Source organism: Mya arenaria, chromosome 2 (assembly GCF_026914265.1).
Source record: "Mya arenaria isolate MELC-2E11 chromosome 2, ASM2691426v1".
In the NCBI taxonomy this organism is placed as follows: domain Eukaryota; kingdom Metazoa; phylum Mollusca; class Bivalvia; order Myida; family Myidae; genus Mya; species Mya arenaria.
The window spans coordinates 33,556,678-33,825,271 of NC_069123.1; the positions used below are offsets into that span (position 1 = coordinate 33,556,678).

Genomic DNA, 268,594 nt, shown 5'->3' on the forward strand with positions numbered 1-268,594 from the left:
CCCGAACCAATAAGGGAGGATCGGGTAGGTCTACTCAAAATGACTTTAAGTGTCAAGGACCACAGAGTTTTCCTTTATAAGCCAGGGTGTGGATTTTTGTTGGGGGTAAATACTACTAGATGGGGTGGTGTGACGCCTAAAGATTGGGTACCGGTACGTATGGGACATCTAGGGCTAATACTTGGTATAAGCGAATAACGGCACCCAAAGGCACCGTGTCCTGGCTTATTCGCTCAAAGTATTGGTTAAACATTTACCAGATGAAACAATCGCATTTGTGCAAATGTGAAGAACTAGAAATGCCTCTTAAAACTAGTTAGAAGATGGTTGTTATTAGTATGATAAAATATGGAGGAAACGCCATAAGAGTAGTATATTATAACCTCCAGTACGCCTGGTGTGATTTTGACGTCCGTATAGGAAGTAATTATTAAACAGCGACCCCTTATGAGTACGCTCTGCTATATTTGGTTACCCACATCGTTTTAGAAAATGTAAACATTGTTATGCGGACGATATAATTTTATTTTATTTAAACAGCTTTTTATAGCGCCTATAGTGGGTTCAATCTAAATAAGCTTGAAACATTTAAATGCAAATAAATAAACATATATTTGAAGCGTTCATACATTGAAATTCTTATTATTAGGTTAATGATTAAGTCAAATGTATTAGACAAAGAATAGGGAAACCATATCTTTTATTCACAAGAAAAAGCAAAACCAAATAAGTTCAAGTTATATTTCAAAATACATATACACATATAAAGATACATATAACAGCAAATTCACTTCAATTAGCAAAAGAAAAAAATGATTTCGAATGTCATAAAGCATAAAAAGTGAACTTGCATAATATAACTTTCATACTTATCTTCAGTGCATTTTTATGGGGTTTTATATTGATTTATCGGTTAAGACTTTATACCTCTCAGGGTGTTTACATAGATTTCTTTATAAGAAGATGCATACCGCATTAGCGGATACGGTTGTTGATTAGTCAGTCCTGTTATCTCGACTCCACCTACCGTCTGGTGATCGGCATTTTCACAATCAGCTGGGTTTAATCGTTTATAATTCACATATTTCACATTGTTTATAATTTGAAGCCTTGATGAAAGCATAACAGTTAGATGGCAGTTTTTTTTTATTGGTTAATTCATTATTGATTGAGATCGTTTCTGACCGAAAAGGTTTGGGAAGTCATATTTATATGATTTAAAGAAAAATGCACTGCCTCTTCCTAACAAGATGTCACAGAGAACACTGACTATTATTAAAAAGAACATAAATCATGAATGTACCAACAACCAGCCATAAAGCGTAAGTCTAAGACGGAAAATTACACAAACCTTCAAAGAATTGGCTGGCTCCAGTTGTTTTGCGCAGTCACATAAAATGTTCCTTAAAAAATGTCGGGCAGCAAAAACAAAACAATGGTGGGGAAGGTGTGTGTTTACATGAATATCTCATATTGAAATAAGAAATTGTCAGTAATATAATGAAATATAATGAAATAAATCAGACTTATGTGTGATACAGGGCAGTATTATTACGTTACAAAAAATGCAGATTTTGCCTTGATGTATTTTTAGGCAACATGCAGAAACCTTCCCAAAGCAGGGAATGTAGTTAGTGAGAAGTATGCCACAAAACATGTTTTGCATATTTCTTTATAAGACGTATTGCTATGTTTCTTAAATGTTGTATGAAAAATGATTTTAGCAAGAGATAAATCAGAAGTGATCGTAAAGCTTTAACGTCACTAAAAGCCAGAACACAAGAAGAGACGCCACAAAAACGGTGGAAATATATTGACACCTAAGACTACATATACATCGTAACCAAAATAAGATTGATGTTGTTTTAATCTTATACAGACTAAACGAATTATATCTGTATTTTGCATATACTTTGAATAGCATTTTTGTAATATTTTGTTCGAAATTATCTTTTTTTATACGCCATAGCGTTTTTTGTACGCATTTATACTGAACTTACTTGTACTGCTGTAATAAATAACTTGTTGGTTAAAGTGTAATTTATCATTTTTAAAAGAATCATATGACTATGGTGTTTACGCTATTCAAGATCTTTGCATAAATAAACTTATTTCAGCACTTATGTACGTGATAAATAATAAAGACCTTTTATCTAATCGAGCTAATATTTTCTTTTTGTCTTATAATTATGTTAATGTGTTGAGATATATATTTCTTGCTAAACCAAAATAATTATCAGTCTTCGCTATTTCTAGAAATGTTCATTATTATAAAGCTAAGACTATAATCTTGACACTCGTTATCCTCCTTGCATGTTCAACTTATAGTGTTAATAAGCCGAACGGACGCACTTATGCAAACACTGACGCATCCACGCACGTACGCATCTACACGGACCCACCTGTTTGGTTTACTCATATCTTAGGCCAGATTTTTTTTTTTCGTTTTACGGGAGCGGCGTACCTAAATATTGCAAAACCCAAATAAGAAAAATATTCAAATTCCTAACTTTATTTTTATTTTTTCCGCCGCCCGTTTTTTGATCTCCGATAGAAAATAAAATTTAGTGTTTTTTTAACTTATTGCTTATTTCACAACAACAACAAATTATCGCGCACAATTTCCAAGATGGCGGAAGCCGGCGCTTTTTGCTTATGATGTTAACTGAAATGTGTTTCATTGTTTTGTGATATCACATGCATATTATATGTGATGATGAAAATAAAACTTGAAACTTGCCTATTATCATCATCTAAGCGATTGCAAGGAAAGTGGCCGCCTTTACGAAATTTTAAAGTGGATTTAGTTTGAAGACTGTTGTTTATAAAATCAGTGCGTTTGTCATTTTGTGATATTTATACCAAAGCATAAGATCTCTAAAATATTTCTGTGTGTAGACCTGTTTACACGGGAATACACTGAGAATTGTAATTTGCTGTACATGTTCCGACTACAGAAAAAGACGAGAATGTGACATTGAATTTGGCTTGTTTGTCTAAAGACAATTAAGTTATACCAACATATCGCATACCATTTTAATGGGCATTGGCTCCTCTTTTCATGTCACTCATTTTAAAATGGATTGTTTGTATGTTGATTATGAAACTGAAATAAATGGACTCTACTGTGAAATCTTGTAAGTTTGAGTTACATACCTTGTTTCTTTTCTTGTATATCAAAGACATTAAATTTGTTCAGATGTGTTGTTTATCTTAATATATGTACCCACAATGATATTAATCAACATTTTAGACACAAACAATATGCCAGATGCCTTATGTTTTGCCGGTGCAGTTTCAGTGACTATAAAACGCACGACAAAAGTATATATGCTCATATTAAAATCATGCATATATAATAATTTATGTGTAATTTTACTAATTTTTATTTAAAAGTGCAGTGTTAAATACTGTGGAGTTACAGTTGAAGAATATATTTACATGTGGTGTGAATCAGTTGACTTGTGGCGTTTAGGGAGTAAAATGAACATCCAAAATTAATGTTGAAATAAGTTCCTTAAACGTGCATTATGCACCAGGTTATGCACCAGTCAATTGTAACCATGGCCCCTAGGTCCGGGGGTATAAAGGGGATAACGAGAGAAATGAGCGGTTATTTACCTTCCAGGTGGCCCCGCAGTGCTGAGAGAATGCAGTGGTTTTGATTTTGCGCCGAAAATAGTGGGGAATGGGCCTTACCTCAGGGTGCATGGGAATTGGCGTGGATTTGACCAGTAGACTGTCGTCTGTCTCTACGCAGGACAGGGTTTTACCAAGGATTAGCTGGACTGAAAGTCAAAGTCTCCGCTATTCTCAAGACCTAGGTTGGGGGAGGGGCTGGTTACAATTCAATGGTGCATGATTGAGGCTACTTGTGAAAACGACTTCTTGTTTTGACATTATTATACAAATCTATTATACAACAGGCAGTATGGAGTACGAAACAAGAGTGCACAACTTCGAAACATACATTCTTTAAATGTTTCCGAAAAAAAGAAAAAAATACGAAAAATCCATCTTTTTTTATTTATTTTTTCTCGACGCTCATTTTTCGACATCTTTTTCTTAATTTTATTCCCTCCTCATGGCGCTTAACTTTGAAAACTTTCCCGTAAAACGAAAAATAAAAAACTCTGGCCTTATTGCATATAAAAAGTTTACATAGCACATTTAAATACAAATATTTCAGCGCATATTTCATAAAGTACGCATATTACACTTTGTGCACAGTCTTTCTGCTCAATCGATGCCTCTGTATATACCTTCTTGAATCATAAGTTTATGTTTAGAACACCTGAATCGTGGTAATGCTATTCTATACTTCATAATATTAATATAGTTAAGATTGAGTTCATATATATAACTTTTCCTCATAACTGCATAAGATTTTAACTTTCTGCTATTATTAGTATCTTCAAACCAACATAATACGCATTGATCATGAGCACATTGGATTAACATCTCCAATTCAACTTTCGTAACATTTGCATTATGCTTCATATATGTATGTCAAACTCATCTAATAAGCGTTTTACTTGTATGGACAGGTATAAATCTGAAGGTATTTTGATAAGGCGTATTGATGATCACATAAAAATATTGCGCTGAATGTTTCTCCAAATAAAAGAATTAATACAAATGTCAAATGGTGAGCAATCTCGAGAGTACTCGGTACAACCTAAGATATTCGTTCTAAATTAGTATCAAGATTGCTTGTTTATTGTTTTCATCTGGATGGGTTTATATTTTTATTACGTGAATATTTTGCATGTATGAGAAAAGAAATATCACCCACAAGACACTTTCAATAACAGATGTAGAGCCACGGTAAGACAATACTAAAAATGCTTGTAAATAGTGTCCAAAGTATTTGGTCAAATCCGACCTTTGGGTAACATCTTTGCGACCTTTGGGAGACATTGAAAATTTTCACCAGAAGGTCATATCTTCTTTCGACCAATAGTCATTGTGTGTTATGTGTATGCTTATTCAAGATTACTTGACGTCGTAAGTTAATTATTGATTTGCAAAACATTTATTATCTGCACAGTTTCAAAGGTCAAGTGATAATTTCAAAAGTTATTTTTTTATATAATTACGACTTAATGATTATCCGTAATTGTTAATATAACAAAACATAGCTCCCAATTTAGTAGTACTTGTAATTTGCAGTCGATCGTGAAATATGAATGGACTTCGTAGAAAACTTGACGATACTAAATTTGTGAACATTATATGTGAATATGATATAGTAATTTTAACAGAGACATGCCTATCAGAAAAAACATACTATAAATTTTAGACATAGGAAATTTTCATTATGAGCCTTTCTTTGGTACTAAATATAAAAATACAAGAAAATATCGTTATAATGGGAGGTATCTCCAGTTATTTTAAGGATAGTTTTAGAGAAAATATTACAATTATTGAAATACATAAAAATGTTATTTTGTAGATTAAAATATGTTTAGGTGTCCTTTCAGCATTCGAAGATTTATATATATGCAGTCTATATTTACCACCAAGTAATTCCACTATTTTAAAATAATTTTAAATATATTTATTTGATCTTATTGAACAGGGAATCGAAATATATAGCACTGCTGGCATAGTTGCATTAAATGGCTATTTTAACGGCCGCATGGCGGATGAAATTGACTTCTTAAATTTTGTTAATTATATAAACAACGAGCAATTTGAACAAATGTTGACAAATATTATTTTTACACCAATCGTGTATAACATGGAATAAACAAAATATTACATGCAATAAAATGAATACAGTTTCGTGAAGTCAAACGGCATTAATCTTAAAAATATATACGAATACTTATGCCTATTGTTTCTTACTAAATGAAGCCAAATGTATAATTACAGGCAATCGCACATTAAGATCAACATAGTATAGAGATACTGGTTTTATTTAACTTAATTTCGTATCATGATAGTAAGCACATAATTATATTACATTCAGTAGTCAGTACATCATTTCAAAGTTTTGTAGAAACCATTGGTTACCTGTAAGAAATCTAGGATGAAACTAAATTACTTAATATATGTTTTATCGACAATGGTACCAAACATACTTTTGTGTTAAAGAGATGAGCAGCATTGAACGTTAACGCCTGATCGGATTTCACAATCACTAGTTGATTGATAGTCAACTATTATTATTATTATTATTATTATTATTATTATTATTATTATTATTATTATTATTATTATTATTATACCTGATTTATATAGCACTCTTGTCATATGGCAATATAAGTTCAAATGTGTTTTACAATACAATAAGTAATATTGTAAGTATAATATGCTAAGTCTAGCTAATGCAGAACTAGCTTTAAGCGCCTGGTAGTGTTCTTGATTTGTATATAAGTTGGCTGAAATTTTATCATCAAAGGAATCAAAATAATGGTAAACAACACAAAATGTTGCGTTTTTTAAAACATTGGTTTGAAATCCGTATATTTCAGTTCCAACGTGACACGCCTTCACTGTTTAATATATGAGTCTTACTTATTTTACAATGATTGCGAAAACTGTTAATTTACTTATCAGTAAACTTTACTTTCTTCACAATGGACCATTCAACACTGGTTCAGCAAAACGTCGAGGACTATAAGTTTTGGTATTTCAATCTCCTTGAATATATCCTAAATATTGCACCAATTAAAGATAGTTTGACAAAATATACTTTAGTTTTCCATTGCAAAAAGACTGCAAACAGTTGCACACTTGGTGTTTTATTATTCGTTTTTCATTATCTCAATCAATATACATTTTTAAAGATTGATTTTTTGAAGTTTTACTATGATTTTAGGCTATTATTTCTGCTCAATATACAACATCCGTTCCTGAATGACAATACGTTTTGTATGAGGAACATTTTAATTAACTTATATTTAATTTTAAGCATCATCTGATACGAGTAGTATATATAAAATTGGTTCTGCCATAGTGAGCTCAACTTGTGCAGTTCTAAAAAATAGATATAACGTCACACTGATTCTTGATTTTGTTGCATATGCAGTCCATTGTGACCGCAAAATCAGAATTATCAATACTATCGGTTAATAACGCAGCTTTCCCGGCTGCTTCTAGCATCACATAACAAACAAACAAAACGCAAGTCAATTAGTCCAATAAAACATTTTCAATTAAACAAATCAATCATTTATAAGAAATATACACCATTTTGTATCGATCCATCGATACCATCATGTTATCACATAAAATGTTTATAAACTATTTACAGTAAATTAAGGAACACATACAATGTATTTAAGACAGTATATCGATCAATTAAAACAACTATAATATTGTAAATACAATTAAAGGTTATCTGTTAATATGTATCTAACAAAATTTACACAAAAAATCCAATTTTTTATTTGCATCTGATGTTGTAAAGCAATTCTTACATGTTTTTAGATTTATGTTTATCTATTCGTAAAAGTTCTAAACGTTTATTCTACAAGCATGTGTTTCTTCTATTGTTTTGTATGCCTAAAATGAGCGATATCTTCTTCGTTTAGAGACGATGTCCTATGCTGCAGTATAAGATATAGTAATGATTTCTCAAAAATAGCTAGTGTGACGATTTAGTAAGGATTAATATTCAAATGCAGCTGTTTGATACTACCAATGGTTTATATATTGAATCTGTTTTATTTTTTCAAACAATTCTTATTCGCGTTTTAAAGCTGTTATTTCACAGATTGAACGTTGTGACAACTGTTTTAGAACGAGCCAAATTATGTGAAAATGCATGTAAACAAGGCATATAAGAATTCAGACAAAAATTAGTCCCAGATAAAAAAATTTATTTAAGTTCGAAATATGATGTTTTATGCATTTGTTGTAAACAGTTAGTAACACTTTTAGCTTTAAATATAAATTTAAGAACGGAACTATGAAAATCTGCGGTCTTTTATCAGCAGTCTTTTATCGCTGGTTTGCAGATATTTAGTACTACGAAAAATTCTGCTCATTTCTGTACTAAAAATAAAAAAGGTTGTAAAAAACGTTAAATCTGTGCTGCTAAGCAATATACTTGTTTGGACCTGTAAGTTAAAGTCTAGTTATTTTCTTCACACGTGATAGCTTTTATTTCCGATACACACCACTCTGATATGCTGTGCAAGAATAGTTTCTACGTACATTTATTTTTTGTGCATTTACGTTAATTATTATGATAAGGTAAGACACCATCCATATACAAGACAATCAGATTTTGTATTTCAAAGGGAATGCCTATGATGTATATATATTTATATATATAAAACATGAGGTGTCCCAGAATGGACCCTTGGTCAACTAAAGAGTTTATAAATTTTCCTGAATATGAAATATCAACTTGATGAATGCCGTTCAAAAACAAAATCAATGTTTAATGGGATTATAGCAAAAATTATATAATTTTAATTGATGTTTAAGAGTTTCGTGATTAAGAGTTTCAAGAGTTTATTGGCGAATCGGCATGTTTGCCTTTGACCATTTACAAACTATCTAATTATGGCCAAGACACAAAAGTATATTGATTTATAAAGCAATTATGTGATAACATTACATATATATTCAGTGATCAACAAAATCAATTTCTTGGTGTATGATATTTTTCCTGCGATAATTTGAATGGATTATCGGATTTGTTTTGGTCATGTAATAAGAAATTTGGGTTGCATTTATTCTCATCCATCAAAGGTTTAACAATTAAAATCTAACGCATAAAACCATCACTCTGTTCTAATAGATAAGGTTGTTTTAAGCTTATTAAGAATGTTTCGTTCTCAAGGGGATACAGATGTTCTGCAAAGTAGATAAACAAATATCTGCTATTTATATATGCAGTGTAAACAGTAACTTCGCCATATCTCCTCAATCCTTAGATGCTGGTACAAATAGGTTTACATATAACATGTCGTTTCCTGCTTCAAGTTTCCTGCCTATTTATAACTGACCAACATTTAGAATTTAAGAGAAGTCATCTATCATTAGTTGATAGTGAATATCAGATAATGATATAGAATTGTTTTAATGTTTTATTTGTATTGATTAACATTTATATTGATGCATTGATTACATTTTAGAATAACATCAAAATGACGAATCTACTATGAGTTCATATATTAAAGTAAGGTACATGTTTTCCATAACAACAAGACATTTTCTTCATGTCTAGATAAAAATGCTCTGGGTTACTACTAGATAAAAATTTCAGACGAAACACTTTAAATAAAACATAACCCGAACAAACGTCTTGTAATCAATTATTCCGACATAAAAGCGGAAATCTGTTAAGCAAATATAATCTATTGTTCAAATGGACGGCAAAAATCATAAAATACGTCGAAATGTGTTATCATGTACTGATAAACCAAAATCAGTTCAGCGTTAAACCTCCTCACCAAAAACAAACATTTTAATCTGATGGTGTATGGTTTACAAGCGGCATATCTAACTAGTTTTCCCCAAATCCTCAAGATCAAATATTGTATCCCAAAATAATATTTTAACATGTAAATGTTCATTCGAAGACAATAAACGTAGTTACTCATACTTAATACGTAATACACTTACATCTGCAATAACCTGAGTCGACTATACTTAAAATACAGTTGTAATTAATATCTTCTTTCCATCAACTTGAGTGCTTAGTTGCTAAATTCAAATTCATTCTTCGATATCAGTAATGACTAATGTGTATCGCATGACAGTGAGCATCTACAGAAACTTTTAAAAATGCAGTCAACTTATAAATCACTGTAACTGAGGTTCACTCCATGTGTGAGCGACATGAACCTTATATAGGCCCTATTTTAACCAACGAAGGATAACGGATAAAAATAAAAACAATAAATAACGCAGCTTAAAACAAATAACTATGCGGGTTACGTCGAAATATAACATATATCCAAGGTATTAATAAATAATATTACCGTAACAGCAAATTAGGAAATATTTCATGAAGGCTGATGAATGGTGAATTACTTAACATTCGTTATTAATATAATATAATAGTATATGTTATGAATAATATGGTTCATAATACTAGAACGATGTGGTTTGACTTTTTAAGACCGGATACTGGTACGAAGGGGACAACTTGAACTACCATCTTATATCAGCAAACAAGGGCCAGCTTAGAGAACCACGTATTTTTCTATTATAAGCCAGTTTGTTGACTCTGGATGGGTTTCATGCTATTATAAAGACGCGATGTGGCACCCGAAGACCGGACAAAGGCACGTAGCGGAAATCTAGTGCTCAGACCTGATCCCAACCAATGAAGGCGCTTTGGGTAGATTTACTATTTAAATAAAAATACATAAATGGTCTTGTACCGCAGATGTTTCTATACCAGTGTGGGGAGAGATTTTAGGGTTTGTGCATATGCTAACATGTATAAAAGCCTCTAACACTTAATATTGATGGCCACTATTATGATGAAATATAAAGAAAAGTACGCTATATTATATTATAACTTAAGTACACCGCGTAATTTTGACGTGTTATAAATACGCTCTGCTAATCTTGGTTCCCGTCTTTATTTTAGAAAACGTAAACATTGTATTATAGACCACATTTTGTCAATTTGAGAATCATTTCAGTGCGCAAACTTTGTCATTTTTAAAGTGCTTAAGGACTAGTTTAAAAATGTTTATCATTATTAACCCATCCTGTGGTTCATGCGTTAATCGCACTGGTGTCAAAGTAGGGGCCATTTTCTGTGTACTCGTGTATCGTGTTCAGAGCCATTTAGAGTAGACGCTTTGCTATTAGAAATTGGCATTGTCTTATTAACACATTTAAACAATGTGCTTAGCCAATGTATTTATTAATTAAGAATTATTTTTAAATAGTTATATGACATGTATTTAAATCCATTTTGATTGAATGGTCACCATTGTTCTATCCAAATTGTGACGCATTCCGATTAAATTGTATAAACGGACTATCTACATACTAGTAACTCTTTTCCTTATTTAAAGGCATTATGATACAATCACCATTTGAAAGCAACATAAACTAAAAGACAAGATGTATTGGTGCATTTCTATAGCTTCACAGCTCGCCACCTAGATCGGAGATCAAATAAGCTAAACAAGCGCCTTGGCAATAGTGCATAGTCAAGAGAAGTCATAATTAAGATTTATATCACGGAATATCAATAGTCTTTCAATAACAAAAGTTATATAACAGCCTTTTAGACAGTATTTATAAGTTTGATATCATATTTTCAACAGACACATTGACTTCTAAACATACTTATATTTTTTTATTTAAGCATTTAAATTGAAATAAGCGGTGGCATACCAATGTCTTTGTTATACTTCTTTTTTACCCTAAAAACAACAACACAAATGTGCAATACCAGACGAGTTGTTTATTAGATGATGACGTGAAGCCAGGTTAAGTAAGTATAAAACGAGCACATGTATTTATGTAGAGCACAACACAATGAAATTCACTGGCAAAGTCCTATGCAGTGCAACCGACCGGCCAGGCAAAACCAGAGACGGTTAACTCTGGAAACCTGTGTTCGTTTGTCAAGTGTCGATCCACAACGTATGAATGTCGAACCTCATTCATTTGTCTGGTTTCAAATATGGATATAAAACAGTGAAACAAAATCACTAAAAATATTGAAGTGAAAATTTAGGTTACGAAGTGAACTGAATGAAGTCGACTGGTAGAATGACTCTTCACGCTAATATACCAATATAGCACGAAATCCTCGTGCAAGACTGACCACTACTGTATTCAAATACTATCATTTCGCCAAGACAAATATTTCACGCTATACTAACGAAACGCGTGAAATGAATATTATCATCACAAATCATTTAGCAAATATTTTGAAATTGCTGAGAAAAACCGATAAAGTAACTGTTAACTATTACGATATGATCAATTTGATTGTTTTCGGTTTTGAAAAGGATTACCAACTTAATAAATGTTTGGTTACAGCGGATGGCAGTAGCTCTAAATCATAGATTACCTAACATTCGACGGGTAATCAGCTGTCAGATTGTGCTTACATTCCACCACGTGATTCAAAAGATTAGGTGTTAGTTACACAAGGTAAACGCTTCATCGAGTTATGTCAATCCAAATTTGATATTTTTGTTATATGTCGACTGCACACCGATCAGGTATGGGCGAATATACATTTTATTAAAAAAGAATCAATCAGGCGTATTGGATTATTAAATACTTCAGCTTCAAAATATATTTTCTGTTTCAGACTTTCAAATACAAGATCCAACCGAATTTTCGAATCAATCATGGATCGTTTTCGCTTGTAATAAGCAGTTGGGGAAAAATAATGCCAAAAATAATAGTAAGAGTAATAATATCAATAATGATAATCCAATTTAATGGAATCCATCCAAAATTGAAGAACTTAAAAGTAGTTTGTCATTCAAATGTAACCAATTGTCTTGATTTGTAGAACAATTAGATTCTAATTAAACATTGACGGTTCAACAAATTCGTTCATACAGATAATTCAAATTCGTCTTTGTGTCGGTCTGCCAAAAAACAAAATGATACAACTTCTAGAAAATCGCTTCCAAAAAAGCCGTGAGAGCATGAGCAAAATAAACCTTAACGATTTTTAGAAACAAAATAAAAACGAATATAAAAAAGTCAACCAAAATCTGAGAATCAAAATGCGTCGGATTTATATGATAATTTCAAAACACTATATAGTACTTAAGATTATACTAACAACTCAAAATTAAGAGCAAACATTTGCGATGACAATCTTGATAAAAAGGGTCATTTTGGCAGATAAATGAAACTGTAATGCTGAAATCTATAAAACCATATTTACAGATATATTACCGTTTCTACTGAAACTATTAAATCGCATCTTTACCACAGGAGAATATCCCAGATCCATTTAGGGAAGAATATTAGTACCTGCATTTAAAGGGAGCAATGAAGACGACCCAAAGAACTATAGAGGTCTGAGTGTAGGATGATATCCCCCCCGGATGATTGCCCCCCAGACATTAGCCTCTAGGACCATATCCCCCCGGATGATAGCCCTCCCAGACAATAGCCCCCCCCCCCCAGACAATAGCCCCCCTGCATATATATAAATGACTTTACATATATACACTCTTTTAAATTTGCATATACATAAAACTCATAAAACATAAAAAAATGCCATTTAGTTGTCCTTTGACTTATATAGGGCGTACAAGCAAAATCTTCATTTAGCATTGGATTGTGAAATGTAAATGACTCAAAGTATAATTATAAACTGGACAAAAGATAAATACCCTTTATTTAAGTATTATTTAACGTTCAATTAGGCAAACAACTTTGATGTTTCCACCCCACCATGTGAATAGTATACTATTATGCAATTAATGTGTTAGGTCAATCAGTAATTATCAACTGGATTGCACTAAAACATCTTCAAAAGAAATAAAACATATAATGTCATTATCGCATTAAGGATTATCACCCTATTAAATAATTAAAGGTCAATGCTAATGCTAATTAAAGGTGGGAACTTACTGATCAAAGATTATTAAATAAGTGCTTAGTCAACAAATAACAGAGAAAACAATTAACTTTTAAAATAATAAATGTTTCATTGTAAAATCACATGCTTTTTCCGTTTATTTTTCACTAATCATGATTTTTTTTCATTGATTAATGCCTTTGGGTTGTTTCATTGATATTTTTTTTATATCAACCCTCATTGATATTTTTAGAACTTTAATTCTCCAATATTTCTTAAACGATTGACGTGGACCAGTCTTAATTAAACTATTAAAAATCAATTTCAAAAAGGCAAGTCTACGATTTATTGATATTTTACTAGGGATGGCAACGAGTACCCGAGGACTTGAGTACTCGATCGAACGTCCGAGTACTTGAGTACCAAATCACTACTCGAGTACTCGGGAACAAATCTATAAAAAACACCAAATTCACGATTAACAGACAAAATATCAGATCTGGTTATTTGCCAAGAGGACAATTTACGGTCCCTCTAATCCCCGCTGTGTACACAATTGACCTCAGTAAATTAGTTGACAATTGTTGTGATAGTTGCAAACTGTCAACAAAGGACCTCTATTTCAAATTAGCACTGATGTCAATTAGCGAAATTTTGATAGAGGTACTTTCACCTACACAATTCTATTGTATACCAATTAGAGACCTTTCACCAAACAATGGACGCTAACGAGCGAAAGAGTATCGAATGTTACGAGAATTGATTTCTTAATGGGCGTATTTTAACTATTTTAATCAATGATTATCACAATTGATTGGTTGATATTTTAAATCAAGAATTATGAATATTAATGAGGTAAACAACAATTACACAGTACAAAAAACTATCATTTAAAAAAAAATGTAGAGTAAACAACTAAACAACTGAACTTCGTATTGAATTTCGTTCACTATTTTTATGTATGCTATTAATTTTCGTTCATTGTAATTGTGATTGTTGTTCATTTCTGCGGTGCATACTTGTATAAAATGAAACGAATAAGACAAATTAAAAGCCTGAAACAACATTTGTTTTGTTTTTATATCATTTTTTGTTAAAATACGTAATGAAAGTTTACTTTAAAGGTGAAATTGACCAATAATACGACCAACGCACAATATACGTCATTAACGATACATGTATACACAATCTTGTCTTTGCGAACATATATTCAATTCTTCCGAGTAATCGAGTACCCGGGTACTCGATCGAACGATCGTCCGAGTACTAGAGTATTAACTTTACTACTCGTTGCCATCCCTATATTTTACATTCAATTATGATTTTGATCGAAATAATACGACAAAGAATAATTGACATATATGGAATGCAGATATTAATGAATCGAACAGACTAGAAACATATCGCTGGTATAAAAATGAACTCAAGCATGAAAATATCTAAATAGTATGCACATGAATAAATATAAAACGGTGGTTACAACATTTCCTCACATGACCTTTTAATCGAAACAGGAAGACAGCATCACTTTCCAAAAAATATAGAATATGTAGCTTTTGTAATATGAATGTCATCGAGATGAATATCATTGTGTATGTCAAAAACATCATAATCTACGAAATCATTGCTGTAAACCATATTTTTGCTTTTGGCCAACAAAACAAAATGTATTACCCTTTTTCCTCAGACAGCGGAAAAAAATATGCCAAGTTAGTAAATATTTATTGTATGCATCTTTGTTACGATCGAGAACATTATTATGTTAAGAATTTGATACTATGATGTATAGTATACTTCTCTATTGATAGAAAAGGTCAGAACAGAAAGTTTATTTTTTGACTTAAACATAAAAAGCTCATCGTTATATTATATGAATACAAAACAGAAATATAGAGTGCACACACATAAACAATCAAACTATATATAGTTTAATGTATAACACGTTTTAAATGATTTTTTATCATTGACAGAAATTTTAGAAATTACTCAAAAATCGAAAGAATAAAAGAGTAAAAGGAAAATATCAACCAAGTTAATCACACAATTCAGCGTGCATGATGGTTATAATGATATCACGATGATATGTTTCATATGTTTTTTGCATTTTGTCTTTGAACGTTATATATCATTGACCAGAACAGAACATTTATTGTTAACTTTAACATTTACAGTTCATCGTTGTTACAATAACATAACACATTGCATGGCAATAGTTGATAGATGCGAGATTGCATTATACATATATTATAACTATCAATGATTTCAACATGTTAAAAATTAAGCATTATTATTCAAAGCAGTATATCGTAGCTTAAATGTATGTTTGGAATACAAAGCTAGTTTTCGTAGACATGCAGCGTTTTCCGAGTTTAATAATTGAATGAATTTAAACATGCTTGGTCTTGCATAGTAATAATTTAGTTATATTTTATTTCCTTATGCCATTATATTTCGGACAAATCAAAACAAAGTGATATTCATCTTCGATATCATTATGAACACATAAAATACATTTACGTTGATTTCTTTCAATATTAACATATCTGCCTTTTTCAATATTTAACATATGAGAAGACAATCTAAATCTAGCAATAATATTCCTAAGTCTATAGCTATACAATTTATCTATACACGATGACATATGAATAGTGAATTGTAGTTCTCTGTATAACACTAATGAACTTATGAGTTTATATAAGTTTTCCAATGTCCAATAAATGAGTCGATTAATCTTCTTCTAAAAAAGGAATAAAATAATCAATATAAATCGACTCCGGATATGTGTGCGTACATTAGAACACCACTTGTTTGAATTTTGCGTTATTTTCCGCACTGTATCGAAGGCTTTGCAATGTTTTGTATAAAAAGGAACTGTCTGTTTTAAATTAATCCGTTTAAGAAAATATTTTACAATTCTTAGAATGCTAGTAAAATACAGAGGGTACCGTCCTAGTTCACCATATATTGCAGAGTTACTAGTGCTTATTTTTACACCATTTAATGCTGAATAAATGTTATGTAAAAATATGGAACACAAGACAATTGAAATAAAGATCAATACCCAGAAGTTATTCACACTAATTTCGGGTCGGGTATCAATTGTCACTTAAAGAAGGCTTGAAATATGCCTTGGGACATTACAATGATATTAAATAAAACATAATTGTTTTGTAGCGAAATCTAAATGAATGCCTCATTGTAATATTTTATGTTTAAGTCAAATGTATTAGACCTACATTAACGGAAACCATATCAATTTTTAGAATCAAAAAACAAAAACGTGTGCAGAAATGACATTAACATCGTTTAAGGATTTTATTTTGAATTATGTCTATATTTATAAATATACCAAATGTCCTAAATATCTAAAATATAACATCAAATTCACTTTAGCAATTGAAAAAAAAATCATACTAATAACTTGCTTATAATTCCTCTCCAAACGTAAACGCAAATGCATTTGTAGCATGTGGTTGAGTATTGATTTATCGGATAAGACCATTAAACCCCGTTGGTGTTTACAGAAGCCACGCGTCCAGTACATTTTTCAATAGAGGGTGCTTATCTCTGTAGCGGATTCGGATCGTTGATTGGTCGGTCTTGTTATTTCGAATCCGCCTACCGTCTTGTGATGGGTAATTTGCACAAGCGGTCTATTTTAAGTCAGCTTGGTTTAAGCGTTTATTACTCAAATCTCTCGCATTGTTTATAATTAAAGAAGTTTTAATGACACAAAATAATGGCCGGCTTCGTTAAAAAAACTAATGGAAAGTTTGCAATTTTTCAAGATTGTTTTGATGTCTTTGTTAATCAATAATTGACTCTGATTGTTTTCTGACCGAACAAGCTTAGAAGTCTTATTCAAATAATTAATTGAAAAACGCACTGCAAGTTATATGATTAAAACAAACAAAATACAATCAGTCTTATATTCCATTTTTACATGTTTATCTGTTGCTATTTTATCACAAATGGTGTACCTCCAATAAAAAATACAAACAAAAATCGTTATAGTGGATGTTTCTCCATTTATTTTAAGGATAGTGTTAAAGATAATATTACGATTATTGAAAGGCATACAAATTGTAAAACTAAACAGGAAATCGAAATATATAGCACTGATTATATACTTGCATTAAATTGCAATTTAAACGGCCGCATGGCGGATGAAATTGGCTTCATAAGTTTTGATAATAATATAGACAACGAGCAATTCGAACAAATGTTGACAAATGTTCCTACATAATAAGTAAAGATAAATGTTCAGACAACCACGGAAAAACGTTACTAGTAAGGATAGTAAAATAAGCGACTTTACTTTCAATAAAACTAAAGCAAATAACCCGGTAGATTATTTTTTCATTAACTATCGATATTTCTCTCTTTTGAGCAACTTTGAAATACTTCCTTCCACACAATTCTATGACCACTCGGCAATAACAATATGTTTATAAGGTATTTGTTTACAAACAGGAATTCAAGTACTTGATCAATTGGATATCCCCAGTATACACATTGCGTGTGATAACAATAAACGTAATTCATCCTTAAATTTACTACAGTCGCACAGTAACGATTAACCGCGTTTAATAATAATGATAATACTAATACTAATACTAATATAGAATTGCTAACATGGCAATAACAAAAACAAAACAGTTTTGAAAAAAAATGAAAACTCAGTACAAGAAAAGTATACTCAGCTCAGAAGGCTTATCTATAGATGAGTTGTATAAGCATTTTAGAAACCTTTTGGTGCTGCGAAAAATTAAAACAAAAAGTGCCTTTTAAGGCGTATGAGTCGCTAGATGGGATAATCTCGGAAACAGAACTTAAGAATTTTATATCTTCTATAGCGAAAGAGCCCCGGCATCAATATGTTAATGGCGTTTTATTTTAAGAATTCATTTGAAATTAGTTCCGCCAAATTTGCTCAAATTGTAAAACATAATGTTAAATAACGCAGAATACCCGGAGTCATTAGGAGAGGGTAATAATAACACCAATATATAACATAACAGAACGCGTGGTAACGCGAGTGAATATAAAAATTATAGAGGCATAGCGTTAAGCAATATATTAAGTAAGGTGTAAAAATTGCGACCCAAACTTAAGTGCAATCGGAAGTGACAAAATGATAAATATGATAGGTTTTCATCTCGGCAGATCGGCCACTGATGCCAATGAATTCATATTCGATTACAGTCGAAACTCGATGTCTCGGTATCGCAAGGCTCGATATCCTCGTTGGCTCGAACACGATTTAAAGTGTTTGTTTTTTCAATATGTTCATATAAAATTCGATCGGTTAGCTTGATATTTTGAGGTTAAATATTTCTCAACGCTCGATGTCATTTTGCGGTCTCTAGTAAACATTTAACATTTTGTTTTGTTTGTATTACTCGATGTCAGTTTTCACACCTTAATTTGTTTGCTTGGCTAAGCCGAGGCGCTGATCGATTAATTTTGCTTGATTGGTATTATAATCATTATCAGATTTAAATGGTTTAACAGTTTGAGCAAACATGCTTTCACTTTAATTTCTGTCTTTAGCTGGTACGAATACAGACGTTTAAAGTATGTCAGAGTCAAGTTTAAGTTTTATTAGCATAAACATAAAAATGTCATTGACGTACAGTCATGTGTTAAACTATGCTCTGCTGGCGAGTTGGAATTTTCCCAATTTTTCGACGTAACAGTCGGTCTGAAACAAGGAGAACCTCTTTCTCCTCTTTTATTTATATTGTTTATAAATGATATATTTGAGAATTTAAATTTTCAAGCATTTACTACTAAGGATTAAGAACTTTTATCAATGTATATGATTTTATTCGCTGATGAATATAGTATTATTTACCACAGATCCAGCAAGTTTACAAGCCCAGATGGATGCTATTTACCACTTATTCTGTTAAATGGGGTTTAAAAATCAATGTAAATAAAACTAAAATTTGTGTTTTTGAAAATCGGAAGCAAGCTAGAAATGTACAATTCTATATTAACAATGAATTGGTAAATATAGAAGATAACTTTACTTATTTAGGTGTTAACTTTCATTATACAGGCAATATGTCACATGCAGTAAAAATGCTAAATGATCAAGCTCTAAAGGCCTACCATAGTCTCTTGTCATTGTTTGACAAAGTTCATCTCGATGTTAAAACCAAATTGTCTTTGTTTGACGCTATGGTTGTTCCAATTTTACTGTACGGTTCAGAGGTATGGGGGTATATAACTTTAAGGAAGTTGACAAGCTACACATTAGATTTCTTAAGTATATTGTAGGTGTAAAGCAACAAACCCCTAACGCTGCTGTATATGGTGAGCTTGACAGATTTCCATTATCCATTTTATGCAAGGAACGATCTGTTAAATTTTGGTTAAAAGTAAAAAAAATGTAAATTCACCAATACATATGGTATATAATAATTGAATGCTAATATAAATAATTCTTCTTGGGCAAAGAGAATAAATTCCATTATTGATCATCTTGGTTTTATGGATATAAGACTAAACTTCGATGTAAACATAAATTATCTTCCTTTACTTAAATGTAGAATTCGTGATCAGTTTATTCAAAAATGGAATGCTTCTATAAATAGTACGCCAAAACTTTCATTATATTGTAAACTTAAAGAAAAAAATTCTTTTGAAAATTATCTTGTACAAATTAAAAATGATAGGCAAAGAAAATATATGACTTGTTTTAGATTATCAGCACATAATCTTGAAATTGAAACTGGTAGATATATTGGTACTGCCAGAGTTGACAGAAAATGTAAATGTTGTTCTTCAAATATGATAGAAGACGAGTATCATTTTATGTTATGTTCTATACTATACAATAGATTGAGACAAACTCACTTAGGCAACACCTCCTGGCCTTCTATAAATATGTTAAAATCTGTTTTACTAAACAAATCAACTAGTAAGTTACTAATACTGTAAGATTTATCAAATTTGCAATGGAATTAAGAAAATCTACCCTGGAAACTTAACTGTTTCTAAAATTTAATGAAATAATTAAGTATAAACCAATTGGCTTATTATTATGGATTTTTTTGCTTTATGTTCTTGTGTCTTTTTTGTATTATGATATGTACTGTATTAATGAATCGTTGTGTGTTTCTATTTGTGTATATTATCACCATGACTATGTGTTTAATGGCAATAGGCATTTGTATGCCGATATTTGCCAATAAACTTTGAATATTTGAATATTGCTATTATATATAATACAAGTTATCATTAACTTTTCCATTTACACAATAATAATTTAAGTTTGTAAATAACATGCCTGATGAAAATATAGGGGTTGAATATTGTTGAATACATGTATAAGAACAAATTTGACATAAATATCTCATTGATAAGAACGTGCACGAGGATTTCGTGTTTAACAAATCGTCCACTGTGTAAGTTTAATAGAATGATACATGCTATTATATGTTTGATTATATTAATTAAGTTAAGATTGGGCTCACATACAACACTTATTTTCATAAGTACATACGTTTCTAGCTTTTTACTATTATTAACATCTTGAAACCAACAAAGTATGCATTGATCATAAACACGTTGGATTAACATCTCCAATTCAACTTTCGTAACATTTGCATTATGTCACATTTATGTATGTCCAAACTCATCTATTGTGCGTTTTAATGGTAATGCCAGTACAGGTATAAATCTGATTGTGTTTTGATCAGGCGTCTTCAGATAAAATTATTGCCCTGAAGGTTTCTCCAAATGGAAGAATTAATACAACTGTCAAATGTTGAGCAATCTTGAGAGGACTCGGTACAACCTAAGCTATTTACACGTATTCCTACTAACTTAGTATCAAGATTAGTTGTTTATGTTTTCTATGGATGGGTTTATATAATTTTAGTGCGTAAAAAAAATAAAAAAAAAATCAAATTATTTCATATTATCAAACTTGTCATATTGTGAACTGTACGAGATGCACACGGTAATACTTAGTCTTTAGGAGATAACGTAGCAAACAACAAACGAGGTTAACAAGTCTTTCTTTAACGTATAAATATACACATACAATACGCAATACCGCTTGGCTCAATATTCGCGAGGCTCGAAGTATTATAGCCAGTCCCTGATATATCGAGACAACGGGTTTCGTTTGTATATATATAAACGTCTTATTTGGTACGCGTCAAAGAAATTTAATTTGAAGTACCATGTTATTCATATTTGTTTGTTACAATAAACGATGCCTTATTTAAAAGTCCTAAGTAAGGAATTAATAAGGTGTGATATCTTGCAAATTAAAAAAGAAAAAATCAATTCTCCGTCCGAATCAAAACGCGTGTAGCCTCTTCATCAGAACGTTGGTTCAAAAACATAACAAAACTCAGATATATTTATCGAATAACAACTGGGATAATAAAACATGTTACATAAAAATACGTTAGCAATAATATACTATTATTAAACGCGCATTGACTATTAGCGAGAAGAAAAAATGAACTACTGGTGAAAATTTTCAAGTGTCTCCCAAAGGTCGCAACGATGTTACCCAAAGGTTGTATTTGTCAAAATACGTTTGACATTATTAACAAGCATTTTTTTGAGTATTTCCTTAATGTTGCTCTACATCTGTTAATGAAAATGTCATGCCAACGGGGTTCGACTGTATATATAATTAAAAACGTCTTATTTGTTACGCGGCTAAAAAAATAATTCGAAGTTACATGTTATCCATTCAATTGGTATATAATTTCGAAACAAAATGTAAAGAACACATAACTTAGTTCACATGAGGTCTCGTCCCTAGTCTTTATCTAAAACATCGATAATTAGTTTGTTGAGGTAACTATGTGTTAAACTCATGACTAGTATGGTCCCAGTTATGTGCCTAGTAGTATTAGGTCGACAACAAGCAGGCGGTGATCTTCAAAGGTTCACCTCAAGCTTCATACGTTCATAACATGTGGCTATTGGGTGGACTACCAGCTGGCGGAGGTTACTATATTTCCAGCCTTCTGCCCAGGTTATTTGTGTCCCTAATATGTGCCAACAAGGGCCCCGGGTTATGGCCTAAGTACATGCAGTTCATGTCTAATATTTCCCTTATATGTGTAAACTAGGACAACAGCCAGTAGGCGGCGGTCACCATTTGTTCAGATTAGGCTTAGTATAAGCTCATTCGGAACTCCTCGGCCATTTTTATCGAAAACAACCTCGGATGTTTGTCGGTACATCAGTTAAAGTAGTTCGATTTTTTTTAATTAAATCATTTTAGAAATGTAGTGTTTTAGAATTGTGTTTACTGATCTAAGTTTAAACTGATTGTCATTGAAGTATATTATTGCAAACATAATTAAGATTTCCAAGAGTAAAGTCATAAAGTTTAACTACTAAATCAAATCACTACGCGATCTACTTGCAGCAGACGTAAACGTACCTCTTTTTAGTATGTAAACCGTCCAAATACATCCGAGGTTGTTTTGAAAAAAATGGCCGAGGAGCTCCGAATGAGTATAAGCTATGGTCCAAGGTCATGCCGGAAGTCACTATACATTTAGTTTAGGACTAGTAAGTCTCTTTTATGCATATGCAAGGGCGTCAGGCATAACCAGGATTACACTGTATGATCAGTTCAACCTAGTATGTTCCAACTATATTTCTTCTCAACAATTTGTTTAGTTCAAGCCAAGTATATCCATATACTGTGTCTTCTAGAACGGTAAAATTAGGCGGATATCATTCTTTGTTCAGTTCAGGACTCATAATATGTCCTTATTGAATCCCTACCTGGGCGACAACCAGTAGGCGGCGGTCAATATTTATGCGATCAAATCAGGCCTGGTATGTCTTTATTTGTGCCGAACAGAGAAACTACCAGAAGGCTGATTCACTAAATGTGCACATGAGGGCGACAATCGGTACGTGCAGGCCATTATACGTTTACTCAGGCCCAGTATGTTCCAATAATAAAGATGGCCTGCGACATTTGAGCCTGGTTGATGACCTTATTAATGCCCGCTAGGGCACTAGGTCATGCGGAGGTCACTGCATAATCACTTTAGGTCAAGGACGTCTCAATTATGTTTCTACTAGTGCGAAAACAAGTAGTCTGAGGTCACTTTATGCCCAGTTCACGTCTAGTTACTCCCTATAATGAGTAAACTATGGCAAGTACTCAGAAGTATGAGGTCATTATATACTCTGCTCAGACTCAGGGTGTTTTAATACGGCGCCATGACATGGTGAAGACCACGGTTTATTAAGGTTTTTTAAGGTAAAGACTGGTACAAGTTTTGTTCAAGACTGAAAATGTCTTTTTATGATTCCAAAATTTTGACAACCAGTTGGCTGAGGTCTCCCTATCTTTTTTCAGGCATAGAATGTCGCTATTATGTTCCTACTCTGGCGACAACCAATATGCTATGGTTTAAGATACTTGCCTTCTTGGCGCGTGGTAACGCGAGTGAATATAAAAATTCTAGACGCATAGCGTTAAACAATATATTAAGTAAGGTGTAAAAATTGCGACCCAAACTTAAGTGCAATCGGAAGTGACAAAATGATAAATATGATAGGTTTTCATCTCGGCAGATCGGCCACTGATGCCAATGAATTCATATTCGATTACAGTCGAAACTCGGTGTCTCGGTATCGCAAGGTTCGATATCCTCGTTGGCTCGAACAAGGTTTAAAGTGTTTGTTTTTTTTCAATATGTTCATATAAAATTCGATCGGTTAGCTTGGTATTTTGAGGTTAAATATTTCTCAACGCTCGATGTCATTTTGCGGTCTCTAGTAAACAGTAAGCATTTTGTTTTGTTTGTAATACTCAATGTCAGTTTTCACACCTTGATTTGTTTGCTTGGCTAAGCCGAGGCGCTGATCGATTAATTTTGCTTGATTGGTATTATAATCATTATCATATTTAAATGTTTTAACAGTTTGAGCAAACATGCTTTCACTTTAATTTCTGTCTTTACCTGGTACGAATACAGACGTTAAAAGTATGTCAGAGTCAAGTTTAAGTTTTATTAGCATAAACATAAAAATGTCATTGCTATTATACATAATACAATTTAAAGACGGTGAACAAGTAATGTATATACAAACACAAATGTAAATATTAATCATCAGAAAATTATGTTGTTAAATATCTAAAAAATGAACTAGATAAATTTAAGTTATCATTAACTTTTCCATTTACACAATTATCTAAGATTGTAAATAACATGCCTGATGAAAATATAGGGTTTGAATATTGTTGAATACATGTATAAGACCAAATTTGACATAAATTTCTCATTGATAAGAATGTGCACGAGGATTTCGTGTTTAACAAATTACCCACTGTGTAAGTTTAATAGATTGATACATGCTATTCTATGTTTGATTATATTAATATAGTTAAGATTGGGCTCACATACAACACTTATTTTCATAAGTACATACGTTTCTAGCTTTTTACTATTATTAACATTTTGAAACCAACAAAGTACGCATTGATCATAAACACGTTGGATTAACATCTCCAATTCAACTTTCGTAACATTTGCATTATGTCACATTTATGTATGTCCAAACTCATCTAATGTGCGTTTTAATAGTAATGTCAGTACAGGTATAAATCTGATTGTGTTTCGATCAGGCGTCTTCAGATAAAATTATTGCGCTGAAGGTTTCTCCAAATGGAAGAATTAATACAACTGTCAAATGTTGAGCAATCTTGAGAGGACTCGGTACAACCTATACTATTTGCACGTATTCCTACTAACTTAATATCAAGATTAGTTGTTTATGTTTTCTATGGATGGGTTTATATAATTTTATTGCGTAAATAAATTTAAAAAAAAAATCAAATTATTTCATATGATCAAATTTGTCATATTGTGAACTGTACGATATGCACACGGTAATAATAGGTCTTTAGGAGATAACGTAGCAAACAACAAACGAGGTTAACAAGTATTTCTTTAACGTATAAATATACACATACAATACGCAATATCGCTTGGCTCAATATTCGCGAGGCTCGAAGTATTATGGCCAGTCCCTGATATATCGAGACAACGGATTTCGATTGTATGTGTATTTCAAAACGTCTTATTTGGTACGCGTCAAAGAAATTTAATTTGAAGTACCATGCTATTCATATTTGTTTGTAACAATAAACGATGCCTTATTTAAAAGTCCTAAGTAAAGAATTAATAAGGTGTGATATCTTGCAAATTAAAAAAGCAAAAATCAATTCTCCGTCCGAATCAAAACGCGTGTAGCCACTTCATCAGAACGTTGGTTCAAAAACAAAACAAAACTCAAATATATTTATCAAATAACAACTGGGATAAAAAAACATGTTACATAAAAATACGTTAGCAATAATATATTATTATTAAACGCGCATTGACTATTAGCGAGAAGAAGAAATAACCTTCTGGTGAAAATTTTCAATGTCTCCCAAAGGTCGCAAAGATGTTACCCAAAGGTTGTATTTGTCAAAATACGTTTGACATTATTACCAAGCATTTTTTTAGTATTTCCTTAATGTTGCTCTACATCTGTTAATGAAAATGTCATGCCAACGGGGTTCGACTGTATATATGATTAAAAACGTCTTATTTGGTACGCGGCTAAAAAAATAATTCGAAGTTACATGTAATCCATTCAATTGGTATATAATTTCGAAACAAAATGTAAAGAACACATAACTTAGTTCACATGAGGTCTCGTCCCTAGTCTGTATCTAAAAGGTCGACAATTAGTTTGTTGAGGTAACTATGTGTTAAACTCATGACTAGTATGGAACCTGTGATGTGCCTAGTAGTATTAGGTCGACAACAAGCAGGCGGTGATCTTCAAAGGTTCACCTCAAGCTTCATACGTTCATAACATGTGGCTATTGGGTGGACTACCAGCTGGCGGAGGTTACTATATGTGTAAACTAGGACGACAACCAGTAGGCGGCGGTCAAATTTATGCGATCAAATCAGGTCTGGTATGTCTTTATTTGTGCCGAACAGAGAGACTACCAGTAGGCTGATTCACTAAATGTGCACATGAGGGTGACAATCGGTACGTGCAAGCTATTATACATTTACTCAGGCCCAGTATGTTCCAATGATAAAGATACTTGCGCATTAAGCAGTATGGCCTGCTAATGTCTGAGCTTGAATGATGACCTTATTTATGCCCCCTAGGGCACTAGGACATGCGGAGGTCACTGCATATTCACTTTAGGTCAAGTACGTCACAATTATGTCTCTATTAGTGCGAAAACCAGTAGTTTGATGTCACTTTATGCCCAGTTCACGTCTAGTAACTCCCTATAATGAGTAAACTATGGCAACAATCAGAAGTATGAGGTCATTATATACTCTCCTCAGGCTCAGGGAATGTTTTTTCAGGTAAAGACTCGGACATGTTTTGTCCCAAGATTGAAATGTCCCTTTTATGATCCCAAAATTTCGACAACTAGTTGGCTGAGGTCTTCTGGTCTTCTATTCAGGGATAGAATGCCGCTATTATGTTCCTACTCGGGCGACAATGTAGTATGCTGCGGTTTAAGATATATGCCATCTCGGGTATCAACCAGTAGGGAGATAATTTTGTGTTCAGCATAGGCTGGTTATTTATATGATTTTTGTATAATGTCTAAAATATATTATAAACAAATCCGATCTTTTGGTAATATTGTTGCAACCTTTGAAAGACATGAAATGATGTTACCAGATGGTCAAATCTTCTGTTTTCCGAAAGTAAGTTTTGTGTTCAAAAAGAATATAGTTTTGCATACGAGTTTTTACATGTAATGTTATCGCATTTCTTATTTTTATTGTGTTTTATATTTTTGTCGTTGTAAATCCATGGTTCTAATGCTGTGTAAATGCATTTTTATATAACTGGACATAAAGGAATATCTGATATTTAACTTCCTAGATATGACATGAATATTTAACCTCTGCCTAAAAGTATTGTTTAGGTCTCAGAAAATCTGTGGTCAGTAACAGTAGTACGTGTCATGCTATACTAAACCAAAGAAGTTATGTTGAAATGTTTTATGCAGAAGTATGTGTGCAGCTCGTATATCGTTTTAAGTGCTTACTAGTGCAACGAAATGTAGGCAAAAGTAACTATGTCCATTTCGGTTCAGGGCGTGTATGTCGCTCTTTCGTGCCTTCAAGTGTGGCAGCCAATAGACAGAGATCGCTTTATGTTAAGTTCAGCTCCGATATGTCCCTGTTTTGTTCGTCCTAGGGAAATAACAAGTTGGCAAATGTCACTGTGTGGTAGCAGGAGGTCATTCTTGTTCCGCTTAGCCCTTTTGGGTGCTTATTAGTGCAAGAACCACAAGCAGGTCATAATGAACATTTCACGTCTATGATGTTTCTATAATTTGCCTTATAGTCTCGAAAAAGTCCGTCCCTATTATTTGCGTTCTATTGAAAAAACAGTAGGGGCGATCACTATCATGTCTATTCGGTCGCTATTTTGCGTCTACGAAGATGAAAACCGGTTGGCGAAAGTCTCAGCTTTTTGTTTTCTTTAATCGAAGTATTTTCCTATTTTGTGCAAGTTAGTGCAACAACCAGTAGGCGGAGGTCACTTATTTTAGACAGGACTAGTATGTCGTTTTCTTTCGCCTACTATGGCGACAAGCAATAGGCGCAGTTCACTATATGATTACAGTATGTCTAGTTTGTCCCTACAATGCTGCTGGTAGGATTACAACCAGTTGGCGGAGGTCACCATGTGTTCCGATATGTCCCAGTAGGTCCCTATTATGTGCCGACAAGGCAGATAAATAGTAGGCGATGTCAGTAGGCTGATATCACTCTGTTTTGGGCTCATACTTAGTATGTCGCTATCATGAGCCTACCAGGGCCAAAACCAATAGCAAATGGATATCATTTGTTTAATAGGACAAAAACCAGTACGTGGAGGTCATAACTTGTTCACTTCATGACTGTTATATCCTTATATGTGTTATATGTGTTAACTTGGACAACAGCCGGAGGTGAATAAAATTAAGTTCATGTACGGTAGGTTCTTATTATGTGCTTACTTTGATGCCAACCAGTTGACAGATGTCAATATAAGTTACCGTTTGACTCAATTATGTGCATAATAGTGCGACGAGGAATGGCGGACGTCACAATAAACCCATTTTGAAACAAATTTGTCTCTATCAGGTGTCTGTCCATCAACCAGTACCTGGATGTCAATGTATGTCCGGCCTTAGACCAGTTGGTTCATATGAATTCTTATTGCATTTAACGCTAGCATGTGCTTAACAGGGTGATGCCGAGTAGGCGGAGGTCAATAAACAATCAGTTCACGAATATTATGTTCATATTTTGTGCGTACTAGGGTGACAATTTGTATGCGGATGGCACTATATGGACAGCTGAATTTGCTCTGTTTGTTCCTTTTATGAACCCACTAGGGCATGAAGTCATCGTGGATGTCACATTATGTTCAATTCAGGACAGGTACGTCTCATGCGTCTACTAGGGCATCGGCCAGTGGGTGCTAGTACTATTTTGTGGATACGCGGACCACAATTAGTAGGTGGAGGTCACTATTTTGTAAGTTCAGGCAACTGTAAAAGGAAACTAGAGCAGTAGAGCAACCGTTACCTTTCTAGAAAAAGATTGTAAATCGTCTACGGAATATTTAAACAAATCCGACCTTTGGGTTACATGGGTGCAACCTTTGGGAAACTTGTACTTGTTATCAGATGGTTAAATAGCATGTTTCCCAAAAGGTATTGTGTTTGATAAAACATAATTTGGCATATGCTTCATTACATTTTGTGTAATCCCATATATATAAATTATAATATAATATATTTTATGTAGATGCAATGTTCTGATGAAATGTGGACACACTAATGGTATTAAAGGATGGAGATGATAATCATTTTTTTTACTGCTTAAAAATTAAATGAATATTAACCTCAGCCTAATAGGTTAGTAAAAGTAGTATTTGCCATGCTAGAATATATATCAAATAAGTAATGGTAATTATAATTTTAAGTTATGGTGCTACAAGAAATACATATTTATTTGGATAATTTGGAACAATTCCAAACGTATCACTTTTTGGAGGCGTATTGTAATAATTATTAAGATTTCTTTTTTGCTCATATAGACATACTTTACAAGTCGGTGGCAAGATATCACTGTTTTTGCAGAATTTGGTATCAACTTGCTGAGATCTTCAGACATATATTGCTAGTTTCCAACTGACGCGTTTCTTTTGACCCAAATCGCATAGCAGTTAGATTTCTACACTTTTTCATAATCATTGACTTGTTTCCTCCTCGCCAGTATACTCGATAGTTTTTAATAATTTTATGACAATATATTTCCAATATTTTTATTTTCCACATGTACTATACATCCCCATTATCCTCATATTCTTGTATTTTTTCCAAACATAGTTCTTAAAACTCGAATGATATAGATCGCCTACAACACTTAATGTTTAATGGATGTTTACTATGTCCGTTTTATGAGAATTCTTTGCTACCAGTCATGGCGTATATCCATTTATGTTCAGTTCAGTTCAGATTTGTACTAGCATGTCTCGGGTTTGTTTCTACTAGGGCGATAATCCGTAAGCCGATGTCAATATACACATTAAACACCGTTAATCCTAAGTCGGGATAAGGATTAACGGTATGTCGAACAAACAATTTAAAGACAAAACAGCATGCGCGATTTATTGGTGACATAAAACATAAAGTCGTGAAAATGTGCAACACCTTAACACCGTTATGAATGTTAGTTGAGTGATAGTTCAGTATATAATTATGTCAAAACAGTGTTTAATTAATAACAAATAACTTGTGATTATACTTGTTTTATTTAAAATTTATGTAAATAAAAATTAAAGCACATGCATGCATTCATAATGTAAATCAAGTCCCTGTAAAAATATAACAAAGACATATAAATCCTGAAATGAACATAAAGCGATCTTTGCTTTCTTGTTACCGTCCTAGAATGCACTTAAACGCGACACTGAAGTCCTGAACAGGAAATAGTGGCCTTCGCCTACTGGTTGTCGCACAAGTAGGCATTATTGTTTAATGAACATTCTAACGAAAGAGGAATATTTTGCATACATAAAAAATAAATATTTACCGCTCCCCAACTTTGAACATCACATAAATAGCCTAAGGTCATATCTCGTATGTTCCTAGTATGTGCCTATTGGGCAATGACACTTTGTGCAGCTGAGTACCAGTTTGTCCCCATATTTTGACTACTTTGCCGCGTTTTCATGGCAAAGTACATTAAATGTACTGTTCGGGACATTATTTTCCCTATTAGGTATATATTATGGCATCAACCAGAAACCGTTATCATGTATTGTTATACACGGGTATTTTTATCACTATATAATAAACATTCTAACAAAAAAAATGAATAAATTGCATGATTGAAATTGAAGTAGTTGCCCTTTACCCGCGTTGAACCTGACACTTGCGACATTTATTCCTCATAACATATGAAGAGCAACAGTGACTTTTCAAGAAAATGACTTTATATAGTGTCCGAAATGTTTAACACAATCCGACCTTTGGGTAACATCGCTGCGACCTTTGGGAGACATGTAATTATTTTACCAAATAACAAAATTTTCTTTTGCCCGAAATTTACTGTGTTTGAAAAGAATACAGTTCTGCATACGGGTTTTTATATTTACTGTTATCGCATTTTGTTATTATTAAAGGACATAGAAGTAAATTGCCTTTTTAATTGCCTACCCATGATATGAATATTTTACCTCTGCCTAAAAGTAAAGTATTGTTTAGGATCAGAAAATGCATTGTCAGTAACAGTAGAATGTACCATGCTATAATATGCCAGTGAAGTTATGTTCATTTAACCTCTACCATCCGTTATAATGCTATTATATTTACATAATTAAGTGTATAACTAGAAGCGAATTCAAATATCTCACTCGTCATTGAAGCGCAGTATTGATTACTAAATTTTATCGCTGAAATAAGCAAAACATACTAGTCGGTTGCATAATATCACGTTCATCGCAGAATCCCATCTCCGAGGGGATCTATCACAGGATAGAAAATAGAAACATCAGGACAATACGAACATAGTATAACCTTATAACAACATTTAGAGTTTGAGGTTACCGGGCTTCTGCATTTAATGTAAATTAATACCGTGAGATTACAGCTGTAACACAATTACCCTGACAATATTGTTACTTTTTGTCCAAGGATTAAAAAGTTATTTGATAATGATGATCGGTGAAAAGCGGATTTCATGAAACAATGTGTTTCTTTATGGCATAATAAGTTTATAAACATAGATTTTGTGACGTCACGACATCTTAGTGATATGCGATTTCTGTTCATTAATGCAGTTTGAACGATCGGAGGCGCGAATACATACATACATACAGCATAAATGAACAACAATTTAAATCATTCTTTAAACAACATTTAAACCGAAATAACGTTAATATATGTTGTTTCAAGAAACAATCTGAAATATAAATGCGATTAAAGGCATCTCATGCCTGGTTAAAAGGGTATCTTCTGGAGTGACAACAAGAAGGAGGAGGTCACTATGTGAGGCTTAGGTCCGATTTGACCCTTATATGAGCTTATTTTGACGACAACCAGTCGGCAAATGCCACCTGATGCTCCTTACATGACTTATTTATCGCTTAAGTATGTATATCAGAGCGACCAAATGTAGGATGAGGTCAATATAGTTTCAGTTCATGCCTGGTATGTTCATATTGTGTGCCTACTAAGGCGATGACACGTAATGTACAATTGCGTATCAGTGTAGCCCCCTTATGCCTACTAGCCCGCCATGGCATGCCAATAGACACTATATGTTTAATTCAGAACAAGCATGTCTATATCATGATTTTTAATACCATAATGCGGATGTCACTTGAAGTTCAGGACTAGTGTGTCCCTATTATGGGTATTTGTACCACAAACAGTTGGATGAGGTCACTCTGTTGTCACTTTAGATAAAATCGAGTTACCGAGTAAGGCTATTATGTATTAGTATACAATGTGAATTCTATAACTGAATAATGAACATTCTAACAAGAAAGGAATATATCACATGTACAAAGTCGCCCTTCCCTTCTACTCCCACCCCAACAAGCACTTTGAGCATGACATACGCGACATTTTTGGTCAGTAATATGTGAAGAACAACAATAATCTTTTTAGAAAATGCTTTAAAAAAGTGTCCGAAATGGTTTGGCAATCTGACCTTTGGGTTACATCGTTGCAACATTTTGAAGACAAAAAAGTATGTTACCAGACGGTTTAATCGATTGTAATCCAAACGGTATTATATTTAATAATAATTTGTTTTTTCAAATGTTTGATTTTGAATTTCATGTTATCCAATTTATTATTTTTGTAGATCCAATGTTCTGATGAGTGTAAACACAATTTTTATATAAAAGGACATAGATGCATATTTACTTTTTTGCTGCATAGAAATGACATAAACATTTTACCTAGGCCTCAAGGACAAGTATTATTTAGGGTTTAGAAAAGTTATGGTCAGTAAGAGTAGTATGTGTCATGCTAGAATATGGCATACATGAACTATATTCAGTAAAATGTTATTATCAATAATGGTGCCACAACACATACTTATGCTTATAGTTTTAAACGTTTCTAAATGTCTCTCTCGTCTTTTAAGCGCGCTGTAGACTTAAGATTAATGTTCCGCTTAAGAGGCAAAACATACTAGTCAGTTGCATAATATCACGGTCATCGCCGAATCTCATATTTGGCGGGTTCGTCTGAGAGTTCAATAGTGATTTGATAATAACGATGATCGTAGAATAGCGGATTTGAAGAACTGTTGCTTTTAAATGGTCTAATTAATACAGATAGGTTTTATTACGCAACAATTTCTTAGTGATAATGTATGTTCCCTTTTTCTGTCGGTTTATGCAGTTTGAAAAATAGGGCGCGCGCCTACATACGAACCTACATACCGTATGAACGCACAGCAATAGTTCTTTTTCCTAAAATTGACACTCTCATTCAAATTCAATTCATACACATGTATAACAAAGATGAATATTGAGAGAATTATATTTAACAACCCACTAATTAATGCATTTACGGAAAATATTAATGACTGATAACAGGATTGTAACCGTATATCCAAAGGCTTGAAACGCATACATATTGAATGACTGGTACCTCAGCGTTTGTGTTATGTTAAATAATGATATTGAAAAAGATCACTGAGTGGGTAAAAGTTTGTAAGTGCTTCCACCCAAACTGTATCTTAACCAAGTATAAAGGATCACCATAAAGCCCTTAGCGCAAACAGATGTGTTCGTCAATTAGGACACACTTGCAGGTTAAATATCAAAACTAACACTGTTGATAGAACTTATTTAGACTGAAGCTAGTCCGGGATGAACAATGCATTCTATGAGTTTCAACAAAACGTGAGTACATCCATCCATCCTGACCGACCATTGTCCTGGCAGTATTTTGATATTTCATAATAGGATTTTCAAAACGGTTTTGCCATGAAGGTTCATCATTATGAGGGGACGTGGTGCACACATCAGCCAGTTCCTAAGGTAACACTCAGAGGTCAACAGTTAAATAGTACTGTTGATACATTAAATAACTAAGTACATAATAAATTAAGAGGTTCGATTTTTTTGCTTTTCAAAGTTGTTCGTAACCAAATGATATATTATTATAAACATAAAGGTTTTCGTCTAGGACTGGAAATTTCCACTGATGTGCCTATTAGGGCGACAACCAGTGGCCGGAAGCAGTAAATGTTCAGCTCGGACTGGAATTTCCCTCTCATGTGCCTATTAGGACAATAACCAGTAGGCGGAGATAGCTATAAATTCAGCTAAGGACTAGCAATTCTAGCTTATACGTTTACTAGGGCGACAAATTGTGCAACATCCTTATCTGTTCACTTCGTGCATATTATGTCCCTAATATGTATTTATAAGGGCATCAAGCAGAAACCGGGGTCACTTTGTGCACAATTCAGGACTTGTTTTGACCTGTTATAAGCCTACTTGGACCACAAACTGTAGGGTGAGGTCATATTCTTGTAACTTCATATAACATTACAAAAATGCAAATTGCATGTTTGAACCTGACACATGCGACATTGGTTACCCGTAGCATATGTCGAGCAAGAAAATGATTTAATATAGTGTCCGAAACGTTTAACACAATCCGACCTTTGGGTAACATCGCAACAACCTTTGGGAGACATGAAATTATTTTACCAGATGACGAAATTTACTGTGTTTGAAAAGAATACAGTTCTGCATACGGGTTTTTATATTTACTGTTATCGCATTTGTTATTATTAAAGGACATAGAAGTAAATTGCCTTTTTAATTGCCTACACATGACATGAATATTTTACCTCTGCCTAAAAGTAAAGTTTTGTTTAGGATCAGAAAATTTTACCGAAAAGCCACTGTGTTAAAAAAAGAATATAGTTTTGCATACAGGTTTTTACATTTAATGTTATCGCATTTGTTTTTTTGTGTTGTTTTTTTTTTGCTTTTTATTTACTTTTGGTTGTTTTTGTTTTTGCGGGTTCATTATTCCTCTGAGGTGTAAACACATTTTAATGTAAAAGGACATAGAAGTAAATTGCCTTTTTAATTGCCTACGCATGACATTTATATTTTATCTCTGCCTAACAGTAAAGTTTAGGGATCGAAAAATATATTGTCAGTAAGAGTAGTATGTGCCATGTTAGAATATGGCATAGATGAATTATTTTCAGTAAAATGTTATCATCAGTAATGGTGCTATAACATATATATATATATATGTTTATAATTTTAAACGTTTCTAAATGTCTCTTTTATCTTTTAAGCACGCTGTAGATATTAGATTACTGTTTTCGGTTAATAGGCAAAACATACCAGTCAATTGCATACTATTACGGTCATCGCAGTATCTAATATTTGGCGGGATTTGTCCGTGGGTTCAATAGTGATTTGATAATTCTGTTAATAAAGATTGATTTTATTAAGCCACGATTTCGTAGTGATAATGTATGTACCTTTTTTCTGTCTGTTTATGAAGTTTGCCAAATGAGTAACCGCGGACTCTACGATGAATGAAATATGTGGTCCCACAGCCCTGAATTTTGGATATGTTTTTTTTCATTGGTCTTGACTTGTTGTAATTTAGAAATTGGATAGCATGCGTGTCTTAAAAATGTAAAAGCTAGAGTACGGTAACTTTGATATTTTTAAAGGATGAATAAGACTCGCGGACAGTTCATTGGCAAGAGAGTGTTCTGAGATCAGAACGTTTCGTCCAGTATTCAAGTAGGAGGTAATTATTACCCATACTTGACTATCTAGACATAAACATGTCGCCCCTAGTTCAGTATTTGCTCTTTTTCACTGGATATAATTTATTTTCTGTATTTGAATAGTTTTTATTGAATGAATTAGGCTTGGGTCAAAAACCTACAATGTACTTGGACCCGAAGCTAACCATCAACTTGCATAGCATATACCATGTATCATTCTGGACTTCTATTAGTACAATGGTTGTGTACAAGCTTTAAATGAGAAGAATTGAAAAATTGTTTATAATATATACATTTTTTCCGATATTTTTTTTTCTTGATGCGTTTATTCATTTGACGTTATGTTTTTTTGTGGTGACATGTATTTAATTGTTTATGGTTAGACCGATTTGTAAAATCATACTCTGAAATACCTCATCCTATCATGTAAAAACGAAAACAGAAAATAATTTATTTTTTTTTGTCACCACAGCGTGGATAATAGATCATCAAAATAATTGTAATAATAAGTGTTTGTTTACCGGGCTCAGTAGTGTTAAAAGCTGATTAATATATCGTTCTTTATGCCATGCATAAGTCCATAAAGTCCTTTTCGTTTTATTCCATAATTTCAAACAGTAAAATATATGTGAAACACTGAATATTCTATAAGTTGTTCGATTTAGAAAAAATGGCATCTAGTACACTATATGAAATTATTATAGACTGAAGGACAATATACCTGCCAATGAATGAAACGGTTGTGTCTTAAATACAGAATCCTTCACGTTCTTACGTCAAGTTATGCGAAATCAAAGACTGACGTAAATACATAAAAGTTGATGATATGCTTGTCACAAGATTTTCAGGACATTCGTACTTAAGGACCTATGCAAATTTATATGTCCCAAAAGTGCAAATTGTTTTAAATTTTCAACCGATAATCTCTGCTCAGTGTAAGTCGTCTGGTTAAGAACTTAAAAAGATTATGAATACAATTCAAACAAATGTAAATATTCCGTAAAATTATGTTAGTGTTATTGTTCTGTTCTTCCCTCTATTTTTTTGCAGGAAAAATGGCCTTGTAAGCTTCATGTAAATAACGATATGATCTTATGCGATCCTTCCTGAAGAAGTAATAAAAATCCATGTATATTGTATGTCGCTTGAACGTATTTCACATGAAAGCTCTTTTCCATGTAAATTAAATAAGGATTTCGTTTAAACCTTGATAATTATAAAACAAACGTTTTTATTTCCGACTCAGTTATATATTCAACGTATTGATTTAGATATATCATTGGTGTATAATTGAGGTAAAAGTCATGTTAAGAAACACGAATAAACCTTACATAAACACAACTGTGCATTTACTGCTAGGACGTGTTTGCAAAGTGTTTGTTATGTGTTAATTAGTCTTTAAAATATGCAGTAAATGCATTTCAATAATATAACAGTGATACACCTCTTCGTCAGTCAAAATAAAACCAAATCTTATGTCAAATAGTCAATAGGTTTGTCAAGCATTATGTTCTGTGTGTACCGAGGACTTTTCAAAACTTGTGATAAATCTTTTTCCGTTACAGGGATTTCAATAAAAAAAGTCGAATCAATTTCAATTTAGGCCTCATTATCTTGTATAAAATTCCGCTCCTGTGACCTCATTCTTTTCGGGGGTTTTTATACTTCAACGGTTGTCTCGACTTCTATGGTGTAACCATAACCTGGGTTTAAGTGAAAACGTCAACCCCCAGTTATTTGGTGTCCAAAAGTCGCCAGCGGATTTATGTGGTCCCTTGTTATTCGAATACAAAACAAAATAACCAATTTTAAAGGTTTTACTGACTAAGAATTGTTTCAGGAACAATATAATCCCACAAATTAGTAAAAAGAGTTTAAACTAAACTAGGTGTCGTGCAACCAATGAACACATTCTTAATATCTGAACAATTAATATTTGCAGTCGGACTCCTCTGGGAGAGACATCGTGAAACGAATAAGTATGTCTGGAAAACTGAAGTTTGATTTGTAATTGGAATAATTTCTATAAATTGATGGGAAAACTATATAAGAACCATTTTTGAATAAATTAAATTGTTCCTAGATTCATTTTGATACATATTTAAATGAATCTTTGAATCTCAAACGTTCAAAATATCTTATATTTGTTATACATCGTCTACCCCCCATTTACATGTGTTATGCCAATGTTTAAAATACATTTCTACTTAATTAATGTCTGGAGCCGTATAATAATAAAGTATGTAAACCCCTTCCATACCCCATTTAAACAAAGCGACACACGAACATTCCCTAGATTGAATATCAAATTGATATTGCCACTAACCGTTTTTTACTTGAATCCATCGTCTTAGCCTCGAGTCAGGACCTACCGCCTGGGGCGAGTGTTGTACCTTCTTATCTTATATTGTGCATTTTCTCGCCTGCTGTAACCGCTTTTATACCGTATCAAATATTCAAGAATAATTGTCAAGTGCACCTTTAAATCTTTTTGGAGAGATTAACTGCACTACATTCATTAAAACAAATCATTTCTCTTAGTGTAATTTTACTATATGGTTTCTGGTGGTTGTTTCTCAAGTGAAATAATACGTTACTGATTTGTTTTGCACTCATTATTTTCTTGGAAAAAAGCCTCACATAATTATTTCGATTGGTTTAACAATCAAACAGATACGAGTGAAACTTACATATATTCATAGCATTTCAGTTTTTTTTTTCAAATTGAAAACATAATTAATTAACAATGTATATAGATTTCACTCTTTTCTCAGTTCTGAAATGATTTTGAAAAACGCACGTGCACTAGGTGTTTTAAGGAATGCCATAACGGTACATATTAGCAAAGAGTGGTTTATATTTGTTATTTAAAGTATAGGAACAGTGGGTTTGCAACGACACGTCTGTTTAAGTCTGAGAAGAAAACGTATGCAATCGCAGACAACATTACACCAGAGACATATTTAAAATCCAATCGCCAATTCTTCCTCCAAGTATAGGGCCGTCGATGTCTGACCCTCCATCAGACAATCGTTTTGGCATTGGCATAACAGGATGTGGACATCATACACAACAATTGCAACTTTTCGTATTAAACTATTACTTAAATGAGTCATTCATGCTGCATTTTGCATATAGTCATAATAACTTGTAATTTTTATACCCGTTTCATAATTATTGATGTTCTACCAGCTCACGAAAATGAAATAGGCTAGCTGCTAACTACGTGTTTGGATACCAGGGCACGTTTTTGGCATACATTATCCCGCCGGAGGATTTATTCCGACAACCATCGCATTGCTCATCGGTATCGCCATATATAGGGAGAAAATACCAAAATACATGGTTAATAGCTTGTCAACGTTTTCCGGGTGGTTCCGTGGTCTTGTGTCACACTAGTCAATCCAGTTTCTATTCCCAACCGCAACACTAATATACTAATCATCTTCCGGGATGGACGTTAATCGGGGTTCCGTGTGACAGTTCTATATTTTGCGGCACGTCAAAGAATTTAATTGTCTCAAACCAGGGTTTTATTGTGTCTGTGCACCATTCTCGAATTATTTTAAATAACTAACACTCTTACCAGAGCACTCGTCGAACGGGCAAGGCCCGAGTGCGAGTTTAAAGAAGCTTACAAACAAACTGGTGGTTAAAGCAATTCAGCAACCCAGTCATAATTGCAAACAGTGCTGCTTTTTTACAAGTGTAATGATATGATGAAAACGGCAATAGAGCATGCCATTGGACAAACAACATGTATGTGGTTTATTAATAATGGCATAGATTTTGTTGTTATTGTTTATTAAGGTTCATAAATCTTCGTCTTAGTGTGAGAGTAAGATCACAACCTAGCCCGACTTTAAATTAAAATTAGCTTCAAATATTGTTATGAACACAGCAAATAAAATGCAAGAAATAATAATTTTACAATATATTGAAAGGATTGAGGAGATGGCTACATAAATCATGGTTACAGAACTGGCATCTTAACGTTGTCAGTAGGACTAAAACTTTCGAACAGGGTCTGCCGCGAGACATTCAGACCACTCTACCGGCTGAGTTAAGTAGTCAAATTACATTATATATAATATTGAACCTTTCGGCGATATATACAGTACAACATTTGGGGTACTTCTCCCAAAGGTTGTACTTTTTCATGAACATCCGGCGCTTTACCTTTAGGCGACAGTCAAAAATTGTATATTCTCGATGGCTAGTATTTTGGGAAAAAAACATCATTAATTATGCTTTACTACATTTATTTATGCATATTTTATGAAGGAATATGCAAAGGATATATTATCATAGGATATATAGCATGTAATGATAATGTCTTCCAAAGGTTGTTCAAATAGGCAAAATGTCCCAAAGGTTGAATTTGTATATATATATATATATATATATATATATATATATATATATATATATATCCCCCTTACTTGTGCCTTGATGATAAAATATTCATGTCATTCTATACTCAAGCTACCATATCGAACAGAAATAAGCAAACAATTTTAGAGGATAAAAACTGTAATTTAAAACCTTAAGTGATGCATTTCTGCAAATTAACACACATTGTGCCAAACTTTGTCAAACTGGTCACGATTAAAGTAAAGTGTTTGTTTATTATAGTGTCACCCCTGTTAGTTAAGGGCCAGCCCGTTGGGCTTATGAGACACCTACATTCGTGAACATCTTTACCCCGATTCCTTATCCCAAATGCCAGGCGCCTGGCAGGAAGGCAATCGGTACCCCTCGATTTAACTAGCTGCTGGGTCGGCAACCGGCCATGTCAGAACAAGCCCCTTGTGAGACTCGAACCTTCGACCACCCGCTCCGTAGGCGGACGCCTCAACCACAAGGCCACGGAGACGGTTATGTTAAACGTTATGTATCGGACGTACATACCATGTGTTACAATACATTGATCGAGTAAAGTAAATGAGAACTGGAAGAAATTATTATTTTAACGATTAAAACATCATTATGCCGCACAAAATATTATCAGTCAGATATATGTTTGTCATATGGTAATGGCACAATATTTCATACAAGGAATCCTCAGATCGTGTTTGTCATAAGCCAATTTTATGAACTAGGCACTCGAAATTGCACTCAACCAAATCAAGTATATTAATCATTTCACAGCACAGAAATGGACAGGGGTCTCCACAACGTCTCTTTAGGCCAGAGAAAATGTTATTACACTCCGGCTTGTTTTGTGGATCATTCGATTTATCATCCTTCGTGAGCTCGTCATCATAAATTTCTGGCAGAAAGAATTATCATCTTGTTAATTACATAATCATGTATGTTTCATGTTTCGCGGCCTAACATATATAAAGAAAAGCTTCAACATCATGCAGATTATCAAATTTCGAATCAATTATTGAAAGAAATGCATTGTGCGCCGCGATAAATGTGATCTGGATGGTCCCATAGCGCCAATATTAAGTAAAAAGGGCAATAAGTGAACTGATGAGATACCCCGCTGATCTTCGTCGAGCCGACTATTAAGTCAAATTGTCTTTTCAGTCTTCGCAACGTTAACATGTCAGCATATTAAAGAACGGAAGATATTCTGCAGATAAGACACCAATTATATAAATGTTCTCATGTTAATAACATTTCTTGCTGCTTGCAAGGATTTCCGATTCAATGATTAGACATACTGCAATTGGCTTTTCTTACGATATTCAATATTTCTTCACATTAGTCCAATTACTACAAGAGGTTTACAGCATTTGTAATATAATAGCCGTCATATGCCCGCTCCTGCACCTGACCCCGTTTGGAATATATATTATTGATAGTTGGTAAACATTTTTTCCAGTGTTTAACCGTTATCCTTTCTCTTGTATTTTCGCATTAACCTCAGATTCTAGCATGTTTAAAACGACAACTGTACATTAAAATGCAAATTGTAAATTGTACATGTTTTTTTTATGTTTTGCAAACAAAACACGTGCTGAGTACTATTTCTTTTTTATTAAAATTATTTAATTACATGAAAATAGTCTCGTATCGAAATAAGTGCAAAAACAAAACAAAATTGAACATACTTAATTTGCGGACAACCACAGAAAAACGATAGTTATGTACAATATAGTTTAATAACCAAATAGTACAATTATATTGGCTGAAACATCAAATCTTACCAAAAAATAACAACGAACAAATAAGGATGCAATATTTAAGGTAACTCTTTTCCTTCTATGAATGACGTGATATCTTAATCACACAGGATATTATACTAAGTTTAATCATTATAACATCAGTACAACATTGCCACAACCACATCGAAATAACATATTGTGATTTTGACATATATACAACTATACTGGGTGATGGTATCATGCGCTAGAAATTTTTTAAACTATCATAAAAATCCGGTCAAAATCGGTCGGATTTCACGTAAAAACTAGGCTAACATACGGAGTTTTCAATTTTCAAATTAATCCATGAGGCCCCACTTTGGGATATTCGTCAAACAATAGCGTCTCAAACGGAGAAAAAAATAAAGAGAACGCGTGAAGTTCATAAAATGAGCATTAAATTGTTGATTTCAGAGTAAGATCATATTTTACATCAGTCGTCGTAAAATAAAAAATATTTCTCAAAATTACAAAAAAATAATATTTACTGATCGCTTTATTTTGGAATTTGCCAAAGATTTGAATAAACGAAGACAATATTTAAGTACAAAAGTTGATTTTTAATGATCAATCATGTTTTGAATTTTGCATTGTTCTTTATTCCAAATTCTGTGTATTCGGTTTACATATAAAAACAACGAACTAAACAATTAGCTGAACATATCTCACGTTAAACTTAAAAAATACAAACTTTTGGAATCTTTTGCATGCATTTTTTCAAATAGATAAATGTGCTAGCTTACATCGATGGTAAAAAAACAAGACTAGTCATTTTGCGGGCAACCATAGACAGCGAAACGATAAATATGCTCAATGTATAAACAAAATTATTATAATCAAAAAGTATATGCATATTGGCTAAAACATATGTTATCAAATAAAGTACAACACAATATATTTGACATTCAAACAAGAACACAATTCTTCAACTTAAGATACTACCCAGACCAGCTATTGCACGAAACTTTTTACACAATATGAATATATAGACACAATATTATATCGCAGTTTTGGGAACATATAAACATACCGGTTAAAAACGAGTTGAAATCAATTTATGGATGAACATTAACAAACTCGATATATTTTAAGTATAAAAAATACAATTTATAAATTAATTCAACCGCTTTCCGGCTATTTAAAAAAAATGATATTTTGAAGCACGTTTTTTAGCACCAACGGTACTTAGAACTATACATATAGAACTTATCAGTTCACATTATGAGACATCTGGAATCCCGGGTAGGGCCGTTTAATGAGTTCAGATTTGTTCGAGTTTTAGCAACCAATAAATCAGTTCTGATACTGGGTCTTCGAACGTTCGGAGCAATGGCTCCACATGCGTCGCTCATTTTCCGCCTGATTGAGACTCCGCGGCCCTTCTGGCTTGTGACGCTGGAACTCACATACGATGGTGTCACCTTACGATGCAGCGCCGGACTCATTTCCGTTGGCAGCTTTGCCAAGCGGAAGAGGCGCAGGAATATTTCATCGATATTTATGTCCTTTTTCGCAGAAACCTCTATGTAATCGGAGAGTGGTTGGCCGTCGATCAATGACTCTGGTTCAGAGGGATCAACGACTCGCTCTTTCTCTTTAAGGTCACGCTTGTTTCCAACTATGACCATTGGTGTGTGAATGGTTTTGCGGTTTGCAGAACCCAGCTTGCACTGACTTTTACACTCAATAATCTGGTTCCTTAATCGAGTAACCTCTTCAAATGATTCTCGACTGTTTATGCTGAACACCAAAATAAACAGGTCGCCTGAAAATAGAGAAGGATATGATTAGAAAAATCAGTTCGAATATACTCACATTAAATAAACACATGTGATTATTACAAAAACCATTCATGGTTGCTAATACTTGTTGTATTAGCCCGTTTTCAAAGCTCAATAAAGTGAGCGTCCGTTTTTTTTCGTCGTTTGTCAACGGCTACAGCTCTTAACGACTTAACGCATGAATCATGAACAATATAAAATAAACACGTAAATAACCCAATGTGTGGTATTCTTTTAAATTGTCAAATTATTAAATCAAATGAATTATAATAACTGCTTAGAAGGAAATTACTAAGATAAAGATAAATCAGCCGGAAAGATAAACTCTTTGTTTGCTTTAAGTTATTGTGCCTGATATTATTATGAATATTGTGGACCTTTGAAATGTACATGTGTATTATAATACAACCATTGACTTAAGCGCTTTATAAACTTGTTCATAAATGACACAATAAAAACGTCAAGGACAAGCCAAATAACCAAACTTTTTAACAATGACCCTGTTAAAAGGTACAAAACAAAACGCAAATGTATCAAAATTTATAATAAGCAACCGTAGGGTTACCACAATAAAATGGTCAGTGAAGCAGGAGCTCACTGGGACAATTCTATGAGTACTCAAACACAAACTTGCCAACATTCATTAAAACTCAAATCACAAATTTATTACGCTAGCAAATAATTAAACTACAATACATTGATATATACGAATATGATGAACGTTGCAGATGTCAAACATAACTTCTGAAGATTAAGACGTAATTATATTCCACGGGCCACTAAATTGATTTACAAAAACAAATTCGCTAATTGTATAAAGAAGTTTACTTTTATTGCATCCGAAGGACAAAGTGTACATTTGGGGCGATGTGGAGTTCATAAGGCACGCCTGGAATCAAATTGTTTAAGCCTTAGATATTTGCTATCTTACATGACAATTCTTCATTTATAAACGCGCATTAGATCAGGTTTGATCCAATTGGTACCTCTATCGTACGTACGTACTTTGTTTACGAGAAATTGTACGAGTAACGTTAATAACCACACAAATTAATTGTTACTGCTAGGAACATAACACGAAAAGGCCGCATGAAATAAATATTTTACCGCCAACCTGACTCATGGTCGTCGTTAGTGATGCCACCACATTGCATAAAAGATAGTGTTCGCTCAACACCCAGTATATATGCAAGGCACTCTACATTACACTCATCTATTCGAGTTAATTAATCATTCAAGGCAAAGGTCAAAATATTGTCTCTTCAGGCAGTTTATTTTTTATTTCAATCCAGTTTTATTCTTTCTGAACTATTCCATTTATTTTAGCTCTCAAACCAGTCATTACTAAACGCCGATAGAATTGAGTAGAATATGTAGGGATTTATCAAATATCTCACGCGACCTAATGTATCAGGGAAAGCCTCAGCGTAATTCAGTTCTTCAATTTGAAGTCAATAATTGGGAGAGAATGCTATGAGAGCTGCGATACACAGCGCCAATATTTTGAAAGAAAAATCTGTCCTCTTGAGAGCATCCCCGCTGCTCTTTGTCGAGACTCCATTTTATGCCGACTATATAATTGAGTGGTCTTCCCAGTCTTCGTGACGTGAACGCGGCAGCAGATCGAAGAATGGAAGTTATTCTCCAGATAAGACAGCACTTAAATAAAGGTCCGATAACGTTCCTTGCTGCCTGCAATCAACTCGCATCCCCACTATTAATTACTCGCCGAAATAATCGTCATCTTGTAAATATATAGGCATGAACCAATTATCATACGCTACCAAATGTACAAGGACAAGCTTAAATATAATACAATTCATCAAAAGATATTCCCCTCTTCTCATTATATTGGTGCTTATAACGGTATACCGATACCTATATAGATGCATTATGGCCTGACCCCGCCATGCCCCTAGAGTGTATAAATCTAACCAGTCTTTGCGACGTGAATGAGCCAGCAGATTGAATAATGGATATTCCCGAGGAAAGACAGCAACGATATACATATCCTTATGCCAATTACATTTCGTACTGCCTGCCAGGATTTCCGATTCAGTGATTAAACACAATCTGATTGGCTTTTTTTACGATATTCAATTCATCAGGGCGAGGAGAAATTTAGATCAATGAAAACATACAATGACATTGATCATGTAATCATTACCCACTAAGATACTTCCTTTCTTATTTCCTCACAATGCAGATTTTACAAAAACTACAATAAACTGTTAGCAGTTAAACAAATAACTGTTTTAAATTAATACATATGTTACTAAATATAGTAACACGTTTATGTAGGGTTTCGCGATTATATGCATGAATCGGCGAAAAACCGTTTTTTCGGCCCGGGCCGATTATCGATTATCATTTTGCGGCCCGTATAATGTTCTCACGTAAATTCAATTTTCGTCTTGAAATGAAATCGGCAACTGGAAAATATTTTTTTAACTAAATAATCACAATTGACTGATCTGCTGGAACAGATTAATTATAAAATCGTTCAGGCAGGCAAACGCGATTTACAAGTTGACCTATCGTCGTAAAGCCTGAAGAAGATAAGAATTGATTACTAGATTAAAATTTAAGAAGAATATTGAACATTTATTTACAAAAGAAGAACAAAATATATATTACAAAGTAACGTCTCGAGCCGTTATAAGACACCCGCCAAGGAGATTTTGACAAAATGAATGTGCCTTCTCCACGGATGGGATTTGGACAACGAACTATTCAGTAAGTCTTAACCCACTAGGTTTGGCAAATTATTGATAGGTTCATTAATGGAAGATATTTCAACAGTTATTCATAGGCCAGGTTTTACATAGTGTACCTACTTTAGAATGTATGAAGACAAAAATAATTGAGTTCATTCCAATGATATAGAATAATGGTGTCCTAAACGAACGTCTCGTTAAAAGCAAAAACATGTTTTAATTCGTGTGTTCAATACAGTGTCAAAACACATTTGGATTTCTCCTCGTACTTGGGCATAGAGGAGAGACAAAACTATGAAACCTAATAAACACTAGACTAATGGAACTTAAAAAGACGTGGTTTGCTTAATTGAAAACGAGAAACTCCATTCATCTAAAATATAGCTGATATTTCATGTCTTTGTCGTAATCAAAATGGAAATAATCTGCAACATTTAGAAATGGGCAATTCGCTTCTAATATTGATTTAAACTTTTTGGACTATCATAACCAATTTTGAACCGATAATTAAATATGTGAATTGCGAGTAATAAGAATAATTAGTAATTACATGTATAAATAAAGTTTAATTGCGCACACTCGGTCCCTCTTGTCGTCAATTATTGCAACAATAGAAAATAAAAATCTGGTAAGGCTGTATTTGGTCTGTGGGTCGTCATCATTAAAGTAACAGATGTGCATGTTTCTCTTCGTTGAAGCGAAATTGCGTTCGATGCAAAGCTTTTTTCATCATTAACACTTCTATCAAGTCTGCTGTTCTACGGTGGAATGTAACAAGAAACACCTGCAGCTCCGTGTGCACTAGTTACGTTCAAGGTTAAATAAATTGAAACAGCTGCGATGAACTGTATGGAACAGATCAATTAACGACCATTTTCTAATAAAGTTATTTAAACAATGTTGTTGAAATGATTTATTTTCACTGTTTTAAAGTTTAAATAGTGTCAAAAATATTTTTTTTCTGAGGATTAAACTTGAAATCCATGAAAATGTCTTTTGCCGATTTAATCCACAACCGTGAGCATCAGTGTTAGAGTCAAGCTTCATGCATTTCATTAACTGTCACTATCAGAGCTCCAAAAACTTGACACTAGATCGATTGCTTATTTTAATCGCGATTCTGGGCCGGTATTCATTTAGCATCGTAAGTTATTTCCAAACTTTATTCACTTTTCTAATTTAATTATCTCATTGGTCATGTGATATAAAAACTAAAGAATTTCTGAACTATTGTATTTTACCTGACTCAATCGACAACAAATCATACGTTTTATGAAACAAACACTTGCACCTTTTTTAATTTGACAATGACAATTTCAAGAAATTTACTTGTCAGTGTGTTTCAAAGATTTTATATTAACATATGATTAGTTAGATGGAATGCTATGTTTATCTGTTTATGTTTTCTAGAATTAATATGGTTTTCATCAATTCCGACCACAGTGTTTTTTCAACCGCCTAGAAATCAGAAACGAAACTTATGTAAAATGAATAAAAACAGTATACCTTGTCTTCCTTAAGCACCCTGTCTTTCTCATGTAGCAGCCGGTCTTTGGTTTTAAAACCTAGCTAAAACCTAATTGTACAATTCATACATTGATGCCTTTTAGGTGACCCTAAACAAAATGTTTGTACCATTTTACAAAGTAAAGCTTGCTAAAAATTAGTTTACAGAAAAACTATGACAGATAAAAATATTGCACTGTGTATGTTTGCTTGTTGTCTAGACAGAAATGTTTTGTTATAACTTTTATTTATTCTTCGTCTGCAAAAAAGCGTTTAAGAATAGTACCAAAATAACATGGGCTCACCGGGCATTCGCAAATCGCATTACTGTCCTACTATCGAAAACCTTAAGATAAAATAGCATAATGTATAATTATGTTTTATATGTTTTAAGAAACATTGACCAATGTTCATGGTATCATTTTTACCCTTTTTATTAACTTTGCTTGCATGTGAACTTACATCTAACAAACATCTAACAAACATCATTATATGTTATCAGACACCTATGTATTTAACTTTGTCCGGATCCTTCCATCTAGTGTTTTAAGTGTCTGATGCAGTTAAAAGCTGCACGTACTCCGGTAAGCTATCCAAAAAATGCAAAAGTATATCCTGATTCTTTTGTAGAACATTGCAGGGTTTCTTCGTTGGTCCGAAAGTTCCCCTTGGATTTTTATTTTTCAAGTGATATTTATGTGACTTATGAGCTGTGAATCTTAAAAAGAAACACTTACATGTAAAGATTACCTAACGCATTGTTACTCTAATATGGAGCACCCAACTTGTAGATATAATAATATAGTTAATGTCGGAAAGTATACGATGTTTCATTAGCGAATTATATTGTATGCTTCTGACTTGTAAATCACCCATTAAGTGACAGCACTCTACCAAATCAAGTTCATTAATCAATTGTCAGCCATGACAAGGTTCATAAAGCCGCATGCAAGAAACCTATCATTATATTCCAGCTCGTTTTGGTTAGAACCATTCGACCTTTTGCAGACCTCGAGTCTATCACGAATCATCACGGAACGCCTGATAATAATGTTCGACTATGTAATCCAGTTTCAAGTTCCGACGCCAAACAACTTCCTCATAAATGTCTGTTGGTCAACTGCATTTCTTCATGTAGCCTGCTAGGTTTTTTCTATCTAAAGCTTAGACAAAATCTGATTGGCTTTAATTTATTTCCATTATTCAATATATCAGGGCAAAGAGACACTGGAGTTCGGATCAATAGAAACAAATAATAGCATCGAACATAAAGGACGTGATTTAATTAGTCTTGATTATGTATTCAATTCGTCCAGAATCTTCATGAAAAAGCTAGCCTATTTGAAACATTAAGATCTTTATTAAAAGTATGTGAAGCTATTGTAATGTTATTTAATTACCTAAAGAAAAAAGTAATAATTGTTCTCTGCCAAACGAAATACGATCGGTGGATCGGGGATTTTCTTTCATTATTAAACGTCTGAATAAGATTGTCGCTGTCAAAACAGTTTTCATTATATTTAGGTCAACGTTAACTAGAAAACTATGAATGTATGTTTGTGAGCCAAACTTTCCTTTATTATATCTTGTACTGCGTAGAGGAAAGTCAAGGCTATCATAAACGATATTTGGATATATGTGACATTTGTGCAATGTTTGACTTTGAGATGGTGTGTATCTCGTTAAGTGTTTCTTTAGCTTTGGTCCTTTCATATTTCGCACACCCCATGTAATGCATGTGCCTTCAGTTTGTTTAATATTAAGAAACTAAGCAAGTATTTCAAACATCAACTTTGGATCGGAGGGAGATTCCCTAAACTTTTGAAAGAAAACGCAATGAAAGGTTCATTAATGTACAAAAGAAGTTATTACAGGTTCTAATAAATCAATACATAACGTTAAAAGTGGCAAATGTCCGACTTAAGTACACGTGTATTACATTTTACTTTAACTTAATAGTATTTGTAAAATCAACAGGTTTTATAACGAATCCAAACGCACATGGTTACATCGGTCAAAATTTGACTTTCACAAAATTTCAAGTGCTCCAATATTACCCTACTAATACCGTATGATGTAGATCACACACTTTAAAAAATGCAAGAAAACTAATTTGATCAACGTTCATCTTGCAAGCCCTACTAATACAGTAAGAGGTAGACTACACAGATTACATCTACACAAACAACAACCGCATCTTGTCGGGTTAAGTGCTACGTCATCTATATATTTAATGGTATTTTATTATTATTATTATTATTATTATTATTATTATTATTATTATTATTTTTATTGTTATTATTATTATTATTATTATTATTATTATTATTATTATTATTATTATTATTATTATTATAAGGCTACACGCTTTCAACCACTCTATGATGTAGCACTCAAAACGTATTTAGCACGTTCACGCCACTAGATGACGTATAACTAAAAACCTATTTAGCACGTACACGCCATTAGATGACATAGTACTCAATACGTATTTAACATGTAAAAATATCGTTTCGCAATCTCTGTTAAAACGTTCTGATTCCACTTTTTTACGTCTGTGTTTGATGGCATTTTATAATGTATATTGGATTGAAGTAAAATCCATGTTATGTTATTATTAAAGAGAGAATTCCTTGAGTTGGACAGTTGTTTAGAATACCATAAAACATTGGTGATATAATACGGCCCTCTATTAACGGATTAGAAATAATGGGATTTCTTGTTTCTTGGCACATTACGCCTGTAAAAACGCTTGAATAAGCATTGAATATGAAATCTGCAAAAATTCTTCCCAGTTTCACATACGATTAACAGCTCTCTTTGATATCTTACGCATACTGAATATGTTCGGGTTCATAAAATATAAACCACGTTATCCTGAAATATTAAGAAACATCAATTTCAAATGTATGTGAGCAAATCATTAAAGACGTTGATTATCATTTTAAAGCGATATTAAAATATGTTCAACTTACTAATTCAAACTACTGATACACACTATAATCAGTAAATTATCGGTGAATTTCTCCTTTTATACATGTTTATTTGTTTCTTAGTCCTTAGCAATCTTTACGATATATTATTTTAAAAGAGTTCGAAAAACAATATTTTTACGTTTTAACACAGATCAGCAATATAAGTAGGAAATGTTAGACCTCATCGGAACAGCAATGTCTTGATGCTTCGCGTGGTGGTATCCTTTTGTTTTTGCAGAAAATATTTGAATATTTTGGTAGCCAAAATGAATTAATGTCACTACGTTTGCAGCATCTTTCAAATTTGAAAATATATCACACTTAAACGGTAAGACGTTGTTGATTTTAACACAAAAAAATATTCATATTGTTCAAGATGTGTTTTCGGAATAAGAAGAATACAATGAAAACTACAACCCAGTAGTCATAGATTCAAGAACAATCCTTCTGTGAAAAACTACAGAAACAAGTTCAGTGGCCTAAAATGTAAACACAAACCCCGTTTAATATCATAGGGTAAACGCCAAAGATATATAACATTAAAACAAAAAATCACATACAAGAACCATGGAACAACAGCACACAACTCCACAAACAACACAGTGCACATATGCTGTATAAAAATGTAGGTATGTTTATCAAGGATTGTTAGGTACCACCATGAAACGGTCAGTAAAAAAGTACATTTACTGGAAATCAGAACTCCATAAAAGATACCTCCGTAAAATTTGCAAAATCTGCCCAGTAATGTTATAAAATACATGTTTAACCTAGTAGTATGCAAAACTGTAACCTGAAAAACGATTTAATGCATTTGGTATTTTGGTTTTCCTCTCCCACTTTAAAATAATGAAGACACTCTAGGTCGTTCTTCCTTGCTTGCTTTACTGCTGTTAACGACAAGAATCTATAAAGAATCACATATCAAATCTTGTGGAGTATATTTATAGTAAGGATTTTGGCAAAAAAACCCGTATTAAAACGAACGTAATAAGCCATCGTAGAATCACTTTCATTGGAATTGTCTAGCTTTTCCGTTTTATTAAACCTCAGGAGCATAACTTAAGGACGGATTTTGATTTGATACGAGCAAATGGATCTCCTGTTTATAACACTAAATACGCCATAATTGTGTTTATTTCGAGAATATGATTTCTAAAATCTTTATCGTTTTCCATTGCCAATGTTTATTTTAATGTTCCTTCTGCATTTGTTTCACGTTGTTACGTTCGCTCTCGAATTCAACCCTTTTTTTAAGAATAGTTCCCGAAGTTGGAATGGTATGAAACGTCTTCCATATTGTAGTTTAGTGTTTACTGAACCTTCGAAGTCATTGCCAAGGTCTTAATATTTCTTGGAAGTAGATTACCACTAAAGCCTTTTGCAATGAGTCTGTGACAGTGTTGCACGTAAAATTGCGGTCAATAAACACGAACAATTAAGGCCATACCAAATAAATTCCATGTTTAGCTTCAGAATTCAAACCTATCTACAATAAACAAAAAAACGACAAGGTAAAGAAAAAAAAAAAAACGAATATACATATTATACTTCATTTTGCCTTTTTTCAAAAACATACATCATCATCTTGGAAAAGCTATCCGGCAATGTAAAACTCAAAACATCATTTAACCCATGCAAGCTCACATATTACTTGGGTAACTCTTCTGTTATAGCATACAATATACTTCTAAACCTGTTTCATTATTAAATAGGCATCAAAATGTATTTTCTTTGCAACATTAGAGTTTTAAAGAGGTGTTGTTTTCGTGATTTTCTTTCGAAGTCCCTTAACCTACCAGAAGAATGACACTTATCATCAAATCCATTTGGTATGGCCTGAACATAGGCTGCTGTTGTCGTTCTTTGGATTACATTTTGTGCTCGATACCGGGGGGGGGGGGCTTACTCCCTTACTTGTATTATTTCAAAATGGTCAATGATATTTACATAAACTGCGTTTAATGTCTAATTATCTGCTGCTGATGTCTGGTTTGCTTTGGCGTTTGGTCTTCATAATAATTTAATTCAATAATGTTGTCTGTTCATGGTCAAAACAATCTCTGTGGTGTAATTAATACCAAGGTAGATACTTTGCTTCAGAATGTTCCATTAGTTTCAACTGATTCATTTTCATCTGCAATTAATGTTGCTAATTACGGGAATGTTTTATGGCGCTGGTCCTTTGATCCGTTTACTACCGTTGATCGAATCTTTATAATTCGCATGAGAAAACTATGCAAGGATTTATGTTCATGCTATTGCACTGTAAAACAAAAGTGATTGCTGTAAAACAAGACAAGATACTCCTGTTATTCATTTCAAAGTAAGAATACCATGTTTAAATAAAGATTGATTTCTCTTTGACAGCACCTATATGTTTGTAGGTTAGAAAACAGCAACCATAGATAAACACCTGCTTTCAATTACTCTGTTCTGAAGTCACTGGCAATAGGTACCGCACCATTTTCACCAAATCTCGGAGACTAGCCATGGTGACGTAATATAAAAGCAGCTCTACCCAATCTATTGGTGTTTAATTACTCACCAGCATCACTAACTATTGTGCATTATTAAACATGGACATGAAAGAGAACTGTACATATAAACGAAATATAGTAATATCTCTACTCAATCCCTGCCTTCACAGTGTATTACTACTTAATATTTGATTGAAACCCAGATTTTCTCAAATCATATTCAAATCGACGACTGAAAAAATAAAATCAAGCCTTTAAGTTTTAAAGTTTTTTAACATTTTAATTCTTTCTTACGTCGTATATGTTTGTAAAAACCGACAAGCACCAGAACTTAATGTTTGTGCTTTACTTATTAAAGATTGTAAGTAGATGAAGAAGAAGAAAGTTAAAAGTAGATAACTGTGCACCTGTTTGTGGTTTTAGTTTTATTCAATACTTATGTGAAAAAAAGAAACAAGCTCAGTAGGAAAACAATAAACATAAACCAGGTTTAATGGCACTGGGTAAACGCGAAAGACATAGAACACAAAAAAATCACAAACAGGAAACATGGAAGAAAGCACAAAACACCACAAACAATACAGTGCATACATACTATATATATATATATATATATATATATATATATATATATATATATATATATATATATATATATATATATAACAAAACTAGGTATGTTTATCAAGGATTGTTAGGTACAGCCTTGAAACGGTCAGTAAAATGTAAATTTAGTGGGGGTTTAAACCTGTTTACGTGCACAAACTTCACTCTTATCCAAACAATCATAAATTAATACAACAACGGAAAAGTTAATCATCAAAGAACGCATTAATAAACTTGAGGAAACTTAATAATAAAACAAATAATAATAAACTTATAAGTTAACCCCAAGTACTATAATGATAAGAGATCCCATTTCTATCTGCAGACGGAAGAATACAATTACCTAATGCAAGAACTTTTCAAGATGCAGTCATTGTTAGAAACCATGAGCATCACACATAGTCTGCCTTATAAAATAAAAGGTTTAATAACGTCTGATCATAGAGCTTCATAATAAAAAGCCTCATTGTACTAAAACTGGGTACAAATAAATAAAATAATTAAAAATAAAAGCGACCTATATTAGCTAATAATCAAACCGACTTCTCACAAAAGGAAAAACTATCAACAAATAAGCGTTTAGATGCCTTTCTTAAAATCAGCGGGAAAACATGATTTCCCGAAAGAGCCGTATGTTTGCAGCGATTAAAGTGAAAATATGTGGTGGATCTTTCCATGACAGTATAAATGTAACGTGCTGGACTAGGGAAAAGCAGTTGTGATGCAATAAATACTGTTTTCTGTGAGGTAGATTTATGGGAATGAATTAAAAAAATATATTGGAAATATAAAAAGGCTGCGCTCAGCAGTCGTTAATATTATACGTCGTCCCATCTATATTGAAAATACAAATAAATTGTTCGCTTCAATGATTTTGGATTTAAATTGTTTAAACAATATGAGTATCATTGTCATAAACCTTTTTATAAAACCGACATGTTTAGAAAACAAAGACTTGTCCCTTTCAAATCGAGGCTACTTTCAAGACTACCGTAAATCCATAACAAAGAGAACGAGTTACGCTCGTCTTGCGCTAAGCTTTTGATTTCATGAATAATATGATTTTAATGAACATCTACTTGTATCAACATAACAATAACGCTATATAGTTTATGCGTATTCAGAAATGTGTTAAATCATTCATGAGAAACGTTATTGTCCATGCGCTATTTATTAAGAGCACATCGATACAAATATGATTCATAATGAATCACCGTCCAAAAACACTCACACAACTTGACAAAATAAGATTGTATATAGTTTCTGGTGGAATACAGTATCAATGTGCACAACTATTCATCATGCTGATCGGCTATTCAAAGTCATTCCCATGCCTCCTCTGGTGTGATTTGTTACTATGGTACTAAGTAACAATTCCAAGGGCAATACAAATGATACACAACAGTAAATATCAACACAGTTGTTTCTTGTCATTGCTACGCATCATGCACCACATGTATACCCTTTAAAAGTCTTCTTATATTCATATTGGTCAATGAAAAATATATCTAGTACTGCCACTCGTACTGCTACAAATATACTTCTTCAAGAAAGGTTGTTGGAATCAGAAAGTGTTTTCGTGAAAGACATTTTTATTTACCATTGTTTTAACTGAGAATTTTAAAACTTTATATGCCGTTTTCGATCGACAAAATAATAAAAAAACAGCCGATTAACCATACTCCCGAACCATGCATGTTTCTTTGCAAGCTGTTAGGATACGTCCGAAATTTTGCTTAAGATGTTACTTAAGTGGTCGATTTATCTGTGCTATATTTGCCTGTGTTGAAAGTCAAAGAAGTTTAAGCTGTATTTAAATGATAATATGTTTACAGCGGTTTGTTTTGTCAATCTTTAAGCATATGACTAAGAATAAACAAAAGTGCTAAGTGCTTAAACAATAATTTATATTAGGCATAGTTAAAACGGCATAGAAATATAACCAGAATGTTAAAACACTTTTGATCATTTCAAAATTCCATCAAAACAAGGCCATGTTTAAATATTGCAAAAGCCCTTCTACTTTTGTTCTACCCTGGTTATCGTAACGTTTCCCAGTTCGCGAAATATTAAGCATACACTCATAATGAGTCTAAGCAAAGCCCTCCTTTTCGTGTTACAATTTCAGGAAGTCAACGTAAATTTGCCTCGAACTACCTTATTTTAAAAATATTAACAAATCTATTACATTGGATTGTGGGTCATGATCATTAAGGCCACACCAAATTAATAACTTGTTCATCGGATTTCCCGCATCTATTTCTTCAGAAAAGAAAAATAATATGTTTTATTTTTTTAACGCTTGCGCCCGCACCATCTAAAAAAATAGTTATTTTTGTATGTGCGCTAATTTGTTTAGTAGTATGTAGCCTTATAACCGCGTTTTTCGATCGTAACAATTATCAAAGCAACGGCTCAATCATGCAGCCGCTCTAATTAGAATCAATGGACGATATAGACCCGGATACAAGCGTCTAGATGATCGAGACTAAATTGACAAAACGAAAACATTTCACTTTCTGATTCTTGAAAATTACGTCAACAAATGACAATTCTACCACGATTTAAAGTTTGATTAGATTTTGGACAATGTGTTTGTTTTAATTTGGCTAACGCTAAAAGTAAACGTTTATATACTGGGCAAGAAGTGCTGAATTTTATCGCGAATGACAGTGATTGTCCAACGTTTGAATTTGGTTCGGACATGTTTGACGGGAATTCGGATGACCGTTACAGTGAAAAGACAGTTTCCAATCGTTCATCTTTACCTACTACACATGTCCAGTTAAAAACTTCAGGTGTGTATTTTAACTACTTTATTGTTTTGCTGTTAATATAGCAAATATGATGTATTTTTTGTATTATTTGTTTCCTACAAAAATAATTATACATTTAATGATTTATGCATGTTTGATTTTATTTTGCTACAGATCAGAGTATAGTGTTTATTTAATTCATATGCAATGCATGTACAGTAATAGAAAAATAAAGTTTGGCCAAGAAACGAGCACCACCTTTCTTGTGTTATCATGAAACTGTTTCAGTAATGCATACTACATTATACTACAATGAACATTTATGTATAATATTGCTATTTATAATTTCAGATTTCTCCGATGCAGCGGATCATTAAATTCCTGTCCCGATGAGGCAACAAGGGCGTGCTTGTGGTGGAGGCCTTGGTCGCCGATGAGTCAACGTTCGTGGACAGTAGGATGACGCTAAACATTAACCTGACTGACATTCATATGTGTTTCATGGAATCCCATGAGTTTTACCATTCACACAAAAACATCAAACAAGCCTGATTGTGTATATTTTGTAAATATTAGTGAAAAAAGGATAAAAAAAATGGTGTCAGACTTTGCGATTTGAAAAAGGTAATAATCACACTTTGTGTTCGAATAAATGTTTGTAGAATTTTTAGATGTTCATGTGTATATTTAAACTATATATGGAAAACATTCAAGTATTAAATATGTATGCTGATTGGTTTTTGTCTATGACAAAATATTGCATATTCTTGTATTTTTTGAAATATTGTTTTGCTATATATATGAAAATTGACACAATCAGTATTTGCAGTACAAAAGAAGTAAAAGTGTCTTTTGTATTTATGTTTATGTTTTCTGTTACTTGTCTAAATTTGAACAAGATATCTAAAAAAAAATAATAAAGACAATCTGCAAATTTAAAAAAGATAGGCATTAAATTCTGAGAAAGCCTAAAATCAATCTGGCGCTGGCTAGAATTTTTTGTGACATATTTTCAGCTGAAATGGTTTACAATACGGTGTAGGTCTTTTTGACAATTCTATTCCAGAACTTAAATGGCTACCATGGCCAATTGTGTAGTCAAAGCAAGAGTGATAGCTGTAGTTATATTTGACTGCAAATGCCTATATTCATTTTCTGAGTTATTTTTCAAGTCACCTTGTCTAGTCATTTCCATGGCATGAGATATAATGTATTTTTATAGAGAATTATTTTTAACCAAGTTTTCCAATGCCAAATGCCATTGGCGTGACCATTGGCGCTTGTTTCCAGGCTTTAACTTAGCCATGCATAGCGTATTTTGAAGAAAACTTTTCAAAAAGGTTTAGAAAACTGGAAAACTGTGGTTTTGAGTTCTCTCATTTATGAAATAGTTTAAAGAAATACATTTGCTTGATCTCAAATAGCATTTGTTTGATCTCAAAACTAATATTTGTATAGAATTATCTTTTAGTGTTATCATTCTTTCACTGGATGTTATCCTTGTACTGTTTACAATATCATTGTTTAGTGAATAAGTGAATATAATATGAGCAAAAGTGAGTTAACTCACTATATATATTTGTTCGCTCTTCGCTCGCTCCTATTTTTTGCTAAATGCAAAACAAATATTTTTATTATTAATTCGCTCGCTCGCCCCAATTTCTTTTTTGGAAAAAATCCGATGAACAAGTTATCAATTTAGTGTGGCCTAAAGTAACAGATGTGCATGTGTCTCTCGGTTGAAGCAAATTTGCGTTCGATGCAAATATTTTTCAGAATTAACACTTCTATCTAGTGTGCTGTTCTATGGAATAATGTAAACAAGAAACACCTGCAGCTCAGTGTGCACTAGGTACGTTCGAAGTTAAATGAATTGAAACAGTTGCGATTTACTGTATGGAACAGATTAATTACCTACCACTCTCTAATAAAATAGTTTTAACATTGTTTTTGAAATTATTTATTTTAACTGTTGTGACGTTTAAATGATGTAAAAAATATATGCGATGAACTGTATGGAACAGATCAATTACCGACCATTCTCTAATAAAATTGTTTATACAATGTTGTTGAAGTGATTTATTTTCACTGTTGTTTAAAAGATGTCAAAAACGTCTGGTAGGGTTTCTGAGGAATTAGCTTAAAATCTATGAAAATGTCTCTTGCCGATCCCATCCACAATCGTGAGCACCAGTTTTAGAGTCACACTTCACGCCTGTCATTTACTATCACTATCAGAGCTGCAAAAACTTGACACTTGATCGATGGCTTATTTTGATTGCGATTCTAGGCCGGTATCCAATGAGCATCGTAAGTTATTTATAAACTTCAGTTTTCTAATTTAAGTATCTTATTCGTCACGTGATATAACAACTGAATATTTTTTGAACTATAGTATTTTAACTGACTCAATTGAAAACAAATCATACGTTTTATGAAACAAACATTTGTAACTTTTTAATTTAACTACGACAATTTCAAGAAATCTACTTGTCAGTGTGTTTCAAATATTAACAAAAATAAAGTTGGATGGAATGCTATGTTTATGTTTTCTAGAATTGGTAGTCATGAGTTCCGACCACAGTCTTTTTTTTTCAACCGCCGAGAAATCAGAAACGAAACTCAATTAACTTGAAACAGTATGCCCTGTTCTCCTTAAGCACCCTGTCTTTCTCCTGTAGCAGCCGGTCTTTGTTTTTAAAACCTCGCTAAAACCTTATTGACCAAATCATATATTGATGCCTTTCAGGTGACCCTAAGCAAAGTTTCAACTTTTACAGACTAAAGCTTGCTTAAATTTAGTTTTCAGAAAGAATATGACAGATAAAAATATTGCACTGTGTATGTTTGCTTATTGTCTAGCAAGAAATGTTATTATGTTATAACTTTTATTTATTCATCGTCTGCACAAAAGCGTTTAAGAATGATACTAAAATAGCATGGGCTCACATGGCATTCGTAGACCGCATAATTGTATATCGAAAACCTTAAGATAAAATAACATAATGTATAATTATGTTGGATATATTTCAAGAAACATTGACCCATGTTAATGGTATCAGTTGTGCCCTACTTCTTGATTACTTTGTTTGCATTTGAAGTTACATCTAACATACATTATTATATGTAATCAGACACCTATGTATTTAACTTTGTCTGGAGCCTTTCAACTAGTGCTTAAGTGTCTGACGCGGTTAAGAGCTGCACGTACTCCTGGCCCCAATTTCTCGAAACTTCTTAAGCTTAATAGGGTTAAGTCGCTTCTTTCAATTAGCCAAAATACATACCGAAAATGGATTTTGATAAATGAAAAATGATTTATTCTGATAATCATACTAATTATTCCTGCATAATTTCTAAAAACTCTTGAAGAAGTAAATATAACACATTTTATAGAACAATAAAAATAGTGAGATTAGCTTAATCCTGTTATAAAGGACTTAAGAAGTTTCGAGATATTGGGGCCAGTTAGCTATCCAAAAAATGTAAAATTTTATCCTGATTTAACCTGATTCATTTGTAGAACATTGAAGCGTTTCTTCGTAGGTCCTAAAGTTTTCCTGGGATTTTTATCTTTCATGTGATATTAATGTGACTTACGAGCGCGGTGAATCTGAAAAGGGAACACTTACATGAAAAGATTACCTAACGCATTGTTTATCTAATATAATGGAGAACACAACTTGCATATAGAATAATATAGTTAATGTCGGAAAGTATACGATGTTTCATTAGAGAATTATATTGTATGCTTCTGACTTGTAAATCACCCATTAAGTGACAGAACTCTAAAAAATCAAGTTCATTAATCAATTGACAGCCATGACAAGGTTCGTAAAGCCGCATTCAAGAAACGTATTATCATATTCCAGCTCGTTTGGTTTGAACCATTCGACTTTTTGCAGACATTGAGTGAATCACGAATCACGCATCAAGGAACGCTCGGCATGTATAACTATGTCATCAAACGTCGTTTCGACGCCAAACGACAACCTCGTAAATGTCTTTATGTCATTTTTAACTGCATTTCGTCATGGCGCCAGCAATAATTTTCGATCTATTGCTTCGACAGAATCTGATTTGCTTTATTTTCATATTATCTAATATATGTGGGCAAAGAGACACTGGAGTTTGGATCAATAGAAACAAATAACAGCATCGAACATAAAGGACGTTACTTAATTAGAAGATAGATTATGTGTACAATTCGTCCAGAATCTTCTGGATTAGCTATGCTATTTGAAACATTATGATCTTTATTGACAGAATGTGAAGCTATTGTAATGTTATCCAAATACCTTTAGACAAATGTTATTATTGTTCACTGCCAAACAAAATACGATCGGTGGATCGGGGATCTTTTTCATTATTGAGTGTCTGAATATCAATTTCGCTGTCAAAATTGTCGCCATCTTGTTTGGGTCAACGTTAACTAGAACACTTTATGAAAACATTTAATTAACGCGTCTTGTCGTTACAAGAAACGAATGGAAAACAAAATATACAACAGGAGAAAAAATAAAGATCATTTTTTTTTGATCGGCGACAATAAAACAATCAGGATCGGTCGCAAAAGGGTCTGCTAAAGAACCGGAAACCATAGCACGTGTTAACGACGCTCACTATTAAGTACAAATGAATGTATGTCCTGGTGCCAAACTTTCGATAATATTATCTAGATGCATGTGTTATACTGCCAAGAGCAAAAGTGAAGGCTATTTTTAACGATATTTGTAGCATTTGTGCAATGTTTGTTACCTTCTGACGTGGTGTGTATCTCGTATAGAGTTTGTTTAGCTTTGGTCCTTTTGAAATATTCTGGCAAAGAATGATATTTCTCAAAGCCCATTTATTACATGTACCTACGTAGTCAATGTTTTGTGAAATATTAAGAAACACAGAATGTATTTCAATCATCAATTTTGGATTTTAATGGGAGATTCCTAAAATGTGTTAAAGGAAGGACAACGCAATAAAAAAGGTTTATAAAAGTTCAAAAGAAGGCATTACAGGTTCTGTTAAATCAATACAAGACATAATACAGGTTTCAAAACGCCGCTTAAGTACACGTAGACTACTTTTGAGTTCAGCTTAACCACAGTATGTGTGGAATTAACAAGTATTTTTTATTACGAGCGCACATGTACAATGTGTGAGTACGTCATACAGGGCTCAGTAGGCCGGTAGAAAAGTAACTTCAATGTATCATAAAATTATACGCATATGGTTACATCGTTAATGAAACGTAGACAAACTCAAGAAGATAGGTTTTATGAGTGTCCCAATAGTAAACAAGTAGAAGAGCATGTATCAGAGAGGTTTTAGAACACCACGTGCATGTGTAGCTATCCGTATATTTAACAGCTGCAATTGGCCGTTAAAGTCGTAAACGAAATGCTAAGTGGTCTAATATGACCCAACTAATACAGTTTGATGTAAATAACACACTTTACAAAATTCGTAAATGTACTCATAGAATAATAGTTCATCTTGCAAGCCCTACTTATACAGTTATATGTAGACCACATAGTTTACAACAACAACAACAACAACAACAACAACAACAACAACAACAACAAGATGTTTTGAGAGCTACGTCATCTATAAATATTATAATTATAATTATTATTATTATTATTTTTATTATTATTATTATTATTATTATTATTTTTATTATTATTATTATTATTATTATTATTATTATTATTATTATTATTATTATTATTATTATACTACAAGCTTTCAACATCTAGATGACGTAGAACTCAAAACGTATTTAACACGTACACGCCACTAGATGACGTATTTCGCAACCTCTGTGAAAACTTTCCGAAACCACCTTTTTACGCCCGTTTTTGATGGTTTCATAATGTGTATTGGATCGAAGTAACATTATAATGTTATTATTAACGAGATAACTCCTCGCGTTGGACAGTTGTTTAGAATACCATAAAACATTGATGATATATCACGGCCCTCTATTAACGGATTAGAAATAATGGAATTTCTTGCCACATTACGCCTGTAGAAACGCAAGAATAAGCGTTGAATATGAAAACTGCAAAAAAAATTCCCAGTTTCGCATACGATTAACAGCTCTCTTTGATATTTCACGCACACTGAAATTTCACGAAAATATAAACCACGGTCTCTGGAAATATTTAGAAACATACATATAAAATGTAATTTGAGCAAATAAATAATTGCGTTGATTACATTTAAAGCGATTAATATGTTCAACTAACTAGGTCGAAGTGGTGTAACACACTAAAATCAGTAAATGTTTGGCATACATCTCCTTTTATACATCGTCATGTGTTTCTTAGGCCTAAGCAAACATAACTTAATTCAAAAAGCATTATTTTCGGCATTTAAACGCATATCTGCAGAAGTAATAGGAAAAGTTTTGTACTAAAATGTATGACCTCATCTGAACAACAATGTCTTGCAGCCTTTTGTGGTTATATGGTTATATTAAAAGAAAGAACTTGTAAAATAAAATGTATGTCATTATGTTTGCAACATCTTTCAAACTTGATAATATATCAAAAATAAACTATAAGACATTGTTCATTTCCAACAATTCAAAATATGTTGACACAAACACATATTCATATTGTTGAATGTTTGTAATTCGGAATTCCAAGAATATAATGAAAACAACAGGTAATCAAATATTCAAGAATAAATATGATCTCTAATAAAAGATACCTTTTGTCAAATTTGCAAAACTTCTTTGCACAGTAATGTTACTAAGAATACAATTTTTACCTAGAGGTGTGCAAATAAGTGTGCTTAAAAACTAATTAAAAATGACTTTGACGCATTTAATATTTTGACTATCCTATACCACTTAAATAATTAAGACACTTAAGGTCGTTCTTCTTTGAATATCTGCTGTTTACGACAAAAAACTATTATGCATCACAAAACAAATCTTATGGAGTATATTTATAGTTAGGGTTGTGGCCAAGACAACCTATTTATATATACGAACGTAATAAACGAACGTACAATCACTTATATTGGAATTGTCTAGCTTTTGCCGTTTTATTAAACCTCAGGAGCATAAGTTAAGACGAATTTTGATTTGATATGAGCAGATTTCCAGTTTATAACATTAAATACGCCATAATTGAGTTTGCTTCGTGAATATGATTTCTTAAATCTTTATCGTTTTCCGTTGCCAATGTTTTTTTTTTAATGTCCCTTCTATTTTTGTTTCATGTTGTAACGTTCACTCTAGAATTAAACGATTTCTATTTTCAAGAACACTTACCAAAGGATGTAATGGTAGGTAACGTCTTCCATATTGTAGTTTAGTGTTTACTGAACCTTCGAGATCATTGCCAATGTCTTAATGTTCCTTGGAAGTAGATTACTGCTTAAGCCTTTTGCTATGAGTCTTTGACAGTGTTGCACATATATTTGTGGTCAATAAACACGTACAATTAAGGCCATACCAAATAAATTCCATGTTTAGCTTCAGGTTTCAATTCTAAAACCTATCTACAATAAAGAAAGAAAACGACAAAGGTAGAGAAAAAAACAACAACGTATACACATATTATACTTCATTTAGGCTCTTTTTCAACTACGTACATCATCATCTTGGAAAAGCTATCCGGCAATGTAAAACTCAAAACATCATTAAACCCATGCAAGCTCACATATAACTTGGGTAATTCTTCTGTTATAGCATACAATATACATCTAAACATGTTTCATTATTAAAAAGGCATCAAAATGTATTTTTCTTTGCAACATTTGAGTTTTAAAGAGCTGTTTTTTTATTTTTTTTCTTTCGAAGATCCTTAACCTACCAGCAGGGTGACACTATTCATAAAATCCATTTGGTATGACCTGAACATAGGCTGCTGTTGTCATTTTTTGGATTTCATTTTGTGCTCGATCCGGGGGGGGAAGTAGGGGCTTTCTCCCTTTCTTGTATAAATTCAAAATGGTCAATGATATTTACTGCGTTTAATGTCTTATTTTCTGCGTTTGATGTCTGTTGTGCTTTGGCGTTTGGTCTTCATAATGATTTATTTCAATTATGTTGTCTGTTCATGGTCAAACAATATCTGTGATGTAATTAATACCAAGGTAATTATTTTGCTTCAGAATGTTCCATTAGTTTCAACTGATTCATGTTTACCTGCAATTGTTGTTGCTAATAACTGGAATGTTTTATGGCGCTGGTCCTTTGATCAGTTTACTGCCGTTGATCGAATCTTTATAATTTGTATGAGAAAACTATGCCAGGAATTGTGTTCATGATATTGCGCTGTAAAGCAGGGGTGATTGCTGTAAAACAAGACAAGATACTCATGTTATTCATTGCGAAGTAAGGAAGCCTTATTTAAATTTCTGCGATGTTTTTTTTCAAAATCAATATTGATTTCTCCAAGACAGCAACCTTTAGTTTTGTAGGTTAGTAAAACAGCAACCATAGATAAACTCCTGCTTTCGATTACTCTTTTCAGAAGTTACTGCCAATAGGTACCGCACCATTATCACCAACTCTCGGAGACTAGACATGGTGACGTTATATAATATCAGCTCTACCCAACCTACCGGTGTTTAATTCCTCACCAGCATCACTAACTATTGTGCATAATTAGCCATAGACAAAAGTGGACTGTACATGGAAACGAAATATAGCAATAGTTCTACTCAATCCCGGCCTTCACAGTGTAATACTTCTTTCTTTAACAAATTACTACTGGTTTAAAATAAACTAAGTCGATTAGGTAAACAGAGCACGATCGTAATGCCGTACACTAAAGAAAATGCTAATTGAGGGCCCTATAAGCAGCTTTAAACAGTCGGTTTTAATATCAGAACTTAAATACCACACCGTTTGTACCAGCGTATTTAAATCGACCAGTTAATTGCCCGTTTTAGCGATATCAGCACTTTTTGTCCATACCGCCTCTTCAGTTTCTATATGACAAAGATGCAGTCGATTCTTTTTAAGAAACAAAATCTTTGCAAGACAAGCATCAGAACTTAATGTTCGCACTTTTGTTATTTAATAAGTTTAGTGGAAGAAAGTAATCATGTCCCTGTTTGTGTTTTTTTATTTTTTGTTGAAACCATGTGCTAACACACCGCAAAACTTTAAATCAATGTGAGTGTAAAGCTGACATTCTGACCATCGGCGGGGACAAACATGATTTCTATAGAAGGTCTTAAGTTTGAAGAGATTAAAGAAACAATATTTCGTATTTTTCTGCTTGAAATTAAAAGTAATTTTCCTAACGAGGAGATTGCTGTTGTTATGCAATTTATAGTGTTTCCCAGGAAAAGAGAGTTATGGAAATGAACTAATAAGAATGCTAAGGAGCTGCGCTCAGCAGTCGTAAATATAATTCGTCCCTTCAATATTGGAAGGATAAATATGATTTAACGTTTATATAATCTACAATCTGTATTCGATATGCATCCCTTTACAAATAAATTGGTCGTAAATTACGATGATTAAGTTTTTATTAACACTGTTTATATTGTGTGGGTTGTATAGTTTTGCAGCCAATTGTATAAATCTTGGATAAGTTGCCCTCAGGTTATCTTTAGGCAGGTTTGCACATTTAAATGATTTCATTGGTTAATATTATTTTCAGATAGATATTGACCAATCAATAACTATTTTGACCAACTTTAACCAGCCTAAGGACTTAACAAGTTTATCCAATTGGCTGCTGAACTTCTTATAACGCCGGCTTTGTAAGAAAATAACTTGCCCCCACTCAAATCGATGCTACTATACAAAACTGACGTAACTGCATATATAAATGGTAGGTGTAACCCCCGTCTTGCGCTGCCGTACTACAATAAAGCTTAATATATATTTTTAGTATATGCGTTTTCAGAAACCATTAACGATGAACGTTATTGTCCTCGCACATTGATACAAATATGATTGTATATGATGATATTGAAATATGATGATCATTGCCTACGCCGCCTACCACACGCACACACACACACACACACACACACACACACACACACACACACACACACGCGCGCGCGCACACACACACACACACACACTTAGATAATGAACTAATAATGTAATGCATAGTTCCTGGCGGAATGCTGCATGTTTAGTGCATTAATAGTTATCATGCTGTTGTTTTTTTCGTGAATATTGACAAAGATACTGACCCAAACCGAGAATAAGGATTTAAAACAAAGTAATCAATTACATTTAAATCCTTACTTTCGAATAATTCGAAACCCAGATTGTCCTAATCATATAAAAATCGGCCACAGAAATAGTTAAATAAATCGAGTATTTCCGTTTAATAGTACACATTTTAGTTCTTTCTTACATCGTATTTGTTCATAGAAAGCGAATGTTTGCTTGACAAGCACCAGAACTTAATGTTTATACCTTTATTATTTAATAATGTTAGTGGAAGAAGAAGAAAGTTAAGCCTGAATAACTATGCACCTGTTTGCGCTTTTATTTTTGTTTTAGCCGTCTCATCACAACAGCCAAATCTATCAACAAATGTGAGCGTTTAGATGCCTTTCTTAAAATCGGCGGGAAAACATGATTTCCCGAAAGAACCGTATGTTTGCAGCGACTAAAATGACAATATGTGGTTTATCTTTCCATGACAGTATAAATGTAATGTGCTGGACTATGGAAAAGCAGTTGTGATGCAATTAATACTGTTTTCTAGGAAGTAGATTTATGGAAATGAATTAAACAAAATAATTGGAAATCTAAGGAGGCTGCGCTAGGCAGTCGTAAATATTATACGTCGTCCCATCAATATTGGAAATACAAATACATTGTTCGCTTTGATTATTTTTTATTGAAATTGTTTAAACAATATGAGTAGTATTGTTCTAAACTTTTTTTATAAAACCGACATGTTTAGAAAACAAGACTTGCCCCTTTCAAATCGAGGCTACTTTCAAGACTAGCGTAAATCCATACACAAAGAGAAGGAGTTACGCTCGTCTTGCGCTAAGATTTTGATTTCATGAACATTATGCTTTTAATGAACATCTACTTGTCTTAACATAACAGTATTCACAAATGTGTTAAATCATTAATGAGGAACGTTATTGTCCTTGCGCTATTTATTAAGAGCATATCCCTACAAATCTGATGCATAATGAATCTCCCTCCACATACACTCACACAACTTGACAGAATAAGATTATATATAGTTCCTGGTGGAATACAGTATAAATGTGCACAAATATTCATCATTATGATCGGTTATTAAAAGATATTCCCATGCTTCCTCTGATGTGATTTGTTTATACTGGTACTAAATAACAATTCCACGGGCAAAAAAGTTATATGCAACAGTAAATATCAATTCAATTGTTGCTTGTCATTGCTTCGCATCATGCTCCACATGTATACCCTTTAAAATACCTCTTATATTCATATAGGTCAAGGTCAATGAAAACAATATTTAGTACTGCCACTCGTACTGCTACAAATATTCTACTTCATAAAAGGTTGTTGAAATCAGAAAGTGTTTTCGTGAAAGACATTTTAATTAACCATTGTTTTAAAAGAGAATTTCACAACTTTATATGTCCTTTACGATCGACAACAAAATAAAAAATAGCCGATTAATCATATTCTCTAGCCATGCATGGTTCTTTGCAAGGTGTAAGGATACGTCCGAAATTTTGCTGAAGATGGTACTTAAGTGGTCGATTTACCAGTACTATATTTGCCTGTGTTAAAAGTCAAAGAAGTTTAAGCTGTATTAAAATGATAATATGTTTACAGCGGTTTGTTTTTCAATCTATAAGCGTATGACTATAAGACTAAACAAAGATGTTGAATGCTGAAATAATAATTTATATTAGGCATAGATTAAACGAAAAACTTTATATTCAGAATGTTATAAAATGTTTCAATCAAAAATCCATTACAACAAAGCTATGTTTAAATAATGCAAAAGCCCTTCTACTCTGGTTCTACCCTGGTTATTGTAACGTTTACCAGTTCGCGAAATATTAAGCATATACTCAATTGAGTGTAAGCAAAGCCTTTCTTTCTGTGTATTGCAGTGCACAATTTTAGGAAGCAAACGAAAATTTGCCTCGAACTACCTTATTTTACAAATTTGAACAAATCTAAAACCATTCTTAAATGAGAATCGAATGTTTAATCCCTTAATTGTAACATGCAAACCTAATTCGCTGACAAAACAATTTTTTAGCACAAATGCAAATTGTGGAAATGTAAATTGAATATTGTTATACATACATGAAACAGGTGTTATTAAAGGGTGTGTGTTTAGCCGCCCTCGAATGAAATAATGAAATGTTATTTTCATGTTTAAAACTTAATTGTAATATTTAAAATTACCTGCGATAAAAGACAACCGTCTCATTGCAGGAAATGGATGATTTCCGGACGTATCCAAAATGTCCAAACGATAGGCTTCTCCTCTTATCTTATAAATCTTCCTATGAAAGTCCTCAATTGTCGGAGTGTAATTTTCATCGAACTTGTTATTCAGAAACCTAGACACAATGGACGTTTTTCCAACTTTGCTAGAACCAAGAATCACTAGCCGCTTACAATTTTCATCCGGTGCGTTTTCGCCTTGCTCTAAAAGCGCCATGCCGACTGGGGATGAAGGTGCAGTAGTTTAGCACGAGCTCTTCAACGTTTCCCAATTGTCGCCTGCGTAAGAATGACTCCAAGGACGGCTGCAAAATGACAGTGTGTTTATTATCGTTACGTAGATGTTTACTCTGCAGAGACCGGGTGTTATTGGTTATTCCTCTTCATTGCTGTAAATATGTCATTTCCTTTGCTAGTAAATATTTTGCGATCTCCACACTCGCAATGCAGAAAATAAAATAAAGTTTGTTACATTCTCTTGACCCTTTTATGTTACAGACAGTGATGTGTTGGCGGAAGTACTTTCCTTATAGGACGAACTGGAAATGGATTAAGGCAGCAGATTGCTCAGGCCAATGTTATAAAAGTAATGTCAAATCAGGGAATTGCACGATTTATTGACCGCTTTGCCAAAGCCTTTAGTGATACTTTGTTCAATAACTTTTGCATGTTATCTTGTGGACATCGGATAGAAAAAAAATCTTAAAATGCCAAACAAGATGGAGTCTAATTAGATGCAATATTTTAGATGATATCCATGACAATGGATGTACATGTTAGGGATTTGATAAACGGAAGATTATGGACTGTATTGCTATAAAGGACACTATACAGTTTTGTCTCGGAGTTTGCTGCACGAAATTATTGCTGGGTCTGACTTTATGGGTCTTCATCAAATGGTTCACCGATAATTAGAAAGACAAGTTTGTCTCAGCACCGGTAATTAATGAGTCTTTTTCCAATAACCTTTTCAAGATAATTTCCATCTGTAAAAGGTCACTGATAATTAATGTCATGTATTAGAAAGTATTTGGATCGTATAAACTAGATGTACATAACCAGATATTTTATTCAAAGTCTGTTGTTTTCGTTATTCGTATGTATAATATGGTTTCGAAGGAAACTTTTGCTAAAGAGTTTAATGGCGCTTGTATGCATTTTTTATTTTCGTATAGAACTTGTAGGTTATTATTCCCATCCATGGTGTTTTGATTAATATAAATATTTTACCAAGCAATGAATGCTTTGCCTAACCTTGACGAAACCAAACAGTAAACCAGTTTAATAATATTTGCTACTGATGTAAAATGACATGTATTGGACTTATTTTGTGTCTGTCTTAGGTTCAATTTGACTGTTTGAGTGATTGTGAAAATATTCAATGCCCGTATATTTTATGTTTGTTTTACTGCTGTTCACTTGATTGCATTGATAATTGATAACTGATGTCTGTGTGACGTCTTTTAAGAATGCTGTGATATCTTATTTTGTTAATCTGTTGTTCAGGGGGGAAACTATTGATGTTAGATGTGTGCTGTTCCAATTTGCTTGTCTTATGTACAATTGATTGTATTGACCGTATGGATGTTAAATTACATTAAGTGGCCTCTGTTATCTTTGTGTATGCATATTATGGTATTGTGTCGTACACTCGTTAATAGGCGGTCTTCATTATCATGAAACTAAACACGGAAGAACAATTGAATTCTTCCCTGATGACGTATGTTGACTCAATCGATCCATAGTGATTGGTTTTAAGACTTATTATACAAATGAAACGTTTGTCTTGATATTAAAACATTACCTTCAAATTCATGTGTATGCTGTCATTATTTAGCGTTGATTCATTTTCAACTACAACATTTCAAAAGTTTAAAATGATAATCGTTTTATATGTTAATGAATTGCTATATTTGAGCTTAATCAGCAAAATCATGATATTGATAAACAATATTTAAAAAGATGTATATTGCTAACATGCCTGTCGTTTTTGAGAATAAATTTTTCAATATTTAACGAGTAACGAAAGTGATCAAACAATAAAATGATAAACTGGCTCCGCTCTGCAGATATTTCAAACGGGGAAAGAGTTCCTTGGCAGTAATCTTAATTTTAAAATATATAAAAAAAATCGCGTTAAAGACTTGAAACATGAACCCCTTGTGACTACTTAGCGTCTACGATTTCAGCTTTTCTATTTTTTACTATTTTAAAAATGACAGTATATGAATACGCAAATATACAGTTTGGAATAATTTCCTCCCAATCCAATGGTTCTCAATGTCTTATAAAACCTTCATTTTAAAACGGATGACATTTACAAAACAAACTTTTACATTTATTTAATCAATTTAACTGCATAAAATATAGAAAAAATAAAATTGCAAAACATTACTTTCTTAGTAGAACTGATATCACACAATTAATCAATACCTTATTCAAAGTTACAGGCATGATTGCTGGACAGTTTCTATTAACAGCTGACAATTTATTCATGATATATGATTTTCTGTTTATAATTATACCTAGCTGGATGTGTTATATCTCCCATGACACCTCTTGCGTGAGACTTAGGATTGTTGTCTCGGATTCTGTTATTTGAACAGAGATTTAGTTTCTGACAATTATTATTTACTAAAAGAAGCAAGCATATATCGATCTTAAATACTGCCATTGCAAGAATGGTTTACGTAAACACAGCTTTATTATTTCAATATACCAATGCACAAATCGACAGCCACAGTCACGCACGGTGTTCATATACAGCTGAATTATTTTCATCTGCCACTGCACAAATAGTCAACTTTAACCGCTTTACCATTTTTATCTATCACTGCGTGATCTCTCCGAGTAAACAACTGCATTATGTAAATCTGCCCTTGAAGCTGCACTCTCACAAATTGAATGTTTTGACATCTTTTTTTTATTTTTTGTCTTGGAACGAGCGAATTTTTGCGAAAACCCATGGACACCAGTTATATAAGACTTTTGACAAAAAATAGATCGCAGATGTTTATATTTAAGTTCAAAAATAAATGTTTTATGAATTTTTCTTAAACCGTTAATAACGGTTTAAGCCATAAAACATTAATTTTCGAACTGAAATATGCAAATCTGCGATCTAATCTTTTGTCAGCGAACTTTTATCATTGGTTTGCAGATATTTACGCAAACATTTGCTCTTTCCAAGACAAAAAAAATAATGTAAAAACGGTAAATCTGTGAGAATGAAGAAGCTTAAAAGGAATGCTATACGTATACAACCTTACTATTTTCATCTACCACTGCAGGAATGGTCTACATAAATAGCTTTACTATTTTCGTATACCTCTGCACGAAAAGTTTTCGTTTACAGTTTAAAGGGACTGGACACAAGATGAGACAATTGCAAGAAAAAATAACCTTGTCAAACACTTCCATAAAATAATACAATCGGTGATAAAATGAAAAGATGGAATTTTTAAAAAGAGGTTAACTCTGATGCCAATTTTGCTAAAACGCTTATTTACAGTGTTCAGATCAAACATTCCCCGCCATTTTTAACTGGGAAACCATAATTGGCATTTTTAAACGGGGAAGCTCACCTAAGACAGCTAGGAGATTGTTGCGTCATTTCATTTATTCATGTAAAATTATGTATCATCGGCCTCAGACAAGCTCGCATTGACAAGTGTAGGCTTGTTTTGAGAAAATGCTATATTTGCAGATACTTATTCCACTTCAATGGTTACATATACAGGGTTCCAATTTGTATGTGTAAGCTGCACGAATGGACGTAGATTACAGCTTTATTTTTTACATCTTCCACTGCACACTTTTTCTAGGTAGTGTGCTTTACCTTTAACATCTGCCACTGCACGATCGGTCTAAGTATGGAGCTTTACTATTTACATCTGCCACTGCACGATTGGTCTAGGTGGTGTGGTATACTTTTGACATATGTCACTGCACAATAAGTCTAAGTATGGAGCTTCACTATTTTCATCTGCCACTGCATGATCGGTCTAGGTAATGTGCTTTACTTGTTACATCTGTCACTGCACAATTAGTCTTAGTGTAGAGCTTTACTATTTCTATGAGCCTTGCCATTTCCTTATCTGCAAATGATTCTCAACTTATCATAATGCCTTCATTACAATGGTTGACTTTTACAAAATAACTGGAGGATATTTTTATCGATGGAACTGCACAAAACATTCTTGTCTGAATCACAGTGAAATTGCAAAAACACTGGTAAGATAAATGTCTCACAATCCATTATGGTGGGGTTTCTATTAAAAGCTAACAATTTCTTAATTATGTATGTCGTTAATAGCTTAACATTAAAATTATCAACCATCAAGCGAAATAGTTCTAATACTTATGTAAGAAATGCAGATTTTTCAAACATGAGAAAGTGAACACGGCCAGAAACTGAACTCTTCTTCTTAGGTTCGAAAATGTCAAAAGTCAAATCGGTACATTAACATCAACAGCATGTATATAGTTCTTCAACGTGTTGCTTTGTTTTTGTCTGCTGTCTTTGCAAGAATGCCAGTAAATGACACGCATATATACGCTTGGGAGTCCTTTCCTATCTCTCAACTTATTTAAATGCCTCCAGTACAAAACGGATGCAAATTACAAACAAAACAACAAAGTCAGAATGACAGAAAAGTTCAAAAAGTGATTGTTTGGTAGGATTGATGTCACATGATAAACTAGGAACATTTACTTAGTGTCCTTTGCTTGTCATCTTTTATTAAACGCGTACAAATTATCGATGATTGAAGATGTTTACCTGCCAGATCTCCCCTGTGCTATTTGAGTTTGGACTAGAGTTTTTGGCACATATTTATCTTCTTATACATATTTCAGTGTCTGAAAACAAAAAATAACACCAAAAAGGAATGTACCATGCTTATTGGTGTAGGCATACATAATCAGAAATGACAAGTTCCTCGAAATTAATTATCTTAATAACCACAGCCCAGCATGCATAATTTCGTGTCAGCGTGCACTGGAATCATAAGATGATACTTTTAACTGAGGAGACAACCAAAGTAGCAAAAAGTAAACTATGACCTAGTTGTGTGGCAAAAGGTTGAATGCCAAACAGGCACAAGAGACACACAACGTTACAAATTAACAGCAATTAAAAATTAGCACATCTGCAGTTGTATTCCTTTATAGTTTCGTATTAGTATCGAGCGTATGTTACGAATCGTTATATTGCACTCATGTAAATACTTATGTGAAAAACTACAGAAACAAGCTCAGTAGCAAACAGTTTAAATATAAACCCGGTTTAATGGCACTGGGTAAACGCCAGAGGCATAGGACACAAAAACAAAAAATCACAAACAAGAAACTTGGAAGAACAGCACAAAACTCCACAAACAGCACAGTGCATACATACTTTATATATATAACTAAGTATGTTTATCAAGATTTAAGGATTGTTGGGATAAGAGTGAGGTTTGTGCACATAAACTGGTTTAAACCGGGTTTATTTTTATTCATTTTGCTACTGAGCTTGTTTCGGTAGCTTTTGCATAAATATTGAAATGGAAATATCAAGCAAAATACCAAACGTAAGGAACCATATAATAATTCTTAAGGATAGATTAACCTGGTTACAGGTCATAGTTGTATTGTATCATAAAATTAATAGTCCTGTTCCTATCCTTATTCAATACTGATGGTAGAAAAAAGTTTTGGATTATTTTTGTATTTTCGACTACTGAGCTTGTCCCTGTTTGTTCATTGTATTATTGTTTAACAAACCCTTCATCTATCAAGCGGATATGTTTCTGTTTCCCCCTCAAGATCATTTACTTACGAATAACGAAAAAATAATTATCTCCGCCGTAAACATAATTTTTGTATCCTCGGTAATTAAGCCTTAAGTGCGTTTTCAAAACTACAATTCACACAGAATAAAATGGTTTATGCAGATAAAAATCTGAACAAAAATAATCGAATACAATTGTTATTGAAAATGAAGGAATGATCTTGTTCTGTGGTACAATGTTGGTGGCCAAAATAAACGTCAACAACAGACACATCTTACAGAGAGGTATTTACTTCCTCGACGTATTAAGTGTGTCGAACCTAAACAGCAGTGCAGTTTTAAACTTAGTCTTCCTTTTGATATATAAGGCGATATGTCATATGCAAGGGAACTGAATGATTCTTCTTAAGGATGAATGGGTCTTTTCATGGGTCTTATTGTATCATGTCCCTTTCCTTTCCTAATTTAATTCAATACGACATGTCTTGTTTAACAAACTCTACATATATCAAGTGCAGACATTTCCTCCTCAAAGTCCTTAACTTACAAATTACAAACTGAATGCCCTAGACCACAAACTCATTAACTAAGAAGTCGAGAAACATCAACATGTCACATAACAGTATCGTCTATAATCAAGCTAGAAGTGCAGGCTTCAAGTATCGGTTAGTGAATACGAAATATACTGCACAATCAAATCGTTGTTATCATCACTACAATTTATACGAACTGTTATAGTAAATGCAGATAAATATTTACAAAAAATATGTTCGAAAAGGACTGTTGAGAAAGATATTTTTTTATTTTTTACATATATTTTTTAAGAACATTCGTTTTACAGTAGAATACTGTACATGTCCTTACGTTTACGCATGCGGATTAATTGAAAATGTTCATATGCACTTGGATTCGCCCAATAACATCTTTTAATTAGTCTTCGCCAAATAGGCTTTACCTGTCATATTAAAACTGGGAGAGCTGTCCTTGAACATAAATCTGATTAAAATTATATATCGGATGGACACTCCCACAGAAAATGAAGATCGTGCGTTTAATCAGATTGTAGAGCTACCATCATATCACAAAGTTGCATCTGTCTCTCAGTCGAAGCGTCTGAAATGCGGGGAATTTGCACTTGACATTTCGCATACCATTTGGGTTCGAAGGTAACAATATTGCGCAAAGTTTCTTCTACTTTTGCCGATATTTATATCCCTGAAACTCGAATTTACTGTGCTGTTCTTAGGTGGGATGTAAACCATGAACGCATGTTCACATTTTCTGGCAGATTTTTGTCTTGACTTAAATACACATACATGGTGGTGAAATAACGATTGAATATATACAACAGTCTAACAATTAGCATTATTCAAAGCCGAAAAAGCATACAAATTTGATGGTTGATAGTTGATAAATTGTATTATATTAACAACAATGTTAAATATATATTTGTTAGACCATTATCTTATAACAACGTGAGACTATTCTCAGATGGAATATGTTCTTTGTCCCTGATGATGTTTTAGGGTTGTTTCTATTGATTAATGTTGAAATGTTTTGACGTCTGCAGTGCATATTTCTTCAAAACTAACGATAAGTTTGTTATTCATGTGTTATCTGTCTTAATGAAGTTTGCAAGATTCATCAAGTGTAACTGTTTTGCATCAATACAAACTTAAGCGTAAACATAACGTTTATAATAAGAATTAAATGATGGCAAAATTCATATTGTATATACTAACATGCACAGTCATTTCAGAGAGGATTATTTTCGTTGAGATAACCGCATATTGTAATGGGTTAAATACCCACCTATATTGGTCTTCTTTATATCGTATCATGTAAGTAGTTTTCATTTCCCTCTTCCAATTCAATCCATTACAACATGTATTGGTAAACCAACTCTGCATCTATCAACTGCAGACATATCCCCTTCTAGTTCATTAACTTACAAATTACGAACAACTAATTACCTTGGCAGCAAACTCATTGACTTAGAAGTCCCGAACATCAACATGTCACTTAACTGTATCCTCGATAATCAAATCGGCAGTGCAGTCTACAAATATCGGTTAGTGAGTACGAAATATACTTCAAAATTGAAACATTGTGTTCATCGCTACACTTTATACGAAATATTCAGGAAAATGCAGATCAAAACTACGAAATATATGTTCGAGATGAGATGTTGAATAAAATTTCAATTGAGATTTTTTTATCGTTTGTAAGTTAGTTTTTAAAAACCTGCGTCAACTTTAGATGACTGTGCAGTTCGATGCGTTTGCGTTTATGGATTGATTGATAGGTTCATATGTACTTGGATTTTCCCAATAACGTTTTGTTAATTAGTCTACCTCAAAAAGGCTTTACTTGTCATATTCAAACTGGGAGAGCTGTACTTGAATATCAATCTAATTAAAATTATATATTGGATGGACGCTCACGCAGGAAATGAAAATCTTGCGCTTAATCAGATTGTAGAGCGACCATCAAATCACAAAGGTGCATCTTTCTCTCGTTCGAAGCGTCTGAAATGCAGGAAACTTGCACTTCACATTTCGCATACCAGTGTTGGGTCGACGGTAACATTCTACCGCAAGGTTTTGTCTATTTTAGCCGATATATTCACCCCTGAAACTCAAATATACTGTGCTGTTTTAAGATTAGATGTGAACTATATACATATATTTAAATTTTGAGTAGATTTTTGTCCATCGTTATCATGTGCAATACTTACGTTTGATGGTGAAAGGGTTATGCATAAACCAATTGTGACTGGCATAATACAGAATAAAACAGGAAGAACAAATACCAGTTTTCAAAACAATTGATCTGAGCATAAAATAATTTCAACTCGTGACCGTACTTATTTTTTTAATTTTTCCGTATAAGGGCGCAGTACGCGCGTACAACTTCATTATTGTACGATTCATAGAGTCCATGTATAAACATTATTATTCATGACTACGAGATATTCCTAGCCAAATCGCCCACGACGGCACGACGAAGCACAGCGAAGCAGTGTATCGGGGATATCTGACAATGGAAGGTCAAGTGTTCTGTGTTGATATTATCTACAATGGTATTTATAGCTTGACATGAGAAAGATATAGTAGGTTCTATTGGTGTTTGATGAAGGTTAATAGGAGTTCTGTGAGGTTCCTCTGTGTTGATAGTATCAACAATGGATTGTATTTGTTGCCTTATGTGGGTAGAATTGAATTGGTATTTGATGAAGGTTGAGTGCTCTGTGGTATTCAGTTTGTTTCTATTGTGTACAATTCTTGAAGCGGAAATTGTTCATGAAGATTAAGTGTCGTGTGTTATTCATGTTTGTTGAAATTACGTGTATTGGATTGAAGTTGTTGCTTGATATGTGATGTTCCAGCTGGTGTGCAATGGAATGATTTGACTTTATTGAAGTTTAATATACATAATTTAAACTGTCCTGCGTTATTTTTGTACATTTATATTATAACATTATGTCTTTCACCCGTTAATTTGTATTCTAGTCAAGTCAACATTTGAATATGAAGTTTAATTAAAAACATTTCCTTCAACATCGTACAAACTTAAATACACAAACAGGGTGGTGAAATAACGAACGAATATATACAACAGTTTAACATTTAACATGATTCCATGGTGAAACACATGCAATAGTAACTAGTTGGTGATTTGTATTATATTAACATCAATGCAAATTATAAATTTGTTAGACCATTATCTTATTACTACGTAAAATAGTCTCAGATGAATTATTTTATTTCTACCTAATGGTTGATAGTTGATGAATTGTATTATATCAACAACAATAATACATATATATTTGTTAGACCATTATCTTATAACAACGTGAGACTAGTCCCAGATGGAATATTTTGTGTGTATCTGATGATGTTTGAAGTGGTTGTTTCTATTGATTTATGTTGAAATGTTTTGACTACTGCAATGAATATTTCTTGATAAGTTATTACACAGCTTAAAACAAAGTTATTTTTCTGATGAACTTTGTAATATTCAAATGCTCATCTGTTTGCTAAATCCAAACTTAAACGTAAATATAACGCTTATGATTAGCCTACAAAGATGGCAAAATTCATATTGTATAAACTAACATTTACACTGATTTCAGAGACGCATATCTTCGTTGAGATACACACAGATTGTAAGATTTAAAATATCTAACAACCGGCGAAATAGATCTTATTTGTATTGCATCATGAAACCAGTTGTCCCTATCTTCTCTTAATTCAATTCAATACAACATGTGATATGTATTGTTCAGCAAACACTGCATCTGTCAACTGCAGACATATCCTCTTTAAGTTCATTAACTTACAGATTACGAGCAACTAACTGCCCTAAACCGCAAACCAAACTCATTAATTTGAAAATCGCGAACATCAACATGTCACTTAATTGTATCCTAACAATAAGGCATGTGAATGTAGGATAAAGTACGAAATGGAATAGTTGTTTTTATTTCTACATAGTTTAAAGTGATACTCTTATTCAATATCAATACATACACATGTATAACAAACATCAATTTTGATTGAAAAACCTTTAACTACTTACTAAATTATGCATTTATGGAAAATATAAATTACTTACAACAAGATTGTAATCGTGTATTTTATAGCAGAAAGCGCAAGAATATTAAATGATTGGTGAATACTTTGGTGATTTACTGTGTTTTACTATCGCCTCATTAAGGTAGATATACTGTGTTTTATGCTCATTTCTTTCAAATTAAACTCGATATCCTTCATAAAAACCATTGTTTTCGATCGACATTTATTCGTCCGTACTGGAATATTAAAACAATATTATTAATTATGGTAAATCTTATTCGAGAGTAAGAGTGCATCTTCAAGAAATAATCTGTTTTGTGCACATAAAAAACTATGAACGGAAAGATATGTTAAATGAAAGGAAAAATTGAAGAATGGAATATTTTATGTTACACAACTATTTAAATTCCTAGCGTATAGCGTGCAAGATAATACAGACCATTAGATGTGTGCATGTGGAGTAATTGTTAAAGCTCATTAATACTTGGATTTACCAGATAATTAGTCTTTTCCCAAAGGTTAACCTGACATATAAAGTTAAAATAATTAAAACTGTACTTGAACATCAATCTGATTAAAATCATATATCTACGTCCCCGCAGAAAGGAAAACTCTGGCAATTAAGTCAGATTGTTGAGCCGTTATCATAAAGCAGAGGTACATTTTTTACTCGGTCGACGCGTCTGTGATGTGCGGAACGTGAACATCACATTTCTTATACCAGTTACCTTCGAAGGTTACATTCTACCGCAAAGCGTCTTTTAAATTGATTTACATTTTCCTACCTGAATTAACACCTGTTTACAATCTGCAATATTTTTGTTTATCGTTATGTGTGAATTAGTTCCGTTTTATATTGAACAAGTTGAACAAATACCACCGTAGGCTGTCGTCAAATTGAATGGGTCAGGGAGGACAAATACCGACCAATTTCCAAAAATATGATATAAGTCAAAACATAAAAAATAAATACGACTAAAAAATGTTCTTCAACAATGACGAATAAAGCTATGTTTTATTAATCCTCATTGTATTTTTTATTGTTGTGATATTGCAATCAATGGTCTGATATGAGAGAGAGAGAGAGAGAGAGCTGTCTAATAAAAGTATATTTATATAATGATGATCTTGTTTTAAAAATATGCGTTTTTCGTAGGCCATTACCTTATCATGTTTTTCCTGGAAATATGCATTTTATCTAAACTTTATGGGGACTTACGAGGCGTTTTGTAAATTTCAATACGTAATAAGTGTAAATATGAACGAATTGTCGGATTAAGCAACACAATAAATGCAAAATATATATCAAACAAATGGTATGAGAAAGAAATAGGCGATTCGCTTCCGGATTTAATACGTCAAAACAAACTCGAAACAACCGATATTTGAGCAGTACACTGCCAACTCAAGTTCACTAATCATTTGACAGCCAAATAATGGCATGGACCGTACAGCCGCATTCAAAAGGCAAGTAAAAAGTATTCTATTCCAGTTTGTGTTACGAGGACATTGACTATTTTCAGACCTTTAAGTCTATTATTAATTTCAGGCTAAAAGATGTATACGAAAATTACCAATCATTTAATGCAAAATCATTCATCAATTATTTTATACTTATGTGAAGCTCAGTAGCCAAAAGTTAAGCCATCTCTTGCGTCATGAAAGTATTTCTGATCCAAATGATGACACGTAGTGTGACTAGCTTATTTACGTAATGTTTATATCAGGGCAAAGAGACAATTCAAAAGAAACACATTATAAAAAATATCATGGAAGCCATTTCTAATTAAGTGGCTAACCAATATAGTGTATAACATTTGTACACATTCTTGATGAATAGTGACTACTATACGATCTGTATTGGAACAATGTAAAGCTGAAGCAATGATTCACCAAAAACCTGATGTCTCAGTTTAATGTGTATGTGGTTGTATACCTGTTTGCCGAAACGTCGATGATGTCATTCATGGCATTTCGAAGCAATACATTTCGAAGATAAGATAGATTTAACCTTTCGATATAATTTAAAAACTAAAATTTCGCGGGTTGGATAATGGTTTATTTCTCCATAATAAATTGATGATATGTCACGGCCTTCCCATTAACGGATTAGACAAAATGGATTTTTTAGTAACAGTACGGCTTAAACATTATCAAATCCAAAGAGCTAAAAACCGTTTGCCATTAAATATGACAATTTGCAAATAAACTCACATATTCGCAAAAGCACGAGCTAGTGTCGTTATGACCAAAGACCTGGAAATATTGGAGAGAAAGGAAAACATCCAAGATGCTCACTATGAAGTGTTGGTAATATTCCCAGGAATATTTCAATTTCTACCGAAACAATTTATGAAGTTTATAAAGGGTTTCCCGTGGATTAAAATATTTCTAGCCTGAAAATAGCAGGTAATTTGCGGTTGTTCCACACATATTTCACATGTATGTGACCAAATCAATATTTTAACAATAATTTCATGGACACTATAGGGACAAGTCAAGAAGTAATCAGAAAGAAAACAATCCTGTAAAGAGGATCAAAATAAAGGCAAAAACTCTAAACAAGTTGCACAAAACGCTACAAAACAATCAAAGATATTTACGCATGCATGGAAACGAATTAGCTCAAAGTTATTGGGTTATCACTTTAGAACTGTCACTTACACAACCCTAAAGAACTCATCGCCCAGACTAGCTCATGTTAAATCAATGAAATCAGTTAATGATGGATATCGATTCTTTTAAAAAAATAATAAAATAACAATTTTCAATTTAATATAAACATAAATATTATTTAACATTTTTTTACCAACTAGAAGTCTACACATTATTATACCACGTTGTAATTTACATAAACATAATGCTACTTACAACTTTGCTGTTTAATATGTTAACTATTATAAACGTTAATTTATACTCTTGAAAGAACAAACCATTTTACAGTGGTATGCCAACTACCGGAAGCGTGCGCGTGTGGACTGACCGTACAGTCGGAAAAACAAATTGATGTTATCATTATATACAGTGGTCTTATCAATCTTTCCTTTTGTAATTGTCTGCATGAATATAATTAGAACTGGCTTGTGTAGAAAAGAAATATATGTTTCCTATTTCCCTATTTCCATTTAAAACTGCTTTAATTTCCAAGTCACCACTTCATTGTTATGTTTTGTTTTTTATGTTTGTTTTTCATGTCGGAGAATAGCTTATTGCGCTATGTTTCTTGTTTTAATATTCACGACTTAAAACAGATTGTTGTATAGTATCTTACAACGACATGCTTAACTGATTTATGTGTCGACAGTAAATCGTCGCCAGTACATCGTCCGCAATAAAAATATTTATTTTGTGGTCTTTAGGGATTATAACTTCGGGATTGTTTGACCTAAAACACAGTTTGAGTTCTCGCCACAGTGTGTTAACGTGTTAAAGGATAAATATTTAAAACAAAATGTCATCTGCTTTAAATTGATAAATCGTTAGCATCAACAAATCATGCATCCATTCATACAGGAGTTTTCTAAAAGCTATCAATTTTACAATTTATAATTTAAGTAATAGAAAAAAGGAAAAAACTGTATTTAAATATTGAAGGCCTACACTAATAGAAATAGTTTTAAGCGCCAACATGTTTGACTACATCCACCTAACAATACTTTGTGGCTTTTACCGTTCAAAGGTGGTATCATTTGATTCGTGTGTTCTTTGTAGTTGGTGTTTGTACGGTTTTTGTTAGTACCATTTTTGGTCTTTACGTTATTTTTAAGTGATTCTTTCGACTTTGAGAAACGTGTTTGCATTTGTTGTAACAGTGAAGAGAATTTCAGCCACTGCTTATAGACTATTATAATACTTGAAACGATATCATCAAAGACCAGCTATTGTTGATTGAATACTTTGAAAAAAATAAAGCGTTTCCCAGTTTTAGTTAAAGTAATACTGTTACAATGAAAACTACAGGGACAAGCGAAGTGACCAAACAATCAAGTGCACACCATATGCTAACAAAACGCAAAACGAACGTTAAGATGACCTGTACAACCACTGGAAATACATAATTTCCCGAGAGATTTACAGAGATTAAAGGAGCACTATATGGTGAATCTTTCCATGATAGTATATGTAAATTTACTGGACCAGGAGTTTCCTAGGGAATAGAGTGTATATGGAAATGAATTCCAAAATAATTGGATATCTAAGGAGCTGAGTTTAGCGGTTCAAAACGTTCTTCCTCCAAACGATATTAAAAAGATTAATATGATTGAAAATTGAAATGTTTTTATCCTGTTTTATTTACATCTGTTCAAAGTGATTTGAGAAATATCTCAGTTTAGAATGGAAATTAAAACAAGAACGATAAAAATCATTTAAATAATGTTAATGCAGGACAATAAAATAAAGTGAAATTACCGTTAGTTTTGATATGCGTATTTATAATCACTGACAGCATTTTTTTGTTTTAAGAGGGCCCAATCATGACAAAGGTATACAAATAGATGTTGTTATGTCCGTTTTCCGCCGAGCCCTAGATTTGATGCACACCAAGATTATAATACACTCAATTTAATCAACATAACGAAAAGGCTGTTCAGTTTATGCTCATTCACAAATGCGTTTAATAATTAAAGAGGAGCGGTATTGTTATCGCTATCATTATGATCAAATCAATGAAACCCTGATGATTATTGCGTTTTATTTACTTTACGAACTTGTGGAACGGAAATCAGAGCGTTTGAAAGAACGAAGACATGCACCCTACACACCCTGAAAAAAAAAAAATTGGAAAGTTCCTGTCAGAATTTTGAATATTAATCAAATTTTACAATATTATTGTTTCGGTTAATTATAATGATTAGCCATGCTCCAGGTCTCAGAAAATGGTATATATGGCGTATATTATTACAAATTCCCAAGAATACGATAAAGATAGAGACCACTTTTTCATTTTATTCTATAAAGCTCTAGAACAGTTTTGTACGACACATCTATGTCTGTTTCAGTTTCAACAGAGCTTTTTCACTAGGCGACTGATGTCCTTATATGTCTTAATAATACATCTATAAACACCGCCGATCCATAACTGCATCCATTACTATCAATGGTTCTTTATAACATATAATGATATGTCAGAACTCTTGCTTAAAACCTTAAAACCTATACAATCCTTTAGTACAATATTGAATGTTTTAAATTATCACGAATATATTATTTAATAAGATCAAATGTCAGGATGTACATTGTGATGACGGAAACAAATTTTATCAATAATCTTCAGAACTTTTATTTCTGATTTTGTAACGCCAGCTAGGAATCAATACATAATCGTATAGCTATACATCTGTTAGTCAGAAACTGGTTTCGTTTGATATGTTGAAGCAAGAAATACATAGTGGTTTGTATGTAAATGTTTGTTTTATATCATAAATGTTATGCGTTGTTGACCATGTGCAATGCACAAGCCAATCGTAACAACTCGGCCATCTCCGGCAAGCTTCGAGATAGACCTCGTAAATAGTAGTAAGGATATACGAAAGTGCGATGCGGCTGCCGGCGATTAACACCGTTTTCAATCCGCGTAAAGTAGGCCCATTGTAACAACAAGGAAATGGATTGTGTTTAATTAAATGTGCTTGTTTAAGAGAAAATATTTATTGTAACCTCAAAAAATGTTCGTTTTATGAATATTTAGATGTTTTCTTATAGTTGAAGCACTCTATTTCCCCTAGAAAAATCGTGAGCACACATTAAATGTACTTGACAGTCATTGAAATGATCATACGGTTCATGGCATGCATGAATAATTACATCGGATTAAATGCATGCATGGACTATATGTCAACATTTTCTCAACAGTTATAGGAATACCCTATGAAATGTAAGTTTTAAGTCATACTTTGCCGTGTTATTTTTCACACCATGCCTTGCCATTAAAACAACATTACTACTCTGTAAAATCATTGATTGCATTGTGCAGACTTTTGTGGATTGTGGTAGGATGGGTGTGAGCTTGGCACCAAGTCAGCTTTACCAGCTGAAATCTATGCATGGCTTTACTTCAGCATTATTGGGTTTGGGCTGCAGATTTTTTGTGTGTAAACAGTTCTGTGGGGTTGAGGTGGGGCGGTGACTATCCACGCAGTAAGCTCAATTGTTAGAGTACCAATACAACGTTCATATGGATATGCACCAGACAATTGTAACCACGGCCTCCCCAGGAATAGTGGGGACTTTGACTTTCAGTACAGCCAACCCCGGCTAAAATCCCCACCCTGCGCGGACGATCCAATGGCAAAATCCCTGCCAAATGCCCCCACACCCCAGGGACTCTAGGTAAGGTCCATTCCCCTCTATATTTTAAGCGAAGATAAAACCACCGCATTCAACCAGCACTGCAGGGCCACCTGATAGGTAAAAACACGGCCCATTTCCCCTGGTTAACCCCAGTATTCCCCCGGACCTGGGGGGGGGGGGGGGTACAATTGACTGGTGCACTAAGTTGACAGATCTTGTCTTAAAATTGTATTTGTTCAAGGCAGATCATGCTTCACTTTACCTTTAGTCTCAATATCTTTTTTATTAAAAACAACAACACCAAAAGAGTAACTGATAAGATACTCAACTGATTTATTTTTTTGTAAATAAATGCCTTAAACAAATATTTAGCCAGGTTACTAAGCTTTTCAGCAATGTATACCAGACTTTTCAATAATACTTAATCTATTTTGAATAATTAGCCTTTAGACCACTCTTCACCAAATGACTCTTTTATGTCCAACTCCATAAAATGCAAACAAGAATAATAACAGTTTGGATCAACATGTCTCTTAATTTTATTTTTAATATTAGTCAAGTAATAACAGAGCCATGTGTATGCAATCCAATGTAAAACTAATGATAAATTAGGTTTTGCTCCCATTTTTACTTTCATTTCTGTGCCAAGCCCTTTTAAGTGCATTGAGTCTTTTGGGAGACTTCACAATATTTCTGGCGCTTAATCCCCATATATGGCTTTAAGTTGCCATACAAATTTAAGTCTTCATTACAAATTATACTGTATGTTTCCACTTTACCCATAAACACACAATGAGAGGACTATTTAAAGCATTACCATGTGTCAGAATTATAGATCTTTCTTTACATTTTATTGTATTGTATTACCGGTCTCTTTAGCAATATCCTTGTGCCTCTTTGAGTACTTGGCTTGACAGTTTGGTTTTTAATACATTGTTTTGAATGTTTTATTTGTACACAACAATGATGATGACGCTATGCTATGCCAAAACCTCAACACATTTTCTTCAAACAAAAAAGGACAGTCATTCAGAATAACTTTTATTTCATCATTTGAGAAAATAAACTCATACAATCAACGAAATAAACATGCATCTGTAAAATCACAAGTCACGTTATGTGTTCGTTAAATTCAACTTAATAAAGAAAATAAATATTGGTTTCAGTAAGCAATGCGCATCACTTCTAATAAACATTCCAACAGACTGAAAAATAAATCAACACAAATGGAAAAACTGTTTGCAAGTCAGCTAGTATCTTATTTTATGCCTTATCAGATTGCTATGCAAGCTGGAAGCTTACAAAATCACTCTTAAGTCTGTTGCCTAAGAAGAAACAAGTATGGACATCCTTTTCCTGAGGTCAAGAGAAAGTATCTTGGAGGTCTTGAACTCACAACCTTGAATTTGGGGCTTATCCTCTAGACCACTTTCACCTTTTCACATTTTAAAGAGCCCAGTTTACAATATGGCATTTGCAAGGATGTGCCCTATTAACAGATTTTCTGAAGTCTTAAAAATTGAACTGAACAAAATAGTTCTCCTTTATTTGGTCTGCCGATGCCATCTGTTTCTGTTTTTGTAGTTATCTTCCCTCCATAATATAGGAAAAACACTTAAAGCGTATATAAATCCTTTACCATTTTACCCTTTTAAAATATATGTTCGGATTTATTTAATTATCACGGACCAACAGATGACTTTTATCTTCAACTTCACATCAGTATGTAAGTCATCAAATATTTGAGATGACAAGATGTTCCACTGAACGCTTTGTTTCCATCTTGCACTCATTTTTCCAAGGAAGGCGTTGCAGTTGTGTTAAGATGATTGCCATGCATTGCAGGTCAATCCTCATACAATGGCATTTTTGATTACATTCGGATTCCAGTGCCTGAAATAGAAAACAGAAAATACAACAATAATAGGAATTATATTTTCAGATCAATTATTTTAAAAGCCTGTACAACAAGAGAAAAGTATTCACAAAACATTAAGTGCAACACCAATTTAAAGCTGCATCCTCACAGTTTTACTGTTCTGACACCTTTTTTATTTTTGTCTTTAAACGAGCCAATTGGCAATTATTGTGCAAATGTATGGAAACCAGTGATATTAGACAGCTGACATAATATCAGATCACAGTCTTTCATATACAAGTTTGAAAATTTGGTAAAAATTCCTCCAACTAGTCATATAAGGTCACACATAATAGAACAGATTTCAATTGTTTGAAAATATTTTTTTTGCTATTGCTTTAAGCCATGTGATTAATTATCTGTGTAATTTTAATTTAATTACTCCTTTGGGCTTTTGAAGAATGACCAAGAAGAACTGTCAATCTGTGAGAGCAGCTTTTAGCTCTGGACTACTGGTTAATTAAAAAATATGAAATGAAATTGTTATCATGTTTAAATTCATCTACAATGTTGATATTTTAATACTGTCAATTCTTGTTGGTTAATTGTACAAACATGCAGGTACTTTTGGGCTTAAACCAATAGGATACTTGACTGTTAAATTATTGTCTGAATTTCGAAAATAGCACAACCATTACCTCATCTGCCTTTTTTCATTAGAACAAGCCGGGAATCAGAGCCAGCTGCACCCCAGGTACCATACTCTTCTCTGAAAATGACAATAAGATTAAAATTTAAATGTCTGCATTTCATTGGCACAGTAAAAATTTCAGCATTTTTCAATGTTTCTGCATCACCACCACTGGTGGATATCGAAGAATTTAGTCTTGAAAGAAATGTGTGCTGGTTTATGCGTTCAAACTCATTTTGTTAAACCAATAGAATGAAGATCTAATTTATTTAGAGAACTATATTAGTGAACAGGGCCGAGGTATTCAATTGTGCCATTACATTAAGTTGTTCGCTACCAACACTCACGGACATATAAACCATACATCCTTGGTTAAAAGAATGTAAATTTTAATTATAAAAAAAAAAAGTTAATGATAAGAAATGTATAAGATAAATACACTGAGAAAGAAAGTCTAAACTATTATCGATCTAAGTAAAGTCAGATTCAGACTTATTTGTTATTAAAAAAAATCAAATAGAGTATTTGTTTTCTTAATTTTTGCCACTGATCACTGGAGCTTCAAAATTGTTATTTACTATATTAGAATCTGTCAAATGAAAGAAGGCTTTACCCCACCCACTAAGAATTAATGAAATTTCCAATTAGTTTCTCATTAGGGCTCTTTTAAAACTATTTTTATATTTTATTTAAATACAATAAGTATAAAAATAACACTTACACACAAATAAGTGGTAAAAGTTCGATCCTCATTCTATCTTTGGACTAACATATCTCTTGGGTATTTGAACATCTTCTTGGTCGGCCATGATGGACTATTTTCTTACGGCCCGTATTATATCCGAGGCCATATCTTGATACTAGCCGAGGAGTTCCGATTGTGCACAAGCCTGTATTAATTTGTCGAAAGGTAAAAGTTGCAAAAGGTCTTTCATTGTTTTCATATTCAACAATAAAGCAATACAAACAACTTTAAAATGTGTGCGATAAAGTCAAATCCGAACTTGATATGTTTACGTAGTTGCTACTTGGATAAATTGAAGACTACCTCAGCACAAACGTTTATCAAATTCAGAAACACGACTGTCAAAGAAAAACGTAAACAAACCCAACGAAGTTAGCCAGAGGCTGATCACTCCGGTCTAAGTTATACCTGTTAGTTTCTTGTTGTTCAAATATATGTCCTGGAATTGTTCATTAACGTTACAGATTTTGACATACACAAAATTTATGCGAAAAGCTGCAGAAACAAACTCAGTAGCACAAAGTTTAAACATAAACCCTGTTTAAAGCCAAAGACATAGAACATAAAATCACAAACAAAAAACATGGAAGAACAGCACACAACTCCACAAACAGCACAGTGCATACATACTATATATATAAAACTTAGGTATGTTTATCAAGGATTGTTAGGTACCGCCTTGGAACGGTCAGTAAAATGTAAATTTACAGGGGGTTTAAACCAACAGAAAGTATATACAGAATATATTTCCATGACACGTTGAACCGGGAAGGAACTTTCGCAGCAGATTTTTCAAGCTTACTTTACTGAAGCAACCTCCGATCAGATAAATATTCGATTTATTGACACCGTTGCCTCAGCCTTCCAGCAGGAATACATGTGATTCAATAACTATTGCATGTTATCAGGTGAGATGCCTCATTAAATTAGAAATAAATAAATCCTCCAGTGCCAATGCATGCTAGGGTCGAATTACATAGGCTATTAAAAATAATTTCATTCTAAAAGCTAGGCATTTAAGTTAAAAAGGAAAATCCACATTGTTATTTTCTCAGGTTTCACGAGTTTATTGTGAGGGCTGAACTGATGTGTCTTCATTAAATGTTGTAACGATAATAACAAAGGCAAAATTGTCTCAGCTGCGGCATTTAGTGGTTTATCGATGATTTAAGATAAATTACCGCGCTGTAAATCTCAAATATTGTTTATTTTTTCATGTACAAGCAAGTATCGTTTAAGTCTGAAGTAAGCATTTTTGCATATTTTCATAATTTGCATACATATAACTGTTTCGAAGGACCTATTTTCTAGAATGTAAAGTGTTTTCATTGATATATGCTTATCATACTTTTTTGATAGACGTTTTATTTGCATTATATCTTATTAGTTAGTTGTGTGTTCGGCTTATATAGTTGAGTTTTAAGCAAATGTTTGGTAAGTAGTACATTTGTTATCGTTTTAGTGTACCAAATTAAATCTTTTGATTGGGCAACAGTAACTATAGGATGATTCCTGACCAATAAAAAACCCAGTTTGGTTATCATTGACCAAACAAAATAAAATAAAAACGTGTTTTGTATAACTGGCTGCTGATATTAAATGGCATCTTTTGGTTTAATTTTGTGTTCGTTTAATGTACAATTTTACTGTTTGGGTGCTTCCTACGGGGTTAAATGTCCGGTTATTTCACTGCTCATTGAATGTCTGTTTAGGATCTGGCATGAAGCCGGTTAAGAATGCCATGCTTACCCTCTTTGCAATCTCATGTACAATTAGTTGTATTGATAAGTGTAGGTTTTATTATACTGATGTTTTATATTGATATGTGTTGCTCTTATTTTTATATCATATTTTACAATGGATTGTATTTGTGGTATGATATGGGTAGGATACAATTGGTTATATTGGTTTTCATGAAAGTTAGGTGTCCTGTGATGTTCATGTTTGTTGAAACTATGTTCAGTGGATTGTATGTGTTGCTTGATGTAGGTATGGTAGATTTGGCTGTATTGCTGGTTAATAAAGGTTAAGTGTCCTGCGTTGTTCATGTTTGGTAATCTCATTTACGATGGATTGCTTTACATGTTCTATTCCAGTTTGTTTGTTGTGCAATTGAATATTTTCTCTCTATTTATATTTAATAAACATAAACTGTCCGGTGATATCTCTGTACACTCATTAGATGACATTGGGTCATTTAAAATAAAACACGCATGTTTAGATTTTGCCACCCTTTTGTTTATCATTATGTGAACAGTATTTCTGAGAATGAATTAGTTAGAGACCCTTTGCGTACAATGTACAGCCGCGTGGGGCAGGTAGAACAATTGTCGACATATATGAATTCAGGATGCCTTTAAAATGTTCTTGAAATTATAGTTTCGTTAGAAGTATGTTCATTCTCATGACATTCAAACATTGAAAAAACAAAAAAACAAACGAGGTTTATGTTTTTTAGGGATTAATCTGTATGTCATAAATAATGTAGTTTCTTCGACCCTATACACATTGTATCAGTTGTGACCGCCTAGTCATATTTCTATTCTATATTATATTCTATATAATTCTATTTAATATTCATCCTCTGATATATATATATATATATATATATATATATATATTTATATATATATATATATATATATATATATATATATATATATATATATATATATATATATATATATATATTAGTTTATTTAATTTTATTACTTAGAAGTATTGAATACTTTTGTACATATATATTTGTATATATATATATACTAATTTGTTTGCATTATCTGTTACTTTACATACACGTTGACATTATATGTTATATCATTATGTGTTGTTGACGATGTACAATGTACAAGTCAAAATAAATTGTCTGTCTGTCGTATTCATGCCATATTGTGTACTTACCGTGGAACTAGGACAAAATGATATCAATTAATTTCGCTTATAAAAGGTAACAAGCAATTTGTCATGCTACAATTAACCAGACATGTATTTATGAATGTATTATTTACATGTTATTTTACATTGACATTATTAAACACCTGTATTATAAAATTCAATAAAAGAAATATTCAGGATCAAAGATGAATATCAGCATCAAATAGTAAGACAAACATAACAGTACATGTACTAAGATATAATGTGAAACATTACAATAAGCTTTCCCATACCAAAGTAGGTTGTGTCCTTTTTGTAGCACGTTAATGCTGTCTGGTTGTATGAGCATTTACATAACGATAACTTTCAAATGTTGTGTATGCAGTCAGTTTTGGTAGTTTTAAATTTGTCTATTGGTCTGCCTCAAGGTTTGTTCAATAGGGCGTGTCAGTGATGGCAGTATCAATTAAAGATAGTTTAATAGTAACATAATAGTATAATTAAAAACAACAAAATTCACCATCAACTATGTTTCTAACACATATAGAATGAGGTGAGTAAGAGATGGAAAATTCAGGTGAGCTATTTAATATATATTCATATAATGATATTCTCGTATATCAAAGAATAGTTGCGTTTTCATAGGTCCCTCCCCTCATTACGTTTTCAAGGAAATGTGTATTTCATTTAATGAACATATGATTTATGAGCGGTTTTGTCAGCTTGAATACGAAATTATTGTACAGATGAACTAGTTGGTAACTGAAGGAACACAACACAAACAAAAAATGAATGCAAACAATTATTGTCAAAAGATCAAGGGGAAATGCCCAGTATTTTTTCAAAGCAAACTCGAACCAACCTTTATAAAAGCAGCAATAAAAAGGGATCAAATTCATTTAACATCTGACAGGCAATTAATTGCACATAACGTACTGCCGGAAACAAAACGCAAACACAATATTCTATTGCTGCTTGTTTTATTAGAACGTTTATTATTTTCGGTATATCATTAAATTTCTGGCACATACATGCATAGGAAAATTGCCAATCATCTATGTTTAGGGCAAAAGTCGTTCATTAATGAACGGTTCGACATAATTCCCGAAAATGTCATCAACTTTCAAGTATTGAAAAAAGAAATCTTTGACAAACGACAATCAAACTGTCCTTATGTCAATAACATTTCTTGTTACATTCATGGATATCTGATCCAATGAAAAGACGAAATCCGATTGGCCTTTCTAGCGTTTTGCAATATATCAGGGCATGGAGACGATTTGGTCAATAAAACCCATAATAATAAGAGCCATGAAAGACATTAGGCTAATATGTCTTGGAAGTAAATACTCTTGTTTGAGAAAGACAATCTAACTGTCCTTGTTTCGATTTCATTTCTTGTTTCTTCCGAGTATTTGTGATCTAATAATGAGACGTAATCTGAATGGTTTTCTTCGTAATGCAATATATCAGGGAGAAGAGACACTTCAATAGAAACACATAATAATATTAATAATAATAGTACTCATAGAATAAATTGCTTATTAAGTGGTTTACCTATATAATGTGTAACATTTGTCTAGATTATTTATGAAATAGTCCGATCTGTATTGGTAAAATGTATAGCTATGCAATGCTTCCACAAAACCTCATGTATCAGTTTTATGTGCATAAATGTATTTCTGTGTGCCGAACATTAAGTTCATGATAGTTCATGGCAGTTAATCCAAAAGCAGTACATGATGCATGTTGAATAGGCTTATAACGGTGATATTGCTTTCAAAAAAATATTCCGCGGAGTAAACAATTATTTATTCCTCCATAACGCATGTATGATATGTAACGGCATTTTCGTGAACGTTTCAGAAATGATTGAAGTTCTATAAGCAGTTAAACCAAAACCCAAAAAGCTGCATATCGTTGGGCATTGAATATGACAATCTGCAAAATAACGTTTACGATTTCCTAAAACACGATCTATTGACTTAATGTTATATATGCTGGCAACTATATTCATTATCTTACGAGCACTCGAACATTGAAGGAAACAGAAACACATCTGAGTCATTTACAAAAAAATCCACATGTATTCTAATACATTAATTAGTTAAACAATAAAACATTCGAATCAATAGGGACAAGTCCGTCAACAATAGTTAAAGAAAAACATAAACCATATGGAATATGATTTACTATTTATATCATAAATACTAAATTGTTTTACAACGCTAAAAACGCTCTAAAGTGCGCACATTCTCAACGTAATACATTTAATGCTTCACATAAAAGTTAATACATGTGTTATAAGTGTGTGTCTTTCGCTTTGTGACAAAGAAAAAAACTGTAATGATATCCATGTGTATAATATGGCTATGTCGTGCATTTTTGTAGAAAGTAAATCTTTGAGAAAACACATTAGGTCAAGTACTTGTGTTTTCGCTTATCTTATTGAAAACGTTCAGGTTAAGAAAGCAGTCTAACCAAATAATAACACTTATTACCTATATGTCAATTGACTATAAAGAGACTCAGAAAAAAATGGTTTGTTTATTTATTGATTTAGTGGAATCTATGTTATTGCTGGCATGGCTCTTTTTGTATTTCAATAAGGTTATATTATAATTGACGTTATTTATCAGGTTCAATGCCCAAGATTTATGTATTATTGTCTTAGCTGGTTATTATCTGATCAAACCAGGTGACAATAGAAAATATTGAGATTCCCAGTCCCTGCATATAAAGGTATACATTTATAATAGCATGTGGTTAAGTGCTCGTAGACGGAAACTCTTCACCTGATAAACACAAGAACTTATGTTTACGCTTTAAATAACTATGTCCGAACAATGGCCAGAAATACTTTTTGAGAAATCCGCATATTTGCAGATAGTAACAATTGTTGATGAATCTGTCCATGTCAGTTTATGTAAATGTGCTGGAGTTGAAGGACGAACATGTGAAGAAATTGATGCTATTGCTTAGGGAATAGAAATTACATGGAAATGCATTCAAAAATAATTGGATATTGTAGGAAATGTATTTAGCGGCTCAAAAAAGGTCTTCCTCCCAACGACATTGGAAGGGCAAATATGATTTAACATTGAAAGAAAGTATATTCTGTTCTAGGTATAGATCCATTTAAATAACTTACTCGCCGCTAAAGTGACATTTTCATTGGTGGTGTTTTTTTGTATTTGTTGTATGGAGCTGTAACTACACCTACATGCTTAGTAAAGACCGGTTTCAATAAAAATCGATGCTTCTACTTTATACGATGGATGTATTGCACTGACGCTTGCTGTATTCTTAAAACTGTTCTCTTTGTCAGAGCTTTGAAAGAAATGAATACGAGCTCGTGCTCACCAAGTCACATGAATTTCAAAACAACCTCCTGGCAAAAATATGTATACTCATCATATTTAATAGTAAAAGCATTTTGGGTTAGTATTAGAATAATCCATGGTGGTCAATGCTGTATATGTCTCGCACGACTTTTTTTTAGACATTCGCATCATTAAGATAAAAATGAAAAACAAAGTTCAATGAAAAATATATATCTAATACTGCTAGTCATCCCACCACTAATATTTCATTCAATTCAATAATACATGTATAAGGGTTCGAACAAAAATGTGCTACTTTTGTACAACAAACCTTTGTCTGCCTCAGATTTTTCACTACGCGACCAAAACATCTTTATATGTTGTTTAAGGTCGCCAATTATAAAGGTATAATACAGCAGCTCCATCACAATCATGATAATTAAATAGATAGAGTATGTCCGAAAGTTAGCTAAAGCTAGATTATACAAGCCTTTAGTACAATAAAAGATGCTTTTGAAATATTACAAATGTATAATACTACAAGAGTTAAGGTTTGAGTAAGTAATACCTCAAGTTTGGCTCAACTGTCTGTTGAATAATTGTTTACTGTTATTTCACGAAGTGATATGTTAGGATGGTCGATATTATTACTAAAAGATGTTTTCAATACTCTCCAGAACTTTTGGAGATTTGTTAATGGTTTGCTATGTTATGCCAGTGTTTGCCAGATTTTTTTTCCACAAACTATTGTATTATCCAATGTTATGTCAGAAACTAGGCTCCAATGATACGTTAAAAAAGACTAATATGCATTAATAAAAATTGTAAAGACGATAATTATCATAAATATACTAAGTAAAGAAAATTATGTTCAATGATATAATAAGTGCAGAAGATAATATCATTAGCATAATTAATGTAGATGTTATATGTATCAACATACCTGCAATCATGACTAAAGGTAAAAGTCTCAAGTGTAAAAAAAAGTTGAAACAAAATATAGTTTGGACAGGGCAAAAATAGAAAACTTCTTTCAAAAAAGAATGTCGAGTTTAAAGCTTAGTGCTATCTGTTAATGTAGTTTCATTTGCTACTTAAATGAATTAAAGACTACGTACGTAACAAGTCCAACATAGATTAGTCAGCGGATAATCACTCCAAACTACATTATACATTTCTAGTTGACACCGTTACTGTCTTAGATTTGCTCATATACGATAGGAGTTCACGAAATTTACGCATACTATGAACAGGTGTGAATTATTAAAAGGTGCTAGTCTTACCTACAAACGAATTAATGTTTTTTATTGGTTTAAACTGAATGTTAATATTTAAAATTATTAAAATTACCTGCGATAAAAGACAATCGTCTCATTGCAGGAAAAGGGTGATTTCCAGACGTATCCAAAATGTCCAAACGATAGGCTTCTCCTCTGATTTTATATATCTTCCTATGGAAGTCTTCAATTGTCGGTATGTAATTTTCTTCGTACTTGTTATTCAGAAACCGCGACACGATAGCAGTTTTTCCAACTTTGCTTGAACCAAGAATCACTAGCCGCTTACAATTATCATCCGGTGCGTTTTCGCTTTGCTCTATTAGCGCCATGCCGAGTGGTGCCGGAGATGCAGAGGTCCAGCACGAACACCTAGACGTCTCTGAGTTGTCGTCTGCGTAAGAGTGACTCCATCGATGACTGCAAAATGACAGTCTGTTCATTATGGATACGAAGAGGTTTATTTCTGCAGAGAGCGAGTGTTATTGGTTATTCCTCTTCAGTTCTGTAAATATGTCATTTCCCTTAATGGCAAGCATTCTACGATCTCGCAACCCAGTTATCCATTGTAACATTTAGCTGACCCTTTCATGTTGCAGACATAAAAGTGTTCGCAGAATAGCTCTCCAGAAACGACGAAGCGGATATAAACTTTTGCAGCAGATAACTTGAGCTCACGTTATAAAAGCAAATGTCCAATCACAAAACTATACGAGTTATTGGCTGTGTTTTCTAGGCGTTTTAAAACAAATCTTTTCTACCAGGAGTAAAATATATTATTGGTCGTTCATTGTTATTGGTTTCAAACATGGAATTCATTGAAAACAAAATTATTTACTTGATATGACAATAAATCCTTGAAGAAAAGCCTTATGTTTTCTTTTAAATTTACTAGTACGGAAAATTTTAGAAAATGTCTATGATAAAAGAACGGATAATTTATAAATTTTGGAAACAGAAAAATGGAGTCTGCAACGCCATGAAAAACATTCATGCAGTTTTTTACTCGAATTTTGCTGCACGAGATATTGTGGGACTGTACTGATTTTTTAATTAAATGATAAACCGATACTTAGGACTACATGCTCGACAATGCTCCGGTAATGGATTGTTTTTTCATAAAACGTTCTTTTTAATTTTCTCAGCTGTGAAACCAAGGAAAGGTCACTATTCATTTATCTGTACTTTATTGACAGCCCTTTCATTTGGAGTATGTTATTGTTTTTATTAGTACGGCAGCGGAATGTATGTTATCGAAAGAGTTCTCTTTGTTTGAAGTAATAATCATGCTATATCTATGTTTGAGGTAATACTCCTCCTCTATCCTTGTTTAAGAAAATAATCCTGCCCAGTTCTTGGTAGTTGAAGTTATACACCTGCCCTGCCCTTGTTAAAGGTTTTAATCATGTTTAATCTGTGTTTCATGTAATAATCATGCTCTATGTGTGTCTGATGTAATAATCCTGCCTTATCGTTGTTTGAAAAACTAACCCTGCCCTATCATTGTTTGAGAAATTAACCCTACTCTACCATTACTAACCTTCCCAACCCATGTTTGAAGTTATAATCCTGACCTATCATTGTTGAGATACTTATCCTGCCCTATAATTTTTTGAGATACTACCCCTGCCCTACCATTGTTTGAGATACCAAACATGTCCTATCCTTGTTAGTAATAATAACCCTAACCTATTCTTATTTGATATACTAACCCTGCCCAAGCATTGTTTGAGATACTAACCCTGCCCTAGCATTGTTTGAGATACCAAACATGCCCTATCCTTGTTAGTAATAATAACCCTACCCTATTCTTATTTGATATACTAACCCTGCCCTAGCATTGTTTGAGATACTAACCCTGCCCTAGCATTGTTTGAGATACTAACCCTGCACTACCATTGTTTGAGATACTATCCTTACCCTACCATTGTTTGAGATACTAACCCTGCCCTACCATGGTTTGAGATACTAACCCTGCCAAAGCATTGTTTGAGATACTAACCTTGCACTACCATTGTTTGAGATACTAACCCTACCCTACCATTGTTTGAGATACTAACTCTGCCCTACCATTGTTTGAGATACTAACCCTGCCCAAGCATTGTTTGAGATACTAACCCTGCCCTAGCATTGTTTGAGATACTAACCCTGCCCTACCATTGTTTGAGATACTAACCCTGCCCTACCATTGTTTGAGATACTAACCCTGTCCTACCATTGTTTGAGATACTAACCCTGCCCTAGCATTGTTTGAGATACTAACCCTGCCCTAGCATTGTTTGAGATACTAACCCTGCCATACCATTGTTTGAGATACTAACCCTGCCCTACCATTGTTTGAGATACTAACCCTACCATACCATTGTTTGAGATACTAACCCTGCACTACCATTGTTTGAGATACTAACCCTACCCTACCATTGTTTGAGATACTAACCCTGCCCTACCATTGTTTGAGATACTAACCCTACCCAAGCATTGTTTGAGATACTAACCCTGCCCTAGCATTGTTTGAGATACTAACCCTGCCCTACCATTGTTTGAGATACTAACCCTGCCCTACCATTGTTTGAGATACTAACCCTGCCCTACCATTGTTTGAGATACTAACCCTGCCCTACCATTGTTTGAGATACTAACCCTGCCATACCATTGTTTGAGATACTAACCCTGCCATACCATTGTTTGAGATACTAACCCTGCCCTGGCATTGTTTGAGATACTAACCCTGCCCTAGCATTGTTTGAGATACTAACCCTTCCATACCATTGTTTGAGATACTAACCCTGCCATACCATTGTTTGAGATACTAACCCTACCATACCCATGTTTGAAGTAATAATACTGCCATGTCATTGTTTAAGGAAATACTCATGCCCTTATCTTGTCTGTTAATATGACACTCAATTGATTGCCTTGCTAAATATTTTGATTATTACTGTTACTTGATTATTATTTGAAATTTGTTCCTTAAGTTTCTGTAGCATTATTGTTTGTGTATCTAATCAACAATTGATTGTATTGATACTTGATGTCGTTTGTGTTTTGTTTGTGTTCTCTGTTGTTAACTCGATTATTTAGATGCTTATTGTTGGCTGTCATTCTGGGTTATCGTGTGTACACCTGTGTACACTCGATTGTTAAGACAAGTAGTGTCAATGGCCCTTGTGTTTTATATTGAAAACAACCCACTTTACCGATGAGTGTCCTGTACTGTTCTGTCTATTGATACACTGGTCTGTACTGATGTCTGATAGGGGCAGTGTACAAGTTATTGTATTGCTGTTTGATATGGGTAGATTTGAATTGGTTCTATTCATGTGAGATGTGGGAAGTGTTTGCACAAGTATTTCAAATTAAACTCGGTTTCCTTCATAAGAACCATTGTTTCCACATGTATTCTTCCGTATTGGTATATTAAAACATTTGTAGTAATTGTGGAAAAACCTATTTGGGAGTTAAAGTGCATCTTAAATCTAAAGAAATCATCCCTTCATAGTCTAAAATATGAAAATTCCGACCATCGAATGTACAATTTATTCCCAGCATGTAATAGAACTTGTCCATTAAATCAAATGTAAAACACAGGAATATGACTCATTGTCTGGCCTGAGATCATATACTAAAGTCATGTTAATACCAAATATTGACAAAAGAAAAACACGGGCTTCTACTGTTCGTACTTGTTCCGATATTAGAAAATAAGTATAAGATGGCTGATTGGGTGATGGTTTGCTTCTCAACTACAGAGACAGTATTGACAGTTTTTACTCAAGTTGACAATTTTTTACCCCATCAGACATCTAATATTGATATTTAACACTCGTTAATATGATGGTCTTTGAGCACCGTAAAACTAGACACAATTCAATAATGGAATTTCGCTGTCCCAGACATGACAAACAGGAGGAATACGTTGTATTTCAGAAAACAAATCTCTTTTTGCCTTTTAGCGAGAACATTCACTTTCCATTGTAGTACAATGGAAACAACCAAAGCGATCCCAGTAGTATAAATACTTACACATAATCTTGTTTGAATGCACAAAAATCAAAGCCAAACAGACACTCTACGAGACATGAAATTCTTCACGGCGTATCACTATAAATATTTACAACTTTTACATGGCATTGTAACAATGGCAATCAAGATGTGATTACGCATTTAGACACAACACACTTAATTATCATTCGCTTCCATACAGTTCTCATTGATGATTCACAACTCAACGTGCATGTTATGCTTTCAAAATAAAGCTAAAGTGACACAAAAATGTATTTCGAATCTTTAGGTGTTTTCGTCGCACATTTGCATTTTTTTGCTATGAATGTCTTATGTAATGTAAATAAATTGTCTTACACAGTCTGTTGACTTTTAATTAGCCTTGCAGCTCCTCGAAACCTAATTACGAAGGTGAAAGAAACCTTTATGTCACAGAATAGAGTAGATTGGCAGCAATACATTGGGTTTAAAACTGTTGCATGTCTCAATTATGTTAAAACTATTGATTGTCGCAAGCTTAGTCCGTGTTTCATTGTTGATGGTTGGACTGGTTATTTATGCAACCTCGTTCTCATAAAGCATTAATTTGATAAATGCGGACAAAACATATCCACTTCCAACCTTCACGCACCTTGCGCGGTCATTGGTTTCCTACATGTTAGTTCTGATTGGTTCCGTCCAACTTTACGTATCACATTTAAATACCTTTTGCCATTTATTTAGTATGCTTGTAATGGAAATAAATTATTTTGCGTGTTTTGTTTGGCATTGTCAGACCTTTTCATCTTAGTGTTGTTGGTTCTTGAAAAGTAGCATCGAAGGTAGAGCGTCTGTAAAAAATACAGACAGGTGCTATTAACCTAACACAATGGGACATTGTGTGCAATCGATCAAACTGTATGAAACAGCTTAATAATAAACACGCATGAAAAAAGCATGCCTAAATTGGTTGGATCAAGGTCAAATAGTTCTCAATGAGCTTTTTCATACTAAAGCCTGCTGGTCGTTTTATATAAAAAGAATTAGCTTAAACATTCTTTATTGATATATGATATTCTGAATCATACTTTAACTAATACTTTATTTCTCAACGGACACTTGGTTGTTTTTGTCTCGGATTCTGGCTAAGATGTATAATGGTCATTTTTTTACCTATTTTTTAGCCTGCCTGTGGCTGCGCAATTATTCGCCGAAAGCATATAGAGCACATATCTGACACATATTATCAGAGTACATAAGTGGAAATGAAAGAACAACAGTCTCGTTGTTTATTAACAAAATTACTAAAGACCAGCGTGTCCAATTTTGCGTAAATGTAACAAACACGCATCGGAATCATAAATGATCATATGGAGCCTTCGTCTTCAGATATATTTCAAATGCAGCTACTCTTTTTTCTCAAATATTTTCAATTGGCCCTAACCTGAAAGCAAATGTATAATATTTTAATCAAATCGAGGTAACAACGTGATACAAATTTGTTTGTTCTTTTCAGACTCCAGACCAAAACAATGCACTTACGTTACTTACGCTTGATATTGATCTTTCGATGTGACGAATGGTGAAAAAAATCACTGTGGTGACCATTCAGCCTGTTATACATTATAATCAAACATCAGCGTTCACAGAGCTTGGGTATACAGTATCAACGACGTCATTTCCGAAATCAGATACGTGGGCATACCGTTTGCGGCTTTTGTGTAATAAAATGCAATTGCATATTTTTTATCACTTAAAGGGAAATAAAAAGAAAAAAGAAACAATTTAGTAAAAGATCGCAATACGTTTCGCCTCGTGAATACGGAAAATGCATCTCGTATTGCTACGCCACTCATGAAACACATCTTTTAGTGCATACGCGGAGAATTAATATGTTCTTACACTTAAACAAACAATTATCTTCTACGATATGAACGTCATTCATAGACACGTATTAAAGATGTGAATTATTTTATGATATATATTAAATGATGAGATGAAGTTTTTTATCTAGTTTAATATATAAATGCATGCGAAAATTAACAGGGTTAGCATAGTACGGACGTGGCTATGTAAACAAAAAAGAAGAATTTACGTACGTTTTCCGCTGAACCCTCGATTCGATGTACACCAAGATTTTAATTAACACTCAATTTAACCAACATAACAAAAAAGCTGTTCAGTTTATGCTCATTCACAAATATGATAAATAATTAAAGAGGAACGCTATTGTCATCGATATGCATTATGTTCAAATCAATACAACCCTAAGGAATATTGCGTTTGAAGTAGTTAACGAAGGAGTGGAAAGGAAATCAGAGCGTTTAAGCGAAGACGACAAGCACACTTAAACATCAAGACGAAAGACAATTATGTGAAGTTCTTGTCATAAGTGGAATATTAATAGTATTTTATAATAATTATGTACAGTTTGGTTAATAATAATAATTAGCCATGCTCGTTGCCAAGATGAATGGTGTTTATGTCCTGCACTAGTACCATTTTCTAAGACAGATTAGGAAAACCTGTCAAAGGTCCTAGAATGATATTTAGATTGTTATGCTTTTTACCCACTACTAAGCTATACCATTATTAAAACTTCCTGAAATTTGTTCGAGCCACAAACTGTTTTTTGATGACATACACATGCCTCTTTGGGATTTTACAGAGCGAAATTCCACTACGCGACTGACATCCTACTCATTCATGAAGGTATACGTAAACGGAGATCTGAAACACCAGCCTTGAAGAAGAGAACTCTCTTAATTACCGAAGATTCTTGCTCAAACGGTCGTGTTACTGAAAGAAGAATATGTAAAAGCATGGAATAGCAACGTAGCGAACATGGCCACGGTGATCTTGTTCTTTTGTACAAGTTTGAAAGCAAAACAGACACAAAACGACAAATGACACAGCTTACATAGACACTAACTTCGTCAACGTATTTATTGTGTGAAAACTAAAGAGCAATTTTAAACTTATCCTTCCACTAGTTGTACTCTAGTTGTATTCCCAAAAGGTTTATTTCGTATTTATTTGTAACAGGAAAATGTTCCATAACACATGTAAAAATGCATTTCTAATGGAGATATAAAGCGATATGTCAAACGCAAAGGAACTGAAAAATATTTCTTTAGGATAGATGGGCCCGGTCATGAGTCTTATTTGTATCGTAACATTAAATAAGTTGTCCTTTCCCTCTCCTCATTCAATGCAATACAACATGTCTTGTTGAACAAACTCTGCATATATCAACTGCAGACATTTCCTCGTCAATGTAATTAACTAACAAATTACGAACAACTTGGTGTCCTTGACCGCAAACTCATTTACTAAGAAGTCGCAAACATCCATATGACGCATAACAGTAATAACTCGATAATCAAGCTAGACGTGCAGACTGCAAATACTGCATATACTACAAAGTTGAACCGTGGTTTTCATTACTACACTTATGCAGATCAAACCTGAACAAAATGAACATTCGAATAAAAGTGTTGTTTAAATAACATATTGAAGAATGGAATATTTTTGTAATATAACCTTTAAAACAACCATCGTATATCGTGCAAGATTAAACAATTTATTAGATTTGTTAAAGTGGAGTATTAAATCTCCAATAATGTTCTTAATTATCTTTCTCCGTAAATAGCTTTAGATGTCAAATAAAAACTGGAAGAGATGTACTCAAGGATCAACCTGATTATATTCACATCTTCAATGAACGCTCTCGCAAGATATAAGATCGTGCACTAAATCATTTTTAGAGCCTTTTCATACTACAGATATGCATGTTTCTCTCGTCGACGCGACTGCATGCACATTATCGTTCTGCAAGTTCTGTTGAATTAGCTAAGAAAAGACCCTTGGCGTACAATATTCAACGCGGTTGGGCAGGAAGAACAATTACCCACCTGTATCAACTATGTTATTTTTTATTTTACTAAGGTTTTTATCTGATTGTCATCAAATTTGTTATTTGTTCAACCACATACACATTGTTTTAGTTGTGACCACCGAGCCAGAGCAATGCGATCCGACTGCCATTTTTGTACTACCGGAGCTGTTAAGCTAAACATGTGTATATCGTTGACTTTTATTGACAGAATTGCAGCAATTCAGGTTTATTACATAACTGAAAATTAATGGTAAAAGTAATGTTTTTATGTAAGTAAGCATAATTTTTTATGATTAAAAGGAATTAAATACATCAAATGAAAAACAAAACAGTACACATCGCTAGTGATTTGGAATGTGTTTGAATATTTACTTTAATGATTTGTGTGTTTCACATCTTGTCAAGTTCAATCATAGTTGTCATGAATTTCAAGCCCTTTTTAATCGGTGAGGTATAAGAAACGAAACTCCTGTTAAGAAATAAATTTCACCTATAGTTTGGACACGTTAATGAACATATATTTATTATGTCATGTTACCATTATCCAAAATGTATTTTACGAACTTTTCATTTATTAATTACTCTACATCGACATTATAAATCATCTCTATCACAAAAAGCAATATCTATGTTGAACGTGAAACATTATTTATTAAAGAACGGTTCATAATTTCCGAAAATGTCATCAAATTGCTTTGTAAGAAAATTCAATTCTTTGACAAACGATAATTCTTATAGTATCAAACTGTCCTTATGTCAATTAGATTTAATGTTGTAGCAAAGGAGTTCTGATCTAATGATCAGACGTAATCCGATTGTCCTTTCTGGCGTTTATGCAATATATCAGGGCAAAGAGACGCTTCGGGAGACTAATATAAGGCTAATATGTCTTGGAAGAAAGTACTTTTGTTTGAGGAAAGACATTCTAACTGTTCTTTTTTCAATTACATCTCTTGTTTCTATGAAGATTTTCTGATCAAATAATGTGACGTAATCTGATTGGCTTTTTCTTACGTTATGCAATATATCACGGCAAAGAGACAAATCAATAGAAACACATAATAAAAATTATCATAGAATACGTTTCTTATTGAGTGGCTATCTTATATAGTGTGATTTTTTTGTCCCGATTCTTCATGAAACAGTCCGATCCGTATTGGCATAAAAGCTTATACAATGGTTTTGCAAATCCTTATGTTTCAGTTGTATGCCATGAATGCATTTCAGTTTGCAGAAAATCAGTTCATGTTAATTATGGCTGTTACTCCAAAGGCAATGTATTGCGCATATTGAATGGACTTATACTTCTGATATCATTTCAAGAAGAATAGTCCGCAGGTTAGACAATGAGTTATTCCTCCACTACACATCGATGCTTTATAATGGTCTTTTCTTGATCGATTTAGGAATAATGGAAATTTTAATAACAAAAAAAATCTAAAGAAGTATTATGACAATCTACAAAGTTACTTTTTTAGATTCTCCAAAAAAAACCCGATAAATTGACGTTATGTCTTAATGTTAGTTATGTTGGCAACTGTATTCATTATCGTACAAACACACTGGAAATATAGGAGAAAATGGAACACATTTGACTAATAAACAAAAACATCCCGACATACCACACAATCATGCATTTATAAAATATTTATTAAAATTGGGTCACCATCTTTGAGCAGGCAGCGAAAAAGGGGTTCACTCGGTGGTCTGACTATTGTTTGTGTCGTCTGCGTTTGAGTGATTCCAGGAACGACTGCAAAATGACAGTCTGTTCATTATGGCTACCAAGATGTTCAGTCCTGCAGAGACCGAGTGCTATTGGTTATTCCTATTAACTGATGTAAATAGATATCGCAACCAAGTTATCATTTGTAACATTTGGTTGGCAGCATAGCTTTCCTGACGCGACGAAACGGAAATATTCTTTGCAGCAGATTACATATGTTCACGTTATATAAGCAATTTTCAATCAGATAAAATTTATTCACCGTGTATTCTCAGCGTTCACTGAACATTTGTGCCAGCAGTAAAATATATATTGGTCGTTCAATAATATTGTTTTCAACTGGCAAATCGTTGAAAATAAAAACAACTATTCCTTTAAATGCCAATCAATCCTAGAATTAAAGCCTTATGTCTTCTTTGTGATATAATAATACGGAACACGAGTACTATACATGATGTTCATGATTTAATACGGACACGTTATAATTTTGATAAACAGAAAATTGGAGTCTGCGATGCCATGAGTTAAATTCATGTCGCTATTTACTCGACTTTTGCAGCACGAGATACTGTAGGGACTGTACTTATTTATTTCTTTATTAAATGGTTAACCGGTAATAAGAAAGAAAATCTCGACAATGCGCCGGTAATTGATACCTTTTTCAATAAAATGTAATTTTTCATTTCCTCAGCTGTGAATCAAGGGAAAGGTCACTACTCATTTATCTGAACTAGCACTTGATTAACAGACCTTTTCTGGATTGTGCTATTGTCATTATTTGTACTGTAACATAATTTATGTTTTCGATGGATTTCTCTTCATGAATAAACTTAATGACATTTGGTTATCATACTATATATTGAATCAGGTATATATATATATATATATATATATATATATATATATAATGAGGTTTGCTATTCATGTTTGTTCGGTGGGTGTATATTTTCGAATTTAGTGCCCTCTTCTAACTATGGTATGCCAATGTCTGGTGTCTACATTAATATAGACCGCTTTCAAAGCGGCTTTTATAGTATGTTGTATATGTCATACTTGTTTTTCTATCGTAACACTCCTGCCCTATCCTTGTTTGAAATGATAATTCTGCCCAATCCTTCTATGAGTTAATAATCCTGTCCTAACCATGTTTGAGGTAATAATCCTGCTCTAGCCATGTTTTAGGTAACACTCCTGACCTATTCTTGTTTGAGGTTACACACATGCCCTATCCTTGCTTGAGATAATAACCTTGCCCTTGTCAGTTTATATGTCGCTCTACTAATACATTGTTGATTTAGTTTGTGAACTATTTATTGTTTATGTTGCTGTAGTATTTTTGTTTCTATCTAAGAAACAATTGATTGCATTGCTTTTTGATTTACCCTATTTTGTGTTTAACTGATTATGTTCCCTTAGTGTTCTTGTTGATATACATCTAATATAGAATTGATTGTATTGATGTGTGTTATATATGTCGTCTGTGTAACGTTGGTAGTATGTAGTGTTAACTCGATTGTTTATACGAGTATTGTTGGTTGTCCTTCTATGTTATCTGAAGACCAATCTACAGTTTTGTTGAGTATTATTGGTTTCTGGAGATTCTTTTGATGTTATGTACTGTTCGTGTCTGATGATCTTATGTACTAGGCTTGTATGGATGCTTTATTTGAGTGGTGTACAATTTATTGTATTGATGTTTGATATGGGTAATTTACAATTGATTCTGTTAATGCTAGATGTGAGTAGTCTTCAGTCGATTGCATCGATGTTAGATGTGGGTAATGTACTGTTGATAGTATTGATGATTGATGTGAGAGTACACACTATATTGTATTCATATATAATTTGGGTATTGTACCACTTAAAGAATTGATCTCATATCAAATTGCACAATAGATTGTGTTGATGTTTGATGTGTATTGTTTCTGTATATGCATTGCCGAATTCCACTGTCTGATTGAACAAATTTTACTTTGATTCCATAAGCAAACAAACACACATTATTTTATCTCGTAAAACAATAAGACCAGTGCATCCAACTATTTTTATAGATTACGTTCAAATAGCAGAAGTTACTATTAATAGACATTTTGAAGTCATACGTTCTAGTAACTGCGTATGTCATTAACATATACAATCTGTCAAACAGAAGGCCTGGCAGCGTATCTACTTCACACGATCATTCAAATACGTTCTTGATCAGAAATCTCTTGATGTGCTTTACACATAAACTATTACAAAAAAATTAGACCTTTTTAAGAATATGTAGACGTTGTCTGGGATAATCTTACTGAAGCTGACGAAGGCAACCAAGAGAAATTACAATCCCCGACGCAACACGACAACTTCTACTGCCAATGTGGAGAAATCGGTAATACATAAAATTTCCTCTTCACCTTTCCAAATTATCGTGCTCAAAGAAATCATCTTTTTGACCAGTTATCTACCATCAAGCCATTGTCTCTCAAAATATTACTGCTGAGATCAAAGGAACCCATTCTTCAGACAAACATAATGATATTCAACCCCAGAAAACCCCATGTACTATTGGAAAATCTTAACTGGCAGGCTGATGGGATGGCCGGCATGCATGTTCAAAGCTCTCTGAGCCCTCGGCAAACATTGTCAAATATAAGAACCGCCGTTATTCATGTATATTAGATTGACAGTATTGCGTATGAGACGACATGCTCGCGTAGTAAGTAGTACAAGACATAGCAAACTAGAGTAATCTTTGATAACGATTAATTTTTCATGTTTTCAGTTGGGATAATGGCAGATGTTCGCTTTAAACTGTGCAATGAAGTATACCGTTGTTGTTTGTAAATGTTGTCATTATTAATAATTTTTGGAAACTATAGTTAATTACTTACAGAACCTTAATCCGGAACAATACAATAAGTATAAGATGGCTGATGGGGTTATAGTTATCTTGTCAAGTTGCGGAAACAGTGTTGACCGATAATAGCAATTCCTCAAGTTGACAACTTCACTACCATTCCATCAGCCATCTAATATTTACATTAAACACTGTTAAATAGGAGGGTCTTTGAACAGCGTAAAGCTAGACACAATTAATTGATGAAAATTGTCTTGTCCCAGACATGACAAACAGGAGGAATGCGTATTCTTTCAGAAACCAAACTATTTTTGCCTTTTAGCGAGAACATTCACAAACACATTTTAATCTTTATAATACAATGAAAACAACCGAAACGATCCCAATAGTATAAATACTTACACATAAGCTTGTTTAACAGCACAATAATCAAAGACCAACAGACACTCTCCGAGACATGATTTTCATCGATGTATCTGTATAAATATTTACATATTTAACATGGCCTTGTAACAATGGACAACAAGATGAGATTACGCATTTGAACCCAACGCACTTAATTATCCTTCGCTTGCATACAGTTCTTACTTATGATTAACAACTCAACGTGCATTTAATGCCTTCAAAATAAGACTCAGGTGACACAAAAATGTATTTCGAATCTTGTGGTGTTTTTGTTTCACATTTGCATTTTATTCGCTATAAATGTCTCATGTTATGTAAATAAATTGTCTTACAGAGTCTTTTGATATTGAATTAGCGTTGTTGTTTGCCGAAACTTAATTTCGAAGGTCAAAGAAACAGTTATTCCACAGTACAAAGTAGATTATATGGCAGTAAGACATTGGGTTTAAAACTGTTGCATGTCTCAATTATGTTAAAACTGTTGATTGTCGCAAGCTTAGTCCGTGTTTCCTTGTTGATGGTTGGACTGGTTATTAATTCGGCCTCGTTCTCAGAAAACATTAATTTAAAAAATCCGGACAAAACATATCCACTTCCACCCGTTCAAGCGCCTTGCGCAGTCATTGGTTTGCTGATTTGTTCCGTCTAATTTTTCGTTTCTAATTTACATAGCATGTGCCGTTTATTTATTATTTGTGTAATGTAAACTTGTCAGATAGTGTCTTTCGACAGTGTCAGACTATTTAACCTAAGTGTTGTTGTTTTTCGAAAATAAGGTTCAGAGGTTCATCGTCCTCAAAATATACAAACGGGATGCCATTTACCAAACACAATGGGGCATTATGAATCGATCAAACAACATTAGACAGCAAAAGCAGAAACACACACGGAGAAATATATGTCTTAATTGGTTAGATCAGGTAGAAGCTTTTCCATAGTAACCCCTGCTAGTTGTTTTATATTAAAAACTTTAGCTAAACAGTTATTTATTGATTGATAATCGTCTTAACCATACTATATCAAATGCTTTAGTTCTCAAGGCAGACCTTGTAGTTTGACTCGGATTCTGGCTAAGATGTGTTATTGTTAATGTTTTATCTCTCAATTAGCCGTTAAGTGTCTGAACAACAATTCACAGAAACATCTGACACATAAAATCAGAGTACATAAGTGGGAATGAAAGAACACCCGTCTCGTTACCTGTTATAAATAACCGGAATCATAAAATGATAATCTGGAGCCTTCGTATTTCTGAAAATGTGACTTTTCTTTCTCAAACATTTTTATTGGGCCATAACTTAAAAGGAAATAGTTAGGTTTAAAATATCCGATATATGATATCGTAGGAGCGGTGTTCAGAAGTTCTAAATAGTTTTTCTCAGAACAATATTAGAAATTTAACATTGAAATGTATTATGTTATGTAATGGATATACATCCGTTGAACCATTTAGTCGCCAACATGGCGAAATTTAATACTGCCATGGTTTATATTGTGTTACTTGTAATAAGATGTAATACAAATTCACATTTAAAAAATAAATTGTTTCAATTCAAATTGAGGCTTCTACTTTGTATGATGGATGCTTTGCTCTTTCCAGATTTCAGACCCAAACAATGCTTTAACGCTTGCTGTATTTTTTAAACTTTCTCTTTGTGACTAAACGAAAAACAAATCATAGATGCGTATCCATATTAAATTATGAAATACAGCGAACTATCTGGCAATATATATATGCATGTTTAACTTGGCCAACCCAGGACGGACGTAGCCCTATAAACAAATAGAAGAAGTAACGCCCGTACTACGCTGAACCCTCCATTTCATGAACACCATCATCCTAATCATCACTCAATTTAAAAAAAAAACATAACAAAAAAGCTGTACAGTTTATGCTCATTCACAAATCTGTTAAATAATTAAATAGGTATGCTATCGCAAAGCTATTCATTATGATCAAATCAATACAGCCCTGATGAAAATTGCATTTTAAGTTAGTTTACGAGGAGTGAAATGGAAATCAGAGCGTTAAAACGACGAAGACAAAGCACCCCAATACATCCTGAAAAAAGACAATCTTGTTAATTTCCAGTCAGAGCCTTTAATATTAATAACATTTTATGATATGTATATTTTGGTTAATTATAATAATTAGCCATTTAACTATAGAAAAAAACACATGTGTGCGTGTGTGTGTTTGTGCGTGCGTGTGTGTGTGTGCAAGTTGAATTTGATCTGTTAACGTATTTGTAAATGCTAATTAGATTAATGAAATACTAACCCAGCTTAAAACTTGCCTGTGAAACCAAATATTATGCAACAAATCCAACATCAACTAAGATCAGTCAAACTGCGTAATAAAGATCTACATTACAACTGTTGCTTTTTTTTACCTAAAAAAGCAGCAAATGTCCCGGAGGTGTTCATTTACAGAAGGATTTTTTTTCTAAAACCGCTTGACCTTTTTGATCGCATAAGTTAACAGGATTACTATCTTGACAAGATGAACCGGATATGTCCTTTCGCTGTAGATTGATCAAGCTAACGTTGCAAATGCAAATAAAATATCTGGAAGACCATTATCTCTTACCAACGTGAAACTAGATGAAGATGAAATATTTTGTTTGTCCCTGGTGATGTTTCAGGTGTTGCTTCAATAAATTTATTGTGCAAAGTCTGCATTTCTGCATTGATTATTTCTTGAAAATGTTTTTATACAAAACTAATACCAATTTTGCCGATGCTTGATTTCAAAATATTTAAATCGAATGTGTAATCTTTCTTAATGAAATACTCATCTGTTTATCAGTTTTGCTTCATCCAAATTAAGCGTTAGTTTAACGTTCAAATGTTTCATACGGGAAGAAGCGTAGGCTGTCAGAAACCCAACTCTTCTTTCCGTGGTGGAAACATGGCAACACAAACTCTCAACATATATGACAGTTAAAAATGCGCATATATACACTACGGAAAACTTTCACGTACCTTCCCAAGTCATAATAAATCACTCATTTTAAACGGGTGAAATTTACAAAAAAACTCTGGTACGATCGTCAGTCAAAAATCACTGAACCTCATTTTTTTCATTATTCAATACAGGGTAACAAACAATTGACACGATTAATGACCAATATCTTGTGCATTTTTTGCGTGAATAAACTTACGTAACGTGACGTCATATATATATGACATCATTGTTCGTAACGCCATGGCGGAGTTACCGTTCACGCTAACGCGTAAATAACATATTGCATACATTAAAGGTGAGGCTAGACGAGGATAAAGTGCATTTGCAATTCAAAAAGCGCTTGAGGTAGTTGTTTCAGAGTCTCTACTCGGATGTAATCCTATTAAGCTATGGGTACGATAATTAAAAAAATTGCGGAGTACCATTAGCAACAAGAACCTCAGCGGAAGTACTTCTCTGACAAATAATGTAAATCTCTCATTTTAAAATGGTTGAAATTTACAAAAAAACTCGATCTTCAGTCAAAAATAACTGAACCTCATTTTTGCACTATTAAATACAGGGTAAAAAACATTTGACACGATTAATGATCAATATCTTGTGTATTTTTTGCGTGGATAAACCTACGAAACACGACGTTATATATATGTGACATCATTGTTCTTAACGCCTTGGCGGAGTTACCGTTCACGCCATAGGGCGAAGAACATACTACATACATTTAAGGTGAGGCTAGACGAGGATAAAGTGCACCTGAAATTGTAATGCTTGAGGAAGTTTTTTCAGAGTCTCTTTTAGGATGTAGTCCTATTTGGCTATGGGTGCTAGAATTTAAGAATTTCCGGAGTACTGTTAGCAACAAGCAACTGTGCGGAAGGACTTCGTCTACGACAAATAATGTAAATGTTGGAAATGCAGCAACACTGACAGACGTTACACATGCATTGAGATAGCTAATGAGTTGGGCATAAGTCACGGGTTGGCATATCACATTCTGAATTAACATTAGCAAATGGGGGAAACCTACCTCAGACGCTCACATAAACGAAAAAACACCAACGTGTCAATATCGCTCGCTCACTCCTTCAAAAGTACGGTAACGAAGGCGATCAAATGCTGCAAAGAATCGTTGCTATTAAAACAATTTGAGCAATCTTTTGAACCTGAACTGAAGCGACTGAGTAATAAAATGGCAAACCGAGACCAGTAAAATTCCGCCGAAGTCGGAACTGTCCCAAGAGGATGATGGTGATATTTGCATATGATTTTCGCACCGTATTGACATTGCATAGGATACAGGTGGGTGAAACAAGTAAAAAAAGAGTACTACAAGATGTTTCTAAGAACAATACTCCATCCCTCCGTCTAAGCGCCACAAACGCTGATACCTGAATGCCAGCAAATATCTCATATTCCGGACAACGCGTCGCCCCACAAAAGCAAGATTGTTATGGAGAAAAGGGAGGGCTATGGGAGCAATAACAACGTAACGTCGTATTTTCGGATCGCCTATTCTGCACAATGATAATACCACCGCTCACTCCAATGGATATTACTTCTGCAAAAATTTATGCTTACTGTCGAAAATGGTACCAAAATAATCATGAATAATTTATCTACCAACTGTAGTACGGATTTTATTTAATTATGTGAAACAAAATAAAACGAGCAATAAGTTTCACAAGCATTTTTTGTAAAATGTCGTTTTTCTGCCGGTCTTGGGACGTTTTGACTGACATTTTATACTTCCGATTTTCGGATATTTGAAGAACTGTTTTGATTGTCACTTTACAAGGATACATTGACGTCTCCTGCATCTGTGAGTATAACTTTTAGGAATTATTATGAAGTTTTTCTGCATTTATTTTTACAAAAACTTAAAAAGGGGAAAAAACATGCTGATTTACATATCCTATGGCTGGGACTTGCTTAATCATCCCCCGTACTCGCCAGATACTTTTTCCATATGGATTCGATCTGTTTACGAAAATGTAGAACCACTTCGAGGAATCCGTTACGATAGTTTAGATGAACTAAAGTGCCTAGCAACCGGTATCTAGGCGTTGCCAAAGAGATGGAATTCAGTCATTCGCTCCAACAGAGAATACTTTGTGATTATACACAAGTAGGTTTTCTTGTTATCTAATATAAACAAGGTTTTGAGGTATGGCTCAGTTTTTTTTGGCGGACCCTTGTATGAATAAATAGTCGATTGAATCGCGTGAAACATCAAAGAAAGAATCACAGTACAATTGCAAAAACATTACTTTATGTGTACGATTAATTTCCCGCACATATCTCAATGTAAGTGGTTACGATGAATTTGTTGTGTGGTACAATGTTGAAGACCAAAATGAACATAACGTCGACAACAGACACATCTTTCAGAGGTCTTAACTTCCCAAGCGTATTTAGTGTGTCTAAACTAAACATCAATTTTAAACTTAGTCGTCCTCCTGAAATAAAAAGGCGATATGTCATATGCAAGGGAACTGAATGATAATTCTTCAGGATAAATTGGTCTGGTCATGGGTCTTATTATATCATGAAATCAGTTGTCATTTTTCTCTCCTAATTCAATACAATACAACAGGTCGTGTTAAACACACTGAAAACATCAAGTACAGACATTTCCTTCTCAAAGTCATTAACTTACAGATTACGAACAACTGGTTGTCCTAGACCGCAAACTCATTAACTCAGAAGTCGCGAACATCAACATGTCACACAACAGTGCAGACTGCAAATACTAAATATACTTAAATGTTGAATCGTTGTTTTCAATACTACAATTAACACGAAATATTTTGGTTTGTGACGATAAAAAAAATGAACAAAACATTCGAATAAAATTGTTGTTTAAAACGACAAATTAAAGAAGGAAATATCTTTTTGTAATTTTACTTATTAAATAACCATCGTATAAAGTACACGATTATACAGTTCATTAGATTTGTACAAGTGAAGTAAGTGTCAAAATTTAACCAATAATGTTTTTAATTAGTCTTCTCTGTACCTGTCAAATGAAAACCGGTAGAGCGGTAATAATAAATCAATCTGATTATAATCATATATTCAATGAACGCTCCCGCAAGAAATAAGATCGTGCAGTAAATCAGATTGTCGAGCCTTTTCATACTACAGAGATGCATCTTTCTCTATGTCAATGCGTCTACATGCACATCCCATTATGCATACCTGTTGCCTTAGATGGTATAGATTTACCGCAAAGTATTTTGTTAACTCTTAAACTCAAACATTCTGTTCTTTTTTTCCGATGAGTTGTATACAATATACGCCTATTTAGATTTTGCAAGCGTTTTATCTATCGTTATGGGTGCAGAAGTTCTGAGATTGAAATTGGGAAAACAATTACCGACCTTTATTAACTATGGGTATTCAGGATGCCTTTTAAATGTTCTTGAATTCAAAGGAATGTTAGATAGAAGTTCATCCTATTAAACTTCAAAGAAAACCCTAAGAAGAAATGTTATTTTTCTAAGGATTTACCTGATTGCCATGAAAAATGTAATTTTTCACCCGAATAAACAATGTTTAAATTGTGACCGCCGAGCCATAGTCATGCAACCCGCCTGCCTTATTGTTTGACTACCGTTGCCGTAGACCTAGAAACGTGCAAATCACTGGATTATATTGTAAAATATACAGTTATGGAGGTATAGCATATGACTGAAAAATAATATTACGATTAATGTATATTATTATGTAGGTGAGCATAATTTTACATGAGTTTACTGAATTTAATTCATCAAATGAAACAAAAACCAATTCAACTCGCTAGTGACTTGCAATGTGTTTAAATATTAAGTTGTTACCCCTTGCGTGTGTGATATTTTGTCCAATAATATTTGTTATGAATTTCAACCCAATACCTTTTTAATCGCGGAGGTATAAGAAACGAAACGCCTGTTTAGTAGTTCAATTAAAATGATATATTTATATTATATATTTGGGACATGTTAAGGAACATCTATATACTATGTCATGTTACCATTATCCAAAAAGTATTTTACGAACTTACATATTCAAATGTGATTTTACATTGACATTATATAACATTTCTATCACTAAATTCAATTAAAGGAATATAAAGGAATAAAGAAGAATATCAGCATCAAATAGTTGGCCATTCATTACATATTATAATTTAAATGTTTGATGAAACATTTAAATGACTTCCCCCTGCCAACGTAACAAGTTTCCGTTGGGTAGCACGCTTATGCTGTCTGTTTGGGTGAACTTTTACATAACGAACATTTTGGAATATTGTGTATGAAATTAGATTTTTGAGTTTTACTATGTTTATTGTTGTTTTTTTCTAGTTTCATCAGTAAGTGTCAGTGATGGCAGTATTCATTAAAGATGGCTGAGACATTGAAATATAATAAACTAAATAAACACTTGTCACCAACTCTGTTACTGACTCTAATATTTCACAAGTGATTTTGAGATGTAGAATCCAGGTGATATATCTTAAAGTTCAGTGATATAATGATACTCGAGTATATCATAGACTTGTTTCAGTTTTTTAAATAGGTCTTTAATCTGACAAAAATCTGAATAATGAGCGGTTTTGTCATTCTGAGAACGTAATAATTGTACAGATGAACTAATTGGTAACTGATGGAACACAACACATGCACAATAGAATATAAATAATTATTGTGAAAAGAAATAGGTGATTCGACCAGTATTTTTACAAAGCAAACTCGAACCAAACATGAAATAAGAAGCAATAAACCAAATCAAGTTCATTAATCATTTGACAGGCAATTAATTACACATTCTGTACTGCCGCAAACAAAACGTAAACAATAGAATTCTACTGCAACTTGTTTTATAAAAAAAATATTTCAGTCTATTATTACATATCTGGCTCACGTATGCATAAGAAAATTACTAATCGGCTATGTTAAACGTAAAAAGATTTATTAGAAAACGGTTCGACATGATTCCGAAAATGTCATCTAATTGCAAGTTTGGAAGAAAATACAATTCTTTGACAAACTATAATCCCATAAGTATCAAACTGTCCTTATGTTAATTACATTTCTTGTTTCAGCCAAAGATTTCTGATCCAATGATCAGACATAATCTGATTTGCCTTTTTTGGCGTCTATGCCATGTATCCGTGCGAGGAGACGCTTTGGCTACAAGAAGAAATCTATTGTTTGTGAAAAGACAATCTTACTGTCCATTTTCAATTACATATCTTGTTTCATGCAAATATTTCTTATCCAACGATGAGAAGTAATCTGATTGGCTTTTTGTGTTATGCAATATATCAGGGCGAAGAAACACTTCAATAGGAGCACATTATACAATAATCATAAAAGTAATATCTAATTGCATAGCTTACCAATATAGTGTGTAACAATTGTCCACATTTTTCATGAAATAGACTGATCCGTATTGGTATAATGTAAAGCTAATACAATGCTTTTACAAAACCTCATGTATCTGTTTTATGTCATGAATTCATTTCTGAGTGCCGAACATTAGTTCATGTTATTTTTGGCACTAAAAGAAATACATTACGAGTATTGAATATACTAATATTTCTGATATTGTTTCAAGAAGAATAGACCGCAGGTCAGACAATAATTTATACCTACATTACACATGTATGCTAGGTCACGGCCTTTTTATGAATGGATTAGAAATAATGGAAATATTAATAACAAAAAAATCTGAAGTCTTTGATCTGAATACCGTTTGGCATTGAAGTTAGCTAGGTTAGCAACTATATGCATTATCTTACGAATACTCTGGAATTATAGGAGGAAAAGGAACAAACTCGAGTAATAAACAAAAAAAATATGTTTATATCATGAATACTTATTTGATTTACAACGCTATAAACATAAAACGCCGCTATGAAGCGCGCAAATTTTTAACGCAATCCATTTATGACGTCACGTCAAACTTCATTACAGTAGTTATAGGTGTGTGTCTTTCGTTTGTGACTGAATATAAAGAATCATGGTATACATGTGTATTATATGGTTATGTCGTACATTTTCGTATAAATAAAGCAAATCTTCGAATAAAAACACAAAGTGCCAAGTACTAATGTTTTCGCTTTTTCTAATTGAAAACGTTCCTTAGAAAAAAGGAAACAATCAAAAACAAATAATAACACAGTATTGATCCGTATGTCAATTGACTATAAATTGACTATAAAGAGACTCAGAAAAACAGTTTGTTTATATCTCGACTGGCATTGCTGTTTATCATAAATTACTTTATATTTATGTTTAAGTTTTTCATCAGTTTCGATGCCCAAGGTTGATGTATTACTATCTGAGCTGGATACTATATTAGGTAGTCAAATCGGGTGACTATAGTAAATAATGAGTTTCCAAATCTCTTCAAATAAAGGTATACATTTATAATGTTATGTTGTTAGGCGGTCGTAGACGGCAAATAGTCAAGACAAACACAGGTACCTATGTCTGCGTGTTTAATTACTTATTTAATATTTTAAGTAAAATGTTAATGGTCAAAATGACTTGAAGTTACGTCGTTACAGGGATGTTTATATTTCTCCTTCTTCTTAAGATATGCAACAAAAACTACACAAAGAAGCGTAGACGTCAAAACAATCAAGTTTGCACCGTATGTTAACAAAACGCAAAAGGAATTCCCGATCAACGGCCGGAAATACATTATTTCCAGAGGCATTTGTATGTTTGCAGATATTAGTAACACTTTTTGATGAATCTGTTTATGGAAGTGTTTGTAAATATGCAAGACTAGAATGACACATATATGAAGAGATTCATGTTGTCTGGAGAATAGAAACTACAAGGAAATGCATTCAAAAATAATTGGATATCGTAGGAACTATCTTTAGCGGTCCAAAATCATCTTTATCCCAATAATGTAATGACATTATTATTGTTAATGGTAGTGTTTATTTTGTATTTGTTGTATTGAGCAGTTATAACACCTACATATTTAGAAAAAGACTTGTTTTAAACAAAACGAGGCTGCTTATTTATACGATGGATGCATTGCTGAATATAGTGAACTAAAACGATGAACTAACGTTTGCTGTATTCTTAAAATATCTCCTTTTGAATGATCTTTATTAAAATGCCCTTTTTTAATCTGCTTCGAATTTACACAAAAGTACGTTTTTAATATTATGCTTTCTGATTATTTATAGAGTTTTATTAGTAATGATATTGCAATGTTTCAAACGGTGAAAATATATATTTGATTTTTTTGAATGTGTTGAACATTTAGCCATCAAAAATCAGTGGGCACAGGACTAGACAAAATATCAACGACGTCATTTCCGAAGTGCAGTTACGTTTACATACAGTTTGTGGTTATGTTCTTATAAAATGCAATTAAATGTTGCTTATATCACTTTAACGTAAATGAAACAAGTGTCCTGTGAAATATACGTATTTCACAGGCGCATATGGAATTTTTCTTCTAATGCATATGCAGGAACATAAGACAGCTTGATACACACCAAGAGAAGGAGTTGCGGCCGTATCCCGCTGAGCTTTGATTTAATGTTCACCATGATAATAATGACCACTGAATTTAATGAACACAACAATAAAGCTATATAGTTAATGTCATGCGTATTCACAAATATGTTTAATAATTAACGCAGAAAGTTTATTGCTTCGATATTCAATAGTATAACATTGGTACAAATATGATGAACGAGTTAATGGAAATCAGAGCTTTGAAATGAACCAGGACAAGCCCCAACACACCAAGTCACAAGAAAATTATATAAGGTTCCTGGCAGAAACTTGTAAATAATCATATTAAGTTATATGTACAGTTTGGTAATTAAAAATAGTCATGGTCATGGTTAAGGTTAACGCAGTAAATGTCACGAACTGCCACTTTTCTAGAAATTCCAAACATAAAGATAAAAAATGCAAACATAATAGTTCAATAAAAAGCATTTATCTAGTAATACTATCCATTCCACTTCTACTTCTTTATTCCATTCCATAAAACTCTATGATGGTTGAATCACAATGTGTTATTTGTCACAACAAACCTATGTCTGTCTCAGCTTTAATAGAGCATTTCTACTACCGACTGATATTTTCATATGTCATTTGAGGTCAGCAATTATAAATGTATTAACACAGCTGATCCACCACAATTCTTATCACGACATAGTTCTTTGTTACATGCTAGGATATATCCGAAAGCTAGATTATATATATTATAGCTTAGAACATTCAAAGATGCGTTTGAGATATCACAAATACATGATACTATAAGAGGTAAGGTTCGAGTAAGTATTGTCTCAAGCTTCTCTCTCTCATCTGTCTGTTAGATACATAATTGTTTATTGTTAGAAGTGATATGTTAGTATGAACGATGTGATGTCATTTACATAATTAGTAAAGAAGATGATATTCTTAGTAAAGAAGATGATATTCATTATTACAATTAGTATAAACGTTATATTCATTACAACTGCAGACTACAAACTACGTAATACATATCTATTTTACACCATTGCTTTTTTCAACACAAAGGAAGCAGCAAATGTCTTAGATTCGGTAATTTACGATACGAGTTCTCAAGATTAATGCTTACTGTTAACATGTTTCAATTCTTTAAGGTGATTGTCTAACCCACAAACGAAATCAGGAAAACATTTTTTCTTAAATAAAACTAAATGCTTATATGCAAAATTACCTGCGATAAAAGACAATCGCCTCATTGCAGGAAATGGATGATTTCCAGACGTATCCAAAATGTCCAAACGGTACGCTTCCCCTCTAATTTTGTATATCTTCCTATGAAAGTCCTCAATTGTCGGCGTATAATTTTCTTCGTACTTGTTATTTAGAAATCGGCACACGATAGCAGTTTTTCCAACTTTGCTTGAACCAAGAATCACTAGCCGCTTACAATTATTATCCGGTGCGTTTTCGCTTTGCTCTAAAAGCGCCATGCCGGCGGGCGCCGGAGGTGCAGAATTCCAGCACGAGCACCTTGAAGTATCCGTATTGTCGTCTGCGTAAGAGTGATTCAAAGGACGACTGCAAAATGACAGTCTGTTCATTATGGCTACGAAGATGTTTAGTCCTGCAGAGACCGAGTGCTATTGGTTATTCCTATTAACTGATGTAAATAGATCTCGCAACCAAGTTATCATTTGTAACATTTGGTTGGCCCGTGAAAGTGTTGGCAGCATAGCTTTCCTGAGGCGACAAAACGGAAATAAACTTATGCAGCAGATAACTTAAGTTCACGTTATAAAAGCAATGTCCAATCAGATAACGTCTTGAGTTATTCACAGTATATTCTCAGCGTCCATCTGAACATGTGTACCAGCAGTAAAATATATAACTGGTCGTTCAATGAAATTGGTTTCAATTGGCAAATCATTGAAAATAAAACAATTATTTCTTTAAATGCCAATCAATCCTAGAATTAAAGCCTAATGTCTTTTCTGGGATTTAAATAATACGGAACACTATAAATGATGTCCATTATTAAATACGGACACGTTATAATTTACAGAAAAAAGGAGTCTGCGACGCCATAAGTTTAATCTATACATTAAGTTTCTCGGCTTTTGCAGCACGAGATATTGTAGGGACTCAGCTGATTTTTTTCTTTATTAAATGGTAAACCGGTAATTAGACAGAAAATCTCGACAATGCACCGGTAATTTATACCTTTTTCAATAAAATGTTATTTTCATTTCCTCAGCTGTGAATCAAGGGAAAGGTCACTGTGCGTTTATCTGAACGAGCACTTGATAAACAGACATTTTATGGATTGTGCTATTGTCATTATTTGTACAGCAACGGAATGTATGTTTTCGAAAGATTTCTCTCCAAGAATAAACTCATTTGGTTATGATACTATTAATTGAATCACGTATATATATATATATATATATATATATATATATATATATATATATACAGTTCTTACTTATAATTAACAACACAACGTGCTTTTAATGCCTTCAAAATAAAGCTCAATCGACACAAAAATGTATTTCGCTATGTGGTGTTTTCGTCTCACATTTGCATTTTATTCGCTATTAATGCCTCATGCAATGAAAATAAATTGTCTTACAGAGTCTGTTAAATCTGAATTAGCGTTGTTGTTTGTCGAAATTTAATTTTGAAGGAAAAATAAATCTTTATTCCACAGAACAAAGTAGATTATATGGCAGCAAGACATTGGGTTTAAAACTGTTGCATGTCTCAATTATGTTAAAACTTTCGATTGTCGCAATCTTAGTCCGTGTTTCATTGTTAATGGTTCGACTGGTTATTTATGCGGCCTCGATCCCATAAAGCATTAATTTTAGAAATCCGGACAAAACACATCCACTTCCACCCCTTAAAGCGCCTTGCGCAGTCATTGGTTTGCTGATTTGTTCCGTCTAATTTTTCGTTTCTAATTTAAATAGCATTTGCCGTTTATTTATTATTTGTGTAATGTAAACTTGTCTGATAGTGTCTTTCGACAGTGTCAGACTTTTTAACCTAAGTGTTGTTGTTTCTCGAAAATTAGGTTCAGAGATTCAGCGTCCTTAAAAAATACAAACGGGGTGCCATTTACCAAACACTATGGGCATTATGAATCGATCAAACAGCATTAGACGGCAAAAGCAGAAACACACGCGGAGAAATATATGTCTTAATTGGTTAGATCAGGTAGAAGCTTTTCCATAGTACCCCCTGCTAGTTGTTTTATATTAAACACTTTAGCTAAACAGTTATTTATTGATACATAATCGTCTTAACCATACTATATTAAATGCTTTAGTTCTCAAGGGAGACCTTGTTTTTTGTCTCGGATTCTGGCTAAGATGTGTTATGGTCAATGTTTTATCTCTCAATTAGCCGTTAAGTGTCTGAACAACAATTCACAGAAACATCTGACACAAAAAATCAGAGTTCATAAGTGGGAATAAAAGAACACCCGTCTCGTTACCTAAAGTACTAAAGCCTAGCGTGTGCAATTGTGCAACTGTAAACCGGAATCATAAAATGATCATCTGGAGCCTTCGTATTTCGGAAAATATGTAAAATCTAGTGACTTTTCTTTCTCAAACATCTTTATTGTGCCATAACTTAAAAAGGAAATAGTTAGGTTTAAAAGAATATCGTAGGAGCGGTGTTCAGAAGTTCTAAATAGTCTTTCTCAGAACAATATTAGAAAGATTCATATAATTTAACATTGAAATGTATTATGTTATGCAATGGATATACATCCGTTGAACCATTTATTCGCCAACATGGCGAAATTTAATACTGCCATGGTTTATATTGTGTTACTTGTAATAATAAAAATTCACATTTAAAAAATCAATTGTTTAAATTCAAATTGAGGCTTCTACTTTATATGATGGATGCTTTGCTCTTTCCAGATTTCAGACCCAAACAGTGCTTTAACGCTTGCTGTATTTTTTAAACTTTCTCTTTGTGAATAAATGAAAAACAAATCATAGATGCGTATCCATATTAAATGATGAAATACAGCGAACTATCTGGCAATATATATATGCATGCTTAACTTGGCCAACCCAGGACGGACGTAGCCCTATTAACAAATAGAGGAAGTAACGCCCGTATTACGCTGAACCCTCAATTTGATGAACACCATCAATCTAATCATCACTCAATTTAAAAAAAAACATAACAAAAAAGCTGTACAGTTTATGCTCTTTCACAAATCTGTTAAATAATTAAATAGGAATGCTATCGCAAAGCTATTCATTATGATCAAATCAATACAGCCCTGATGAAAATTGCGTTTAAGTTAGTTTACGAGGAGTAAAACGGAAATCAGAGCGTTAAAACGACGAAGACAAAGCACCCCAACACATCCTGAAAAAAGACAATCACGTTAATTTCCAGTCAGAGCCTTAAATATTAATAACATTTTATGATTTGTATATTTTGGTTGATTATAATAATTAGCCATTTAAATATATATAAAAAAACATGTGTGCGTGTGCGTGTGTGTGTGTGTGTGTGTGTGTGTGTGTGCAAGTTGAATTTGATCTGTTAACGTATTTGTATATGCTAATTAGATTAATGAAATACTAACCCAGCTTAAAACTTGCCTGTGAAACAAAATATTATGCAACAAATCCAACATCAACTAAGATCAGTCAAACTGCGTAATAAAGATCTACATTACAACTGTTGCTTTTTTTGACGTAAAGAAAGCAGCAAATGTCCCGGAGGTGTTCATTTACAGAAGGATTTTTTTTTCTAAAACCGCTTGACCTTTTTGATCGTATAGTTAACAGGATTACTATCTTGACAAGATGAACCGGATATGTCCTTTCGCTGTAGATTGATCAAGCTAACGTTGCAAATACAAATCAAATATCCGGACCATTATCTCTTACCAACGTGAAACTAGATGTAGATGAAATATTTTGTTTGTCCCTGATGATGTTTCAGGTGTTGCTTCAATAAATGTATTGTGCAAAGTCTGCACTACTGCATTGATTATTTCTTGAAAATGTTTTTATACAAAGCTTATACATATTTTGCCGATGCTTCATTTTAAAATATTTAAACAGAATTGGTAATCTTTCTTAATGAAATACTCATCTGTTTATCTGTTTTGCTTCATCCAAACGTAAGCGTTAGTTTAATATTCAAATGTTTCATACGGGAAGAAGCGTAGGCTGTCAGACACCCAATTCTTCCTTCCGTGGTGGAAACATGGCAACACAAACTCTCAACATATATGACAGTTTAAAAATGCGCATATATACACTACGGAAAACTTTCACTTACCCTGCCGATGATTCCCAAGTTATAATAAATCCCTCATTTTAAAACGGGTGAAATTTACAAAAAAACTCTAGTACGGTCGTCAGTCAAAAATAACATAACCTCATTTTTTTCATTCAATGCAGCGTAAAAACAATTGACACGATTAATGACCAATATCTTGTGCATTTTTTGCGTGGATAAACTTACGTAACGTGACGTCATATATATGTGACATCATTGTTCGTAACGCCATGGCGGAGTTACCGTTCACGCTAACGCGCTAAGAACATACTACATACATTAAAGGTGAGGCTAGACGAGGATAAAGTGCATCTGCAATTCAAAAAGCGCTTGAGGAAGCTGTTTCAGAGTCTCTTCTAGGACGTAGTCCTATTCAACTATGGTAGCGAGAATTTAAGAATTTCCGGAGTACTGTTAGCAACAATCACCTGTGCGGAAGGACTCTGAAAAAAATGTAAATGTTCGCAATGTAGCAAAACTGCTAAACACTGATAGACGATACACATGCAGTAAGATAGCTCATGAGTTGGGCATAAGTCACGGGTCAGTATATCACATTCTGACTGAACGTTAGCAAATGAGAAAAATCGCAGCTCGCTGGGTACCCCAGAAACTAACAGAAACGAAAAAATACCAACGTGTTAACATCGTTTGCTCACTCCTCCAGAGCTACGGTTTCGAAGGCGATCAAATGCTACAAAGAATCGATGCTTCTAAAACAATTTGAGCAATCTCTTGTAACTGAACTGAAACGACTGAGTAGGGAATTGCACACCCGAGACCAGTTAAATACCACCGAACTCAGAACTGTCCCAAGAGGATGATGGTGATATTTGCATATGATTTTCGCGGCGTATTGACATTGCATATGATACAGATGGGTGAAACAGTAAATAAAGAGTACTACAAGATGTTTCTAAGAACAATACTCCGTCCCTCAGGCTAAGCGCCGCAAGCGCTGAGAAATCATTGTCAGCACACCTATCATTTTACACGAAAACGCATGACCCCACAAAAGTAAGTATGGTATGGAGAAACTGAAGGGTTATGGGTTGGACTTACTTAATCATCCCCCGTACTCGCCAGATATTTCTCCATCTGATTACGATCTGTTTACGAAATTAAAAGAACCACTTCCAGGAATCCGTTACGATAGTTTAGATGAACTATAGTGCCTAGCAACCGGTATCTAGGCGTTGCGAAAGAGATGGAATTCAGTCATTCACTCCAACAGAGATAACTTTGAGTGATTATACACAAGTAGGTTATCTGTTTATCTTTAATAAAACAGTTTGAGGTATGGCTCAGCTATTTATAACTCACCCTTGTTTGAATAAACAGTCGATTGAAATACATGAAACATTATAGAAATAATCACAGTTAAATGGCAAAAACATTACTTTATCGGTACAATTAATGTCCCGCAGTAATCTCAATGATAGCGTGAGTGGTTAAGATGATCTTGTTGTGTAGTACAATGTTGAAGGCCAAAATGAACATAACGTCGACAACAAACACATCCTACAGGGGAATTAACTTCCTCAGCGTATAAAGTGTGTCTAAACCAAACAACAATTTTAAACTTAGTCGCCCTCTTGAAACATATATGTCATAAGCAAGAGAACTGAATGATAATTGTTCAGGAAGTACACGATAATAGAGTTCATTAGATTTGTACAAGTGAAGTAAGTGTCAAAATTTAACCAATAATGTTTTTAATAAGTCTTCTCTGTACCTGTCAAATGAAAACCGGTAGAGCGGTAATTGAAAATTCAATCTGATTACAATCACATCTTTAACGAAGGCTCCCTTAAGAAATAAGAGCGTGCACTAAACCAGATTGTTGAGCCTTTTCATACTACTGATATACATCTTTCTCTCGGTCGACGTGACTACATGCACATCCCATTATGCATACCCGTTGCCTTTGATGGAACTGATTACCGCAAAGTTTTTTTTAACTCTGAAACTCAAACATTGAGTTCTGTTCTCCGATCCGATCTATCGTTATGGGTACAGGCGTTCAGATGCAGATTGAATTAGGGAGAACAATTACCGAACTTTATCAACTAAACTCTATGTTAGATAGAAGTTCATTCTCGTAAACTTCAAAGAAAAACCAAACATGAAATGTTTTTTTCTAAGGATTTAAGGAGAAAAATAATAGTAGTATATATGTTTATATGTAGGTGAGCATAGTTTTAACATGATTTCACTGAATTTAATTCATCAAATGAAACAAACCCCATTTAAACTCACTAGTGACTTGCAATATGTTTAAATATTTAGTTGGTACCCCTTGCGTGTGTGATATTTTGTCCAATAATATTTGTTATGAATTTCGACCCAAGTCCTTTTTGAATCGCGGAGATATTAGAAACGAAACGCCTGTTTAGACGTTCAATTAAAAATACATATATTTGGGACATGTTAAGGAACATCTATATATTATGTCATGTTACCATTATTTAAAACGTATTTTACGAACTTACATATTTGATTGTGATTTTACATTGACATTATAAAAAAAAATTATCATTAAATTCAATCAAAGGAATATAAAGGAATAAAGATGAATATCAGCATCAAGTACTTGGCCAACCATAAAACCATGAAACATTTAAATGAACTTCCCCTGCCAACGAAGCAAGTGTCCGTTGGGTAGCACGCCAATGATGTCTGTTTGGGTAAGATTTTATATAACGATAATTTGGGGATACTTTGAGTTTTTACTATATGTTTATTGGTCTTTCTCTAGGTTTCATCAGTAAGTGTCAGTGATGGCAGTATTCATTAAAGATGGCTGAGACATTGAAATATATTAAATTAAATAAACACTTTTCACCAACTCTGTTACTGACTCTTATGTTCTCAAGTGATTGTGAGATGTAGAATCCAGGTGAGCTATCTCATAATTTCATTGATGTAATGATACTCGAGTATATCATAGACTTGTTGAGTTTTTAAAAGAGGCCCTCAATCTGACAAAAATCTGAATAATGTGCAGTTTTGTCATTCTGAGTACGTAATAATTGTAAAGATGAAATAATTGGTAACTTAAGGAACACAACACCTGCAAAATAGAATAAAAATATTTATTGTGAAAAGAAATAGGTGATTCGCCAAGTATTTTGAAGAGCAAACTCGAACCAACTGATATAAGCAGCACTAAACCAAATCAAGTTCATTAATCATTTGAAAGGCAATTAATGACACATTCCGTACTGCCGCATACAAAACGTAAATTAAATAGAATTCTACTTCAAAATGTTTTTAACAACATTGACTTATTTCAGTCTATCATTACATTTCTGGCCCATATATGCATAAACAATTACATATCATCTATGTTAAACGTAGTCAAATCATTAATGAACGGTTCGACATGATTTCCGAAAATGTTCTCAAATTGCAAGTTTGGAAGATAATACAATTCTTTAACAAACTGTAATCCCATAAGTATCAAACTGTCCTTATGTCAATTTCATTTCTTGTTGCAGGCAAGCATTTCTGATCCATTGAGCAGAAGTAATCCGATTGTTCTTTCTAGCAATATGCAATATATAAGGGCAAGGAGACGCTTTGGAAGACAAAATGCTAATATGTCATGGAAGAAAATACTATTGTTTGTAAAAAGACAATCTTACTGTATTTTTTCAATAGCATCTCTTGTTTCATGAAAGTATTTTTGATCCAATGATGAAACCTAAACTTATTGGATGTTTATGTTATGCATTATATCAGGGCGAAGAGACACTTCAATAGAAACACATTATAACAATAATCATAAAAGTTATTTCTTATTGAGTGGCTAACCTATATAGTGTGTAACATTTGCGCAGATTCTTCCTGAGTCTTCCGTATTGGCATAATGTATAGCTATTGCAATGCTTTTTCAAAACCTCATGTCTAGGTTTTATATCATAAATGCATTTATGTGTGCTGAACATTAGTTTATGTTATGTATGACTGTTACTCCAAAGGTAACACTTTACGCATATTCAATAGACTTATACTTGTGATATTGTTTCAAGAAGAAAAGTCTGCAGGTGAGACAGTGGTTTATTCCTCCATTACACAAGGATGCTATGTTTCGGCCTTTTCATGAAGAGATAAGAAATAATGGAAATTTGGATAACAAAACAAAATTATAAAGAGTTGAATATGTTGGAATTGAATATGACAATCTGCAAAACTACTTTTCCGATTCCCCAATACACGACCTGTTGGCGTTATGACAAAATGTTAGCTATGCGAGCAACTATATTCATTATCTAACGAACACTCTGGAATTATAGGAGGAAAACAAATACATTCGAGTAATAAAAAAAACATAAACACGACCAACCACTAAATTATGCATTAAACAATTCCATTCATAAATATTGGGTCACCATCTTTGAGCAGTCTGGGAAAGAGGAGTTCACTCGGTGGTCTTACTATTGTTTGGACCAAACATTATGCTTGTTTAAACATTAATCAACAATAGAACAAGCAAAACAAAACAAATGAAATATGATATTCTGTTTATAGCATAAATACTTATTTGATTTACAATATTATAAGCATACAAACGTCGTTATAAAGCGCGCACATTTTCAAAGCAAAATAGTGTCAAGTACTTACGTTTACGCTTTTTCTTATTGAAAACGTTCCTAAGAAAAAAGGAAACGCCCAAAACAAATAATAACACTATTGATCCGTATGTAGATTGACTATATTGTGACTAAAAATACCTTATATTATTGTTTACGTTTTTTATCAGTTTCAATGTACAAGATTTATGTATGATTATCTAAACTAGTTACTAGCTTGAAATCAGGTGACTATAGAAAATAATCAGTTTCCAAATATCTTCATCTAAAGGTATACATTTAAAATTCTATGTCGTTAAGCGGGCGAAGACAGCAAATAGTTAAGACACACACAGGTACTTATGTCTGCGCGTTAAACTACTTATTTAATACTTTTAGAAAAATGTAAACTGTTAAAATGACTTGAAGTAAACTCGTCATAGGTCTGTTTGTGATTATTTCTCTTAAGATATATAATGAAAACTACAAGAACAAGCACAGTACCGTGTAGTCAAAATAATCAAGTTTACACCGTTTGCTAACCAAACGCAAAAAGAGTTCCCGAACAACGGCTTGAAATACATTATTTATTTCCAGAGACATTCGTATGTTTGCAGATTTTAGTAACAATATTTACTGATTCTGTTTATGACAGTATATGTAAATATGCTGGACTAGAAGGACGAATATATAAATCGATTCATGTTGGTGCATGGAGAATAGAAACTACGAGGAAATGCATTAAACAATAATGAGATATCGTTGGAACTATGTAAAGCGGTCCAAAACATCTTAATCCAAAAAAGAATAAATATGATTTAACATTGAAAAACGTATATTCCGTTTTGTGTATTAATTTATTTAAACAGTTGAGTCGTCACTATGGTGACAGATATTATTAATTTTATTTCTATTAGGTCTGTTGTAATGAGCTGTAATAACACCTACATATTAAGAAAATGACTTGTTGTAATCAAATCGATGCTGCTACTTTATATGATGTATGCATTGCTTAAAAGAGTCAACCAAAACAATGCACTAACGTTTCATGTATTCTTAAAATGTCCAGTTTTGTTGTTCATTAAAATGCATTTAAAAAAATCTGCTTCGAATTAAGACATAAGTACCTTTTTAATATCATACTTTTTGATGATTTATATGTTTTAGCCATCAAAAATCAGCCGGCACAGGACTAGACAAAAATCAACGACGTCATTTCCAAAGTGCAGATACATGTGCATTACGTGTATGCAGTTTGTGGTTATGTTCTCATAAAATGCAATTAAACGTTGCTTAAACATCAATTAAACGTAAACGAGACAAGTGTCCTATGAAATAAACGACTTTCATGGGCGCATATAAACGATGGAATTTATTTTCTAATGTATATGCAGGACCATAGTGCAGACGTAACTCCATTTATACAAATAGAAGTAGTTGCGGCCGTAATCCGCTTAGCCCTCGATTTTGATGTTCACCATGATATTATTGAACACTGAATTTAATGAGCACATTAATAAAGCTGTCAAGTTAATGTCTTAATGCGTATTCACAAATGTGTTAAATAAGTAACGCAGAAAGTGTATTGCTTCGATATTCAATAGTAAAACATTGGTACAAATATGATGAACGAGTTAACGGAAATCAGAGCTTTGAAATGAACCAGTACGAGCCCCTACACACCAAGTCACAAGAACATTATATAAAGTTACTGGCAGAAACTTTTATATTGATCATATCAAGTTATATGTACAATCTGGTTAGTAATTAAAAATAGCCATGGTCATGGTTAAGGTCAACGCAGTAAATGTAACGAACTACCACTTGTCAAAAAATTCCAAACATTAAGATAAAAAATGAAAACATAATAGTTAAACCATTCATCTAGTTTTATTATCCATTCCACTTCTACTACTGTATTCCATTCCATAAAACTCTATTATGGTTGAATCACAATGTGTTATTTTGAACAAACCTATGTCTGTCTCAGCTTTAACAGAGCATTTCCACTACCGACTGATATCTTCACATATTATGTCATTTGAGATCAGCAATTATAAGGGTATTTACACAGCTGAGCCACCACAATTCCTATCACGACTTATTTCTTTGTTACATGTAAAGATATGTCCGAAAGTCTGGTTAAGGTAGATTAAACATAGTATCCCTTAGAACATTCAAAGATGCTTTTGAAATATCACAAATATATGATACTACAAGAGGTAAGGTTCGAGTAAGTGTTGTCTCAAGTTTTCCTCTCTCATCTGTCTGTTAGATACATATTGTTCATTGTTATAGGTGATATGTTAGTATGAACAATGTGATGACCTAAAATGTCATTTACATAATTAGTAAAGAAGATAATATTTATTATCAATATTAGTATAAACGTTATATTCATTAAATCTGCAGTCTCCAAACTACGTAATACATATCTATTGTACACCATTGCTTTTTCCAACACAAAGGAAGCAGCAAATGTCTTAGATTCGGTAATTTACAATAAGAATTCTTAAGATTACTGTAAACATGATTCAATTCTTAAAAGGTGATTGTGTAACCCACAAACGAAATCAGGAAAACATTTTTTATTAAATAAAAATAATTGCTTATATGCAAAATTACCTGCGATAAAAGACAATCGCCTCATTGCAGGAAATGGATGATTTCCAGACGTATCCAAAATGTCCAAACGGTACGCTTCTCCTCTAATTTTATATATCTTCCTATGAAAGTCCTCAATTGTCGGCGTATACTTTTCTTCGTACTTGTTATTTAGAAATCGGCACACGATAGCAGTTTTTCCAACTTTGCTTGAACCAAGAATCACTAGCCGCTTACAATTATCATCCGGTGCGTTTTCGCTTTGCTCTAGAAGCGCCATGCCGGCGGGCGCCGGAGGTGCAGAATTCCAGCACGAGCACCTCGATGTTTCCGAACTGTCGTCTGCGTTTGAGTGATTCCAGGAACGACTGCAAAATGACAGTCTGTTCATTATGGCTACGAAGATGTTTAGTCCTGCAGAGACCGAGTGCTATTGGTTATTCCTATTAACTGATGTAAATAGATCTTGCAGCTCAATTATCATTTGTAACATTTGGTTGGCCCGTGAAAGTGTTGGCAGCATAACTTTCCCGACGCGATGAAACGGAAATAAACTTTTGCAGCAGATTACTTAAGTTCACGTTATAAAAGCAATGTCCAATCAGATAACGTTCGAGGTATTCGCCGTGTGCTCTGAGCGTTCAACTGAACATTTGTACCAGCAGTAAAATATATAATTGGTCGTTCAATAATATTGTTTTCAATTGGCAAATCGTTGAAAATAAAAACAATTATTTCTTTAAATGCCAATCAATCCTAGAATTAAAACCTAATATCTTTTCTGGGATTTAAATAATACGGAACACTATACATGATGTTCATGATTAAATACGGACACGTTATAATTTTGAGAAACAAAAAAAGGAGTCTGCGACGCCATGAGTTAAATCCATACAGTTATTTTCTCGGCTTTTGCAGCACGAGATATTGTGGCGAGTGTACTGATTTATTTCTTTATTAAATGGTAAACCGGTAATTAGAAGGGAAATCTCGACAATGCTGCGGCAATTGATACCGTTTTCAATAAAATGTTATTTTTCATTTCCTCAGCTGTGAATCAAGGGAAAGGTCACTGCTCGTTTATCTGAACTAGAACTTGATTAATAGACCTTTAATTTGGATTGTACTATTGTCATTATTTGTATTATTTTCAAAGGATTTCTCTTCAAGAATAAACTTAATAACACTTAGTTATCATACTATATATTGAATCACGTATATTTATCTATAATGAGGTTTGCTATTCATGTTCGTTAGGTGAGTGTTAATTGTCAAGTGAGATTTTAGTGCCCTCTTCTAATTATGGGATGCCAATGTCTCGTGTTTACATTAATACAGGCCGTTTTCAAAGCGGTTTCAATTGTGTGCTGTATATTTCATGCTTGTTTCTCAAACATACAATCTTATGTTTTCATACATTGATGTCCGTCTTGTGTGACTTGTGGTTATTCGCCTGCACTGTCCTTGGTAGCGGTAATAACCCAGCTCTATCCTTCTTTGAGTTTATAATCATGTCCTGTCCTTGTTTGAGGTTATAACCCAACTCTATCCTTGTGTGAGGTTAAAATCCTGCCCAACCTTTTTTTTAGTTAATAATCATGTCCTATCCTTGTTTGAGGTAGCACTCCTTGTTTGAGATAATAATCTTGCCCTTGTCACTTAATTTATCGCTGAATTAATACATTGGTGATTTATTTTGATTCATGTTACTATTATGTGGCCTTTTTCTGTGAACTATTTATCGTTTATGTTCCTATAGTATTTTGGCTGGTACATCTACTATACAATTGATTGCAATGCTTATTTATTAAGATTTACGCAATTGTTGTGTTTTACGGGTTTTCTGTTAATTGTTTATGTTCCCTTAATTTTCTTGTTTATTTATATCTAATGTACAATTTAATGTTTTTAAAGCTGCCCTCTCACAGATATACCATTTTTACAACTGTTTTATTTTTGTCCTGGAAAGAGTAAATTTTTGCGTAAATATCTGCAAACCAATGATAAAATATTGCTGACAAAATATCAGACCGCAGATTTTCGTATTTCCGTTCGAAAATGAATGTTTTATGGCTTAAACTGTTATAAACGGTTTAAGCAAAATGCATAAAACATCAATTTTTGAATTTAAATATAAAAATCTGCGATCTATTTTTTGTCAGCAGTCTTATATAACTTATTTCCATGGATGTTTTATTTTAAATTTGCTCGTTCTAAGACAAAAATAATACAAATGTCCAATCTATGAGAGTGCAACTTTAATGAATGTCCTTTTGGTTACGTTTGTGGTACATGTATCTGGTGTTAACACGATTGTTTATATCCGTATTGTTGTTTGTCCTTCTATGTAATCTGGATAACAATCTACAGTTTAGATGAATATAGTTGGTTTCTGGAGATTCTGTTGACAGTATGTACTGTTTGTGTCTGATGATCTGATTTACACTGGCTTGTATGGATGTTTAATTTGAGTGGTGTACAATTGATTGTATTGATGTTTGATATGGGTTTTTTTTTAAATTGATTGTATTAATGTTAGATGTGAGTATTCTAAAATCGATTGTAATGTTGTTAGATGTGGGTATTCTAAATCGATTATAATGAAGTTAGATGTAGGTATTCTAAAATCGATTGTAATGTTGTTAGATGTGGGTATTCTAAAATCGATTGTAATGTTGTTAGATGTGAGTATTCTAAAATCGATTGTAATGTTGTTAGATGTGAGTATTCTAAAATCGATTGTAATGTTGTTAGATGTGGGTATTCTAAAATCGATTGTAATGTTGTTAGATGTGGGTATTCTAAAATCGATTGTAATGTTGTTAGATGTGGGTATTCTAAAATCGATTGTAGTGTTGTTAGATGTGGGTATTCTAAAATCGATTGTAATGTTGTTAGATGTGGGTAAAATACTGTTCATTGTATTGATGTTTGTTGTGGGAGTTCATAATATATTGTATTGATGAATAATGGGGGTATTAAACAATTTAAAGAATTGATCTTTGAAATCGGAGTGCACAATAGATTGTATTGATGTTTGATGTGTAATTTTCCTGTATATACATGGCCGGATTCCACTGATTTTCCACTGGCATTTGATTTTGATTCCATAAGCAAACAATCAAACATTTTTGTCCTCGTAAAATAATTATAACAGTTTTCATGAATAACGTTCAAATAGCAGAACTCTCAGACATTTAGATGTCACACTATCTAGTAACTGCTGATGCCATTATCATATACAATCCGTCAAACAGAAGGCCTTGCAGCGTATTTTCTTTATATGATCAATCAAAAACGTCCTTGATCAGAAATCTTTTGATGTGCTTTGCACACCATTTATTAGACCTTTGTAAGAATATGCAGACGTTGTTTGGGATAATCTTACTGAAGCTGACGAAGATGACCGAGAGGAAGTACAACACGTGGCGCCACGAATCATCTCTAGTGCAGCACGACAACTCCTACTGCCAATGTAGAGAAATCGAGAACACATATAATTTCTTCTTTATCCGTCCACTTTATCATGTTCACAAAAATCATCTTTTTGACAAATTATCCAACATAAGACCCTTGTCTCTCAAATTATTACTTTTTAGATTCAAGGAACTCATTCTTAAGACACACATAAGGCTATTTAGACAAGTTAAGCACTATATGCGATAGACTAAACGTTTCTGATATCCTACATATATTTTAACAAACTTAAGTTCACCATTTACCTGACCTGTCTACAATCCCCATTCTTATCGTTTCCCCGATGTTCCCCTCTTATTTCCATAATATTACGTATTCTACTTCACCATTACTCTGCCTCATTTTATTTATCATAACTCATTTGTCAATATGCAATGAAACATAACAAAATTAACATCATTATTAGCAGCTTGGCGGAATGACAGAAGCGAGACATAGTATAAGCGTTTAAGCTTTCTTCTCTTTTATGTTTATTTATTTTTTGTGATCATATAACGTGTCTATTTTTCATGTAACGCTACTCATACAAATAAGTGGTGTTTTTGCTCAAATTGTGAACACATTGTAAACGACATCGCCGAATGAATGTTGTTTAATCAAATCAAACATTAATTACAGAAATAAATCGCGAAATTGGCAATATTGTCGAAGAAAATGTTCATAATTATTCTCGTGAGCGAAACCCCGAAATCCCGTTTTACTATTGGCAAACCTTTACTGGCTGGCTGATGGAAAGGGTGGCATGTATGTTCAAAGCTCTCTAAGCCTTCGACATCCAACGTTAAATATATGAACCGCCGTTTTTCACGAATATAAGATTGACAGTGAAAAGTGATACTCTTTCGATAGCGAATATAACTTAAAAAAACGTTGAACAATGTCCATTGTACATATTGACAACACATCTCATAAAATAGAATATACGTTGAAATTCTACGTGTCCCATAATAAACTGATGTTGCTTTTATTTCCTTACATCTTAGTGTATAGGTATATTTTATGTAGCCTTGTTGGTTATGTAAGTCAGAACAATTCTAAGAAACGACTGGATTGAGTCTGTGTTGCATAAACTATCAAAATGGAAGAAAATATCTGTAAGGGTGAGTCATGCGAAAACTTTTAGTCGCTCGATCCGCTCTCTCGTAATAAGCGATATTCCGAATTCCGTGTGAGAAGACATGACTGCATCATACATGCAAATTATTTACATTCTCTCGATCAAGAAAACTACTGAAATAATAAAACAAGTGTGTTGCGACACGAGGTATCAAACCTTTTACCGAAATGTGATACGACAATCAATTGGTGTTGAGTAAATATGTGAAATGTTCACATAAGTCAATTTAGGATTTTCGGTATTTTTCATATTGTTTTCGTCTAAAGCCTTTTAAATTGAAGAAAATCATCCCTGTTATATGCAATTTCTAAACATCGAATGGACAATTTATTCTCAACAAGAAATAGAAATTGTCCAGTAAATCAAATGGGAAGCGCATGAATATGACGCATTGTCTGGTCTGAAATGATACACTTAAGTAGTTTTATTATCAAATATTTACAAGACATTTACAGTTGGGATAATGGTAAAGTTTTGTTATAAACCAAACAGTGAAGTATACTGTTGAAGTTTTTTTAAATGCAAATGCTGTCATTGTTTATATTTTTTAAAACTACATTTTAGTGATAACCTTGTTCCAGTATAATACCATAAATATAAGATAGCTGATGGGATCATGTCAGCTTTATGAGACAGTTTTGACCGTTGATAGTATTTTCTCAAGTTGACAATTTCACTATCATCCCATCAGCCATCTTATATCTATACTAAACACTCTTTAATAAGAGGGTCTTTCAGTGACTAAAACTAGACACAATCTATTGATGTCCCTGACACCTAAAACGGGAGGATGCGAATCATTTCAGAAACCCAACTCTTGTTGCGTCTTTATGAGAGCATTCACAGACACATTTTAAACATTATATTACAATGGAAACTACCGGAAGGAGACCAGTTTTATAAATGTCTACACATGATCTTGTTTATGTTTAAACGCACTATAATCACAGCACAAACATACACCTTATCAGACATGAACTTTAATACAGTGTGTCATAAATATATTAACCAATTTTATCTGCCATTGCAACAATGGACAGCAAGAAATGATAACGCATTTGGAGTAGAAAAAAAACGTCAATTCTTTTCCCTTCCTTACACTTCCTACAAATGATTCACAACTTGACGTGCATTAAATGCCTTCGAAAAAAGCTACAGGGATACAAACTTTGGACTTTTTTGAGTGTTCGTCTCACATTTACATTTTATTTACCATGTCTGATGTAATGTAAAAATATTGCCGAACAGTGTCTTTTGACGTTGAAAACGTTGTCGGCCGACTTAAGTTAACTTCAAAGACACCTTTATTCCAAAGAATAAAGCATAATGGTTAATGCTACGTCGTTCTCATAAAGAATCAAGTTTGGAAATCCTGACATCATTTTTCCACTTCCACCCCTCCACCCACCTAGCACAGTCATTGGTGTCCTACGTGTTATTTCTGGTCTGTTCCGTCATTTCGTCTCACATTTAACATTTTGCCATTAATAACAATGCTTGTGAAGCAAATAAGTTTGTGATGTTGTTCACCGGAAATAAACAACGTTGGATCAGCGCCCTTATTAATACAAATGGGATGACATTAACTTAACTTATATTCTTATAAATCAATCAAACTATATAAAAGAACAGAAGCACACAGAATCACAAAAGATGTTTTAGTTGGTATATCGAGGTCAAACAATTAACTCAAACGTTTGTTATGGTAACCCATGCTGGTCGTTCCAAATAAACACTATTGCGTTATCATTTCTTAAAGATATTTGATCTTCCAAACCGTACTATATCAAAGGCTTAATTTCTCAAAGGACATCAAGGGGGTTTTGTCTCGGACTCTGACAAAGATTTATGATGATTTATGGCTTATCTCTCTATAAGCCTTTCATTGTCTGAAACTATTATTCACCAAAACATATATCTGACACATAAATTCGGACTATGTAAGTGGAAATGAAAGAAAGCCAGCATCGCTGTTTATTGACTAAATAACGAAAGACCGGCTTGTTGTTTTTTGCGTGATTGTAATAGATGAGCACCGAAATCAAAACAAAATGATAATGTTGAAGCTTTTTAGGAAATATTTCAAATCTAAAACAACTTTTCTTTCTTAAACATCTCTGTAAAAAAGCAAATAGATACAAAAGCCATAAAGGAACTTATCTGCCTCGAATTATTTTCCATACAAGATGTAATTGCATATGTTTTTCATGAAGGAAAGTTAAAACAGTAAATGTATATCTTATATATCAAAAGAAGAAGGTATGCCGGTTCAAGAAAACTAAAAATAAAATCTAAATGATATTACATGTGTGTGAACTATGATTACAATGTTTTTGTACTGGCATTTGAGTTTCGCAATTGGTAAACAATTAATATTTCCTGATGGAAGGTCGATGTCTGAGTAAGACGTCTCATTTGTAATGCCCTCTCGGAACAAATTTTGTCCTTCTCTCTCCTTTAATAATTCAGTTATAGACAAACATGCCTGGATAACCGTACCCTGTAGCTATCAATTGCAAACATTTTCTCTTCATTAACTCATTAACTTACGAATTACAAACAACTGGCTGTCCCCTCAAAGTCATTAACTCAGATGTCATGTATCACACCATACGTCATTTAACATTATCCTAGATAATCAAGTTAATGTCGTTCTCAAAGGTCGACACTTCTATCCGTTTGTATTTTAATTGAGATCATCGTACAAATCTTTCTTTTTTTAATTTGACTGATACTTCCGTGAGGTTTCTAAACTTGTCAATGAATCGTAAGTTTTGTTTTAATAAGACAAAGAAAATTCTACCTCATCGCAGTACCACAGTTTAAAAAGCAATGTACATCTACATCTTCAGCATACGCCAGCTCAGTCACACTTGACATTTATGCGACTGGTGGTCACAAGTCAAGAATAAAGAAATCATAGGAACAAAAATAAAGGATTGTGAAAGATGGAAATATGGAAGTGTACGTCAGCTATTTGTTAGACTTATTACTAGTCATGGTGCGCACAGCTTAAACAGCCTTTAGAATCATTAGGAAGTTACTTTTTGCTAACCCATACCTCTAAATTTGTCAATACCAAGTCAGGGGCTTCAACGACCTCAGAGTGTAGCATATTAGATGGCCCTTTGCATGATGGAATATCTGTAGTATGACGGAGGTAAAGATATTTGTCTGTTTTTATTTTTTAGACGATGAAGATTTGGTACAGCGTTTGGCGGTGGTGAAGAAGTTAGTTGTCAAATGTTATATCGCCCAGGTTGATGATTATCTTACACATCATGGTCATTTCAGCGTACGTGTCTCCCGCAGCAATCATCCTAGCATTGACGTCTTATTGCTTATGTTGTGAAACCCGTTAGTAAATAACATTGATGCTCTTCTCTGAACTAAGTAAAGTCTCCTGATGGTAGTTTTTGTGTATGGTTTCCATATTATTGAGCAGTACTTGTTGTGCAGCAGCTGGGTAGCCATAAGCTTTTGTTTCTTTGTTAATACCGCGCTCTTCCGGATGAAATCAGACCTGTCGGACATAAATTACCTGATCCAGGATATAAAGCACCCTCAAAACCATACTGGTCCAGTTTGGGGAGATCATGGGGGATTCTTTCGAAAGTCTTTGACATGGCCACGACGGTAAGTTCATATGCCTAGTCTGTGTTCATTTCGTGACGAATCTCGTCAACAAGAGTAAGGAGCCTGGTTTCACAGCTGCGTCTTATTCAATGATTTTGCAACACATGTAGGCAAACGCCACTGGTCAGTTATTGCTTGATATGAAACGTTGCCGTTTTGAAAATTGCAAATACATAAAAAAAATCCAGATATTAGGCATCCACCAAGAAAACCGATATGTATTGTCAAATATGTTACGGAGATGCGGTGCATACTGGCTTGCAAGTTTCTTTAAGGAAATCAACTAGTAGCATATCTGGGCCAGTGGCTTTTTGGAGGGTAAACTCCGGCAGTTAAGTCCATTTCTCAATGTTTTTCTTCTATGTCTACTTTGATGATATCACAACTGGAATTGCTTATTCAACGGATTCGTTAGGAAGTGTTCTTTGGTTGTTTATGACTGCAATGCAACATCTGCCTTTCTGAAGAGCCCTCCTGTACGATTTGTATCTGTCGTCATCGTCCACTTCAATCAAAATCTGAACATGTTTTCAGTATGCATGGAGTTCCAGTTGATGCGTTTTGATTCTGGTTCTTTCGTATTTGTTCCAGTCTGCTGCCTTCTCCGCTTTTTTGTGTAGTGATTTTTAATTTCCTGTGGTTGGCGTCCATGTTCCTGTCTATGTATTATATCTGATGTTCATTTCGATGGAAAGAGTTATTGTAATAGCTATTAAAATAGCGGTTCAATATGATATACCTTGCCATAATAGGGGCAAATAGCTTGGAAATAATATGCATATTCTTTTGAATAGCTTAACAATGTGAAAAAGTACCTATTATTGATATTATTAAAATAAGTATCCTGCTTTTAAATGTAAATATGATATTCAGTGGTTTCCATAGACATAAATCCCTGCCTTTACCTTATCAAAACCATTGATTTAAGTCAAAGCTAATGCAAGCCAACACAATTTACTAACACAAACATTCAGCGTTTATTTCATAAAACATTTTAACGCATCTTAGCTGTTAAGAAATCATAAAGTAAAAAGTGAAAACAAGCAAAATGGCGACCTGTTTAAATACTAGAGAAAATGTCATCGACATAAACGAGGAAAAGCTTCATACATTGGTCCAGATCAATGTCGCTGATAAATAGTTCGCTCAATTACGTAATTGAAATCCATTTATAGTGATAACACTTGTTGTAAAGAAAGCCTATGTGACGTAGGAAATGTTTTTGGGTCAGCCGGGTTAATTTAATGTGACTGTTACTATAAATCAGTAAATTGTTTTCTCTCCATAACTTTCATCAAAATCGTATAGTGAAGAGACTTGGTATATCGCAAACGAATGTGAATGCGTACATTTGGATATAGTTTATGGTCAGTGGTTTCGAGATAGGGTTAAGGTTAATGTGACTGTTACTATAAATCAATAAATTGTTTTCGCTCCATAACTTTCATCAAAATCGTATAGTGAAGAGACTTGGTATATCGCAAACGAATGTGAATGCGTACATTAGGTAGCTGTAAAAGATGCTTTTGCCAATAGCTATGGATATAATTTATGTATCGTAATGAAGCTTGTTGATGACTTTTTTGTTAAGACGTTCCTTTAGACAGCTTTTGGAGTCAGTAGTGCCAGGGTCAAGTTCGCTTAGCTTGCAATAATTTTAGTTTGCAATTATGATTTAGTGCTATAACTTATATTTAGATATATATGTAAAGCAAATTAATGTGGTGACATACTTTGGGATTGAATTTGGGGTACGCGGAGCCGACGTAAAGGGGACTGTTGCTATTAAACGTACTCAATATTACTTAAAAATACTGCAAAATGTATACGCAATTCAAATAACTTGATAATTTTAAATAGCTTTGTCAAAACCAACTCCATATTCTCAATAAGAAATATCAATTCATCTCCATAACAATATGAATATTACGAAATAAATTCTTAATAAACAATAACACTCATTGTACGCTAATACAATAAATTATAAATAAAAGAAATATATGGTTAAAGCTGCTACTTATCCACACGTGCGTAGTATTAAGCGATAAAGATTTTATTCATGGAAATAATTGATAGTCATTGTCGATCAAAAAGACAAACATAGTTTGAAAATTAAATTATCTAAATGTATATTACGTTTTAATAGAAAATTTATATTCATTATAGAAAAATACATGTGAAGTCGTTCATCTTATATAAAAAAGAGATATTATCAATTTTCATTTTATATAAAATATTATCATGTTCTTCTATCTTTCCTTGTTGATGTTGTTTTAAATATATGTTCAATTGAAAATCATTGTAAATTATTGATTCGTTGGAAATGTTGTTGCAAACAATAGAAAACATCTATTTACATTTAGTAGCTTGAGCTAGGAATTATAAATTGTGACTGGGGTTACATTTTGGGTTAGTTGAATCAAGGCCAGGGTCAACGTTACAGCTAAAACTGTATTGTCCCAATAATGTAGTTAAGACTAAGAAACATGATTAAACTCAATATATTATAGCAATACCATATATATATGATTTAGGGTTGGTGCGACTTTGGTAAAGGTCTCTGTTTGTATTTAGATAACCACACTATTTAAGATATAAGGTTGAAGACTTCCTTTCTTATTCAAACCATGACAAATGTTTAAACCGTAGTCTTGACGGTGTCAATCGTCTACGCCTGTAATCAACGTATAACGCTTGCATAAAAGCTCACCTCCAGAGTTCTAGCTAATCAAACGTGTGGCCCGATTTGTTCGATTAAGATCTAAACAGTAGAATAAATAAAAGGAATAAATACTTTTAAACTGTTGAAGGATTTAACTTATACCAATCAGACGTTTGGTATAGTGTTATTCTTGTTAATAGAAGCTCTTTTGACAACTAATTTGAATGTAACCGTTAATGCTAGATATAAAGAGATGCCAACATAAAATGATATGAAATGACAGCAAGTCTAATACGTTAACTAAACTTAAATAAGATTATGTCAATGCAAAACTGTTATGACACTCAAATATCTTTTCCATTGAACCAATGTAAGAATATAAATCTTCCAAGCTGTTTCCACGTTTACAAAACATGAATTTTGACCCCAGAACCTTATACAAAGGAATAAACTTAAAATATAGTATAAAAAGCTTTCGAAAATAATATTTAGAAAAAACCTTATATTTAAAATATAAAAAATTATTCTACTTTTAGCATATACTCTAAGATACCATACCAGTTTTTAAAAAAAAATCGGCATGCAACTGTGGGTTAGAAGAAATGTGTTACTCAAGACTTTACGCTATATTAGGAGTGTTATTTACCTAAATGTTTTCGGTCTAATGAAATAATACTACGCGTTAACTAAGGAGTAGTTGTTTTTACATTATGTAGACCATGAAAGTTATATGAAATTACCTGTGATAAAAGACAGTCGTCTCATTGCAGGAAACGGGTGATTTCCGGACGTATCCATAATATCCAAACGATATGCTTCTCCTCTTATTTTGTAAATCTTCCTATGAAAGTCCTCAATTGTCGGCGTGTAATTTTCATCGTACTTGTTATTCAGAAACCGTGACACAATCGCAGTTTTTCCAACTTTACTGGAACCTAGAATCACTAGCCGCCTACAATTCTCAACCGGTGCATTTTCGCCCTGCTCTAGAAGCGCCATGCCGACGGGCGCCGCAGGAGCAGACGCCCAACACGAGCACGATGATGTTTCCAAGTTGTCGTCTGCGTAAGAGGGTTCGAAGGGACGATTGCAAATCGACAGTGTATTCATGTTTGTTACAAAGATGTTTAATCCTACAGAGAACGGATGCTATTGATTATTCCTTTTAATTGCGGTGAATATATCATTTCCTTTGCTGGTTAGTCTTTGGCGATTTCCACACTCCTCACACAATAGTTATTAACATTCAGTTGACGGCATAAATGTGTTGACAGAATGGCTTTCCAGGCGCGATGAACCGTTAATGGTTTTTGCAACCGATTGTTCAAGCTCACGTTATATAAGAGCAATGCGCTATCAGAGAACTATAGGATTGCAGGAAAGCGTGTTTTAAATGGGTTTAGTGCCCTGTATATTTCTTCCTCGTATTCTAATGTTCAATTGATTGTTTTTCTTAAAACTGCTTTGCTTTAGCCCGATTGTCATGAAAGCTGATAGAATCCTGCTAGAGTCCGTATCCAGGTTTAAAACAGTTTATAGGCAAAGAGAAAGTTTCCGTGGCGGGGATCAAACCCTCGATTTCATAAGAGTCGGACAAATAAACCACTAGAACACTAATGTCCTATTAAACGAATCTATAATTGATGTCGGAAAAGTCTCTGTAATATCACTGTTGGCTTATCTGATGATCCATCGTGGTACTGTGTTGATGTCAGTTGGGTTTACTCTCTTGCTCCTATCCTTTTATGTTTTGAGAAATTGAATGTATTGATGTTTTATGTTGGTGAATTATTATGTTGATACAGTGAATATCTTTATTCATTGTACGCCAATGTTTTCACTTTTAAGAAAAAATTGATGGTTGGTACTGTCAGTCAATATGATATTGCGATATATTGATTCATGAACATTGTTTCTAGAAATAGAAGAAGTCTTAAACTAATATATTTAATTAAAATTAAACTAAAATAATAATTATCGAATGAAGGTATATTTCGAGATGGGAAGCTAGAGATAGCTCAAACTTGTTGATGCTCATTCATCGACTTTGGGCGGAGAAATAGTTCTTGCATAAACATAAACGTTAATGACACTCATTAATTTAGCTCACTTATAATTCCAACCTATGATTACGAGCTTCAAGTGCATTTATGTTTTCGAGAAATACCTTCAGTTTTAAAAAATCAGATGACATTGTTGTACATTCGTATTAATCTATGAGCTGTACGAAGCAACAGAGACGTTATAATAATACTATCACCTTCAGTTTAAAAAAAAATAGATGACATTGTGGAACATTCGTATTAATCTATGAGCTGTATAAAGCAACAGAGACGTTATAACAATACTATTGCAAAACACGTCTTTACACGTCTAAGCTGAATATTACACAATTAACTAGAACGTTTCGGTCAAATTAGCCATGCTGATAGTTTCCTAATCATCATACCTAAACATTTTCTTGATTATTTATGATCTTCTTAATCATACTATATCAAATGATTAGTTCTCAAAGGACACTTTTAACACCAGACTTGAGGTGTTTTCGTCTGGTTTTTTGGCAAATATATGACGGTCAACTTCTTATTTCTCTATATCACGTTGTTCGTGTCTACAATAACTCCTCACCAAAACACATTTGAATAATGCACCCAACACATTATCAGACTCCGTTAGTGGATATAAAAAAATCGCCCCTTTAGACGTTTATCAACTAATTTACAAAAGCCAAGCATGCAAATGTTCGCGAAATTGTTTTAATTGTGCACCGGATTAATAACATATTTATTTAATTTCTCCGATGTTCAAACAAGCTCAAGACTCTTTCTTTGGGCGAAGCAGTACAGCAAATATATAAAAAGAAAGTCATAAAGCAATCTTATTTGCCTCAAGTTACTTTTCACATTAGTCGTAATTGCATTTGTTTGGAACGAAAGAATGATTATAATTCTCCATAATGTATAATTAAAACATTGTTTGGAAAGGAAATACACTGTGACACTTTATGTAGATTTCTGTGTGATTAAAAGGTTTTTGTACTTTTGTTTTGTTTGCAATGCTTTTAATTGTTTATAAACGTAGCAATGCAACTTATTGGGACAAACTCTGTAGTAAAACAAAAACAATTATTAACCCCGTAAAGAGGCTACAGTAATCTGGGATCGGAGAACGACTACAAAGCGTCTCAGTAATTTTTCTGTATACTTTTCAATTGGTAGTCAAAGTTTTTTGTTAAACAAACCCTGCATTTATCGCTTGCAAATATTTTTCTACTCATAATACACAACTTGGAAAATACGAATTACTGAGAGCCGTAAACCAGTGGTCTCTAAACTGTGTTCTCAATAATCATCCCACGATCTTGTTTAATTCTAGACTATTTTATTTGTTAATGTTCAATATATATGCAAAAAGCTACAGAAACATGCTCAGTCGCAAAAAGTTTTAACATAAACCCTGTTTAGTGGCAATGGGCAACGCCAAAGAATACTTAGATCGAATTACAACAGAATTAAATTTGTTTTGAATGAAATACATGTATATCGAGGCGTCGTATACATACAAAAATTGTTTACGCGATTTGAAATAATATACCTGACCTGATGAGACAACATCAGTTGATGTTTAAATGTTGTTACTTTTGTTGCTTGAGCATATTATAAGTACAGTGATCTAGTTATAACATAATATCACACGGTATTAATTGCATATGCGCTCACCACGGTTATACTTTTATAGTAGCTTTCGATTTATAATGGCATTTAATAATCAAAAACACAAATACCTTAATACAATAATACAATAAAAACTGAAAGGTACAAACACAGTTATCAATAAAAAAAACACCTTGAAATTGAGTTTTTTAAATCCATTCGGCTGCCTCCTTTCCTTACCAAAACCCCAATGAATACTTCCTGTTCCTTTTGAATTTGGCTCAAGTTACTCGATTGAAGGCCCTGTGTTATATTGTTATTTTTTAATCAACTATAACGTATTTAGCTTGGGGACAATCGCGGTACCAATACCAGACAATTGAAGACAATATATGCCAACACTCGGCCAATATCGACCAAACTCGGCCAATATCAACCAAACTCGGCCAATGTGAGTTTCCTCCGTTTTGATTGGCTACAAAACTCGCCAAATATAGGATTGGAGAAATGGACCATCGTCATTTGATGTTAAAACTCGCCTAATATGAGAAATATGCTGGAATTTATTGTAAAGGGTAGCCATTTTGTTTCCGTTTTACCGTTTTGTGCTTCGTTAAAACCTTTTTGGAATTGCTAGCCTATTGAATTATTCAACTACTTTTGTGTCCCGTTTGATATTACAGTTGTATTTAACCCGTTGGTAGATTTGACGACAGTTATGTTTTTGTATACCGACAAAAAGGACGAAAAAGGTGAACAATTTAACGTTTTGGCAAACGATTTACGAAATTAAGACGAAAAGACATGCTGCCTTAGACTGCACAGTGCTTTATTCATAAGTATGTGCTATGTCTATAAAGGATGCATATCAAAATCAGCATAATCATGTCTAGGAAAGCAGACACCATGAATGAATAAGTGCTAACTACGACTTTAATGTGAACTTATTAATTAGGTGATTTCATATTGGCCGAGATATTTATCCTCAGTCAGATGTATCTGTCTTCGCCCTTTTTGGCTCAGGCAATAACAGTAAACCTCGGACAAATAACTAAGCCATTATGAAATCACCTAAACAATAATATTATAATAAAAGCGCGTTAATGTTATGATTGGTCATTCGTGATGGTTTTGCTTTGGATAACATCGAACTAATAGCTCTCTTAAGGGAAACGTGTGGGTCTCAAACAGTTACTTTGAAGCGTTGATTAATAATGCTGGCTTTAGCTGTGTTTTAGTGAAATTCCGGCGGTGCTGCTAGTGTTGAATTTGTATTTGAACTTGAGGTCTGTGATATTTTTTAAATATTTCAGCTCCAAAGACATAGCATGGTCAGAAAGAAGACTAAACGTGTTTATTGTTTGAATCAGTTGGACTGCGATAATAAGATTTATTCATATATGTCGTTTGGACTTTAAAGTTTGCATTCTATGCTGTATACTGCTTCGCGCTCGCATAAGCAGATGTTCATTTTATCCATTTATAAATGACAATTCAATTATCGACCATTCTTGTCGTCAATTTGAAAGGCAGAAACCTAACTTCCTCTTTTTTATTTTTTCCTAAAATACTTCATCTTTAAGGCATTCATGCAATATTAAATGTCAAGGTAGAGTATATTGTTTTCATGAAGGCATATGAAACATAAGTGTCTGACGTTGGTCATATAATACACAGTTTGATTCAACTCGTTAATAAAATAAGAAAGTGAGATCACCCAAAACTCGACTCTGTATTTTTTAGACACTCATTTAAATTATATTATTTATAAAAGGTAGGTTATTTGAACAGAGCCCTCTTGTTTCAAAACTATCAAGCCAAGAGCTTATCCCATTCGACATGCCATTCATGACATGATCCCTAGAGCGCGTCTACAAACATAAACAGGAGACCAGATTTTTTATTTCACTCTGAAAAGCTCTTTTTCCTTGACTTGATAGATTTTTATTTTTCATTAATTACTGGACCAAAGGATTATCTAAATCACAGAGCCGTTTATCTTACACAAAATCAGCTGTGAACCACTAATCATTGTAGGCTATTAAACTTGAATAACATTAAAAAAAATATTTCCTTCGTAATCGACAATCGCATGCATGTCATTTTTGTATTTCTAAGCCCTTGCAAAGATTTTGTAATCTTGTGATTCGACATAAACTGGCCATTAATTAACAACATAACATTTATGAGAATATAAATAATAGGTTTTCCTAATATATATTTTTCCAAAACGACATCTGTTTTGTAAATGATAAGATCTGTATTTTCACTTCCTGAGAATGACTGATGTACATGATTTATTTTGGGAATCTTATGTATGCTCAGATTAAAATAGAGTTAGTTTTAGATATCGGGACAGTTTATGAATGTAAAAGTCCAGGAGAATGTATTGTGATTTTTTGCTGCTAGGGAATACGTACTATATGTAAATTCCAAAATGATTTGAGATCTTAGGAGTTGAGCAAAGGTTTCAATGCAATAGCTTTACTATCATATATTAATCTCAGGTTAAATTAAACATGACTCAATAAATTATTTCAGATTAAATTCGAATTTCGGCAAATTTGCCTAACATTTGACTAATAGTGGTGAGATACTAATAAACTGTAATGATGTTTGATGTTTAATGACAATAAAACCGAAACATCTTTATCTTTTTGAACTTGTATGTTTGCTCTTTTTTTAAATATATCGGTTAACCAAAAAATTAAATTTTGTTCGTCTTTGTGTCATTTCTTGTAAATTGTTCATCAACATAAATGAGATTCAAATTGCACATCTAACACAATAAAAAATCTTATACGAGGTGTGTTTCATATTTACTTAATTTTAACCTCCACATTGTAGGAACGAATACTAACTTTATATCTCATTGAAAACATACCTATTTATTTGTAATTATTTAAAATTGGAAAGAAGAAGATTTGGAACTATTTAATGTTTAAAATGTTTAAAATAACATAGGAATGCAGAAAAATAATAAAACACTTCATGCTCCAAAATGGTAATGTGTTGCTACAAAGGATATAATGAAGCTCCAATTATAACAATAATAACGTTAAAATAAATCTAAATATGCTTCTCGCACAGTAAAATAAAAGTATTTTTAAGATGGCCAGCACAGTGCGGAAGCAACAAGTTTCGTCAAAAAAGATGACTATATGATATTCATTGAAACATGACCTGTTTCTGTAGCCTTTCACATAAATATTGTTCTACATGAAAAACTACAGAAACAAGCACTTTAGCCGAAAGTTTAAACATAAACCCTGTTAAATGACACGGGGAAAAGCCAAAGACACAGGACACAAAAACAAATAATCACAAGCAGAAACATGAAACAACAACACAAAACTCAACAAACAACACAGTACATATACACTTTATATACAACTCGGTGTGTTTATCAAAGATTGTGAGGTTACCGCCTTCAAACGGTCAGAAAAAAATGTAAATTTACTGGGGGTTTAAACAAGTCTGTGTGTACAACCTCACTTATGTCCCAACACTTCGGATAACGAATAAAGTAAAAACGTAAAAGGTAAATCTTATCAAAGTATGATAAGCCTCGTTAAAGTGATGTGTTGAGGAGTTATTGTTCAAGACGCCCATGCTTGTCTCCGCTATTTTAAAAAGTTGACTGTAAAATGACAGTGAGTTCATTATTGTCATGAACATATTTACTCTTGCTGCGACAGGATGCTCATGACTATTTATCCTCAGTGCAGTAAATATATCATTTCCTTTGCTGATAAACCGATGGCGACTTCCCAACTCGCATCACAGTTATCATTTGTAACATTCGGTTGACCCTTTTATTATGCAGACATAAAGGTGTTGGCAGGATAGCTTTCTTAGTGCGAGGGACCGCATATGGACTTTCGAAGCAGATTGAAGAACAGCACAATTTATTGACCCCGTTGCCTCATCCTTCCAGTAGCAACACATATGTAAACGTATCAAATAACCATTTCATATAATCATTTGAACAGTTTTTCAACAATCAATAAAAGTCAAACAATCATTTGATCATTCATAGAATAAAGCCCAAAAGTCTTATCGCTGGAGTGTAATCAGATGGAACTCCAGATTATTTTCATGATAAAAGTACGAACATGCTTTGCATTTAAGAGAGAGAAGATTGGAGTCTGCAGTGCCATTAAAGGAAAATCCCTAGTTATTGCCTTAGATTGTGCTTAACAAAAATTTGTTGCGACTTAACTGTTTTTATTGTCTAAATGGTGAACCGATAATAAGACAGGCAAATCAGTCGTGTTAAAGGCAAATGGTGTTCTTTTTGACAAAATGGTTAAGCTGTGATTCCTGGTTTAGGTCACTGTGTCTCATTTCCAAATCCTAGTTGATACTGTATTGTTCTCAACAAGCACATTATCGAAAGATCTTATTTATTCGATTGTTATTGACAAACTTTTGTAACTTGTATGCTTTTGAATGATCTTTTGAAACGTATAAAATATCAAATGGTTATTATATCATGTTTATATAGATGTATATCTTTAACATTCTGGAGCCCGAGATGACTTTATTGTTTACTTGTGTGACTGTGTTTTTTGTGTATGTTAATTGATTCATATTAGATTGAAATAACGCCTACATTGAGTGTTTCTCTTGGAGTGATCACTAACCTGTGTGATTATTATCATAAACATTTTTGAAGTTTTTATATCGGAAGTTTGCTTTCAACAGCAGTATAATAAAAAGTATATATTTTCTGTCGTTGAATTTATTTACCTTTTCCCACTAGAACCTAAACCACAAGTTTGTATTATTTACCGGTGTTATAAACAGGAATTGTGCAATGTTTACATTTTAACGACATACAACAAAGTAGATACCTGAAATTCAGAGCGGGCGGAAGAGTTCAAAACTATTGCTTGCATCTAACAAGTATGTAAGCTTCCCACTTGTAAACGCTTCGAACAGAACACATACAATGTCTGAAACCTATTCCATGATATTTTGTTTTATTTAATCTTAATACACACTCGAATTCAAATAAATAGTTGACTACTTTTCATTGACCAAGGCATATACGTATGAACACAAAGTAGACTTAAGTGTAGTTTGCTTCTATTACTTTAAGTGCGTTGCATCCATTCGAAACTTCCCAACTGTTAAAATCAATTCTTAGCGGATGACATAAATAAAACAAATCGTACGATTGTTTTTATCGTTTGAACTCTGAAATATCAGAGGCATAATTACCAAAAATACAATGAAAAAACAAGGATTTAATGATAAGATCAATATCACGCTTTTAACGAGAACTTGTTTCATAATATATCATGCTGTTCGTTTCCTATTAAACGTCATTGCTAAAACATTCCTCGATTGATTTATGGATTTCTACTTTATCTAATATCTATTTAATTCCCGGACACATTTAAGCTCGTATTCTCGGAAAACAATGTACTGTTGTCAAATAAAACAGATTTTAGCGTTAAAAAAGAAAACCCATTACGCTTATGCTATTCTCCTTTACGTTACCATTCCGTCCAATGATAAAATGTTTGCAAGTGACTTTGATTTTAAAAGAGCGAAGACAAGGCACGGTTCGGTTTTCGGGGACTGAAATTGAAATGAATATTTTAACTGCGTTAATTCTTCAGGATCGGAGCTAGACAACTCGGTCAAATGTCGCATTTTAATTATCTCCTGTGGAATCTAGGTTCTAAATTATTCAGGTCTGGTTTATCAAACCCAACAACTATAAATTGCAAAACAAATGTTTTCCTAAAGCTCATTACACTTGGAAATTAGGAACAAGTTGGCGTATAAGACAACTTGCATATTAACTCGGAAATCGCAAACAACGACTCAGTGCGCCACTAGTCACACAATCTACACATTCCCTTCGATAATCAAGATTCTGTCACCGTTCACAGCTTGTACTTACGAAATGATAGATGTGTTACCGTGTTTTGTTGTCTACTTAAGCAAGTTGAATTGGAGCTCTACTGCACAGGTATTATACCAGAATGGCATGTTTGCAAGTTTGGGAACGACACACCATGATTAATGAGATAACTAAAACCCGGAAACGCATCTATCATTTAAATGTGCACATACAATATAGTTCGGCCCTAAAAATATCAAAATAAAGTAAAGTAAAAGTATTTGTTAAACAGTACATGGAGGGTTTGTTGCTATTTCATGCTTTTGGATATTTATCAAAACAACAAGAATACACAATTAAGTAAAAACTTGTGAATTTGGATTAATTTAATAAAAAAAAACCATAACGCTAAAATGGCATTGTTATTTGGCCAGATTTCTTTCGTATCCAATCTAATTGCTGGAATAGTGTCTACATAGGTAAACGTGTCAATATTCACAAAGACAATGATCATGTGAATTGCTTTCACCATCGGAATGAACATACAAAGAAAGCAATTCATATATAAACTATATAAACCAATATAGGATTGGTCTGGAAGTAGAAAAAAAAACGTATGAAAGCATTTTCGAATACTTACTAAGTAGAACTTTTTTGAATAAATTGAAATATTTTAAAATGTTCACCAATTGGGTTCTAAAAACATGTTTCAGAATATATAAAGAAAAACAATGGCTCGAAAATATGTTATAGACCCGTTTCTTGTTTCTTACAATATTATATATATATCACGTACCCTATACTTTCTACAATTTCTTCCTATGATAACCAGCTTCAAATGCATTTAATGCTTTCGAAATATACCTTTACGAAGCAACAGAGGCGTTATTACAATAATATTACAAAACACATTTAAGATCAATATCACATAATTAACTAGAACGTTTTAGATAAATTAACTATGCTGATAGACTCCTTAACATCATAGCTAAACATTTTCTTGATAATTTATGATCTTCTTAATCATACTATATCAAATGATTAGTTCTCAAAGGACACTGTTAAGGTCAGAATTGAGGCTTTTTCGTCTTGGTTTCTGGCAAATAAATGACGGTCAAATTCTTATTTCTCTATATCACGTTGTTCGTGTCTACAATAACTCTTCACCAAAACACATTTGAATAAAGTATCCAACACATTATCAGACTACGTAAGTGGATATAGAAAAATCGCCCCTTTGGACGTTTACCCACTAATTTACAAAAGCCAAGCATGCAAATGTTCGCGAAACTGTTATAAATGTGCACCGAAATATTAATTTATTTAATACCTCCGTTGTTCAAACAGGCTCAAGACTTTTTTAATGCGAAGCAAAACAGCATATATATAAAAAGGAAGTAGTAAAAAACAAACAAATTATTTAGCCTCTAGTTAGTTTACACATTAGTCGAAATTGTATTTCTTTGCAACGAAAAAATGATTAAAATGTTCCATAATGCATAAGTAAAATATTGTTATAGGAAATATACAACATTTATATAGATGTATCTGTTATCTTGATTAAAAGGTACTTTGGTTTAGTTCGCAAGACTTTTAATTGGTTTTAAACATTGCAATGAAACAAACCATGGAGTAAAACAAAACAATAATAAACCCTGTAAAGAAGCTAAAATATTCTGGGATCGGAGAAAGACTACAAAACGTCTCAGTAATTTCTCTGTATACTTGACAAATGGTAAAAAAGGTGTGTGTTTTTTTATATTTATCGCCTGCAAACATTTCTCTACTTGTAATACACAAATTGGAAAATACGAATAACTGAGAGCCGTTAACATCAAACCTATTTTCTGGAAAGTCGCAGACATCTCCAGTCGTCTCTAAACTGTGTTTTCAATAATCACTCAACGATCTTGATTAATTTCAGACTATTTTATTCGTTTATGTTCAACACTTTGATCGCATTAAAAAAGAAATGAAATATATCGGGACGTCGTATACATTCTCTCTTAGAAATTCTATTTTGAAAAACTTGTTTTTGTTGTTTGAGCTTTATAAAAGTACAGTGATCTAGTTATTACATAAGATCACACGGTATTTAGTGCCCATGCACTAACCAAAATTATTCATGTATAGTGAGTTCCAATTTATAATGATATTCAGTTATCAAAAAAACAAATACAATGAAAACTGCAGGGACACGTCCAGTGGTCAATGAAAAAATAAATAAAGCCTGCTTAGAGGACAGAAATGATCCAAACGACAACGAACAAGATATATATACATAGAAACATTCACAATTACGAACATCAAAGGCAGACTTCATCCTATCAATTTGACACTTGGCGTATAGTACCTTTTTAGTTTTGCATGCCACAAACAGGAGCAAAAGTAAAATCTGATGTTTTGCATTCGCCGTTAAATGTCGCTTATTATTCATATTACCTAACGAAATAGATATGCATTACTTTTAGTCAATATTAGCTAATGTCGCAAATAAAATAAGTCGTCTTTCCTTAGTTAGGAATGACAACATGTAACAACATGTTCCAATAGTACAGTTTATAATGAACACATTGACATGTTCAATTATCAAAATATTGTTGGCATTAATCTCAATGTACATTGTTCTTCTGCATAAACGGTTTTCATTAGTTCGGAAATCCCTTTTAATTCGGCTGTCCCCTTTCCTTACCAAAACCCCAATCAAAACTATCTCTTAGTTTTGATTTGTCTCAAGTTACTGGATTGAAGGCCCTGTGTTATATTGGTATATATAGGCGTGTTAATAGTTGTCATAAGAGAATCGTGTGGGTTTCAAACAGTTACTTTGAAGCGTTGAGTAATCATGCTGGCTTTAGCGGTGTTTTAGTTGAATTCTGGCGGTGCGGCAAAAGTTGCATTTGTAATTGAACCTGAGGTCTGTGATTATTTTTAATGATTTCAGCTCCAAAGACAATAGCATGGTCAGATAGAAGCTGATTCAGTAGCTAGACGAAGACTTAACGTGTTTTCTGTTTGAATCAGTTTGACTGCGATGATAAGATTTGTAGACGTGGCTTTTGTATCCCCATTTACTGTCCTGAGCGCCGCCTGACACAACTACTAAGATATGGTTCGCGAATAAAGCCTTTGAGCTAAGAAAGCAGCAGTGTAATACAACATACATTACTATATTGCTTTGACCATAGGTAATCATATATGTCGTTTGGACTTTTAATTTTGCATTCTATGCTGTATACTGCTTCGCGCTCGCATGATGTTCATTTTATCCATTTATAAACGACAATTCAAATATCGACCATTTTTGTCGCAATTTTAAAACGCAGAAACCTAACTTCCTTTTTTTATTTTTTCCTAAAATACTTCATCTTTAAGGCATTCATGCAATATTAAATTTTAACCTGGCAATTTATACTAGAATCGTTACTACACTCCATTGGAATGATAACATGAATGCCCCCATGGACTTTTAAACCTTAAATCGGTTTAGTCATTCATGGCTTCATGAAGCAATAAGGTATCATGAAATCATTTAAACTAATTATATGACGTCACGATTTAAAAGACTTATGGTTTATTATGTTATTCTCACTGGACTTTTCAGGGTTGATTCAGTTTCCAAGTTGGATTTTGATTATCAGAAAATTGGTCTGAACTTTACGGTTGCTACGTTTTCGCCAAACGCACGTAGAGTGATAATTGTAATAACTCAGCTGTGTTTACACGTGAAGCAGGTAGAGTATGTTTTATTCTTGAAGGCACATGTAATATAAGAGTCTGACGTTGGTACATGGTTAGATTCAACTCGGACATAAAATGAAAAAGTGAATTTTGTAATTTTTAAACACTTATTTAAATTATATTGTTTGACAAACGCAGTTAATATGAACAAAGCCCTCTTGTCTCCAGACTATCAAGCCAAGAGTTTATCCCATTTGACATGCCATTCATGGCATCATCTCTAGAGCGTGTCTACATATATAAACAGGAGACCAGATTGTGTATTCTACTCTGGAAAGCTCGTTTTCCTAGACTTGATAGAGTTTTACCTTTCATTAATTACTGGACCAAAGGGTCATGTAAATCACAGAGCCGTTAACATTTATCTTACACAAAATCAGCTGTGAACCGTTAGTCATTGTAGGCTATTAAACTTGAAGTACATTAAAAGAAAATATTTCCTTCGTAATCGACAATCGCATGCATGTCATTTTTTTGTATTTCTAAGTCCTTGCAGAGATTTTGTATCATATGAGTGGACATAAACTGGCCATTAATTAACAACATAACATATATGAGAACATAAATTATTGGTTTTCCTAATATATATTTTTCCAAAACGACATCTTTTTGTGAATGATAAGATCTGTATTTTCACTTCCTGAGAATAACATATGTACATGATTTATTTTGGGAATCTTATGTATGCTCAGATTAAAGTATGTTTTTAGATCTCGGGACATTTTATGAATATAAAAGTCCGGGAGAAATGCGCTGTGATTGCTAGGGAATACGTACTATATGTAAATTCAAAAATGATTTGGGATCTTAGGAGTTGAAGTAAGTTGATGTAAAAATATTGATCGCAGTAATTTTGAAAAGAGAACTATAATAAACTCTGGTACAAACTATATTCTGTGTTTTGTTTTATACATTTGGATTAAAACGAATTGGGCACATTCATTTGGAGCAGTTAGTGTTGTTGTTTTTTTAACAGAAAACCCTAAAAGTTACTGTTTAAAAAGAATACAGATATTTGACTTGACCATTTACCAAGAGAACCGATCACATTTTGACAAAGGTTTCCATGCAATAGCTTTGCTATCATATATTAATCTCAGGTTAAATTAAAACATGGCTCAATAGATTATTTCATATAAAATTGGAATATCGGCAAATTTGCCTTTGGCCAAAAATATAGCCAAGACAGGCTCAATAACAAACGCTGAGCATCATTAATAACTAATAGTCGTGAAATAGTGAGATACTATCGAATTAAAACATATTGCACAGTGTAACGTTGTAATAAACCATACTGAGTTTAGTGACAATAAAACCGAAACATCTTTAACTTTTTAAACTTTGTATGTTTGCTCTTTTTTAAATATATATGGGATGGAACCGAAAGTTTTACTTTTGTTCGCCTTTGTGTCATAACATGTAAATTGTTCTTCAACATAAATGAGATTCAAATTGCACAACGAACACAATATCAAACGTTCCACGAGGTGTGTTTATTAATCTTTTAACCTCTACATTGTACGACCAAATACTAATATTAAACTATATTTCATTGCAATCATACCTATTCATTGGTAATTATTTTAAATTGGCCTGAAGAAGATATGCAACTATTTACTGTTTGAAAGAACATAGGAATGAAAAAACACACTGTAAAATAAAATTATTTTTAAGCCGGCCAGCACAATGTGGAACCAACAAGTTTCGTCAAAAAAGACGAATATGTGATATTGATTGGAACATGGCTTGTTCTACATGAAAACCTACAGAAACAAGCTCTTTGGCCGCAACTTTAAACATAAACCCCGTTTAATGGCAAATGGTTAACCCCAAAGACACAGAACATCAAAACAAACAAACACAAGCAGAAACATGAAACATCAGCACAAAACTCAACAAACAACACAGTACATATAAACTTTATATGAAACTAGGTGTGTTTATCAAGGATTGTAAGGTACCGCCTTGACACGGTTAGTAAAATGAAAATTTAATAGGTGTTTAAACCAATTTTTGTGCACAACCTCAAACGTATCTCAACAACCCCGACGTAAAAACGTAAAGCTAAATCTTATCATAGTCGTAAGAATAAGTGATATGTTGAGGCGTTATTTTTCAAGACGTCCATGCTTGTCTCCGCTATTTTAAACAAATAACTACAAAATAACAGTGAGTTCATTATTGTAACGAACATATTTATCCCTGCTGCGACCGTATGGTAATGACCATTTCTCTTCATTGCGGTAAATATATCATTTCATTTGCTGGTAAACCTATGGTGATCACCAGAATTGCATCACAGTTATCATTTGTAACATTCGGTTGACCCTTTTATTATGCAGACATAAAGGTGTTGGCAGGATAACTTCTGACGTGACGAACCGGAAATAGACATTCAAAGCAGACTAAAGAACAGCACGATTTATTGACCCCGTTGCCTCATCCTTCCAGCAGCAAAATATATGTAATAGTATAAAATAACTACTTCATACTTTTGAACAGATCTTCAACAATCAGTTACAGTTAAACAATCATTTGATCATTCCTAGACTAAACCCCTGATGTCTTCTTGCTGAAGTCTAATCAGATGGAACTCAGAAAACAGATTATTTTCATGATAAAAGTACGAACATGCTTTACATTTAAGAGAGAAAAGATTTGAGTCTCCAGTGCCATAAAAGGGAAATCCCTTGTTATTGCCTTATGTTGTGCATAACGAAAAAAAATTGCGACTTAAATGGTTTTTATTTTCTAAATCGTGAACCGAAAATAAGACAGGAAAATTAGTAGAAGCAAAGGCAAATAGTGTTCGTTTCGATAGAATGGTTAAGCTGTGATTCCAGGTTAAGGTCACTGTTTCACAGTTTTACATCCTAGTTGATATTGTATTGATATAAACAAGCACTATATCGAAAGATCTTTTTTATTCGATTGATACTGACATACTCTGTACATTGTTTGCTTTTGAAAAATCTTTTGAAACGTCTAAAATATTAAATTCTATTATATCATGTTCATAAAGATGTATATCTTTAACATTCTAGAGCCCGAGGTGACTTTATTGTGTACTTGTGTGATTGTTTTAACGTGTAAATTGATTCATATTAGATTGAAATAACGTCTACATTGAGTGTTTCTCTTCGAGTGATCACTTACCAGTGTGATTATTATCAAAAACTGTTTTGAAGTTTTTATATCGGAAGTTTGTTTTCAACAGCATTTTAATAAAAAGTATATATTTTCTGTCGTTTAATTTATTTATCTTTTCCAACTAGAACCAAAACCACAAGTTTGTATTATTTATCGGAGTTATAAACAGGAATCGTGCAATGTTTACACTTTACCGACATACAACAAAGTAGATACCTGAGTTTCAGAGCGAGCGGAAGAGTTCAAAACTATTGCTTACATCTAACAAGTATGTAAGCTTCCCACTTGTAAACGCTTCGAACAGTACAAATACAATGTCTGAAACCTAATCCATGATAGTTTGCTTTATTTAATCTTAATACACACACGAATTCAAATAAAAAGTTTACTTCTATTCATCGACCAAAGCATATACGTATGAACACAAAGTAGACTTAAAGTAGTGTAGTTTGCTTCTATTGCTTTAAGTGCATTCGAAACTTCCCAACTGTTAAATCAATTCTTAGCGGATGACATTAATAAAACAAATCGTACGATTGTTTTAATCGTTTGAACTCTGAAATATCAGAGGCATAATTACCAAAATAATAATGGAAAAACAAGGTTTTATTGATAATATCAATATCACGCTTTTAACGAGAACTTGTTTTATAATATACTATGCTGTTCGTTTTTTATTAAACGTCATTGCTAAAACATTCCTCGATTGATTTATGGATTTCTACTTTAGCTAATGTCTGTTTAATCTATGGACACCTTTAAGCTCGTATTCTCGGAAAACAATTTACTGTTGTGAAATATACAGCTTTTAGCGTCTAAAAAAGAAAACCCATTACGCTTATGCTATTCTCCTTTACGTTACCATTTCGACCAATGATAAAATGTTTCCAGGTGACTTCGAGTTTAACAGAGCAAGGACAAGGCACGGTCCGGTTTTCGGGGACTGAAATTGAAATGTATATTTTAACTACGTGAATTCTAAGATACAATTATGCTAGACCATGCCAAATTAACATACAAACAGCGTTCGACACTAACGGGAGTCCCGTAGTCCGAGACTCCTAAAATTCGGCTCGGACTACCGGATTTTCCGTCTAGGCAGTCCGTCGGACTCCTTCATTTCAAAATCCAATTGTACACAAATCGTATCCGAAGGTTAAAAGTATCCGAAAGCTCATATTTTTTTATTTTGCGACTCGTCAAATCGTTATCATTTAGACGCTCTTTAAAGTAGTATGTGACGTCATAGACCGGTATTCATGTATCTTTTAATGTTTGTAATATGGTAACTAAATCGATAAAACCCGTCAAAAGGTGTTTACAAAAAATATTCCTCGTTCATTTTAGATGTAAACAATGTTTATGTCAACAGTAAAATGGATTTCGCCACCGGCAGCGAAAAATAAAAGAACTGAAAAAGAAAAAAAGATCAAGAGTTTGTAATTTATAGAGAAAGGAAATTCAGCAAGCATGGTTAAAACAATTGTCTTGGCTGATGGTTGAACTGACATCTGTATATGAGTACCTGACCGTAGGGAGCTTTGTCACTGTGCGCTCTAAAGTGCGATTGAAAGCCATCAAAAAACTTTTAAGGGCCATGATAATATTATAAGCTAAGAAAATGCAAAAAAAACGGAAAAATAATTAAGTTAATCACCAGCTGACTGCTTGTTAATTCAGCTGAACAAAGCTATCTTTGACAGGTAGTGCATTCTGTTTATGGATGCTGAACATTATTCAGAAATAAGGACAGTCCTACACAGACTATGTCACCATGTACCAAGCTTATATTGCAAAGTCTGTTAGCATTGGCACAACATATAAGGCACGTCAGTGTCTCATTGCACTGATTGCAGATGAATGTTCCAATTAAACAAAATTCAGTATTTGATAATGCCCAGTTCAATTCCCTTATATCTGATGGCTCCACAGCCGCTTCACAAGAGGCCAAGGTTCTATATGCTAGATCGTTAGTTCATGGCAATTTTTTCAAGTCATATTAGAATCTATTAGATAAATAGTTTCAGTCATGTTCATGTTATTTGAATAAAACAATTAAAATATAACTTGATTGTGCTCTCAGAATACAAATCTCTAGTTTGCCCTTCAGAAATGAAATACCATAGGCTCTGTGAAATCATTGAATAAACAGTGCTCCAGCCAGGGGGTAGATCAGAAATGACACTTTTGATGTGAATTAAATTAGCCTTTATGGGACACTTGCAAGGGCCAGTACTCAAGTTTTTATGTAATGTGATGTTACTTCTTTCAATACTTACAGTTTGTTACCTCAGCTGTTAACTTTAAGTTTGTGTCAAAAGTATGTACATTTATAACTCATTTCTGGACATTGACTGGCAAACAAAAGGGCACAGCAGGGTGTAGTAAAATGGCAGCCGGGTACTTGAAAAGGGCAGCGGGTTGCAACCTGTTATTTAGGGCTAGCTGGAGCATTGAGTCAATAAATTTGAATAAATGTTGTAATTATCCTGGACTCCTTAATTTTATGCCGGACTCCTTGATTTTGGAATTAAGGAGTCCGGTGGACTCCTTCTCTAAAAGTCTTAGTGTCAAACACTGACAAACCGTTAATTCTTCAGGATCGGGGGTAGACAACTTGGTCAAATGTCGCATTTTGATTCTCTCCAGTGGATTTAGCTTCAAAATTATTCAGGTCTGGTTTATCAAACCCAACAGCTATCAACAGCAAAACAAATATTTTCCTAAAGCTCATTACACTTGGAAATTAGGAACAATTTGGCGTCTATGACAACTTGCATATTTACTCGGAAATCGCAAACAACGACTCAGTGCGCCACTAGTCTAACAATCTACACATTCCCATCGATAATCAAGATTCTGTCATTGTTCACAGCTTGTACTTACGAAATGATAGATGTGTTACCGTGTTTTGCTGTCTACAAGTTTAATTGGAGCTATATTGCACAGGTATTATACCAGAATGGCATGTTTGCAAGTTTGGGAACGACACACCATGTTTAATGAGAAAAACCCGGAAACGCATCTATCATTAAATGTTTACATACAATATAATTCGGCCCTAAAAGTATCAAAATTAAGTAAAGTAAGTGTTTGTTAAACAGTATATGGAGGGTTTGTTGCTATTTCATGCTTTCGGGTATTAATCAAAACAACAACAATACACAATAAAGTAAACACTTGTGAATTGGGATAAATTTAAGAAAAAAGAACATAACGCTAAAATGGCATTGTTATTTGAAAAGATTTCTTTTGTATCCAATCTAATTGCTGGAATATTGTCTACATATGTAAACGTGTCAATATTCACAAAGACAATGATCATGTGAATTGCTTTAACCATCGGAATGAACATACAAAGCAGTTCATATAAAAACTATATAAACCAACATAGGATTGGTCTGGAAGTAGAAAAAAACAACGTATGAAAGCATTTTCGAATACTTACTAAGTAGAACTTTTTTTGAATAAATTGAAATAATTTAGAAATGTTCAACAATTGGGTTCTAAAACATGTTTCAGAATACATGGAGAAAAAAAATTGCTCGAAATTTTTGTTATAGATCCGTTCCTTTAACGTTCTTGTTTCTTACAATATTATATATCACAAGTACCCTAAACTTGTTCTACAATTCCTACCAGCTTCCAATGCATTTAATGCTTTCGAAATATATCTTTACTAAGCAACAGAGGCGTTATTACAATAATACTGCAAAACGGAACAGCACAGCAAAAATATAAAAATGGAAGTCATAAAACAATTTAATTTGCCTCCAGTTAGTATACACATTTGTCGTGATTGTATTTGATTGGAACGAGAGAATGATTGAAATGTTTGGAAATGAAAATATACTAACTTTAAGAAGATTTATGTGAAGTATGGATTAAAAGGAGTTTGTACTTTGGTGGCAAGGACGTTAATTGTTTCTAAACAATGCAATGAAACTTACAGGGACAAACCCTGTAGTAAAAAAACAACAATTCTAAACCCTGTTAAGAGGCATAAATACTTCGGATCGGAGGTGGACGACAAAACGTCTTAGTCATCTTTATTGGTTTCTGTTTTTTATTGCCCAAACGATCATTCATACAAACATTTATAAATGATACATATATGTATACCATTTAATACAAACCGTTATACTAAATAATATCAATGTGAACAAATAAATATTGATCTTACTCTTTGTTTGAAAACTCCTATTAGCGTTTGGGACTTGTATTCTAAAAAAAAGGTAGACAAAAAAATAAAAAAATGGGAGAGGTGGTGTGTATTTCATGTTTCGGAATAGTGTTCCTAACATAAATGTTAAATTTAAAAATGAAAAAAAAAAAAAAATAAAAAAAAAAAAAAAAACACCTTCTCACTTTAAAAAACCTACTTGATTTAAAAAAAATGGATCTTATAAAGTACAGTTCTTTGGTGGATATTTCATTCAAATGCGCTTTACAATACTACTATATACTGGAGCTGTTTTACTAAGATACTAAGTGTTCTAATTGTTGCCATCGTCTATTATAGGTGTTGATTTTATTTTTCACTGTTGCTATTGTTTTCTCTATTTTTAGTCGTTTATTGAGATATTGGACAAACATGGCACATATTGGTATCTTTCCTTCACATTTTGATTTAAAAATGAAATATTTTCCTAGAAGTATCATAAAATTGATTTGATAACCAAATTTTTATTTGTTTGGCATTAAATCACAAAAGCTTATGGTTTTATATGATAGTTCTCTAAAACTCACTTCATTGAAAGAATTTGTTATGAATGTTCTAAATTCACCCCAAAACGTCTGCGATATATGACATTCCCAAAACATATGGATGTTTGAGTCGATGTTCATTACACAAAAAATCACATAACCTTGATGCAACAATATTGTACGTGTAAAGTATATCATTGTTTGGAAGGATATTCATTATGTATTTATATTGGAATTCCCGAATTTCGTATCTATTGTTAGTTTGAGCGCCTGTGTGTACACATATTTCCATTGTATAGAGTTAAGATCAAATTGAGATTCCCAGTTTTCTTCTCGAGTTCTAGTTTCAGGTTTAAGTTATATAAGAAGTTTCTTGTAGACTATTTTACTAAATTTTGTATTTTCCTCCATTTTATTTACAAAGTAAGTTGGTGTGTTATACGATATGCCTTCATTTTTCAACCGGGTTTTCCAGTCATCAGGAATACTGCTGATTAAGGCATGGTATTTCAAAAAATATGTGTACCAAGATCATATAATCTAGATAAGTCGTTAAAGTCATAAAGTTTTTTTTCTGTAGTCATACAAATGTTCGACATATTTTAGACCCCTATTATGCCATTCTTTGTAAAAAAAAAATGTTTAATTATTAGGGAGTTTTATTTTGCTGTTGTTCCATATAATTTCTTTTGCTACGATCGCAGTATCCGTCTTATATGTAAACGATGCCCATGATTGTATGACTTCTGTAAGAAAAACAGATTTTAATTTAAGATTTTGAGTGCTTTTTGGATCCAAACAACTTTTAAAAATAAGATCTTTTCCAAACTGTTTGGTCATTTGCATGTATAATTTAACCCATATAGATTGTTTGTTTAAAACAATTCTTTTTACCCAGCTTGCTTTAATTGCTTTGACAAAAATAGATATATTGAGCATTTTTAAACCACCATTTTCATATTCTTGAATTATTTGATTTCTTGATATTTTATCGGGTTTTCCATTCCATAAGAATTTGTACACTTTGTTTTGTATCATTTTTAAACATGTTTCAGATAGTGTTTCTAATACAGTTAGTGGGAACAGAAGTTTTGGGAACGCAAACGTTTTGATAACAGTGATTTTGCCAAGTAACGAAAGATTCCATTTTTTCCATTTTTCAAGACATGCCTCAAATTCTAAAATCTTATCAGTGAAGTTTACTTTTTCCATCTCAACTGTGCCGTTGGTAAATGTAATGCCTAGCGCAGATGTTTGGGTGATTTGCCAATTATATTTCCTACAAAACGGTATGTCAGCGTATTTAAGTGGACCTAATCGTAAAACTGCACATTTAGCTTTATTTAATGTTAACCCTGAAACTTTTCCAAAATCGTTTAGACTAATCATAAGTTCTTCGAAAGATTTTTGTGTTCCATCCATAAGGAAACTGGCATCATCAGCAAATAAGGTTTGTTTCAGTTCTGTATTATGTACATTTATACCTTTAATATTTTTGTTTGTATTGATTTCAACAGCAAGCGCTTCTATACAGATAAGGAATAAGTACGGAGATAATGGGCATCCTTGGCGTACACCTTTTTTAATGTTGAAAAAGTCAGAAAGATAACCGTTGTTGGTAACACAAGCCATTGCATTTTTATAAAATAATCGAACCCATTTAATTATATTTTCACTGAAATTAAATTTTCTAAAACATTAAAACATAAATTTGGTGATCTAAGCTGTCGAATGCTTTGTTAAAATCTGAATAAATATGAGGCCACTTATATCATTTTCATTTAGAAAATTAATAGCTTCTTGTAAAATACGAACATTTTCCCCAATAGATCTTCCTTTTATAAATCCTGTTTGTTCAGTACCGATTATGTTATTTAGCAGGGGTTTTATCCTATTAGCAATTGCTTTTGAAGCTATTTTATAGTCAATGTTTAATAAGGAAATAGGTCTCCAGTTATTGATGTTACTTGTGTCCTTGTCTTTTTTTGGAAGAAGTGTTATGCCGCTTTGTTTTTGTAGCTGAGTAAGATTGTCGTTGTCTAATGAAAAATTGAGTCAGTCTTTTAGATAAGTTTTTATTTCATTCCAAACCATTTTGTAAAATTCTGCAGTCAAACCGTCAGACCCTGGGCTTTTATCAAGTTTCATATCTTTAAGAGCATTATAGCATTCAGTTTCTGATAAATGTTCGGGATGCATGTTTTCTTCAGTAATAGTGTTTGTAATGTTTGTCAGAAATCGTGAATTAATATATTCTTCTATATTTTCGTCCTGTCTGTATAAAGATTCATAATACGACTTTACATACTCTAATATTTTATGTTTATCAGTTTCAATATTTTCATCAATATTTAATTGTGTGATTGTTTTATGCTGTGCACGTTTCTTTTCTAAATTAGCGAAATATTTTGTGCTCTTTTCAAAACCTTCTATCCATTCTGCTTTAGACCGTAGTAATATACCTTTTATTTCTTCTTCATTAATTTTATCGAGGTTTTCTTTTTCTTGATTAAGTTTATTCAGTATCTCAGCGTTGTTCGATTCCAGAAGTTCTTGTTCAATTTGAGTAATGTTTTTCAATTTCTTTTTCATGTTTTATTGTTGTTTTCTTTTTATTGCTTGAATACTTTATAGATTCATCACGGATGCGGCCTTTAATTATTTCCCATAGGGTACATCGCTTGATTTGATTTTGAAAATTGTTATCTGCAAATATCCTGGACCTCGGTTATTTTCATTTAAATTAATTTGTATGCTTACTAGTGAGTGGTCAGATTTAAAACCGGGTTTTATTTTGCATGCGATAACTTTATTGAAGAGTTCATTTGATGCCAAAAAGTAATCAAGTCTACAAAAAAAATGTTGGTTTGCTATTAGACTGCCATGTGTACCTCCGTTTGTCTTTATATACCGCCATATATCACACATATCATAACTTTCTAGTATCATGTTAAGCTGTCTCCTGCAATTTTTATGCGTTGTTATGTTACCGTTAAGTTTATCTACTTTAGGGTCTAAAACAGTATTAAAATCACCACCTATTAAAAGAGTTTTATCCTTGTAGAGGTCAATATGATCTTCTAAAGTATGTATAAATTATAAATCATCTGAATTCGGACCATAAACATTAATAACTATTATACTCATATCATTTATTTTGATATTTAGAAGCTGTAATCGGCCTGGTATTATTTCTTTATATTCTTCAACTGTGTAATTGATGTTCGTATTGATTGTTTTGCCTTTGATAACATCGAACTTATAGCAGTCTTAAGAGAAACATGTGGGTCTCAAACAGTTACTTTATAGCATTGAGTAATACTGCTGGCTTTAGCTGTGTTTTAGTGGAATTCTGACGGTGCCGCTCGTGTTGCATTTGTATTTGAACTTGAGGTTTGTGGATTTTTTTTTAATGATTTCAGCTCCTAAGGCGATAGAATGGTCAGAGAAGCCTCACGAAAACTAAAAGTTTTTTTCGGTTTGAATCAGTTTGATATTGGAAGTGAAATTTGTAGAGACACACATAGCGTGAACTTCAAATACGTGATCATTGTATCCCCATTTAGTGTCCTAGCACCGCTGAGCGCCGCCCGACACAACTACTAAGATATGGTTCGCGACTAAAGCCTTTGAGCTCAAAAAGCTGCAGTGTACAACATACATAATTATGTTGCTTTGATCTGGTATATATATAAATATGTGTGTCGTACGGACTTATAATTTTTCTTTCCGATGTTCATTGTTTCATTGATAAAAGACGTTTCAAATATCAACCATTCTTGTCGGAAATTTGGAACGCAGAAACAAAAGTTCGTTTTTGTTTTTTTTTCCTAGAATACTTCAACTTGAATGCATTCATGCAATAACAAATGGCAATCTAGAAATTTATACTAGAATCGCTGGCACTCTTCATTTGAATGAATGCATGAATGCCCCCATGGTAATTTACAACCTTAAATCAGATAAGCCATTGATGGCTACAGGAACATCATAAAATATCATGAAATCATTAAAACATCTAATTATATGACGTGATTTAAAAGACTTAGGGTTTATGTTGTTATTCTCACTGGACCCTTCAGGGTTGATTCAGTTTCCAAGATGGATTTAAATGATCAGATAATTGGTATGAAGATTGCTACCTTTTCGCCAAACGCACAAAGAGCGATAAATGTAATTGATTAGCTGTGTTTATATGTGAAACAGGAAGAGAATATTGTAAAAAAAATCATACATGAAGCAACATGTGATATAAGGGTCTGACGTGGGTCATATAATACACAATTTGATTCAACTCTTCCATAAAATTAGATAGCAAGCTTACTAAAGGTCTGCTTCTCTAACTTTAAAACGCTCATATATTGTTTGTCAAACGCAGGTTATATGAACAAAGCCCTCTTGTATCTCTCCAGACTATCAAGCAAAGAGCTTATCCCATTTAACATCAAGGTTATGACAATATCTCTACAGAGTGTCTTTAGACATAAACAAGAGACAAGATTTTACTCTGAAAAGCTCGTTTTCCTAGACTAGAAAGATTTTTATCTTTCATTAATTACTCGACCAAAGGATCATGTAAATCACAGAGCCGTTAAGATTTATCTTACAATAAATAAGCTGTGAACCGTTAATCATTGTAGGCTATTCACATTTGAAGTACATAAAAAGAATATATTTCCTTCGTAATCGACAATCGCATGCATGTCATTTTTTGTATTTCTAAGCCCTTGCAAATATTGTTTATCTTGTGATGCGACATAAACTGGCCATTAATTAACAACATTACATTTATGAGAATATAAATTATTGGTTTTCCTAATATATATTTTTCCAAAACGACATATGTTTTGTGAATGATAAGATTTGTGTTTTAACTTTCTGAGAAAGACAGATGTACATGAATTTTGGGGAATCTTATGTATGCTCAAATTAAAGTACGTTTTAAAATCTCGGGACAGTTTATGAATGTAAAAGTCCGGGAGAATGCGCTGTGTTTACTGCTAGAGAATACGTACTAGATGTAAATACCAAAATATTTGAGATCTTAGAAGTTGAGCTAAGTGGATGTAAAATCTTGATCGCAGCAATTTTGGAAAGAAAACTATAATAAACTCTGGTAAAAACTATACTCGTTTCGTTTTATATATTTGAATAAAAATGAATTGGGCACATTTATTTGGAACAGTTAGTAGGTTTTTTATACAAAAAATACGTAGAGTTACTGTTTTAAAAGAACACAGATATTCGACTTGACCATTAACCAAGAGAACCGATCACATTTTGACAAAGGTTTCAATGCAATAGCTTTACTATCATATATTAATCTCAGGTTAAATTAGAACATGGCTCAATAGATTATTTCAGATAAAATTGGAATTTCGGCAAACTTGCCTAAAATTTGACTTATAGTCACGAGATACTATCAAACAAAAAACATATTGGACAGTGTAACCGTAATGATGTTTGATGTTTAATGACAATAAAACCGATACATCTTTTACTTTTTGAACTTTGTATGTTTGCTCTTTTTTAAATATATGGGTTAACCGAAAATGTGTCATAACATGTAAACTGTTCTTCAACATAAATGAGATTCAAATTGCACAACGAACACAACAAAAAACGTCATACGAGGTGTGTTTCATATGTTGCCTTATTTATCTTTTAACCTCCACATTGTAGGAACGAATACTAACATCAAACTAAATCTCATTGAAAATATACCTATTCATTTGAAATTATTTAGAATTGGCATGACGAAGATGTGGAACTATTTAATGTTTAAAAGAACATATGAATGCAGAAAAATAATAAAATATTTGACGCTCCAAAATGGTAATTTTGTGCTACAAAGGATATAATGAAGCTCCAATTATAACAATAATAACGTTAAAATAAATCTAAATATGCCTCTCGCATAGTAAAATAAAAGTATTTTTATGATGGCCAACACAGTGCGGAAACAACAAGTTTCGTCAAATAAGATGAGTATGTGATATTCATTGAAACATGATTTTTTCTGTAGCTTTTCACATAAATATTGTTCTACATGAAAAACTACAGAAAAAAGCTCTTTAGCCGAAAGTTTAAACATAAACCCTGTGTAATGGCCCAGGGTAAACGCAAAAGACACAGAACACTAAAACAAATAATCACAACCAGAAACATGAAACAACAACAGAAAACTCCACAAACAACATAGTACATATAAACTTGATATACAACTCGGTGTGTTTATCAAGGAGTGTAAGGTTACCGCCTTCAAACGGTCAGTAAAATGTAAATGTAATTGGGGTTTAAACCAGAGTGTGTGTACAATCTCACTTATATCCCAACACTCCCGAATAAAGTAAAAACGTAAAAGGTAAATCTTATCAAAATATGATAAGCCTCGTTAAAGTGATGTGATGAGGAGTTATTGTTCAAGACGTTCATTCTTGTCTCCGCTATTTTAAACAGATGACTGCAAAATGGCAGTGAGTTCATTATTGTAACGAACATATTTACCCATGCTTCGACAGGATGCTTATGACTATTTCTCCTCATTGCCATAAATATATCAATTCCTTTCCCGGTAAACCGATGGCGACTTCCACACTTGCATCACAGTTATCATTTGTAACATTCGGTTGACCCTTTTATTTTTCATACATAAAGGTGTTGGCAGGATAGCGTTCATAGTGCGACAAACCGGAAATGGACTTTCGAAGCAGATTGAAGAACAGCACAATTCATTGACCCCGTTGCCTCATCCTAAATATATGTAAAAGTATCAAATAACTACTTCGTATTATCTTTTGAACAGTTTTTCATCAATCAATAACAGATAAACAATCATTTGATCATTCCTAGAATAAAGCCCTAATGTCTTCTCGCTGGTGTCTAATCAGATGGAACTCCAGAATATTTTCCTGATAAAAGTACGAACATGCTTTACATTTAAGAGAAAGAAGATTTGAGTTTACAGTGCCATAAAAGGAGAATCCCTAGTTATTGCCTGAGATTGTACTTATAGAAAATTTGTTGCGACCTTAATGGGTTTTTTTCTAAATGGTGAACCGATAATAAGACAGGAAAATTAGTCGTAGCAAAGGCAAATAGTGTTCTTTTCGATAAAATAGTTAAGCTGTGGGTTAAGGTAACTGTGTTTCATTTTTCCATCCTAGTTAATATCGTATTGATGTAAACAAGCACTTTATCGAAAGATCCTCAATTGTTATTGACATACTTTGGAAATTGTATGCTTCTGAAAGATCTTTTCAAACGTATACAATATCAAATGGTTAATATATCATGTTTATATAGATATATCTTTAACATTCTAGAGCCCGAGGTGATTTTATTGTATGCTTGTGTAATTGTTTTTTGTGTGTAAATTGATTCATATAAGATTGAAATAACGCCTACATTGAGTGTTTCTCTTAGAGTGATCACAAACCGGTGTGATTATTATTAAAAACTGTTTTCAAGTTTTTATATCGGAAGTTTGTTTTCAACAGCAATATAATAATAAGTTTTCTGTCGTTTAATTTATTTATCTTTTCCAACTAGAAGCAAAACCACACCAGTTTGTATTATTTATCAATCTTTCTAAAAATGATCTCAAACGTAGCTATTGCACATGGAGTTATAAACAGAAATCGTGCAATATTTACATTTTACCGACGTACAACAAAGTATATATCTGAGTTTCAGAGCGATAATAGACGGGGCGGAAGAGTTCAAAATTATTGCATGCATCTAACAAGTATGTAAGCTCCCCGCATTGTAAACGCTTCGAACTGAACACATACATTGTCTGAAACCTTATCAATGATATTTTGTTTTATCTAATCTTAAAGCTGCACTCTCACAGATATACAATTTTTACAAGTCTTTTATTTTTTTGTCTTGGAAATAGCAAAGTTTTGCCCAAATATCTGCAAACCAATGATAGAAGTTTGCTGACAAAAATTAAGGTCGTAGATTTTCATATTTACGTTCGAAAATTAATGTTTTATGGCATGAACCTTTACTAACGGTTTAAGAAAAATGAATAAAACATCATTTTATAACTGAAATCTAAAAATCTGCGATCTAATTTTTTGTCAGCAGTCTTATAAAACTGGCTTCCATGCATTTTCGCAAAAAATTGGCTCGTTCCAAGACAAAATATAAAAAGTTGTCAAAACGTTCAATCTGTGAGAGTGCAGCTTTAAAAACACACTCGACTTCCAATAAATAGTTTACTACCATTCATCGACAAAGGCATATACGTATATACAAAAATTAAACGTAAGTAATAGTTTTCTTCTATTACTTTAAGTGCGTTACATGCATTCGAAACTTCGCAACTGTTTAATCAATTTTTAGCGGATGACATAAATTAAACAAATCGTACGATTGTTTTAATCGTTTGAACTCTATGAAATATCAGAGGCATAATTACCAAAAAAACAATGGAAAAACAAGGATTTATTGGTAAGATCAATATCACGCTTTTAACGAAATTGCAATAGAAATGTTTTCCAAAAGCTCATTACACTTGGAAACTACGAAAAACTTGGCGTCTTAGACCACTTTCATATAAACTCGGAAGTCGCAAACAACGATTCAGTGCGCCACTAGTCTAACAATCTACACATTCCCTTCGATAATCAAGCTACTGTTACCGTTCACTGCTTGTTATAACGAAATGATAGATGTGTTACCGTGTTTTGTTGTCTACTTAAACAACGTGAATTGGAACTCTAGTGCATAGGTATTATTCCAGAAAGGCGTGTTTGCAAGTTTGGGAACGACACACCATGTTGAATGAGAAAACAAAAACCCGGAAACGCATCTATCATTTAATTGTGTTCAGTGTATATTTCAGTACACAGTGCATACAATAAAATTCGGCCCTATGTATCAAAATTAAGTGTTTTGTAATTGTTATTTTGCAAGAACTCTTTTGTACTCTTCCAGTCTTCCAGTTGCTAGAATACTGTCTACAGGTATGGACATAGGTAAACGTGTCAATATTCACAATGACAATGAAGCATGTGAGTGGCTTTAAACAATCGGAATGAACATACAAAGAATGCAGTTCATATAAAAACCTTAAAAATATGGAATTGGTCTGGAAATAGAAATAACAAAAAAATGTAGTACTGATTAAGGCTAAATATTTCATTTCTGATTGGAAACATCTTTTTTTCGTCTGGTTTCAAATACTTGAGGTTTACTACTTTATTCGAACATTATATCAACTTGATTTCATTCCTTTTAAGGCACCTTACCAAATGAACCCACCTTGAATATCTGAAGAGGTGTGTGAACACCTGAATGAGATGCTGGTGGCCACATATATTCTTGAATCGAAGTGCCTATTTTCATCTAGTCTTGGTTCGTAAGAAAAAAACTTCATATAGGAGGAAGGATCGGGTCATTTGCCACTGTTTTAATTTCTAGACTGATTGAGATGTGACCTGTGGAAGGAGTTTTGAGATCTGAAGACAGTTGTTTTCATTGATGTTTTTTTCAATGAATATCAAAATTTCGTTAATTGGTATGCTATGAGATGAGTTTTTGAAAATAAAGAACATTTTAAAATGAGTTTGTATTGATTGTGTAAAGCATAGCGATAAATTGCTGAACTTCCAGATGATAAAAATGCAGACTTACAATAATTTAGATGTGTCATTTATTTGCTATTGCTTTAGATAATATCAGATAATATAAGATAATTAGTCAATTTCTAAACTATTACATATACAAATCACTACGATTACTGTGTCCATTTCATTTTTATAGTCACAGTAACCAGGCACAATTAGTTTTGACAATTATAGTGGACTTACTAAAATTGTAACACCTGTGTTAAACATAGCTAATATCGAACCAAGCAATTATTACACCGTGTATTGTATTGATTTGGTTTAATCAGTATTTTTTAGATTAATTTAATTTCACAAAGCACACAAACATCCAAGTGGATTTAAAGTACAGTATAACGTCTAAAATGTTTAGAAATATACTTGCAATTTTGGGATTATAGATTTACAGAATTAAGAATTTATCAAATTGCTTTTTGCTAAGTCTCCTTTCTGTATATCATTAATGATTTTTCGGTGCGTACCAGTAATAAATACTTTATAAAATAAGTACACAAAAAAGGATACCTGAATCGAACAAAATGTGTTGATACATTTTGATAAATTAGCGTTTGGTAAAGACAAAGTGTAGGTTGATGAAAAAATATGAATTTAGAAAGTTTTTAGATTTTAAGAAAATAGAACAGAAGAGCTAATAATTGGGTTGGTTGTATGGTGTAAATTAACTTCACAATCAAATGAAAACATCTATAACTTGTACAAAATTTGTACTTTCGATGTATTGCTATTTTTTACATCAGATCGAACCGAAAAGTATTTGTTCGTTCGTCTTTGTGTCATACTATGTACATTGTACCAAATATGATTCAAAATGTACAACAAATACTATAAATTCATTATACGATGTGTGTTTCATGTTACTTATCTTACAATGTCGATGTTATGTGGATGACGTATTGAATGCTAACATCAAAACGAAATCTTACTGCAAACACACCTATTCATTGGTAATAATTCATAATTGAAATGAATGAGAAAAGCAAATATTTGCTTTTTAAAAAATACATAGGAATGCAAAAAAAAACAATAAAAAAAACAGTTAGACGCTTCTATACGCCAATTTGTTGCTACTTAGGATGTAATAATGTTTCAATTATAACAATAATAACAATAAAGGACGATCAAAGGAATCTAAATATGCCTTTCCCACAGTTAATGAAAAGGTCTTTTTAAGAAGGTAATCAAAGTGCATAGGCATCAAATATCGTTAAAAAAACAGATTTTAACAATTGAAACACGACTGTTCTACATTACCTGCAGAAATAATGAAGCAAGCATAATTAGTATTTGTGATATGTTGTTGAAAGTGTTATAGGTCAAGACGTCCATGTCTGTCTTCGTTATGTTAAACAGAATTTTCCAGTACACACTCCTGACATCTTCATTTGAAAATTATGATCGAAACAAGAAAGCTACAAACCTGCAAAAATTCAATTTAAGTATTTGAAATTTGGCTAAAACTAAATATACGAGACATTTAGAAGTTTACCATAAAACAAATCCAGGGTAACAAAATGAAACAACAAAAAGTCGAATACGTAGAAAACACTATAATACATTGCAACCGTCTCTAAAGATATTTGTTTGTTGCAAATATTCAAAGTTGGTCAATGTTCGACTGCAAATGACAGTAAGTTCATTATTGTTACGAAAATGTTAATCCCTGCTGCGACAGGATTCTACTGATTAGTTCTCCTCGTTGCAGTAAACACATCATTTCTCTATCTCTGGTAAACCGATTGCGACTGCCACACTTGCATCACAGTTATCATTTGAAACATTCGGATGACCCTTTTATATTGCAGACATAAAGGTGTTGGCTGGAATGCTTTCCTGGCGCGACGAACTAGAAACGGACTTTCGCAAAAGGTTTCTCAAGCTCCGTTATTAAAGCAACGTTGATATAGAGAATTGTACGATTTATTGACCCCGTTGCCTCATCCTTTCAGCAGCAAAATATATTTTCTAGTGTCAAAAAAACTATTTTATATCTTTTTGTGAACAGATTTATAAATAAATAATCATTTCATTATTTCTATAATGAAGCCCTCATGTCTTCCCGATGGAGTTTAATCAGAGTGATCCCTGCAGATAAGTTTTAAGCTGTAAAGCCAGGTTAATGTCACTGTCTTTCATATTGTCTAGGAATTTAGCTAAACGAAAGTTAGTTGAAACTTAATTTTCTTCTTTAAAATAGTTAACCGTCTCAGCAACGGCAATAAATGTTCTTTTTGATAAAAGGGTTCAAGCTGTGAATCCAGGTTAAGGTCCCTGTTTATCATTGTTTCCATTCTAGTTAATATCGTATTGATCTTAACAAGCCCAATATTGACAGACCTTAAATGTTTTGACTGTTACGGACGTACTTGGGAAGTTTTCTGCTTCTGAAGGAATTTTTTAATTTATAAATAAGAAAATTATTAATATATTTTGAAAATAAGAATGTATATTTTAATGTTCAAGAGCCCGACTTATTCTATATTTGTAAGTTTGCTTTTGATGTATACATTGATTCACTAAGAGGTGTGATTAATATAAAAAAATGTTTTTAAAAAGATGTACGATAAAATTCATGTACTAATTAAGTAATATTTTTCCAACAAGAAGCAATGCCACACACGTTTGTATTTTTTATCCATCTAAATGTTTCCTTAATTTTTTTCAAACGTAGCTATTGCACATGGAGCGATAAACAGAAATCTTGCAATGTTTACATTTAACCTACGTACACCAAAGTAGATATCTGAGTTTCAGAGGAAGAGTTCAAATTTCTGCCACGTATCGTAACAAGTATGTGAGCTCCTGCATTGTATAACGCATCGAACAGGAGGGTACATACACACTTAACCCTTGTTATTTTGTTTGTTTTGATCTGAACACACAGGACTACCAATCAATGTTTGACAACGTTTCATCGAACAAGGCATACACGTATATACACAAAGTTAACCTGAAGTGTGTTCTTTTCTTCTATTACTTTGTTTGTGATTAATGCATTTGTGATATGATTAATCAATACCAAGCGGAGGACAAAGATGAAACAAATCGGAAGATCATTTTAATCAATTGAACTGTAAGAAATATCAGAGGCATAATTACAAAAAAAAGATCAATATCCCAAATATTAACGAGAACTTGTTTCTTAATATTCCATTCTGTTCGTTTTCTATCAATCATCATTACTAAATATTCCTCGATTGGTGTAGGATTTTCTTTTTTATCCAATGCCTATTCCATCCCTGGACATCTTTAAGCTAGTTTTCCCGAAACAATTTATGTTGGTCAATTTCTTACCTTTGCTTTTAGTGTCTTTAAAAAAAGCTATAACGCTGCTGATGCTCTTCTTTCTGTAACCATTTCTCCAGTGCTAAACTGTAATTGCAGCCTAGATAGAAGATGAAAAAGCGATGACAACGAAGGCTAACAAATGTTGTTCGGAATGCTGTCATTTTCATGTGAATCTTTAGAAATATGCCTTTTGAATTCGAGTACAGTTATCATTGGTAACAAAAAGATGACATTTACACGGACTTACATCCATTGGCATACTATAAACCAAGCCTATAAAGAACTTACGAAATTATCATTCACACCATTAAATCTTAAGGATCAGAGGACGACAACTTAGTCAAACGTCGCATTCAAATTATTTCCAGTGTAATAAGTAGGCCTTTCAATCCCCACAGCTATAAATTGCAAAACAAATGTTCTCCTCAAGCTCATTAAACTTGATAATTACAAACAACTGGGTGTCTTAGTCCCATTCGTTTTATCTTGGAAATCGTGAAAAACCACTCAGTGCGCCCCTAATCTAACAAACTGCACATTCTCTTCGATAATCAGGCTTCTGTCATCATTAACAGGTTGTTTTTATGAGATTATAAATGTGTAACCGAGTTTTGTTGTCTAATAAAACAACGTAAACTGTAATTCTGTGGCTCAGAAATTATACCGTAAGGGTTCCTTTTGCATGTATGTAAACAACACTAACATGTAGTATCAAAACAAAAACCCGGAAACGCATCTTACATTTGCATTCTATTATAAAAAGGTGTTAAGTGCATATATAAAAATGACATTCGGCACTGCGAGTATTTAAATTTGACTAAATTAGGGTTAACAGGACGGTAAAGTATTGTTGTATGCCTCCTCGAATATAACGCAACACAACAAAAATACATTTCGTGAACGCTTGTCATTTAAGAAAAACGTAATACTGAACTGGCATGGTCTGCCATTGGTTTGCTTTTCTTGTGCTGTAAAATGTTGTAAAAGAGAGATAGAAAATGACAGTTTTATTTTTGGAAACGTCAATTATCGAACTATGTACTGTTTAGAAGTATACGTCCTTTCTGTTATCTGAAATTGGTATATCAGGTATTTAAACAACAACAATGAAGGAAGTAAATTGTCTTTACAATATTTTATAACAGAACAAACATACAGTTTGAATGCAGAATGCAGAAGAATGCAGGTCAAATATAAAACTGTAAAAAGATATCACATCTTATAAAAACACTTACTGATACTTATTATAAATGTACAGCATTTATCTAAGGCTTTTTGAATCACATGAAATATTCTACAACTGTTCAAGAATTGTATTCTAGAACTGTGCAAAAATGATCAATATCTTGTTTTAGAACATCAAGATCTATATAAATTTATGAGAAAACAATTCCTCGAACTGTATGTTTTAATGTCCTTGCACAAATAGTATCTACAATGGCCGCAATCTTTAGCTTTAACTAGATATTTTGACTTCTAAATTTTTATTCAAATTACGACCGGTGATAAATACAAAAGCAATTGTGACATGACATTACATTATTCTGCAAATATGAAAAATGCCTTAGCGTTTACTGTTTAATATGAATACGGATTAGATCTCATCATTTAGCAAGAGAACCAACATTGTTTTCACATAGATGCAAATGCAACAGGTTCGCTATTATATATTATTCTCTGGTGGAATGAATGCCTCAATAGATCACTTCAGATTATATTGGCATATCGCTATATTTGCCTGAGGCCGTTTAGAAATATACCGCGAAAACGTACAGGTACATTACAAACAATGATATGTGGTGTATAATATTAACCACACTGCATCTATTTTTCATGAAAGGATAAGGTTTTTACCTTCTTTGTGTCATAATATGTCCATTTCTTTCTTGACCGCAAGTGAGATTCAAAAAGCTGATTGTTGCGTGTTGTGTGTATTTTAAGTCATACTTTATATGTCATTTATAAAGTGGTTAATGTTATATTATTATATTTTTCCTCATTGATTTTTTTTCTTGGAAGTTTGAGATCTCGCTACGTTCGAAAATTTAGTGAAACTACACATTGTATAGTGCAGCATAACATTGTGCAGCCTCATTTATGATATGCAGCAACTTAACCTTTTCGAGAAGTTTTTCAAATTTATTTAACAAAGAGCATGCCAACTACGTGAGAGAATACACATAGAAGACAGAAAGAATGCATATAAATGATAATTAAAGGGAATGGTCAATCTATTTAATATATTGATGATTATTTTACTTTGTCACGGAACATTAATATATTGCCCTTGACTATAGAGGCCGAAAATCAATCCCATGAAAAGTTTTTACAAACTCTTCCTCAATATACGAAATTTGGTCACAATATGTTAACTCTAACTGAAGATATTTATTTTCATCCGGTTTTTTTTTCTATTTTAGTATCAGTGATATTGACCTTGAACCTAGAGGGCATCACATGCAATACATGAAAGGTATCTATAAGCTCTTACTTAATATTAACTTTGGTCACAATATGTCAACCCTTCCTAAAGTAATTCATTAACATAGTTAATTTAACGCCGCCCTCCCGCCAGAACAGTAACTTCCGTTATCTAATAATAAAGATTTCACTATGTGAACACCTGGTTTACAGACACTACAATGTAATGTTATTTACCTTGCAATGTCTATGTATTTTGAATGACGTATCAAATACAAACATAAAACCTAAATCTGACTGCAAACATGCCTATTCATTTTTGATTATTCAAACTTAGTGTGAAAGAAAGTTCACGTAAATCCAAAGACAAGATTTTATCTCTACCTCCCAACAAATATCATAAAAGATTGTGATAATGTGGAATCCGTTGCAACGCGATTTAGTTGACATAAAGTGTGGAAATTATGTAGGAAGCTATAGTACTTTGTCATATTTTATAGTGTTATTGTTCAAGACTTCCACGCCGTCTGTATCCGTTATGTTAAACAGAACATTTCAACACACACGTTTGACATATTGATATGTCACTTGAGATTGGAAAAATAAATATATTAGCATACTCAACCTCCATAATCTACAGATTGTTTCTTGTAGCGGTTTGTACCTTGTGTTTACAGATAAGTTTAAGTTTGGGCGTCCGAATACAAGTAGTTTAAACAAAAATATGAAAGCGGGAACTCAATCTACGAATATATTAGTGTTTCGTCAGATCTTGACTCTGTATAAATGTCCTTTGGACATACAAGTATGACAACTTAATAGTGACTAAAAGACAAAAAGATTATCATCAAGAATAGAATAATACAACTCCAACGTAAAATAACAAAATGTGAAAACAAGGAATTGAATATGTAGAACAAAAGTCACGTATCTATTGCCTCCAGTAATAATAATTTCATGCATTCAAGTTATTTCCACGTTGACAGATCGGTGATTGACAATTAAAATCATATATACATGTAGTCTCCAAATATAGTTTTAAAACCTCCAAGATGATATTGTGAAACGACTTGTAATTATTTCTATTTGAAAATGTATTGTTTTACATAAAACAATAACCTCATCGAATAATAAGCTAATAAGCATCGAATGACGAGCGTTAGTTACCTAAATTTTCTCTGTCCTTTGCAAGTATACAAATGTTTTTATGATGGTGATGCTCTTTTGACATAATGCAGTATCTGAAAGTTTTATAAAATTACCTGTGATAAAAGACAATCGCCTCATTGCAGGAAAAGGGTGATTTCCAGAAGAATCAAAAATGTCCAAACGATACGCTTTCCCTTTAATTTTGTAAATCTTCCTATGAAAGTCCTCAATTGTCGACGTATAATTTTCATCGAACTTGTTATTCAGAAACCGAGAAACAATAGCAGTTTTTCCAACTTTGCTTGAACCAAGAATCACTAGCCGCTTACAATTATTATCCGGTGCGTTTTCGCCTAGCTCTAAAAGCGCCATGGCGATGGGTGCCAAAGGTACAGACGTCCAACACGAGCACTTCGGCGTTTCCGATTGACAAATATGCGTAAGAATGGCTCCAGGTACGACTGCAATATGACAGTGTGTTCGTTATTATAACGAATATGATTATACCTGCTGCTACTGGGTGCTATTGGTTGTTCCTCTATATTGCAGTAAATTTCATATCGTGTTTTTGCTGTGAATATTTGGCAATCATTGGACTCGCATCACAATTATGATTTGAAACATTCGGTTGACCCTTTTATATTGCAGACGTAAAGGTGGTTGCAGGATAGCTTTCTTGACGCCACGAACCTGAAAAGTCCATTTATTGACCCCGTTGCCTCATACTCCCAGCAGCAGCAGTATATATTTATAGTGTCAAATTGCTATTGCATTTAATCTTCTGAAAAGTGTTATAATTAAACAATCATTTCCTAGAATAAAGCCGTTATGTCTTCTCGCTGGAGTTTAGTCGGATGGAATTATTGCAGATAAGTATCATGATAAAAGGTACAAACACGCTATAAATTAAAGTGACACTCTTATTCAAAATAAAAACATACGTGTATACATCAAACATACATTTTGACTAAGAGACCTTTAACTACTTACTAAAAAATGCATTTATGGAAAATATTAATTACTGATAACAAGATTGTGACCATGTATTTAATAGCTTAAAACGCAAAATGTAAAATGATTGGTGAATGCTAAAATATTTACTATGATCTATTATAGTCTGATAAGGTAGAAATACCGTGTTTTATGCACATTTCTATTAAATTAGGCTTGGTGTAACGTGCCGGCTGTATGTTCAATCGGTGTCGTAGAGCTTATATGGATGGCTCTTATATAAATTTTCCTCAGGCTACTTTGCCTTATGACTGAAACAAATGATTAGAAAAATGATTGGTGAGTTAAAACATAATCAACCAAATAATCAGGGTTCAAACATTATGCATTGGTTTATATAAAGTTCAATCACTTTAATGATGAATTGCTTTCTCTTACGGGAGCTTGTTTACTGGCGATGCAAAACTAAACCTTTGTTAGCGCACAGATCGCAATGCTCTGTGGCCAACGCATATGCCAGATTTGAGGCTTACTAGAGTTTCTAGCCACCAGCTCCGTTCACCAGACTAGATCACAATGTTCTTTGTATCAGGCTACTTGAATTGGAACGCTAGATAACTCTATAGATGTCAAGTTTCTGGTGCCTTTTTATACCACAGAAAGTAATGCTCTGTGTTCAATACTAAGCAGCCAGATGGTCAAGAATATCTAATTATTTGCCTTCAAAAGACGATTTCCGGTTTACTGCTTGATGTTACCTCGACGGCGGTCAAACACAGAATAAATCTTTCAGCTGAGCGACGCGCGTATATACTCCCCGGGCGGACGAGTTCATTATTGACATGTGTAAAATGGGTATTTTCCACTTTGCGAAAAACGTGGAGGGAGACAGCTCCATTTTTACTAATAGCCTTTATGAAAACAACTCCCGGTTAATAAATAATGTTTAACATGATTCCTTTAATTATAATTGTCGCTAATGGAGTATTTGTATGGAATAAATAAGTCTGAAATGTAAAACTTACCTTTGAAATACACCACCAGACATTTATCTTTGTAATGCAAATGACCAATTTATAACAAAGGGTGGTAATCGTGCAAATATGCGGTTACGCTACATTGGTATCCTTCATAAGAAGCATTGTTTAGACATGTATTCATACTTTTTGGAATATTAAAACAATATTATTAATTGTGGTAAACCTTATGTGGGAATAAGCGTGCATCCTCCGAAAATCCTCCGTATTGCCTCAGATTTTGCTAAATTAAATTTCGTTGCTACTCAATTGATTTTCTTCCTTAAATAGCAAACCGATAATAAGACAGGATTATTTATACCAGATTAATTAGTGTTCGTTTTTATAAAACAGTTGAAGCTGTGAAGTCAGGTTTCATATTTTCATCCTTGTAAATAATGTATTTAATCTATGTATGTATGTTCAGTGTATGCCCAACCAGGTATCCCATTTTCACTCAAAGAAGTTAGATAAGTACACTCTTAATTATTATGTATACTGGTAATTATTATTATCATTATAATTTTTACTCAATTGTTTTGATGTGTTAACATATTATTACGAAATGACTACTGCATTCAGTGTTTTTCTAAAAGTGATTACTCAGAGGTATGATTGATATGAAAAGTTTGTTACTAAACCACGTGTGTTTTTTCTGTAGTTTAATGTACTTACAATTTCCCCACAAGAAGCAATACCAAACAATTTTGTAAAAAAATAAAATAACCGTCTATGTTTTTTCTGCAATCTGTCTCAAACAGAGCTGTTACACTCGGATTGATAAACAAAATCGTGCAAAAAATCTAAACAGCTTAATATTGTTTATCAACGTACTACAAAGTAGATATCTGAGTTTCAGAGAGATAAGCGGCGCGGCGGAAGTATTTTATATTCTTCAACAAGTATATCAGAACTTTATGAAAGGACACTGCATTGTTAACGCCTCGAACAGGAGAGAACATACGATGTCAAAAAAACAAATCCTTTCCAATGTTAAATCATTATTAAGCGGGTGAAATAATTAAAACAAATCGCACGATTGTTTTAATCGAGTGAACTATAAGAAACATCATAGGCAGAATAACAATTAATTTGCAACACGTAACATGATTGGTAAGATCAGGTCAATTTCAGACTATTACAAGAACTTGTTTCAAAATAAAACACATGACATTATTGGTAAGATCAAATCAATGTCAGACTATTAACGAGAACTTGTTTCATAATATTGCATGATGTTCGTTTGCTATCAAACATCATTGCTGTAGCATTCCTCAATGGATGTATAGTTTTCTAAATAAGAATATACTCAAGCCTATTTTTACCATGACACCTTTTATCCTCGTCTTCTTGAAACAATTCAATGAACACCTCATAATACAGATTGCAGTGTCTAAAATGATTTTTGACTAGGCTTATGCATAATCATTTATATTTCGATCCAATAGAATGTTTAATTTATTGGATTTTAATGATCAAAGCATTAAACGAATCATATGTTTCTTGTCGTTTTTTTCAATAAAGTCAATTGAGTTCAAAATTAATGCATTAAAAACAGGCATCTATCAAGTGTAAATTAAATTGCGAATCTTTAAGCTAATGATACTCTACTTAAAGTAACCATGTCCTCCAATGCTAAAATAAAAAAAAAAAAAATGCAGGCTAGTTCGCCGTTTAAAGACGATATACGTACATAACCATTTAAAGCCTGAACACTAGCATTAAAAACTTCCAAAATGATGTTTTTGAAAGACGAAGTTCCACCAAAATTGCAAGGTTGTAGTAATGCGCATGCAAACCGACTGACGGTGTCCCTAATTCCAAAAGTAGCTTTGAACAAACGTCCAAGTACTATTTCAAAGTTTTCTCAAAACCGTTCCTTTAATTGGTACATATCCTACACATTAGAACGTATATACGAAAGAAACAATGAAAAAACACCAACTCAGCCATTTTCAAAGAAACGAAATAAATGTGTACCAGAATCATATAGATCACACCTTTTATTATTTTTTAGACACAAGGGTGCCTTTTGCCTGCGTGGACGGTAATCATATTTTTCTAACGAAACAATAGAATCTACACGGACATACCTGCATTCGTCTAACATAAAACCAAACGTATAAAGACCTTAACAAATAAACATCCAAACCATAAAGTCGTCAAAATCGGAGGACAAAAACTTGGTAAAAGGTCGCATTCTAATTCTCTTCATTGGAATAGGCAGGCCTTTCTAGCATCTTGTTATTTAGGTCTGATTTATCAAACCCTAAATCTATCAAATGCAAAACAAATGTCCTCCATAAGCTCACTAAACTTGGAATTAGGTCTTAGACCACATGCGTATTAACTTGGAAGTCGCGATAAACGAGTCAGTGCGTCATTAATCTAACGGACTGTACATTATCATCGATAATCAGGCTACTGTCATTGTTTACAGCTTGTATTTATGAGATAATGGATGTGTTACAGTGAATTTTGTCTAATGAAACAACGTGAATTTGAGGCACAGAAATTATACCATGAGGGCGTTGTTGTTAGTATGGGAATGACAACAACGTGTAATGAGAAATAAAAACACGGATACGCATCCATCTTTTAAGTGTTCAGTGCATATAAAATATAATTCGGCTCTACTAGTAATTATATTGAGTAATATTATGTAAACAGTTAGTGCTGGGTTATTGCTTTGATGCTTTCGGATATTACTGAAAACAACAATAATACACTGTTAAGTGGTAGACAGTGTTTCTTTTAACATAACACTGAAATAATATCGTCTACAATTGGTTTGCATTCCTTAACTGCTATTATGGTGAGATACAAAATGGCACTGATTACTTTAAATTTACGTTTGATATTACGTTTCCTAACGCCAATTTGCGTCATATTTAAAAACTGTTTGAAATAATCTTTCATTACTTTTATTTCGATATTAAAAATGATTTTAGTTTTTGTCAGTGTACAGTTGTATCCATTCTTTATAATTGTTATCCGACAAAAGTTATATAGTATCAAATCTAGTAGCTAAATCAGTATGGACATAGGTAAACTTGTTAATATTCAAAATGACAATGAAGCATGTGAAATGCTTTTGATGGTCGGAATGAACAAACAAAGAATGCAGGTCTCAAACTATAGAATTGGGCATGAAGAAGATATATCAACTCAATAATGTTTAAATACTTACTATATACATTGTGTTAAGGCTTTTTAAATCAATTAAAATCAGAACTTTTTTTAAGAATTGGGTTCTAAAACAGTACAAGAACGATATAAGTATTTTTCTTAGAACATCAAGTTCCAGAATATTTTGAGGAAAACAGTTTTTCAAACTTGTTGTTCTCGAACCGGTTATTTAGGCCAATCTGGGGTCACTTGTGTTAGCTAAAAGATTAGCCATCAACTAGAACTTTTGGATTTGAAAGTTGTGTTAAACTTACATCTGGCTGAAATCTATCGAGGAAGAATAAAAACCATTGTGTCTTGACTTAACATTCTTTTGAAATTTGTTCAGTCCATAAAATGTCTAATGAGTATAAGTTTAAGATTAATCCTTGTCCGACGAAATTAAAGTTTAATATAATCAATCACAATTTAACGATAAGGTTAAAATATAACATAACTTTTTTTAATAATTATGTAAAAAAAAATATGATGTTATTGTATTTGAAAAATCTCAAACGTACACCGACGAATGGATAAGATGTATGATACAACAAAAGAGAGCTGTACTGCACAAAAACATATGGATCAACTCGTTGACATCAGACAGAGAATAAAACACGAATCTGTCTTTATAATGATTGTGACCAGCTTTCCATCAGAATTGTATTTATAAAACCAAAAGGAACTTTCGTGTTCTCCGTTCATGCATACATACATGGGTTTCAAGCTTAAGAGCATTGATAATTTTGTGAGTTTGGCTTCTTTCCTTAGGTCAACCTTGAGGCATTATAAATATTGTAAGTGTGAGTGAATTTATATGTCAGATGTATAAATATTTTACTAGGACATTACGAACCCCATAAAATGCAATTTACGGACAATTAGTTTCGGCAGAAATATATATTTTTGCTTCGTTATAGCGGAATAAAGTTAGAACTGGACTTCTGAAGAATATTTCGTAATACCAGAATGACAATTTCGTTCAAACAGAACATTATTCCGTTATGAAAATATAAAAATAGGAATAGTTATATATTTACTTTTTTTATAAGAAAATATAAAAGTATTTCCTTATAACAATAAAACGCTACATGCAGACATCAGAATTTATGTAGATTTACCTCAAACCTTTCTTTAAATTGTTTGTTTTTAAACGGGCTTTCTCGAAAATAATTGCATAATTGCGGGGTTGCATAAGGAAAGCTTCTCATTACCAATTATCTTAAAGCACTAAGTGCCAAAACAATCATAACTGTGTTTAAAGTATCTTCCAATATTCCACAGCAGAACAATAACAATAAACATATTTAAAAATGGCGTTTATAGCATACATAAAATCCACTCAGAGTAGCTGTGTTCCGTGATAAAAATGGATATAGTCTCTAAATGACCACCCTAGATGGTTCGAATCCTTCTGCGTACAAAGTCTATTTGTTTCTGTTGTGTGTAAGTTGTTGTTTTTGTGTGTGATCTTTTGTATCTTTCTAATTTCCTTTTTTTATCATAATATTTATAAAACTAATTCCATGTCTTAACTCATTACCTCGATATTTCTTTTCGATTTGTTATAAAAATCCATTTCATTACATAAAAAACAAAGCTTATGCGCCTTTAAAAATCATTTTGACACCGTCATTAAAAAATATTTTTTCGCTGCGAGCAGGGTTCGAACCTGCGCGGGGAGACCCCATTGGATTTCAAGTCCAACGCCTTAACCACTCGGCCATCACAGCTGCATAGTAAGGACTGAAGGAGACATTTTATTTTTAATAGTTTAATACGTATTTTGACATGTATGATAATAAATAGTGTACAGCAGCCAATTACATCACACGTTGATAATTTGTCCACTGGTCATCTTAAGATTTCTTTAATAAATGAAATTATTTGATTGGTTAGTAGTAAATATTGGACAGATATTGACTAATTAATTAATTCACACAATGGCTGACTTTGATCAAACAATAACATAATAAGAAGTAATGCATGTCATTCGTTATAAAATATCAATATACGTAATTATAGAAGGTAAGGGGTCAACATGAATTGCTGTTATATTGTACCAACGTTATAAGTAATATGAAGTCAGCTGCTGAAATTAGTCAGAAGTCGTCTTCGTGGCAAAAGTTCTTGTCGACATTTGCAGAGGTGCATGTTATATCAGTTAGGTAGGAGACCTAATGTGGTGAAACTATTTGAGACCCGAACTCTTCCTAGATCTGTGTGAGATGTTGGCAGTATATCAGTAGGTGTTACAGTGACGGATGAACACTCCACCTACGCTAGTGCAAGTTAAGTCAGGAAGCTCATTTTGCAAGATCCAGGTCCGTATTTCCAATCTCGCGTGGCCGATTACACTTTCGCTAAAATATGTGCTGTGTTCGTTGCAAAAGTTGATTTGATAGGGCAGGTTGATCCTTTTGAGGGAAAGTTAGACAATATCTGAATTCTGACGAGTCTTGAGGAGCTGGGTATAAGTGTTCCAACTTATATACTTTTTAAGGTACATCAGATTAAGGCAAAACGTTTCCTTTTTTGATTGGAGACTTCTGTTTGTGTCTTGTTTCACGGATTTGGGGATTACTTCTATGGTCGAATATGAGATCAACTTTGCAGATCTCACTCCTTTTAAGGCAGAAGAGGATCCTTCCTGGAATATTTGAAGAGGTTCGTGACCACCTGAATGAGATGCTGCTTGTCGGCACTATTCATGAATCGAAGTCCCCATTTTCATCTAATGTAATCTTGATTCGTAAGAAAGACATCTCGTTTCAGTGTTTTAAAGACGTTCGTCGTTTAAATTATAACAATGTGAAGTAAGCTTTCTCTCTAACACGTATCGATGACACGATTTATTCTTTGTCTGGTTCTTGTTTTTTCATCAAACTTGACCTCCGCAGATGGTATTGACAATGTGCCATGAAGGAGCCTGATCAGCCTAGGAGTGCCAACGTGTCTGATCTACCTAGTCGACATTATCATTTTCATCCATACCTTACAAACCCATTTACAGAGGCTCTGTTCTGTTTTCAGTCGACTAGAATTAGAAGAGTTGAAGATGAAGCTCAGCATGTTGTTAGTGAGTCGTGTGTAGACACTGACCCATACACTATTGTTGCACTTAGATATTGGAAGGTTCCGACGAACATCAGTGATCTTCAAAGCTTTCTTTGGTTCGCCAGCTAGTACCGGCGTTTCCTTCACAATTTTGCACACCACAAAACATTCGTATTGTATATTACGACTAAAACAAAATCTGACTGCAAACATACATATTCATTGGTAATTATTTATAATTGAAATGAAGGAGAACTGCAACTATGTGCTGTTTAAAAGAACATAGGAATGCCAAAAAATAAGATTATAGTTTGACACTCCAAAATACCATTTTGCTGCTACTTAGAATAAAATGATGATTCAATTATAACAATAAAGGACGATCAAGAGAATCTTAATATGCATTTCTCACTGTAAAGAAAGGTCTGCATAAGAAGCCAATCACAGTGCATGAGCAGAAAATATCGTCAAAAAGAATGATTATGTGAACACCTTTAAAACACGACTGTTCTACATTACATGAAGAAATAATGTAGGAAGCTTATTAGTATTTGTGATATGTTGTTCAACATGTTATTATTCAAGACCTCCATGTCTGTCTTCGTTATGCTAAACAGAGTGTGTGTTTTCAGTACACACTTCTGACATCTTCATATGATATTTAGGATAGGAACAAAAAAGCTATAAACCTGCGGGAATTCAGTCTAAGTATTTGGATTTTGGCTAACTAAAAATTTACCTATGGAACAAACAGTTATATAGGAAACATTTAAAATGTTACCATAAACAACAGCGTAACAAATTAACAACAAGAAGTCGAATATGTAGAGAGAAAAAACTTTCATACACTGCAACCGTTTCAAAAGATATATGTTTGCTACAAATATTTAGAAGTTAACATTTTGGGTATATATTAGCAAACACATATAATAAATACAACCTACATTTTCAGCCAATGGAATTGCAGATAGGCAATCATTAAGTACTGGACTCATTCATTAAGAATTTCAATTTTCGCGGATGTTCAGTGGTCCGCCTACCGCCACTCGTCCGATACAAACTCTCTGCGCCATATTTTGCGTTGTCAATGTATCAGCCATTGAAATTGTATTCTAAGTAAGTAAGATGATCTGAAGTATTTCCTTACTGAATAAGAAGAGCTCGTTCGCTACGCACATTTCGCCAATTCTTATTCATTACGAATTCACTTCATGCCACCTAACTATTACTTTATAGTTTGAATGTAGAAATAATAGAATGCAAAATACCGTTACAAGCCAGGTATTCGAAAATTCAAAATCAACCAAGTTAAGAGGTTCAATGCAAGGGCCCAAATGACAATAAACTAGATACACAAAATAACTTATTTTTACCTTTAATGTTCTGTTGATGCAATATGATTTTTATTATTCCATTGATTCAAGAATAAGATTTTTGCACGACAGATCAATAAATGAAAAGCCAAACAAAATATAATATGCTCCGCATGTTTGCTTTAAAACATTCAAAATGACATTTTCAGAAACGATTTTTATGTTTCATATTTAAAAAAGGTAGTTTTACATGAAACCTACACCCGATCATACCTTACCTGTTTTTAATTTGAAAAGACACGGCGTCTGCGTAGACACATCCTGTTAAGAGTAGCAAGTATGATTCAAGAATTTACACGGAATGACGTGTGTTAGTAACCTAAATGCTCTCTGTCTTATGCAATCATTCAATGTGTTTACCATGGTGATGCACTTTTGAGATTATGGTGATACTGAAAGTAATAAGAAATTACCTGTGATAAAAGACAATCGCCTTATTGCAGGAAAAGGGTGATTTCCAGAGGAATCCAAGATGTCCAAACGATACGCTTTCCCTTTTATTTTGTAAATCTTCCTATGAAAGTCCTCAATTGTCGGAGTATACTTTTCATCGAACTTATAATTCAGAAACCGAGACACAATAGCAGTTTTTCCAACTTTTCTAGAACCAAGAATCACTAGCCGCCTGCAATTCTCGTGCGGTGCGTTTTCGCCTTGCTCTAAAAGCTCCATGCCGAATTGTCGTCTGCGTAAGAGTGGCTCCAGGTTCGACTGCAAAACGACAGTGTGTTCATCAATGTTATGAAAATGTTTATCCCTGCTGCGAGCGGATGCTACGGAATAATCCTCCTCATTGCAGAAAATGTATCATTTCTCTCTCTAGTAACCCGACTGCGACTTCTACACTCGCATCAAAGTAATCATTTGTAGGTTTTGGCAGGATAGCTTTCCTGACGAGAAGAACCGGAAATGGACTTTCGCAGCAGATTGCTCAAGCTCCGTTTTTAAAGAAAAGTTGAATCCGAAAACTGTACGGTTTGTCGACCCCGTTGCCTCATTCTTCTAGCAGCAAAATATAGTTCAATGTTATTGAGGTCGATGTGATTTTATTGTATACTTGTGTGTTTGTTTGTTTGTAAAATGTGGAAATTTTATTTTTAACAAAAATACAATGAAATTAATGTATTTTGCCACTTTATTTAGTAATATTTTTTCCAACCAGAAGCAATACCATACCATTTGGTATTTTTATCCGTCCAAATATTCCTTAGATTAATATTAAACGTAGGTATTACAAACGGATTGATCAACAGAAATCTTGCAATGTTTACATTTTAGCAACGCAAAAACAAAGTAGACATAAAAGTTTCAGAGCGATAAGAGGCGGGACGGAAGAATTTCACGTATCTAACAAGTATGCTTCCCGCTGGCAAACGCTTCAAATAGGAGGGAACATACAATGTCAGAAACCTACAAGCGTTATTGTGTTTTATTTTGATCTTAAACCATATATACACAAAGTTAACCTTAGGTGTGTAGTTTTCTTTAATTACTTGAATTGCTTTACATGCATTAGAAAATTCGTATGTTTGATCAATACTAAGCGAATAACAATAATAAAACAAATTGTTTAAATCGTTAAGTCGATTTAACTGAATGAAATATCAGAGGCATAATTTCAAAATAAACAATGATTAGACACAGTTTTATTGGTTAGATCATTGTCATAACCAATAACTAGAACGTGTTTTATAATATCCCATGCTGTTTGTTTCTTTTAATCATCGTTGCTAACACATTCCTCGATTGATGTATGGTATTTTATGCAATATTTATTTCAACCCTGGACACCTTAAAGTATTGAAAAATATTAACGGAGGTCAATTTCTTATATCTGTATACAACTTTCAGTGTCTCCCTTTCGTAACCATTTCTTGAATGCTAAAATATGTGCAAGCTAGTTCGTTGTTGAAAGAGCGATAACAAGGCAAAATACTGTTCGAAATACAGTGATTGATTAATTATTTGAGTTTAAAGACACAAACATACCTTTTGTTTTCGAGGACGGTAATAATTTCTAACAAAACAATGAAATCGACACGACTACATTGGAATAATATAAATCCAATTGTAAAAACCCCTTACCAAATTAACATCCAAACCATTAATTCTTCAGGATCGGAGGACGACAACTTGGTTAAACGTCGCATTGTAATTATTTCTAGTGGAATACGTTGGCCTTTTTAGCTTCTTAAATAATTAAGGTCTGGTTTAACAAACCTCACAGCTATTAATTGGAAAACAAATGTTCTCCTCAAGCTCATTACACTTGGAAATTACGAACCATTGGCGTCTTAGACCACATGCGTATTAACTTGGAAGTCGCGACAACAACTAGTCTAACAACCTGCATATTCTCTTCGATAATTCGGCTTCTGTCAGCGTTCACAGCTTGTTTTTAGGAAATAATAATAATGTGTAACCGTGTTTTGTTATCTACTATAACAACGTCAATTGGAGCTCTAGGTCACAGGTATCATACTACGAGTGCGCTTTTGCAAGTATGGCAACTACATACCATGCTTAATGAGAAAACAAAAACTCGGAAATGCATCTACCATTTAAAGGTGTTTATTGCATATACAATATAATTCGGTCAAACGAGTATTTATCAAAACACCAATAATACACAGTAAACTAAAGCTTGTAGCTTGTAATACACTAGTATATATTATGATACTACAGAATAATTTGAAAATGTACAAATAATTTGTCATATTTCAGCGACTTCTAAGAATAATCCTTGTCCGACGAAACTAAAGTCTAACATTATGAAACACCATTTAAAGATAAGATAACAATATTACATAACGCGTTTGAGTAATTTTGTAAACAAAAATATGATATTATTGTACTAGATAGATCTAAAATGAACACCGACGAAAGGACAATATATATGAAACGACAAGATAGAAATGCCAAATACACATGGATCAAGTCAATCACACCAGACAGAGAAATAACATCTATCTATCATTATAGTGTGACCAGGTTTTCATCAGAATTTGTTAGCATCTTTTCATCTTAATAGTCAATGGGTGAATGACTGAACCAGTCAAAATCCTATGACAATGATATCCTGTGATTTCAAACCAGAAAAATGTCACATTACTGCAGAGCACTGATAAAATAAGACATCTTAATAATTACAATGTATTTTATATTGTCATTTTATATAAATTAAATTTACATATGGCGCTTGAATCGATATTGTGCGTCCATCTGTATTGACTTTAGTAGCTAATGGCAAATTTACCCCCAAGGGAGGTAACTCATATATAATTTTTCAAGTTTTAAAAGAGTTCGTGAACTTATGGTTATTCCTTGAACTTTTCTCGCAGTGGTTTGAACATAGACTATAACCATGGAAATGACATGTGGAATTTAAAGTTGAAGTTGATGACGTTATGCCCGTACATTATCCCGTATCATATTTATATAATATCTGTGTTGTAACAATGGTTATAAACGTAACTATACCTCCAATTAAACCAATGGCCTTAGACCTAAGTTAATTTTCGTGTTCTTCGTACATGCATACATGGATATCATGTTTAAGACAATTGTTTTTTTCTGTAGATTTAGCTGATTTCCATTAGTCAAACTTCAGGCTCAAATTTACCTCAAATCTTTATAATAATAGTTTTCCTACTGCGGGCAAAATTTTACTTGTTTTGTCGTGTGTTTGTTCTTGTTTTTAGTGTGTTTTGTACCTTTCTAATTTAATTCTGTATCATTTCTAAAACTAATTTCATGTCTTAACTCATCAATTCGATATTTATTTTCGATTTGTTCAGAAAATCTTTTATTTTCAATGCATAACAATTCAAAGCTTATCCGCCTTTCAAAAGACATTTTGACAGTTTCATAAATAAAAGACTTTCGCTGCGAGCAAGGTTCGAACCTGAGCGGAGAGACGCCATTGGTTTTCGAACTACAACGCCGTAACCACTCAGCCATCACAGCTGTAAATATAAAATAATGGAAACACAACAGTTTTAATAATTTTATTCTTGATCATTTTGCCTTTTCATTTTCCAGATAATAAATAGTGTACAGCAGCCAATTTATACCACACGTTGATCATTTGTCCACTGGTCATCTTAAGACTTGTTTACTTATTGAAATTACTTGACTGCTAAGTAAAAATCATCATACAGATATTGACCAATCAATTCACTAATTGGCTTACTTTTGTTAAACAAAAGACCTAATAAGTATGATTCCATGTCATTCGTTATAATTATCAAAATAAAATTATTTAAGAAGGTTAGGTGTAAAATGGTTGCTAATTGTACCAACATTATTAGTCATGTGAAGTCAGCTGCTGATATTAGTCAGATGTCACCTAAGTGGCAAAACATCTTGTCGACATTTTCAAAGGCATGTAATATCAGTTGGGTAGGAGTCCAAATGTGATGAAACTATTTAAGACCCTTACTGTTGATGTTTGCTATGTTGGCAGTATGACAATTGGTGTTACAGAGACGGACGAACACTCCACTTATTTGAATGGTTGCCCTAGGCTAGTACAAGTTAAGTCAAGATGCTCATTTTGCAGGATTCCGGTTCGTATTTCGAACATGACCGCGCGACCGATTACACTTTTGCCAAAATATGCTGTATTCATTGCAAAAAGTGGACGTGCCGCTCTAAAAACGCCATGCCGACGGGCGCCGGATGTAAAACCATCTCGGCGTTTTCAAGTTGTCGTCTGTGTGAGAGTGGTTCCATGTACGGCTGCAAAATGGCAGTGTGTTAACTATTGTAACGGAAATATTTATCCCTGCTGTAACCGGATGCTATTGAGTATTCCTCCTCATTGTAAAATATGAATCATTTCCTTTGTTGGTAAAGCTATGGCGATCTTCACCCTCGCATCATAGTTATCATTTGTAAAATATGGTTGACCCTCTTATATTGCAGACATAAACGTGTTGACAGGATAGCTTTCCTGGCGCGACGAACCGGAAATGGACGTTCGCAGTAGAATGCTCATGTTCACGTAGTTAAAGCAACGTTCAATAAGAGAACTGATCGTTTTATTGACCCGGTTGCTTCAGACCTCCAGCAGCAAAATATATTTGTAAGTGTCAAATAACTATTGCATATTATCTTGTAAGCAGTTTTTATAATTTAACAATCACTTTATCATTCCTTGTATTAAGCTCTTATTTCTTCTCGCTGGAGTCTAATTAGATGAAACTCTGCTGATAATTTGCATGATAAAAGTACGAACACGCTACCACTTTAAGAAACAGAAGATTGGAGCGTGAGTGCCATAAAAGGAAAATCCATAGTTATTTTCTCAGAATCGCTTAAGGAAATTTTGTTGCGACTGAAACGACTTTCTTCTTTGGAATAATGATCCGATAATTAGACAGGCAAATAAGTCCCAGCACCGGCAAAAACTATTATTTTCGATAAAAAGGTTCGAATTGTGATTTCAAGTTAAGGTTTCTTTTTAATTTTCACTTCCTAACTAATGTTGTATATATCTAAACAAGCACTATATTGACAGACCTTTAATTGTTCGACCGCTGTTGATATACTAGGTAAATTTTATCTTTCTGAAGAAACTTCCAAAACATGTGAAGTATGAAATGGTTATTATCTCATGTATGTAATAATGTAAATTTGTAATGTTCTAGAGCCCGATGCGATGTTTTTGTATACTTGTGAGTTTGGGTATGGAGCATTATTTGATTAGCATTATATTGAACTGACGACTTCATTTCACTAAAAGTGATCACTTAGCGGTATGAACAACATCAAACCATTTTTTAAAAAAAAACATTAATATCGAAATATTGTTTTAATAGCAATACAATAACATCAATGTATTCCATATCGTTTAATTTAGTAATATTTTCCAACCGGAAGCATTACCACAGAATATTGTATTTTGTATCCGTCTTTATATTACGTAAATCAATTTCAAACGAAACTGCGGAATGATAAACAGAAATCGTGCAAAGATCTAAACAACTGGATATTGTTTGCATTTCACCAACGTACAACAAAGAAGATATCTAAGCTTCAAAGCGATAAGAGGCGGGGCGGAAGAGTTCATTTTTTATGTATCTTAACAAGCATGTAAGCTCATTGCATTTTTAAAGCTTCGAACAGGAGAAAACATACAATATCAGAAACCTAACCCTTGATATTTTGTTTTATGTTGATCTTAAAACACACATGACTACCAATAAACAGTTTCGCCTCTTTCCACATACTACTTTCATCGACTTGGGCTTAAACGTATTTACACAAAGTAAACCTTCTGTGGGAAGTTCTCTTCTATTACTTTAAGTACGTTACATGCATTTGAAAATTCGCCAATGTTAAATCAATAGTAAGCGGATGACATAAATAAAACAAGTCGTACGACTGTTTTAACCGGTTGAACTGTGTGAAACATTAGATGCATACTTAAAAAAATACAGCAATGGAAAAAGTAACACATGCAGTTTATTTCCTATTTAACATCTTTCCAAATCATTCCTTGATAGTTCAGAATCTTGTAAAATGTCGGCTTTTTTAGGATGCAATACAATTAGTGGCAATACATCAAAGATTCAATGTCTATTATTTACAAGTCAAGACAATATTTAATTGGTGTATACAGACACATATACAAACGATGTTTGGCTTCCTACTTTATCCAATGTCTATTTCATCCCTGGACACCTTCAAGCTCGTACTTTGGAAATAAATTACGGTGGTAAAATTGCTATCCCTGTATACAGCTTTCAGTGTCTAAAACAACATGACGCAGATGATACTCTCAATTACGTCACCATTTCCTACAATGCTAAAACTGTTTGCATGCTAGTTAGATGTTAAAAGGGCGATGGCATGGCGAAATACTGCTGTTTAGAATGCAGTCATATTAAAATTGAAATGTGTATTTAAGTTTATGTAAGTATAAGTAAGTATAACACAAATATGTCTTTTGATTACGGGGACGGTAATCATGTCTTGCAAACATTAGAATATACCCGGACATACCTCCATTGGCCTAATATAAACAAAGCATATCGAGACCTTGCAACTATGTCAAACGTCGCATTCTATTTTTTTCAGTGAAATAGTTTGGCCTTTCTAGCTAAAATCAGGTCTCTTTTAACAAACCCTTCAACTATCAAACGCAAGCAAAGTTCTCCTCAAGCTCATTAAACTTGGAATTTACGAACGGCTGGGCGTCTAAGTCCCATGTGAATTAACTTGGAAGTCGCGAAGAACGACTCAGTACGCCACTTATCTAACAAACTGCATAATCCCTTCGATAATCAGACTTTTGGTCTTTGTTCACAGCATGTATTTATGAGATAATAGATGTGTTACCTTGTTTTTTGTCAAATAAAAGATCGAGAATTGAAACTCTAATGCACAGGAATTATACCACGACGGCGTTTTAGCAAGAATTAGAACGGCAAACCATGTTTAAGGAGAAAATTAAAAATAAAACACGGAAACGCATCTATCATTTCCATATCATCATTCGAAGGTTTAATGCATGTTAAATATAATGCGTCCCTACGAGTACTTGAATTTAAGTAATAATAGGTAATCAGGACGTGATAGATTGTTTATATAATTTGGGATAAGTCGAAAGTACAACATTTAGTAAACAATTGTATATAGGGGGTAAATTTGAAAAACACTACATTGAGATGGCATGACATTGATTTCTTTTAATTTGCAACGTTTTCTTTTCGACTGAAGTTTGGAATCGCGGATTTTCGGCATCTGTTAAAGTGTTTAAAATGTTAGTATGTATTTGCCATATTTCATCACTAAAAATTAATTTAGTTTTTGTCGGTGTACAATTGTATCAATTTGTTGTTGTGCTCTTTGATATTGTTAATTGGTAGGAATTCTGTTGCATTCAATCTAGTTGCCAGAAAAGTGAGAAAATGTATGAGCATAGATTAACATATCAATGTTTACAAAGAATGGTTTTAAAAAACATATTATTTCGGAAAGAACATACAAACTATGCAAGTCATATACAAAATATCAAAATATAGGATAGGGTTAGATGAAACAACAACGTTAAAAAGCATTTTCCACTAGTAAATATGCACAACATTTAATTTCGAATAAACATTGAAATAATCTGGAACTGTACAAGAATTGTGTTCTAGAATAGTGCTAGAACAAAAAAGTTTGTTTAGGAACATCAGGTTTGAGAAACCTTTGAGAAAAAAACAATTTTTCGAACTTGATCTTCTAGAACAGGTCATGAAAGGGTTAACCAGTCCCATTCCAGTGTTGACAGGTTTTAAATTATGTTCATAGCATACATCAGAGTAACCCAGAGTAACCGTTTTCCGTGATAAAATGGTCTCTGACTGCATATCCTAGCTAGTTCAAATCTGCAGGAATAATTCCACTTTTTTGTAGTGTCCATTTTATTCTGATCTTCACTATTGTTTCACTTTAATGTCCACTTTATACTTAGATTACTTTTAATTCTAACCCTTTATTCATGCGCGAGTAAACCGCGCACTCATATATTAAATTTTGGACAACATATAATTTTGTAAAAAAATTTACTGGCTTTTCTTCAGCACGCTTGGGTTATGAACCCTCCGTACTTCGAGTAACGCGACAATGATGTATAGCCACGACGAACGGGTTTATGACAATCAGCATATATTAATTAATAACGAAAATCCTGAATAATTGATGAATAACAATAATTACTCGAAAGAACTCACCCCATTTACCCGAGAGAATGAGAACAGTTTAAGAATACCAGAAAATAGAATAAAAGGTGTTATAGAAGGGTCGGTAACTTGATTTCGACAAAGATGGAAGGAATGTCCGATAGAGATGTAAAATTACAAATTAGCGGGAGCGTTTTGTTGTATTATGTAAATTAACCATTCTGATTTACAAATGAGAATCAAACTGAAACATTTATAACTTTTCGGATGGAACCGAAATTTGTAGTTTTGTTCGTCTTTGTGTCAAACGATGTAGATTATTCTTCAACACAAATATACGATGGCTTTTATTCATATGCTACGTAATTTATCCTGCAACGTCCACCTGTATGTATAAAATCTAACAACAAAACTAAATTTGACTGCAAACACACCTATGCATGGTAATTATTCAACATTGGCATGAAGAAGAACCGCAACTATTTTGCTGTTTACAAGTACATATAAATGCAAAAAAATAGATAACAGTTTGACGCTATAAAATGGCAATTTGTTGTTACTTAGGATATAATGAAGCTTTTATTATAACAATAAAGGACGATCAAAAGAATCTAACTATGCGTTTCGCACAGTATGAGGATTTTTTTAAGAAAGCCATTACAGTGCAGAAGCAGAAAGTGCTGTCAAAAAAGATGAGTATTTGAAATTGGTTGTTACGCAACTGTACTACGTTACATGTAGACATAATGTAGGAAGCCTTATTAGTATTTGTAATATGTTGAAGTATTATTGTTGAAGATGATTATTTGGAATCCGTTGCAACTGAACTGTTCTATGTTACATGTACACATAATGTAGGAAGCCTTATTAGTATTTGTGAAATGTTGAAGTATTATTGTTCAAGACGTCCATGGCTGTCTTCGTTATTTTAAAAATAGCTTTTCAGAACACACTTCTGACATATGGATATGCTATTTGAGATCGAAACGAGAAAGCTATGTTTGAAAATAAATGAAACCTTAACCTTAAAACCACCCAAGCGTAACAAAATGAAACATCTAGAAGTCGAATACATAGAACAAACTATAATACACTGCAGCCGTCTCAAAGATATTTGTTTGAAAAAACAAAAAGCTACATATGTCAAAAAAAACTGCTTGGGTTAATTTAGCGGAAGCAACGTTAATTAATAGCCTTGATGTATAAAAAATGGAATAAAAACTACAGGGACAAGCCCAGTAGTCGAAAATCGAAAATAAACCAAGTTTAAAGGCCCAAGAGAAGGGCCAACGCGAGAGACAATGAACTAGAGACACAAAATAACTAAGTGGAACCTTTCATGTTCTGTTAGTGCACTACGGTTATGTTAATTCTTTGCCTTAAGAATAAAACGTTTGCACTACAGCTCAATAATTAACCACCCAAACCGAATTTCACATTAAAAGCAAACAACCAAATATATGATAAAATCGGGCTCTGGAACATCAAAACTATACATAATTATAACATAATATAATAACCATTTGATTTTTCATATGTTTTGGAACATCCGTCAGAAATAAGAATAAAACTTACCAATAATGTCAAAAAGAATATGCGTAAAGCTACAGAAACAAGCTCAGTAGCAAAAAGTTTAAACATAAACCCGGTTTAATGGCACTGGGTAAACGCCAAAGACATAGAACTTGAAATCACACACAAGAAACATTGAAGAACAGCACAAAACACCACAAGCAACACAGTGCATACATACTATATATATATATATATATATATATATATATATATATATATATATATATATATATATATATATATATATATATATATATATATATATATATATATATATATATATATATAAAAAACTAGGTACGTTTATCAAGGCCTTGAGAGTCGAACAACTAAGTCAGTCAAAATTGTGCTTGTTTAAATAATTGCAATGTTAGCTAGGAGGTTACAATGAAAAACACTGACCTTGACCTGGTTTTACAGTTAAACCATTTAAACTAAAACAACACTAATTGCCGGTGAACGACTAATTTGCCTTTCAAACTATCGGTTCACAATATTAGAGAAGAAAATCATTTAAATCACAATAAATCTCGTGAAGTAAATACTGAGATAATAAGTAGGGATTTTCCTTATATATCATTGCAGGCTGCAGTATTTTTTTCTTAACTTTATTGCGTGTGAGTACAACTATCATGGAAATTATCTGCATAGTTACATCGGATTAGACTCGAGCGGGAAGACATACAGGCTTTGTTCTAGGAATAATGACATGATTGCTTAAAGATACGCTCTTACTCCCAAAAAGGATTGACCACAGTTAATAATATTGTTTTAGTATTCCAAAAATGATAAATAAATGTAAAAAGAAAAACAATGGTTCTTATGAAGGAAACCGAAATTAATTTTAAAGAAATGAGCATAAACACTGTAGTTCTACCTTATGAGACTGTAGTCGACCACAGTAAATATTTCAGTTATGCACCAATCATTTAGTATTTTTGCACTTTCTGCTATTAAATACACGGTCGAATGATATTGCAGATAAATTTCAGGATAAAAATACAAACATGCTAAGAATTTAAGAAAAAGAAGATTGAATGCGCAGTGCAATCAAAGGAAAATCCACAGTTATTGCCTCAGATTTTGCTTATAATAAGACAGGGAAATTAGTCACTGTAACGGCAATATGTGTTCTTCTCGATAAAAAAAGCTGTAAAGATGTAAAGTTAGGTTAAGGTTAAGGTTACCCATTTTTCATATTCACATGCTAATAAATATTGTATTAAATATACAGGCGAACCCCATTGGCTCGAACTCGCTTGGCTCGATTTCCTTGTTGGCTCGAACTAGAAGTAAAGGACCGGTTTCTTTATACTGAAGGTAAACAAGCTTGGCTTGAATATATCGAGGCTCGAAGTATTTTCGCCGGAACCTGGGAGTTAGAGCCAACGCGGTTCAACTGTATGTATGTATGTATGTATGTATGTATGTATGTATGTATGTATGTATGTTCAGTGTATGCATGACCAGGTATCGCCATTTCACTGAAAGCAGTTAGATATATTCATATAAATATTCATTGCCTTCGTGATACTCTCATAAAATAAAAGATATTCGCTGCGAGCAGGGTTCGAACCTGCGCGGGGAGACCCCATTGGATTTCAAGTCCAACGCCTTAACCACTCGGCCATCACAGCTGTACATATGTTAACGAAAGGATGAAAAGGATAAAAAGAAAGATTTGTAATGAATAAACACATTATTATATTGACTTGTTTAATTATAAAAAGTGCACAGCTTCCAGTTATCTATAACTTTGATCATTGGCCACTGGTTATCTTGTTTACACATTAAATCAATTTGAATGGTAAATAGTAATTATTGATAAATATTGACTAATCAGTACATATTTTAGCAAACTGAAATAAAACAAAAGACCTATTATAATGAGTATTTGAAACGGACCGGTGAAACATGATTGATAGTTTCCCTTGCATACATAAAGTTATAAACTTGTTAAACAATTAACGTCCAACACGAGCACCTCGGCGTTTCCAAGTTGGCGTCTGGTTAAGAGTGGCTCCAGATTTGACTGCAAAATGACAGTGTGTTGACAACTGTAACGAAAATGTTTACCCCTGTTGCGAACGAAATACTCTTGAATATTCCTCCTCGTTGCAAGTACATTTTAATAGTTTATTTTGCTCTTAAACCTATGGCTATCTCGACCCTCGCATCACAGTTATCATTTGTTACATTTGGTTGACCCTCTCATATTGCATAAATAACGGTATAGGTGGGAAATCGTTCCTGTCGCGATGAACCGGAAATGGACGTTCACAGCAGATTGATCAAGTTTATTTAATTAAAGCAACGTTTAGTCAGAGAAATGTACAAATTATTAAGCCCGTTGCCTCATCTCTCCATAAGCAAAATATATTTAAAGTGTCAAATAACTACACGTATTGCATATTATCTTGTGAGCAGTGTTTATAATTAAACAACCACGTCGTCATTCCTAGAATAAAGGCCTAATGTCTTCTCGCTGGCGCCTATCAAATGGAACTCTGTAGATAATTTTCATTATTGAAGTACTACACACTATAACTTTAAGGAACAGCAGATTGGAACCTACAGTGGCATATAAGAAAATCAAAAGTTATTGTCTCGGTATTTGCTTAATGAAATTTGTTTTGACTTAAATTAATAAAACAGAAGACATAAAAAAATATTCTCTATTATAATGAACCGATAGTTACATACGCAAATTAATCCCATCATCGGCAAAAGTGTTATTTTAATTGAGTTAAAATGGCTCAAGCTGTCTTTCTATTTATCTTAACAAGCACTATATTGACGTACCTTTAATTGTTCGACTCTTATTGACATACTTGGGAAGTTTTATTCTTGTTTTTGAAGAATCTTTCTAAGCATATGAAATATCAAATGGTTATAATATCATGTTTATGAAACTGTATAAATCTAATGTTCAAGAGCCCGATTTTATTTTTGACTTTTTTTGGTTTAGATGTGTAACTTGATTCACATTATATTGAAGTGACGACTTCCTTGAGTGTTTCTCTAAAAGTGATCAATAAGGGGTATTGATAGCATCAAACAATTTAAAAAAATATATAATTTAATATCGAAAGTTTGTTTTTAACAGTAAGACAATAAAATTTATGAATTTTCTGTCGTTTTATTTCGTGATATTATTCTAAATATACCTAAAAATCAAGCTCAAAGGTAGCTTTTGATAAAACGAAATCGTGTTAAAATCTAACCAACTGGATATTGTTTAAAGTTTACCAACTTACAACAAAGTAGTTATCAGACTTTAAGAGAGATAGGAGGCGGATAAAAGAGTTTAAAATTATTTCATTTATCTAAAAAGCATGTAAGCTCCACGCAGTGTTAACGCTTCGAACAGGAGAGAACATACAGTGTCTTAAACCCTACCCTTGTTGTATTGTTTTATTTTGATATTATAAGACACACGACTACCAATGGATAGTTTACCCCTTTTTTCGGACAATACATACATGCATATACACAAAGTAAACAATAGGTGTGTATCTTTCTCTAAGTGCGTAACATGCATTGGAAAATTCGCCAATGTTTAATCAATACTTGGCGGATGACATGAATAAAACAAGTCGTATACTTGTTATTTGATTGAACTGTATGATGGATCAGAAGCATGATTACAATAACATATGGAGAAACATGACTGTTTTGGTAAGATCAATGTACCAACTATAAAGAAAATCTGGTTTCAAAATAGTCTATGCTGTTAATTACCTCTTAAAGATCATTGCTAAAACATGTCTCGATTGATGCACGATTTTCTACTTATCCAATGTCTGTTTCATCCCTAGAAATAATTTACGGTGGTCAATGTCTTGTCTCTTTATACAGCTTTCATTGTCTAAAGGTCTAAAATGAAAACCATTACGCTGCTGGTACTCTTCTTTACGTGATCATTTCCTTCAAAGCTAAAATTGTTTGCAGGCAAGTTCGATCCATAAAGAGTGACGATACTGCTCGGAATGCACTGGTTTTCAAATAGAAATGGATAATATAATAATATTTCAATTATAAGACACGATCATGCCTTTTGTTTTCTCACCAAAATCATTTAAAGCAATAAACAAGCATCTACACGGACATCACTCCATTGGCCTCATATAAAACCAAACGTATATATACCCCTTACAAAATAAACATCCAAACCATTAATTTCTAAGGATTGGAGGACGACAACTTGGTCAAACGTTGCATTCTAATTAAGTTGGCCTTTTTAGCTTCTAAAATTATTCAGGTCTAGTTTTACAAACCCTACAGCTATCAAATGCAATCAAATCTTCTCCTCAAGCTCATTAAACTTGGAATTTACAAAGAGCTAGGCGTCTCAGTCCCATGAGTATTAACGTGGAAGACGTGAAAAACGATTCAGTGCGTCCCTAATCTAACAAACTGCACATTCTCTTCACTAATCAGGCTTCTGTCTTCAGTCACAGCTTGTATTTATGAGATGATAAATGTGAAACCGTGTTTTTTATTTAGTGGAGATCTAAGGCACAGAAATTATACCATGAGGGCTAATTTGCAAGTATGGAAAAAACAAACCCATATTTAAATAGAAAAAAAAACGCAAACGCATCTATCATTCCCCATTTATTATTAAAGTGCATATATAAAATGTGATGCGGTACTACGAAAATTTAAATTTGAAATTTAGGTAAGCAGGACTTAGTTTTGTTGTAAGCTTTCGGATTTTAATAACAACAAGACAAAGTACAAAATTAAGTGAAAGCACATAGAAAGCGTTAAATCTAAAAATACACATAACTGAAAAGCCATCGTCTGCCATTGGTTGGCTTTTTTTAATGGTTATTTAAGTGAAAGAGAAATTGTATTCTGGAACAGTGCACTCTGCACATCGTCTCAATATGGTGAACATTTGTGACGAGTTGTTTCAAAATCCTTCAAGCGGTTCAAGAATTAGGGAGACGGACAGACAGACTACTCGAGCAAAAGCAATTTGTCTCCCCATTTAATGGGGAAAACTAAATTAAAATAACGTTTAAAAGTTAAATATTATCTCATTCATCAGCTTATATTTGGCCTCATTTAATTAACTTTACTCAAGCAATGAAAAATAAAATGAAAGCAATGTTCAAATATTCTAGTACATGGGTTTATCGGTAAATTGTATGCAACTTTGTATTTGTAAAAAAAATGTAAGCTTACTTTTTTTAAAATTCATCAATTTCCATTACATATTCTTAGGTTAAGACAGGCACTTATCGGTTAAAATTTGGGGCCACTCAAAAGAAGTTTGATTCGGTCTCTATTGCCTGTGAACAGAATTGTAAAACGGTAAAATCAAGCTTGTCGCACCTACAGCCTTTCAAGGCTTTCATCTCTATATATCTTTTTTTAACTATTCAATATTGACTCATAATGCTTTTCCTAAACAAAGCAGAATTCGAAAAGTTTTGACCATAACTGAAACATTTATCTTGAACATAGGACATTTATACGAAGGAGAAAATGGAAAAGAACGCATGCTTTGTTTTACCGACGCAACCAATTACGTTTTAAATAAATAAATGTGTACCGGAATCATAAAATCATATTTGAAGCCTCTTTTTGCAAATATTGTAAACTTAGTGACAAGGGAAAACACTGTTCGGAATGCAATGGTTCCAAAGTTAAATTATGTGAAATTTAAGACACAAATGTGCCTTTTGTTTGCAGGGACTGTAATGATCAATCTTCACAAAACAATGTAAAATATACGGACATACCTCCAATGGCCTAATATGTATCTAGCGTATACAGGTCTTACCAAATTAAAACCTAAACCACTAGGTCTTCAGGATCGGAGGACGATAACTCTGTCTTTCTTTTGCGCTTCTTAAAATATTCATTTCTGATAAAGCAACCCCCACAGTTATCAATTGCAAACCAAATGTTTTCCTCATGCTCATTTGACTTGAAAATTACAAACAACTTGGCGTCTAAGACCACATGCGTATTTACATTGAAGTCGCTAACACCAACTCAGTGAGCCACTAATCTATCAAACTGAACATTCTCATCCACAATCAGGCTTCTGTCATCGTTAACAGCTTGTATTTAGGAGATAATATATATCTTACAATGTCAACAACGTGAATTGAAGTTATAAGGCACAGGAATTATACCACGAGGTCCTTTTTGCAAGTTAGGGAACATCAAACTAATGTTGAATGAGAAAACAAAAACCTGGAATCGCTTCTACCATTCACATTTTATCATTAAAGGGTGTTTAGTGCAAATAAAATGCAATGCGGCACTACGAGTATTTCAATTTGAGTAATATTTAAAAAAAAAAAACAGGATGTAATAGTTGTATTAAATGATTTCGAATATGAATCAAAACAATTATAGTACAACATTTAGTAAAAGCACATAGAAGGGGGTTTATCTATAATGCCATAACTCGCCGCTGTAAATCTCTTGTATTTCGTTTCAACAAGATTTCTGCATCCAAGCGGCGGATCACATACGACCTTACTATCATGGAAGGCAAATACACTAAATTTATTTGCAATTAAAATATCAGCTTTGTATTTATACTTAGATATGAAGCTATATCCTACAATAATTGTATAAATATTTTGACAAAATATGCTATATTTTTTAACTGTACTATTATTGTATATATATAATATAATTTATGTTCCATGTCTATCAATGTTTGTATATATTATGAATATCTCAAGCCATGGGGGAAATAAAGATGTTGAGTTGAGATGAGTTGAGTCTACCATTGGTTTGCGTTCACTGCTATTAAGGTGAGAGAGGTAATGACAGTGATTACTTTGAATTTGTAACATTTTATTTTCGTTTTATATTTTGAAACGCCATTTTTCGAACTATTTTAAAACTGTTTAAAAATATATGTGCTTTCTTAAATTTCAGAATACGTGCAGATGTCTATGTTAACAATAACAATGAAGTGTGTAATTGTTTTGAAAATATTTTATATCGAAAAGAACATACACAGAATGAAGGTCATATACAAACACCAAAATATAGGATTGGGCTGGAAGAAGAACAACAACTTATAAAACGCCCTTTCCAATACTTAATATACATGTACATTTTTAAAAGCACTTCTAATAAATTGAAATATTTTACTTCTTTTCAAGAATTGTATTCTAGAACAGTGCAAGAACGATATATTACTTATTATTGAACATCAAGTTCTACAGAATATTTTAAGAGAAAAACAATTCTTCGAACTTGATGGGTTTTTTAACGTTCTTGCACAAATATTTACTACAATGGCCACAATGTTAAGCTTTAACTAGACATTTTGACTTCTATACTTGTATTAAACTTACAACCGGGGATAAATAAAAGTAAAAAGTGGCATGAACAAGTTCAAACAATTTGCCATGTATGTTCGCGATTTCTAAAAACAAAATAATTTTTCCGACGAAAAATAAAGTCTTATTGTATAAAACATTCCTGAAAAAGATCGAACATATTATGTAAGATATCATCACATTTGTTCATTGATTTTGTACGTATGTTTGTAGGTCCTTTTATACTGGCTTTTCTTCACCACGCTTGGATTATGAACCCTCTGTACTATGAGTAATGCGACAATGATATATAGCCAAAACAACGGGTTTACATGACAATCAGTAAGCATATAATCATAAATGACGAAAATCCTGAATTATAGATGAATATCAAAATTAACAATTATTACTCGAGAGAACTCACCCCATTTATCAGTTTAAGAATACCAGAAAATACAGTAAAATGTGTAATAGAAGGGCTGGTAACTTGGTATCGACAAAGATGGTGGGAAAGTCCGATGAAGATGTAAAATTACAAATTAGCGGGAGCGTTTTGTTGTATTATGTTAAAAAAAACCATACTGATTTACAAAAGAGAATCAAACTGAAACATTTATAACTTTTCGGATGGAACCGACATTTGTAGTTTTTGTTCGTCTTTGTGTCAAACGATGTAGATTATTCTTCAACACAAATATACGATGGCTTTTATTCATATGCTACGTAATTTATCCTGCAACGTCCACCTGTATGTATAAAATCTAACAACAAAACTAAATTTGACTGCAAACACACCTACGCATGGTAATTATTCAACATTGGCATGAAGAAAAACCGCAACTATTTTGCTGTTTACAAGTACATATAAGGCCACACCAAATTAATGTTTAGTTCCTCGGATTTTTGCCAAAAAAAATTGGAGCGAGCGAGCGAAAAAAAAAATAAAAAAAATTTTTTGTCAGTTTTCATAAAAACCGAAGCGAGCGAAGAGCGAAAAATATATTTTTCCTTATATTCAATATAAATAAGAAAGATTGTTCAAAATAATTGCCCTTAAAGCCATTTTAATGCCATCTTGAACTGAACCTCTAATGGACCTTGGGAAAATGTCGGAAAACATACTATTTATTCATCCATGTTTAGTACAAACATAATATATGGATAAATCTAATTTCTTATATAATTAAAACGTACTTTAATATGACGATCATTCATAATAATAAATAACCCTGCTTTTAGTAAAGTTTGAAACGTCTTATATAAATCTACCTGAATCAGTTTAACATAATATGCAACTGTATTTAGACATAACTTAGGATTGATTTTGCATTTGTAAAAAATGATCACTTACACACTGGCATCATCAAACATCAGACTCCATATAACATACACTAAATTTTGTTTTTATTATCACAGGAAATGCAATGACATGTGCTTATTAAAACAAAAAGAACAAGGGTATTTTTCAGAATACTTATTTTGGTTATCTAGATGTTTTTCTGCACCAGCCAATTGTTTATGCCCCCCTAAGTCCAGAATAGCGGGGACTTTGACTTCCGGTCTCTCAAAACCCGGGTAAAATACCCGACCTGCAGGGACACACTGCTGGTAAAATCCCTGCCAAATTGCCCCGCAACCCCGAATACCTATGTGAGGCCCATTCCCGACTATTTTCAATATGCCTCTGCTGTCCCTGGTATACCCCTGGAACAAGGGCGAGGGGTGGGCGGGGAAGTGGTTACAATTGACAAGTGCATTACAATCCCGGATTATGTTGCAAATAAAAACAAAATATAAGGTGATAAATTTAGGCTTACTTATGTTGAGGTATATCCAGACCAGTGTTTATATCGCTATTTGTGAAAAGATATTTGTTCAAAACTGTTGCTTTGTCCGAATTTGATAAAAAAATGAGCTTGATACATCAGTTTGGGCCAAACAATGACTCATGTTCCAGTTAAGTTGACCTGTGACATCTTCAGCATCGTCGTAACGAGGTATGATGTTGGTCCCTTGTATTATGACTTGAATAAAATGGTACTAAGTTGATCATTCCGATTTCCATTCAAAACGAGTCACTAATTACGCAATATAATCGCTACCAGTCTCAGATACATATGCTTTATTGAATAATGATTGCTTTAAATAATGATCCTTTAGTGCATGAGACGATCAACAATGACTTTAAGCATGCTCAAAACATATTTATTGTCAAAAATAAGATTTTATTTCCAAACTTCGAGCCACTTTGTTTATACCGGAAGCGGCCATTTTGATTGGATTTATTGAACCCATGCTAAACTGATCGATATACAGTATAAAAACACTACGCATCGGTAACTTCCCTTTACAAGAACACGAAAACTAGCGTAGAAAAATTTAACTTGATTATTTTTAGCCTTTTAATAAATTATTACCTGAAAAAAATCTGCTTGGCGATCAAAATGGAGGTGCGGGCGCACAAAAAAAATAAAAATATTTTTTTACATTTTCAAAAAAATAGGAGCGGTAAATCCGCGGAACGAAATATCAATTTGGTGTGGCCTAAATGCAATAAAAAGAGATAACAGTTTGAAGCTATAAAATGGCAATTTTTTGTTACTTAGGATATAATGAAGCTTTTATTATAACAATAAAGGACGATCAAAGGAATCTAACTATGCGTTTCGCACAGTATGAGAAAGATATTTTAAGAAAGCCATTACAGTGCTGAAGCAGCAATATTGTCAAAAAAGATGATAAATTGTTATAATTTGTAATTTGGAAATCTCATTGTAGAGAAAGCACTTGGGAGAACCGATACATGTTTACTACTCAATACATTCATACATTACATAATTTATACTCAATTATTCTCAAACAGAGTTCAGCGTAAATATTTATATTAGATATTCTTGGAAATAACCATGATAGGAACATTCCCTGAATTGGCATGTATATATTTCTTAAAATTTTCAACTATAAATGTGAGGTTTTAACCTCAAATTACTTATAACAAATTAAAATAATCAATTTAGTCGAACTGATCGCATCGATTCCCCAAAGCTGAATGACTTCAATAACTTATCGCACGAACATTTCGTGCATACATACAACGCCACCTAGCGATTATTGCATTACAATCTAAGGGAAAATACTTTTCTTCAAATTCGTTTCACTCAAACGTAGAAAATTACATTAGTATTTTTTATATGTTGAAGTACTATTGTTGAAGATGATTATTTGGAATCCGTTGCAACTCATCTGTTAGACACAATGTAGGAAGCCTTATTAGTATTTGTGAAATGTTGAAGCATTATTGTTCAAGACGTCCATGGCTGTCTTCGTTATTTTAAACAAAGCTTTTCAGGACATCTTTCTGACATATGGATATGCTATTTGAGATCGAAACAAGAAACCTATAAACCTAAGTTTGAAAAAGAAATGAAACGTTTACCATAAAACAACTCAAGCGTAACAAAATGGAACAACAAAAAATCGAATACGTAAAATAAACTATAATACATTGCATCCGTCTCAAAGATATTTGTTTGAAAAACAAAAAGCTACAAATGTCCAAAAATAAACTTCTTGTATTAATTTTAGCATAAGCACCGATAATTAATAGCCTTGATGTAATAATAATTGAATGAAAACTACAGGGACAAGCCCAGTAGTCGAAAAATCGAAAATAAACCAAGTTTAGGGGTACAAGACAATGGCCAACGCGACAATGAACTAGAGAAACAAAATAACTAAAAGGTACCTTTCATGTTCTTAGTGCAATACGGTTATATTAATCCTTTGCCTTAAGTATATAATGTTTGCACTATATTCAATAATTGACCACCCAAACCAAATTTCACATCAAAAGCAAACTACCACATATTAGATAAAATCGGGCCCTAGAACATCAAACTATACAATATTATAAACAAAATAACCACTTAATATTTCATATGATTTTGGAAGATCCGTCAAAAACAAGAATAAAACTTACAGAGTATGTCAATAAGACTCGAACAATTGAAAGTCTGTCAAAATAGTGCTTGTTTAAATAAATGCAATGTTAGTTAGGAGGATAATTTGAAAAACACTGACCTTGACCTGGTTTTACAGCTTGAACCATTTAAACTAAAATAACACTAATTGCCGGTAAACGACTAATTTGCCTTTGAAACTATCGGTTCACCATATTAGAGAAGAAAATTATTTAAGTCACAATAAATCTCGTGAAGCAAAAACTGAGGCAATAACTTTGGGTTTTCCTTATATATCATTGCAGGCTGCAATATGTTTTTCTTAATTTTATTGCGTGTAAGTACAACTTTCATGAAAACAATCTGCAGAGTTCCATCTGATTAGACTCGAGCGAGAAGACATTAAGTCTGTATTCTATGAATCATGACATGATAATGACATGGTTGTTTAAAGATGCACTCTTACTCGCAAAAAAGATTGACCACAATTAATATTATTGTTTTAATATTCCAAAAATAATAAATAAATGTCAAAGAACTATGGTATTTATGAAGGAAACCGAGTTTAATTTGAAAGAAATGAGCATTAAACACTGTATTTCTACCTTATGAGACTATAGTAGAACACTAAATCCCAATTTATTCACCAATCATTTAGTATTTTTTGCACTTTCTGCTATTGTATACACGGTCTAATGAGATTGCAGATAAATTTTATGATAAAAATAAGAACACGCTAAAAATTTAAGAAACAGTAGATTGGATGTGCAGTGATATCAAATGAAAATCCATAGTTATTGCCTCAGAGTTTGCTTATAATAAGACAAGAAAATTAGTCACCGTAACGGTAAAAGGTGTTCTTCAAAATGGTTGTAAAGCTGTAAAGTCAGGGTAATGGTAACAATTTTTCATATGCTAATAAATAGTGTTTTCAATATACAATCGAACCCCGTTGGCTTGAACTCGCTTGGCTCGAATTCCTTATTGGCTCGAACTAGATGTTAAGAACAGATTTCTTTGTACTGAAGGTAAACAATCCCGCTTGGCTCGATTTTTTCGAGGCTCGAGGTATTTTCGCCGGTCATTGGGAGTTCGAGCCAACGGGGTTCAACTGTATGTATGTATGTTCAGTGTATGCACGACCAGGTATCGTCATTTCACTGAAAGCAGTTAGATATATATTCATTGCCTTCGTGATACTATCATAAAATGAAAGATATTCGCTGCGAGCAGGGTTCGAACCTGCGCGGGGAGACCCCATTGGATTTCAAGTCCAACGCCTTAACCACTCGGCCATCACAGCTGTACATATGAAAACATAAGGATGAAAGGATAAAAAGAAAGATTTGTAATGAATTAACACATTATCATATTGACGTGTTTAATAATAAATAGTGCACAGCTGCCAGTTATCTATAACTTTGATCATTTGTCCACGGGTTATCTTGTTTACACATTGAAACAATTTGAATGGTAAGTAGTAATAATTGATAAATATTCACAAATCATTACACATTTTGGCAAACTTTAATTAAACAAAAGACCTAATAAGTACTTGATCCTGATCGGTGAAACATGATTGATAGTTTTTTTCTTGCATACATTAAATTATCAATTTGTTGAACAAATTAACGTTCAACACGAGCACCTCGGCGTGTCCAAGTTGTCGTCTGCATAAGAGTGGCTCCAAATTTAACTGCAAAATGACAGTGTGATCAAAACTGTAACGAAATTGTTTACCCCTACTGCGACCGAATGCTATGAATATTCCCCCTCTTTGCAAGTAAATTTTAATAATTTCTTTTGCTCTTAAACCTATGGCGATCTCGACCCTTGCATCACATTTATCATTTGTATCATTTGGTTGACCCTCTTATATTGCAGACATAACGGTCTTGGTGGGAAAACTTTCCTGTCATGACGGCCCCATCCTTCCATAAGCAAAATATATTTAAAGTGTCAAATAACTATTGTAAACTATCTTGTTAGCAGTGTTTATAATTAAACAACCATGTCGTCATTCCTAGAATAAAGCCTTAATGTCTTCCCGCTGTAGTCTAATCAGATGGAACTCTGTAGATAATTTTCATTATTGAAGTACTACACGCTATAACTTTAAGGACGAGAAGATTGGAGCCTGCAATGTCATATAAAAAAAATCCAAAGTTGTTGTCTCGGCATTTACTTCATGAAATTTGTTTTGGTTTAAGTTATTTTCTTCTATATTTTAATGAACCGATAGGCAAATTAGTCCCAGCATCAGCAATAGTGTTATTTTGGTTAAAATGGTTCAAGCTGTTTTTCTATTTGTCTTAACAAGAACTATATTGACCTATCTTTAATTTTCTCATCTTATTGACATACTTGGGCTTTCTTGTTTGAAGAATACTCCAAGGCATACAAAATACCAAATAGTTATTATATCATGTTTAAGAAACCGTATACTCGTAATTCTAATTTTATAGGGCTCGATTTTATTTTATACTATTTCTATTGGTTTTTATGTGTAACTTGATTCATATTATATTGAAGTGACGACTTCTTTGAGTGTTTCTCTAAAAGTGATCAATAAGTGGTGTGAATAGCATCGAACAGTTTTTTAAAAAATATAGTTATCGAAAATTTGTGTTTAACAGTAAGACAATAAAATAAATGTATTTTTGATCATTTTATTTAGTGATAGTTTCCAACCAGAAGCAAAACCACACATGTTTGTATTTTTTATCTATCTAAATATTCCTAAATATCAATCTCAAAGGTAGCTATTGCACACGGAGTGATAAACCGAAATCGTGTTAAAATCTAAACAACTGGATATTGTTTAAAGTTTTTCTATTTCTTTAAGTGCGTAACATGCATTCGAAAATTCGCCAATGTTTAATCAATACTAAGCGGATGACATGAATAAAACAAGTCATATAATTGATTTATCAATTGAGCTGTGTGATAGATCAGAAGCATAATTACAATAAAATATGGAGAAACATGGATGTTTTGGTAAGATCAATGTCACAACTGTTAACGAAAACTTGTTTCATAATATTCCATGCTGTTCATTTCCTATTAAACATCATTGCTAAAACATTTCCCGATTGATGCACGTTTTCTACTTTATCCAATGCCTGTTTCATCCCTGGATATAATTTACGCTGGTCAATTTCTTGTATCTGTATACTTTAATGTCTAAAAGGAAAACCATTACGCTTAGGTTTGTCGCAAATTTCGATATATGAAGAGCGATGACAAGGCAAAATACTATTCGGAATGCAGTCAGTTTCAAATTAAAATGGATATTATAATAATATTTCAATTATTAGACACAATCATGCTTTTTTCCGCACTGAACTCATTTAAAGCAATGAATAAGCATCTACACAGACATAACTCCATTGGGCTCATATAAATCCAAGCGTATAAACCCCTTACCAAATTAACATCGAAACCATTAATTCATCAGGATCGGAGGACGACAACTTAGTCAAACATTGCATTCTAAATAAGTTGGCCTTTATAGCTTCTAAAATAATTCAGGTCTGGTTTTACAAACCCTACAGCTATCAAATGCAATCAAATCTTCTCCTCAAGCTCATTAAACTTGGAATTTACGAAAAGCTGGGCGTCTTAGTCCCATGTGTATTAACTTGGAAGTCGTGAAAAACGACACGATGCGTCCCTCATCTAACAAACTGCACATTCTCTTCAATAATCAGGCTTCTGTCTTCATTCACAGCTTGTATTTATGAGATGATAGATTTGAAACCGTGTTTCGTTTTATAATAAAACAACCAGAACGGGAGATCTAAGACACAGAAATTATACCATGAGGGCTAAATTGCAAGTATGGAAACAACAAACCCATATTTAAATAGAAAACACAAATACCCGCAAACCATCTATTATACCCAATTCATAATTGAAAGGTATTTAGTGCATATATATATATAATGTAATGCGACACTACGAGTATTTCAATTTGAGAAATATTAGGTTAACAGGACGTAATAGTTTTGTTGTAAGCTTTCGGATTTTAATAACAACAAGACAAAATACAAAATTACGTTTAAAACACATAGAAAGCGTTTAATCTAAAAATACGCATAACCAAAAAGCCATCGTCTGCCATTGCCAATGGTTGGCTTTTTTTAACGGTTATTAAAGTGACAAAGAAATTGTATTCTAAAACAATGCAAGAACGATAAATAACTTGTTTAAAAAAATCATGTTCTATTTACTATTTTGAGAAAAACAACTTTATGTTTTAACGCTCTTACTAAACTCGTGCACAAAAAATTTGTTATGAGTTATATTTGAAAATGTATTTTTGGTGTCAAATAATTACTGCATAATATCTTGCGAACCGTTTTTAATAATTAAACAATCATTTCATAATTCCTGAAATAATGTATTCTCGCTGGAGTCTAATGAGATGGAACTATGCAGATAATTAACATGATAAAAATCCGAACATGCTATATAATTAAGACACAGAAAATTGGAGTCTGCAGTGCGATCAAAAGGAAATCCATCGTTATTGCCTCAGATTGTGTTGTGCTTAACGAAATTTTGTTGCGATTAAAATGAACCGATAAATAGGCAAGTTAGCCCCAGCAACTGCAATTAGTGCTCTTTGCAATGAAATGAATCAAACTGTGAGGTCAGTATAAGGTGAACCAGTTATTGTTATTATCATTCTTATTTCCATCATTAAAAACAATCTTTATTGGGAAGCTTTTGCTTAAGAAAAACAGCACTGTGACTTTCATAATAAAACATGTTAATCTGTGTACCAATGCATTTGTTGTATTCATATAAACAAGTAGTATATTGACAGACGTTTAATTGTTCTACCGTTATTGACATTCTTGGTACTTGGTAACTTTTTATGCTTCCAAAGGATCTTCAAATGATACAAATAAAACTACATGGACAAGCCAAGAAATCGACAAATCAAGAATAAACCCTGTTTAGAGGCGCAAGTCAAAGGCCCAAACGACAATGAACTAGAGACACAAACGTATAAACCCCGAACATACACCACAAACACACCACACACTCATCAAACCAGCTTTACCGATAAATGACGAATATATTATATTATTTCTTTTTCCTGTGCACTTCTTTGAGGGGAAATGGCAAAGTGTTGACTAAAATACCCTGCCTTTTACCTTTTTTATTTTACCTACTGTTATCAGTCAAAATGTCCTCAGCTAATATCGGATTCGTTTGATTAACTTTACTCGAACTAAATTTGAAATGAACGCAATGTTCATATACTCTAGTACAAATATGTATATCAGTTACTGTTAAGAAACTAGGTTATTGTCGTAAAAATCCATCAATTTACATAACGTATTCTAAGGTTTTGAACATAAGTTTATTTCGACTTATGCAACAAAGCATCTCGTCAAACAAATATTTACAATTTAACAAAATATAAATGGGTGTGATCATCATTACAAGGTAGACAATATCGATAACAATTCAAGAATAGCTTAAGAAATATGGAGAATATTCATGAATAACAATATTGTGAATAATAATAGATATACGTTATGACAGGCACTATCGGTTGAAATTTAGAGCCACTCAAAATACGTTTGGGATTCTGATTTTATTGCATGTACACAGAATTGTAGAAAGGTAAAAATACGCTTGTCGCACCTACAGCCTTTCAAGGCTTTCATCTGCATATATATATATATATATATATATATATATATATATATATATATATATATATATATATATATATATATATATATATATATGTTATTTTTAATACAATACAGACGGATAATGCTTTCCCTAAGCAACGCAGAATTGGAGTTTTACCCTAAACTTAAACATTTATCTAAAACATAAGAACATGCCTACGAAAGAGAAAATGAAAAAGAACGCATGTTTTGTTTTACCGACGCAGCCAATTTCGCTTTAAATAAATAAATATGTACCGGAAATTATAAAATCATATTTGAAACATCTTTATGCAAGTGTTGTAAACTTAGTGACGAGGGAAAAAAACACTGTTCGGAATGTGAAAATTAAAACACAAGTGTGCCCTTTGTTTGCGTGGACGGTAATCGTTCAAACAAAAACAGTGTAAATTACACGGACATACCCCCATTGGCCGTATATGTACCGAGTGTATACAGATCTTACCAAATTAACATCCAAACCACTAGGTGGATAGATTTATTTCGAAAATGAGTGCATAACATGGACAATCAATCAAACAAGTAGAGAAGATATAAAAAATAGTACATGCATTCATATATAAAGGGTGCATGCCGTGCACACCAGCACCAATGAAAACTAAAAAAAGGGTCACATAGAACCCTTAATTCCATCGAGGTCCATTAATTCTTAAGGGTCGGAGGACGACGACTTTGTCTTTCAAACGTCGCATTTCTAATAATCTCCAGTAAATAAGTTGGCCTTTTTCGGTTCTTGAATTATTCATTTCTGGTTATGCAAACCCCCACAGTTATCAATTGCAAACCAAACGTTTTCCTCAAGCTCATTTGACTTGAAAATTACAAACAACTTGGCGTCTGAGACCACATGCGTATTTACATAGAAGTCGCAAACAACAACTCAGTGCGCCCCTATTCTATCAAACTGAACATTCTCTTCCACAATCAGGCTTCTGTCATCGTTAACAGCTTGTATTTGTGAGATTATAGATGTGTTACCAAGTAAACAACGCGATCTGTAGTTATAAGGCACAGGAATTATACAACGAGGTCTTTTTTTCAAGTATTTGAACATCAAACCCATGGTGAATGAGAAAACAAAAACCTGAAAACGTATCTACTATTCCCATTTTATCAGTTAAGAGTATTTAGTGCAAATAAAACGTAATGCGGCCCAAATTTTAATTTGAATAATATTTGGTTAACTGGACGTAATAATTATTTTAAATGATTTCGGATATCAAAACAAAAATAGTACAACATTTAGTAGAAATAGCTCATAGAAATGGTTAATCTATATAAAAAAAAAAAACATCACAAAATGGCATTGTCTGCGATTGGTTTGCGTTCCTTAACTGTTATAAACGTGAGAGAGAACATTACAGTGATTACTTTGTAACATTTTATTTTCGTTTTATGTTTGGAAACGCCAATTTTCGCCCTATGTTTTAAACTGTTTAAAATTATATGTACTTTCTTTTATTACAGAATACATAAACATGTCTATGTTTACAATGACAATGAAGTAAATCATTTTAAAAATATTTGATATAGAAAAGAACATACAAAGAATAAAGGTCATATACAAACATCAAAATATACAATTGGGCTGGAAGAAGATATAACAAATTATGAAAGCCTTTTCAAATCTTTAATTTACACGTATTTCATTTATTTAAGGCTTATCGAATAAATTGAAATATTCTAATGCTGTTTAAGAATTGTTTTCTAGAACAGTGCAATAACTTTTAATCGCTTGTTATAGAACAGCTTGTTCTATAGAACATTTTGAGAAAACAAAACAATTCTTCGAACTTGTTGTTTTAACGTTCTTGTCCAAATATTTACTTCAATGGCAACAATGGTAAGCTTTAACTAGACTTTTTGACTTGTATACTTGTATTCAACTCACAACCGGAGATAAATGAAAATCAAATGAGACATTATTTACCATTATTTCACAACTTTTTCAAATGTTTCAGTGATGATAAGTTTTGAATTTTGTTCATATCAAACAAAATATCCTCTCAGAGTAACTGTGTACCGTCATGTTATGGACACTGTCTTTGATTGCAGACCCAGAACTGGTTCGAATTATGTTGAGGGCAAAATCTTCCTCTGTGTTGTGTATGTTTGGATTTCGTTTTATTAATCATTAAAAATATTATTTTTTATACACTTCATAACACTTCTTTCATTTCTTTACTTAAAGCTGCACTCTCACAGATTGAACTTTTGGAAACCTTTTTTTTATTTTTTGTCTGGGAACGAGCCAATTTTTGCGAAAACCCATGGAAACCAGTTATATAAAACTGCTGACGAAAAATTAGATCGTAGATTTTTATATTTAAGTTCAGAAAAGGATGTTTTATGCATTTTTCTTAAACCGTTAGTAACGGTTTAAGCCATAAAACATTTATTTTTGAACGGAAATATGAAAATCTGCGATCTAATTTTTGTCAGCAATTTTATATCACTGGATTGCAGATATTTATGCAAAAATTTGCTCTTTCCAAGACAAAAAATAAAAAGTTGTAAAAATGGTATATCTGTGAGAGTGCAGCTTTAATGCTTTACGTTTGATATAATTGCCTTCGTGATACTCTCATAAAGTAAAAGATATTCGCTGCGAGCAGGGTTCGAACCTGCGCGGGGAGACCCCATTGGATTTCAAGTCCAACGCCTTAACCACTCGGCCATCACAGCTGTACATATGTAACCATAAGGATAAAAAGAAAGATTTTTAATGAATTAATGCGTTATTATATTCAGGGGCGTAGCTGGCCGTTTTTGAACTTAAGGCCCGATTGGGGATCAAAGGGGCGGTTGCCCCTTTGTCAGCCATAAACAACCTGAGAATAAAATACTCTGAAAACGCCTAATTCTTATACTACGATATTTAATTTCTTTCACATAATATTTACCAATTTATAATTTACGGTAAGAGTTAAATAAATTCCATGTTTCTGCATTTGGCAGACGCGAATTTGTTGATGATTGTGTCGATGTCAACGTCTGCCTCTCGGTGAATGTGTAATATGCCCAGGTTAGACAACCTTTCACCGGTCATAGTACTGCGAAGGCAGACGTGGCTGGCATTACACAGAGTATCGACAGCACACGATGAATGCCGGGATAGGCTGTCTTTACACTGTGTGAGGATACACTGAAGAACGTGAATGTCTAATATGCCCAGGTTAGACAACCTTTCACCGGTCATAGTACTGCGAAGGTACGCCTTTATGCGACGCATTGAGCTAAACGAGCGCTCACACGATGCAGACGTGGCTGGCATTACACAGAGTATCGACAGCACACGATGAATGCCGGGATAGGCTGTCTTTACACTGTGTGAGGATACACTGAAGAACGTGATCGGCACATAACGTAATAATCTCATTCTGTATATCAGGCGATGTGTATTTGGCATTTTCTTTTCCGTTTCGGAGGTGATCTGCGAGTATGGGATCGTTTAACGCGTGGGATTGGAGAACCGCCATAAAATTACTCCTTTCTTCCGTGTGGCCTCTTACGGGTATGTTTTGTTTGGTAAGCAACAAAATAACTCTTATTATCTGTCCAAGAATATGTCTATTTCTTTTTACCAAGTCCTTGGTAAACGAAGATAGCTTACAGACAATAGACTCCTTCTTCCCTTTCATGACATCAACGAAATTTTCCGCCATAGCGACACAATTTCTGTGGACTTCGTCTATATGATGACGATTAACATTGGCTGAGAATTTTTTCCAATCATTAAAAGGGAGCGTGGAAAAACATCTGGTCTTCCTTGTATCGAAGATCACGCAAGGGGCACACATCACGGAGTCCATATTTACCGAGTACCTCAACCACGGGAAGTCGTTCAACCACTTTGCGTTAAATGCTCTGAGTTTACCACCAATAAGCCTGTAAATCAAGAATAATTATGTCATTTGATACAATAAGGCCTACAATGAGGACTATTTTTGAAACAAATCACGCGGAAATCTACATAAGAAATCAAGAACACATCGACATGCGTTTTATTTTAACAAACTATATGTATTTGTTTTTCCAATAATTTTAATCGAAAGAAAAACAGAAAAGTCGTCAGTTTACCATCTCAGACAAGCTTACCGAAAACAATAGTTCACCCATTAAACTTGGTGCGTTACTTTATATGAGTAGTATACTTAATAAAAACAAAATAGCAACTCTCCCTTATCCTATTATTTAAGTTCTTTTTTTCTCTTAACACATCGCATAATGGTTTCAAATATAGATCTAGTTTCTTTTGTTTAAAAAAAATGACGTTTCAAAGGAAACACACTGGGTTAAATAATAATTAAATTCAATGTGAATGTCATTAGCATTTGCATAAAAGTGTCAAATTTACCTTGACGGAAACGTATAGGCATGTGCCTCAAGCCAGGACACGGTAAACAAACTCAGTTTCTCTTGTTCATCAAGTTTGACAATGGATCCAGATTTGGTAAAAAGGTCGGGGTAGGGCGGGTTGAAATTGTCCGAACTTGCCATTTTGGAATTTGCCGCTTTGTAAACATCATTCGGATACTGAGTTTCGTTACGATAAAGCGCTGTTGCAAAAAAGGGAAACAACTGTTGTCGAACTAAATCTATACTTCGCGTAAAAAGTGCGTTCACATATTACGGACATAATATTGACCCGACAAGGCGACAACCGCAATTAAAAGTTCATATGAGACTTAACTGATTGAAGGTCTTTAAAAAGTTGTGGATGTAGCCCTCACCCCCCTCTGTCTTCATTTTTATTACATTTTTCGCATTTTTTTTAAATTTCATTTTTGACTATTTGAAAATATTTTTAAGGCCCGGGCCAGCTGTGCCTTATAGGAGCTACGCGCCTGATATTTACTTGAATAATTATAAATAGTGCACAGCTGTTAATCTATATAAAAAACATCACGAAATGGCATTGTCTGCGATTGGTTTGCGTTCCTTAACTGTTATAAATGTGAGAGAGAACATTACAGTGATTACTTTGTAACATTTTATTTTCGTTTTATGTTTGGAAACGCCAATTTTCGCACTATGTTTTAAACTGTTTAAAATAATATGTACTTTCTTTTATTACAGAATACATAAACATGTTATCTATAACTTTGATCGTTCGTCCACTGGTTTACTCATTGAAACAATTTGAATGGTAAGGCCACTCCTTATTTAGTTTTTGGTTTACAAGAATTTTTGGAAAAAATGTCCACTGGGTGGTCGAAAAAAAAAGATGGAAAAAAGTCACAAAACATACCCTTAAAGGGTGAAAATCAGAAAACAACATAAGCACAGTCAAAATTTATATCATTTACTTGTCATTTTAAATTCTTAAACTGCTATTAATGCATGTTTTAATACACTCAAAGTTTCGGTTTTGTAAACCAATTCATATAAAAGTAGTGGCCATCACATAATGGTTTGGAAATACTTGTCATTGAGTCAATGTAAAGCTTGTGTTTATTTTAGATTACATGTTTATTCATGTTTGGGTTAATAGTAGAGTAAAAACAATGAAAGAGTTGAACACATGTGTCAATGCCAGGAGTTGTGTGCAAAACATTTTGATAAAACAACAAGGAAAACTGTTTTGAATAAGTCCATTTCAATTTGTAATGAACTTGATATTTCACTATAAATGAGATTTGTTGTTGTAACCAAGGAATACTCTTTAAAATGAAAAATAAACAAGCATGAAGTATAGATGCCCTGTGAACGCATGTATACACAAAATGGCGGAGTCGGGAGAAGATGAAAATGTCCTATACATAATTATGGATTTCTCTGTTACTATCATTGGTACATAAAGTTAAGTCACATGCAAGATTTATTATTTTGCTATGTGATTTTTATGTACTGATGTGGTAATTTGCTGCAAGATTTGAATTTGAAATGGATTTGGTGAACATCCCATGGTAAATATCCCGTTCCGAAAATATCCGGACTTAGCATGGATCGGGTTACACACAACTAGGACCCCTCATGGTATAGGTTATATATACTCAAATCTAGGTCTAGTTTGGTTTTTAGTTTTTCAGGAATTGTTTTCGCAATATTAAAGCTCAAATGTCTTTATAAAATGTTACCTCCTTATTTACAAAATTTGTAATTATTTCACTTTATTGACATTTTCCAATATTAAAATAACTTAAACAATGTTTAGAAAATTTTATGTATTGTTTTAATACAGTGCAATTTTTGTGTATTTTAATGCGTAAAATTCGCCTCCTCTTTTTTTTCAATTTAATATTGGTAAGTTTTTAAGTGTTCTGCATTCACTTTTGCTTTAGCATACCCTTAAAGCTAAACAAATGTCTTGCTGAGTGATATTCAATGTATCTTTGATTAAACGTGTTGTTTATACATGTACATGTAAACATGTTTTATAGTCAATATCATTGATGTTTTATATGCACAGTATGTAAGATTTAAACTGTGTGTTTAATAAGAACTTTGAAACTTTGAGTGTATTAAAACATGCATTAATAGCAGTAAAAGAATTTAAAATGACAAGTAAGTAAATGATATAAATTTTGACTGTGTTTATGTTGTTTTCTGATTTTCACCCTTTAAGAGTATGTTTTGTGACTTTTTTCCTTTTTTTTTTTTTCGACCACCCAGTGGACATTTTTTCCAAAAATTCTTGTAAACCAAAAAATAAAAAAGGAGTGGCCTAAGGGGTGTAAATAGCATCAAACATTTTTTTTTTAAATATAGTTATCGAAAATTTATTTTTTAACAGTAAGACAATAAAATTAATGTATTTTCTGTCGTTTTATTAAGTGATATTTTTTCCAACCAAAAGCAAAAAACCACACATGTTTGTAATTTTTATCTATCTTCATATTCTTAAAATCAATCTCAAAGGTTGCTATTGCATACGGAGTAATCGACCGAAATCGTGTTAAAATCTAAACAACTGGATATTATTTAAAGTTAACCAACTTACAAAAAAATGGATATCTGAGTTTTAGAGAGTTAAGAGGCGGGTAAAAGGGTCCAAAATTATTTCATTTATCTAAAATGCAAGTTCTCCGCATTGTTAACGCTTCGAACGGGAGAGAACATACAGTGTCTGAAACCTTACCCTTGTTATTTTGATATTATAAGACACACAACCACCAATGAATAGTTTACCACTTTTTATCGGACAATACATACATGTATATACACAAAGTATACCTTAGGTGTTTAGCTTTTTTCTATTCCTTTAAGTGCGTAAAATTCATTCGAAAATTCGCCAATGTTTAATCAATTCTAAGCGGATGCCATGAATAAAACACGTCGTATAAATGTTTTAATCGATTAATCTGTGTGATAGAGCAGAAGCACAATTACAATTAAATATGGAGAAAATGGATGTTTTGGTAAGATCAGTGCCACAACTATTAACGAGAACTTGTCTCATAATATTCAATGCTATTCATTTCCTATTATACATCATTGCTAAAACATTTCTCGCTTGATACACGTTTTTTCTACTTTATCCAATGCCTTTTTCATCCCTAGAAATAATTTACGGTGGTCAATTTCTTACCTCTGTATACAGTTTTCAGTGTTTAAATAAACCATTACGCTGCTGATACTCCCCTTTACGTAAACATTTCCTCCAATGCTTAAATTGGTTGCCAGCAATATCGATTTATAAAGAGCCATGACAAGGCAAAATACTGTTCGGAATGCAGTGAGTTTCAAATTGAAATGTGTATTATAATAATATTTCAATTATTAGACACGAACATGCCTTTTGTTTCCACACGGAAATCATTTAAAGCAATAAATAAGCATCTTCACGGACATAACTCCATTGGCTTCATTTAAAATCAAGCGGATAAACCCCTTACCACATTTACATCCAAACCATTAATACCTCAGGATCGGAGGACGACAACTTGGTCAAACGTTGCATTCTAATCAGTTGGCCTTTTTAACTTCTAAAATTATTCAGGTCTGGTTTTACAAACCCTACAACTATCAAATGCAATCAAATCTTTTCCTCAATCTCATTAAACTTGGAATTTACGAAGACCTGGGCGTCTAAGTCCCATCTGTTTTAACTTGGAAGACGTGAAAAACGACTCAGTGCGTCCCTAATCTAACAAACTGCACATTCTCTTCAATATTCAGTCTTCTGTCTTCACTCACAGCTTGTATCTATGAGATGATAGATGTGAAACCGCGTTTTGTTTTCTGATAAAACAACCTTAACTAGAGTTCTAAGGCACAGAAATGATACCATGAGGGCTAATTTGCAAGTATCGAAACAACAAACCCATATTTAAATAGAAAACAACAACCCACAAACGCATCTATCATTCTCAATGTTTTATTGAAAAGTATTTGTGCATATATAAAATGTATTGCGGCACTACAAGTATAGGAAATTGAGTAATATTAGGTAAACAGGACGTAAGGGTTTAGTTGTAGACTTTCGGATTTTAATAACAACAAGACAAAATACAAAATTAAGTTAAAGCACATAGAAAGCTTTTAATCTAAAAATACACATAACTAAAAAGCCTTCGTCTGCCATTGGTTGGCTATCCTTAACGACTATTAAAGTGGAAGACAAATTGTATTCTAGAACAGTGCAAGAACGATAAATAAATTGTTTTAAGAAATCAAGTTTTATATACTATTTTGAGAAAACAACTTGATGTTTTGACGCTTTTGTAAAACTCGTGCACAAAACAACTCGTTATGAGTAATATTTGAAAATGTATTTTTTTGTGTCAAATAATAACTGTATAATATCTTGCGAACCGTTTTTAATAATAAAACAATCATTTCATAATTCCTTGAATAATGTATTATCGCTGAAGCCTAATCAGATGGAACTCTGCAGATAAATATCATGATTAAAATACGAACACGCTATAAAGTTAAGAAACAGAAAATTGGAGTCTGCAGTGCAATTAAAAGAAAATCCATAATTTATTGCCTCAGATTTTGCTTAACGAATTTTGTTGCGACTTAATGATTTTCTTCTTTAAATAGTGAACCAATAATAAGACTGGCAAGTTAGTCAAAGCAACATTAGTGTTCTTTGGAATGGTTCAAGCTGTGAAGTAAGGTTAAGGTCCCCCGTTTTTCATTTTCACACCTTAATAAGTATTGTATTTAATATATGTATGTATGTATGTACAATGTATACACAACCAGGTATCCCCATTCAAGTGAAAGAAGTTAGCTTAAACACTATTATTTTTAGGTGAACTAGTAATTGTTATTAATATTCTTATTATTACCATCATTAAAAACAATCTGTATTTGGAAGCATTTGTTTAAGAGAAACAGCACTGTGACTTTCATAATAATATATGTTAATATGTGTACCAATGCATTGGTTTTATTGTATTTATATAAAGTAGCACTATATTGACAGACCTTTAATTGTTCTTCTGTTATTGACATTCTTAGTACTTGGTAACTTTTTATGCTTCCAAAGGATCTTCAAATGATACAAATAAAACTACATGGACAAGCAAAGAAGTCAACAAACAACAAGAAACCCTGTTTAGAGGCGCAAATCAAGTGCCCAAATGGGAATGAACTAGAGACAAAAACGTATTAACCCCGAACGCACTGATATAAACACCACAAACACACCACACACTCATCAAGCTTTACCGATTAATGATGAATATTGTTTATTATTTCTTATCCGTGTGTTCTTCTTTGAGAGTCTTAAAACGATTATTGCCAAAAAGCCAATTAAGCTGATGTTACTTTAAGTTGGGTAGGCATTCACCGAATGTTCAAGTTAAAAACATTGTTTACATCGCCGTTGTTAAAATTATATAATAGTTACTTCTCTGTGAGTTTAATGGATACACTTGTGATATGCATTATTTCTAATTAAAACAGATCAACATGGCAAAGTTTTGACTGAAATACCCTGCCTTATTTTATCTACTGTAAACAGTCAAAACTTCCTCAGCTAATATCGGGTTTCATTTGATTAACTTTACTCGAGCGATATAATTTGAAATGAAAGCAATGTTCATACACTCTAGTACATATAGGTCTATCAGCTACTGTTAAGAAACTAGCTTATTGTCTTTAAAAACTCATCAATTTAAATTACCCATTCTTAGGTTATGACAGGCAATTATTGGTTGAATTTTCGGGCACTCAAAAGATGTTTTGGATTCGGTCTCTGTGAATAGAATTGTAAAAAGGTAAAATCACGCTTGTTATAATGTTTTTCCTAAACGATGCAGAAATGGAGAAGTTTTGCCCTTAACTTAAACATTTATCTTAAGCATACTTCTTCATACCCACGAAAGAGAAAAGCAAAAAAGAACGAATGCTTTGTTTTACCGACACAACCAATTTCGCTTTAAAGAAATAAATGTGTACCAGAAATTATAAATTCTTATTTAAAACCTTTTTTGCAAAAATGGTTAACTTAGTTACAAGGAAAAACACTATTCGGAATGCAGTGATTTCAAATTTTATAAATGTCAAATTTAAAACAGAAGTGTGCCTTTTGTTTGCGAAGACGGTAATTGTTAAATCAAAAACAATGTAAAATACACGGATATACCTCCATTGGCCTTATATGTACCGAGCGTATACAGATCTTACCAAATTAACACCCAAACCATTAGATGGATATATTTATTTCGGCAACAAGTGTATAACATGGTCAATCAATCAAACAAGAAGAGAATATATAAAAAATAAATATTACATAGATGCATATATGAATGGTGCATGCCCTGCACATCAGCACCAAGGATAACTCAAAAAAGTCACATAGAACCATTACTTCCATTGAGGTTCACTAATTCTTTATGATCGCACGACGACTTTTGTATTTCAAACGTCGCATTTCTAATGATCACCAGTAAATAAGTTGGCCTTTTTCGCTTCTTGAATTATTCATTTCTGGTTAAGCAAACCCCACAGCTAACAGTTCCAAAACAAACGTTCTCCTCTAGCTCATTTAACTTGGAAATTACAAACAACTTGGCGTCTAAGACCACATGCGTATTTACATAGAAGTCGCAAACAACAACTCAGTGCGCCCCTAATCTATCAGACTGAACATTCTCTTCCACAATCAGGCTTCTGTCATCGTATTCGCTTGTATTTATAAGCTTATAGATGTGTTACCAAGTAAACAACGCGAACTGGAGTTATAAGGCACAGGAATTATACAACGAGGTCTTTTTTGCAAGTATTAGATAATCAAACCCATGTTTAATGAGATAACAAAAACCTGGAAACGCATCTACCATTCCCACTTTTTTTCCTTAAAGGGCGTTAAGTGCAAATAAAATTTGTGGGGTGCTACGAATATTTCAATTTGAGTAATATTATGTAAACAGGACGTAAAAGTTTTGTGAAATGATTTCGGATATCAAAACAAGAATAGTACAACATTTACTAAGAGTTCATAGAATGGGAATAATCTATATAAAAAAAGCTTCACTGAAATGGCATCGTCTACCATTGTTTTGCAGCACTGCTATTAAAGTGAGATAGGAAATGACAGTGATTACTTTTAATCTGTAACATTAAATTTTCGTTTTATGTTTGGAAACGCCATTTTTCGAACTATGTTTAAACTGTTTAAAATTTTATGTGCGTTCTTTACTTTCAAAATACGTAAAAATGTCCATGTTAACAATAATAATGAAGTTTGTAAATTATTTTAAAAATATTTTATATCGGAAATGAAGGTCAACATCAGAATATAGGATTGGGCTGGAAGGAGATATATAATTTATAAAACCCCTTTCCAATACTAAATATACATGTGCACAACTTATCGAATGAATTGAACTATTCCAGAGCTGTTCATGGATTCTAGAATAGTGAAAGAGCGATAAATTACTTGTTTTAGAACATCAAGTTGTTTAGAATATATTGACAGAAAAACGGCAATTCTTCGAATTTGTTGTTTCAATGTTCTTGCACAAATATTTACTATAACAATCGTGAGGTTCAGGTTCGAAATAGGCGACGAATATACCGTTTTTATAGCCTGTTGGTTTAATTTTATTTATTTTTCGGGTGGGGAGCGTTTCGCACAGTATGAGAAATGTATTTTTAAGAAAGCCATAACAGTGATGAAGCAGCAAGTATTGTCAAAAAGATGATTATTTGAAATATGTTGCTACGCAGCTGTTTTAAGTTACATGTGACATAATGTAGGAAGCCTTATTAGTATTTGTTATATGTTGAAGTATCATTGTTTAAGATGATTATTTGGAATCCGTTGCAACTCGACTGTTCTACATTACATGTAGAAATAATGTAAGAAGCGTTTGTGATATGTTGGAAGTATCATTATTCAAGACATCCATGTCTGTCCTCATTATTTTAAACAGATCTTGTTAGAACACACTTCTAACATATGATTACCATAACACAACTCCAGCAAACAAAATGAAACAACAACAAGTCGAATACGTCGAACAAACTTTAATACATGCAGCCATCTCAATTTTTTTTTTAAACAAAAATCTACAAAAATAAACTTCTTCGGTTAATTTCAGCAAAGGCAGCCATAATTTATAGCCGTATAAATTATAGAATGAAAACTACAGGGACAAGCCCAGTATTCGAAAAATCGAAAATAAACCAAGGTCAGAGGCCCAAGAGAAGAACAAACGCGACAATGAACTAGAGACACACCATAACTAAGTTGTACCTTTCATAGTCTTAGTGCAATACGGTTAAGTTAATCATTTGCTTTAAGAATATAATGTTTGCACTACAGGCCCCAATTTCTCGAAACTTCTTAAGTCCCTTATAACAGGATTAAGCTAATCTCACTATTTTTGTTTTTCTATATTATGCGTAACAACTTCTGCGAGAGTTTTTATACGTTATGAAGTAAATATCTGTATGATAATCACACTTAACTATTTTTCATTTACCAAAATCGATTTTACGTATGTATTTGGCTAATTGAAATAAGCGACTTAAGCCTGTTAAGCTTAAGAAGTTTCGAGAAATTGGGGCCAGAACAATAATTGACCACCCAAACCAAATCTCTCATCAAATGCAAACAACCAAGTATAACATGAAATCGGGCCCTAGAACATCGAAACTATACATGATTATAAACATAATATAATAACCACTTAATATTTCATGATTTGGAAGATCCGTCAGAAACAAGAATAAAAACTTCAAAGTATGTCAATAAGAGTCGATCATTTTAAAGTCTGTCAAAATAGTGCTTGTTTAAATAAATACGATATTAGCTAGGGGGTTAAAATGAAAAACACTGACCTTGACCTGGCTTTAACCATTTAAACTAAAATAACACTAATTGTCGGTGGAGGGACTAATTTGCCTTTCAAACTATCGGCTCACCATTTTACAGAACAAAATTATTTAAGTCACAATAAATCTCGTGAAGCAAAAACTGTGACAATAACTTTGGATTTTCCTTATATATCATTGCAGGCTCTATGGTTCTTATGAAGGTAACCGAGTATAATTTGAAAGAAATGAGCACTAAACACATATCTATACCTTATGAGACTATAGTAGACCACTAAATCCTTTAGTTATTTACCAATCATTTATTTTTTGGCACTTTCTTCTTTTGAATTGTGTGTCTAATGAGATTGCAGATAAATTTCACGCTAAGAATTTAAGAAACAGAAGATTGGATATGCAGTGCAATCAAAGGAAGATCCAGAGTTATTGCCTCAGAGTTTGCTTATAATAAGACAAGAAAATTAGTCACCGCAACGGCAATAGGTGTTCTTTGCGATCAAAAAATAGTTGTAAAGCTGTGAAGTCAGGCGTATGCTATTTTTCATATGCTTATAAATATCGTATTCAATATACAGTCGAACCCCGTTAGCTCGAGCTCGCTTGGCTCGAACTCCTTCTTGGCTCGAACTAGATGTAAAGGACCGATTTTTCGAGGCTCGATGTATTTTCGCTGGTCCCTGGGAGTTCGAGCCAACGAGGTTCAACTGTATGTATGTATGTTCAGTGTATGCACGACCAGATTTTGCCATTGCACTGAAAGCAGTTAGTCAAATATTCATTGCTTTCGTGAGACTCTCATAAAAAAAAGATATTCGCTGCGAGCAGGGTTCGAACCTGCGCGGGGAGACCCCATTGGATTTCAAGTCCAACGCCTTAACCACTCGGCCATCACAGCTGTCACATATAGAGGTAAGGATGAACAGGATAAAAACAAGATTTTTAATGAATTGATACGCTATAATATTGACTTGTATAATAATAAATAGTGCACAGCTGCCAGTTATCTATAACTTTGATCATTTGTCCACTAGTTATCTTGTTTACACATTGAAACAATTTGAATGGTAAGTAGTAATAATAGATATATATTGACCAATCAATACACATTTTGGCAATCATTAATTAAACAAAAGACCTAATAAGTATTTGATCCGAACCGGTGAAACATGATTGATAATGTTTTTGCATACATAAAATTATAAATTTGTTGAACAATTTAAGTTCAACAAGAGTACCTCGGCTTCTCCAAGTTGTCGTCTGCTTAAGAGCGGCTCCAGGTTCGACTGTAAAATGACAGTGTGATCACAACTGTAACGAAAATGTTTACCCCTGCTGCGACCGAATGCCATTGAATATTCCCCAACTTTGCAAGTAATTTAATCATTTCTTTTGCTCTTAAACCTATGGCGATCTCGACCCTCGCATCACAGTTATCATTTGTAACATTTGGTCGACCCTCTTGTATTGCAGACATAACGGTATTGGTGGGAACACTTTCCTGGCGCCACGGACCGGAAATGGACGTTCACAGCAGATTGATCAAGTTTATGTATTTAAAGCAACGTCCAGTCCTTGAATGGTACGATTTAATGATCCCGTTGCCTAATCCTTCCATGGGCAAAATATATAAAGGTGTAAATTACTATTGCTATTATCTTGTGGGCAGTGTTTATAATTAAACAACCATGTCGTCATTCCTAGAATAACGCCCTAATAATGTCTTCTCGCTGGAGTCTAATCAGATGGAACTCTGCAGATAAGTTTCATTATTGAAGTACTACACGCTATAACTTTAAGGGACAGAAGATTGGAGCCTTCAATGTCATATAAGAAAATACAAAGTTATTGTCTCGTAATTTGCTTAATGAAATTTGTTTTGATTTAAATTCATTTCTTCTCTTTTATAATGAACCGATGGTTAGATAGGCAAAGTAGTCCCAGGATCGGCCATAGTGTAATTTTAGTTAAAATGGTTCAAACTGTCTTTCTATTTATATTTCCACAGCCAAGTTTCCGCAGTTATTTGTGACAAAAGGTAAAAGGTAAAGTAACTTCGACATGGTTATAAATGTCTTGCAGATATAGGTTTTGCCAGACGGATTTATTTTTAAAGTTTCAAACTATAAAAAGTTTGTAAATTTTAAAGCGATCACAATGTTGGACGGCAATAGCCTCCAAATAAAACGTTTGCAACAAGTAAGCGAACTAGATAAACTAGATGATAACAAAATATGGAGGGTGGAGGGGTGGTTCGCGGTTGTTAAAGTAAAATTGTAAAAAAAATCCCTGAAAATTTCGCTGCTGCGTATCCAAAACGAGGCTAATTTATGCCAGAGGTTATGTTGCACTATACAATGTGCGATTCCACTAAACTAAATTAACTTTGGCTTATAAAGTATGTTTCATCTTAACAAGCACTATATTGACATACCTTTAATTGTTTGACTCTTATTGACATACTTGGTAAGTTTTATTCTTGTCTCTGAAGAATCTTCCAAAGCATACGAAATATCAAATGGTTATTATATCATGTTTATGAAACTGTATAAATCCTTGGGTGTTTTTCTAAAAGTGATCAGAAAGGGGTGTAAATAGCATCAAACATTTTTTTTTAAATATAGTTCTCGAAAGTTTGTTTTTAACAGTAAGACAATAAAAATAATGTATTTTCTGTCGTTTTATTTAGTGATATTTTTCCAACCAAAAGCAAAACCACACATGTTTGTAATTTGTATCTGTCTAAATATTCCTAAAAATTAATCTCAAAGGTAGCTATTGCACACGGAGTGATAAAACGAAGTCGAGTTAAGATCTAAACAACTGGATATTGTTTTAAGTTTACCATATTAAACAAAGAAGATATCTGAGATTTAGAGAGATAAGAGGCGGGTAAAAGAGTTTAAAATTATTTCATTTATCTAAAAAGCATGTAAGCATTGTTAACGCTTCGAACAGGACAGAACATACAGTGCCTGAAACCTTTCCCTTGTTATTTTGTTATATTTTGATATTATAAGACCCACGACTACCAATGAATAGTTTACCACTTTTTATCGGACAATACATACATGTATATACACAAAGTATACCTTAGGTGTGTAGCTTTTCCCTATTTCTTTAAGTGCGTAACATGCATTCGAAAATTCTCCAATATTTTATCAATACTAAGCGGATGACATGAATAAAACAAGTCGTATAATTGTTTTATCAATTGAGCTGTGTGGTAGATCAGAAGCATAATTACAATAAAATATGGAGAAACATGGATGTTTTGTTCATGCAGTTCATTTCCTATTAAACCTCATTGCTAAAACATTTCTCGATTGATGCACGTTTTTCTGCTTTACCCAATGCCTGTTTCATCCCTAGAAATAATTTACAGTGGTCAATTTCTTGTCTCTGTATACAGCGTTCACTGTCTAAAATGAAAACCATTACGCTGCTGATACTCTCCTTTACGTAATTATTTCCTCCAATGCTAAAATTGTTTGCCGGCAATTTCGATTTATAAAGAGCGATGACAAGGCAAAATACTGTTCGGAATGAAGTGTGTTTCAAATTGAAATGGATATTATAATAATATTTCAATTATTAGACACGAACATGCAATTTGTTTTTGCAAAGATCATTTAAAGCAATAAACAAGCATCTACACGGACATCACTCCATTGGCCTCATATAAAACCAAGCGTATATATACCCCTTACAAAATAAACATCCAAACCATTAATTCCCCAGGATCGGAGGACGACAACTTGGTCAAACGTTGCATTCTAATTAAGTTGGCCTTTTTAACATCTAAAATTATTCAGGTCTGGTTTTACAAACCCTACACTATCAAATGCAATCAAATCTTCTCCTCAATCTCATTAAACTTGGAATTTACGAAGAGCTGGGCGTCTTAGTCCCATGTGTATTAACTTGAGGGTCGTAAAAACGACTCAGTGCGTCCCTTATCTAACAAACTGCACATTCTCTTCAATATTAAGGCTTCTGTCTTCATTCACAGCTTGCATTTATGAAATGATAGATGTGAAACCGTGTTTTGTTTTCTAATAAAACGACCTGAACTGGAGATCAAAGGCACGGAAATTATACCATGAGGGCTAATCTGCAAGTATGGAAACAACAATTCCATTTTTAAATAGAATTTTTTTTTAAAAATCCGCAACGCATCAATCATTCCCAATTCATTTCTGAGAGGTATTAAGTGGCATATTTAGTTGAGGTTGTGCACACAAACTGGTTTAAACCACCAGTAAATTTACATTTTACTGACCGTTCCAAGGTGGTACCTCACAATCCTTGATAAACATACCTCATTTTATTTTTATATAGTATGTATGCAATGTGCTGTTTGTGCAGTTTTTCCAGGTTTCTTGTTGGTGATTTTTTGTTTTTATGTTCTATGTCTTTGGCGTTTACCAAGTGCTTTTAAACCAGGTTTATGTTTAAACTTTTTGCTACTGAGCTTCTTTCTGTAGTTTTTCGAATAAATATTTATATACTATTTTGAGAAAAACAACTTTATGTTTTAATACTCTTGTAAAACTCGAGCAAACAACAACTCGTTATGACTTATATTTGAAAATGTATTTTTTGTTTAAAATAATTACTGCATAATATCTTGCAAACGGTTTTTAATAATTAAACAATCGTTTCATAATTCCTTGAATAATGTATTCTCGCTGAAGTCTTATGAGATGGAACTCAACACGCTATAAAATTAAGAAACAGAAAATTGGAGTCTGCAGTGCAATCAAAAGGAAATCCAAAGTTATTGCCTCAGATTTTGCTTAACGAAATTTTGTTCCGACTAAAATTATTTTCTTCTTTAAAAGAGTGAACCGATAATAAGACAGGCAAGTTAGTCCCAGCAACGGCAATTAGTGTTCTATGCAATTAAATGGTTCAAGCTGTGAAGTCAGGTTAAGATCACCCGTTTGTCATTTAATCTTAATAAGTATTGTATAATATAAATATATATGTATGTAGGTATATATGTATAATGTTTGCACAACCTGGTATCACCATTCAAGAGAAAGAAGAGATAAAAACACCATTATTTTTAGGTGAACTTATAATTGTTATTATCATTCTTATTGTAACCATCATTGACAACAAATTATATTGGGAAGCATTTGTTTAAGGAAACAAATGCATAATCACCGAACACATAGATTCAAACATCACAAACACACCACACATTCATCAAGCTTTACCGATAAATGATAATTATTTTATGTTATTTTTTATTCATGTGTACTTCTTTGAGTGTCTTAAAACGATGATTGACAAAAAGACAATTAAGCTTATGTTACTTTAAGTTGCAAAAGCACTCACCGATTGTTAAAGTAAACAACATTGTGTACGTCACCGTTGTTAAAATTATATAATATTTACAGCTCAGTGAGTTTAATGGATAAACTTGTGATCTGCATTATTTATAAACGATTTCAGACGACTATTTTGGCTGTAACTGGGTTTTTTAAAATATATGTGCACATTATTATATAACTATACGGTTGATTTTTTAAATTAAAAACAGATGTCCCATCTCTGGTTGTCTGAATTCCACGATATGTCACTTGGAAATAGAAAAAAAAACTATGTTTAAAAAAACCCAGAAACTTTGGCATGTTTGGCAAATTATTTAAATCTTCTTGAAGTCATATTATAGTCATATGACTAGTGACAAGTGTGACCTTGACATTGATACGAGCTGCGCTCTGCACATCGTCTCAATATGGTGAACATTTGTGACGAGTTATTTTAAAGTCCTTCAAGCGGTTCAAGAATTATGGAGACGGACAGAAAGACAACTCGAGCAAAAACAATATGTCTCCTCATTTAATGGGGGGAATCTAAATTCACGTTTAAAAGTCAAATATGATCTCATTTATCACGTTGTTTACTAAAACATAGTTATGAACAATCGACCCCATATCCTCTAATGCTTAAACTAGCATGTTTGCAGTTTAATTCGGCGAAGAGGAGATTGGCAACCAAAACCATTTATAGCCTTAAAATTTAAACACTAACACCTTATGAAAGCAATGTTCATTTATTCTAGTATATATAGGAGTAACAGTTACTCTTTGAAACTAGCTTATTGTATTAAAAATTCATCAATTTACACTACCTATTCTAAGGTTATGACAGGCACTTATCGGTTGAAATTTAGGGCCACTCAAAAGATGAAATTGGATTAGGTCTCTATTGCCTGTGAACAGAATTGTAAAATGGTAAAATCATGCTTGTCGCACCTACAGCCTTTCAGGGCTTTCATCTTTATATATATATATTTTTTAACTATTCAATATTGACTCATAATGTTTTTCCTAAACAACTCAGATTTGGAAAAGTTTTGCCCTTAACTTAAACATTTAACCTAAACATCCTTCTACATGTCTACGAAAGAGAAAATGGTCGCATGCTTTGTTTAACCGATGCAACCAATTTCGCTTTAAAGAAATAAATGTAAAATCATATTTGAAACCTCTTTTTGCACATATTGTAAACTTAGTTACAAGGGAAAACACTGTTCGGAATACAATGATTTCAAAATTTTAATTATGTGAAATTTAAGATACGAGCGTGCCTTTTGTTTGCGGGGACGGACGTCATTCTTCACAAAACAATGTAAAATACACGAACATACCTCCATTGGCGTAATATGTACCAAGCTTATACAGATTTTACCGAATTAACATCCAAACCATTAGTTCTTCAGGATCTGATGACGACAACTTTCAAACGTCGCATTTCTAATGATCTCTAGTAAATAAAGTTGACCTTTTTCGCTTCTTGAATTATTCATTTCTGGTTTAGCAAACCCCACAGTTATCAACTGCAAAACAAATGTTCTCCTCAAGCTCATTTAACTTGAAAATTACAAACAACTTGGCGTCCAAGACCACATGCGTATTTACATGAAAGTCTCGAACAACAGCTCAGTGCGATCCTAATCTATCAAACTAAACATTCTCTTCCACAATCCGGATTCTGCCATCGTTAATAGCTTGTATTTATGAGGTAATAGATGTGGTGCCATGTAAACAACGTGCATTGGAGCTCTAAGGCACAGGAATTATACAACGGGGTCTTTTTTGCAAGTATGAGAACATTAAACCCATGTTTAATGAGAAAACAAAAACCTGGAAACGCATCTACCATTCCCATTTCATTATTAAAGGGTATTCAGTGCAAATTAAATGTAAAGCGGTACCACAAGTATTTCAGTTTGTGTAATATTAGGTAAACAGGGCGTAATAGTTGTGTAAAATGAGTTCGGATACACGAATAATACAACATTAAGTAAAAGCTCATAGAAAGGGTTAACCTATTAAAAGAACACCGTTAAAATAGGGGGTTCAGGTGATTTTTAGACTATCTGCGAATGCGCGCAGGTAGTCTTAAGACCGCAAACTCAAAAGAACTACTTCTTTTCATGTCGTTTTAACCCATTTGTTGGTCTCAATGTGCGCTCTATATATAGCAGAATGACGTCGAAACCATAAAAATATATTAGTTGTATTGCGTTCTAAGTATGAGTTCATGCTTTTTCGGCTATTTCCGCGATGTATTTCTGTATCCCGGCGTTTTATTTTTAGCAGAATATAACTTTTTTAGATCGCTATATTAAGCAGATTAATGTGGGTCAAAATAATGGAGGCTCTGGTAGGAAGTGAACATAATGATATTCACTATGAGTTTATCACAAGATGTTCCATGTGGTTTTAGTACACATGGCGATAGATATTGATAAACTACCCTCTTTCATAAAATCGTAACTTTTTATTTCGTCCAATTCGGTAAACTCTCTGAAAAGTTATGCCATTTTTAGCTTCGTTATCGGGGGAAATAATGAAATCAAATATTCACCAAAAATCAATTAGCGCCTCCGGAAATGATGAACAGGTACCCTACCTATCGTCGGACGCGTGAATTTCGTGACCGTTTAAATCGGCATTCGGGAAAAACAGCGAATAGTAGCATTGATTTACAAGGCAGTGTTTGTAGAATCTAAGTTAGTTTATATTAAAAATTAAATAGTAAAAAAGAAGAAATCTTAATCTGTGTGGAAATGTAAAATATGTCATGAAAATGTCAGGCAATCGTTGGCAGTTAAGATATAAAAGTCCATTTTTTGTAAAATTTAACGTCAATTACATATTTGACGTCGCAAACTGAACCCCCTAGCTAAAATGGCATATTCTGCCATTGGTTTGCGTTAATTAACTGCCATGTGAGAGAAAAAAATACAACGATTATTTTTTATTTGTAACATTTTTTTCCGTTTTATGTTTGGAAACGCCAATTTCGAACACTGTTTTAAACTGTTAAAATTATATGTACTTTCTTCAATTTCAGAATACATAAACACGTCTATGTTAATAATGACAATGAAGTTAGTAAATTGTTTCAAAAATGGGTTATTTCTTCGGATAGAACATACGAAAAATGAAGGTCTCGTCTCGAAGAAGATATAACAACTTATAAAAGCACTTTTCAATACTTAAATACATGTACAACATTTATTCAAGTTTTTCGTATAAATTGAAATACTTTAGTACTATTCACGAATTTATTGTATTTAAGAACAGTGCAAGAACGACCAAAAACTTGTTTTAGAACATCAAGTCCTATAGAATATTTTGAGAGAAAAACAATACATCGAACTTGTTTAAACGTTCTTGCACACATATTTACTTCACTGGCAACAATGTTAAGCTTCAACTAGATTTGTATTTACTTTTATACTTGTATTCAACTTACAACCGGGGATAAATAAAAACCAAATGTGATATTTCTTAATAGTATTTAAGAAATATCAAAGTTCGAACGATGTGTCATGTATATTCGCGATTTCTAAAGAAAGATATTTCCCGACGAAAATAAGAGTCTAACACAATGAAACATTATTGAAAATGATCTAACATGTTACCATATATCGTCACCTTTTTGATGAATTTTGTAATTGTATTATTGTATCAAAAGGATCTCAAAAGCATACCGACAAATAGAAAAGATATATGGTATGACAAGAGAGCAAAGTACTGTACATAATTATATACATGGATCAAGCCGGTGACACCAGGCCCTGCCCTTTTTATAGTCGTTTGGTTAAAAAAAAACATCGTTTGTTTTGGCCTTGTGGCCAAATATTTATAAGAACTGTTGTTTCTGTCATCATTTCGTACCACTCAAATTCCTATGACCGTGAGATCCTGCAACATTATCGCAGAACACTGGTGAAATAAGCCGTCTAGTTATTGATGATGTTTTTGTTATTTTGAAACATTAATGATGATGTTTTTATATTGAAATATAGTATAAAATACACTTACCTTTTGCGTTAGAAGCAATGAAAATAATGGATAAATATTCGTGTCATTCTGTACTGAATTTAGTAGCCAATGGCAAATTTACCACAAGAGGAGGTAACTGAGATATTGATATGTGGTTCTCAATTCTAAATATAAACATAATTTATACACTACTTTTTATATAACTTTCTTTATAAACTTATTGGGTTCAAGAAAATATCTTGAACCAAGGTTAAAGCTTGGAGGTTAGCTCTAGAACAGTTTTTTTTCATGTTTTAAAAGAGTTCTAGAACTGATGATTTGTCCTTTAACTTTTCTCTCAGTGGTTTAAAAACACACTCCAATAAAATGGCACGTTGAATTTAAAAAATGAATACCGTTTATTATCCCGTATTATATCTATATAGCATATGCGTCGAAAAAAACGGTTAAAACGTTTTATTTATAAGACTAAACGGCCTTACATCTATTAAAGTGAATTTTCATGTTCTCCGTACATGCATGCGTATCAAGTTTAACTTAAACACTACGGAGCCCCTTAAATGCTGTAATCGTTTTTTTTTTCGGGAATAATATTTATTTATTTTTCGTTAAAACGGAGTAATAGTTCGTTAAAGCAGAATATTCTTTTAAAAGGGGCATTCTCGGCTTCAGCGAGGTTATTTGTTTCGCTTTAAGAATGAAAAAAATAACGGGTTGAATTGAAATTTCTCATAACCAAACTACCTAATACCAAAAAGTGCTGTCAAATATCAAATCTTCCAACAACCCTCAATCAATGTTCACATGTTTTAAATTGTGTTCATATGATACATAAAATCCTGCCAAAGTAACTGTGTACCGTTATATAATGGATAAAGTCTGTGACTGCAGACATGCTTTACATTTGTTATAGTAGCCTTTGTGATACTCTCATAAAATAAAAGAAATTCGCTGCGAGCAGGGTTCGAACCTGCGCGGGGAGACCCCATTGGATTTCAAGTCCAACGCCTTAACCACTCGGCCATCACAGCTGTCATATATATATATATAAGGATGAAACGAAAGATTTCTTATGAATTAATACGTTATCATATTGACTTGTATAATTATAAATATTGTACATCTACCAATTATCTATCAATTTGATCATTTGTCCACTGGTTATCTTGTTAACACATTGAAACAATTTGAATGGTACGTAGTAATAATTGATCAATATTGACCAATCAATACACATGATGACAAACTTTAATTGCACAAAAGAACTTATAAGTATGTGTCCATATAAGTCAATATAAAATATCAAATAAAAAAGAATTATTTATAATATATCAGTCTTTTGTTTCCGGTCCGGATATAAAAACTCCGACCCGAGGGCACGCACGTAAACCGATAACCAGTTACCGGCCATGCAGCGTGACCGCAGGGTAATTTTTTTGGTCCGGACCGGTGAAACATGATTGATAGTTTTTCTTGCATACATAAAATTATATATTTGTTAATTTTTTTTAGGTAGAAACGCATTTTGAACATTTCAACAAAAAGCGCGTGCGAGGTTGCTAATTGATGCCAAGAATTGTAGATAACAGTAGTCAAATAGTTCCTCTAAACATCGCGTTTTTGACGATTGTTTATTTTCATTTTTATTAAAAAGTCTTGGATATATATCAATTCGATTGTGCCTGATTGAAATGGCATGATGTAATTTCAATAATTCTTACACTTAAAGAAATAATAAGGTGCGCGTTGTTGAATCTCAAATTCTTTACAATGAAGACAATCGGCGGCGTTTCTCTTTCCTAGGATGCGGTAAAGAAATGTAATATAAGATTATTTTTTTTTCATTTCGCTTTAATAGTTTGTCAATATTATTTCAATGTTATTGTTTCGAATAAAAATATTCTTTGGTAAAATTACGTTCAAAATGGTGTCTTAGATCAGAGGCGGATCCAGGAATGAACGTTAGAGGGGGCGTAACTTAGGGGCGCAACCTTTTGACATGCACCCCTCCCTCTGAACCGAAAGTGTATGGCATAAACTGTTTGCATATGGATTGGGGGTTAAGCAATCAAGAAAAATTAACAATTTGTAGTTGGAAATGATGCATTATAGGTGTATTTTATTATTTTTTATCTCCTAAAATGACATAAAAAGTAAACTTTGACGATTTTAGAGGGGGCGCGCGCCGGAAGCGCCCCCTCTAAATCCGCTAGTGTAGATACCTACCAAACTATCCAATAATGATTAAATCTTTAAAACAAAAGTTGGTTGCATTCAACAAATATTCGTTTAAATATCAATATATATGCAAAAAGCTACAGAAACATGCTCAGTAGCAAAACGTTCAAACATAAACCCGGTTTAGTGGCAATGGGCAACGCCAAAGACATAAAACACAAATTCACAAACAAGAATCATAGAACAGCACACAACTCTACAAACAGCACAGTGCATAAATACTATATGTGTATATATACATGTATAAATAATTGGTATGTTTATCAATATTTGTTAGGTACCGCCTTGGAACGGTCAGTAAAATGTAAATTTACTGGGGGTTTAAACCAGTTTATGTGCACAAACCTCACTCTTATCCCAACAATTCTTAATAAAGATAAAACGCAAAAGATAAATCTTATCAAAGTATGCATTAACGTGAGGAAACTTATCAATAAAACATAAAGTCATAAAGCATTTTGGACCATACCAAGGACAACATGGCGTCAAATGTCGCGATACGGGGCTGACAGACTCTTTCGACAAATTTGTGATCTTTCCATGACTTTTGATGTAGATTTGGACTATTTTGAAAATATCTTCTCATTACTTCATAGGCATGGCCCCAAAATCCAATCCTTTCAAGCGCGAAATCTTTCAAACCTACGTCGAATATATTTTATATGTCATTAGTCAGGAATGTATCTGTGTGGACCAATAAAAGACGCCAACTGTCGGAATTTGGCCAATCCCCATTAACGTGAACACCCTTGAAGTGTCCTTTGTTTCACTGGATATTATCGTCGTTTCTTGATGGGCATATCCCATCCATTTAACCATCTTCTTAAAGGTAATCCACGCTTAACACGTCCAAAAGCTCCCCGTCCATGACCTCTATGTCCTTGAGAAATAAGAAAACAACAAGTTCAAATTAACAAAACCACCTGTTCTGGTAATATTCTTCTTTTTTCTCCCGTATGCCAATATTGCATTAAACAAGCTAATCAATTAACCTGCCTGCGCACGAACAGACGCATGTCCTGCTGTAAAGCATTGTTTTATCCCAATTTTAGCTTATAAAGAAAAGAAGTGACTGAATTAACCGAAATATAAGTAATGGTACGAATGTCAGCCTAATGGATTTCTGTCGAAAAAGCAATGCAATTATCTTAATTAAGAGTGCATAATATAATCATGAAAATAATGGTTGGGTATTTTTCATGGGTCCGTGTTTTCTTAAATATGTTAATAATTACTTTGTGAAACAATAAACGAAAACGATATTATATTTGTTGTTTTTTCATGACGTAGTCTTATTCTCCTGATTAGCAAAATCGAGCAAAATGCAGAAAATGAAAATGGGGCTTTACGCTTTTTGAAAGGTTGGTTCAGTTAATAAAAACGTTCCTGTGTCCGGGTGCTGAATACTTGCACTAAACAAGTCACCGCCTTCGCATGGACAGACTGATGTCTTGATGGAAAGCATCATTCTGTCTACAAACGAAAACTTCTCTCATTTGATCCTTTACAGACAAGTCGCACGGCTATGTTCACTAAATGAAAATAAATGTGTAGTGCCTGATCTGTTTCTTCTCCAAAGCTCGGAGGTACGCCCGATCGAAAGTATTCCTTTTATCAGTTTTTGAAAGTTCCTTGGAGTTTTGTACGATCATTTAAAGAACTAAAATATATTCGCTGCGAGCAGGGTTCGAACCTGCGCGGGGAGACCCCATTGGATTTCAAGTCCAACGCCTTAACCACTCGGCCATCACAGCTGTACTTTATATTAATCAAGCATATCATTTTTTTTTCCGATAAGTTATCATTATAACTTTCATCATTTTGTATACAACTTTATCATACCTAAAGTCTACTTATAATGTGAATACATTTGTTTAACACATTCCAGGGAATGGAATCACCGCTACTTTCATTCGGAGAACTTCAAGTCCTTAGAATGAAAGGACGTGAAAATGATCGAACAAATATAATTGTTATTCCATGGGACTGTATGCTTTTCAAAGGTATTATATACCAATCGTAATTGTAATCCAAATGTATGCATAAACTGACGGGAGGTATTTTCAACGGGATGTTATTTCTGTAAAATTGGAGCAAGTTGACAGTTACAGTTGTTGCCCTTGTGTAAAATGTGAAAGAATAACAAATTATACAAAATAATGCGTATATTAAATGCATTTGGACAACTAAAATAGAAATAATAAAACTTTGTGAAATATTCATAACCTCTTTGTCCGACACATCTTTTGAGATAGATGACACAATGTAAGATTGATTAAGGAATATCTTTATATATTAAGCACACACAATAACACAAATCTTAGTTAAGAAGGGTTTAGACAGATGACCTGCCATTTAAACAACCACACTTTCTAGCATTCATGTACGCAGAAGTTAAGCATTATGAGGAAGGTGTGATAAAGTGTGGCTAGACACGTCCAAAAGATAATCACATGAACAACGATAAAATATCTTCGGCTTGTGTCGCCAATCGTATGTTGTTTGTTCGATCCCCGAGGGTGTACATTCTTATGGTATCTCAAAATCGACACCAGTACTGGTCGTAAATCAATAATCTGTCATATTTCGTCAACATAGAGCTAAAACAATTAGTGTCAACAAAATAGAATCTCCAGCTCTCAAATGGTTAGAAACTTACAAAATCAGCGTCTATCTAATAGAATATGGGAATAGACTAGAGGCGGAGACCGACAATATTATTACTGGACATTCGCTTTTTTCTGCAAAGCTCGATGTAAACAGCATCTTTGGGTCGGTTTCCTTGCTACGCAAAAAAATAATTCAGTTAAGGGCGAGTTTCACAATCGCAAATGAAAAGCTCAAAAATCTACCTGTCCCCTTTGTTGATTTACTTCTGCTGCAAGATGCAAAAACTCATAGCATATACAGGAAGGCCCAATTGAATGAGTGGACATGATTGGTGGCGATTTGCAGCCAGAGAAGAAACCCGCACTGCCACCACGGGACAGAAACATTATAACATCACTCCTGATAGTCAACATATCCGCCTACTAGCCGTGCCAGACAATGAGAGTCACACATTTAGAGTTACTCACTTACTAGCGACAGTAAACACCTGCTGAGGATAATGAAACAATAACATACATCTAGGAAGTTCTTAAAGGACTAAAATATATTCGCTGCGAGCAGGGTTCGAACCTGCGCGGGGAGACCCCATTGGATTTCAAGTCCAACGCCTTAACCACTCGGCCATCACAGCTGTACTTTATATTAATCAAGCATATCATATTTTTTCCGATAAGTTATCATTATAACTTTCATCATTTTGTATATAACTTTATCATACCTAAAGTCTACTTATAATGTGAATACATTTGTTTAACACATTCCAGGGAATGGAATCACCGCTACTTTCATTCGGAGAACTTCAGGCGAAGTCCTTAGAATGAAAGGACGTGAAAATGATCGGACAAATATAATTGTTATTCCGTGAGACTGTATGCTTTTCAAAGGTATTTAATATATACCAATCGTAATTGTAATCCAAATGTATGCATAAACTGACGGGAGGTATTTTCAACGGGAGGTTATTTCTGTAAAATTGGAGCAAGTTGACAGTTACAGTTGTTGCCCTTGTGTAAAATGTGAAAGAATAACAAATTATACAAAATAATGCGTATAATGCATTTGGACAACTAAAATAGAAATAATAAAACTTTGTGAAATATTCATAACCTCTTTGTCCGACACATCTTTTGAGATAGATGACACAATGTAAGATTGATTAAGAAATATCTTTATATATTAAGCATACGCAATAACACATATCTTAGTTAAGAAGGGTTTTGACAGATGACCTGCCATTTAAACAACCACACTTTCTAGCATTCATGTACGCAGAAGTTAAGCATTATGAGGAAGGTGTGATAAAGTGTGGCTAGACACGTCCAAAAGATAATCACATGAACAACGATAAAATATCTTCGGCTTGTGTCGCCAATCGTATGTTGTTTGTTCGATCCCCGAGGGTGTACATTCTTATGGTATCTCAAAATCGACACCAGTACTGGTCGTAAATCAATAATCTGTCATATTTCGTCAACATAGAGCTAAAACAATTAGTATTAACGAAATAGAATCTCCAGCTCTCAAATGGTTAGATACTTACAAAATCAGCGTCTATCTAATAGAATATGGGAATAGACTTGAGGCGGAGACCGACAATATTATTACTGGACATTCGCTTTTTTCTGCAAAGCTCGATGTAAACAGCATCTTTGGGTCGGTTTCCTTGCTACGCAAAAAAATAATTCAGTTAAGGGCGAGTTTCACAATCGCAAATGAAAAGCTCAAAAATCTACCTGTCCCCTTTGTTGATTTACTTCTGCTGCAAGATGCAAAAACTCATAGCATATACAGGAAGGCCCAATTGAATGAGTGGACATGATTGGTGGCGATTTGCAGCCAGAGAAGAAACCCGCACTGCCACCACGGGACAGAAACATTATAACATCACTCCTGATGGTCAACATATCCGCAAACTAGCCGTGCCAGGCAATGAGAGTCACACATTCTGCTGGAGGGGCTATGGTGAACCGACCGCCGCCGCCCTATCCGCACGCGAGGTCGCAGGTTTCTGCGGCCGTTTCCCTGGACTCAGCTAGACCTCTACCGACGATGCCGGCTCCACCAGCGACGATGACGGCTCCACCAGCGACGATGACGGCTCCACCAGTGACGATGACGGCTCCACCAGCGACGACGACAGTGACAGTTTCAACGACGACGGAAACCCGCGCACAGCCGGAACCACCTACCGCTACTACCGGTTCTCAATAGGGGGACGGAGAAAAGTGTGTGACTGACTTGAAAATTGGCACATGGAATATTGAGGGGTTAAAATCATGCCTTAACGACTCAGAATTTATTAATGCTATTCAGTCATTTGACTTATTAGGCTTATGCGAATCATGGTTAAAAGATGACGATGAAATAAATATTAATGGTTTTCATAGTATATCTGTGCCTAGGCCGGAAAGTAATAAATCTAGACGGGGACACGGTGGAATTGTGCTTTTAATTAAATCTTCGATACTACCTGGAATAACAATTTGTGAAACTGATAAAACTGGGTTTATTTGGATTAAAGCGGTCAAGTTATACTTTAATGTAAGCGATGACATATACATGTGTTTTGTTTACATACCCCCTAGCAATTCAGTGTATTTTCAAAGCCATGAAATAGGCTTTTTTGAACAATTAGAGTTCGGGTTGAGAAAATACAGTGATAAGGGACATGTTGTAATATTGGGTGATTTGAACTCACGGACAGGCGAAAGATTAGATATTTTATCGAACGTGAATGACTATGAACGGTTTATACCTACAATAGAGTGTAATGACTGTGACGATATTTTCCCAATAAGACATTCAGTCGATAAAAATGTAAATACATCGGGTATTAAATTATTGGACTTATGTTTATCTAGCAACATGACAATAGTTAACGGTAGATTAGGCGATGATGCGCAAGTTGGCAATTATACATATATATCCAATACCGGAAATAGTGTTATTGACTATGCAATTGTGTCTCGGGATTTATTTCCCTTAGTTAAGAATTTTACAGTTCATGATTTATAAAGGTTTACGCCTCATGTCCCTATTTCATGTATATTATCAATTAATATGCCAAACGATATAAATACAAATGATCATATAAACTATGTTAAATTCGAATGGAGTCCAGAAAATATTAATTCATATAGGGCTAATATTTCTTCTTGTTGTAACGAGTTCCATAATATTGTTGATCGTCTGATAAGTGGTGACACTGACATTGATAATAGTGTAGATACATTTTCCACTTTGTTATATAATAAGGCATTTGTTTCATGTGGTAAGAGAATAAATACTGGAGTTAAAAATAATAATAGGAAATTTAGGAATGCCTGGTTTAATGGTTATTGTGAGACAGCACGGCGGGAGTTTCGAACTGCAAATAAGTTGTATAGGAAATATAATACTGATGAATATCGTAGATTGTTGTGTACAAGACGTAATGTATATCGTGGTGTTACACGTAAGGCTAAACGACAGTTTTATTTACAACAAAAGAGTGATTTGCATAATATGTCTAGAACTCAACCACAGAAATTCTGGAAAGAAATAAAGAAAATACGCAATATTAAGCCAAAAGATAATAGCATCAGTAAAGATGATTTTTTGAATCATTTTAAAAATCTTTTTGATGGTGATGTTTTTACTAATGAGGATGTTGATAATTCTGATGATGATGATATTGTTAATGTTGATCAGTTAGATACAGACTTTACTATAGAAGAAGTCACTAAAGCCATTAGTTCATTAAAACGAGGTAAAAGTGGTGGTGTTGATGATTTAACACCCGAAATGTTTATCGATTGTAAAGATTTATTTGCACCTGTTTTATGTAAATTGTTTAATTATATGTACAATAATTGTATTTACCCACAAAGTTGGACTAGAGGTATCATAGTCCCGGTTCCTAAAAAGGGAAACCTCAATGATGTAAATAACTATAGAGGTATTACCTTAACAAGTATATTCTCTAAAATATTTTCTATATTGTTAGATAATAGACTACGCCTGTGGGCTGATAACGACATTATACTAAATGATAACCAATTTGGCTTTAGAGGCAAACGTAGTACTGTTGATTGTATTTATGTGTTGTCATCTATTATTAATAAGGTTATTAATACTGATAAAAGAAAATTATACTGTGCCTTTATAGACTTTCGTAAAGCGTTCGATGTTGTGTATAGAAATGGTATATGGTACAAATTGTTACAATATGGTGCATCAACCAAACTTGTATCGATGCTCAAAAAAATATATGAATCAGTGAAATCATGTGTACGTGTTAGATCACAATATAGTGACTATTTTGATAGCAATATGGGTGTTAAGCAAGGTGAGCCTCTTTCACCGTTGTTATTTCTGTTTTTTATAAATGATATGGAAGATAGTTTAAGTCGAGATTGTATTGATACAGTCACTATTGACGAAATTCGTATATTTATGCTGTTATTTGCAGACGATACTGTCTTATTTTCATAAACTGAGCAAGGTTTGCAGCTCTTACTGAATAAATTACATGTATATTGTAATACATGGGATATAACTGTTAACATAGATAAAAGCTTTGTAATGGTATGTCAAAAAGGAAACAGAACTGAGGATGTTAATTTGATGTATGACGGGCATAAACTTGATGTTGTTAAAAAATTCACATACTTAGGTGTTGCAATATCGCAAAATGGTACATATTTGCAATCACAAAAACAGTTGTCAGAACAAGCACTGCGTGCTTTGTATTCTTTAAATCGATTGTTCGATGTTATATCTTTAGATATACGTGATAAATTTAAGTTATTTGATGCTATGATAAGCCCCATACTGAATTATGGTTGTGAAGTATGGGGTTTCCATAGAGCTCAGGATATCGAGAGAGTTCAATTAAAATTCTTGAAACAAATTCTAAGTGTTAGACAGCAGACTTGTAATGCTGCAGTATATGGTGAATTGGCAAGATTCCCATTATCATTGTTTAGAAAAATTAGAATAATTAGATTTTGGTATAAAATAAAACGTTATCCTGGGTCTCTTTTATATAAAGTTTATAGTATGAAAAATAACAATGGTATGTATATAAATACATGGACACTAAAAGTGAAGGAACTGCTCGATGAGCTAGGATTTACTTTTATGTTTGATTGTGAAAATGTTACACGACTGCAATTAGAGGCTGTTGTAAGACGGTTGTATGATAATTATTTGCAACAATGGTATACGAGTGTTAGAAACTCAGATAAATTACAATCTTATGTTGGTTTTAAACACGATTTTGTCATTGAAAAATACTTGTCTTGTATAAATAATAACAAATTACGGATATGTTTAACTAGATTTAGATGTTCAGCACACTGTCTTAATATTGAAGAAGGGAGATATAGGAATATTAATCGTGAAGATAGAAAATGTGTACATTGCAATATGAATGTTGTTGAAAATGAGTATCATTTTCTTTTGATATGCCCAAAGTATAGAGACCTTCGTGTCAAATATTTACCAAGATATTATTGCCAATGGCCAAACATGACCAAATTTAATACTTTGTTAAGTACTGACAATGTTAAGCTGTTAAATAACATAGCAACATATATATCGTTTGCTACAGATAGAAGAAATGCTTAATTGTATAAATTCTATTATACCATGATATTATAAAACATACTTTTCTCTTTTGATGTTATACTGATATCATTAAATGCCATCTTGTGTATATGTTTTGGGCAATGTTCAATTTGAATAATGCTAATAAAATTTTGACTTGACTTGACTTGATTTAGAGTTACACATAAGCCTTACTAGCGGCAGTAAACACCTGCTGAGGATAATAAAACAACAACAACATACTATCTTTTTTGTTACACATAGTAAATGATAGTATGTTGCTTTGTTACACATAGTATGTTGTGTTATATAAAACAAAAACGTATCTACCATTACATGTTGTATATACACGTTGACATGTTTTATGAATATACATGTATATATGTTTATGTAGATGATGTACATTGTACAACTCTAAATAAAAATGTATGTCTGTCTGTCTGATAATAAAACAATAACATACATCTAGGAAGTTCAAATAGTTTAAGGCAAAAATTGAAGCTTGTTATCGTGTTAAACACACTTGTCAAACGTTCTAATTAACTTTAATATGTTGTTTATCATTATTATGTATTTCCTGTACATCGACTTCCTTAAAGATGCACTCTTACTCACAGATAAGATCTGACACACTTAAAACCATTGTTTAAATATACCAAAAAGGATGAATATATGTCAAAAACAATGGTTCATATAAAGGATACAGAGTTTAATTTGAAATAAATGTGCAGAAAACATGGTATTTCTACCTTACGAGACGATAGTAGATCACATTAAATCTTTTAGCATTCACCAATCATTTAATATTTGTGCGTTTTATGATATTAAATACACGGTTACGATCTTGTTATCAGTAATAAATATTTTCCATCAAAACATTATTTAGTAAGAAGTAAAGGTTTATCAGATCAAAATTGATGTTTGTACATGTGTACGCATTGATTTTGAATAAAAGCGTCACTATAAGATAAAAATCGGTAAAGAATAGTCAAACAGTGTCTATAGTAGTTATCGGAATTTCCATGTCAAGACTTTGAAATAATCCACAGTTACTTGGTATTTGGACAGCATTTTTGGCCAGTCGAGCTACCCGATTCGAGCGAATTGGTCCCTAGGATTACCTCTTGGACTGAGAATCATAAAAAAATGTGTTTTAGTACTCTATGATACACATAATAAACAAATAACCCACTTTTGGTCGTTTATTTTTACATATTAGATATTTTAAAATTTCATACAATCATTATCAAGTAACTGTGAAATATTCTTCCAAGTCCATAAACGTAGAGGGTAGACAAAAATAGATTTAGTTTTCGCCTCAAAAACACAAGCAAACCATTTGCGTAACAGCCATTGCGATGGGAATGGATATCCCTGTGAAATCTCATATACGACAAAATGTGTTCCCGCTTATGGTAATAATTAGACACCATAGGCATAGAACTAAAATGGCATACGCAAATGATCGGCCATTCGCAATAGACATGTAATGATTTCGTGCTTTTTCAAACGGAAATTTAGTAAATTAAACCTTTATTTCCGATATTATATAGTGAAAGGTATTGCTTAAACGTTTTCAGACACTCCCAAAGTAATAAAAAGTAATCGCTGCGAGCAGGGTTCGAACCTGCGCGGGGAGACCCCATTGGATTTCAAGTCCAACGCCTTAACCACTCGGCCATCACAGCTGTGAATTTTTGAGGAGAATAACAGACGCCATTATTACAATGATTATGTGTACAAGTTAATCTACATATGAATAGAGATAGACATGTTTATTAAGTAATTTATTCATATATATGTTTCATATTATAATATCATATGTCATATTATATATCTAACGTCTACCTGAATCAAGTCTTGACATGGAAATTCTAATCACTATAGATCCAACAACTGTTTTACAATTCTTTAAATAATTTTATTCTGTATCTATAGATGTACGGTAACATTATTAAAACTTCTAGTAATGATAGCCTAAATGATTGAATTCATTGATAAGAGCGTTTATCATCTTAAGCATACTATAACCATGGCACACGGCTTATGGGTTATCTCACAGGCGTCTGGCTCATTGTTTGTGGCTTAATCGTTGATTAATATCATTTTGGGAACATATAATGAGATAAGGAACACAGTCATCTGTTCAAGATAGTTAATGCCTTTGACATGCAACATATTATAAAAGCTAATAATCCACTAGGGTTATTTAATTGTCTATACTTGGTCCTGTATTGACTTTAATATATCATTTAAGACCAAATACTGAGTCAAATTGTCTCGACAGATGTCGTCTTCACTGAGTCTACCCTCCTGACTAATGATATTCCAAGACATTCACACTTTTACTGCTGTTGCTTAGAGCCATGCTTCAAAATAGTCCAAAAGTCCGGGGAAATTCAGCTTGATTTCGCCCAATGCACGCACATGCAGCGCACTTGCAAACCCAGATATGCCGATAGGCAAATCAATCCTACGACATGCAATTGCATTAATTGTTTTACTAAAACAAGGAAGCATCCATGCATCGTTTTGTGTCCGTCCAATATACAATAGTTACGACGTTTAATGAATAGAATGTAATCGGATGGACGTATCACGCCATACTCCACCGCAGATTTTCATGTTGTATATATATATATATATATATAACCTATTTTTACATAGATGCTAGAATTTTGCCGTGTTGCTGCTTGAATGGCAGGTGATTATATAGAATGTCAAACCAAGCCAGTGCTTCACTTGAACCTGTATTTTTGTGCGGTGTTATTTCACCATGTTTTCTATGCATCACTTGTTATATTTTGTATTTCAAAAATATGTAGTTAGGCCTAAAAAAAATAATTGTTTGGTTAGGGTTACATCCTTTTCAAAAATAGGTAGGGTAGGTAGGCTTTTTATTTTTTTTTATTTTTTTTTTTTATTAGGCTTTATATAAGAATATCATTTTCATCATTGGAGAATGGTGTTAAAGCAATCTTCTGTATAAGCATTTAAGGTTTAAACTTCATATTGAAAAGCAATAAAAAAAAACGAAAAAAAAATTTTTTTTATTTTTTTTATTTTTTTAGTTTTTCATATTTTTTTCAAACTGACCATAAAAACGGTAGGGTCGGCGCCTATTCCGTAGGTAGGGTCGGGTAACCCGAACCAAATGTATTTTTTTTTAGGCCTTAGTATACTTTCTCATTTTTACACAAGGGCGACAACTACTGCAGTTTACTCGCACCAATGTTTACAGAACCTACCTCCCGTTGATGTGATGCTCATTGCATTGTTTTGTACACAAAATGACTCATGATGCTATATATAAGCATTTATACGTAAGTTTATGCATAAATATGTATTACTTAATTATGATGGATTGGCATTAAATACTTTTAATTGACAGAGAGCTTTTGTCCCCAATTCATTATACATAGCAGTATTCGTTCGGTTGGTTTTACTTTCTTTCATTCTAAGCACTTCGCATGACGTCTTTCGCCAGAATGCCATTTGTTGATAAAATATGTGCGTATACAACGTAAGGTGGTTGTATTTTCTCACTATTTTCTTATAAATAAAATGTTATATACCACATAATACTACTGTAAAGTTGTTGTGGTTTATGTTCCCTTTTCCCTGTTTTATCCAACAGAATTATATTTATTTGAGGGTTTTTCGTCAAAAAATAAATTGTTAGTAAGCCCAAATCTAACTACAAAACATTAAAGATATCTATAATTATGTTACAAACATGTAGTAACATACATATGTTGACAACATCTGATTTAAACACATAATGAACCGTGACCCTATCCCCAGCACTATTTTTGTAAGGCCTATTTGCAAAAGTGATTTTTATTTAATCATATTCATATTGTGCGTTTGTGTGTGGTTGTTGTTGTTAAACTGATTTATTATATCTCACTTCTATAAAACATGTATAGTAAAAACGCCAGGTTAATAGTTTCGACTATCACCCGAATTATCACCCTTTGCCGCATTGTTACCCTCTTATGATATGAAATTGACAACACGCTACAAATTATGTGAAAATCATGATTAATAAAATAGGCATTGCAACCTTAAAGATGCACTCTTACTCCCAAATAAGATTTATCACAATTAAAACAATTGTTTTAATTTACCAAAAAGGATGAATAAATGTCGAAAACAATGTTTCTTATGAAAGATACTGAGTTTAATTTGAAAGAAATGTGCAGAAAGCACACTATCTAATGACACGATATTAGATCACAGTCAATATTTTAGCATTCACAAATCATTTAAATTTTTGCGTTTTGAGCTATTAAATACACGGTTACAAACTTGTTATCAGTAATTAATATTTTCCATCGATGCATTATTTAGTAAGTATTTAAAGGTTTGTAAGTAGTTCATGTTTGTAATACATGTGTATATAACTATGTACTATGTGCTATGTATTGATTTTGAATAAGAGTTTCACTTTAAAATACACTAGTTAATTAGTTATTATATCTCACTTCTATAGAACATATGAGATTGACAATACGCTACGAATACGGGATTTATTGATAATATTTTACTTCAAGTCTGTATCACATGAACGCTTTGTTTACCAGCCGACAATTGATACAAAAAAGGCAGCATGATTTAATTTGAAATTCTACAATTTTTGTTCGGTCGACAGTATTTATCTCAGGTTGACAATATGCGCTGTCATTCTCAAGGCAGTCAATATTTATATAATGTTATTCCATGGAGATTTCGAAAGCAGCAACGTCATGAACGTCAGCGGGGTCCTCTTATCAACAGGCGTATGGCAAGATGTCGCAAGGTCAATTATTTAAAGTGACACTCTTCTTCAAAATCAATATAAACACATATATTACAAACATAAATTTACTGATAAACCTTAAGCTACTTCCTAAATCATACATTTATGGAAAATGTAAATAACTAATAGCAAGATATAACCGTGTATTTAATAGCCGAAAACGCAAAAAAAAATGCTTGGTGTAAAAGATTTACTGGTATCTACCTTAGTCTCATAAGGTAGAAATGCCATGATTTCTGCACATTTCTTTCATATTACACTCAACAGAACTATTGTTTTCGACATTTGTTCATACTTCATGGTATATCAAAGCAATTGTATTAATTGTGGAAAATCTCAGTTGGGAGTAAGAGTGCATTTGTAAATAATTTTACAGGTGTCACAAATCAAATTGGTAATTTTACAACGAAATCCTAAAAACTTTGCCTAAACCGTCTTTTTATGGTCTTAGTTTCGACATAAATAAAATAACTACCCAGGTATATATTCATTCGAAAAAGCGAACGTACGATACGTACATTGCTAAGATGGAGAAAGCGTCAGGAAGATGAAAACCCACATTCGAGCAGAAAAGATTGCCTAATGAAACGCGTTGTGTGCGGTAACACCATTAAAAAGCACAAATTCTCGGTTTCTAAATTTGTAAACATCATATTCATCGAAGGTGTTCCGATACCAACGATCTTGAATTAAACAAACCGAGAGAACCCTAAAGTCAATGCCGAAAAGGGCGCCATCAGATATGAAATATATGATTTATACTACTTGTGGTTTCTGTTTTTTTCCTAATTTGACATTCATACAAACAAGTACACACTGCTGTAACAAAAACAAATACGATACATTGCAAGCATTACATCTAAATCAGTTCATTTAATACCTATGAATTTATCAAAATCGGTTTATATTTGGGACTTATTTTTTTGCAAAAAGATAAAGAAAAAAAGATCACATGACGTGAAATCAGCCAAAGGAAAAGTTTTCTTAAAATAATTGTAAAAAGAAAAAAGGGAAAATATCTAGTTCAAAAGAAAATATCTTATAAATGACAGTATTTGTGGATATTTTATTTAGATATACCAGCATAAAACATACTACTATATAAGAGAACACTGCTATAAAAATAATTATGTTTTAATTGTTGTCATCTCTTATTCAAGATTTTGATTTTTTTATCCATTATTTTCTCTATATATAAAGTCGTTTACAAAGGTATTGGACACACATGGCACCCTTGAGTATATTCCCTTCACATTTCAAATTATAACGGAAGTATTAAGCTGTATATGTCAGAAACATTATTCAATAGCAATACTTTTTATGTTCGGCAACAACTCACAAAACGTTACACATTTGTATAGCAATTCTCTTAAAGATGCACCCTCACTCCAAAATAAACAGTACCAAAATAAATACAATTGTTTTTATTTACCGAAAAGGAGGACTAAGTATCGAAAACAATGGTTCTTACGAAGGATACCGTGTTTAAAGAGAGGTGCATTTCTACTTTGTGAGACGTTAGTTGATCAAGTGCTGTAAATCTTAGAGGGACTGTACACCAGATTGGCACCAAAAAAACTGTAACGAATCTCAGGACAATTATCTAATAGAATGTGTTACGCTTTGATATCATAATTGTAAAAAAAAGTGCCAAAATGTAAAATAAAAATGTGTCGGAGACCGGGTTCGAACCCGTGTCGCCAAAATTGCAGTCCAGCGTCGTAGCCACTGGGCTACGACGGCTTACTCTACTTGGGTGACATAATTAACCTATAATCCTACCTCGGTAATATCACGTGATAACACCGACTAGCCAATCACGCATAAGGATGAAATTCTACCTGGTAGACATACCCAGTAATCATTTTTAATGCAAAAAAATACGAAATAACTGCTAAACTTAATTAAATTGTATACTATGTGGTACTTCAGTTAGTAAGTTTCAATGCATTGTACACATCGATGCCAATTTTATGTCAGTTTTCGACAATTTACTTTTTTTCGCTATTTAATCATACGGAGTACAGCCCCTTTAAAGGACCCACCAGTCATTGAACGTTTGTGCTTTTTTCAGCTAGTTAATACTGTACACGGTTACAATCTTGTTATTGGCAATTTTTTTTTCCATAAATGCATTATTTAGTAAGTAGTTAAAGTGGTTTTTTTTTACTAAAACTTTATGTTTGGTATACATGTGTATGTATTTTTTTTATCGAGTGTCACTTTAAGGAAATTTCGTTGAATGGGTTAGTTAAAAATAGTTAAAATTCACTCCAAAACGTTTGCCGTTTATGACATTCTCAAAACATGTGGTTGTTTGAGTCAATTTTCATTGTTCCGAAGTCACATCACACGGAGACAACAATAATGTATGTAAATAACTTCTCATTATTTGAAAGGATATTAATTAAAAACTTTAATTGGAATTCCCAACGTTTCAAGTCAATTGTTCGTTGTCAAGTGCCTATATCCATTGGATAATGTTCAGTTCCAATTGAGTTTCCCAATATTCTTCCTTATTTTAAATTTCCGGTTTGAGTTAATAGAGTAAGTTAAGTAATAGTAAACCATTTTACATATGTGTTTATATTCCTTGATAGTATCTAGTAACATAGTAATTAGGTATTCGGTATGATTTATCTTCGGTTTTAAGCGGATTTTTCAGTCATCAGGCGGCACTCCAAAATTCTTTAGTCCTTTATAACATGGTCCAGCTAAGCTCACTACTTTTTGATTTGTTATATTTTGTGTTAAGTGGACTTCTTTTAGAGTTTCTAGACTTCTTTGATAAAGAATTATCTTTATTGTATTGGGTAGTTTTATTATGCTGTTGTTCCATATAACTCCTTTGAGTATCGCAGCATCCTTTTATACATGGATGATGCCATGTGATAGTGTAACATTCAACGAATTCAGGGGCGTAGCTAGCGTTACGCACTTACGCATGTGTGTAACATCAATTCAAAAAATAAAAATAAAAATATGGCCAAAAATGGCATCAAAGTCGAGGGCTAGGCTAAAATGATATCATAATATAAGAAAGACCAGCTAAAGTGAGCATTGCTTCTCTGTGCTAGATAGCTTACTGAGTCTTAATCAATCACTTGGTAACTACAAAGTCGGCAGTCTCGAACCTATAAATCCCTCCAAATACACCTCAGAGCTGAACATGGTAGTTCCATTTGCCATTTTTTTCCATGGGGAGGCCCCCGAACACCCTACGGCTACATAGGCATTTCCCACACACCGTTCCCCTTTCGTGCGTAACATTCAGTAAAGATTGGCTACGCCTCTTGTGTTGCATATTTGGATTATTTTAAAAACTTAGTCTTCGCCAATATGTTTCATCATTTACATATAAAGCTCGTTTTGTTTGACAGTGCTATTTTAACTTGCTTTTATTGACACTTACGGCCCAAAACATGGTGTTTTCTACACCTTCGCCGCCAACCTCGAGCACAAAATAAAAAACTTCGCTACGTAGACCCACCTAACGTGTTTCACCCCATACTAAACCTCACCAAACCCCGTGTAGTAGCATCGTGTTTTACTCATATGTTCATTATGCCAGCTACCAATAATATTATAATTTGCTTAATTCTTAAGTATTAATTCTGTTGTTTGATAAAAAGGGCTGACAAGAACAATACTAGGTCTTCTTGCGTATCCCACGGGAATATATAAATCATTTCATGTTTATTTAATATTTAGGATAAATGCACCGTATGCGACTTGTCTTTTTATCCTAATGCTAAGCTACTTTCCAGTTGTTAAATTGTTCACTGTAATATTTAAAAAATTTCCTTGAGAAATATAATATTACCACAATTTTCGATATTGCTATACTTCTTCGCCATATACGAAAGAAGTATGGCATAAACCGAATGTTAAAACCTGTACATCAATCCAATAGTGTCTCTTGAAGAAAGATAAACGTCGACATCATTGTTACGGTTTATTTTGTTCAATAAAATAATACAATCGTAAGAGAGGTCTTATACATGTAGTTATGTGGCCGCCTCTCACACAATAGGTTGTGGGTTCGAAACCAATCATTGGAACACTCTCTTGGTTCCTCTTCTAGGAAACCAGTTACCTGTGAAACGGACTTGTTGCTTAAAGGAGTTAAAATAATAAAAGTATGAACTAAAATAATCAAGGTATTTAAGTTTCTGATTACCTTTGCGCTGACATCTGGAGCCTTCCTATTCTTTCTTCATCATTTCCTTTTATTTTCCGAAGTGATCTCCTTTCATTTGGGATTTTACAGGCCAGTATGATTTGTTTCAACATATTTGGCCAATAAACTCCCGCGTGACGAGGAGTTAACATATATATTTCATTATTGAGTTGTCTTCCTTTCTCCAATCAACTCCCGCGTGTCGAGGAAATAACTTATAGTCCATTATTGAGTTGTCTTCCTTTCTCCAATAAACTCCTGCGTGTCGAGGAAATAACTTATAGTCCATTATTGAGTTGTCTTCCTTTCTCCAAAAACTCTCGCGTGTCGAGGAAATAACTTATAGTTCATTATTGAGTTGTCTTCCTTTCCCCAATAAAAACCCGCGTGGCGAATAGTTCAATTAAATATTCCATTAGTGGGTTGTCTCCCTTTCTCCAATAAACTCAGGCGCATAGTATACTCCATTATTCAGTTGTCTCCCTTCCTTCAATGCAGTGATTTGTTTTAAAATTCATTAGTCATTTCTGGTGCATTGCAGATTTGATCATGGAACGTATGTGCGTGGACTACTCTGGAGGCCTGTGATTATTTAATTATGAACTGCTGCATGTCATTACTGAAACTTTCTCCCGCATGACAGCATAATTGAGGAACGACCATCCATGGAAGCGTTTTCCTGTGTTCAACTTCCAGTTTACCTTGTTCATCCTGCGTACCTTCACCGTAGATGGTGAAGTCATTGTTTCATCAATAACGAGTCATAAAACAGTAATTGTCACTAACACAATATTCTACCATGTGTTAAAAATGAAACAATTCGTTATATGCACAAAATAATATTTTCCTGACAAAATACAAACCAATTTTACGAATTATAATTCAAAGCCTTAAAGAGACCGAGTCCATTAGTCTTAGATTTAAATCATCCTGGCTTACTTGTTCTTTTACGACAATACTTTTAGGTGTTCTTTTTATTTTATTATAAACAGATACAGCAATAGAAATTAGTTCGTTTTATAACTAGATATGTCTGGGATCAATTCCGTGACAGATAAGCTGATGCTTATTGCACATCGGCAAGCTGTTACAGTAAACATCGACAAGCTGTTCATGTGCACCCAGACGGTTGAGGTCCCTTTTCATCTATCATATATCGTATATACTGATAATGACATAATGAAGTGTTGTTGTTGTTTTTTTGGTTTTGTTTTACGTTTTGACGTTTAATACTACCACATGTTGTCAAACTTATGTAGAGTTGTTTACTTGTTAACTAGATATTGGATTTGTCGATATAAGTAATCCAGTTAAACACGTTATGTCGACTTCACAATAACGAAGTTGACATAGCATGTTCATCTAGTTTGTCGATAAAATAGGTCGTCATATCTACCCTTTAAGGGGTCCAGTCGACATGACGACGTTACGTTTGTAACATGTCTTGTTATATAACTCGTCCAGTTTACATAAACAGGTCGCCAAGACTACATTGTCACAGCTTCAGTCTATACGATATAAGCTTCTAAAACAAGTCGATAAAACAACATGGTAACCTCATCAGTATATACGATGTAAGCTTCCAAAACAAGTCGCCAAGGCTACATGGTCATATCATCAGTATAAGTGACATAAACTTCCAAAACAAGTCGCCAAGACTACATGGTCATATCATCAGTATAAGTGACATAAACTTCCAAAACAAGTCGCCAAGACTACATGGTCATATCATCAGTATAAGTGACATAAACTTCCAAAACAAGTCGCCAAGACTACATGGTCATATCATCAGTATAAGTGACATAAACTACCAAAACAAGTCGCCAAGACTACATGGTCATATCATCAGTATAAGTGACATAAACTACCAAAACAAGTCGCCAAGACTACATGGTCATATCATCAGTATAAGTGATATAAACTTCCAAAACAAGTCGCCAAGACTACATGGTCATATCATCAGTATATGTGACATAAACTACCAAAACAAGTCGCCAAGACTACATGGTCATATCATCAGTATATGTGACATAAACTACCAAAACAAGTCGCCAAGACTACATGGTCATATCATCAGTATAAGTGACATAAACTACCAAAACAAGTCGCCAAGACTACATGGTCATATCATCAGTATAAGTGACATAAACTTCCAAAACAAGTCGCCAAGACTACATGGTCATATCATCAGTATAAGTGACATAAACTTCCAAAACAAGTCGCCAAGACTACATGGTCATATCATCAGTATATGTGATATAAGCTTCCAAAACAAGTCGCCAAGACTACATGGTCATATCATCAGTATAAGTGACATAAACTTCCAAAACAAGTCGCCAAGACTACATGGTCATATCATCAGTATAAGTGACATAAACTTCCAAAACAAGTCGCCAAGACTACATGGTCATATCATCAGTATAAGTGATATAAGCTTCCAGAACAAGTCGCCAAGACTACATGGTCATATCATCAGTATATGTGATATAAGCTTCCAAAACAAGTCGCCAAGACTACATGGTCATATCATCAGTATAAGTGACATAAACATCCAAAACAAGTCGGCAAGACTACATGGTCATATCATCAGTATAAGTGACATAAACTTCCAAAACAAGTCGCCAAGACTACATGGTCATATCATCAGTATAAGTGATATAAACTTCCAAAACAAGTCGCCAAGACTACATGGTCATATCATCAGTATAAGTGACATAAACTTCCAAAACAAGTCGCCAAGACTACATGGTCATATCATCAGTATAAGTGACATAAACTTCCAAAACAAGTCGCCAAGACTGCATGGTCATATCATCAGTATAAGTGATATAAACTTCCAAAACAAGTCGCCAAGACTACATGGTCATATCATCAGTATAAGTGACATAAACATCCAAAACAAGTCGCCAAGACTACATGGTCATACCATCAGTATAAGTGATATAAGTTTCCAGAACATGTCAGCAAGACTACATAATCACATCATCAGTATATACGATATAAACTTCAAAGGCCATTGTACAAAAATTGTTAAATAATATGTTGTTCTGTAATGAATTAAGAATGTTGATTCACTGATTGATACATATGTATAAACGAAAACTAATTCAGTGGTCTGATTCAATTTTCTTTCTGAATCGTTGGTTTCTGAATCATTTGTTTCTGAATCAATCATTTGTTTCTGAGTCATTTATTTCTGAATCATTTGTTACTGAATCCATTATTTGTTTTTCAATCATTTGTTTATGAATCCTTTGTTTCTCAATCAAGCATTCGTTTCTCAATCACTTGTTTCTCAATTTTTTGTTTCTCAATCAATCATTTGTTTCTGAATCATTTGTTTCTGAATCATTTGTTTCTGAATCAGCCATTGGTTTCTGAATCATTGGTTTCTGAATCATTTGTTTCTGAATCAGCCATTGGTTTCTGAGTCATTTGTTTCTGAATCAGCCATTGGTTTCTGAGTCATTTGTTTCTGAATCAGCCATTGGTTTCTGAGTCATTTGTTTCTGAATCATTCATTTGTTTCTGAATCATTTGTTTCTGAATCATTTGTTTATGAATCATTTGTTACTGAATCAATTATTTGTTTTTCAATCATTTGTTTATGAATCCTTTGTTTCTCAATCAAGCATTCGTTTCTCAATCACTTGTTTCTCAATTATTTGTTTCTCAAACAATCATTTGTTTCTGAATCATTTGTTTCTGAATCATTTGTTTCTGAATCAGCCATTGGTTTCTGAATCATTGGTTTCTGAATCATTTGTTTCTGAATCAGCCATTGGTTTCTGAGTCATTTGTTTCTGAATCAGCCATTGGTTTCTGAATCATTTGTTTCTGAATCAGCCATTGGTTTCTGAGTCATTTGTTTCTGAATCAGCCATTGGATTCTGAATCATTTGTTTCTGAATCAGCCATTGGTTTCTGAGTCATTGGTTTCTGAATCAGCCATTTGTTTCTGAATCATTTGTTTCTGAATCAGCCAGTGGTTTCTGAGTCATTGGTTTCTGAATCAGCCATTTGTTTCTGAATCATTTGTTTCTGAATCAGCCATTGGTTTCTGAGTCATTTGTTTCTGAATCAAATCATTTACTTCTTAATAATTTGTTTCTTTATCTCTATGAGCATTTGTCTTTATACTGTATTGCAATATTTCTGACATTATATTATGAGTTTTACATTCACTGAACTTGTGAATGATTGCATCCTGTTTACATGTCATGTATCTTATTTCATGTTTTTGTTCAGTATGAGTTGACCAAAAGAATAGTTATCTTTATAATTAAGTGTTTAAACGTGGTTGAATAATACACATAATGAATTCATTTAAAACTTTGGAACAAGCAATCATGTGTGTCTAAAAAATCTTCTGTCTGAATAAAGCATTGCTACAGATCATAAGTCGAATAATGTATCATCAAAGACTTCTGTAATGCAAGTTTTGAATATATGAAAAGTGTTTATATATAAATAATTGCCTTAACTAGTCTTCGAATTCTTGTTGCCATCGGTTGAAGCAGTTTGGAATAAAAATTACACATTCTGCCATTGTCAAGCGTTAAACCAAAATAGCACGCATATTTTCTTGTACTCCTGAAATAGATAACAACAATGAACTTGTCACATAAAATTGTGAAATGATTAATATGTGCATTTCATTAGAACCGTGCACCTCGCTAACGGCATTCTTTAGACTGTAAAACGATATGATGACTCAAAATTATGATAATTCTCAAACAAAGAGGACATGACTTTTGCAAGGTTTAAATTTTTTATCGAAATACCAAATGTTTAAAAGAATATTTTTTATCATTCTGTTCAATAAAATTAGTATTGATACTAGTAAAACCTGTTGTCTGGAACATTTATACTAATTTATACCTTGCTGAAGTAACATTTTTATAGACAAAGAATTCCGCCTTTGAGTGTTTAAATTCTGAAACACAGGTTCAGAAAGTTATTAGATATGGTCCTTGGAAAAGTGTAAAATGTCAATGATGTCCGTTCTTACAAATGAGCTCATGGCCAAGGACATGATGATTTGTACACAAGCAAATCGGGGGGGGGGGGGGGAATAATAATATGGTGGTTTATTACAAGACAACATTAATGAGAAAAAACATTAATACACAAAGCTCACCAAATAGCATGCACAATTTTTTTCACTGTATTCATTAAAGGGTTGTTTGGGGTATGGAGACTGCAGGAGGTTCGGTCATGTTTATGTTTTGTGTCATATGCAGGTATATTATGTCTAAAGCTACATTATTGTTTTATTTAATGGAGAGAGAGAATGAGAGAGAGAGAGAGAGAGAGAGAGAGCGAGAGCGAGAGAGAGAGAGAGAGGGAGGGAGGGAGGCAGGGAGAGAGAGAGAGAGAAAGAGAGAGACGGGGAGGGAGGGCGGGAGAGAGAGAGAGAGAGAGAGAGAGAGAGAGAGAGAGAGAGAGGGGGAGGGAGGGAGGGAGGGAGAGAGAGAGAGAGCAATTCATGTAGACAATGTACGTTGTTAACGTCTGAATAAATGCCTCGGTCTGTGCTGTTTTAGCTCTCCATTTCTTTCAGTCAGGTTGTCTTTTTTCTATAAACTAGACCTATGGCCGTGGACGTGGACGGGGACAGGGACGGGGAAGACGTCTTGTCAATGTGTATTAATTTTAGAATATATGATCTTGCGACAGACCATATTAGGCATTGACAAGGCATTGAGCCACAATAGAAATATATTGTATTATCATCAGAATCGTATACATATAACACAATCATTTTTCCTCACATTTCTATTACTTTAAACTGTACAGAACGATAAAAACACATGTCCTCTGAAAACAATATGTACTATCGCCATAATCTTGTTTGTCGTTGGCGTCGGCTGTTTCTTTTTAGCTCGAAAAAAAGAGTTCCGGTAGATACCCCAGTACTTAAAATTAATCCTCCTACGCATATTTACTTAAAAAGATCTCCATATCTCTAAGGCAGGACAAGTCCAAAGCTTAAATATATATTTATTAGATCTAAGACTTTTACAAATTCCAAATATATTACAACCATTATGGTCATAATGGTCAATCATTCGGTCATTCAAATGTGCATATTTACACAGTCATAGTAAACAGCGGTTATTCGTTGACCTCGATGACCCAGACGTGACTCTGACCGTAATACTGTGGTAGGACAGACTAATCCATCGCTTTAGAATTTCAAATTCATGGGTATTAGTGGTTGAACTTTTGCTCTGATTAACATTTTTATACATTTACAAGTGACTAAACTCTCTTAGATCATGTGTCAACTTAAGGTGACAACAAACATATATTACAAATATTGTTTGAAAATAGTCAGCGCTTATCTCACTGTTTTAAAAAATGGTCATCGTTAGAAATAGAGAAATTTTCTATTTCTGTCGCTGACTGATAAATATGTGAAAATATTTGTTTTAAATAAAAAAGAATCAACTTATTTAAAAATGCTTTGCTGTGGTTGACGCGCGTAGGAAAATTGATTGCATTTGCGGATTTACAAAAAATAAATGAACGAATAAGAAAAATAAAAAAACACGCGTGACTGTGGTTGATAATCGTTAGAAATGGTAATAAATTTATCGCTTAAGTGATGAAAAACCTTCATCAATAAATACTTTTTTACTTCTTTTTATAAAATCAATAAAAAATGATCAATTTAGTAAAAACACGTGCCCACATAGACAAAACTTACATTTATTTCAGAATTTGTCATCATTGAAACAATAGTTGTCAATATTTGAGTGTTTTAAGGATTAATAATGGTTGATATAAACTTACTTTAGAACAAAACTATCATTTTTGTCAATACGTTTTTGCTATCAGGGAGTAGTGCATTGAAAAGCTTTAAAAAGGCCTTTATTTAACTCGTTGTTTATTTTTCTTTCCTGAATATAAACAAACGAACTCTCCAAAGCCGACAATGACCCTTTAAAAATATTTGCTAAATCTAAATAATTTACAACAATAAGAACGACTGAAATTGACAGCACTTACAATTTGTTTCCCATTACGTAATAGTACTTAATGTTCATGTTTAACACTATTTTATAAATAGACTGATGTTATGTTGCACAAATGAAGAAAAAAATAATATAGGTAAGGCAAACGCATGTGATGCTTGTATTTTAATGTTAACTACAAAGAAAATTAAATACGTTAATTTAGCATAAATTCAACTATGCAAATATTTTGCAGTATGAAGTTACAACATTGTCATCATTTAGCCACGGTATGACAGAGTAGCTGAATAATGATTTATAATTATATATAGAGAGAGAGAGAGTGTTCCCCTTCGAAGACATTGAAAATGTCTTAAAGATGCACACTTACTCCCAAATAAGATATACCACAATTAATACAATTGTTTTAATATACCAAACATGATGAATAAATGTCGAAAACAATGGTTTTTATGAAGGATACCGAGTTTATTTTGAAAGAAAGTTGCGGAAACACGGTATTTCTACCTGATGAGACGATCACAGTACATAATTTAGGATTCACCAATCATTTTATATTTGTGCGTTTTCAGCTATTAAATACACGGTTACAATCTTGTTATCAGTAATTAATATTTTCTATAAATGCATTATTTAGTAAGTAGTAAAAGGTTTATCACTCAAAATTTATGTTTGTTATACATGTGTATGTATTGATCTTGAATAAGAGAGTCACTTTAATTAACAATTTCACATCAAGGCAGTTGTTCATAGTATTCTTAGTTCTAAACTATAGACATTCAATACCAACAAATCCTTCATATAAGTGTATTGTTCGGATTGTTTTGTTGTTGTATCATTTCAAAAGTATTTATTATTATTGTTTATATCTATTTATTGCTTCATGATGGAAGTGACATTGATTCAGACATAATATCTGAACTCACAATATATCGCATGTGTTGACTATGAAAACGTACATATTATATACTCATGATATGATCGTGTAGTCATGTCGACTTATTTTATGCCGACTTATGCACTTATTAACTGGATAGACTTAATTATAAAGTCAGTTGAAAATGTAATGTATATCGAATTCATTATTATGAAGTCGCCACAACGTGTTTAACCTCATTTGAGATGATTAGTGAACATGTCGACATAATGTTGACATGTGCAGCATGTTGTGTTATAACTCGTTAAGTAGACATAACACAAGTTGTTCACATCATCCGTATATAAGATATACGCTACTATTGTTTAATTTACACTGCATTTTGTTCTTATACTAAGAAATTATTTCGAAATAATAAAGCCACGGACCTATTAAACATGGTTTATAGGTCCGTGATAAAAATGATAATTTCTTTATAGTTTAAATGTTTTTAAAACTGAATAATTGTATACCAATTTGAATATTAAGTAATTTTGTTTTAATATACACATACATCATTGTTGATTGCAAATCACACCGACCATCATTATTATCTCAAGAAATAACTAAATGTATTATAGAAAAGTTAACTTAAAGTGACACTCTAATTCAAAATCAATAAATACACATGTATAACAAACATAAATTTTGAGTGATAAACCTTTAGTTGATAAATAAATAATGCATTTATGGAAAATATTAATTACTGATAACAAGATTGTAACCGTGTATTTAATAACTGAAGACGGACAAATATTAAATGATTGGTGAATGCTAAAAGATTTACAATGATTAGCTATAGTCTAACAGGGTAGAAATACTGTGTTTTCTGCACCTTTCTTTCAAATTAAACATAGTATCCTTCATAAGAACCACTTCTTCTACTACTTATTCAACTTTTTGGATAAATTAAAACAATTGTATAAATCGTGGTACATCTTATTTTGGAGTAAGAGTGCATGTTTATTGTTTAACAATATAAGCAATCCAATCCTGGTGATAGAAAAACATGATTATTTAAAGGATGAAATAACATCATGACTATATTACATAT

At 33.1% G+C, this 268,594-nt stretch overlaps 1 protein-coding gene and 9 non-coding genes across 12 annotated transcripts; all 10 read right to left on the minus strand.

Moving 5' to 3' along the window:
• Positions 1-41,793: 41,793 nt before the first annotated feature.
• Positions 41,794-191,655, minus strand: LOC128225162 (GTP-binding protein Rhes-like). 3 transcript variants are annotated; one of them, XM_052935209.1, is made up of 2 exons: positions 190,869-191,655; positions 41,794-43,740 (listed from the first exon to the last, which is right to left on the minus strand). In XM_052935209.1, exons 1-2 carry the CDS (start codon positions 191,125-191,127, stop codon positions 43,190-43,192), a joined length of 810 nt encoding a protein of 269 aa, XP_052791169.1. In that variant the 5' UTR covers positions 191,128-191,655; the 3' UTR covers positions 41,794-43,189. The 3 variants fall into 3 exon arrangements, with proteins under 3 accessions (XP_052791169.1, XP_052791168.1, XP_052791170.1); XM_052935208.1 differs by lacking the exon at positions 190,869-191,655 and adding an exon at positions 132,419-132,876; XM_052935210.1 differs by lacking the exon at positions 190,869-191,655 and adding an exon at positions 69,155-69,413.
• Trnas-uga (transfer RNA serine (anticodon UGA)) lies at positions 187,677-187,758 on the minus strand. The gene has a single exon. It is a non-coding gene; the product is annotated as a tRNA-Ser (tRNA).
• Positions 191,656-202,257: 10,602 nt separating the features above from the next.
• Positions 202,258-202,339, minus strand: Trnas-uga (transfer RNA serine (anticodon UGA)). Its single transcript has one exon. It is a non-coding gene; the product is annotated as a tRNA-Ser (tRNA).
• A 10,844-nt stretch (positions 202,340-213,183) lies between these two features.
• Trnas-uga (transfer RNA serine (anticodon UGA)) lies at positions 213,184-213,265 on the minus strand. The gene has a single exon. It is a non-coding gene; the product is annotated as a tRNA-Ser (tRNA).
• Positions 213,266-220,279: 7,014 nt separating this feature from the next.
• On the minus strand, positions 220,280-220,361 carry Trnas-uga (transfer RNA serine (anticodon UGA)). The gene has a single exon. It is a non-coding gene; the product is annotated as a tRNA-Ser (tRNA).
• An 11,367-nt stretch (positions 220,362-231,728) lies between these two features.
• Positions 231,729-231,810, minus strand: Trnas-uga (transfer RNA serine (anticodon UGA)). Its single transcript has one exon. It is a non-coding gene; the product is annotated as a tRNA-Ser (tRNA).
• A 9,365-nt stretch (positions 231,811-241,175) lies between these two features.
• Trnas-uga (transfer RNA serine (anticodon UGA)) lies at positions 241,176-241,257 on the minus strand. Its single transcript has one exon. It is a non-coding gene; the product is annotated as a tRNA-Ser (tRNA).
• Positions 241,258-244,136: 2,879 nt separating this feature from the next.
• On the minus strand, positions 244,137-244,218 carry Trnas-uga (transfer RNA serine (anticodon UGA)). The gene has a single exon. It is a non-coding gene; the product is annotated as a tRNA-Ser (tRNA).
• A 1,405-nt stretch (positions 244,219-245,623) lies between these two features.
• Positions 245,624-245,705, minus strand: Trnas-uga (transfer RNA serine (anticodon UGA)). Its single transcript has one exon. It is a non-coding gene; the product is annotated as a tRNA-Ser (tRNA).
• A 6,564-nt stretch (positions 245,706-252,269) lies between these two features.
• Trnas-uga (transfer RNA serine (anticodon UGA)) lies at positions 252,270-252,351 on the minus strand. The gene has a single exon. It is a non-coding gene; the product is annotated as a tRNA-Ser (tRNA).
• Between the last annotated feature and the right edge of the window lie 16,243 nt (positions 252,352-268,594).

Bases quoted from the DNA above. Each gene is read 5' to 3' on its own strand.
- LOC128225162 (XM_052935208.1), bottom strand. From the start codon at position 132,788: ATGAACAGACTGTCATTTTGCAGTCGTTCCTGGAATCACTCAAACGCA. The intron at 43,741-132,418 runs GTAATTTTGCAT...CTCTATTTTCAG, and splicing joins GCGATTGTCTTTTATCGCAG to GCGACCTGTTTATTTTGGTG.